A 233743-nucleotide genomic window follows, 5' to 3' on the forward strand; every position below is an offset into this window, starting at 1 on the left:
TTTCCACTTTGTATACTTTGAAAACGTCTCTACAAGCTATAATATGCCGTTTTTCACCATTTTTGGGACGTCAAAATTTGAAATGTCTGCCATACTATAGTATGCGATTTTTGGCCTTTTTTCAACATGCGAAATTGTGATGTTTTGGGCCTATTTTGGCCACTATTTCTGTCTTGTATACTATTATGTGTCTCGACAAGCTATAATATGTCCTTTTTCACCATCTTTGCAACATGTCAAAATTTGACATTTTTGCCAAACTATAGTATGTGATTTCTGGCCATTTTTTCAACATGCTAAATTGTGATGTTTTGGGCCTGTTTTGACCTTTTTTTTCCACTTTGTGTGCTATGATGCGCCCCTACAAGCTATAAGATGTCATTTTTAGCCATTTTTGGGACATGTCAAAATTTGAAATTTCTGCCATACTATAGTATGCGATTTCTGGCCATTTTTTCAACATGCTAAATTGTGATGTTTTGGGCCTGTTTTGACCTTTTTTTCCACTTTGTGTGCTATGATGCACCCCTACAAGCTATAATATGTCATTTTTAGCCATTTTTGGGACATGTCAAAATTTGAAATGTCTGCCATACTATAGTATGTGATTTTTGGCCATTTTTTTTGACATGCTAAATTATTATGTTTTTTGCATTTTCTGGCCGTTGTTTCCATCCTGTATACTATTACGCGTCTCTGCAAGGTATAATATATAACTTTTATCCATTTTTGGGACATGTCAAAATTTGACATTTTTGCCATACTATAGTATGCAATTTCTGGCCATTTTTTCAACATGCTAAACTGTGACGTTTTGGGCCTTTTTTGGCCTTTTTTTCCACTTTGTGTGCTATGATGCGCCTGTACAAGCTATAATATGTCATTTTTAGCCATTTTTGGGACATGTCAAAATTTGACATTTTTGCCATATGCGATTTCTGGCCATTTTTTCAACATGCTAAATTGTGATGTTTTGGGCCTGTTTTGACCTTTTTTTTTACCACTTTATATACTATTACGCATCTCTACAAGCTATAATATGTCATTTTTAGGCATTTTGTGGACATGTCAAAATTTGAAATTTTTGCCATATTACAGTATGCGATTTTTGGCCATTTTTTCAACATGCTATATCATGACGTTTTTGGCCTTTTTTGGCCACTGTTTCCGTTTTGTATACTATTATGTGTCTCGACAAGCTATAATATGTCCTTTTTCACCATTTTTGCAACATGTCAAAATTTGACATTTTAGCCATACTATAGTATGCGATTTTTGGCCATTTTTTCAACATGCTAAATTGTGATGTTTTGGGCATTTTCTGGCCGTTGTTTCCTTCTTGTATACTATGACGCGTCTCTGCAAGGTATAATATGTCGTTATTTGCCATTTTTGGGACATGTCAAAATTTGACATTTTTGCCATACTATAGTATGCGATTTTTGGCCATTTTTTTCGACATACTAAATAATGACGTTTTTGGTGTTTTGTGGCCTTTGTTTCGACTTTGTATGATATGACGCATCTCTACAAGCTCTATTATGTCATTTTTAGCCATTTTTGGGACATGTCAAAATTTGACATTGTTGCAATACTATAGTATGCGATTTCTGGCCTTTTTTTCAACATGCTAAATTATTATGTTTTTGGCATTTTCTGGCCGTTGTTTCGGTTTTGTATACTATTACGCGTCTCTGCAAGGTATAATATGTTGTTATTAGCCATTTTTGGGACATGTCAAAATTTGACATTTTTGCCATACTATAGTATGCGATTTTTGGCCATTTTTTCAACATGCTAAATTGTGACGTTTTGTGCCTGTTTTGACCTTTTTTTCCACTTTGTGTGCTATGATGCGCCTCTACAAGCTATAATACGTCCTTTTTCGCCATTTTTGGGACATGTCAAAATTTGACATTTTTGCCATGCTATAGTATGCGATTTCTGGCCATTTTTTCAACATGCTAAATTGTCATGTTTTGGGCCTGTTTTGACCTTTATTTCCACTTTGTGTGCTATGATGCGCCTCTACAAGCTATAATACGTCCGTTTTCGCCATTTTTAGGACATGACAAAATTTGACATTTTTGCCATACGATTTCTGGCCATTTTTTCAACATGCTAAAGTGTGACGTTTTGGGCCTTTTTATACCTCTTTTTCCACTTTGTATACTTTGAAAATGTCTCTACAAGCTATAATATGCCGTTTTTAGCCATTTTTTGGACATGTCAAAATTTGAAATGTCTGCCATACTATAGTATGTGATTTTTGGCCATTTTTTTCGACATGCTAAATTATTATGTTTTTTGCATTTTCTGGCCGTTGTTTCCATCCTGTATACTATTACGCGTCTCTGCAAGGTATAATACATAACTTTTATCCATTTTTGGGACATGTCAAAATTTGACATTTTTGCCATACTATAGTATGCGATTTTTGGCTATTTTTTCAACATGCTAAATTGTGACGTTTTGTGCCTGTTTTGACCTTTTTTTCCACTTTGTGTGCTATGATGCGCCTCTACAAGCTATAATACGTCCTTTTTCGCCATTTTTGGGACATGTCAAAATTTGACATTTTTGCCATGCTATAGTATGCGATTTCTGGCCATTTTTTCAACATGCTAAATTGTCATGTTTTGGGCCTGTTTTGACCTTTATTTCCACTTTGTGTGCTATGATGTGCCTCTACAAGCTATAATACGTCCTTTTTCGCCATTTTTGGAACATGTCAAAATTTGACATTTTTGCCATACTATAGTATGTGATTTTTGGCCATTTTTTCAACATACTAAATAATGACGTTTTTGGTGTTTTGTAGCCTTTGTCTCCACTTTGTATGATATGACGCATCTCTACAAGCTCTATTATGTCATTTTTAGCCATTTTTGCAACATATCAAAATTTGACATTGTTGCAATACTATAGTATGCGATTTTTTGGCCATTTTTTTCGACATGATAAATTATTATGTTTTTGGCATTTTCTGGCCGTTGTTTCCGTCTTATATACTATTATGCGTCTCTGCAAGGTATAACATGTCGTTATTAGCCATTTTTGGGACATGTCAAAATTTGACATTTTTGCCATACTATAGTATGCGATTTCTGGCCATTTTTTCAACATGCTAAATTGTGACGTTTTGGGCCTTTTTTGACCTCTTTTTCCACTTTGTATACTTTGACACGTCTCTACAAGCTATAATATGCCGTTCTTAGCCATTTTTGGGACATGTCAAAATTTGACATTTTTGCCATACTATAGTATGCAATTTTTGGCCATTTTTTTTGACATCCTAAATTATGATGTTTTTGGCCTTTTTTGGCCTTTGTTTCGGTTTTGTATACTATGACACATCTCTGCAAGCTATAACTTGTTGTTTTTAGCCATTTTTGGGACATGTCAAAATTTGACATTTTTGCCATACTATAGTATGCGATTTTTGGCCATTTTTTCAACATGCTAAATTGTGACGTTTTGTGCCTGTTTTGACCTTTTTTTCCACTTTGTGTGCTATGATGCGCCTCTACAAGCTATAATACGTCCTTTTTCGCCATTTTTGGGACATGTCAAAATTTGACATTTTTGCCATGCTATAGTATGCGATTTCTGGCCATTTTTTCAACATGCTAAATTGTCATGTTTTGGGCCTGTTTTGACCTTTATTTCCACTTTGTGTGCTATGATGCGCCTCTACAAGCTATAATACGTCCGTTTTCGCCATTTTTAGGACATGACAAAATTTGACATTTTTGCCATACTATAGTATGCGATTTCTGGCCATTTTTTCAACATGCTAAAGTGTGACGTTTTGGGCCTTTTTATACCTCTTTTTCCACTTTGTATACTTTGAAAATGTCTCTACAAGCTATAATATGCCGTTTTTAGCCATTTTTTGGACATGTCAAAATTTGAAATGTCTGCCATACTATAGTATGTGATTTTTGGCCATTTTTTTCGACATGCTAAATTATTATGTTTTTTGCATTTTCTGGCCGTTGTTTCCATCCTGTATACTATTACGCGTCTCTGCAAGGTATAATACATAACTTTTATCCATTTTTGGGACATGTCAAAATTTGACATTTTTGCCATACTATAGTATGCGATTTTTGGCTATTTTTTCAACATGCTAAATTGTGACGTTTTGGGCCTTTTTTGGCCTTTTTTTCCACTTTGTGTGCTATGATGTGCCTCTACAAGCTATAATACGTCCTTTTTCGCCATTTTTGGAACATGTCAAAATTTGACATTTTTGCCATACTATACTATGTGATTTTTGGCCATTTTTTCAACATACTAAATAATGACGTTTTTGGTGTTTTGTAGCCTTTGTCTCCACTTTGTATGATATGACGCATCTCTACAAGCTCTATTATGTCATTTTTAGCCATTTTTGCAACATATCAAAATTTGACATTGTTGCAATACTATAGTATGCGATTTTTTGGCCATTTTTTTCGACATGATAAATTATTATGTTTTTGGCATTTTCTGGCCGTTGTTTCCGTCTTATATACTATTATGCGTCTCTGCAAGGTATAACATGTCGTTATTAGCCATTTTTGGGACATGTCAAAATGACATTTTTGCAATACTATAGTATGCGATTTTTGGTCATTTTTTCAACATGCTAAATTGTGACGTTTTGGGCCTGTTTTGACCTTTTTTTCACTTTGTATACTATTACGCATCTCTACAAGCTATAATATGTCATTTTTAGCCATTTTTGGGACATGTCAAAATTTGACATTTTTGCCATACTATAGTATGCGATTTCTGGCCATTTTTTCAACATGCTAAATTGTGACGTTTTGGGCCTTTTTTGACCTCTTTTTCCACTTTGTATACTTTGACACGTCTCTACAAGCTATAATATGCCGTTCTTAGCCATTTTTGGGACATGTCAAAATTTGACATTTTTGCCATACTATAGTATGCAATTTTTGGCCATTTTTTTTGACATCCTAAATTATTATGTTTTTGGCATTTTCTGGCCCTTGTTTCCGTCCTGTATACTATTACACGTCTCTGCAAGGTATAATATGTCGTTATTAGCCATTTTTGGGACATGTCAAAATTTGACATTTTTGCTATACTATAGTATGCGATTTTTAGCTATTTTTTCAACAAGGTATATCATAACGTTTTTGGCCTTTTTTGGCCACTGTTTCCATCTTGTATACTATTATTTGTCTCGACAAGCTATAATATGCTCTTTTTCACCATTTTTGCAACATGTCAAAATTTGACATTTTTGCCATACTATAGTATGCGATTTTTGGCCATTTTTTCAACATGCTAAATAGTGATGTTTTGGGCCTTTTTTTAACCTCTTTTGGCGCGTATATATTTTTTTTTTGGCATACCATTGTCATAACCCCGCCCTTGAGCCAATGAAAAATCAGAGAGATTCACCAAAACAGCAACGTAACAGTCAAAGCAATTTATTTAACAAATCAAGTTTAAATATAACATCATCAAAAACAAATTGAATGGCATGTGATGATTAGTAGATCAGGAATGTAAGATGCATTGTGTGAGTGGTAATGTGATGTTTAAGGTGTTATATGGTGCACAAATTATATGATTGAAACCACAAAGCAACAGAAGTGCCACATCACCAGGGAGGCGTGCCTGTTGGAGAAGAGAGAGAGAGAGACAATTGTTAACTCGGCTTATATACTTGAGTACTGGGACCAGGTGCTCCAAGAAAGCACTGATTAACCACTCATAACAGACAACACTAGCAGACCCTGCAGGCAGGGCTGAGAAACAGCAGGGGACAACATGCTAAATTTTTCAACATGCTAAATTTTGACATTTTGGGCCCATTTTTTACCTCTTTTTCCACTTTGTATACTTTGACATATCTCTACAAGCTATAACAGGCCGTTTTTAGCCATTTTTGGGACATGTCAAAATTTGACATTTTTGCCATACTATAGTATGCGATTTTTGGCCATTTTTTGCGACATGCTAAATTATTATGTTTTTGGCATTTTCTGGCCGTTGTTTCCGTCTCCTATACTATTACGCATCTCTACAAGGTATAATATATAATTTTTATCCATTTTTGGGACATATCAAAATTTGACATTTTTGCTATACTATAGTATGCGATTTTTGGCCATTTTTTCAACATGCTAAATTGTGACGTTTTGGGCCTTTTTTGGCCTTTTTTTCCACTTTGTGTGCTATGATGCGCCTCTACAATCTATAATACATCCGTTTTCGACATTTTTGGGACATGTCAAAATCTGACATTTTTGCTATACTATAGTATGCGATTTCTGGCCATTTTTTCAACATGCTAAATTGTGATGTTTTGGGCCTGTTTTGACCTTTTTTTACCACTTTGTATACTATTACGCACCTCTACAAGCTATAATATGTCATTTTTAGCCATTTTTGGGACATGTCAAAATTTGACATTTTTGCCATACTATAGTATACGATTTCTGGCCATTTTTTCAACATGCTAAATTATAATGTTTTGGGCCTTTTTTGACCTCTTTTTCCACTTTGTATACTTTTACACATCTCTACAAGCTATAATAGGCCGTTTTTAGCCATTTTTGGGACATGTCAAAATTTGACATTTTTGCCATACTATAGTATGCGATTTTTGGCCATTTTTTGCGACATGCTAAATTATTATGTTTTTGGCATTTTCTGGCCGTTGTTTCCGTCTCCTATACTATTACGCATCTCTACAAGGTATAATATATCATTTTTATCCATTTTTGGGACATATCAAAATTTGACATTTTTGCTATACTATAGTATGCGATTTTTGGCCATTTTTTCAACATGCTAAATTGTGACGTTTTGGGCCTTTTTTGGCCTTTTTTTCCACTTTGTGTGCTATGATGTGCCTCTACAATCTATAATACATCCGTTTTCGACATTTTTGTGACATGTCAAAATTTGACATTTTTGCTATACTATAGTATGCGATTTCTGGCCATTTTTTCAACATGCTAAATTGTGATGTTTTGGGCCTGTTTTGACCTTTTTTTACCACTTTGTATACTATTACGCACCTCTACAAGCTATAATATGTCATTTTTAGCCATTTTTGGGACATGTCAAAATTTGACATTTTTGCCATACTATAGTATACGATTTCTGGCCATTTTTTCAACATGCTAAATTATAATGTTTTGGGCCTTTTTTGACCTCTTTTTCCACTTTGTATACTTTTACACATCTCTACAAGCTATAATATGCCGTTTTTAGCCATTTTTGGGACATGTCAAAATTTGACATTTTTGCCATACTATAGTATGCGATTTCTGGCCATTTTTTCAACATGCTAAATTGTGATGTTTTGGGCCTGTTTTGACCTTTTTTTCCACTTTGTATACTATTACGCACCTCTACAAGCTATAATATGTCATTTTTAGCCATTTTTGGGACATGTCAAAATTTGACATTTTTGCCATACTATAGTATGCGATTTCTGGCCATTTTTTCGACATGCTAAATTGTGATGTTTTGGGCCTGTTTTGACCTTTATTTCCACTTTGTGTGCTATGATGCACTTCTACAAGCTATAATACGTCCGTTTTCGCCATTTTTGGGACATGTCAAAATTTGACATTTTTGCCATACTATAGTATGCGATTTCTGGCCATTTTTTCAACATGCTAAATTGTGATGTTTGGGGCCTCTTTTGACCTTTTTTACCACTTTGTATACTTTGATGCGCCTCTACAAAGTATAATATGTCATTTTTAGCCATTTTTGGGACATGTCAAAATTTGACATTTTTACCATACTATAGTATGCGATTTTTGGCCATTTTTTCAACATGCTAAATTGTGACATTTTGGGCCTTTTTTGGCCTTTTTTTCCACTTTGTGTGCTATGATGCGCCTCTACGAGCTATGATATGTCCTTTTTCGCCAATTTTGGGACATGTCAAAATTTGACATTTTTGCCATACTATAGTATGCAATTTCTGGCCATTTTTTCAACATGCTTAATTGTGATGTTTTGGGCCTGTTTTGACCTTTTTTTCCACTTTGTATACTATTACGCACCTCTACAAACTATAATATGTCATTTTTAGCCATTTTTGGGACATGTCAAAATTTGACATTTTTGCCATACTATAGTATGCGATTTCTGGCCATTTTTTCAACATGCTAAATTGTGACATTTTGGGCCTTTTTTGGCCTTTTCTTCCACTTTGTGTGCTATGATGCACTTCTACAAGCTATAATACGTCCGTTTTCGCCATTTTTGGGACATGTCAAAATTTGACATTTTTGCCATACTATAGTATGCAATTTCTGGCCATTTTTTCAACATGCTTAATTGTGATGTTTTGGGCCTGTTTTGACCTTTTTTTTCCACTTTGTATACTATTACGCACCTCTACAAACTATAATATGTCATTTTTAGCCATTTTTGGGACATGTCAAAATTTGACATTTTTGCCATACTATAGTATGCGATTTCTGGCCATTTTTTCAACATGCTAAATTGTGACATTTTGGGCCTTTTTTGGCCTTTTTTTCCACTTTGTGTGCTATGATGCGCCTCTACAAGCTATGATATGTCCTTTTTTGCCAATTTTGGGACATGTCAAAATTTGACATTTTTGCCATACTATAGTATGCGATTTTTGGCCATTTTTTCAACATGCTAAATTGTGATGTTTTGGGCCTGTTTTGACCTTTTTTTCCACTTTGTATACTATTACGCATCTCTGCAATCTATAATATACCGTTTTTAGCCATTTTTGGGACATGTCAAAATTTGACATTTTTGTCATACTATAGTATGCGATTTTTGGCCATTTTTTCAACATGCTGAATTGTGACATTTTGGGCCTTTTTTGGCCTTTTTTACCATTTTGTATACTATTACGCATCTCTACAAGCTATAATATGTTATTTTTAGCCATTTTTTGGACATGTCAAAATTTGACATTTTTGCCATACTATAGTATGCGATTTTTGGCCATTTTTTCAACATGCTAAAGTGTGATGTTTTGGGCCTGTTTTGACCTTTATTTCCACTTTGTGTGCTATGATGCGCCTCTACAATCTATAATACGTCTTTTTTTGCCATTTTTGGGACATGTCAAAATTTGACATTTTTGCCACACTATAGTATGCGATTTTTGGACATTTTTTCAACATACTAAATAATGACGTTTTTGGTGTTTTGTGGATTTTGTTTCCACTTTGTATGATATGACGCATCTCTACAAGCTCTATTATGTCATTTTTAGCCATTTTTGGGACATGTCAAAATTTGACATTTTTGCCATACTATAGTATGCGATTTCTGGCCATTTTTTCAACATGCTATATCATGACGTTTTTGGCCTTTTTTGGCCACTGTTTCCGTCTTGTATACTATTATGTGTCTCGACAAGCTATAATATGTCCTTTTTCACCATTTTTGCAACTTGTCAAAATTTGACATTTTTGCCATACTATAGTATGCGATTTTTGGCCATTTTTTCAACATGCTAAATTGTGACGTTTTGGGCCTTTTTTGGCCTTTTTTTCCACTTTGTGTGCTATGATGCGCCTCTACAATCTATAATACATCCGTTTTCGACATTTTTGGGACATGTCAAAATCTGACATTTTTGCTATACTATAGTATGCGATTTCTGGCCATTTTTTCAACATGCTAAATTGTGATGTTTTGGGCCTGTTTTGACCTTTTTTTACCACTTTGTATACTATTACGCACCTCTACAAGCTATAATATGTCATTTTTAGCCATTTTTGGGACATGTCAAAATTTGACATTTTTGCCATACTATAGTATACGATTTCTGGCCATTTTTTCAACATGCTAAATTATAATGTTTTGGGCCTTTTTTGACCTCTTTTTCCACTTTGTATACTTTTACACATCTCTACAAGCTATAATAGGCCGTTTTTAGCCATTTTTGGGACATGTCAAAATTTGACATTTTTGCCATACTATAGTATGCGATTTTTGGCCATTTTTTGCGACATGCTAAATTATTATGTTTTTGGCATTTTCTGGCCGTTGTTTCCGTCTCCTATACTATTACGCATCTCTACAAGGTATAATATATCATTTTTATCCATTTTTGGGACATATCAAAATTTGACATTTTTGCTATACTATAGTATGCGATTTTTGGCCATTTTTTCAACATGCTAAATTGTGACGTTTTGGGCCTTTTTTGGCCTTTTTTTCCACTTTGTGTGCTATGATGTGCCTCTACAATCTATAATACATCCGTTTTCGACATTTTTGTGACATGTCAAAATTTGACATTTTTGCTATACTATAGTATGCGATTTCTGGCCATTTTTTCAACATGCTAAATTGTGATGTTTTGGGCCTGTTTTGACCTTTTTTTCCACTTTGTATACTATTACGCATCTCTGCAATCTATAATATGCCGTTTTTAGCCATTTTTGGGACATGTCAAAATTTGACATTTTTGTCATACTATAGTATGCGATTTTTGGCCATTTTTTCAACATGCTGAATTGTGACATTTTGGGCCTTTTTTGGCCTTTTTTACCATTTTGTATACTATTACGCATCTCTACAAGCTATAATATGTTATTTTTAGCCATTTTTTGGACATGTCAAAATTTGACATTTTTGCCATACTATAGTATGCGATTTTTGGCCATTTTTTCAACATGCTAAAGTGTGATGTTTTGGGCCTGTTTTGACCTTTATTTCCACTTTGTGTGCTATGATGCGCCTCTACAATCTATAATACGTCTTTTTTTGCCATTTTTGGGACATGTCAAAATTTGACATTTTTGCCACACTATAGTATGCGATTTTTGGACATTTTTTCAACATACTAAATAATGACGTTTTTGGTGTTTTGTGGATTTTGTTTCCACTTTGTATGATATGACGCATCTCTACAAGCTCTATTATGTCATTTTTAGCCATTTTTGGGACATATCAAAATTTGACATTTTTGCCATACTATAGTATGCGATTTCTGGCCATTTTTTCAACATGCTATATCATGACGTTTTTGGCCTTTTTTGGCCACTGTTTCCGTCTTGTATACTATTATGTGTCTCGACAAGCTATAATATGTCCTTTTTCACCATTTTTGCAACTTGTCAAAATTTGACATTTTTGCCATACTATAGTATGCGATTTCTGGCCATTTTTTCAACATGCTAAATTGTGATGTTTTGGGCCTTTTTTGGCCTTTTTTTCCACTTTGTATACTATTACGCATCTCTACAAGCTATAATATGTCATTTTTAGCCATTTTTTGGACATGTCAATTTTTGACATTTTTGCCATACTATAGTATGCGATTTATGGCCATTTTTTCAACATGCTAAATTGTGACATTTTGGGCCTTTTTTGGCATTTTTTTTCCACTTTGTGTGCTATGATGCGCCTGTACAAGCTATAACATGTCCTTTTTCGCCAATTTTGGGACATGTCAAAATTTGACATTTTTGCCATACTATAGTACGCGATTTTTGGCCATTTTTTCAAAATGCTAAATTGTGACGTTTTGGGACTTTTTTGGCCTTTTTTTCCACTTTGTGTGGTATGATGTGCCTCTACAAGCTATAATACATCCTTTTTCGCCATTTTTGGGACATGTCAAAATTTGACATTTTTGCCATACTATAGTATGCGATTTTTCGTTATTTTTTCAACGTGCTATATCATGACGTTTTTGGCCTATTTTTGCCACTGTTTCCGTCTTGTATACTATTATATGTCTCGACAAGCTATAATATGTCCTTTTTCACCATTTTTGCAACATGTCAAAATTTGAAATTTCTGCCATACTACAGGATGTGATGTCTGGCCATTTTTTACGACATGCTAAATTATTATGTTTTTGGCATTTTCTGGCCGTTGTTTCTGTCCTGATTTTCATGCTATTTTTATTTATTTTAAGATTTTTTTAGGTGGGAGGTTTATTACCTTTAATGGACGGGACAGTTTTAAGTGTGAAGGGGGAGAGAGAGAGGGGGCACCATGCACTGGGCCACCAGGCGCCCCTTTCATGCTATTTTTGATAACATACTATACCATCCATTATTTTTATATTAAGATGACATACTATACTATGACTTCTTCCTTTTTTCTGCCTTTTTGGATGACAAAGGATACTATGACTTGTTTATGCTATTTTGGATGACATACTGTACTGTGACTACCTTTTAAGAGATTTTTGCACGGATTTTTGCGGTAGGCCCAACTTAATCAGTAAAACTGTCTAAACTTTTGGCAAAATTAGCTTAACTAACAGCTCCCCCTGTCACTGTGTGTGTGACAGGTGCCACAGTAGTCTAATGTAATAATGTATTTTATATTGAAGTAAGTCAAAGTTACAGTAAAGTTGCAGTAATTTGAGAAGGTTGCAAGGCTGTCATGAATTTACAGTATTGCCTGAATTTTCCCAAATTGTAACAATCACAGCATTGCAGGTATTGGAAATAGAGGTATCGGAAATAGCTCCCCATTACTTTCATTTGGAGTTTAATGACAATTTTTTAGTTGACCCTGACTGTAATGGATAACCATTTTTGAGTTCACATATTTAACTTTGTTACATTTCAGTATTTCCTCCCCAACACTGGATGTACAGTTCAAAATAAAAAATAGAAATTAAAAAATAACGTGTCAAATATGTTGGGTATTTCAAATTTTGTTTTATTAACAATGCATCCCTTTGATAGGATTGTATGTTTCTTTAGGTCATCAATGCCCCCAAAAACATACTGTACACATTATACAAGGGAAACCACGATTCAGGCAAAAAAAAAAGAAAAAAAAACTTTTTAAATTATAATACAGTCTTGAGGAAAAAATATAAATAACTTTTTTTTTTCTTCTCTGGTTGAGCTCACTCTATGGTACAGACATATAATAAATAGATCGGATCTGACATCACTCAGCTGATCTAAGAATCATCTCTCTATGAGTCCATTTGTGTAGCAGCATTATAGCAAAAACAAGCCAATGGAAACAGAGATCCCCCGTTTCCCTGGAAACCTTTTACAAATCCTTTAGTCATCACACCGCCCCCCCTCCTCCATCTCAGCCAATGACAGACAGTGATATTGCATTTGGAAACAGATTCAGGGGTAATTATATTCCTACAATGTAATGGCAGCATGTAATGGCAACCTATTTTTCTTTTTTTTTGTCTTTTTTTTTTGTTTTTTTAATAAGCAAGAAACACGTTAAGGTGACATTACGACTTTGCCATGCTTGTTGCACATGCAGTGGAAGTGAAGCACAGAGGTAAGAAGGCATAGAGCTGGGGGGCTGCTGGGCTTATGCAGGTTTTGGAGATGTCTTGTGAGTAGAGTTTGGTACTAAATCTGTAATGAATCATTCTAAAGATTAACTTGTACAACAGAGCATCTTTCCAAAAGATCAACCCATCTCCTGATAAGATTACTAATGATGCGATGGCTGAAGAAAAACACCAAAGGTCCTAAGCAAGTAAAGGATGGCATAAACTAGCATTAAATTACATGCTATTCTCCTCATGTATTGTGTAAGGTTGGCATATATAGTGCTTTAGAAAATACAATACTAGTGATGTTTGATTGTCTGAGATACAAGAAATAGAAAAGTAATTGGCTGTCTGTGCTGAAACGAGGCTACAGGTTGTAGGAAGTGGTGAGGCAAGAGAAGCAAAAGCACGTTACCTGGCTAGAACAGATCACAAGTCAGGGTGGGACGTGAACCAGGGAGGCTCCGGACAAGTTTTTAAAACAGCAGGACCCTTCTGTAGTGTTTTGTTTCATACGGAGAAAAGAATGTGGGGTCAGAGGAATCACTGGGTAGACACAACAACATGCCTTATTCATTTCATTACAGAAAAACACCACCTCTGGAAAGAGATAAAATGCTGATAGAACTATTTTTTCTTCTTTTGAACACAATGTGAGTCTTTGTCTTAATGTTCCAGCTTGTCCTTTAGCATTGTGTTGATGCATTATTGAGTGTTGTTCAAGATTGCCGACCCATCTGAAAACAGTATTTGGTTAAACTGCTCCCCCTTTTTCCTGTTTGAAAAAAAAAGTCTGAAACAGCACTAGGCGAGTCCGGTTAAATTTTGTTTACAGATACCGACAGCCTTTTGTTTCCAAGAAAGGCGAGCAATGACCACCTCCTCCTCTTCCTTGGATATAGTACTCTGTTTTAAGCAACAGAAACATGCCAGATGCCTCCCCAACCTTATTTCTTATATTTTCTCAGTCGTTTTTTTTATTTATGTTCGTAAGGTGGCAGGACCGGGGCTGTGCAGGTAACACAAGGGGGGAGGATGATCAGGATTCTGCAGGAGGGTCACCATCCTCTTCAACAGGTTTTGGTTGTTTTGTCAGGATTGCCTCTGCTTCCTCATACATCTGAGAAAAAAGTCAAGGGAAACGTTATACATGGGATGGTAAACACAACAGGCTCTGACACATCAAGCCAACTGTCAGATGACCGTCAATGTTGGGCCGTCCGTGAGTGTCTATTGCCCTAGATTTTACGGTGTGTGCAGCAGCCCTTGTCGGCTTTTTTTCTGCCAAGTCAGCATCTTCAATCGGAATTAGAGACGGTGGAGCGAGTCTGTGAATAAAATTTCTGATTGTTTGTTCAGCTCAGTGCACAAGAAGAGAAACAGAGAAAAACAAACAACTAAAGTCAAGAGAGCAAGATAAAAAAAAAAAAAAAATATTTTAACTGATTTTACTTTTCGGCCACTGCACTCTTTTGCAGAAATAGTTTAGAATTGTTAATGTTGTTGTTCCCTGGAGTGCAGTAAATAACCTTTGTTATTTTAACATCGAGTTGTATTGTTAATGGCTATCTATCTGGATAAACAGAGTGGTGAAATAATGAGTCCGAAAACGCGGAAGTCCATTAGCTTCTTAGCATTCCCAGTTACCTTGTCCAAAAGTCTGTGGGTTTTTTTTTAATGGGTTTTCGGTAAAATGCCCTAAATAAGGTCTGTGGTAAACACAGGCTAAACATAAAATACGTCCGCTTAAACACAATTTTTGAACTTTTAAGTTTTACTCGTCTTAAAAAAAGCGGTTGCTAACAAGTGGCTAAATGGGACTACAGTGTTTGTCGGGGACGTTAGACATCATCACAGTGGACACAGAAACTCATTAAATCCACTTGTCCGCCTTCACAGCTTTACAGACTCGCACTCAAACTTGTAGATTTATCTATTTACTATATATTTTCGATCGTGTTTTACAGTGTTTGTCGTTGTGACGTTTTATACGTGCGACCACGATGCAGTTCGTGTATAGCCTAACAATAGCTTTTTGCTTCTGGTGATTTAATTTACGCTTTAAAACACACAAAAGTAGTGTTCATCTGTGAAGATTATCATGATGAACAAAACGTGTAAGTCTCATAAACTTGTGTTCGTCACAGAGCTTATTTTTGGCGCTAACCGAAAGTCCTATTCAAAATCCCATAAAGTTTTTGAAGAGGGAACCAGTGCGAAGCTTACTTCCTGGTTGGCCTACGAAAATACATCATTCCTTCATCACTCTATAGCGCCTTGAATCCATCCTGTGGTCTTCTTGTTTCTCTTTCTTAATGATGAACACAAACTAGCGCCACCTGCTGGTATGAAGAGTTATTTCCTCTCATGCAGGTGCAGATCGTACATGTTATAGCTGGATGATGGTTGTAGTCTTTTTAGTGTGTTTGAGTGCAACTTTTTGGCTGTGACACAGGCAACATGAGGTGATGCAAAAACAGTCAGCCTTCCTTGACACTAGTTCTTGATGCTGCTTTGGTGTGTCTGGGCATACAGATGTGGAGTTTCAGAAAATAGTATAATAACAGCGGGGGAAGGGGTGGTGTAATGTCTTACCGGCATGAATTGCACGTCCTGGAAGAGTTCCTGTATAAAACGTCTTGAGGTCAGGCGAAACATACAGTGGGCTAAGAGGTGGGAAACCTCAGAGTACAGGCAGATGTCATCAAACGCATAGGGAAACTTCTCCTTTATCCTGTGGGAAAGAGAGAAAATGAACAGGACTTAAAATAACCCTTTGCAATTCAACATTTATCTCAATAAGTGCACGTAGAATAAAGAGAGAGCTTTACGTCAGTAGTCCTGTTTCGTGGCCTTTGGTTCCTACAGAGGAGCTGAGGTTGATGATGAGGCGGAGCACCTCCTTCCTCAGCAGGACTCGGGAGGCGGGGCCATCTTCTGATATGGCCTTGCCACCTACATGACACGTGAATAAATTGTTTATTTTGTTGTGGAAATGATGTAATATTTAACTTTTGATGTCATGACAAAACTGCAGACTGTAAGAATTAAACATATTTTACAGCAGTTTATATAACAAAGGAGTAATTTCACAAATGCAGTGAGTTTTTGTTGTCGTTTAAAGCATGACATCTTGATAAAGTCTTGAAAAACACTCATCCCTGCAGGTTTGGGTAACTCATGCTCTTACCTATGACAATGTCAGCAGGTGTAGGCGTGCTACAAATTGAGCCTTGTGACACGGCAGCGTCGCTGCAGCCCGACACCCCAGAAAACTTGGACTGAGGCATCACCTCCAGACGATGGCCGCTCTGCCCTCCCCATGATGGGAAGTCGACATAGTCTGAGGAGAAAAAAGATCTGTCGTTATACACTATATATAAAAAGATCCGTCGTTATAGTTTAAGAATGCCCATGTGAATGACTGAAAAACTAAGTGTGTGTGTGTGTGTGTGTGTGTGTGTGTGTGTGTGTGTGTGTGTGTGTGTGTGTGTGTGTGTGTGTGTGTGTGTGTGTGTGTGTGTGTGTGTGTGTGTGTGTGTGTGTGTGTGTGTGCTCACCTGTCCGAGGGTGTGTGCTGTTGATCTGTGGCTGTGTGGGGTATCCGAGGACGATGGCTCCTACACAGTAGAGGCAGTTTTCTTCAGTGTGTTCCTGCAGTCCCGTCTCCTCTGAACCCACCGTGTGGTTCTGGGCGTCGCCTCGGCACACGATCAGCTCAGAGATGCTGAACTGCTGCTTCAGTGCTGGGAGAGCAGGGCGGTCACCTACAGAGGGCGAAACCATGGTGATCACAAACGCAACAAATCTGTTTCAAAAGATCTTTTTCTTTTACGTTTCTTTGGTTTGATTATCATTTAATCACACTGAATTTACCGTCTCCATCGCCAAAGAGGAAGCGTTTCCGCTCTTCCGACGGTGGGCTGATCCTCTGCTGAAAGTAGGCAGAGTCTCTAATATGGAACATGTCGTTGATGTCCATGGGCAGCGCTAGGCCAACATAGTCATCACTGCACCCGTAGGTGGCGCTAGAAACCATAGAGCGCACTGAAGAGCAGCGGTGTAGAGTGCTTTGGTTGATGGGACTGAGAAGTTCCTCTTTGTCCAGAGAGGCAAAGCTCAGAGCCTTCAGAAACCTAGGGAGGGCAAGAGGAGAGGTGCGTGAGAGGATCCGGGGGGAGAGACTGGGGCAGAAAAGGATCATGAGGAGTAAGTGAAAAAATAAAAGCACAGAGACACAGACTTAGTGAACAGAGAGTCAGAAGCAAGTCTGAATCATCACAACGGCTCTGCAACCAATCAGGGCGGCAGCAGAGGACACGAGCATCTAAGGTGTGATATCACTGTCTTAAAGCAACGTCAAGTACCGATCGATAAAACACACTAAAAAAACGAAAGTAAAGATTTGCGCAGAAAAGCATACCTTATAAAGATTTAAATGGAAGCTCATTAGATAGGAAAAATAATAATAATTGGTGTCCTTGGAAAAAAGGTGTTTGAGCTGGTCAGTGTTGGGGCTGCTCAGACTGGAAAAAATCATTATCACAATAATTTTGGTGAATATTGAGGTCATGATTCTTTAACATGATGTGTCATCACTTTAATTGAACTTTAAAAAAATGTATTTTAACATGGAATTTCCTTTAAGTTCAAATAAAGTTCAACTAAAAAAAAAAAAAAAGAAAAATGAAATATCACACACACACACACACACACACACACTTAAATAAATACTATAAAATTAAATAAAAAGTAAATTTAATTAAAATAAATACGATTTTGCAGTGTTGCATCTCAACAACATAATGAAAATGGAATGTGGCACAATAATTTATGTCAATTATTTATCTTAATTCTCTTGCTTTCATTGTCATTTGAAGCAAAAAGTGTAATTGAAAATAATCTCAATAACTGCACAGCCCTAGTCAGTCTGACCTAAAATTTTATGCAAGTGTACATTTCCAATAGTGGACAAAAACATTATATGTATCACCTTGTTTTTTATATTTATTAATATTTATTTTATATTTAAAATATTCTCACAAAAAAAAATCTCAACATTCACTGGTTCAAGCTTTTCTGCTTTTCTCAGTTTTATATAATTGACTGCCTTTGGGCTTTTGACAAAACAAACTATTTAAACAATGGGCTCTGAGAGACTGTGATACACATTTTTGACTATTTTTTCTTCATAAAAAAACCAAAAGAATAATCACGAAAATAATTCACTGTTCATTTGATTAATTTTTCCTCTCATCTTTCCTGTAGTATGTGATTTCAATGCTGTGCATGACTGTTTGATCAGCTAAAATTTTAAATTATTAATTTAAGATGATAAATTTCACAGTGAATGCAAAGAGAGTTGGGAGCTAATGTGCTTCCACTTTGACAATTTTGTGTCAGAGCTAAAGCACATTCTTAAACCCTCCTCACGCCAGCAGACATGTTCATTTGTTTGGGCAATTAAAATCCATTTTTATACCAGAGCAAAGAGTATAGCCACATGATCATCTATAATATAACACTTATCTCTACCTGTGTGCTAAGAGGAGGGAACAACCAAAAACTGATCAATCTACATGGGGCTTATTCACACTACAGGGCTGCAGGAATCAAAGCAATGGCAAATAACTACCAACACAGAGCTGTAGTTTCTACTCAAGTTAAAGCAGCAAGAACGTTTTTGTTTGGATTGGTGCTAGAAGCTACATCTCTACTGAGGAGGACACTCTCGATAGGTCCACCCACCGCGGTACAAGTGTTCTGGACAGCCTGCGGTATGGAGTTAAGATGCTGGGCTCTGGACAGGTACCCCTCCTATCTGATATCCTGACAGACATAGAAGGTGCACAAAAACACACTCACGCCCGTCATTGCCAAGCGAGACAGAAACCAAAACCTGCACATCGCTGCTTTAGCTACAGAAGCACAAATGCAGACAAGTTTAGAGTTTTTCTCTCGGATGAGTAAACATTCATGTGACAAACATAAAATTTGAAAAAAAGTCATAACGTAGCTAAAAGAAAAATAGACGCAGATGCTTTTAGTCATAATGTCACCGAAGCTATGGCTTATTACCTGCGAGGCGTTAATCTGGAGTCCAGGCTGCCAGTCTTCATAGTGATGGTGTCGGTGAAAAGCACGTCTTTGGCAGGTGAAGCCAACGCTTCACTGTGAGACAAAGACGGGTGTATCCTCTGCTGCTGTAGCCTCTTCAGCGTAGCGTAGCCCAGCGCGTCTCGTGGGCTGGTGTAGATGAAGCTACAGTCGGCCAGGCTCTTGATGGTGGTTACTGAAGGAGACTTGAGAGACTGAGCTCGACGGGGGAGAGTGTGCGAGGAGCCGGGCGGTACCAGAGAGACAGTGGAGGACTTAGACGTGGACATGTGGTTGGTCTGAGACTGAGGGGTGAGGGAAGAGAGCGTTTTGACAGTCTTGGCTGACACCACAGTGTTTAGGCTCACACAGTCAGAGGAGTCGGGTTCGGGATCGGGATGCTCGGGGTTTCCGACCGTCTCCCTGGAAGGGCTTGAGCTCATGGAGCTGATTCCGCTGGTTGTGGTGTCCGTATTAAAGCTCTGACTGCGGCTTTTAAACTGCGTACCTCCGCCGCCTCCTCCGCCCCCGCTCACATTGCCTCCACCAGACGAGGAGCCGCCGTCTCCCGCTAGACGCTCTCGGCTGCTTTGCTCCCTCTCCCGGCTGGGGTGCTCCACGGCCCCATGCCCTCCAAGTCCACTTAGTCCGAGGCCTGAGCCTCCTCCCCTGGCCAGCCTGCCGTCAACAAGCTGCTCCTCAGAGCCCCCCCTAGTCCCAACAAAGGATGTCTCCAGGCTGACTGTGGGACTCTTCGGCATTCCCCTGCCATTAAAGACAGGGGTGAAGACGTCCCCCTGGTTTGGGCTGAAGACAGAGGGCTCCGTCACTGTCCTGTTCCGCCTCATACTCCCCGTCTTGAGCTCAGTAGGCGTGCGAGAGCCTGATGGGGTTTTGGGGTCACTGGTGGAGCGCAGCTTCTTGCTAGGAAGGGACAGCGAGTTGAGGAAGCGAGTGCGAACAAAGCGTGTGGAGGCCAGGATTGTGAAGGGGCTGCGGTCCTTGACTGGTTTGGAGTGTAGATAGAAAGAGGGCTCGTCTGACTGGTCCAGAACATCACACTTGTCATCGTCCAGGATGTACATGTCTGAAAGCACAGAGTGAATTATTACCACAGAGGAAGCATAAGAGGGCTAATGGCTACTTTAACTGCCATCAAAATACTACAAAAAGCAACTAGTACAGTTTTCTGAACAGAGACAAAATAAGTCCAACGTACTTGGTTGAGACTCGCTCTCGCTGTTGTGGCGTGAGCTGGTGGATTCAGAGTTCAGACTGAGCGTGCTCGGTACTGAGGAGAGTTCAGAGGTCAGCTGTGCGTCAACCTCTTCTGGAGTGACAGGCCACAGCGTCCTGCGACTGTGTCTGACCGCATCCCAACCATACTGCTTCAGCACCTCACAACCCTGCCTGGTCTTGGAGATCACACCCAGCACATACACACATGTCCTGTGGACGGGAGAGGACGGTTAGTAAACATACTGAATGTACAGTTCTGTTTGCCCAAAACATACTAGAAGAGATGTTTAATACCAACATGAGCCCCTGCTTATGTCAAAGTTCTGAGGGGCAGCTGAAGTGTTACAATAGTTTGAGCATTTAAATTATATTCTTGAGACTGAGTGATCAGGAAAGTCCCCACATCACTTTTGAGAATGCAAAGTTGGCGCTAAAATAGCACCAAAAAAAAAACCTCGGCTTGAGAACTTTTTTCACTTTCATTTTGCTTATTTAAAGGATTTTGTGTACCTGTTAAGTTATTCATGCAGAATAGGCAGCTCTTTTTTTGCCTTTTGTTTTTTACGGTTTATTAACACAATTATATTTTATATTGTCCTAACCACCAGAAAACCCTGTTTAGTGTTGACATGCATGGGGATTTAACTTTACGTGAACATCATGATTATGACCTCCTTTAAAAAATAAAATTAGGGTGTTTTTGTAAAAACTGGAAATGATACGCTCACCCTCTTACTGACAGCACATCACAGTGCTGAGCCAATGCGAGGATGTCAGGAATGACGTTCTCCTCCTGCAGGAGATTCAGACCCCAGTTTGAAGAGCCAATGTTGCCCTGCAAAGAAAACAACACACACAATTACAGTAATGACTTTGTAACCATTATTATAATTAGAGCAAAGTGACAATTATAGCAAATGATCCTGACCAGGGCCCAGAGAGCAGCCTTCAGCTGTTTAATACCCTCCCAGGTGTCCAGCATCGGGGAGCGAACTGTATAGCTAAGGTCAGGAACCACACTCTGGAGACAAACGAAAAAAGACAGACATTAGGGAGAAAGGCTGCTAAATCTGCATAACCCACTGCTCCCCAGAGAAATGAATGTAGAAAATGAAACACTGAGAGAACAGAGTGTGATGTGGAACAGCCTAGAAACAAGCTGGAGACATCACCTGAGCCTCCAACAGATGACAGCCCGTCTTATCGTGGACCAGCTGACCATACAAGTGCACAGGGAGATAGACATTTGGTCTTTGTAACCTGGAGACACAAGCAGAGAAATTAGGTACACTCTCTGCAGCGTGTCTTGTGACTCGTCAGGTGATGAAAAACTCCAGTTTCTCACCTTTGGTTGCTGCGTCTGACGTAGTTGTCTCCATCGACAGGTTTGCGGTAGGTCGTTAGTGCTTCGTTGAGCTGCTCCTCTATTAGGTCCACGTACTTTAGGTTGTATTCCTGCAATTAAAGAGGCATTTAGGTCAAAGAGTAAAAAAGAAGAAAAACAACTCTATTTGAGTGTTGTCTTATTAATATATAGTAGCCAAATGAAATTAAACAGGGATAGAAACTGTGATTTTTTTTTTCCGTATGCCAACATCCTGATGATACCTTCTGCCATTTGTCCAGCTGTTTGCTGACGTAACCCCTCTCATTGAGGTAGGAGAAACCTTTAGGAATGGACAGGAACCTGAACAGCAAAAGCAAGATGTGTCATGTATTCAAAAAGGCTGCCGTAAACACTGTGAAACAAATCATATACTCTAAGTCGTGTCTGGTAAGAAGTGATGTCGTAGTAAACACCCACCGGAGGAGCAGCAGGAGGCCCTTGTCTCCCAGATGGGACAGAGCTGGTTTTAGCTGGATAAGAGCATGGAGGTTTGCCTGTGAACCATCAAAATATGCCAAGTGAGACAACAGAAAGGGTAAACATACACTATCACTGTCAGACAAACACCATTAACTCAGTCTAATTGAATATAATTGGGGATGCACGCTAATCTGCATCTCATTGCTATCGGCAGATGTTTTATTAAGATTCTCTCAATAAGAAGAGGCGGAAAAGATACCACTTTAATTTGGCCGCTTTAATTAGCTGAAATAGGTCAAATATCCCCTCGATGTGCCTGTTGTCAGGATTGCCTAAGGGAGCGCATCAACCAAGCCTGTTAAAGCAGGATGAACTCTACGGTTTTGTTTAGAAATATTACAAAAAATAAATATTGCACGTTTTACATGTCATTGAAGTAAATGTAGTTTTCTAATTTTGTCCAGCTTGCATTTTCAGAAGCACTGTATTTTATGTCTGCATCAGCCAGTGGGCTATCATGTTAAGAGCAGTCATCATAATATGTTGATTCCACTACAGGAGAGACTTGATGCTCTCTGCAACTAGTTGGAAAAAACTATATGCATAAATCAGTTCTGGCAAAAAATAAATTGATAAATCGGCATAACGGATATTAGCAAAATTCCAATGTCATGCATCTCAAATTTTACCACATTAATATTAATTTATCTAGTAACAATATTGAAGTATCAATTAGTGATTCTTTTTCACTTAAGTGAGAGAAGGGTGATTCCTAATCTGACAAACGCAAGTGTTTCACCTTGTCCTCGCAGGCTTCATCGAGAATGTCCAAGGCCTCCATGGATACAGCCTTGCTGTGGTCATGAAGCTGTGTGACCAGCAGCTCCATGCCCCAGCTGCTGAAGAACTCCACGCTCGCACGCAGCAGCACGCGGAGGTGTTTGGTGGCATACAACCTGCACGTCTGCTCAGAGAGAAAAGAAGCATTGTGGGACATTAGGATGGAGATCTTGCAGGTGGAACAATGCACAGATGAGTGCTTAATTTTGTATCTACTGACTGCAATGTCTAAAGTTTTTAAAAGATTTGGAGTAATTGAAAACTTCTGAAACTGTGGCTCTTCAAGTATTTTTCTACATGAATGTCTGCCCTCTTGTTGTTGTGGCGTTCTTACATCAGTAGCAGCAGTGAGGATCTTGGAGAGGATCACTCTGGCCAGACCGTCTCTGCTGTAGTCCAGTGTGGATACAGCAAGTTTCAGCACAGCATCCTGGTTCTTCACAGAGCACAGATTCAGCAGGCTGCAAAAGCATAAAACGAGAGTTGTTAAAAATGTGTCAATTTATGGAACAAACGTTTACGAAAGTCTTTCACTCTCTGTCGATACACTCACCACTGAAACAGGCCACATTTCTCCAGCAGTTTGACTCCCTGTGGGTGCGCAGAAAGCGTCCCCAGGAAGAGAAAGTAGTGTTGGCTGAGTGTTGTGAGCAGGCCGTTGCTCTGCAGACAGCGCTCAGGCTTCAGCCCTGAGGACGAGGAGAGCCATGACACCATGTCCCTCACCAGGTCCTCCAGGTAACCCTGGCCGTCCTGGTGACAGTGTGAGGGGAGAGAGAGAAAGAGGGACAGCCAACAGGAGAGGCAAGTCAGAAAAGAGCAATAGTTAAAACAGGAATGTGCCTATTTGTGTGCGTGTCTACACTTCTCCCACCTCATCTGAGTCCATCAGAAACTCAATAAACTGACAGCCAACCACAGTGAGTTGTCGGGCCTTTGGGTGATCCAACGCCAGCCCTGCGTACAATTTACTACTGGGCTTATAAAAGTACAGCAGCCTTCGCACAAACCTGAAGAAAACAAACAATTATTTAAAGAAATATGTTGGAAAAATAGATCAAACTATTTCAAATGTTGCACTGGGTTGTTGAGGATATGAAGGAGTCTTACTTGTGCATATGTTCATCTTTGTTGTTCCTGAGGTTTACATGTGGCCACTGGGAGAGAGAAAAACAAAATAAGGCATGAGACAGGGGAAAAAAGACCATAAAGTCTGTGGTGCTACATGAGAGGAGCCTGACCTTGAGGATGGTGGCAATCAGCAACCAGTTCCACTCCAGGTTCTGTTTGTGGTTGAGGATGTGACTGTCTCTCAGGTTCATCATCAGTGCTTCTTCTGTGTCCTGAACACAAACACAGATATAATTGATTTGACAATGTGAAAATATGAATACAAAGACATTGATTTGGTTACTGTGCAATGTTAATATGCAATGCTTTGTACCAATTTTATATACCAGTAATCTGCTTTACCTTGTGTAAAACTGTACTGCTGCCCTAAAACTACAGTGAACTACAACATCTTAGGTGTGTTAAGCTAAGCTTAGCGCAAACACTGAAAACTAAGGGAAACAGCTAACCTAGCTTTGTCAGTTGGAATTTCAGGGGCAGCTAATATTAAAGCCATATACTGACTAGCATCTCCAGCCGAAGACAGATGTGTTTGCACATTTTCCAAACTCTGAACATCCAGGCTACAAATGAATACCTGCCACCAACCAAAAACATGTAAGTGGCAGAGAGATTTGCTTGAGTCACGAGCTAAAACAGTAATGGTAATCTACTGAGTGGCTGGTTAAGGTTGAACATACAATAGCCAGTGGACCAAGCAGTTAATTTTGCATCCTGCATCCAGGGCACTCTTGCATAAAATGGTCCCTACTTAATTCGCTAAAATATTACTTGTAAATAAGACCATTTTGGAAAAAAGGTTTTTTTTTTTTTAAATCTGTGATGGAACTTAGCTGTTTCCCCTTTTTGTCAGCATTTGTGCTAAGCAGAGATAAATTTGATTTCAACTGTAATTAAGCAATAAACAATGACAATAAAGATCTTATCTTATCTTAGATGGCAAAGAAGCATATTTCCAAAAATGTATTCCTTTAAACTACTTTAACATCTTTGCTGAGGTGCAGAGGGAAGCTAAATTTAACATCCAGAATCTGTAAAGCATGTTCATATTTACCTTAATGACATAGATGTCCCTGTGGACACGCGAGTGTGACTCTCTGCGGCTATGTGAAGACACAGACTTGCGGATGATGTGGTCCAGGTAAAGACTGTGAGGTTTCAAACCTTTCTTCTTCTTCTCGTGGAAACGCTTCAGATTGTTGACTGCTGCACTTGCCCGACTGGAACAACAATAAACATGATGGGGATGTTTGGATTTCTCACAAATCTGTTTGAAATGTCCATAATAGAGTGCTACTGTATCACTGTTCCTTTGTGAGAGAAAGTTTGAATATTAATATACTATATTGTAGTTCTGCAAAATAAATGTGGCAGAACTGAAAATGATTTTTGCAGGGGAAAGCAGACATCCATGTCTGAGTGTACTTACAGTCGTTTCTGCTGTGCAATGTCAAAGGAGGCTGCCATGTTGATGAGGGTGGGGAGGCAGTGCAGGTGGTGACTGTGGGAATGGGGTAGAATGGTGTTTGCCTAAACAACAGAGGGTCAGGTGGAGGAAGAAGAGAAGATGCATTTAGAGTTAGAATCAGATTAACTCAGCTGCAGCAGGCAGCTTTTAAAAATACACAAATCTTCCAGACTTATGTAATGTTTATTTTGCAGCGACACATAAACACAAACATTAGCATTAGGGCGGCAAACAAAACTTTTTCAGCTTTCAAAAATAAACGTAAAAGAGGAGCTTTTTGGATTTTAACATTACCATGTGTAGAAGTTCTCCCAAGAGGATGGTGGCTCTCACAGCAAGCTGATCATCGCTACTGGTCACAACTTCGACAAGACCCTATAGTGACAGAAGGTGACGATATGGTTTAATAGCAAGATGGTGTCAAGCTGTGACACAACATAATCAGAGAAGACATGATGTGTCATAGTCCTAAAAAACATTAAGGCTAATTTTTTTTTTTTTATAGATGAGAGCTCTGATGCAAAAGTGTGCATCAGCTCACCTCTAACAGCCCGCTGGAGATGAAGGCAGAGAGAACAAAGGCCAGGTAGTTGTCCATCAGATCAGGCCTAATGAGGCAAACAGAGAAAAAGTCATTTAATCGTTCTTGGAAACACTGAACAGACAGCTATTTGTCAATTTTTGTTAATCCTATTCCATCTCTGTTCTGCAATATCATCTCCCACCTAGAGCGGGCCCGATGGGGAAGGATGACTTTGGCCTCAGCAGCAACAAACCCATCTGACAGTCTCCATGTGTCCTGGAACCTGGCGGGGTCTGAGGAAGACCAGAGCAAAGATTACACATGGACTTATTTGGGTTCAAAGAGTGCCAAAAGCACTTTAAGTGTAAAACTTTGGAGTACGCTTTCCGTCATGATCATAAAAGACTGCATAGCTAAATTGCAAATTACATATCAAGTACTGTGTATAAAATAAATACATAAAGGTACTTATATGCTGGGAGGAAGTACAAAAATGAACTCTGAGGATACAAAAGATGTTTCACTCACCAACACTTAGAAGAGCCTCCGTGAAGTCTTGAGTTACAATGGGCACAGGGAGCCTGAATATCTCATATAACACCTCCAACAAGCCTTTCTGCAGGGCAAATGACATTAGAGCGATCAGATACACGTATGATACAGCACAAACTACATTTTCGAGCACTCAAAAGAGCTTCTAATATCTCAGTGTTGAGGCTGTGTAGCACGATACTCAAATTACTTAAGGGAAGCCCTAGTTTTTCTCTGAATCAACTGGAAACAGATTGATAGTATCTGATTTGATCTATCTTCCTTCAGATATATCTCACTATATACTCCACCAGACTCCACCCAAAAACAGGTGCAGTCCTTGTTTTTTTCCATTTTCAGTCAACTTAAAAACACAGTTCTGTATGGCTGCTGTCATTACCAGTATTAGTTGTACTGGAGGAGTTCAGGCTTATGACCACAGAAATTACATTAAAGGCCCAAACATACTGAAAGCAATAACTGACGCGCCTCATTTGATGCACAGCAATTGATGCTCCTATGTCACACTGCAGGCAGCAGATTTAAAACACAAAAGAGCCAGCAGTATTTTGGGAAAATATTGGTATTTAAATGTAGGCAGGGACACATCTGTATGCTTTCCAGATACACTCTTAATTTTCTTCATATTTCTTTTTGAGTAGCCTGTGACGTTACGTAACACAGGAGGGCAACTGCTGGGTGCGTGCTGCTGCTTTCGTCAGCTGGTTGGTAGTACATCACCAATAAAGCCACTGGGGACAGTACACCTCATTTAATCCCCGTTTTTAAGAATATTTGGGGAGATTTTCCCTTTATTTGATAGGACAGATATTAGCGTGAAAGGGTGAGAGGCAAGGATGTAGCCTTTGTACATGGGGTGCCAACTCTACCAGGTGAGCCACTGAGCGCCCCCTAATTTAATCTTTTATTTTTGTCTCTAAGTGGGTAACAGTCACACTGAGCACAGATAATCAAAACTTTATACTGTGTTAATTAATAGCAGTTGTTAGGTTTATATAGCAAGTTAAGTTTCATGACCAGTACATATCAGTAAAAATTCATGATGACACGGTGTTGGGACTGTTATGCTAACCTGACTACCAAGGGTCCAAGCTTTTATTTCTCTTACTTTTAGCATCTGACATGTGACAACACAACAGTTAACAGCGATATTGGTATAGCTCTTGGCACTGGTGGGTATTTTCGTTTAGCATCTCAAAATTACAACTACATTGTACAAAAGCCCCGAGCGCGCCCTCGGCTGAGTAATGTGCCAGCAATGGTGAGCAGTGAGAGCTCCAGTTAGTTCACCACGGCAACTGACACCTTTATTTCCTCCTCCATTCCAAAAGAGTGTGTGTGCATGAGTGACTGAGAACCACACACACACACAAGGCCATTGTTGTAAACTTCCTGTCTTCCGATATTAAAGTATTCTCTCCGACCTTATTCTCTGGCAGGAATCACTTGCTCCATAGTTGTCCCACCTAAACCAGTGTCTCCCTGAGGTCCCCATCCTCACAATATTGTTCATAAGGTTTTAAGCTAAGCTAACGGAGCTAATGCCAGCTGTTTCCCAAAGCAGTTGTGCAGACTTACTGCACTTTTGCCTCTCAGTCTCTCCACTCTGCCTCACTAACATCTGCATCCTCATTTGATGCCACAAAATCATAAAGAGACGTCAGAGCAGTTTGATGCGCCTCATGAAAGCGTATTCAGCTATTTAAAACAATAGGTGTACCTCAAGACGCTCACATCAGATGCCTTCATTACTACTGAATCTTTAGACTGTAAAATGAAGACTGGTGGAACAAAGTCTTAGAATTAGGCCTTTACTGCTAAGTTAACTAACAAAAGTTTTTCAGTGGTTGGGCATCTATAACCTTCATTTTTTTCTATGCAGCTGTTTCAATACTCACCCTAACTTCCATATTTGGTATGCAAAGTAAGCCAATTAAAGATTGGATCCCAGAATTTCCAGCCTTGCATAGGTTGATAATCCCTGAGTAAAAAAAAGAGAAAAGATGAGACATCAACTCACATTCAACAATGAAAATAAAACCAAAAAAACCCTGAGTCTAAAAATGTGCAATTCACAATTTACAACAAACTCACTTACATATCTAAATTTATTAGTTTATCAAAGTCCTTACCAGACCAGGAGCGAAAGGCTGCCACTATGGCCATTCTACTCGATAAGAAACGGGCCTCTCTGTCCTCCCTGTATGAAAACACACACACACACACACACACACTCACATTAAAACAGGACACCATGTTCCATACACACAGCATAATTATGATCTCTGTGTGCACGGCACTTTTCACTGGGTGATAAAAAGCATTTAAAAAAGGATCAAACAACGCCATAAAAACAAGACAAAAAGCAAAACACTAAGGGAGAGTCACAAAGACAGATATTTTTATATAAAAGCAAATCTTTCAGAGTGACTTAAAGGATTATCATGACTAAGCCAGCTTCACATCCTCAGGCAAGTCATGCTGGAGTCAAGCAGCCCTGATCACAAAGGTCGTATCACAAAAACACAATACAAGCCCTCAACTTTCTCAACGCATGGTGTTACCAATAAGGGAACACAGCAAACGGTAAACAGAGGGAAATGTCAGAACACTATCTTTTTGTTTCTACTGTAACACTGTCCCTCTTCATATCCCCTCCACACACACTCACTTGAGTTGCCCTTCAGCCGTGTCTGCATTGTGGCGGTAGTGAAAATCTGTGAAAGGTGCGAGGATTTGCTGCAAAACGGAACAGAAACAAGAGCTTAATGAGTACAAAACACAACAGACTTTAGAGCTCTTCATTAGTTGTTTAAATTAAGTTGAAGCATTCTTAAATATCCGGATGAAACATCTTGCTGTAATAATGAACCTGCTTCAGATCTCATATGCGATTCATGTAGCTGTTATGACTGGTGGTGATGAGATGCTTCTGTCCCAGGTGTCTGTTTACAGACAATGAGGCTTTAGAGAACTGCGGTAACTGATTACTGTAAGCTCCATGGGAAAGAGACGAGCAACCTGCGGCCGCTAATCCTGACTGGAATGACTCCCAGCACACTGGCTCATTTATAAACAGCAGCTTCTCCTCAATTCATATCTGTGCATGTATGTGTGTGTGTGTGTGCGTACCTCCAGTTCGACATCAACCCGCACGTACTGACGGGTACGTGGGTGGTTGAGTAGATGGAGGATGGTGGTGATCAGAGCTTCGTTGATGCGACTCAGCTGACAGTCAATCACACTCTTCAGGATGGTGCTGAGGCCTCCGCGTTTGGCCACCACCTCAGGGTTTTTCAGGGCTACAACAGGCAACAAAGATTGTTAGAGGATTTCTTCATAGCAAAGCAGCAGGATTCCCAAATATGTGTACCAATGAATTTTCAAGACTTTTACTATAGACGGATATTACAGATTTCTGGATCACCATACCTAGTGATGGAATCAAATGTTTTATTGAATTGCCAGCTATCATTAGGCGTGTTGTCTGTAAATCATCAACCTGTTAATAGTCAACTGTTGATCTACAGGCAGCAATGTAGTCAAAGACCACAATCTGATGCTGGGATATTATATTACTGTAATATTAAAGCAGCAGCCTCCCACTCAAGCTAAAGTTAGCTAACCATTAGTAGTACTGACAGTGAATACTTATATTTTAAACAAAAGCCAAAACAATGTTTCTTCAAAACTTTTCCTAAATATTCCGCTAATTCCAAACCAATCTAGACCTGGAAAACAGCTTTTCTAATTTCATACTTTTGCCATAACTTTCACGACCGTGGAACCCTGAACTAGACATATTGCAAGCTATTTCTGTCCACTAACATCATCACTTCCTGAGAGGAGCCACAAAGCCACCGTGTGTGCAGAATTAATGTTTCTTTTAAATCTCTGTTGTGTATCTCCGTCTCAAAAGGCAAGCAACTCACCTAGCTCACACACTATGGCGATTGCTGCGCGGACCATGCGGTCTCTCTCCTGTAGTCCATCAGTACCCACGGCAATTAGAGAGTTTGCAACAGAGGAGGGGAACAGCATCGCATTGACAGTGATAATCTACAGAGGGAGGGAGAGGAGGAAAACATGAGTCATCCATCAAACAAGTCCGGACAAACAGAGAAAGAAAAATGACTACAACGTTTTTATGGCCACTTTTTCTGGGACTCTAGCAAAAGAAGATTTATTTTTGAAATGCAAACCGTTACTTGAATGTATAACTAAGGGGTATACAGCTCGGAATTTACCATCCGAGATGTGATAACAGAAATGTAAGATACGATTAAAGACCGGGCTATATGTCATGGAATGAACACAGGGGTTGTATTACTGTCGTGATGGCCAACAGTCCTTTTCTGAAACCAGACCCGGACTCTATGTGCGTATGTGTGGTGTGTGAGTGTGCGTGTGTATGTGTGAAGAGAGTTTACAGTAAACTACAGAAAGGGCTATAAATAACCTCGCCTGCAGACTCGTGCAAACCATCCACACACTGACACTGCTGCTAACCCAATGATCTTTCTGCTGGCATTATGGCAGAGCAGTGAGGCCAGACAGCACATTTCTCTAGCAATACAAAAGTGAATGAATCAATTAAAGAAAGACAACGGAGGTACAGGAATAAAAAAAAAAAAATACATATAATCTTACCTTTCGAACTAGTCTCAGAGCCTGAGTCCTCTCCCCCTCATTGCTCTGCTGGATGTCAATGCATCTAAACAGACACACAAGCATAATTAGCCGTGTCCTTTGTTAACACGAACCAACCAGTCAGACGGCACTTTTCCAACGGACTGATAATGGTCTGAGTGGGATCTCACCTTGCTATCAAATAGTCCACCTGTAGTCTGAGGACCTTCTGCAGCACCGTGGTGTCTCTGATGAGGTAGCGGAGGGCCCGCAACCCTGCAGCACGTACTTCCTTTGCCTCATTTAGTAGAGCTAGTCGCAGACTAGAGGTGAAAAAACAAACACTGAGGTGAGTCCAACATTGCAAATTGGACATGACGCATGATTTACTGAGACTTTCAAAACTATTGTTATTTCATGAATTCTGTCATAAGAACACTAATTTCTGACCCCTGCTGTTTTTTACTTAAAAATTCATCAACATGCAAGACATTCAGGATGATTAAGCACAGGACCTGACCAACAATTTCACTTGGCTACGTAAATAATCAAGCCAATGAATTTGAAATAGAGCACACATCATTAAAAAGTTAGTAAGAACTGAATGCTGACCACACTTACCAAATGATGATTTCTTCGTATGTAAACCCAATGTTTTCCTCACGGTGGTTGATGCTGCATAGCAGCTACAACACAGAGACAGAACAACAAATTAATGCATTGGTTCATACAAGGAAGGCATTAGCCAGATATGACTGCTCTGCTAAATTTAGGAAAACTACTTTTCGGACAATCAGCATGAGAGCAGCAGATATATGGAACTCAATTTCAGAGAATGCCCAAAGTTCAATATTTTTAAACAATTCTTAAAAGATGGATCAAGAATAACAATAAATGTAATCACTGATCATAAGGAATCAAATGTTTTCAAGGACTATATAGTGTATATTTTGTATAGTGTTTATAAGTGATGTATTGTTTGTAATTTGCTAATTGTTTTTGCTTTGAAATGTTTGTATTGTATTAAGTTGTCTTTTAATATTTTCTTGCGCGGGGACTGCAGATGCAAATCAGCTGTATGGCTGATTGTGCCTTGTGCATGGCCCCTGTTTAATAAACTGATGAACTAAATTAAACTTCAGTGTGGTTTTGGTCAAGGAAAATACTACACATAGCACAGATATCATAGTAGAACTACAGTCCATATGGACGTTTGTTTATAAGTGAGTTCTGCATCTCCAAAATGACACCATCTTTCACTTGAGAAGCTCACCATTTAATAATGTTTGAGTCAAAGAAGCATCAAACTGATTGAATACCCAGTCAAACAAACAACACAACACTTTCCTGCAGGTTGCTGCAGGAGCCATGCAGGTATGTTTGTTGTATTTTTCCACTTGTCTGTTACATGCTGACTTGTGTAGAGTGGGTGAATTGTGACTGGATAATGTTGTGCTTTCACTGGTAATAGATGGAGGTTAGAATTAAGAAAACACTGGGGTACAGGTTCAGCAGTAGGTGTCAGCTTGTGTCACGTCCACTGCTTGTTGTTTATGAGTGAGTTTATGTTTAGTTTATGTGCGTGTATGAATATATATGGTAAAAATATGAAAGTAGAAGTTGATAAGAGAAAGTAGGCCATAGGTTCTGTTGTAATCTTCTGCCCATACCTGACTATTCATTCCTGTTTACTGTACCCTACCAGGCCTGGCGATGGACCCTGTTTTTAGAATGAATTGCCACTTTAAGCAGTTTCCTCACCACAGGTCCTCCACCATTAACAGAGGCCCACACACAGCCAGTGTATACAAGTTTCAAATTCTATGTAAACAAAAGCAGTTCATTTTAAAAACAATAAGCCTTCAGCGACAGTCTGTGTCAACTGGCAGGCCAAAGCTAACAACAGCACAGTCTAAAACTCATTATATGCACAAAGCAACAAGCTCCCTGGGCAAAGGATGCTGCCATTTTGGAGCTGCCACCTTTCTTATAGGCACCCTGAGGCACCCGAGTGCTCCCAACGAGTCAGTGCTACTCCATCACAGCAGTTCAGTCCACCGTTGCCTGTCCTAATGCAGCAGCATCCGATGAGTGAATTAAACAGGTCACTTTTGCTTGACTTCTTCCTTAAAGGTAGACGTAAATCTCCTCTCTCCATCATAAATCACAGAGGAGAGCAGGAGGAGAGATGGAGCATGATGGGATGGGTGATGAGAGGCATGGTGAGTAGGGGGTTGTTTGAAACCAGCTGTGATGTCAGAGCTCAGGCAGGCAAGAGGAGGGGAGAGGGGCATGTGACACTCTCTGGGGGGGATTAGGTCACCCTCACTGTCCTGGAACCCTTATAAGGAATCAGAGGCACGGTGCTCTCGCAGACGTATACACACGTACGTCTTGGCTACTGCCCTCCTGTCAATTGTAAACAAGAGAGTTAGGTGTAGCTGCAGCCTGCTGCGGTGCCAGCTGCAGTTTTCTGAAGGCCAGCACTCACTGGCTACACAGCCACAGACGACTGGTCAAAATATGTCTGTGACGGATGGGCAGACCTGGATTAATGTGGCGGGTCGCTCAGCAGAAATCAACAAAGGTCTGGCCAGGAATCACTGGCCGAGGTTACGTAAATGGCTTTGACATTCTCAATGAGGCAATGGTGAGCAAAAATAATGTGCTCAAAACACAACAAACTACATGTTTCCTCTTCATACTTGGCTTTCAGTTTTGCAAGTCATTTACTGATTTTTCCTGCTCAAAATAACAGGAAGGCTTGGGACTGTGCGAGCATGTGTTGCGTGAAAGGCAGAAAAACACCCTGGAGAGGTCACCAGTCCATCACAGGATGGGTACAGGTCATGTCCACACTAAGAAAAACACATCTAAAACCACTGTTTACATGTGAAAATAACTAGAGTTAAGAAACTTCTCTACCTAGACTGAAACGCCAAAACAATAACAAAAAATAACTAAATCTACCATTCTTCCTCCTTAATGCACTTGCACACAATAAATCTGTGCATCACAGCCGTCACCTGCTGTTAAGTGGGACAGATAAAGCCCAGTTGTTCAGCCGCGTCTCAAAATTTAAATGTCTGTTCTGATGCCTCCTTTTGTCCATGATCACTTATTTTATGTTTCATTTTACCTGCACACACAATTTAGTTGCTATCGTTGACGCCAGAAATTCGGATGCAAGTTCAAACTGGGTAATTGTCTCTTTTTTGCATCCAATTTGCAGCGCAAGGCTGAGACAAGACTAGCCATTGATCATCCATGCATAAAGCACTCACATTTCAATTGACTAATAGAATTAAGTTGGAGTTTCTGTGGTTTATAAGAACAATAACTTAAGATTTGGAATCTCAGGTTCTAAAGTCAAAGTGCTGCTCTTGAAGCACATTAGGTCAGAGTGCTTTCCCATCCCTGGAGCTCTTGTTACATTCAATGTCAGCGTCACAATGACAGGCACAGCTAGGCCTGCTGGCAGCAACACCCAAGAGGAGAGGACCAAAGAGAGGTTAGTGGTGACAATACAGAGGAGGGGGCCCAGCTAGTCAGTCTAAACAGAAAACTAAACAGTGAGTCAACCTTCTTGAAAAGCTTCAACAGGGTCTGCATGTTGGTTTTCTGTAGATAACAAGTAACATTGCATAGACTAACAAAGAAAACATTGGCGGCACATGCACTACAACTTGAAAGCAATACCTTTATGAAGTTGTTCAGGTGGCCCAATTTTCGCATGTTACTGACTCCATGCGGTTTGGCCACATTTTGGAGGATTTCACGAAAGTTTTCTGATGGTTCTGTTGGAGAAAGACAAGGATACACAATGTAACTAAGACAAGCATTAAGCCATATTGCCATAATATCAGTCAATGAACCGTAATTTATATGTTGCAGGAAGGAAGTTGGTTTAGCTGGTCACACTAATGTAGTGTGTACAGTCAAAACAAGGTCCAGGCAGTAAAAGCAAGACATGAGCAGGGAAGTGTTTCTTTGTTATCAGTTCCTTTCAACTATTTCGTGCTTCTGTAACATCATATGGTCTTTACAAAAGACATATGGTTTTTAAAACAGTTGGCAAAAATAATTTGGACCAACACTGGTTCAGTTTGCATAGAAACCAATTCCAGATACTTCATTTTCACAAACAGATAAATCTTGCAAAAAAAAACATGAATACACCAACTTAGTGTATTACATAAAATATTTTCTCCTCAGCAACAAAGTTTAGAGGACAAACCAGATTAAGTTTCAATCTCTCAAATTTGAATAGCTATCAGTATTAGCCATCATTCAAAATAATAACTTGAACACATAAAAAACAATTCAGAGCTTAGAAATAATCGAGTACTGCAAAAAACTTCTCTAGCAGTTAAGCACTTCTCCCTGAATCAGTACAAAATGTACAAATGCTCTTCTTTCAGAGAAAATGACTAACCCATCCACTCTGTGATTTAAACGGATGAAACAAGCACTGATTGGCACATTCGGCCGATCAGATATAAACAGAGAGCCATTCGTTGACAGGGCAGTGATGGGAATCTATCTTTACAAGCAACAGTCACCTGCAAATGGATTTGTGCTTGTCTGAGCATGTGTCCAATGTGAGAATATGCATGCAATGAAGTCGTCATGCACTTTGCATAATTATTTAGGGCTTCGTGATTTTGAACCCTTGGGCACAGACATAGTTTAATCCTGAGGTTTATGGTTGTACATCAACTCTTGTGACACCCCACCATAATGTTATGCACACGCACTCCCTGACCTGTAAAGAAACATTAAGGTTGATTTATATCCAACCCACTGTTATTTTGCAAATCCCCGATGAAACAGCTCACAGATTAGGCGTACCCCATTCTGGTGTATGGTGATCGTATCATGGCAATGGGCCTAAAACACTGTTGTCTTTTCATGCTGCAATTCATCTGCCATTTTGGGTGCAGAATGCCCAATGGTGTACACAGTCAGATTATATAATCAGCCGGTGCATGGATCCCAAAGACTGGGACAGAGACTTCATGTAAACAAACTGGTATGTGCTGCTGTTGCAGGAGTACATCTGACCAGGGTGTGCAGCTGTGTATCAGTGTGCCACTGGAAAAAAAAAAACATCCTGCGCTTTCCAAATGCTCCTCAGCTAACAGCCTTGAAACCAAATTTCTCATACAGCCAGCGATGGCCAACGCATGACTACAGCACTTGTGGTCGGTTGGCTAAATAACAGGCTATATTGCCCACTCACACCAATCAAAACAACAGAGCGTCGTCATGGCTGGTTAGCTGTGGCAGCTAGCTAACGCTAACTCAGCTAGTTAGTTAGCTCGCTACCGCCTGTTATGATATCGCTAGCAATGTTATTAAGCGGAGCAGAAAGGGAAAACTGACGAAATGACAACAGCAGTGACAGGACAAGTGCACGGACTAACGAGCTTTTCACTTCACGGGGCTAGTGTTTTCAGAAGAGCTCCCCATCCATTTTGAACAATAATCGCGTTCAGGGTGATGTGATGAAGCTCTGCTTACCTCTGGTCAGATCCAGCGGTACGTTCTCCTCCCCGCTGTCATTCCGACCTGTCAAAAACACACACCGAGGACATGGTGAGGGCTCACTCCTGGGTCATCACGTGCCTGAGAAAATCTAGTTTTGCAATATTCCTCAATTTCACTCAGCACTGAATCGAGTTTTTCACGCTTACCTCGCATCCGAAGACTCCGGATAGGACGGCCGCGGAAGCTGGCCGCCATGTTTCCAGGAACATACACAACACCGGAAACTTCGCGGCTTCTCGCGAGAAAACAGGCAACGATGGACGTCGCGACATAGATGCAGCAAACTTCCCGCAGACCTGAGATCAGCTGGATCCTCCTTAATCCCTTTGACATTACCAAGGGTGAAAGCATAAATCTGACCTGGCGCCTGTTTTATAATCAGTGAAGAAGCAGCTATTAAACAGCTCTGCACCAGATAATTTTTATGTCAGATATAACACTGTCATTTAAAGTAGAGGTCAAAGTAGACACCCAAATTAATTTCACCACAACCCTCATGAATTTATGGATTTTTTTATTGAATTCAACAGTAAATACATCTATATCATATTATCATACAACAATAGATATTATTACTATTATTCACAAAGTATTGTTTCTTAATTGAATGGAGAATTTTCCCTCAAACCAAATAATCTACCAACCAATACACATAATAAAGATAAACATAATTTGTCTGTACCTTTACAAACACATCATCACTGCAATGAAGAATATCCAAAAGCTCAGCACTATGTAATTTAATCATATAGTAGCAGTTAGAACAGGATGCAACATTGTATTCATCATTGTCTCGTATCAACCATAAATCATGTTATGCATGTAATAATGTATCTTTGTAAGGCATGCTTTTACATCAAGAATGTGCAATAATTTGAACAACTGATAACAGAAACAGGTAATGGATTCATCGACAATGCAGGCTATAAACATTTCAACCAATGTATGGCATTAAAATTACCCACAATTCCTTCATATAGTTACAGTCGTTATTGCAGATTAGTCCATTTCATAGACACAGACTGTAGAGGAAAAAAAAAACATTTAAAGTAACTGAATTTATATACAGTATCTGCAGTGGTAGATGACGAACTAAGAGGATCTTTAAGTACAAGTAGAAATCCCACAATGTAAAATGGACTTCATTGCAAGTTCAAGTCCTGCAGTCAAAATTGTAGTTATAAACAGAATTATTATCATTTAAATGGACTTCAATGTAACAAACAAATCAGGTTTTAGAAGTTGCATGTGTTGTTTTGTTGTGGTTTTTTTTTAAATCACTATGTGTCGAGTAACCAGTAAGTATAGCTGTCATATAAAATGTTTTGGAATAAAAAGAAGAATACAGCTCCCTCAAAATTATACTCAAACACAGTCACTATTTTCCAACACTGGTCTATTTTTTGAGTTACCAAAACACACCTTCTCCGAGATCATCATAACAAACTTCCTCATAGTCATCATCCTCATAAACAACATCAACATAAACATCACCTGTGGGCACAAAGACAGTTCATGTTTAGGAGGCTGCATAATGTTGATCTCCAAAATGTCAAAAACATTGGGAGAAAAGTTGACATATTTACCTCCATCTGCGGTTGCTTGTGGCAGAGGACAAACCCTGGGGAAAAGAGAAAAAGCATTATAGAGATGCAGTGTAGTGTGGTAAAAGCAGATCTGAAGGTTGTATATTATATATATTTATATATATACTGTATATATTTTTTTTAGATAAAGTTGATGGACAGACTGTCCTAAATTCATCGCTAGATTCCAAAGGTATAGCATTTGTAGAGAGTTTTATGTTAAATTCAATTAGTTTACATTGATTTTTTTTTTAAGTTTCAACAGGAAAATCATGGCAGCAGTTTATGTTAGTTGTAATAACCATGTCAAGCACTAGGTGTCACCAATACATAACAACCTACATTTTGTCAAACAGTAGGAGCAGAATAGAAAGTGACTTTTTTCTGTTTGAAATAGTGATTAGTGAGATAGATAGATAGATAGATAGATAGATACATACATAGATAGATAGATATTTAAATACTGACCCATTATGTCTCCCATACTGATAGCATATATTTTATATGCATCCACTGCCATTTCTACAGTAATGAATGATCAAATTTGACTGATTCATTCAGAACAAATATAGAAAGAATACAACCTTGTTTTTGGATTATCCATGTAAACATAAACATCATCCTTCCCAACTGTTTCAGAGACAAGAAAAGAAATAGGACTGTAGACACTATTATAATAATGTCACACTAAAACAAATTGCTCAAAAACAATTAAAACAGCTTACAATTTTGTGTGCCAAGCCCACTAAAAAGGAGATAAACCATAAAATAAGTAAGACATAATATGTGTTCCTGATTTCTGTCTATTTTAGAGGCACATACCTGTTAGCTCCATCTGGTGCTCCAATGTCATCATAAATGTCTGCTTCAGTCTGGTTAATCAAAGGTCCTGTCTCCTCCTTTTTTAAATCATCACGGCCTGTAGGGACAGACTCAGTGTTCCTGTAGACATCTGAAAGAATATTAGCATAGATCAGTGCTTGGGAGTTATGCTAGTTTATCCCAGTCACCCTCTCTTCTTCTGTCTCTTCTACATGTTGTTGTTGTTGTTGTTGTTGTTAGTGAGCGCAGTTGTCCCTCTGGGTTAATCAGCTCACCTTGATTCAGAGACAAGTCTGATTTTCCTCCTTTAAAATCAAAGAGTGCCTTCCCCTTCTTCATTGCATGAATAGGTCCTTTAATCTAGTTGAGGATATGGAGATGTCAGTTAGTTAGCTGATCTCAGTTAATAATATGTTTGTGGTTTGCTCTGCACAATGCATAAAATAAGCGATTTCACAGTGGAAGTGTTTCTAAATGTGTTGGTACATTAAGATAAAATGACTCTACCTTGAAATTCTTTTTCTTCTCTTTATTTGCATTTATGCCTTGGCCTTGCATTTCCTGCAGGCTGATGGTTCCTTTCGGCTCCTGATCATCATAATTATCACTGCATCATAACAACGTTATAAGTATAACCTTTATATATTACACACATTTACACAAATCACTCACTGCCTGTTTCTCCTGTGTGACTTTGCCTTGGTTTGCATCCTCTTTTTCACTTTTTCTTTCTTGGTGTGTTTTAGATTTCCCTGCTTGTTCCATCCTATGGCAAGATTAAAAGAAAAAAAAACTATATATATATATATATATATATATATATATATATATATATATAATACAATATTAGTCATACTGCTGTCTGATTCTTACCATTTATCATCAGGTTCTTCATAGATGTCTTCACTCAAATCTGCCTGTAGAGCCAAAAAAGTCAAATTGATAAAAAACAACTCCAACAACAACACTCATAAATACTAAGGATGACTATCTGTATCTGTTCAATAAAATAAATCATCTATATCCGTATCTTTACTTGGGATGGGCAGAGTTGAAACCATAGAATTGGCTGGGAATTAAACTGCACATGGGTGAGGTCCAACCAGAAGTTATTATTTTAAGCCTGAAATTGATATGGTTTGATCAGAAGTTGCTAAATTTAATCACTGATTAGAAGTCTAGTTACAGAGGAACCTTAGGATTGAGCTTCAAAACATTTTAGATCTCAAGAGTAAGAGATTGAACACAGTTACCCAAATGAGGATCATTCTTCATCAGGAGTACAGATATTAACACGTTTTACTTGGAAAAATTATTGTATCTGTAAAAAGTATGTTATCTGTACCGTATACTCGCTACATATGAGTATTTAGCTCAACTCCATTGAATGCTATCTCTTCACTGCACCAGCCACCATTAGTTTTAACAGCACACTAGCGTTGGCAGGATGAATGGATTACCTCTGTCCTCTTTGAGGGGTGTACTGCAAAGACAAAGCAACAAGTAATTCAGCAATCCTGTCCCTCAATTGATTTTATTTGCATGTGTGGAATAAGAAATTTTAGACACTGACCATCTGACTGATTAAAATAATGGTGGATTTATCTGGTAAACTTGAAATATGAAAGCAGCTGTGACCTTGAATGGGGAGCGGTGGAGGGTTCCTCATGCCAACATTATCATAGCTCTGATCCTCGTCTAACTGCTGACTCCTTGATTATGGTCAGAAAGAGATTATATCAGTTCAAACATTTTAACGGCAGACTGGAATAGACTTTATCTTTGTAACTATGCATAATGACATTTCTTAAAGGGTTTTGTCAAGATCAGTGAGGATCTGACAAACAGTTTCCTGTGAGAAGCAGCAGGCAAAGTGCTGCAACTGTGAAGCCTGAATCCACAGTTTGATGACGATCAAAACCAAATGTTAACACTAATAATTTGCTACAATACAGCAGCTACACTTACAAAACGGCTGCACGGTCGTATGATGGACATGGACGTGGACGCTGAGGCGGAGCAGCATCAGAAGGTGGCGTCTTCATCCCCCGTCCTGTTACGAAAAAATCTTAATTAATACTCTTTTACTGAACACTCTGCTATGACAATTTAATGTACCTAGACCAACAAGGTGCAGATACATAAAAGATACATTGAAGACAATGTTTTCAGGTTGTCCATTCAATTCTTGGGAACACAATATCTCAAAAACACCTTGAGGGATTTTTAAAAAATTTGACACAAACATTTACTTAGTTTTAAAATTAAACTGATTACAATGTGGTGGTCAAAGGTCTAAGTCACTGTGTCTGTCTCATTCTCTTGAACGCCATATCTGAAGAAGGACTTGAGGGAGTTTCCTCAAATTGTCCACTTGGACTCAAGAATAAACTGATTAGAATTTGGTGGTCGAAGGTCAAAGGTCAAGGTCACTTTGACCCCACAAAACATGCATTTGACTCTAACTCAAAAATTCATGCACTAATTATCACAACATTTCACACAAAGGTTCAATAAGATATAATGATGTATAACGATGAAGTGATCACACTTTATATCCAAAAGGTCAAAGATCATCTTCACTGTGACATCATAATCATCAAAAACATTTAGCCACTAGTCAGTGTTATAACTCAGGAACAGTAGGAGAGACATCTCTGATACTGAACTGGTGACACAAATATTTGCTGATTTTAAAGAGCTTTTGTGAATTTTTGAGAATTTGTGTGATGTACCCATGTTTTCACAGACATAGACGTAAACTGTAAGTGCAACTTGACTGGTGCACAGAGGCATACAACCACATGGTGGTATTTCTAGTTTACACATTATCTGAAACAGAAATAATCAAATGTAAGAATGATGCAGCATTTAAAATAGTTTCTCACCATCTTTGAGATTCCTTCTGAATTTCTCAATGTCAACACTTGGAGGCCTTTTAGGTTTCGAAGGAGGGTTTCCAAGAATATCTGGAAGCCTATTCAAACTGATGCAGGGGTCCTTGCTCTCTCTTTGGAGTTTGTTTTTGGCTCCAGCTGTTGCTCTTATGTAGTTAGGTTTCTGCATTTTTGCAGGTTTGAGAGGTTTTGTGCTGGTGATGTTTTCCACCCAGCCATTTCTGCCTGTGAAACTTTGCCCTTTGGTAGAATTGTTTTGTTTTCCTACAGATAGTTTGGTGCCGTGGTACACTTTGGGAAAGGATGGCTCATGTCGTTGCCGAGTTTCTGGTTTCAGCATTTTGCTAGACTCCAGTCTATTATAATAAATCTGTTCCGCATCCGTGGGAGTAAGAGAGACATATTTCATGATTTTCTGATGAGAGGGAGTAGAAGATCCAGAGGTGTCGGTGTTAATCTGTGCTGCAGCAGGTTTAAGTGATTGCACTGTCAGTGATGAAGGCTTCAGATTCTGTGTAGCTGTAAATCTTCTCTCAAAGTCAAGCTTCAGCATGTTGCTTGTGTTGGCAGCACCTGATAGATTCCCCTCAATGGCGGCTATTTTTGCTCGAACAGACGATCCAGCGGCCTGCTTTTGTTGAAGTGCTGATTCAAAGGAAGAAACTGGCACAGAGCCGCTACTTACGATTTGATCCATTAGTTGCCAGATGTATGACTGTCCTTCACACAAAGAGAGTGAAGAGTTACAGTTTCAGGAGGCACAGAGATGCAAGAACTATATGAATAAGGATTTCACAAAGAGCATATCATGTGAGCATAAATTGACAGTAACCTCTCACCTGATGTGTGATTCTGGTATGAGGTGCCCTGTAAGTCTGTGTGGCCAGAGGTTGTGTGATACAGCCGATCGCTACAGAAAAATGCTCCACCTATAAAGGAAGTATTTGACTCTTAACTGCGTGAGAAGAAGCTGATGCCATCTACTTAGTATGATTGTCAGGCTGTAAAACCTACCAATTGACCCACCAGTTGATTAGAATTTTAAAATGAATGATTTGTTAATCAAGACATTATTTTTTTTTTTTTTGCAGTTTTGGCAGAATGTGTTCATGCAGGCATCTCTAAAATAAACAAATGTTTTAACATTAATCATGAAAAAACAACCATTGAGATGAAACGGAAATGTAAAAATTCAAATAAAGTGAGTAAAAGTAATTTAATAGAAAATAATATACTACCTCACTAAAATGTGTCCCTTGGTTACAATATAAATTGCTAAAGGACCATGATGGATGCCTTACATTTTTTGATACTAGATTCTATTGCCAGAGGAGGAATTTAAGCATAAGCACAATGGTATAGATACAGTTCTTGAGTTTGAGAAATGAAAAACACAAATTGACAGTTGTATTCACTTATTAAACATGTTTTTGAGAAATGACAAAATTCTGGCCCATTTTGGGCTTACAACACTGCCCTAATAAATATATTGCACCTGTGAGGCTGTGGTTACCCAAGCTTGTTTGAGTAGCAACCTACATTATTTCACAACCCCCAAAAATTTCATATTGTATGTCATACTGACCCTTTTACAAACAGTCACACTATGTATAGTATAACAAAGTCATGGGTGTAGTGAGGAAACATCAAGGCGTTGAAGCCATTTTGCAACACTGAAAGAGCTTATCTCTGAGCAATAACAGGAAGGGACTGTGTGGTGATAAATTAGCAACATGGAAAACACTTTCTGTACAAATATAGTTAGAGTCATGCCGGCGTGTGTTGGTGGTTAAATACAACCTTCAACAAATAATAGTAAATACAAATATAACAAAAAGGCATGTGTCTGTATCGACAGAGAAACATCTTTATTTCAGTCTCTACACATATACAGCTTTACATATTTAAGGTGCCACACTCATACATTGGGGTTTCTTCTTCTTCATAAATGTTTCTTTGAAGCAGGATGTTTTTAAGTCAGTGTGGCTGCAGATACGAGAGCGTCGATGTCCTGTATGGCTTTGGATGTTTTCTGAAGAGCCTCGGCGATGCAGTCCTCATTCATTGGTTTTTGAGTCTGACTCTTTGACTCTTCTGCAGGGCTACCTTCCAGTTTTGCACATCCTCTTTCACTTCTTAGCAGGTGGCTGTTCTCCAGAAGAACTGGCCACAGGACGTTAAAGAGCATGCACAAACTTCCTGAGCATTATCTATGTACACTGACAGGTACGCGTAACTGCTGACATGAGAATATAATGTGCAATATTCAATGTACTGACATCCACAGCCACTTATTGCAAAGGATACAGTTGAATCTTTTTATCTTCTCCAGCTCTACAGCAACGAGATCTGACCTAAATGGAATGGAGTTATATAGCATTACATACAAATATTACATTTATTAATAAAACCCCAAAGAAGTGATTAAAAAAAAACTGAACTCACCGACTTTCTGTTGTCTGCGTGACATGAACGCACTCACCAACAGACAAAAGATTAAACAGATTTTCTTCATTCCTCACTGATTCAGAAAAATCTTTCGCCTGGAAACAAAATTATAATAAATTTAGCTGCACAAATACTGAGTGAACATTGCAGATATCATCAGCTAAGGCTACTTTTTTAACCTCTTGCAAGCAGCTGGGTGCAGCAGGGAGTTTCAGTGATTGCTTGGTCTCATTGTAGCAAGTGAGGATCCTGTCACACAGCAATGTGATGGTCAAGACAGGGACTGATGCAGTAAAGTTGTCAAATTCATCAGACTGTGATGCAACCATGGCTCACCTACTTGCTCGACTCACAACAGAGCACACAGAGTACAGCTGTCCAGGGACATCAGGTGGAAGGTTGTTCAGATGGTACTTTACCTCTTTAACCTGTTAGATGAACAGAATCAAAAATCCCCCCAAAAAACCCAACAGCAACAACAACAAACAGTATGACAGTATGATAACAGTCTTCATGGCAGTTTTATGAAGAGAGACAATGAGAGAAAATTACCTGCCCTGACAGCAGGTCAGGTTTATGATGGGTAAAATAGGTGTTAAGGACACCGTTAGACCGAATGACTGATCCATCTCCTGGGGAAACCTCTATCACTGAGACCACTCCGCTCAGTATCCTACACAGGAGACATAAGGTAAATACAATGTCACTATATATAGTAGATATATAGTATATATATATAGTATATATATACTATGTATCCCTTTATTTAATGACAGTTTGGCATAACAAGCTGTTTAAATTCAAAATGAGAAGTGTTTTGCTTTTTTTTCCTGGGGGGCATCATTCACAGTTTCCTTGTACAAAGAGCTGCTCCTAAATCCTACAAAAATTCTTGGTGTTTTCTTAGAATTTCCTCTTGAAATTACAACGAGATCTGGGTAAAGATGAAAGTTAACCACAAGGCATCTTAGTCCTGAAAGAAACACGTCACCCACAAAATTATTATTATGAATTGTGTAGGTCAATTGGTCATGCTGTGTTACCTTGAATTTGTGAAGAAAACTTGTTTTTTCTTGCAGGCCTCCACCGAAAATCTTGAACGTGATTGACTGATTGATTGGTGACCATAAATACAGCAGTGAGCTATATTAAAACATCCATTTACGAACTCTACGGTATAATGTTTTCTTCATAAACTGAAAATAACACGGCATTACTACTTAATATATAAATGGTCATTTTGTGGGTGAAGTGAGCTTCTAAGATGAAAAACTGTCAGGAGCAGGAGGGGGACCTTGAGGAGGCTTAAGAGATTCCTCAGAAGAGGAGAAAATGTCAGAAGAACTGAGGTGGGAGAAATATTGTCTAAACACTAAACACACTAGATCGTGCAAGGATAACGTTTTTTGGTCTATGTCATTAGAGATGTGTTTACATCTGCTTCCCAAAGCAAAAACGCCATAACGCCCAGTGATCCGAATACTAAGAAATTGGGCAGCTAAAGAAATGCAACAGTGTAGAAGTGCCGACTGTCTCAACCGTCCATCAGCAGAACGATCCTACAAACAATTACAGTGCTTTCACTGTCTCATATTGTGACACAGTTCATTTTATTTCCACTGGGTGTCCACACTTTGTAGGCTCACAAAAGGACAACCAATCACATCTTACAAAATAATGCGCCATGAAAGTAAAAGTTTTTGTCTCTTTCTTGCTAAGAGTTGCTCTGAGAATATTACAAAATCAGTCCTTGTTTGAATTTTTTTTTTTAATTTTAGAAGTTAAGAGCTCTTTGGGAATATTCTCATAATGTTTGTGACTACAGCCCTTGTATTCAATTCAATTCAACTTTATTTATAAAGCGCTTTTCGTGCAAAATTGCAATACAAGGTTCCTGATAAAAAAAAGAAAAACAAATATATAAATAAACACAGTGCAAATGCAATATAATAACAATATAACAAATGAGATCACAATAAAACAAGGGTTGAAAAAGACAGTGGAAGAGGGTTTATAAAATATGAAATTATAGGATTATATTCAAAATCCTCATACACAAAATGTCAAAGATCTTTAAGGTCCTTGTTAACCTTGAAAACCTCTGTACGTACCGGTAAGTGACTCCTTGACACCACATCACTTTTACCAGCTCTGTGGGATGATCTTGGTCTAGATGTTCTTTTTTGGCCAGGGGGTCTTTCACTTTCCACCTTAAATACACAGAAAAGGAAATTTAAATCAAATTTTTAAATACTGCTCCACTTTTCTGTTTTTTTGTTGTTGTTGTTTTTTAAATACAAGTCAGCTGATCATTCAACCTGTGCCAGTGAGGTGATGGACAGGTGAGAGGCAGCGCCTGAGGAAGAAGAGACCGTCTTTCTGTGATGGAGATGTCTGTTGTGTTTACTCTCCTGTGTTCCTGGGTGAGATCGCCGTTTCCCTCAGCTCTGATTTCTTCAGGTTTAGAGAGACGAGCCGTCCAGAGGTGGTGAGCCAAGGAGAGAGGGTAACACCAGATGGGGTCAACGGCACAGCAGGAGTGATGCTGGACCACTGTGGTGGATTGGTGCATCTCCTCTGGCTGCGAAGGGAGGTAAGATATTTAATCAAAGCTGTTATATAATAAGATAAATAATACTAAGAAGCATTACCTTTGGCTGAGTAGTGCTGATAAGTCGAGGAGAACAAGACCTCGCTCTGGTCGACTCAGTCCTTCGGCTTCCTCTACCCTGAAACTCCTTGGTCTCATTGTTGGTGGTCTGACAGATCATAACTTGCTGCTGCTGCTGACTTTCAGAGTCTCTGCTGACAGCCTGCATGCTTCGGCGCTGATTTTGGGTTTGACTGAGGCTGCATGTGAACTCCACGGTGAACTGTTCACCTGAGGGCGACAGCATCAACTCCGCTCTTCCCTCCTCCGACCTTATAATGGTCTCGCCTCCAGTTCCAAGCCTAGCATCACATGAAGACCAATCAGGCCACTGAACGTCTGAGTCGATGCTGACAAAAGGCTGCAGGAGGAAATGCAAAAAATACAAATGTCACTGGGTAAATATAATTTTAGGGACTAACAGCAGGTTAGGAAATAGTTCTTGGTCAGATGGTGGATAAAGCACCTGAAAGACATACTTGAGTAAAAGTCTCAACGTATCTAATATTTACTGTACTTAAGAATCAAAAGTAATTTGATGACATTAAATGTCCTTAAGTACTGAAAGTAAAATTACAAATAAAAGCAGGTCATAATTTTTGAGAATTATAAAGTTTATATACCACCTTCAAAATGGAGCCTGTATTATACTAGAAGAAAAACAATGTTTGTTTTTTTTTTTTTAATTAAAGGAATTAAAGAACAAAATACAGTTTTTCTTCCCTCAAATCCCTTCAATCATCCTCCTGTCATCTCTTTCCTTCCTCCCTTCCGTCCCTATTTTGTAGTAACTAACTAAGGTGTTTAGGGGAAAAGTACACATTTTATTTGGGCAATGTAGTGGAGTAAAAAGGAAAGTTGACTAAAATATAAAAACGTAAAGTACAGATACTGCCCAAAAAAATACTTGAAAACTGTAACAAAGTATTATTACTTCAATACATTACATGAATGCACTTAGTACCTTCTTGTGGTGAGCGGGGATGAGCTCCTCCGGCAGATATGGTCGATTAGCATATTCATTCCTAAATGCCAAAGCAGCCACCATGATCTCCTGTAAAATGGCATCATCCTTTTGAATCAAGAGGTTTTATTCGCAATGCAGAAGAAAACCAAACCGTGTGCATTTATCCCAGCAAACATCAGACTGCAGGCCCAGTCTGAGCCTCTTAAAATACACAGCGGGCACAAACAAACGCCGAAGAAAAGCTGGAAGATGATGTTTTCACCTTATAAGAGCTGATGGTGAATCTGGTCCTCTGTCGGACTCTCTCGGGGGGCAGCACAGGATGTCCGGAGGGCTCCGTGGGTTTGACCAGCATGAACTCGCAGCCACACGGTGACAGCTGTAACTGCGCTCCGTTTGCGTAACGAACATCCACCGACTCGTCCTCATACATGATCATCAAGCTGACACTGGCGCTGGTTTCCATCGTTAAACCAGAAAACTAGATCAACTTTTGCTCGGTTTGCAGCTGAGCTGAAGACGCGCTGAAACTCAAAACACGGTGACGCGTCAGTTAACGTCATCAGGTGGAGACGTTTGTTATAGGCGCGCTCTCGGAGAGGGAGCGCGCCAGGCCTGGTTATGACATGGTTTATTATCTTTTAATACATCTAAGGTGAGCTGTCAACATTTTTAAAGATATAGTATCAGAATGTAACTGTACAGCCAAAAATATATGAGAAACACCAAGCAGAAAAATAAAAACAACAAAAGAGGTAAATAAAGGCTGTTTTCATAACTATTTTCTTTAGAAAACTTAAAGTATTCAAATCATTGTTCTCTGAGCAAATACGTGTTGTTTCTTTCAAAAACATGAGATTTAAAGTTATTTTTAGAAAAAATATTATTCTTATACAGATTATCTTATGTACTTTTTTATATCATTTTCTTGTTTCTTTCGTTCTTTGTTTTTTTTTCAACTTTGGTAATTTTCTTCTACCGTTTTATTTTTTAAACTAATTTCTTGCTACATTTTTGGTCATTTTCTTCTGTTCTGTGTCCTGGTCTCAAACGGTTAAAGATAAAAACGGAGGCTTGGGTGTTGGGTTAAGGAAGGTTGCTGCAAAATGAGATTGTTTATTGATTCTTTATTGATTGCTGGTAGGGTGTGACTGTGAACATAATGAATCCATTCAGAGAAAGCCAAATTTGATGACTCAACAAACAGTGGAATGAAAATACCCACTATGTTTAGGGTTATAATTTGAAGACTTAGACGCCTGTGTTTGAATAATCCTCCCCAAAATAATTGGGAATGAGGACATGACCTCAGTACACCAATAGAAACAGTGGGTGGAGTGGAGCGCAGTCAGTCCCGCAGATGAGCTGCAGGGGGCAGCAGACGGATGTGGCGCTGTGCGGGCTGCAGCAGCCTCAGACAGAAGAAGCAGCATCGCTCGGGTCCACATCGTTACTCTCGTCACATCAAGACGCATTCAGGCAATTAAAGGAGTGATGCTTCACACTGCGATGTTTACACCGTCAGCCTCCTCTTTCACATCAGAAACGCCGGAGCTGCAATGAAGGTGCGGTTGTCTTTAAACATCCTCCGTTTGAAATGTAACATTTGCTGAGACTGTCCCTAGCAGCCTCTAGCTAGCGTTAGCTAATGAAAGCTCCGTGTCGCTGACGTTATGTTACCTGTTAGCCTGTGCTAGCTAATTATCATGACGGTCGGATAGACAGCTGTCACTAAACACCGACTTCACTGTAATCTTTAGCCTGCCGTGATTTAAGTGCGTTTTTCAATATGAGTTGAGTTGTTTTTCTGCTTTCCTGCTGCATGAACGTCGGCTGATTAGCCTATCACAAATCTTTAAACTATGTAGCTAGCTTAATTGTCTGTGTTGTGGCAGTGTTTTGACAGTAGCTGTTTGCTGTCTTTGTTTGTACTTTATTGTCCTTTTTCACAGCAGACAATTTGACATGTCAGTTGGAAATGCAGAGGTGTGTTTAATTAGATTAAATTTAGCTGCATTGTGCTTGGGACAGGCCTTGGTATTATGCATGCTGACTATTTGCAGTAGCTTAATGGCACTGAGCCATTGTTAAGGTAATCAGTTTTACCTGGGCTTTTTTTCTACTGTGGTAGGTGAAAATATCTGCTGTGAAAAAGGTCTTTTGTGCTCAACGTACACTGCGCATCTTCACATCAGAGTATAGTCATGTCATATGTAGTAAGCACGAGGGGTCGAAAGATATTGATTTTTCAGGGCCAATACCGATAATTAGTAGTTAATGAGACCGATAATTAATATTTACAACCGATTTGCATTTACATTAAAACTGAAAATCCTTCTATCAGTGTTAAGATTTTGGAATATAACAAACTCTAACACAAAACTTTAAATGCCTTTAGAAAATGTTTATTCAAAACTGAAACCTTAAACATCATACACAGCAAATTCCCAGCAACTTTTTAAAAATATATATATATATAGTCAAGGTAAAATTTAAATAAAAAATGAAATAATATAAATAGCTCCCTGTAGTTTTAGAAAGTAAAAGTTCCTCCCATGCTGACATTTTCTTTGCACCTTTTAATTAATTTTATTGCCGATCATTAAAATAAAATGCTGGTATAGATAATCGGCAAAAAGCCAAATATCGGCCCCAATAATCGGCCAGGCCAATAATCTGTCGACCCCTAATAAGTAGTGCACTAGAATAACCACCCATGTTTGGCCAAAGAATGGAACTTGTTTCCGTGGTAACAATTTGCTCAAATTATGCATCAATTTACTGCCAGTATCAACAGCATCAATGTGAAGGTTGAAAATACTGAAGTGAGGGTGTATTTATACTTCAGGCAGGAGCCTCGTCCATGTGGGCTTCATGCTGTGGTCTGCTGAATGAAGTTATGGGTACTGGGGCCATCAGAGGCCAGCAGCCAGGGTTTGGAGCCGGTGCTGGACCCTTCAGATTTGCCCCCAGTGCGGGATACTCCACATACCCGCCCACCAGCTCAGGGAGTCCCAGTCTTGTATGCAAGGCCTGTGGTCAGGCCTTCTCAGTCTTCAGGAGGAAGGTGGGTATCTGGATGTGATGCCAGTACATGTTAACTGGTCTACTGACTTAATGAAAAGGGAAAGGTGCATGTGTAGAAGCAGAGGGGGGTATTGGATGTATATTTTAGACAGAAGGACTGATTACTTGATGTACTTCCCTGCAGAAAACTGAGTCATCTAGCTTTTGGCATGTAGATAGAGTGCAGATAGTCTTCATAGTTTTTATGTTGTCCAGCCAATGGACTTAAAATTAAAAGTGGAATCAATTAAAACTGTATAAGCCCCAAACCTTAATTATACGTCTTTTAAAAGATATTCTTAAATCTAAGCGATTTCTACAGAGTAAATCCTCAAATTGTGAAACACTTGCGTAGATAAGAGCGCAGCTGACCACTTCTACAGAGCTGAAACAATATTTTCTGTGTGGAAACAGAAAGGCAAAAGTTAATTTAATTTACACCCAGAGGCTACTAATTTCTAATGAAAACGCGGTGCCGCTCGAGCTGATTGCAGAGACAGATGGACGCCACACTTGCTCTGTAATATCTTCACTCTGAGTGCTCATGTTCATGTATGGCTCAGGGTCTCATTCTGTGTGAACCCTGTGCTTCACTCGCTCACCGTGCCAGTCGAATCCCCACGTCTTGCATTTATTACTGTTTGATGTTTGTCACTTAAAAGAAATGAGCTGCCTCCTGCCTCGTGCTTGGAGAGGTAGAGCAGATGTGAGTGACTGAAAAATTCAGGAAAGATCTGCTGGCACTGATTAGCCTTCTAGTAATTTGTTAAATGTTGTCTCTCCATTTTCCCCATTTTTATCATTTTTTCGTCATATCACAAATTGATGTTAAAATTTAAAAATAAGGGTTAAAGAGAAGCATTTGGCCATATTTTATGTCAAATTCAGCACTCTTTTATTTTGGCAGCAGCACACGGTTTTCCCAAATTCCCTTATTTTCATCATGTTGTTGTTTTTTTCACTCTTTGTTTTCTGCAGTATATTTGCTGCGACTGCAAGAAGAGCTTCTGCTCGTTGTGCTCCGTGCTTCAGGAGAATCTACGCATTTGTGCCACATGTCATTTGCTGAAGGCAACGTCCTTTCAGCGGCCGCGGCTCATGCGCCTACGAGTCAGGGACCTGCGTCAGTACTTGCTGCTCCGTAACATCCCCACCGACACCTGCAGGGAAAAAGAAGACCTGGTGGACTTGGTGCTCTGTCACCGAGGCATTGAAGAGGAGGAGGACCCTGAAACTGGCAGCCTCCACTCACGTTCGCTGTATACGCCGACCCCTTCCACCACGCAGTCAGCCTCAGAGCTGTCAGCTTTCGTCGCCTCTCAGGAGGAGCGGCTCAGCAGGAGTGATAGCTCTGATACCAATCAGGTCAGAACCGGCTTTAATAAACCATCTGTGATTTTTTAACAGCACCACACCTCAGCCATGTCCTAGTAATTATTCACTGAGGCACAGAAAAGTATGTCTACAAACCTTTCAGTTTTGAAACTGGTCATCACCTGCAACTTGTTGTTTGGTCTTAATGATTTTGGCGGGTAAAATAATTAACCTGAAAGCTCCCATTTGTGTTTTTGCACAGGACTTTAGGTTATTTGTGCAGATCTAATACATCATGTCATCACTTCAGGCTTCGGGTTATTGAGCTGTCACTAATGAGTGTATGGGCACAATTTGACTTGCCACCAAAGACAAATATAGTAAAGTGAATTTTATTGTTTATCCTTTCTCTCTAGCTTTACTCCCATTTGTAAGCTCACTAAAAGGGAAGTGATCAGGATTTCAGAGAGGCTAAAAGTAAAACAGAGAGTAATAAGTACCACTGGCACTGAAGAAGGAACTCTGCTTCAAGCGGCCAGGATCCACTATAAATACTTGTACTTGGCCTGCTTAGGGAGCAGTAAGCTTTTCTATGAATGGAAGGTATGAGGCATTGTTGTTCCCAAGGTATCAATGAGCTGTCTAAAGAGTGCCTAATCCTGATCCCCAGCTAACTGGCTTGTCCCTCGCATGCAGTGCACGCTATTAACGTGTGTTATTGCCGCTGTGTTGCAGGATATAGGCGATGCCACATCTGTGTCTCTCCTCAACTTGGACCCCAGTGAACACACTCCTGAGGTGATCTTTCACGGATCAGATTTCCTGCTGTCATTATGTAGTCATTCATATGTGAAGTATTGATGAATGCACATCTTTTACAGAGTGTTGACGCCGGAGTATAAGCAGTAATAATCAGTGACATGGCCATGTATGTAGAGTTTTTTTGTCCTAACTTGCAGAGTGTAATATAGGGCTGAAAATAGGATTCTAATGCTGAAATTGAATAATTAAAAAAAAACCAATACAACACAATTTACAATTACAATTTACATTAAGTTCTATTGCATACCAGAGAGTTTTGCTAAGCATGCCCTCTGAAACTGCATTCCCCTACGCGTCAGAAACTGCAGTGTCATGCAGATTGCTCTACTCTACTCAAACTTTTACATTTAAGTTAAAAAAGTGCCTTTTGCAGAGAAGAAGCAGTAATAAACCCATTTATGATGCACAGTGAAAAAAAAGAGCTTTTCCGGTTACAAGAAGCATCAGGTGGCGTGTTCTCTCTCAATACAAGACATGGAGGACGCTGGGAAATATCTATTTTAATCCAACCTTTATACAGACTACTTTCATTTTTAATGATCCCTGAGTGCAATTGTTGTCACTGCGTGATGTGCTGCTACCCCATTTCACTGTTTTGCACGAGGCTTTTTCCTACACGATTAAATATTAAGGCAAATCAAACTGCTGAGTTTGTTATGGGAATCTCAACGTACCGTTTTCTGTCGTCCCTAATGTCTTGATTCCTGCTTCTTTAGGTTAGTCCTCAGACGCGACGTCGGGCCAGGGCATCCCTCTCAGACATCTCCAGCTTGAGGGACATCGAGGGCCTGTCTGTCAGGCAGCTGAAGGAGATCCTGGCCAGGAACTTTGTAAACTATTCAGGGTGCTGTGAGAAGTGGGAGCTGGTGGAGCGTGTCAGCAGGCTGTACAGAGAGACGGAGGAGAACAGGAAATCATGTGGGTATTTTCTCTGTCAATCTGAGTGAATACTGGGTGCTTTAGATTAGCAGTTTTTGGCTATAAAAATGTCCTAATTAATTAGATTTTACTTCTATAGAATAGTGTTTCAGCAATATACTGGTTTTACAGTGTACTGTGGTATAAAAATTAATCATTATCATTATCATGTATAATTTTTTATCTGCAGTATTGAAAAAAAATGCAACTGGGTTGAGAGTATCACTTAATCTCACCATTAAAGAAAATGGTTTCAGTTAAAGTAAAGCATTTGTTCAACTAAACAACCTGTATCTTTTAGTTCATTTAAGGGTCATTATTACTGATAATAATAACTGTACTTCATCAGCATGATATGGATATTTTCTGAGATAATAATTCAGATGTAATCTTTCTTGCAGTGGAAAATGTGAGCAGTACTGTAACCACAGGTAAGCTGTCTCTCATATTTGTGCACATTGTCCCGAAAATCAGTAATAGATACCACATCCTGTTTTTAACCAAGAAAATCTAATATCTGTGCTTCCTCTGTCAATTTGACATACTTTAGGTAATAACAATAATTTACGATAAGTTGCAGTGATCACAAGCAGAGTCATTCAGATGAGTTTTCTCATTCAGAGTCATGATGAAATGTCTCTCGCTTGCTTTACTCCTCCCACAACTAAAGTGGTGGCCTTCCCCCCTCCTATCTGCAACGGTGCCATCGGAGGTAAGGCTCACAGATTCCTCCGCACTGTCGCCGTGGTAATATGCACCACCTGTGACTCGCCTCTCCAACATACAAACAGTGTTGCCATCTGTATTCAACGTGAACCCATTCTCATTCGTGGTCCAACTTTCCTCTCTGTGAAATTCCTGTTTGTGGTCCTCATGTGGAATGGCATTCACTGTGAAGGCTGTTTTATCGAGGGTGTAAATGAATGAATCATTCATCCCGCTCAAGAACAGAAATTTGAACATTTCAGTTTCTTGTGTCATGCTCCAGAAACATTGATCCACCATGAGATCAATCACCCTCTGTCATCTGTTCATGTGCTTCAGCGTGTGAAGCCGTGTATATTCACTCTCTCAGCAGCACGCTTCCAGTGATAAAGACTGTGTGGTCGTCATAGAAACACCTTGACACATTGCCATTGTCAGGCATTGACATTTTTAGAAGATTGTGAGCATGACCTTAGCAAGATAAGGCACACTCGATAAGATGAGGTGTTTTATTAAGCCGCTGAGTGTGTTGTTGGCCCCGTGTACCTCCGCAGCGCATGAAAAATCACTCTGTTGTTTGTGATGTGCTTAAAGGGGGTCCCTAACATTTCCAGTCACCTCTCTGTGTCTCTGTCAGATGGCGAGAAGGGCCCGCTGACGATCCACGACGACAACCTCTGCAGGATCTGCATGGACGCTATGATCGACTGCGTTCTCCTGGAGTGCGGTCACATGGTCACATGCACCAAGTGCGGCAAAAGGATGAACGAGTGTCCGATCTGCAGGCAGTATGTTGTGAGGGCCGTGCACGTCTTTAAATCCTAATAAACCCCTGCAACACCGCAGCACCTGCTTCAGAGCAGCAGCTCAGACTGAGACTGTACCGTGAATCAACCATGCAGCTCATAACCTTTGAATCCCCAAAAGACTTATTTTGTGGATGTTCCATGTTTGTATTCCCTAAAACTCACATTATTTGCACATTGAAATATTATGAGAGATGTGTTTTTCTTAAGAATTTGACTTCAGTTTCACCAGTGGGCAAAGCGTAGGATCGTACCCTCCGATGAGTCATTCCTCAAGTAAACATATCTCTAATCTGTGTTCATTCCTAAGTGTCTGTTTTGCTTTTTCTCGCAATTTTTCAAAGCAAAGAATGTGTGGCACTCAGCCGCGTGCAGTCCTGTTAAACACAACTCATCACCTTCAGATCTGCCTATAAACTGTAGCTTAAGAGCACCTCTCTTTACAACTGCTGCAAGCGACTACATATCTTAGTAACACCGAGGACAGGTGCACACCTGACCTGACCACAGCAGAGAGGGTGAGTAAACAAGGTGCCAAATAATGGGTCATGCCCTTATGCTTCTCACCCATTTTTTTCCCCTCTCGACTGTGTGGGTCAGTGTGCAGCTGTTAATTTTTCAGCATGTTTTAACAGAAAGCACTTCGTTCACACTGTGTGTTAACGCACCATGACTCACAACCCACTGAAAACTATAACCAGTAATGGTAGCTGAGGTAGCACATGGACAAATACTTGTCCAAATTTAAAGGTTAATTTAGGTATTTTTCAATCAGGACCCCGTTTTCCCATGTTTTGTGTCTAAATGACCAGTGGAAACAAGAGTTTTTCAAAATTGGTTCAATATTAAGTGATGGAAAAGCAGCCGTCAGCAGGCTGCAATGTAGCCACCCAAGGCATCCACTGTCCATTTCGTCCACTAAAAGTGTTCGCGTTTGCACTGACAGGCTTAGATTGTTCAAAAAGTGTTGACAAAACCACAAAAGGGATCCCTACAGAGATAGACCTCTTGGTTAAAGAGTGAGATCCTTTTTGTGTAACCAAAAAAAGCCCCTAAAAAGCTATCGCAAAACCTACCAGATTCCATAGAAATTAATAGTAATTTAATCATCATAAACTACATTTAAAGTCAACAGAAACAAAATAAAACTCATAAAACTGTCTTGGTTCATCATTCCACTATTCTGACAATTGCCAACTCTGGTTTAGCTGAAATGAACCCATAATTCACTCAGTTAGATGTGAAAATATGCTGACTCTATACAAGCTCAAAACTGTTTATTTAAATGGAGTTTGGTGGCTTTGGTGATAGCGATGTTTCTGGATCTTGCTCTTTAATAAAAAGGTCTATCTCTGTATAATGTCCATAATGTCCAATATTTAGAATAATAATATGAGCCTGTCAGTGGCAAAAAAAAACTATTTTAGTGGAAGTAAATTGACAATTCATAATTGCCCTGAGTTGTTACATTGCAGCCTGTTTTGCTGCAGCCGGCTGCAGTTCTCTCGCTCAATACTGAACCAGTTTTTAAAAATGTTGTTCCCTTTAGTTACTTTGACACAAAAACATGGAAATAGTCCAAGGTTGAAAAATCCCAAAGTTACCCTTTAAGCTTGAGGGATTAAATCTGGAAGGCAACTAACTTTGTTTCTGTCAGGGAGAAAAGGTGAAATCACTGATCTTGTGTTTCTTTCAAGTTAAAGTGTTACTCAGCACACAAATGGGCAGCGGCTCTGTCGTTGTGGCTCGAGGATTTTGCTGATTGATATTAGTGATTTACAATGAAATCGATGCATTATTAATTATAATCACTTATTTTGTTATAGATGCGTGTTATATTACTGCATTACACATTTAAATAGTCATACAAAGTCTGTCATTACAGCAATAGCTAACATCCGCTGTCACCTCTGTGTCTGCACCTTAGTGGAGACAAAAGACAAAAACCGGTGCTAACTCATCCAACCACCATCCCCATTTTCCAGCTGAACTGTGGATGTGAAACTATGAATGTTTTTTTTTGTTTGTTTGTTTTGTTGTTTATTGTCATGAGTGGAATGAAGTGTCTTAATGCTTTTTGGTTGATTTTTCCCTCATGTAGGAGTAATGTATTGAACTAACTATTCAATGACTTAGCTTTGAGTTTACTGACACCTGTGGTATAGAAAGTATATAGAAATAATGACTTGCTAATGTACATTTGCATATAATGATCCATATGAGATGTATATATCTATATTTTTTCCATTTGATTTAAATTGTGTAATATCAGATAATTGAAATGTCCCTGGGATTGGGTTAGTTTATTATTACAGAGTTCTGTTTTCATGTCAAGTGGTTAAAAAAGTGTTTGATCTGCATAGGTTTGCTTGAACTTATTGTCCCTCTTGAACCAGAGCATGACAAGAACCTGTATGACACCAGTTATGTTATTCCTCTCATCTTCACCTATAAAACTTCCTGTTTTATTTTCTCTCGCCCTATTCCTGCTCATTTAGAAGAATCCGGCTCTTAACTGTACCCACACAAAGTCAACATTGCTGCTATTACAGTAAAGATGTCCCCAACAATCATGAACAGTAGCGGAGCAGGTTGCACTTTTCCTTTAGAGAGGGTGTAATTGTGTGCAAGGTTTGGTCTTTGTATTTGGGAATGTTGAACTTTTTATTTTGGTAATTAAAGATTTTAATTAAAGTCTGTTTTTTATACTCATGCATCACAAGAAATGTTCCTCTTTTATCTTAGATATAGTACTAATGCATGCTGTAATGATCATTTGATTAGTTAACCAGCTATTTAGATCATTTTCAAGGCAGAAACACCAAACAGTTACTGGTTTAGCCTGTCAAATGTGAGTCTTGCAGGATTTCTGTTTCATATCATTGTGATTTTGGGGGGGGTTGGACTATCTTTTGGGCAAGCTGTGCTTTTAGCATCAATTGACAATGCTAATATGCTGTTTATCTGCAGGTATGTTTATCATGTTAACCATATAAACGTTCAGTAACTCTACTAACAAAAACATTTGGCATATTTGCTGAAACTGTCACTATATCCTGACAGTAGTACATGAGACGGATAATCTGTCAAAAAAAAAAAATGTTCCTCTGGCTCCTCCCAGTGTTCATAATGATACCTGCAAAAATCAACCACCTCTGGAAAACACTAACCAATCAGAGTCGAGGAGTCTCTACCACGACAATCACTGCTTGTGTGCATTCAGTATCTTAAGTAAGCAGTTTTGGTTTTGAATACTTTCAGGTCCTGTAGCTTTCTTCACCCTGGAAAAGCCACTCTGATGTTTACTGGTTTTATCTCGGGCTCAGTTTAATTCTCTCTTTTTAGCATGCTTTACATTGTCAGCCATGTATGCTGTTGTTGGCAAAAGGCCATTTGTGTTTGCTGCTTGTTGTTTCTGTGGCATTTTAAGAGTCCTTGCTATGATTATTTTGTTCAGTGGATTCTTGAAAAAACCATTGGCAGCACTAGGAAGAGCAAGAGGAACATTTTTCACAGATTATCTGTCTTACATATTATTGTCAGGATATTACGACTAACAGGAAATATGACAAACAGTTATTTTTATTAACATTACCCACCGAACCTCTTAGTTTAGTATGTTAGCATGCTATTAAATGTTAGATAAATAAACACATAAATAAATGAGAATGCCACTAGTTTTACAGGCATTTGGTCACAGGTATTGTTCAAGAAAGCCACCACACAAATTGAAAATTTGACATGATTATTGCTTTATGTTAATTGATCACCAACGTTGTTAAAGTTTCTCTTGAAGGGGGGCATGAATATGTGTGCCAGATTTAATGGCAATCCATCTAGTAGTTGTAGAAACATTTCAACCAAGACCACAAATGTCAACCTCATAGTAGCGCTAGAGGGGAAGTCAGAGGATAACCTGTGGCATTTTTCCTCTGTGAAGCAGGTCTGTCTCTGCAATATGTCACGATATTTTGTCAGATATTTAAGTCTGGAGCAAAGAGGTGGACTGACAGACAGATCCACATTACCATTCCTAGGGCCAAGGCCACTAGCACGGCCATTTCTCCACTACAGTGCCTGGCAAAAGTGTTCATCCCTCTTGGAGTCTTTGGCATTTTGTTGCATTACAGCCTCTAATTTAAAGGATTTTTATTGAGGTTTTTTTTGTAATGGACCTACACATAATAGTCAAATTAATAAAGTGAAAAGGAAAAAATGTTTTAAAAGACTCAGAAAAATAAAATCACATACACATACAAATCACCTTCAAAAGTCCACCTGTCTGCAAAGTGTCACATGACCTTAGTTTGTATAGATCTGTTCTGCAGGACCACTGAGCAAGGTTTTCCACCAAGAAAGTGGCCTCATATAGACCAAAGAGCTCTGCAGACAGGTTGAGGACAAAGTTGTGAAATACGGATCAGGGCTGGGTACTAAAAAAAATATCTGAAACTCTGAACATCCCAATGAGTATTGGTTGAATCCATTGTTACAGAATGTTAGAAATACAGCACCACAACAAACCTGCCACAAGAGGGCTGAACTCAAGGACCAGACAAGAAACACATTAAACAGAGAGACAACAAGAGACCAAAGATGACCTCAAAGGCGCTGGGAAGCTCCACAGCAGAGACTGTACTATCTGTCCATAGGACCACTTTGAGCTGTAACCCAGTACACTCCACAGTGAAGCAACAAAACTCACCAGTCCTGGGACCGAAGTTGGGTCACAGACAGTTGGTACTGATCCATCCATGAGCTTCAGTTTTGAAGTGAATCCTGCTTTGTACAGGCCGTCGAAGCAGGAGGCAGTCCAAAGTGAAATGGCTAGTGCACACATGCAACACTTTACTAAGTATTGTGTGGACATTAACATTGAAAATAAAATGAATCCACTGGGTCTTTACTGGGTCAGATGGTGGGAGTTGGTTAAGACTTTTGTGCTTCTTCCTGCAGCCTAAAACAGAGCAACTGCCATGCTTTGCCCATACCATCTTTCTTTGTGTAGTCCTTTAGCCCGTTAACATGGGGAAAAATGCAGCTGTGGGGTAGATTCATCAGGATTCAGAGGGCGGCAGAGACACCCAGCATGGGGAGTGTCAATTTAACAGGAGGTGTGGCTACAGCCTTTTCTATGTATGAAGAACACCAAGGGGGAGGTGGGTATTTTCACAAGGCACTGTATTTCCTGGCACATGAAAACTGACAAGACTCAGTGATGGTACAAATGAAATTATTTTAATGCATATTAGCACTTAGTTTTTGGATTTACAAATATAAACATTATCACATTCACCCTGAGGTGATAGATTACAACACAACACACCCCGAAATACACACAACACCTACTGTATGAAGTTATTAACATTTGCATGTTTAATATGGAGTTTAAACATATGCAAATGAGTTATTTGCAAAAGTCTCTCTTAAGCCTGAACGGAGGACCAGATGTGTGGGGCTGACTGCATTTTAAAAAGTCAGTGTCAGATAAATCGTCAGTCACACATTTTCTATGACAGATACAAAGTCGCAATTCCCTGCCACTGGCTTTTGGGTGTTAACCTCCACAAACTGGATGCTGCAACAGGCTCAAAGCACCCCGATAAATAATCTGCAAGCATTATTTGACCCAGTTTTGAGACATCCATGTCAAGTTACTGAATAAATGAATAAATACAAACTGTATTAAAAAAAAAATCAATAAATTAATGTTGAAATGTAGAAGAAAAGCCCGGCGAACGCAACACTCAACAGTCATAAAAGTATTAAGGTAAGTGGGGACATGAGGGTGTAACAGGAGTATGACATGGGTTTACTCCGTTTTATCATCCTTGAAATACATTCTAAATATTCGGAAAGTATTTATGATAATTTAGTCAGATATTTTATTTCTGTACAAGTTATTTTTTGTCTGATACTGAGGTTACATTAATGTCAAATACAGATTTTGGCACATAGAAGACACTGTTGTATGAAGGCAAACTGAGGAAGGGGACACTCTTCAGTTCACGTATAGTCTCTGTGATATTTAGCTCCTGAGACACTGTAAACTCGTGGAATGATGCTTGTATAAAAATACTGCGTTCTCAAATATTTAAAGAATAAAAATAAACAACCCAACAGTCAATTACAAGCACGTCTCTATAAAAGTACAATCGCAACACAAATACATGCATGCTGTTTCCTCTTTATCTGTCCAGTGAATGTTTGTCACCTCCTCAGTCTGTCTACGATCTCCATCCAGGAATCTCAGTTCGTTTACGCGACCATTGATTCAGAGACTCATCACAGGACCAGTTTAAAAAGAAAAAAAAATGTTGTTCTATTAAGTGCAAAGACAGTTTTTCAATCATTTTTGTCCTGTTAGTAACTAGCTCGTCTTCTGCAGCAGTTTGTCCTCTTTGAGTCGAAACGGTACGCTCACAGACATCTCTGCGATGAACCTCTCGCACGCCGTCTTGGTCACCTGCTTGCAGAAGCGAAGGTCGATCTGACATATGCTTCCACAGCGCTTGAAAAAGTTTAGGGAATGGTCTGTGACCCGGTTACAAACTAAAGGGAAGCAGAGAGAACAATAATCACAGGCTTGACCTTTGAAATGTGTGTAGAAAATGCAATTCTCTTTTCCTCTTTCTATGATGCTTAACATCAAGAAAAGCACAAGATCTCAAAGTGCATGTAGATGTTGTAAGTAGGACAAATGCTAATTATGCAGCAAATGTCTAAATCTTACACAGCCCTGTCTTTCCCTGCGGGGTCTGCCGAAACTGGCCCCAGGAGTTAGTTTACAGCCTTTTTACAGCTACAGCTACAACGTTCACCTTTAACTATGTTGTCTTTGAATGTAGTGGTATTTCTGTGGCATTTGTAAAGTTCAGTTGATCATCACAAATTTGCTATGTATGGAAAAAAACATTCTAGTGACTTGAGCAAGACAGCTCAGCATCTTTTCGTTCTCTTTGAAATCAGACCTGCTTTACTCTTTATTCTGATGCCTTTAGATTGTGATTTTGCATATCCTGCCTTCTGTTTTGATCATTTTTGTTCTTTAAGCTTTCAACTCTCGTTTCCAGCCATTATCTGTTGCAGACTTCACAGATTACTGAGGATGTAATGCACACAACCTGGTCTATTTTAAAAAGAACTCATCGTAGCGGCTGATTCCCCTGAAAAATATGAGGGTGGTGAAGCATCTAATGTACTACAGCCTGCTCCTGCACATGAGGTCCCTCCCCTTGCAGTGGACTGCCATGGGACCATTTTTCCGAAAAATATGAACAATTGTGAGAGAAATCATTTTTTCACAATGTTTGAATTGTGCGATGAATTACACATGATGTCAACTTAAAAGATAATTTTGCAAATTAAAGATTCACAGTATGTGATAAAACAATTAAAGTACAAGACTTTGAAAATACATTATTAGGAAAAGTACACAAGTTGCGAAAGTGATGTCATGACTTTCTCTCTTGCTGAAGCTATGACGGCCGTGTTTTGTACTCTCATCACCACCTTGCTTATTCTTTCGCTTCGTTGCTCATAAAAAGACTATGAGTTGCTGGATAAAACACATAAGATGAGATAATGCAACATTTGTGCAAAGGTAATGGCCATGTTTGTGTTGCTGATGTATATTGCAATTACTTGCGTATACTGAGCAGTTTTACTCCAAACTATGGGGTGCTACAACAAAGTACTTTATTGACTTACAAAATTATCAGTTAAATTGACAAACATCACGTGTAATTAATGGCATAATTCAAACTGGATCAAAAAATTGTTCCTTGCAGTTCACTTCAGTACGTAATTTTTTCCCGAATAAGGTCCCATGGGGCGCAGTGGAAAGGGACTTTGCCTCCTCATTGTGCCTGTGTATTCCTGTGCTGCCGTTGCTCAGGTCCCAGCTCTCACCTGACAGGTTGATCTCTGTGAGGGAGTCTCTGGTCGTGGTCCCTGCTGCCGTCAGCAGGTTGACTGACTGGTCGTTGATGTGGTTGCAGTAGCTCAGATCCAGCGTGGACAGAGACGGCATCTGTCGACTGATGAGACGCAAGGATGTGTCGGTGATGTCAAGCCCTGCCAACCGCAGGTCCTCTACATTTCGCAACTTGCAGCGATTATCCAGTTGACCTGTTGGTCGACCACATAAAGAACATCAATGATGAATTTATGCATTTTTTCAACAGGTGCATGATGGTCTACAAGGCTGTATAAGACGTCTAAAAGCTACCGGTGAGGAGTCCCTCATGTTATGTGCTTACTTAGAATAAACTCATAAATAATAAACTTTAAGCTGTGTTTTGGTCCTAAGACCTACACATAGAGGAGGTCTGTAGGAGAAAATCTGATCATTAGCTGTTTTTCAGGGAAAATAATCACTATCTTATTTTTAAAAAAGGAGCAATCATTTGGAGAATGAACTGCGTTGGTAATGTGCTACGTAATTTGCTATGACTGATCCAGCACCTGCATCCAACACAACTCTGGCCACTCGCTGGCTTTGTGTTTTGTCTTACAAAAAGTGAATTAATCACTTGTTGTCATACATTAGGTACTTCAGTGCATTCATACATTTTAGCATATGAGGCAGGAATAAACCCCCACCCACTGCAGTGCTTGTTCTTTGGTGACTCACAAGTTACCTGGTCTGTTGTCAGTGGGCGGTGAGAGAAGGTCCCTCATCTGTGCGTCTTTAAGTCCTTCTACCCACTGGACATCCAAGGTGCGCAGCAGAGGGCAGCTGGAGGTGCAGAGTGCAGAAACAGCAGCCCACGAACACCCCGACAACTTTAACACTCGCAGACCTGAAAGACACAAGAGCCCTTTCAAATACCGATGCAGGACGAGTGAAACAAAAGAGCATGTTTCTTGTCTGTAGATCAACAATCAGTCATTGTTAGGTACCTGGCAATCTGTTAATGAGCCAGCTTAATTGTTTCTTGGAAATGTTTGTCCAACTGAGGTCCAAGGACACTGGCTGTCGGCGGATAATCCCACTTAGCATGAGAGGAGTGATGGAGGTGCAGCGGCTCAGATCAATCGTTGTCCACAGTCTCTTATCACAACACCTGAAAAAAAAGATTTGTTTTATGTTATTTCTTCAAAGATTTTCTGTGCAGCAATATCTCTTTTTTTTTTCATCTGCAATACCTGTGATGTGGGAAAAAAAATATCAACATCTTAACATGCATGTGTGCTGTGTATTTACCATCTGTTCCACGTCTTGCAAACTCTCATGCAGACACACAACTCCTGGTGTGAGAGATAGCCAAAGATCTTCATCCAGACCTCTCGCTGTATGACGTGTGTTTTACCATCTTTCAGAGGCAGTCTGTCGGGCGGCGGGCTTATTGGAGGGGGCCGAATGACGTGCCGCTCCATTTGGACACACTTGGGCGGGGAGTGTGGGGGCACCGGCCGGTTGGTCGGCGTGCTCCTGTTGAAGCCCAGCGGAGTGATCTGACTCGGGTAGAAGTGGCGCAGCTCCCAGGGGGTCCCGTTCATCTCTTTGGTCTTGAGGTGAGGCCTCTGATCCCCGAGTTCACTGCCGTTGCGGAACAACCTCTTGGGTTCCTCGTTTTCTGTCTCCGGCTCTACCTTGAGGGGTTGGCGGTTCTCGTTGGCAAGGCAGTCTTCCGTCTTCTGTATTTCCTGGTTCAGTGCTTTGCTCAGCTCTCGGCTCAGCTCTCTGTTAGGTAAACGTCGCTTGCGGCGAGCTTTTGGACGCGGCCCCTTTTCCTGAGTCTCACTTCCGCCCTCGCTGCTGGGGCCAGCTTGCGGAGAGCTGCAGTGCGACTGGTCGCTGTCTCCGACCGGAGTTTTAATGAAGGGATTCAAAAGTGCATTCTTGGAGTCTTTCTCTTCCTCGTCTTCTTCAACGTCTCCAAAACGCCCTTTCCTTTCTACGCTGCCCCGAAAGTGAGGTTCCCTTATTTCTTCATCCTCCTCCTCATATGCGTCATCGTCCTCCTCTTCTGTCTTGATTTGGTGCAGAATTTTGGAAAAATAAGGATCGTCTGACTTTTCCTGCAAAGAAAAAACAGTATGAGAATTACTTACAATACTCGGATACAAGTGGCATCATCCCCTAACGCTTGCATCCAAAAATGTCAAATAAAATAAGTCACACCGGAATCATAAAAAAACAATAACAAACCTTCTTCCTCACGCTGAGATCCTCCTCTTCGTCATCATCAAACAGCTTCCTCTTCTTCCTCAGTTTGTCCTCAAGCCTGGGCCGGGTCAGATTGCTTGGGGAGAGCAGTGGTGGCTGTCGGTGCAGAGACTCCTCGGGTCTGTACCTGGGTGTCTCCTCTCTGTCTGGTCTCCTCTTGGCTGCAGAAGAAACGTCCCCCTCCTCCTTCACAGGCTTCTGTTCCCTCAGCAGAGAGCCAGGGAGGTTGGAGGCGTACTTGAACCCTGGACCCCTTTTTTGCTTCAATACCAGAGGGGACAAAAATTGCGAGACAACTTTATACCTTAAGCCTAAAGTGACCAGGAAAAGCAGCTGCACTACAAGAGTACACAAGGCTTAATAAAGTGTCACTGTGATCAAAACACAAAACATGTGCTATGTGAGTGGTTTCCTGCATCTGTGACAAACAGGGTCACATGTCAATGACTTTCACAAAAGTATAAACAGGAAGTGGCAAACTAATTAACACACATAACATAAAATAAAATACTGAAAGCAATGCTGAACAAGACTAACAACTGTTATCTCTGAGTAACAGTCTCTAAAGAAATCATTAGTAGTAGGTGGTTTTACTGTTTTCACAGTGAAAACACTTGACACACCCTTAGCAAGCTGTTGCATAATCTAAATCCTCTGACTCACACATATTTGTACTCACTTTCCCACTTTTCCCAGCGTGGTTGCATTTGGGACATTCCCAGCAGTTAGGGAGTTCATCGTTCACCACTCCTGAGGCATCGCTCACCTGATAAAACCGAAGAGAAAGTGTGCTGGGTTTCAACAAGAACAACAAGCTTTAACGGCGTCTTATGTACAGTACACAAACAAGACAAGGGAAGTGAAAGTGACTGTTGTGACGTGGCTGTCAAGCAGGTCAAACTCAGCTAACAGGCACACTCTTGCTTCATGAATTACATAGAAATGGGAAGTAGAGTAAAGACACCTACTTAAGGAGCTTAAATGTGCATTTCTGATTGGCTTTCGTGTCCAAATTGTTGTGTAAAAAAAATGAAAGAAACACACCTAAGGTGTTGGATGCTGCAAAACAACTAGACAGCGCTTGTCTGAAAAACTGGTTTGACCAAGTCAGTGCTAGCAACAATCTGTTGTGTATTTGACACAGTTACAAACAGGGCGTGTGCCGCTTTACATTTTAGTTTGCGTTGACCTCAAATGTGTTGAGCAGTGAAAGTAGTAAGGTCTCACATCCTTCTGAAGCAACACAGTTCATTTTTTTCCAATCAGTAGTAACCTTTGTCCACCAAAAATATACGCAGGTTTTTTAAACACAGGAAAACTTGGTTAAAATAGGCAAAAGATACCTTGTTTTGTTTTTTTTTACTTTAGTGTCATGTTTGACATCACAAATGCACCAGAAAACGGTGAGTACAGTGGAAACCAGCAGGAAGCCTGCTACTCAAATAGTCCCTCTTTCAAACTAAGTGTCAACTAATGACTACTGGAACAAATTTCTAGATATATGTAATTTGTGGTGGCACATCACTGCATTGCACCAAAAAAGAAAAAAAAAGAAAAAAAAAAAAGAGACAAAAATAAGCGCATCTACCCGGGTGTTATATTTTGATTAGTGCCAAATGGAGACATTCGGAGCTGGAGCCAATTAATTCTCATGACTACCGCAGATTGATTCGTCTAGGGAATGAATGTCGATTGTATCCTTTCCCACTAAAACCAAAAGCCAGATGTCAGTGGGTGTTAGTGTGGTGTTATTGTTTTGGGGTTTTTTTTTTTGTCCTCTGAGAAGGGGCATAAATGTTTTAGCTTATCCCTGATCTCTTGTATTCTTGAGCATGTGGTGGGAATCAAATCTTCAAAAATAGTGGTGTCACACTTGAGCCACAGACACTCCTGAACCACATAATAATGATGATGAGTGTGCTCAGTGTTATATAAACACCACCACATCTAATTACCTTCAGTGACTACAGTCCAAATGTCTGAGTCAGTCGCATTATGTTAGGATGACCTGGGATTCCTGGCACTCTACTTTAACAGCAATGAGTCACACAGCGAATCACTCGACTAAGGTGGAGTTGCTCAGCAGTTCCCAGCCTCGCCCTCGTTACCTTGAGACAGTTGGGGTGGACGATCTCGTTGCAGATAGAGCACTCCATGAGCATGAAGTTGAACTTATCCTCTTCTTCCTCCAGTGTGTCCTCTTTACCCGCCTCTTTACACACCACACACACCGCCGTGTGAGGCAGAACCGGCTGCAGGGATTGAGAGCAACACATCAAGAACATGCGGGAACACATGCATTTAATCTAACTTACAATACCGACTTTTCTTTTCTTTTCCAAAAGAGCAGCAGCCACAAGGCACATTGTTTTTGTTTGATACACAGCTGTTGTAAACTGCAAAAATATTTGTATTTGTTGAAAATATGTGTGTGAATGCTTTATAAAAACACGAGTGCAAACTTTTGAATATGCCAACCAACTTACCGCAATGCACTGTCTCATAATACAAGACTGCTTCATGCGCCCCGGCCCTCCAAACTTCTTCATGTCTTTGCAGAAGTGACACTCTCCACACTCTGTCCGGAGGCACGCTTCGCATTTTCGGCATCGTGTCCTCCTGCGTCTGGCTCCGGACGAGCTGCGGTTGGACGGCAGCTTAACAGCCGACGACGTCCCCACTTTGGGTTTTGGCCGGTTGGCCGCACGCTGCTGCAAGACCAACAGTGAGAGGTGAAAGGTTAGATGAAGGCCACAAAATTAAGCAGGTGAGAAGTTTCTACCCGGAAACAACAAATGAATCGGCCACTGTGACAAGGGTCTGCGAGCAGAAAAATGGCTGACACATACTGTATATTAGTCAGCTTATTTGTACTGAGTAGCTGAAGCTGAGCAACAGGACAGATTAATATAATGCCAGATATGTTGCATCAACACGATATGCGGCTGATTCATTTGTTTTGGTTATAACAGGCTGGTTTCATGCTGCTCTTTGGCAGTTACTAGCCGTACATCTGCACCCAGCGTTATTGTTACAGCATGTGCTGGCTTTTCAGTGAAACTCACGACATTTTCGGGGCTCAATCAAATTATTACTTGCATTTTCTGTTACTCTGTTGATCAATTTATTCATTTGGCATTTGCCAAAGCTACACACAAATAGATATTTTCTTGACAATCAATTTAATGTTCAGTCCATAAAATCATATGTCACAAAAATGTGGAAAAATTGCCCATTGCAATATCGCAGAGCCCAAAGAGATGCCCTCAAATTACAGTTGTTGTTGGATCAAAGTCTTAACTCAAAAATGTTCTTCTTGCAAAGATATAAAAAGGAGAAAATCAGCAAGTAAGTGAATGCTTGAGTGCGTTTACATGGACATGAATGACCCGCTTATGATTGGGTTTTTGGAGTATCCCATTTATGTGTTTGAGCATGCAAGCACCATATTACATTCATGAAATCCTGAATATGCCAACTGGAGTGCTCCTATAAAAACCATAATGCATACAGGGGAAATCAAAAACCCGATTTCTCTGTGCTCACGTAAACACAACATCCAGAATATAATTATAAACAGGATACGCCTCATAAACGGGTTATTCAGGTCCATGTAATCACACTCATGGATGAATCAATAATCAAAACAGTTTCCAGATTAATTTCAGATTCATTTGCTGTTGATGATGACGTAATCAATCAACTGTCTGATTGTTTCAGCTCTTAATTTGAGAGTCTGAAATGTTATTTAATGAAATGACTGCAGAAGTTATCAGATCAAAACCATGTGCTTATATAATCAAAGTGCTTCCTGCCCCACAGTGTGACTCGTGGGAGTAAATGAAAGAAAAGAGGTAGGACAGTGATTAAACTCATCTTACTCACACACACACACGCACACACCTCAGCTTTGAATCTATGATCCTAATATCACGTTTGTGATTTTCTCACTGTTATTTTTAGTTTCTCGCCTGTTGCCATGGCAGAACTGTGAAGCACTATGAAAATAAGACAAATCATCGACCATTACAGTGATTCTTGTTCTAGTAGGAGAGGTTACCTTGGCAACACGTTCGCCTTGCTGGTGGCAACTGTTTGAATAGAGGACTGCCAGAGATGGATAAAAATAAGCTCACAGAAGGAGGTTATAATTTAGTGTGAGGCTGCGAGCACTTTACACTGATGTCATTTATTCTTACTCTATTACTGATTACCACTCATGCACAGCAATTCAGCACACGCTGGTTTCATTTCTAGATGACAATGCTATGGATGTGTCTAACAGGTAATACAGGGTGGAAATAGAACAAGACATTCAGGTTAACAACTAATGCTTTCCGAGTGATTTTACCTTGGCAGAGAGGAGAACCAGAAGTCAGACAAAGAAAACCTCTCTGTAGATCATTATTGTTGTCCTGATTTTTATTTCCCCTCAGCAGGACTTTTTTTTTTTTTACTCTATACTTGAGCTTCTTTTAAATTGTATGTTTTTTTCCGAGCGCCCACTGTTGCTGATTGTGAATTTAGTCGAGATAGGGAATAATAATCCATCTGACAGCTTTTCATAAATCCATCTGACTACCGTGGAAATATGGGAGGGGGACATCAAAGGACGGGCTGCTGCTGCTGCAGGGTGACTGTCATCATCACACCATGTTTTTACAGTTAAACACCTTCATTATTTTCCTGACCTTGTCTGACCAAACTGTTTTCTAATATCATATTTAAAGCTATCCTCCGCAATTTCAATTTCCCCGGACATCCTGGACCTCTACCTTGTCAGTCACTCTGCTTACAATTAAACAAGTGGCGTGAAATTGTGTCTACAAACAAATCAGAGCACTCTGTAGAGCGTGGCTGCCACAGCAACTATCAGCTGACCCGTCTTTACTGTAACTCTATGCAGTAATATGTCAGGAATTTGGGATCGGTTCCTGAGGTCTGTGAACAAAAACATGGCCTATATTCTGAGCGCCGTCTTCTGACTCAGCTTCAGCGTGGATTTCAGTGGGAGGAAGTCACAAGGCTCGTCATTTGTACAGTCGTCCTCAAGACAAATAAAAATGTGCATGTGTCACCATCTTCAACAATGTGTCACTACAGAAGAGGTCAAAATACCCTCTCTGAGAATGTGTTAGTGGGTGTTGTAGGTGTAAACATTGTGTAAGCACAAGGACCTGGCTCTTATGTCAGCACTTCTCATATTACTCCTGAGCTGCAAGTGTAAACTGTGCGGACTTGTGCAATAAGCTGTGTTAGAAAGTGTTCTTGTAGTGGACCACATAAACCAAAACTTTACGCTTAAGACCACATGGGACAATATAAGAAGTGTGACATCTGACAAAAATCACTATTGCTGTATATTTCTCCTCCTTGTGCAAAACAAGTGGACAAAATACTGCTGCAATGAAACCGATCATTGTTTAGCCAGATGTTTGAGGGGTCACTGGACCCCAGTTTGGGAACTATCAAGCAACATAAGTAGAGCCACTTCATTGTTCCCTCACCCCCATCCCCCTCCTTGGTCCCTGCCTAGACAACACTTTGCCTAAAGCCTTCTTAAAGGCGCAGAGTGAAGGGGCAAGTTTAGGAAGTGTGATGAAATTAATCAGAAGTAATGTTATGCAATGTCTTAACAGGACATAATAGAGGTTAGAGAACATGTGTGAATCACAGTGTGAAGCATAGCTAATGCTAACACTGAGGTTGAGGTAAAAGCCACGAAAGTGTGACATAAACAGGATGAAAGTGAGTATTAAGAGGTGGTCAGCACAAAATGCTAACATGATAGAGAGTGTCCGAGGAGGACAGGACACGGTGTGTTTGGAGGAGCAAGGTATCAATACTGGCAAGAAGCTCGAGTCCTTTAGACTAGATTAAATATTAACTGACTTATTCACCTTTTTTTCACCCGGTTAACTGTAAAAGAGTTTTTTTTTTTCTTTTTAAAAGACACATTTCTCCTTTCAACCCGACTGGACACAGAGAAGAAGAAGAGCGGGTGAAGCAACTGAAGAAAAACACCACTCCGCTCACAAAAGGCTTTCTGTCTTTCACACTTTGACAAAAACACACACACACAGAGGTCACATAATGAAGTGTAAGAGCTCTGACCTGCTCAGACTCTGAATCATATTCCTCATCGTCTCCGCTCAATGACAAGGCCATGGCTCCTCTCTCTCATCGTTTGTGAACAGTAGAGAAAACTAACATGGCTGAACAAGCCTCCAGCTCAGATCATCCCCCTCCTTCACACACGGCAGCTGCTACCAATGTTCACCGCGCTGTGTTCACGGACCATGGGAAACATGGGAAACACCGACTTCCTGCTTACTTAATGCACCTTGTCAGTAAAAAACAGTCAACAAAAACACGTGAGGGAAGATGACTGTGATTATACACGTGCTTTTAATTTAGAAGAGTGTGTAAAAGGGTAAATTGAGGTAGAAAATAAACCAGATTTACAAATCTTGGCGCTGCATGGCACATTGACAAACGTCTCAATGATTATTAACGTGCAACTTGATAGCAACACCGGTGCAACAGGAAACGAAGATCAGCAGGCAACAAAAGATGGTTCACTCCTACACACGTCCGTTTTTAGCTTTTCTGTGGCATATGTGTTAGTACAGGGAGATTCACGCGTTTTACTAAAACAGTTTTGGTGTAAGATATTAAGCCTTTAAATGTTCTACATGTTAGCGACATCACTGGTGCCGTGCTGCTTGCAGATGCCTTTCACGTATTCAAGTATTCTGACCTTTGAACCCTGAGCAAATTGGTGCGATTTCTATCAAAAACTGGGGAAGAAGGCAATGAGCCACTTGGCAAGAAATTTGTAGATATCCAAATTTTTTTTTGCAAAAGCTAGGGAACATGTCAAGGGACAAAGATGAAAAATTAAGGAAAACTATGTCTCTAATTATCATAATGTAGCAAAATTACATTTTATGCACTTTTTAAGGTCATTTCCTTTAAGTATTTTTTAAAAACTTTTTTCTTCGTTTTTTTTTTTTTTTTTACAATATTTCAAGTAAATTTTCTATTTTTTCTTTCTTATATCTTGTCCCTTTTTTAAAAAACAAAAACAACTAATTTCTTGATAATTTGTTTTTTTTTCTACTGTTATCGCTCATTGCCCTCTTTACATGTTTTTGAAAGAAATCAAGCCAATTTGCTCAGGTTTCAAAGTCTTAAAGGTTAGAGACAGTGCTTTAACCTTAAAGTTATAATTTTATTTTATTTTAGATCCAATGTACTTGCGTCAACACAACAAAAAATGTGTCACAGGCTTATTTAGACTCTTACTGTATGATATAACCACGTTGATATAATATGAATCATAAAAGCCACTATCTGTATCTGTCACGTGACTCAGGACATATTTAAATGTCTTACTCTGGCGTCAGTCAGTGGAAGGGTCAAGAATTAGTCAGTAGCAGACAGAATGGGAAAGCAGCACAGTCTGTTTCTGTTCTTGTTTTGTGTTTTTAATAAGAGTATTCAGTTGTATGTCCCCATATTGAGGGGGAGTATTATAGCTGAAATAAAGGCGATTTAAACAATTTATTTCAGGAATTGTTCTATGATATTCTGAACTGATTTTCTGTCTTAATATGTTGATATTTTGCAAAGCCATGAATGCTTATTTTATGTTTATTTTATAGGGTAGGCTGACAAAGCATGCACGCTCTGTTTGCTCCAAGGGCCCCATAAATGTTTATGGCTACAACCCCTTCGATTCAAGAGTTGCCTCCTGCGATAACTTCAAATTAAAATTTCTGACTGTGCTGGGACAGATTCATGAGTGTCGCACATAAACGTAGAACTTGATTTATGTGTGATCATATTTCAGTGTCCTCAATTCAATATTTATATAAAAACATATCAATGTTTGGGACAGTGTGGATTTCGTACCTTTCAGTTATGATCCAGGGACATAGGCCTATGTGTTTTCAAACATGTAACTGATTTTTGCAGTCTTGAGTAACACCTAAATCTTATCTGGCTGCTGGTCCACGGACCAAAACATTCAAAGCCTTTGAATACTTCCAGATAATAGTATGATTTCTCTCATCACTAAGATCAGAGTGCACCGCAGTCAAAAACACTAACAGATCCATCTAACATCAGCACCTTACTGACCTAGCCAAAGCCAAAAACATCACGAGCAGGGATCAAACCCTGATCTCTGTGGTGGTGAGTGAGTGCTTTTTCACCATTACAACCCAGGTGCTTTATCTGTAAAGTACTTGCTGCAAATGTGTACCACAAATTATAAGAAACTATGTTACGGTATGATGGATCAAACCTCTGCTTTGACGTGGGGCCATTATGTGCCTCATATGATTCAACTATGTACTTAAATGGAAAGTAAGCAGAGTTTCCATGAGGGTAACAGGAAGCAAACATAAAGCACAATCTGGTTTTAGACTGCTTGTCCTTTTTTATTTTCTTTAAATCAAAAAATTAAATATCAGCTCTCTTTCTCTCCCTGAGATATTTTGTCTGCCCTCAAGTGGTGGAGAATTGCTATGATGTATGATGTCACAGTTCTTGCTGCTGCATGAGGACTCTTGCATGTCCCGTTTACTCACTTCTCAGTGGTTTCCACAAGAAGTGGTTAGTAGAATAAACCCACACAGGGAGAGCCTGCAAATCCTCCAAGTGATGAAAGAAAGTTCAGATTATTCAGACTCTCTGCTGTGAGTGCTGCAGCAGCACCGCAACAGAGATTCCCTTTTAGATTTATTGCTCTACTGTAGTGTGGAGACTCAGTATCAATCTAAAGGGAATGATCACAATTTTCCAGTATCTCAGTTTATTAAAAAAAAAAAGAAAAAGTGTCAAACTTTTGGAAAGCCTTCAACTTTTTTTCTCCAAATCCTGTCACTGAACACACACACACACACACACACACACACACACACACACACACAGACACACACACACAGACACACACATATATTATCTGTATGCCTATCGTCCTGTTTATCTTTCTATTTCTTTTTTTGTTACATTTATTTTTCTTTTGTCAAATTTGTATTATTTGTCTTAATAAACTCTTTGTAAACTCTTTTACAAACTATTACATCCAAACATACTTATTGCAGATATGGAACATAGTCCGGCTCTTCATTCAGGCCTGGGCTCATAGTGGCCCTTAACCAGAAGATCCAAAATGTTTCTTTATCTCCTGCCATTTCAGACATCTCCAGGGCCTTTATACCCACTGCTTTGAGTGAGTCTGGGTTACAGCCATGCTGCTCATTTATAATGCTTGGCCATGGTGGTGTCTTAATTTCTCGATTTTCTCTTTCTTTCTTTTTTTTTTTGTTCTCCCCACATTTGAGAAATAATAATTCTAACCTCTCCCTACTTTTTTTGGTCATTTTTGTCCTTGTATCCAAAAAGCCCAGAAGCACCCATTTTCTTAAAATTACACGTGAAGTAGTACTCATCAACCAAACTTAAAAAAAATAAAATAAAATAATGCATTCCAATATTTTCTTTACATGTGTTAATTGTAAAAAAAAAAATTCAATGTTGTTTGCAAGACTTCTGTTAGATTCATATATATTTTGTCTTTATAGCACACATAAAACATAAAGAAGAAAAGTTCTTCAGATTTATTCAAAACTGCTGTAAGTGAAAATCAATCGCAATCAGTGGCCAGTTTGGGCAGCAAAGACTCAGTTAGCAGGGAATGCTCCCATAACACTGGCTAACATTACCAACAAGTTGCAATAATGTTTAAAAATAACCACCATTTTAATCTAATGTTCAAATAATGTTCAAGAATGTTTAGCATTTCAAATAACTTTCATGTAAGGTTAAATGCTGACTAAGACATAAGACTAAGTAAAATGTAATGTATTGTGATATGTTACCAAAAGAAACAAACATTTATTTAATGTATATAGAGAATATTACCCTAACTTTAAGAAGAACATTCTGAGAACTAAAAGAAAACTTTAGTAACGTTTTCAACGTTAGTAAAACATTGCATTGGTTACATTGTACCATTCTCAGAACGTTTTTAGAGCCAAAAATTGCCAGCTGGGACAAACTATCAAAAGTTGCATTGAACTGGATGGCACAGTTTGGGTGCATGACGCATTACTGGCGCGAGGTGGCAGCCTGCTGCAGCGCCTGAGGTGCATTGGATTGTGGGTATTTGGCGTTTCCTGATCGACTCTGACAGTCGGTCAGCTGTTGCAGGAAAGTTTGGACATAGTTTGATAGCTCTCTGTTTGGTGTTTATTAGATGTTTTATCTTGTCGGAACTGGTTTCACTGCGCCTGGTTTTCACCTGTTTACTTCGTCGAGTGCCTGCCTGTAAATTAATCCAGTTTATAACTCTATATTTATAAAAGTAAGTGGTACAGTAACTTTCGTAATGAGTTTGAACGAGCACTCACTGCAGGCTCTGTCATGGAGAAAACTCTACTTGAGTCGAGCCAAGTTAAAAGCCACCAGCCGCACTTCAGCTCTGCTGTCCGGGTTCGCGATGGTAAGTTTGCTTCACTGGTTCCCGTTACACACAATGTTACTGCATGGATGCAATTTAGGCCGTCGATGTGAAACGCAAATACGTGACGCAGATTATTGTTTTCATGGCTGTGGCGATACTTCACAGGCCCAATGACGGCTCCCCTGCGTTAATATTTACTATTAATGACAGTCTGATTTCCTTAAGGACGCTGTAATGAACTGCGTGAGTGTGAAAGGTCACAATATCCAAAATAAACGGTAGGAGCTCGTCATGTGTGCCTTTGCTGGAGATGTATGTCATGGTGCAGCAGTGCAATGATAACGGATCAAGGAAAACACTTAATGTAAATTTAAAAGCTTTGTTTACACACCCTCAAGTCCTATTTAATCATCCGCCTGAACAAGTAGACCGCACAGCAACCCTGCTGAAGCATCAACTCAGAATATTACTATGGCTTTTTTAAAATTATTCTCTTGTTGTTTCTTAAATTATTTTACAGTGTGCAAATCAACACAAATTTCATATACTCAATAGGTTGTCTGCAGCTACTTAAAAAGTCTAACCTTAAATAGCTATACATTCTTGCCCAGAAAAATAGACTTACATTTTAATTTGTGAGGTCTTAATTGCTAGCAGGGTTGGGCTAAATATTTAGATCCTTTACCTAGGCTTAGTAAAAGCACTAATAACACATTCTGAAAATACTCCACTGAAAGTAAAAGTTCTGCACTCAAAATTCACTTAAGTTAAATTATATTATATATAAGTATTATCAGCAAGCTGCTTACTTGAAATATCAGAAGTAGGCTATTCATTGTGCAGCAAAATGTTGCCTTTCAGTGTTAATTTAAGAAAACGTGAGTGTCAATATGTATGTTGCATTTTACTGCTGTAGATGTAAGATCATCATATGTTTGTGGTGTGGCTGCCCCGTGAGAACCAACCACTGTCTCTAAAAAGTAACATTTCATGATCCCAGAAAAAACAGCCCTTTTTTCAGCTTTGTGACGATGCACTTCCAGCTGATCCAAAGGTTTTTTTTAAAACTGTTTATTCAGCTTAAGAAGTTGGAGGACACATAAAGGACCACTACATCCTTCAATTTATTACAAACATCCAAAATCAATACATGTAGTTCCATGGTTTTTACTGGACGGGAAGGAGATGAAAATCTGTCATCTAAAGCTGTCAGATAACTATAGTGAAGTAAAAAGTACAATATTCACCTCTGATACTACTCAAGTAGTGTTTAAAGTTAGCCTAAAATGGAAATACTCGAGTAAAGTACATGCACCTCTAATTTCTACTGAAGTACCATACTTTGTTTGAATGTTCTTTGTTACAGTCCACCACTGATTACCATTTGACCAGCTTTTGATTGCCTTTTTTTCCCGTTACAAAGAGTAAAGTTCTTCTGCGTTAAATCCACATTTCTGATGTTACAAATCTTCAAACCTGTCACAGAACCTCACGCTGTATACTGTATACTTGCACATACCTGTTGTTAATCTGTACCTGTGGATTAACCTAACAAATAACCGTATTACTACATAAAACCTACCTCTGCACTGGACTAAATATATACTAACTTTTTTAATGACCTGCAATGCTTAAATAAGAAAAAGATGATTTGTTCCAAAATCAGTCTTAAATTTGGTATCTTGAAAAGGTCCTATAAAGCATAAATTTTATACACTCATATACACCCTGTTTGAAAAAAAAATAGGTAGCCATATTTATTTAAAAAATGAAGTACTGAACAAGTATTAAATACTATGACTAAGTTACATGAAAAATAAAGAGTAACAAAAGCCTATATACTGTATATAATAGTAGCCTATGCTCCTCTCTCTCGACAGTAAACACTTTAGAGTGACAGCTATGATTGAAAGCGTCTTATCTTCTGTCTTATATGCATATAATGGACATGCTGATTAATTTAATCATACATGGGTTTGTCTCCTACTCTTCTATCTCACCATTCACTTATTCACAATCTTTAAGTAATGCAGTTGCGATAATGCAGTTTTTATTACATCTCAGAGACCCTCAGATCTTTTTATGATAACACCTAAGTTAAACTTTTGAACACAAGTTGGTATTTAGTAAGATGTAGAAAAAGAACCCACATCTGAGAAGATTTTTATTATTACATTTCATTTTATTAATACGATGGTGGAGACGTCAACGGGTAGAAAGGAAGCAGTGATTTAAGTTGTATTTTTTCATGAACCAACATGCACAGAAATGTACATAAAGCAGCCATGTTTATTGTGTTACTCCCTTGCAGTCTAGTTTAAGTGGGCTTCCGGTAAGTGCATATGTGGATATTCAATCATCAAGTGCAGAAAGACATTTTTCCTGTATGATTTTTGCAGGTTGCCATGGTGGAGGTTCAGCTGGAGCGGGATCATAAGTATCCTCCAGGGCTGCTGATAGCCTTCAGTGCCTGCACCACTGTTTTGGTTGCAGTTCACCTCTTCGCCCTCATGATCAGCACCTGCATCCTCCCTAACCTCGAGGCCGTCAGCAATGTTCACAACCTCAACTCCGTCAACGAGTCTCCACACGAGCGCATGCATCGCCACATAGAACTGGCCTGGGCTTTCTCCACGGTCATCGGCACGCTCCTCTTCCTGACGGAGGTGATGCTCCTGTGCTGGGTGAAGTTCTTACCCCTCAAAAGCAAAGCTGACGAAAACAACGGCACTATAAGTTCCGGGGAGGCCGCAGCCATCGCTTCCACCTGCATCATGGTGCCTTTTGGACTAGTTTTTATCATGTTCGCCGTCCACTTTTACCGCACACTTGTGAGTCACAAAACGGACCGGCAGATCCGAGAGCTCGAGCAGGTCATCCAGCTCCAGAACCAGCTGGACCACAGGGCTGAGAATGATGACCTGAAGGCTGCCATCCACTTCCCTTAATTATTGCTGGTCAGCACACAGCAGCAGCGGACATTCAACAGTGCCTTTATTGTGAAATCTCTTTTGAAAGCTTTATTTTTTATGTTTATGAAAAGTGCTGAGATGCTCTTTTTTTTTGGACTGCAAGCTTAATCTGTCCAGTGTTGTAGGTTTCGACTGATGCATGTTCATAACCCTCTGCACATTATATATTAGGAAAAACTGTTTTACCTTTAACTTGGCTGTAAATCTTTTGTTCTCAGGAACTAATTTCAGTGACCCGTGTGATGACATATCAAATCATAATGTAACATCACAAATTTTTATAGCCACTTAAAAACACATGCACTTGAGTGTACTATCAAAGAAACTGTAATGATACCAATTCATGGAGCTAAATAGCCAAATTACTGTGCAGATTGACTATAGTGATGAAAAATATTTCGTTGTGGTGCTGTATCTTAGAAGAGGATCTAGTATCTCCTACGCATGGAAAATCTGGGTCAAATTCTTGACCTGAGGCAACGCCACAACAGATCAAAACAATAACTAAATTAAAGGTGCACTTCCTTGTTTGAATATGACTCAACAAGTCTGCGGTGTGAAGCCTGTTTTTGATTCAGGTACACAGGCTGTGGTGCTGCTCTTTCTGCACTCTCCTATATGGACTTTACTGATCTTTTTGAGCTGTCACAGTTTATTCTGTGCTGTTTTTGGAGGTATACTGTATAACTTGCCATCACTGCAACATCCACCTGCGGCTTTAAAGGTCCAGTGTGAAGGATTCAGTGTCATATTGTGGTGAGGTTGCAGATTGCAACCAACTGAAACTTCTACCACGTGCCAAGTGTTTAGGAGAACTACAGTTACTGATGCAAAACTGTGAAAATGCAAGTGGCCTTATCTGGAGCTAGAGTTTAGTTTGTCTGTTCTGGGCTACTGTAGAAACAACATGGCAGACTCTGTGAAACAGGACCCGCTCCGTATGTGTAACAATTTTTAGTTTCAGGTGGTTATACATCGATGATAACATAGTTATGAATATTATATTCCATGTCAGCCACTATATCTCCGCAAATCCTACACACTGGACTTTTAGTGTCCCACTGAGGGGTTGCACTGTTTTTTTTCTGTTCTCACATATACCAGGTTTTGAATTAGGCTCTGTAGGGAGCATTACCAAGCCTCTATTGTTAATACAGATTTTTGTATTTCCAGGTGTCAGTCATCTGACTGAAATATCAGTTGTATGTCAATCACTGTCTGCATGCTTTAATCATTTTTAAACATTTACAAGGTCTTACTGCTTCTTCTGTTTGTTTTGATTTATCTTCATACTCAGCGGACTAAATGGTTGTCATCAATTGTTTTAGATTTTGTCAGGTGTTTGCTCCTCTCTTGTCTCCATAACTAGGTTTTTCAGTCTTCTAAACGAATTTCTATTTTGAAAAATCCTCATTTTTTGATGACATCCAGAAACCTTGTTGCATAGAAATATTTTTAGCAAAACATTGTTTAGGTCTTTCACAAAACAATCCAACAGTATTTGTGTACAATCTGAGGCAATAGAAAACTTCATAAAAATTTGCTTTTAATCAAAGTGTGTTAATGCAGTGCACATACATATATTTTAGCAAGGGTTATTAACCAAAAGTGGAAAAAAAAAATGAGATATTAAGGGCAACATTTTGAGCCCTTTTGGTTGTGGAGCAGGAATAAGTGTTGTAAAATTCACATTCAGAAAAAAATTGAGAAATTTGCTCGATTTTAATATACTGTAATCCATAAAAATGAAGTATTGTTGAATGTATTACTGCAAAGCATGCATGTATTGGAAATGTGTTTATATGTTTTGTACTTTTCGTGGTTTACAAGTTTGAGCGTGTTCACACATTGTTTAGGTTACAGATTGTTTTGTGGTTTATAGGGCATGCTCTCTTTGTCCTGTGGCACATGGCTGAATAGTTTTACTTGGGTTTTTAACATTTTTTTACTTTCCTTCATCGTCTTTACTGTAAACTTGGTACAAAAACTCGATCCAAACTCAAATGAGGACAAATGTGCACATATTTAGAGCTGGATGGTGTTGAGCAATTCATTATTATCAGTTATTCACTTATGTGATGGTGGTGTGTCAGCATTTTCACAATATATGTATATCGCATAATTGTAACATACCGTAGTTATATCAAGGTAATGCTGTGCTCATTATTGCAATATCAAAACTGTCTTTACTGCCCACCCTCTGCTCATGGTTTTTGCTGAGTCATGGTAATGTATGGGTGCTCATTTTGGGCATCAAACACCCAAAATTGCATTCATATGGTCCCAGCCAGACAATAATATCTCTGTGACATTTAGCAGAGAACAAGTAGGCAATAAGGAGTCAGTAATTTATGGACTATTTAGTGAAACAGTTGCTATGCTTCCCCAAAGCACTGATGGTGGTGTTTCTTAAAGACTATTCAGAAGAAATGAAATGAAGACAAGTTTATTCATGTTAGTTGCACACAAGCTGGGACACTTCTGATAGGAACTGCCAAGCTTTAGAAACAGATGCATGCAAATGAAATGCATGTTTCTTTGGTTCGTATTGTGGTTTATTTATTTAACCCTGTGTATGTTACTGTGTATATATAGAGGTTTCACTGCAATGCACAGCTTTAAAGTTGTTTTTTTTTAGTAAATACTGTATTGTAAGTTTTGCTTATGTGTGGTGTTTTAACCTGATAACAGTCACCAGGACTTCTTTTATTGTTGCCAGTGTGGGAATAAAACACATATAACATAATTATCAATTTTTGTTTTAATTTTCTGATTTTTTTTATTAAAAAAGGAAAAAATACAAACAAGCAAACACTATAAGTGTATTGGATTAAATGTATTTTTAACTCTGATGTCAAAAGGAAAACCACACAGGAAATGTGTCCAGAAGTGCGGTTTGAGTGCACAATCAGTCAGTCAGAGCCATGAGCATGCAGCATAACAGCTAAACACACAAACTCCTCCACTCTTTGACTTTTTCCGACACTCTTGTTTCCATTAGCCCTTGCTTTGTTGCTGCTATGAGTAAATTGTCCACATTTCCTCTGCATTTAGCTGAACACTACACAGCATTGGTTTTCTCTGTGGCCTCTGTGCTCTATCAGAATAGTTTTATTCCCAGGAATTGGAAGTAAAAATGTTCCTTTTGTTCTATCCAGTGAATACACACTCACGATGATCCTAGAGTTTGTGTGAGCCTAAATATACCTGGATATATGTGACGGCATTCTGTGTGGATTAGGAATTTGTCTTCTTTTAGGTCTGTTTTGCACCAACAAGCATGATTAGCACACCATCACAGATACTGTATGTTGCATCTCAGGATACCAATACAAATATTGGTATCCTGATATTTAACACAGTTACATTATGGTACTTTCGGAGAGCACTAACTGCAAAGTGATCATAACGCATTGGTTAATAAGATGGGAAGTCATCTCAGTCCGATTTTGAGAAACATAGAAAATGTAATTTCTCTTATTTGGCCACAGAAATGAAAGTGAATTTACACCAGCCCTGATATCCTCCTCCAACCAGAACAACAAACATTGAAGACCCAACTTAGAAATACCATTATGATGATGTTATTGAAGAATGACCAGCACATGATATTGTAGCAGATCAGCACAGCGTTAACGTTGTAATAGGAGAGAGGTTGAAAGCAAAGACAGCGCTCTTCACTTGATAGGGAAACATCAAAACCTGCGTCTGAAATTACAATATCCACCACGGTCAATTCATGACTGCCACAACTTTAGAATTTAGTGAGAATAAATAAATAAAACAACAATTCAGAGACACTCTCGGGTCACTCTGACCAACATTGTAGTGTTACGATTATTTGTATGAAAGACTAAAGGGTCACATTTCATTTGTTGTAGTTTTTACATTTAAATGGATTTTAAATTGCATCCATGCCTACTTTGACATTAAAACACAGAAAATACTTTAAATCAGTGGACAATAGCCATGTATAATTGAGCCACAGTGTGCGTTACTGACCTCTGGAAAGATTCCTATAGTGTAAACGATGAGTGGCAAGATTTTCCCACAGCCCGTCTCCTACAATAACAACCTTGAATTCCTCCTGCTGGCTGATGTTACATTTGTTGCTTCTGATTCTTTGTGGGTCATGTTTTGCGAAGACAGATGAGGAAGGATGTTTACAGTGAGTGCTAGTCCTGGAAGTGTATATACTGTAGAGATAACCCAGAGATAAACAGAAACTGCAGAAGCTACTCAAAAAAATGTCATTTTGTGCACAAGCATGGAGGGGGAAATATGAACAGATGAAAGGGTTTGAAAATGAAAAACTCACACCTTAAAACTCACTTACAAATAGTGCAGCCTTCCCTAAATGCACTGCTCTATCCTCTGTCTGAAGATTTCAAATATTCAAACCTAAAATATAACTTGTATTGGCCCACATCACAATACTCTGATGAGTATCTAATCAAAGTATTCATACATTTATTAGCTGTAAGCGTTTCCTGTTTAGAGTTGCAGGGTGTCTGGAGCCTATTTCAGCTGACAATAGGATATACCACCCCAAGCAGGACCAATCTTTAATAAATGTATCCAGACATTAATTATTATCTAAAACATATGTGTGTGTGTGTGTGTGTGTGTGTGTGTGTGTGTGTGTGTGTGTGTGTGTGTGTGATTTCTTTTATTTTATTTGTAAGGGACCATGAACAGCATTAAAGATCAAGTTAAAGCATGTAGTCAGTATATTATTGTATATAAATTACATTTTTTTAAAATAATTTTTAAAAATAATTTACTTTTTTAGTTTTAAATTACCAAAGAACATATTGTATTATAAAAAACCCAAAAGATGCATAGAAACACACCTGACGCCTGTTAACTCACCTTCCTCCAACCTTTTGTGTGCTTCCGCCTCGCTGACGGATCTATATTCCGTTTCTGTCTCCTGGCGGATGGATCTATTCTCCAACCTGGGCGACGCACTGTGAAAACACCGAAATTCACCGCAGCTTTTCCACAATGTTGCTCCATCAAAGGATAAAACTTTGGTTCAGGTAAGCGAGTTGAAAACGTTTCGTTAGACTTCACTTTAAGTATTTAGACATTCTTCATGCTGTAGCTTGTTATATTTCAGAGAGAGATAAGGTTACAGGTGATGCTCTCCATCACCTGTTGGGGCGTGTTAACCTCCAGTGACGGACTAATGTAAGCTAGCAAACAGCTGTATTCGTCGTGCTACAAATGATAGCATATGTTGCCTATTGTGTTATATTTCCAGGTTTTGACGAATGTAATGGAAAGCGAAAAACAAACTACTGAGAGAGAGACACCGCCTCAGCACTGGACAAGTTGCAAGTTGATTATTGACCCTGCTTTGACAAAAGGACTGTACAAAGTGTACCGTTATGATGGACAACAGTTTAACATACCCGTGAGCACGTTTAAATAATCTGCTTATTGTTTGTCTTCAGTAGATAACCGCCTGTCAACACAGTTCCCCTGTATAATATTGTGTCAAACAAGCACGTACGTTTTCCATTGTAATGATGGATGTCGTTTACCTCAACAGGTTGAGGACTTAGGTCTGTTTCCTGTGGAGACAGTCAGAGATCCCCGCATCTGCCGCCTCTGGAGCAAATGCAACAAGACTGATCTGCTGATTTCTAAATTTAAGGTCATAGTCAACATCATAATCATAATAACAAAACTGAATATAACTATGATGGTAATATTAATATTAATAATAATAATAATAATAATACAAATAGTTGTTTATCTATGTCTTTTCAGGTTGATGAGTGGTATGTTGGTCCTGTTCCTCCCAAAGAAGTGACATTTTCTGGGTTGAACGACAATGTGAGGGAGGCGTTCTTGACTCATATGTGCAATAAATATGGCAACCTTGAAGAAGTGGAAATATTTTACAATCCTAAGAACAAGAAGCATTTAGGGATTGCAAAGGTCGTCTTCGACACAGTGAAGGCCGCAAAAGACACTGTCAAGCACCTCCATCAGACGTCAGTGATGGGAAATGTTATTCATGTGGAAATTGATCCTAAAGGTAACAAAAATATCTTATGTTTATATATGTATATATATATTTATTTATTTATTTATTTATATTGTAGTTAAGGTAAAATTGTTACAGAAGATAATTAGTTTATCTTAAATTATTGTAACTATTCTATATTATTTTTTAACTTGCACTCCATACACCTTAGGTATGCAGGCTTGGGGACTGTGTTGTGTTGTAAAAATGTTTGTGTTCTTGTATATTGTGGTTTTGTTCATGTTGCACCTTAATCCAGGAGAAACACTCTCTCATTCTGTCTTGGACAAAGATGTATGGTAAAATGACATTAAACCACCCAATTACTGTTTAATTTGTTGATTAATTGTAATGTGCAACCTCTCTCAGGTGAAAACAGGGCACAATATCTCCAGCTCCTCTTACGGGGCCTTTGTACTCCTTGGACTCTACCAGTGGGTAGCAATGAGCGAGCTATTCAAAGCTCAATCGACAGTTTGCTGGTAAGCGTTTTTAAAGTTGCATATTATGGTGAAGTTATGTATATTAAATATTTTGAATTAATGTGCTTTAAGGATATTATCTCTAAGCTGTTATCTTTATTTCTATATATTATCCATCTCTTTCAGGGCAGCACAGCCACGCAGCGACAGGGGAGTTTCTCCAGCCCCACCAGCATCGCCACACCCCTCTCTCTGGACACAGCCTACTCCAGTATTTGGCAGGACACACCTTGCAGCTTTGGGCTTACGCCACGTTCTCAGGGAACCCCCCGCACGCCTTGCTTCTCTGCGACTCCTCTCTCCCAGGACTCTTGCTACTCCAGTCTTCAGGCAACTCCCGTCCTCCAGGGGGAGCCCTCCACCTACAGTGTTCACAAACATTTGAGACGAGAGTTCTGTCGTCGCAAACCTGCGAGGTATCACAGAGGATCTAGCGAAGTATCAGATGTCACTCTAATTTTGAAGCACTGCCAGCCACAGCCACCACATCCCCTCTCCATCCAAAGTAGCAGCCAGCAGCTTGCACTGTGGGATCACGGTGCACAATCCTCTTCTCAAAATACTGCGGAACGTTCATTTGACCTGGCCTCCTCCTGCCAGGAGTCCAGGGACGTGGTCACCGCTACCTCCAAGCCTTTACAACAGAACTGCAATTCTTTCAGCATCCTGAGCATTAATTTCACAGCTGACCGGCAGACAGCAGCATCCTCCCCACCTGATGATCATGCACGCATAACAGAGTTATCTCCATCTGCTGGTAACTGTTCACCTAGCAGTCCCCCGCCAGAGGGGGGGAGTTTGGACTCCCGGATTGAAAGTTTGCTGACAAGCAGCCAGTTTAGTGATCCCTCATACTTTGATAGAAAGATTTTTGAGGCTGATGTGCAGTCTCAGGACAGCCCGACTTCACCTTGCTCCGCTTTCTCAGATGACCCGCTTGTTTGTGACCTCACAAACAGTCACCAGCGTTCTTGCAATTATCTGGGGGATGTCAGTTCAGCAACACTTGTTGAAAATGAAGAGGATGAAACGGCACAAGCTGTTTTGTTTCTAACAAGAAGTGCCCAGTCTCCGTCTGATTTCACACACACTGAAAGTATAGCTCACTTAAATGAAAAAGAGGCAGAGAGGTTCCAGTCTTTTTCTCGTCCAAAGGTAAATCCTTTTAGATCTGGATATACACCATGATGACAATGAAATGAGCATTTATTATGTTGGTACCTGCGTTAAAGTATGTTGTGCTGCAAATTAGTCATTCAGATTTTTTTCTGTCTTACTCAGGATTATCCTGCAGCAAATGAAGACAAGGAGCACTCAGCTTTGACACCTATAAAACACATCACCCCTCCTCCTCAGCCTCCATCCTTTTCTTCTCTCAATAGCACCACTCAGCTGACTACCTCCAGAGCTCCTCCTGCTGTCCAATCTGGGTGCTCCCATCCACCAGTCATCCCTTTTCCTTTCCCCATTCCTCCCTTTCCACCACCTGTCCCACCTCGCCTGCCAAATGGCACCATCCCCATCCCACCTCCAGGCTGGATCCCACCTCCAGGCCATCACACCGCAATTCCCATTCCTCCTCCCCCTATTCTTCCTCCTCCTTCAATACCTCCCCCACCAACTTTTCTCAGACCACCTCCACCTTTAATTGTGCAGCCCTCTGCTCCTCGTCCTGTGCACACGTATCCCATACCCACGCTGCCGGCAGGCTCTCTGGAGAAGGGGAATCCTCCAAGGCATCGCAGTGCACCTTTGCCATTCCCAACCATTCCGCGACCACCCTGGCCTGCTCCTTCTTTTCCCAGGTTTAACCCCTTTGTGCCACCACCAGACTACCCACTTGTGTGGGAAAACCCTCATAAGGTCACAGTAGAAAAAGTTTTAGAAGTCATCATGGATGAACTGAAGTCAATCATTAAAAAGGACATTACACGTAGAATGGTGGAAGGAATCGCTTTCAAGGCATTTGAGGACTGGTGGGACTGTCAAGAGAAGACAACGAAAGTAAGCTCTTGACCTCCTTCATTATCTCACATTTCTGTCTTGTTGGAGCCACTAGATTCATTGTTATTGTTTTTTTTATCCACAAGATACAAGTTTCTCCTTTGAAAAGTGGAGCAACATGTGCTGAAGTGAGGAAAAATCAAATTAATCCCCTCAATCGCATCAGTGGCCAGGGCAAAAAACCTCCACTGCCATCCTTCAAGGTAAACTATTATATTTACTGTAATATAGAAGACATCGGCTTTTGACCTCTGAATGATGCATAACCTAGAGTAATGTAAAATAACATATTGTTATGCAGGTAAAAAGGAAAAGACCTGATGATACGGCTACATCAGAAGAGACAGGAAATGTGTCGTGTTGTAATAATAAAAGCTCTGGTCAGTGCTTATAATGCAAGTAATCCTCATTTTATAAATAACTCATCAATATCTGTTGCTTGAACAGCTGTGTGGCTCTCTTTCCATGTAGATGTGAAACAGGGGGATGATAAAATGACACCCGAGAGAGCCAAACGCAGACATGCAAGACCACATGAGCTTGACAGTGATGAAGATGATGATGAAGGGAGGGAAGAAGATAACGCACCTCAGGAGGAAGAAATAACATCAGACAAAGTGGAGGCTATTGTTACAGTTGATCAACCTCAAATCCTGGTAATTAGAGAATTTGCACAAAAAGTAATTGTTAAATCAGAAAAAGAAGCCTGTAGTGTGGTTCAAATACTCTGTTTCAGTTTTTCAAAGAAAACTTTCAAATAAACTAAATCATGTCTTTATATAAAAGTCCTGCATGTGTTTTCACTGGCAGCTCTTAAATGGCTGTGATGGGTTGCAAAAACTTGAAAATAGTTTCCTCATACAATTTTTCCAGAATCAATTCAAAGTATTGATATGATAAACTGTCTATATGCTTAAAGTACTATGAAATTCTTTCTTGTGCTCTAATCAGTGCGACAGAGATGATCACGATGATGGCGATGACAGGAATCATTCTGAGGAAGAAAAGGAGACCGCACAAAAACACACAGAGGATGAGGATGCTGTCATCTTCCCAACCAGTGATGGAGTGCAGCACTCAGATAACGGTACGTTAAAGGGTCATATAGTTGCAATATTTAAGAATTAGAGTAGTCGCATACCAATGTGTATCCTAAATACTTTGTTTCTTTTTTTCAATTCTAGAGGCTTGTTCGGAGAGCAGCTCCTCAGAGGAAAGTGACTACTCGTCAGACTTCGACTCCACTGACTCATTCTCCTCCGAGAGCTTTGAGGACTTGTCCTACTCTGACCTTAGTCTTGAAGATGAAGATATGGAGGAGGACGGTGACAGGAGTGGCGAGTGTATCGTCATATCATCAGATGAAGAGTCGATGGAGCTGGAGCCTCCCGTCACCCCCTCAGCCCCGCTAACCCCTGGTGCTCAGCTGGACTGGGCAGATCCATTTCATAGAGAGGGAACTGAAGAGAACCAGTACGCATCCTGTCAACGAGACACTTGTGACTTGGATGTCACGATGGAGCTCCAAACCAGTGAACCCCAGGACCACCTGCAGCCTCCATCGCCTATAGGACTGCCAGGTTATATATCCAGCGTGCTTTATAGCAGTAAAGGGAAATAGTTTCTAGCATTAGGACAGTTCAAATAATGTTTGTTGTTTGATGGTAATTGTATGCTAAAATGGCAATCAAAACATTTTCATTACATCCCTATTCTTTGTCCAGTAAAATGATTTACAGATATTGTTTGACAGAGGTAAACGGCATTTATCCTCCCCATGCATGATTTTCATATTTACCGATCATCATAGTAACTTCTATAATTATGCTAGCTAGCTCTGTGAGCTGTGTGTAGGTGCAGTGGTGCTTTGAGCTAAATGCTAAAATCAACACACTAACACGCTCACAAACATAATGATAACATGTTGATGCTTAGCATGTATCATGTTTATCATGTTCACACTCATAGTTTGGTGTGTTAGCATGCTAACATTTGCCAATTAGCATGAAACACAAACTACTGCTGAGGCTGGTGGGACGGCATTTGTGTTGTTGAGCAAGTACTGTAATAATATGTAGTTATTACAGTTGATCCTCTGGGGAGCACAACTGTGTCAATAGTTTGTGTGAGAAATGGGACTAAAGTATTGACAAAAATGTTGGTGAAAGTACGATTTTGTAATATTTTCTTGTTATTTATTTGTGTAGCAGTTGAGCCACACCTTGATGTAGAGATGGGGAGCCCTGAATGGATGGAAGAGTCCCTCAGGTACATAGAAATCCCGAGGCCTCTCACTCCTACTGGCTACTTGCTGGACAGCGACCCTGAACTGATAAGAAGCAAACCTACATCCCCAGCTGTTGAGGAGGTGGAACGACCACAAACACCGGGAAAGGGGATTGTGGCTGAATTTGAAAGTGTGGACTCTGCCGATGAAGTCCTCTCCCTCTCTCCAGCAGGCACTGAGCATGTTCTAGCGCCCTCTGATCTCCCGCCCTTGTACCCATCATACCAGGATATGCCCAAAACTCCTGGTCGAGAGGATAGATGTGAGTGGACTCAATACAGCTCTGGGAGAGCTCCAGCAACGCCGGGCAGAGAGACGATCACATCAGAAGTTAGCATAGCGGTGTGCCCAACTGCTAGCAGCCCACCTCCTGTGCCATGCCTTTCTAGTAATCCATATATCACAGCCCCAAAGACTCCTGGAAGAGACATCATCATACCTCAAAGAGCCATAGTCCACAGGAGGAAAACACGTCTGGTGACGACTTTACAGCCCCTGTTGTCTGATTCTCTCGGAGGCTCCCCTATCTCAGTGTCCTCCCCATGCAGCCTCTCTGAGTCTGATGCTGCGGATGGGAGGGACATGTGGATCAGTTCAGGTGTGAGAATGAAGCCCTTGCAGGGACTGGAGAACGTGCCTGGGCTTCTGGATGAGGAGAATAGAAGAGAGACAGAGAAATCTTCGTTAAGGAGGAAACATTGGAGGCGGTTAAGGAGGAGGTGGAGAAAGCATCGTCGGCGGAGATCACTTAAAAGAATCACTGGTTCTCTCTCCTCTCAGAGTCGTCCTCACAGGTGGCGTTCACCCTTTGAGGAGAGGAGGATACTGCATAGTGTTTGGAAGGAGGGCCTGGATGAAGAAGACACGAGGCTGCTGCAGTGGACATATGAAAGGCTGCAGGCGCGGGATAATGGCTTCGGGTGGATCAGTGACACCCTGTGGATACCTCACCCTCATATCCTTTCTAATTGTGTCATTTTGAAATTAAATAAGATGAAAGTGAGTTTACAGTTTGTGCACCAAGTAACTGATAACATATGAATAAGTGTAAAATTTGAACTGTACCATAAACAAAAGAGTGACATTAAGTCTGTAATGCTATATAAGTTATAATTAAATTCTAATATTTTAGAAGAAGTTAAAACCCTTCAATTAAACCTTGTGTATAATGACTTCAGATACCTCAGTAATCTACTTTACTCGATACACGTGTCTGTAGATCATATTCTGTGCTTGACATCCTTAACTGCAGATCACTGACTAAAGTCCTCACAGAGAGGAGTGAGGAGCACAGATCCTGGCTGCCAAATCACATTACCGGCTCTGCTCGCAGTGAAGGGTTCTACAAAATCAGCAGGAAAGATAAAATGAAATACCTCAACAACACAAAGCTCACTGCTGAGCTTCCATCCACAAGTAATAAGGTAATAAAGCTACAGTTTGTAGCTCTTATAAAAATACATATTTGTCACATTTGCTGAAACCGTTACCATATCCAGATGGTAGTACATGACACAGATTATCTGGAACAAAATCATGCAGCTCCTCCTCGTCATAGTGCTAATCCACTGTGGCTCAATGAAAACGAACAGTCAGAGCTAAGGAGTTTCGAACGCAGCTGCCAATCATGTAAGTCATTGTTTGAAAAAGGGGTGTCAGACTGAATCAGAAGCATGTGTTTTCATAGTTCTTAGCTGTAAAATTCCTGCAGATATCATTAGAAGCACTATGAGGAGGCAGAGAAACATTACTTTTTTCTGTCTCATCTACTGCTATGTGAATATACAGACAGTTAAATGTAAAAAAAAAACCTTGTTTTTGTAAAAGTTACCACCTACACCTTTTACGGGGGGAAACTGTGATGGTCTCAGTGCCCAGTTAATTCCATTTAGTGCTTAATGTCATCAAATATTCCAGCAGGGAATGTGCAATCCAGCCCAGCAGTCGACCTCACTGCGTGCTGGATCTGACTTCAGGTGTGAACAGCGTCGCCTGCTGTCCTCTTTCAGCTGTGATAGTGACCTGGTCAAGTTCAACCAGCTGAAGGTGAGAAAATGATAAGTGAAGAAATGTATACTCATCTGTAAAAACCCTAACTTAAACTTGGATGATGTCCAAACAATTTGATATGAATTTGTTGTCGCTTGCTATCTCTCTCTACTTATCTGAATAAAACACAACCAATCTGTTATCAGTGTGTAGCTTGCTGACATGGGAGGGTTGTTAGCTTGATTAAGCTCACCTGAGCCTACCCAGCTATAAAAGCTGGCCCAGGTGTCGACTCATTTTCTCCCTTCCTCCAGCAGACATCCACCCTGCATTGTTGGGTTTGGTTTGTTTGGTTTATTCGTTTTTGCATGTCTTAGTGTAATAAATTATGATAGTTTTTACTTAATCTCTTGTGTGGACTCCCTCCTTGTCGCACTGAGCCAGTTTGTGACAGTTTGGTAAATATAAGTTAGATTCTGTCTAATCTGGTACTATTTGTATGCTTGCATGTAACTTTTTTATTACAACTGCACTTCCCATATACTTAAATTGACAAAATTGTCAAATGAATACCATTCACGAGGGTGATACTATTCAAATCAGCCCTTGCTGTAGCCATTCACAGTTTAATTTTATTTGCAGTCTTTTTCATACAGAAGTGGTGAATGTGATCTGTTGTTTTACTCAAAACACTGTAAAGTGAGACATTTAAAAACCTCAATAGTATTATGTACCTGTTCAGCTGCACAGACTTTGTCGTGGTCTTTTTTAAATTACATTTTATTTTTTATACCTGAGCTGAACACAATCATTTGAAAAAATATCAGAAAGTAGTCAACTGTCATGTCAGTATTTGCAGCAGATGGAGCGCATGTTAACAAATGGCTCGTGTCTCTTTTTGTCACAATATACATTAGTTCCGAAAGAAGAGGATTCGTTTCAGCCGGAGTGATATTCATGAGTGGGGCCTGTTTGCAATGGAGCCGATAGCGGCAGATGAGATGGTGATTGAATATGTGGGTCAAATCATCAGACAGGTGAGACAAACTCACTCTAATGACAAGACTTTGGAATATATTCAGACTGGAATGCACAAACCATTTGTAACAAATGCCACTGACAAGGTTTTAAACAAGCTGCCCTTTCCCATGTTTGTTTCCCTTGAATTGGACCAGTGGCCCACTGGGATCCACTGGTTATTCTGGGTACTTTCCAGGCGTGTGAGTAGGGTGACAGAGATAAACAACACTCACATGGATGGGTGCATTTGTTTTCTTTTTTCTTAGGTCATCGCCGACATGAGGGAGCAGAGATATGAGGAGGAGGGCATTGGGAGCAGCTATTTGTTTCGGGTTGATCAAGACACCATCATTGATGCCACCAAATGTGGGAACTTAGCCAGATTTATAAACCACAGTTGCAATGTGAGTACCGTGGCTGGAGATGGACATGATAATAAATAATTTCAAGATTTGTTTCATGTGATTCTTAAAGGGCAGTTCACCCCAAAATCAGAAATACAGATTTTTCCTCTTTCCTGCCGTGCTATTTATTATATCAGATCGTTGTGGTGTGAGTTGCTAACTGTTGGTGACATCGGCTTTAAAGATTTCTGCCTTCTCTCTAATATAATGGAACTAGATGGCACTCGACTTGTGGTGAAGAAAGTGCCAAAACTATACCTTTAAAAAAAACTAAACAGTAATGTCTCTTTTCAGAAATCATGAGCTGGTTACTTAAATTAATCCACTGAGTTGGTTGTGAGCAGCTTCATGTAGGAACTTTTTTATTTCTACTGAAATACACCTGACAAACGTATCACTGCACAGACGGAAGTGTGCATCTAGTGCTAACATTACAGCTCAGCCGAGGAGGACGCCACTAATGTTTGCATGTTACTGTGGCCAGCCTCTAACATAGAGGGATCCTCTATGAAACAGCTCACAATAAGGTCAGTGGATTATCTTGAGTAACCAGCTCATGATTCCTGGAGACATTGCTCATACACAGTTTTTCAAATGTATGTGTCGGTGCTTTGAGCACCACAAATTGATTGCCATGTAGTTCCTTTCTATTTGAGAGAAGGCGGACATCTCTACAGCTAATATCTCCAACACTCACACCAAAACAATGCAGATAAATGGCACCACAGTTAAAAAGAGCATTTTTGATTTTGGAGTGAACTGTCCCTTTAATGCAAAATAACCCTTCTGTCTTGCAGCCTAACTGTTATGCAAAGATCATCACTGTGGAGTCTCAGAAGAAGATAGTGATATACTCCCGGCAGCCGATAAGCATCAATGAAGAGATCACATACGACTACAAGTTTCCCATTGAAGAAACAAAGATTCCTTGTCTGTGTGGAGCAGATAGCTGCCGGGGCTCCTTGAACTAATCTCTAATCAAGTGCCCTGATTATATCAGCATCCAAATTTCCCTGAGGTACTGTACAATATAGACACAGACCCTGAATGTGTTAAAAAAAAAGACATTTAAATACTATTCAAAACTTTACAGCCAATAACTGGAGGCCTTACCAGAGCTCGTAAAAGCTCTGCAGATGAGTGGTGGTGCTGCTCGGTGAGTACTGATGTCACAAACTGTCCTAAGAAGCACTTAAGACAAGAGCAGGACAGAGAACTTCCTTGAACTTCAATTTATCAATGGATGTCTGGTATGGAATAATTATGTAACCACTGTTAAAAGAAAATGCAATTCTTTTGGTAAAAATAACAACATTACAAAAAACATTACAAGACATGACATTTGGGTCAACAGTATAGTTTATGAACACATGGCAACCATTGTTTCACATATTGCAATTGCTGTCTCTTCCCACACGGAGGGAAAAACAGGCACTTAAAGCATCATACAAAGGGCCTCTGTTACAATGAATGTATGTTGACCTTATATTATCCAAATGATGACAGAAGTGTAAAGTTAAATGTTTTCATTTATGAGAGCTTAAATGGTGTTTTGCTTGAGTCAAGCTTGTATCAATGATGCTCGTTTTCTTAACATTCTATTAAAAAAGAAAGCGTTGCATTAAGATGAAGGTGATTGGTTAGTCTGATTGACTCCCTGTTAACTGATACAAATTCTTCCTTTCATGAACTTCAGGAAAGGCTATAATGAGGTACTTTTTGAAACAAAATAAATGTTACTGGAATAAAACATGCAAGTTGCAACAAATTAAAGAATAACTTTGATAAACATGCTCTGTGCATTCTTACTGTTTTAGAGCATCCATGTAGCACATTATTAGTATAATATTCTTGTAACATAAACAGGACCCTCAGCAGACAGTGTGTTTTCATAGTAAACTGACAGTTATTGAGATTTATCACTGGGGTCACATGTTCTTTGAAACTCCATTTGGGGTCAGGACTGTTAGATTTCCTCGTGCATGCTGGTCCGCTTCTATGGCTTCAAAAAGAGACTTGAAGTTTCCTGCACCAAAGCCCTGTGGATAAATTATGTATTTGAGTTACTGATTTGGCAGCAAAGTGAATTCTGTTCCTATACCCCAGATGTAACACTGAGATATAGAGTCATATGCTGTATAACCTCTTTCTCCTTGTAAAAGTTGTCGTCTATCTAGTGGCGCCTCACCTGGTGGTTGTGCCTCTGAATGACTTCCAAGAACACGGTGGGGCGATCCTGAACTGGCTTGGTGAAGATCTGAAGTAAATAGCCATTGTCGTCGTAGTCCACCAAGATCTTCAGCTCCTGGATATGAGTGAGTTTACAAGATAACATTCGTCTCATGAGAAGAATTTTTCATGTGAATGTTGTAAAGCTGAGTAGTTAACTCTGTGTGTTATCTTTTCATTCACTCATAACAAAAGTCGCCGCAAATGATGTTCTGAAAATTAAGAAAAAGCTTTTCCACTGCACTGCACTACATTTGGTTACTAATGGTGGTTACTAAATATGAACAGAGATGTAATCATTCCTTTGACCAAACATGAAAGCATGAAGTTAATACTGGAGTTGTTCCAATACCAGTAAATGCTGGATTGGTATCAGCGATTTCACAAGTCAATGCACTGCAATGATTCCGCACAACAGCATTTACTAATAAACTTGAAAATATTCCACACATAAACAGTTTTTCTTTGCCACTTTAAAATATTAGCCTACACAGCAAGTTTTGCTTTGCAGCCACTGGCAACTACTGTTTTAGAGCAGTGAAGAACTGATTTCATTGTATAATATCAACAACTAGATAAATGCCAGCAATTTGGGAAAATTTTATGATGGAAAATTTTACCAATTTAGGGCTTAACCTAAGCCATGCCATACAACAATGATTAGTGTGTCACATCCATACAGGGTTGGTGATGTACAGCTCGTCTTTTTTTAACACAGTGCTAATAGATTGGTACTTGGTTGGGCTGGAGTTCTGGAATCCGAATCAATATCAGGAAGGAGCAAACGTATATGTATATGTATAACTATAACAGCTATAGTTCAAACCGCATCAGTCCTCCATATTTGATTGAAATATGATCTTAATTCTGACCTGTAGAACATCCAGGTCCTCTGAGATTTTGACCTTTGAGTTTTTCAAGTTCTCCCTCAGCTGGTCATAGTAGGTGTCCGGCACAGACATGAACTCCATTCCACGCTCCTTCAGGTTACGTATCTGCAAATACGGGATTCATCAGATCATTATTGTCACTGCTTTTGTGATGCATGCACATACAAAGCCTAAGTGTCAGGTATACTCACTGCTGTGATGATGTCTGATGTGTTCATGGCTATATGCTGTACACCTGGACCTCCATAGTACTCCACATACTCCTGTGAGTGAGAATTTAGGGAAAGGATACTTGTTATTTGATCAGCTATGCACAAGAAAATTGTTTCTGGTCCATGCATTTGTTTGAGTGTAAAGAACATGCCTGAATTTGAGACTTTCTCTTCCCCATGGCAGGCTCGTTGATGGGCATCTTCACTGTCTCCTCATAGTTTGCCACAACAATGGAGCGAAGCGCACTAAACTCTGTCTGAAGCTGCTTGTCATCCACGGACCAGAAGCGGTGAAAGAGAAGGTTTCTTTGATACCTGTCAGATCACAAACAGGAGATAAAGTTCAAACATAAGGTGGGTTGAACACTAGTGTTAACATATCCAATGTTAAATCATTTAAAATGCTCAGTGTTTTTGTTTTTCCACTGGTGTACAAGCTTTCTTTTAATTGTTTACATGCCCAGATTTGATGCTACAGTTGTATCATGATCTGAATAAGAAATGCGGCCTGCTTAACATGACTGAGTGACTCTTTAACATAAGAGCCGTCTCCATGTGGTTCTTCACATCTGTAACCCTCTAGCCTGTGATACACCCCTCCTTTTAGGAGCAACCAATGAGATCGCTCAATTAGAGAACTGCCTTTCCCCGCCTTTTGCGTGCCTAGATGATGGGGTCAAAACAAGATCCAGATGTGGAAAACTACTGGAGACCAACTTAAGAAAACGCAAAGTCATGCTGATCACTACAAAACAGTTATGTAAGAATCCTGTCATGCAGCCCTTTGACTTTGTAGATCTCATCATGACACAGATGCATGAAGAGCAGATACTATGCTGGTATCACACGTGCTCCACTCTGCACGCTTCTAAACTCTACAAGTAATAGTTAAGTCCATTACCACTCCACCACTGGGACCATCTCATTGTCAGGTTGGTTTCCCACAACGTGATCAATGAAGTTCAGGTTTCCACTCGGTCTGTGTGGAAGAGTAAAAACACAATAAATTAGCAGCCATTCTGACTTTATAAACTTTATAGACTTTATAGACTCTATAAACATTATAATGACTTTTGTACACTCACAATTTGGCTAATAAAGGGTCCTTGAACAGAGGGGGCTGAAATCCTGGCAGAAACAACCCACTGTATCCGCTCCTCTCCACAAACGTGTGTGTGGTGTCACCGTACTGTAGCAAACAAAAGCAAGTCTACAATTTGGGACATTTTCAACTAGGCCGAGCACGATGTCAGATTTTCATCACACAGTTGTCATTGCTAAGAGTACATGATATTATTACAATATTTATGGAAAAAAATATTGCTATTATTCAAATGTTTCTTTTAACTTTGGTTATCATGCATTTTGTCTTTTTATGGCAAATGGAGGTGGACAGACTTTTAGAACTTTAATCATAACTGTACGAAATCGTAAAAATGGAGCAATTACACTTCATGAATAGTGATTATTTACATGATATTATCATATGTGTATTATTAAAACGATATTCATCTTTCATTGTGAATATTATGGTTATCATCAATACCAGTACAATGCAATAACCCTATTTTCAACTTATATTATAATATGCTTAATAAAAACAGTGGCTAAAATAATCAATGCATATTCATAGGAATCATACTTGGTGCCTTGTCTTACCGTTTGAAGCACGCACAGTCTGACTTTACCATACTTGTCCTCCAGGGTGAAGGGCTCTTTAACAATAACTGCACCTCTCTGTCTGGCTTTCTATTAGTGAGGATAAATGGTTAAGTGGAAATATGCCTATAAGCATATATGAATCAAATTCCATTCATTAACAGAAATTAAACTAAAAAGTGAATAGTGTGTGAGAAAATATCTGAGAATGCCGCTTTAAATGAAAATCTGTAGCGTTACCTGCACAAGGAAGTCACAGTCCTGCACTGTAAATGCAATATCCTTCACTCCATCCCCATGTTTGACTAAATGATCTCCCATCTCTGAGAAAATACAAGATACATTCTTAAACCACACAGAGTCAACCATGGTGTTACTACGATAATGATTAGTATTATCTTCAACTCTCTAACTGTCTAAAATAATGATTTAAAAATATTTATGTATGTTATATAAATTTACTTTTTGCCAAATCTGTAAGAATGACTGGAATAATTGTAATTAGCCAAATGTTCTTCCAGCAGCACATCTAAGATGTCAAAAGCCATAAAAGTGCAAACTGCTTTCCCAAAATATAAGCAAGAATAAGATATTGTGATCTGCATTGTAACATCTTAAAAATATTTTTTTTGTAAGAATGACCAGAATGACCAAGTAGTTTACCTTCCATGTAGAATTTTAAAAAAATGCAGGTTTCTTATTTATTTTTTAAAATTGCAACAATTTTTGCGCAAACACAAATAGCTCCAATACAGGGCTTTACCTTTGTTCCCAGGATTGAGGGCAGATTGGAACACATAAACGATCTGTGAAACACAAAGTAAAAACGTTAAATCCTCCTGCATCTATCATTTGATGAACTCTGAACAAAGCTATGAAGTTATTTATTGAAATCTAGTGTTACAGTCTTAATTAGTAAAGAAAACATTATGAGGTAAGTCTTGTTATTCTATTAAAGTAAGTTCTCTGAAGTCTACTCACTAAGTCAAACTCTTATTCAGCCTGCATAGAGAAGTGTTTCAGTTTTGCTCTGACGTTACCGATCATTTTCTCACTGTTCAGATCTCAAGAGTGATGTGTGCAGTTACTTCCGGTGATGAGGATCACTTACCTTGCCTTGTTTGACTGCATGGGACACCACTTCACGACTGCCTGTCTCCAAACCCTGGTAAGCCAAAGGCTCAAATCCCAGCTTGTTACAGTAATATGATGCAGCCTTTTGAAAGCAACAGAAATTCACAAAGAGGTTTCATGTTAAATGTTATACAAAGTTTAACATGGATATGGTTGCAACAGCTTGGCCTTAAACTCTCTGACAGCTCCATCTCCTGGTGATTACTGAGGCCTGACACAGTTTGTGCTGCGGGACATGTAGTATGTGGTCTGAAGGTTTTCTTGCTATGTCCCCTCCACCCCTCGAGAGAACCAATAGCCTTGCTGAGTGTATAGTCTACCCTTCCATCTGTGTGAAAAGTAAGTCAGAAAAAAATGATAATGATATGCTCAAAAAACTCAGTTATAAGTTAACTTACTTGCTTTGCATTTCCAACCCAGAATGTGAGGTGATCAAAGCAGAGGAACCTGCCCTGCTCGTGCTAAAGACAAGAAGAAATCATGCTGATATATTTTAAGCTTTTTTATAATCAGTTTAAACGCATTTTTATAGGAAAAGACAACCTGTAGCAAAAATACACTAATAAATTACTGCAACATTACGTTATAACCTCTGCTTAGTTGTACAATGCATCCGACAAGATTACCTACCTTTTCGCCTTTATCCGTGTATGTTGTCTATAATCAAAAAGAACATCACAAAATCATTATACAAAAAAAAGAAATGCAATACTGAACTACACTGACAAATGTCTCGTTATCAAAGGTTTAAAATAGAAATAAGCCATATGAAATTATTCAGCAGTGAAAGGTAACTCACCATCTTACTCGTCGTGACCTGACCTGACTGTCAGAATGAAATCTGTGGTGAACCTCTGAATTTTAAAGCTGAGAAGGAAGTTCCTAAATCCACACCCACCGGTGAGGAGGAGATATTTGAGGAGGAGAGGGGAAAGAGGAGGAGGGATGATTGATGCATAGTGTGATTATGATTACGGTGTGATTAGTAGTTGGAGAAACACATCACATACCACAGATTTAAGATTTAACCTCATTATTGCTTAATTCACTGTCAGTTTGAAGCTGCTGATTATGATGCTACCCTAACTATCATATTGAAAATATGCCTCTGCCTACAGACTTGGGGCGTTTTGCAAATGTATATCTTTCATAATACAACCTAAATGCAAAACAACACATTTTTCTGCAAAGGGATGTAAATCTTTTTGTTAAAACAGGCTTAAAATTACAGCTTTTTTTTCTTTTCTTTTTTTTTTTGTTTTTTATAAGGAGGCCATATGTTAGTGTTTAGTGGTGAGAGGAGGCTCACTCATGCAGGACTCTCATTGGCTCACTGGAGTGGAGCTGAGTGAACCCTCCAAAAAATGCCCCCACCCCATTGATCTTTCTCCACATGTAGTCTTCCAATAATTATGATTACCCCAGTTTAAGAGTTACAAAAGAGGATGCAAAGCTGTCATATGACACATTTTTAAAAATCTGATTAATCTAAAAATGTACATGGTTATATGTATATCAATTTATTACACTATATACGTTGTGACATAAGAGAACAAAAGATATTATGAAAGGCTAGGCTGATTTTTAACTTGAAAACTAGACCATATGTTTGGTGCATCAAATAACTTTACAATTACAGATTCTAGCTGCAGTATTATAGCCTGAGAAACAAATACAGCAACACAACAGTGTTGGTATGTTCAGCTGTTGCTTTCATTTGTTTCTATGATAAAACAATAATTTTAAATTGAATGTAACAATTCTATATGTGTGTAACATAGGGGAAGGCCTCAGTGTCGTAGTCAAGGACCACCAAAGGTGAAATCACATCATGGCCAATACCAGAGTGTGTTGAGACTGCGACAACACTCAGACTTTCAAGAGTTGAGATCAAGTGAAGATCAATGCTAAATGCAAACCATAGGCATTCATCAAATCAATCTGAAACATCCACATTCCCATAAAAACATCCACAGAAAAATAAGATTTCTCTTCATTCACCTCTTTCATTGCCACACTGTGTATACGTGTTTAAGTGTACAGCGAGAACTGTCTTTACAAAATAATTAAAAGGCATTGCAGTGGTGAATTATATGTGTTGGAAATTATCTTAGTTTTTCTTAGCAAAAAATATAAAAATCCAGAGCCCTTTTTTTATGAGTCTGAGACAAGACTGGCTAAAATTGCAGTGCAGTCATGGACAAAAATGAGTTTCTGGTCAATCTCAACACCAGGCAATAAAACTCTTTTTACCTAAAGTCATCCTGCAACAATGATTACCTTTAAATCAACAAACCAAACAAACAGAGCACTTTGTGATCTCAAAGCACCAGCCACTGTGATGGCTTATATACCCTTTGCATCTGTATGAAGGGATTATGCATATATATTTTTTATCATTAAATTTAGTATTCAGTAAAGTATTGAAAATTGCTAAAAGTTCAAATTTACCCAAACAAATCATATTATATTATCTTACTCTGTATTAACTAAATAGTCCTTCATTGCTTCATGATTTCAAGTAAGTAAACTTAAAGATTTGACCATGGTGCTGTGAAAAAAAAAGCAATAACTCCAAACGCAAGCTGCATTCACAAAGTGTATTAACTATTTACATATTTACAACATCCAAGCATCTTGCAAATAAATATATAGTCTAAAAAATAAACTAAAATTGTTACAGAAACTGAATTGTTGCCGCTATTAGTCAAGTCCTTCAAAGAAAACATGCTGAACAGCTTTACAAGAACACTGCATATTTGTTAGTTGTGTGTTACCACTTCACATTCCGGTAACACCTCACTAATGAGAATTTGGAGCCCGCCCCTCAGCGCTCCCAGTGCGACCATCCCTGATGATCTTTGTTTTTCATGTGGTTACCAGGAGGCTTACTGTTGTCATGGGAAGAAACTACACACCTGCAGACAGAGGAACATAACATGTTGGATTAAACAATATCAGCTGATTTGCATAACTACTGCTCTTATCATTTCTATTGGCACCGCAGAGAGTTGCACTTACACTTAGGAGCTGCTTTACTTTCTTCCAGGCTTTTAATGGACTCATGTATTTGAAAATGCTGTTTTGGGATAGATTTTATATTTTAATTAGTTTGACTTGCATTGTTGTTGCCTCACCATGAAGTCTAAAACGTGATCTCACGCAACAGGCCTAAAAATCCCCTGGTATTCAGTCTCCCTGAGGGACCTATACCTCAGTGAATCAGGTGCTTCCCACGCCAGCACTCCTCACACAATCGTAGTAGCTCAGTCCAAGGGAGCACAACAGCTGTCAAGACAAGAACTAAAAATGAGTGAATCGTCATCTGAAACAAATCCAAAAATACTGGTGAATGGGGAACAACAGCAGGATGACGCTGCTACAGTGGAGGGGCAGATCTCCACTGACGGTTTGGGGGATGAATGTTCGGAGGACAATGTAGCTGCAGAAAAGGAGGCACAAGCAAAGGTGCAGTCTGTTTTCCAGCAGGTACGTAACCAGATCAGATCACAAGCGGGCATGAAGGCCCCAAAGAGCAGCATACTGGAGCTGGTGCAAAGGGTCAAAGACAGAGAAACACAGTTTGCACAGGTGAATAGTGAACCCGAAGGCAAGGATGACAGCAGTGAGGAGAAGAAACAAGCTGAGGTGCAGACAGATGAGCGACAAGATGAGATGGATCTAAAAGATGAGGAGCTGTGTGCAGCTTTTGATATAAAGCTTGAGGCTAGTGCAAAGGCCTTAAAGGATGCGTTTGAGGTGCAGATTTCTAAAGTGCGTAAAGAAATGCAAGCCTACACTGATCAGGCTCTGAAAGACTTGGAGTGTAAGATGCAGAGCCAGCAATCCCACAATCAAGGTCCAGATAAGAAACTGAAGCCTTCAGCAGCTCCTTCTCTGGCGGCCAGGAGAGGAAGAGTCCTGACTCGAACCATGACCACCATCATCCCTAAGACATGCGCCCCTGTCATCATTGGGCCACGCGCCAAATCAGAGACAACAACCTACTCGAAGAGTGAAGGCTCCCGAATCCTTCTGAGAGATCCAGTGCTCTCCATACCAGGCAACAAGCCATGCCACAGCCGCAAGCCGCTCCCCCCTGCCTGCCCACCGCTGCATCAGCGCAAAAAGCCTGTCCGGCCAAAAGCTAAAGCGGGAAACTGACTTAACTTGGATGACAAAGGAAATCTTAATTGCTTGTAACTGAGAACAAACCGGGATCATAAGCATTGGGGTCACAGTTGTCACATTTATGAACAGAAACTCTGTTGTCGCTTGTTGCCACCATCGCTGTACCTGCTACACAAATGTTCAGGATTTGCTGAGGGGGCTGTTACCATAACAGCACTTTTGGCTGTAATTCTAATTTTATGTAGAGGTAAAAAGTAAGTTTAGAAATTGTTATTTTAATGGTCAAAAATAGTGAAGCGTCTTGTGTTAGTTTAGAGGCATTTCCCATTCACTTCAATACAGTCAATTGCATTTTTGTGCCATTGTTTTTCCCTTCAATCAAGTTCAGCTGGGGGGCTTTCAGTAGGGGGTCTGTATCCCTCAGGTCTCAACAAAGACTTTATCTTAACATGAAATAATTGTGATCCTAGGTTATAACACAAAAGGACTGAAGGAAATTTGCTTAGATCAAGGGTCCTCAGCGTTTTTCGGGTCAAGGACCCCTGACCTGAAAGAGAGATTGAGGAAGGATCCCTGACAACATACATCAAAACGAGTTACATATTCAACTGGGCCTACAATAACATGTAGAGCAGCCTAACGTACCATGTATACACATACCTTGATGGGGTACATACAATACTAACTTACTAAAATAACTGACAGATTCAATAGATTCAATGATTCATGGGTAACAGGGAGCCTGTAAACAATATTGTGTACATTAAATTAATGGTTCAGTTTGTTGTTGTTGTTGTTGGTGGTGGTGGTGGTGGTTTGAGGGAAAATATTTTGGTAATTGTACAATATGACCAACAGATGGCAGCAGTTCATTTATATGGGCTCATAATTATCCCATCCATGTGAATGGAACTTCTCTTCTTTAAACAGAGTGATGAAGCAGATATTTAACTGAATAACTGTTAATACATAAACATAAACTTTTCGTTTGCATTAATCTTTGTCCTTTGCAGCAGTCATTTAAACAGTATATAAAAATAGTGTGTGTGTGTGTGTGTATATATATATATATATATATATATATATATACACACATACATATATATATATATATATATACATGAAACAGGATGATAATTGGAAATACTATATCAGAGTATCTTAAAATTGTGATGGGACAGTGCAGAGTATCTGACCCATGAAGTCACCAGTTTGAAGTTAGACACCACCTGGATGGTTAGTTAGCCCCTCTCGTACTAAACTCTGCAGTCTGCTGCCCCCCAGTGGCCAAACAGCAGATGACTGTTGCTGCTCTATCAGCTCCCAGGAAAGATGTGTAGCGATGATGAAAAGATGGAGGGGAGTGTGCAGAATCTGCAACACCATTTGACTCCTTGTTGTTTTAGATGTGACTTCTCAAAACAATCTCAGATTCAAGATTTTTGATTTCTTTGAGCAAATTACTCCCCCCCAACCTCCCAATTATTTAAGTATATTGTCACCATGACGCTGATTCAACATAGCACGTCTAGCATGTGTTGCTGACCTCTCGGCCAGGTGACCCTTGTAAAAGAGATCTTGGGCTTGGGATCTTGATCTGGGCTTCTTATCTGGTTAAATAAAGGCTAAATGAAAATAAATAAAAAAGTATCTGGTACTAAAGTAAAATGTGTCTTATGGACAGCCAAAGCTTTTAGATGTTTTGAAATCTGTCCATTTGCAAAAATGTGCCACATCTATCTTCTGATGAGAGACACACCAGAAAGTGTGCTGTTTATGTGAGGTATAAGTGTTCCTTGTGCGAGTAAGGTGAGCTGAACCCAGTCGTTTACCTTTTGATATTTACTCATGGAGACCTGAGCACCTGAGTGCCTCCAGCAGCTGATCTGGCACAGGGACCAGCCAGTGACAGGAGATGCATTTAGCCCTGAAGCAGCCACAGGAGCCGTGTGCCTCAAGGCGGGCCCTTCACAATGGACGGGATAGAGAAGGATGTGAAGAGGAGCTTTGTGTCTAAGGGATGATGGGCCCTGAGCGACCATATCCGGAGGGGACGAGAGCCCAGCACATTCAGGTCTGGCCAAGCCACGCTGTCCTCGGAAGCAGCATCTCTCGCCTAACGATATCCACCAGCAGCAGGGCTCATTACTATGCAGCACACAGCCCGTTCATGATCTTCCTGCGTAGATGGATGGATGGATAGAAATGTGCACACACACGGCCACATATGAGCCACATATGTTACAAGTTTAACCCCAGTCTTTACAGTGCACTGTATATCCTCTTATATATTTTCTCAGCTGACTCAAATCCTCTCAGATGTAGTTAGTGGCGTAACGGGTGGAGTGGATGTGACCCTGAACTACAGTGAATAACAATGACAGGGAGGCGACGATGGGAGAGATCCATTTGAAAGCCCAGATTTCCTAATCACCTCCTGTAACGTGCCAAAAGATAACAACATTACCATGAAAACACTGATCTCATGTAAATGCTGTATTTTTCTAGGCCATTGTTCTCAAGGTCGGGACAATTACAGTGAGAGGCCACTTCCAGGTTAAACCAGACAGATTACTGAGACAAGCTGATTTCAATAGTGATTCCTGAGCAGACGTGGTAACAATTTACAGCCATCAAACAGGGGAGAAGTCAAGCAGGGAGATTGTAGCATCTGTGTGTATTGGATGCTCAGGCGGCCACTTTTCTGAGGCATGATTAGACATGTAATGCCTCATTATTTATGATTTGTGGTGATTTGGCTCTGTTTCCATGGGCTGTGGTATGCCATTGATCACTATCAGCATAGTCAAGAAAAAAGGGGAAGTGATGTTATTTTGAGTGCAGAAAAAATGAGCTTTTACTTATTTAAGTTTACATTCAGAAGCACAAACTGCAAATAGATCACAAGACCAGCTCTGTGCGCAGGTGGAAAACCAGAGTACAAGGTAATGGACAGGAGTGAAACTCATGAAACTGCATACTTCCATTTTGGGGTACTTTTTATTTTTACTCCATTACATTTCTTAAGAAAATATATTCTATTGAAGAAGGAACTACAACAACAACAACAACAACAAAAAATTCATTATCAAAATTCTGGACCCTGTACATAGGTGTGTTCTGTGGGCCCCTCTCAGAGGGCCCAGTATACTCAGCCAGTCCCCCAGTCCTGCGCTCCTGATTGTTTGCTGTTGAAATGTCAAAAAATTACAGTTTACCAGAGTCCAAGATGAATAGTTTTGTCTTACCAACAGTCCTAAACCCAAAAACATTTAGCTTATACGCTGTAAAAGACTAAGAAAAATAGAGAGTTTAAATGTTAGAGGGTGGAACCAGCAAAATGTTAACATTTTCACTTTTAAAAAATTGTTAGACTTTGGTCGATTATTAAAACACTTGCTGATTAATTATCTCTGGTTCAATTAATCAAACAATCAAATATGTTTTCTCATTCATACATATTGTTTTTTATGGCTACAGATTTCCAGTTTAATATCGTAATTCTTAAAACCGTACTGTGTTTTTTTTTGTAATAGACATTTAAGATCTGGGTCGCTGTGTAACATGTTAGCTTGTGTTGAAGCTTACAATCCATCACAGTTCAGGAAATTGTTTTTTCATTGTAAGGATTTGGGAGGGGAAATGTAACATCAGTGAGTAAGAAAAGACTAAAAAAAAGACATCCTTTATGTTGAAGGTGTGTACACTGTAAACAAGCAGTGACACATGGCATTAGTGGGAGGGGTTGGGGGTCAGTTCTGATAGAGGTAAACTGCTTCTTTCCAGGTTTCTGCAGCAGGTTAAACTGGCTTGTTTTGGTGGATCAAGGGCTCTGCTGTCTAGACTGGTGCTGGGTTCATACTCAGACACTTTATGTTATTAACAGTACAGTGTGAGCCTTAATCCTCTCGACAGTTCCTTGTCACAAAGCTGTCAATCCCGAGCTTAAAAGACGATTCTTCAAACAAAATCCCACCTGTTCACTTATGTTAGTTTTCTACAGAGAAAAAAAATTAGTTTGTCATGAAAACTGGTATCTACCCAGTGCAGATAAAATGCTTCTAACATGCAATTGGCATTAAGATTGATGCTTCTTATTACATACAAAAGGAAAAGCAATATATTGTCAACCAAAAGGGAGAAAACACCACCCTGCAGATATAAAGCGGGTAAAATGGGAATGGTACATGGTGACATGGTGACCTGTTTAGGCAACATTATGAAGAAAAGTATTTCTTTATAACTTATACTTATTATATTTATATTATATATATATTATATTTATACTTATATTATAACAATTAAATTCATTATTTGATTAAAAAAAAACACTAAAACAATCAGCCAATCAGCCAACTGAAGACTGGGTGGGTGTGGTTTGATAAGCGCTGACAAGATAAACATGCAACCCCACGACTGCCAGGAAGTTTTGATTTAAATGCTGTCAAACTCTGATTGGTACATGGACATGTGTGACATCACCTTTTTCCAATTGAACCCCACCCACATCAAACCAGTTAGAAAAGCACAAAAAAACCCAAACATTTAAAATCTGAAAGTCTGTCAAGAGAAATAAACAAAATAGTTCAAACATTGACAGAACATGTTGTGTTCGTGTACCACCCCCATTGCTTATCGTAAAAAAAAAATATTGAGAAAATTTCGTTAAGGACCTTTAGAGAAATTACACATAATTCAAAGAGGGAATAAAGAAGACACACACACATTTACCACACACTCTCAAGGCCTGCACTATTTAGCCGGATTTGGGGTTAGCGAGGTAACTTCAGGGTTTACTCTGGGTTTTTCAGTACTATGAAGATTTTTCACATTTTAGCAGATAGCAGGTTAATTTAAGAGTATCAGATAACAGCCTGTCAAATCCCCCAACTCTGACCAATCACATCACTGAAAAAAAGTGTCCCCACATGAACAAAAGTCCAGAGTGATGAAACTGACAGATAAAAAGTGTTTATACTATTTTTATTTGGTTTGTTGTATCACTTTATTGTTCCAGACTTTTTATGTCCACTGGTTTTAAAACCCTCTAACAATCAGAGCGATCATTTAGGACACTAAAAACATGGTGATGCTTTTTGCTGCATTTTGATTGTGCAAAGTCTGTTTTAACCCTGCAGTGATATCTGACAGTGTGGCTGTTTTTTATGCTCTGATTCATCACTGCAGCTCGAATAACAGGAGACACCTTTGTGAAAATCACATCATCATTTCTCTAACAGTTTTCTGTGAAATATTAAGGTGGATTCATCATTATCTGACTATAGCAAAAGCAGAAGAAAAAAAAATTCACTGTCATGTATTTTACGTCTTGGCCTAGTATTTGCACTTGGAAATTATTTTCAGTGTTTGTACATCTAATTTTTCTTCTGTAAGGTTATTGGCTGTCATTTACATTTTCCACCAATATGACTTTTTGCCGTCCCAGAAACAGGACATCGCTGAGAGTATTACCATTTCATAGTTTATCATATTATAAGACATACTTCATAGTTCTTAAGATGGTACACGTAATTAACAACCCTGCTTCTTTTATGTGAACATGCTCATGACAGGATGAGAAAACCAAGAGTTGAATGACAGAGTTGATAACCAGCTTCTTGTACCAGTTATCCAGTCTGGCAATGTAAGAGTTACTTACAAGGTACAAGGTAGATTTATCAGTCGTTTTTTTTAAATTTGTCCTAAAATCCTGCTACATCATATATAGTTAAGCCAGATAACTAAAAAATATCCTGGATATGTTGAACTGGCTTTATAGTAGAGGCCATTTCCCAACCACGAAAAACCCACCCAAACACCCAAATGGGAACAAATGTAGTCCACACTTCAACACTCTCACCCCCTCCTCCCTCCACCCCGAGGCCCTCTTTCCTGATTTTTGGAGCTGCAGTTGACCCCTTTGAGCTTCAGATTCACAGGTGAAATGAACAGGCAGGCAGGCAGAGGGACACCCAAAGATCCTTTTGATCTTTCAGGCAGAACGTTTGGGCAGATAAGTGATGCTCTCACCTCCTTCTCCCCCCTCCACCTTGTCCCGCTCTCTGCCCTTGTTAATACAACTAATAGATGGATTGTATGGAGAGATACTTTCCCTAACTGCATCTTTTGTGATACATTTCTTGAGCTAATTTTGTTTACCTTGGGAGGGATTAAAGGGATGGGGTGCTCATTATGTGTGCTTATGTATGTGTTATGGTCTGGCAACAGGTGGACAAATGCGATAGAGAAAGTAGGGTTCGTGCTGACAACCCATGGAATGTGTCAGATCTCTGTTTACATGTGCGTATGAACACAGCACACACACACACACACACACACACACACACACACACACACACACACACACACCGCAGAGTGCATTTGTTTCTGCTTGGGTGGGATGGAACAGCAGGGAGATCTGAGGAGTTGCGAGCAGTTGTGTTTTGGTTCAGATGTCCCATATGGGTGTGGCGGCTCACACTGACAGCAACACTCGGAGCAGGCACCTGTGTCCACTGCTGTAATGTGTTTCCCTTGGACTGGAGATGCAGAGTGATGGTGATACCACTTAGATTAGTCTGGTGATAGTCCTTATAATACTTATTTTCAACAGATCCAAAAAGAAAAAACTATTAATTTGACTGTTTGTGCAGCCAAAGCCTTATATAGCTCACTCCTCTGTGCCACAGAGCTCTATCGTTGTCCAAAAACTATTACAAACACACTAATGAACCACACTGTTGCTCCAGGTGACATGTTCCTTCATTAGTATGAACCTTGAAACAAATCTGTCACTTCAAAAACTCAAACAAGTTTATTTTTATTCTAGAAGAATTGAGTTGTGAATGCACTTTATTTATGTGATAAAATTACCTGCACAGTGTGTAATGTGTATATTTTTGAAGCTGCCGCTGGTCACAAAAAAAACAAAAACAAAACATTTATGTGTTGATGTTCATGCTCTGTTCTCCTGATGAGGAAAAAACATTGTAAGGGGCCAGTGGGTTAACATGGTTGAACTCCCTCTAAGAATACTTTAGGGGCACTGTAAAGCCCACACACCCAAACATCCAAACACGCTAACAGGTCACACAGGCCACACACGAACTCAGACAACATTTATGTGCATTCAGAGGTCTACACAACTGTTGTTTTTGTGGCGGCGGTGTCCCCCCATGCACCCCCGGTGCTTTGCTCAGCTGGTATTCTGGGTGAGTTATCCCAAAGTGGACTTGCTGGCTAACAGCATCAGACAAGCTGTCAGCCCAGCTCATCTCAATAACAACAACAAGTCTGGCCAGTCTGCCATGCATGATTGACTCCACCCTGAGTCCTGAGTCTTACTGTCAAACTCATATGTTTAAAGATGACGCAGATGATGGATGAACGCTTTTATTATGGTCCTTCTAATGACACTGTAAAAGCCTGTGTTATAAATCCTTCCAAATGGCATCTGACCGAACTATATGAAGAATTACTGCATGTTAAAGCAATCCTGTTTCGGTCTGGCCCTCACATCTATCACAATGACCATCTTTTGAACTGCTTCAAGCTCTGCAGCTGTCAAATCTGCTGCAGGAAAGACAATAACTAACATATGATCTCTCACACCAAAAGTCCTTTCACACATGTTGTTACTTTATAGTGTGATCCGAGGCAAAAATCATATAGATTTTTCCCAACTTTATCAACTCTTTCACTATTTTTCCTTTCTTTCTGAACAAAATCCTCCACTCAGTATGTTGGAGCATCTGCAGTCAGACGCCTTCCTCCCATCAACCCCCGCCTCCCAGCCCCGCCCCGCACCCCAACAACCGCTCTAACTGCAATCACTTGTCAGCGGGGACAAATATTGACTTGTTCGGTGGCCCGACTTCTGCCAGGATTAGAGCCCCACTTCCCCCCGCCGTCGCCATCTCTAAACGGTGATTATGTCCAACAGAGCTCATTACTGTCAAATAAAAGGATCCCTCAGAAGAGTCACTCATTGGTAATGACCCTATTATTCAGTGAACATGTGGGGCTCAGTTGGCTTTACCTCCTACAGATAGATAGTCTTTTTTTGTGGCATTGTTTTACATGAATCATACTTTAAAACCAACTTAACTTGCCTATTTACTAAACACACGTGACTTAAAGTACTCTTTCTGTTGGTAATCAATAAATACAGCTTTTCAAATGTGAAAAGCTTTGATTGTAAGACACATGAACATGTCATCAAACAGATGATGGAAGTCACAACTGAGTATCGAATACACACTCAGGATGACGGCCACTTTGCATAATCTGGTTACAGTCTGGATACTGGCTGTGAGTCAATAGAGATTAGAGATCTATTAGTCTGAAGGTGTAAACCAAATGCAAAGCATTCATGACAAAGCCCCTGGAGATACTTGACACAGAAACAACAGGATGCTGTAATGAAACTGATGTGAAACTACACATTTTAAAAGACTTTTTGGGACTCCCTTTGTGTTAATATTTACATTTAGAACTTTCTCTTTCCCACCTTTTAAAATTGCATTTTTAAAGCTGTTGACAAAAGTAGAATTTGGTTTTCACACACGCATTCACACACTCTCAATGAATCTAAGAGATCAGGTTCATATAACACATCTTTAATACAGTAGTTAGTTACAGTGATGTCAAAAAAATAAAACATGTACATCAGATTGGAACATTTATTTACAGAGTTCCTTTGTCCCCCTTTAGTGCTGTGACTACACTGTGAAACGCCTTCACCCCACCCCACCCCGTTCCCCAACAACATTTGTCAACTGCCATCTGCTTGTCTGCCCCCGTCTCCTCTCCACAAACTATATAATTAAGCCACAACACCTTTTCTCCTCTTACACCCACCTCCCTCCCTCCTGCAGACTTCTACCTTCACAAACAACAAAGAGGACACGCTGCTCTGTTTGATTTCCCTGCTCGCACATCTTTTCAACAAGTGCTTCTAAAACAAAACAGCAATATCTCCGAACAAGAAAAAAAAATGCTATGGTATGAAAATACTGTACAGCTTTATGTTTCATCCAGTGTAAACAGATTTCCATGTAAATTCATTTACAATTACCAACATCAGTGTGTGTGTCTAAAATAATTTTGCCCTCTTTCTAGGTAGAAATTAGAACTTTTGCAAAGACAAAATTAAACTTTTCTTCTCTGAGAATTTGAGGAACAAAGCAGCGGAGGAGCTCAGCCAGCCGGCTCCTGCTTCAAGTCCACGCAGAGCATCCACATCTCTCGCTGTAGAGTAGCAGGAACATATTATGGATTTCATGACTGTGAGCAGTGGAAGTTCATCATCTCAGCTTTGAAAAATGGACACGTAAAGTCTTTTTTTACAAGTGTTCCAGTGGTTGGAGCTGAGACCGGCCCGCAGCCTCGCTCCACCTTTCCTTTTACACTCTACACCTTGGTGGCCAGAGACTGAATCTCTGACTTCTGAGTCTGGGCGCTCAGCGTGGACGACATGGAGCTCATCTGACCATGCATAGCCTTCTTCAGGTTGAGCAGGCACAGGCATTGGGAACGAAAACGCAGGTCAAAGAAGGCGTACAAGAACGGGTTGAGGCAGCTGTTGACGTAGGCCAGGCAGGTTGCATAAGGGTGAGCCAGCAGTAGGAAGCGGAGGAACCCGCAGGAGCTTGGGGCCAGATTCAGGTAAGAGAGGGCGTCCATGCTCTTTAGGACGTGAAAGGGAGTCCAGCAGATTGCAAATACCACCACCAGTGTGGTGATGATCTTCAGCAGCCGTTTCTTCTTCTGGTCCTCCTTGCGCAGGTTGTTGAAGTGGCGTGTGACGGTGCAGCCAATGAAGCAGTAGAAGATGGTCATGGCCAAGAAAGGTAGGAGGAAACCCAAGGCAGAGGAGGAGAGGCTGAGCCCAGCAATCCAGAGGTACTCATGCCTCTGGTTCATGGTCACCAGGCTGAAGTCCATGGCGCATGTTGTCCTGTTGCTGTTCTGGTCGTTCACCGTGGTGCGGAAGAGCAGCGTGGGCACAGCCAGCAGGCCGGACAGGAACCAAATTGCACCCAAGGACGCCAGCATGGTGCCCCGAGAGCGCAGCCTGCTGCTGGACAGAGAGTGCACGATGGCTAGGTAGCGGTCAAAGCTGAGGCAGGTGAGGCAGAAAACGCTTGCGTACATGTTAACCAGAACAACATAGCTGCTGATCTTGCACAGAGCCACACCAAAGGGCCAGTGGTAGCCCAGGGCCGTGTACACGGCCCAGAGAGGCAGGGTTATAACAAAGGTGAGGTCAGCAAGGGCCAGGTTTCCTATGTAGATATCTGCAGCCCGACGCTTAGATTTGGATCTCCAGACAGTGAAGATGACCACACCGTTACCTGACAGGCCCAGGATGAAGATGAGCATGTAGAGGACCGGGATGAGGGAGTATGAGGGCTCCCACTCCGAGAAGTCACAGGCAGTCTCATTGTCATCATAATAGTCATAGTTATCAACATATTCCCCAGTGGTGCTCTCCATGCTGCAGTGGGGAAAAAAATCCTTTCTTTTTAGAAAAAAAGATTAAGTCCTGTACAGTTCCAAGGTGTCTGAGGTGAATCAAAGCAAAAATCGGAGAATCACAGGAGCTGCAGGGTCTGCTGAGCTGGTGGGAGTCGGAGGAGAGAGCAGATTGTGTGTGAGAGTGAGTGACTGTTGGCGCTGTCTGCCTTTTTAAACTCAGCCCTCCACACCCCTGGTTCCCTCCCAGGACGACCCCCTCCTCCTCCCCCTCCTCCTTCTTTTCCCCCCAGTAAAACATCTCTCAGCCCTCTCCCCTCCTCCTCTCTCTCACCTCTCCTGGCAGGGCCAGTCCCTCTGCCTGGAGGACGAGGGTTCCCCTTGTAGTCAGGCCAATCCGCTTTTTGAGGGAGAAACTAAAAACAGTGACAGAATCAATTCAATCACTTCCACATATCGAAGGGGAACTATGGCCAATTTCAGTTTCATTTTTTTCAAAGACAGTCCAAAAATATGAATATGAGCAATTTTCTCAAGAGCTAAAACTAAAAAAAAAACAAGTATAAAGACCTGAGCTGCTCCCTAGACAATAAGTGGATAAAGATGTTGTAGATGACACTCAGAGCAGCCAGGGATATGTGTACATTTTCTGTTTCGCAGCTGAGAACACTATAGTATAATACAGCTCATTTGAGTATAAAAAAGTGTGTAGATTCACAAAATCAGGCTTCCATTCGTTGTCTATGGAGCAGCTCCAGACTTTCTATCTGATGACAAAACAAGTGTAGGACTTCTTTGATTTGTGGCTTTGTGAGAGAGTAGCTCATGTGTAGTAATTGACCTTTAAACCATGGAAATAGCATGTATATTCTTAATTAAGATGGCATTCCACTTTAATGACACAGAATCTCAGCATAAGGTTGTTGCACACCAATCAATTAATAGACTAAATCGATGCAGTTTTTCTCTTACTTTTTTTTAGTGCTGAAAGATCAAGTATTTAATGTACATTTCAATTAGCAATCGTAAGTGCGCTTTTATAGTATGAGTAGGCTAATAATAATAGAAAAATAAAACATAAATGGTCATAATGTTGACAAAGTGAACATGTAGAAAACATTAGGTAAATAATACAGTACAGGTAAGATACATATATGGATGAGTATATATGGCAAAAATTAAACAGATAAAATGGGAACAATGTCCATAAAATTATATTTATATATAAAAGGATAAACGGGGCAGACATAAAAAAAATTTTTAAAGTGTATTCAGTCAGAGGATAGAAGGAAGGAAGTTCCAGTTTTCCAAAAGCTTGATACCTTTTTTTTTTTGTTTTGTAGTAAACTCAATGAGAGCTTTTATTTGTAGCAGGAAAGACACGCATCTAGGAAGTGACTTGAAGAGCTCATGTTTGTGAATCAAAATTTAGAAAAACGAGATTTAATCTGTTAATGACCGTTAGTGAATAAGTGTGATCATGTAAACAAAGCAGACCAGCCTGTCAGGTTGCACCGCCCTCACTCACTTCTACCTTGAAAACTGACTTTTCAGCGCTGCGTTAGTTCTCTAGAGATGTGGCCACAGAAGGTGGACATGCTTATGTGTAGAACAGGTCTGGACATCTCAACTTACCTCGTTTTACATCACAATAACACTTAAAAAAAGCTGTTGAAAACTGCACATTTTGTCTCTTTTTCACGCTAATTGATAATAAAATCCACTTTACCTTCTCATTTAAATGAGCCGCAGCCTCCACATCAGAAATATCACCAAGTCAGGCGAGTCGCCTTGAGATGACAACGTAATTAGATCGTGAATCTCAAACTGTTTGAAGATTAGATTAAATGTCAGTGGACAGCTCGAGGGAAGTGTGAATTCAATTCTCAAGTCTGGGGATTTATTTCCATGATAAAAGCACGAGCAAACGCAAAACAAAAACAAAAGCGACACCTCGCACTGACACCATCATTGTGTTAACAATGTCCATTTCGAAATCCTTTTCATCGAGCCTGATGGTTAATACATGTTCATTTAATTGCTGATTGCATCATGTAATGAGTTAATGCAGTACAAGGCAAGGAATGAGATAATATTTATGTTATCAGTTAAACCATAAAATAAACCACCACCAAGTAAATAAATAAATAAAAGAGAAACTTTTTTTTTTTAAGAATCATTAACACCCAACCAAAAGATACCGTTTTGCATTATGGAAATTTAACTTTACTCTTCAGCTCACAAAATCTGTGATTGGCATACCAGCAATGACACCAGCATGAATCACCTTTGCTGAAACGAAGAGTGGACAATGCTGAGGTCTATTTTAGATCAACTGTCCAAAACAGGCCTCCTAGTGGTGATAATGGGGAGCTACTACATAAATCCTGACAGTAGATCATTACACTGTACATGCACTGACATTGACAAATGTCTTTGGTGAAAGGAAAGACTCTCTGGATCACAGTTTATCTGCCTGCAGCAAGTAAGCACAGAGCAGAGCCTGTTGAGGGGAGTCCAACATGACAGAGACTTTATCCTTTTTATTTTGATGGTGAGGAAACATTGAGGCTCAGACACAACTGTTGCCCCGCGTCTGTTAACGTGTTTAAGAGATAAATTGATGATACTTCTCAAATGAATTATTATAAAACAAAAATAAACTGTTTATTCTGCTTGCTCTTAGTCTCTCAGAAAACCACACACAAGCACTCACACATACACACACACACACACACACACGCACATACCAGGTGGGTCCCACCTCTACCTCATTCCCCGGGGAGAGGATTGGCCGCCTGCTGCTTGCAGACCCGGTATCCCTTAGACAAATAAATTAGCAAATTTAAAAAATAAAGGCAGGTAGATAAGAAACAGATGGTCAGATTAGACCATCGTCTTGGATATCTTCAGAGGACCTCCTCACTTGTTAATCGGAGCTTTTTATAGGTGCCAAGATAAAGTCCTCAGTTTTACGGGGGGTGGGAGGATGATCTTCAGCTGCGAGTGAGGATTTACTTTCCAAATAAAATACAAGTGAAATATAGACAATGTCAGTTTTGAGCAGAAGTTATGGCATGCTGTTATTTTGCATCACATATTCTTTCCAGCTAACTCACCATCTATAGCTGCATTGTGCTACAGGGTTTTCTCTGTTTGGCCTGGACCACACATGCGTCTCAGCCACAGCTGTGACTGCTTTTGATCTGCTGCTGTAATGACCCTGCTGCTGTGATACAACTGTTTCTGTCCCGTTCTGACCAAAAGCCTCATATCAGCTGAGGGATATCACGGACGCTTAGCAGCCCTTCAATGCAAAGTTGCTGCTATCATATGATTTGCAGCAGGCGATATATTCTAAAGAGAGGGAGGTTTGTGATATTCATCTCCACAGAGTTCACTGGAGTCTGACAGGCTACATTTGTAATGGGTGCGTGTCAGCTCCAGTCTGGTCAGAGGTGGAGATAAGTGATTGAAGGTGTAATCTGTGACCTGAGGTTTGTTTGAAGTGTAAAAATTGATGGTGGAACACAGATCAACCCCCATTCCTTGATTTGTGGCCAATACAGCAAGCCCCACAAATCATTCTGGGGGCCCCTGGGGGCAAGGGCCACAGTGGATCTAGGGTCATAATGTGATGTTATTTGAGAGATGCAGATCCCTTGGTGCACACTGTCCCTACAAAAAAACACTTTATGTTGATTATGAATACTATTTTGTACTTCAATTTGTGTTTCCATCAAGTCAAATCTTACAGCTAACTGTGAGCCACCTTTCACGTCGGCCTGCTAAGTGCCGACTCTGCTGAGTCAGACGACGTCACACTCCAGTGCCATGGAGCCAGTGCCACAGCCTCAGATGTGCGAGGGCACCGCTCCTGCTGAGGGCTTTGCTACTTGGCAGAGCATCTTGTCAAACTGCAGGTTATCTGAGGATCACTGGCCGTCGTGTGTGTGCTACTCCCACATGGCAATTTGCTTCTGTGTGTCTGCATTTTCAGTGCAATAAGAAATTTAACATCACAAGAAAGCACACGGCTGAAGCACACAGAGTGAAATGGAAAGTTCTGTAAATAACTTCCAGAGGGCATTGTGCTGTGATGTATGCCCTAATTAAACCCTTAAGCTCGAGGTCAGCCACATCACCAGCAGCTATCTTTCCCCCACATCTGCCTGCTCTTGACTTCAGCATTGAACTGAAGACAGACCTCCAGCCAATCATAAGAAATGTTTGTGCTGATAAGGCTGCTCTATTGTTTTGTTTTTTGTCGCTCTAAGCACTTTTCTCTTAATGAGCATTGCACCTGTAGTTAGAGTGCTTTTTAAAATGTCTTCACTTACCCAGAATGGGTTGAAACTACTGATGCAAATTACAGAGATCATTTCTGTTTTTCAGCAATTTGGTTGTTTTTGTGTGCATCTGTATTGTGTAGTTTTCTTGTTATACATTTTTTAGAGACTGGTGAAAAATAATGGGAGTGAGCACAGGAGCAGGTGTAACAGTGTTTCAGTAGTGTGTGATTCTGCTTGCTATAATTGCCATGATATGATGTGTATGTGCACTGTTAAAATGTCCATAAAATTAACAGCGAAGTGCTGTAAAATCATGACATCATGAAACTATAAATAGAAAAACAATGAAACAGTGTTCAGTTTACAGTACTATTTTCTAAAGCACTGCACCAAAGAAAACTGACAAATATGTTGAAATAATGATATTTCTTTGAGAAATTTACAGATTGCAGTAGTTTTTTACAGAAAGAAAGCGTATTGCATTTTACAGATTTATATGTCATGCTTTACAGATAAATTTGCAACATACAAATGGATTTTACAACAGCTTTTAAAACACCTGAGTGTTACATTTGAATGTAATTTTAATGTTTTCTTATTTTTCTTCTTATTTTCTTATTGTGTTGTATCTCATGAATTTCTGTGCCTCTGTAAAGCACTTTGAATTGCTTTGTGTCTGAAGGGTGCTATATAAATAAACTTGCCTTGCCAGGCCAATAACAGCTTTTTAAAATTTAATTTAAAAAAATGTATTTTCAAATGAAAATTGTTCAATTGTTAAATTCAAGTTAAGGGTTTTTATATATAAGGTGACTGGTGATGGAATTGCAGAAATTTTATTTTTGTTTTCTAAATGGACAGTGTACATTTTACAGTTTAAAAATGTTGCAGACAGTTACCACAGCTTTAATTTGCAAAATTTGGAGGGTTTCTTGTAAAATTGTTTACGTCTTCACTGTATTTTTTACAGAATTTTTCTGGCTACCACAACTGACAGTTTTATTTTTGTAAAAACAACAGTTTTTTTCCCCTTTTTTAACAGTGTGGCTCAATGGCGCCCCCCTTAAAGGTAGTTGCTGTGTGCCGCTGGCTGTGTTTGGATGTTGCCAGGTAAGGAGGGGTGTACTGGAGGTGAGTTGCTGAGTGAAGCAGTTTACCGCTGTGTGAATATAAATGCACTGTGATTCAGAGACATGTTCACGAGGAGAGTCACGAGTGGGTTGCTGTTCTTTTTCAGTGCTAAAATGTTCAAACACCATGACGCGCTTGCTAAGCTAGCTAGTTAGCCTCTGTGCTAAGTGAACTGGTTGTTTACGCTCGTGCGTGTGTCGACGTCCCCACCATGTTGGAGGTGATAGCATTTATTTATTTATTTACATATTTACAAATATTATCTAGAAAATCTTTTGTTAAAGGACCATAGCAGTCTAATTTTGACGTATCACCATTAGCAGGGCTTCCTACCTGTGTGCAACAAATGTTACGTCTGCTTAATGGAGACAAATAAAGTACTCTTGAATTTTGAATCAGTTTAGTGTGTTTAGTTTGAATTATACCAGTACTTTTCATCCCATACTTTTAAGAGGAAACTTGTTTAACAGGTCAAAATGTCTCAAGCACTTAGTAACCTTATCATATTTCTTAATAAGCTTAAGTTTCATATCCACAAATGTAAGGTGTTGAGAATGAAACCCTCTTTTAATTCCATTAAAAAGGGAAGCTGAATACTAGTGTAAAGGTTTAAAAGCTGTGAAGACCACAAATCTGTGCTCAAAATATGTATATATGTATATATAATTGCTCAATTTTCAGTTTATATTTGTGTCAAACTTTTTTAAAAATTAACCTGTAGCTTTGCATGTTTGTATGGTTGTTCGCTGTGCTTTTGTTTACTGTTTTATATTGCATTTGCTGTCTTGCAATCGAGTTCAATTTTTAAAAAAAAAAAAAAAGCACTTAACTTATTCCAAACTAAATATGGACAATTGACTTGCATAATATATTGTGCATGTTTATGGTAGTAGCAATTCTGCAAGCATAGGGGCTAATACTGCAAGGGTCTGTAATTTTCTGTCATGGATTATATCACTTCACTACTAAAAGAAAGGAAAGCAGACTCACTGCCACTTGCAATGGCTTATTTTGATTTGCAGACTTTTTTCATTTTTTGTCTCAATGATCTACCTTATTAATTCTAAAATTAATATAAATCATTGAATTTAAAAATGATTCATCCAAATAAGTTAAATTTAAATGTAAGTGCTCTTTATTCATTAAACCCACAGTTTTTACTTCTACTTGCATTTGTTTACAGGGCCACATCCACTATGGCAGACGTGCTGACATGTCGCAGCAACGACAAACACAGTCAAAGGGGCGTCTACGTATAAATATCTATGCCTACAACAAGCCAACAGTATGACTGACCAGTACTTATCCTGTTTCTATTCAGGTACATATTTCTATATTATTTTCACTGTTTTGTTATTTTGTTATATTTGAATGTTGCCAGTTAACGGGGACGTGCCCTAAAGTGTGCTGTGTGTGAGCTGCCCACAACGAGCCAACTGTATGAATGACCAGTGCATCTTTCATTCCTGTTCCGAGAATAAATAGCAGCTTAAGAGAGAAAAACAAGCCTCCTGTTGGACATTTTCAACACATGGCAGAGTCAGGGGGTTATTTGGACCAGCCAGCTGCAGTAAAGTGCAATTGAGCGTGGATGCATTGGACTTAATGTTCCTCTTAGTAAATAAGCAAGGTGCAGTGTTAATACATTTGTTTTGCACGTAATCCTTGCATAAGAGAAAAAAATACTATACTATACTATTTTATAATACTATAAAATGCATTTGTATAATATCTCAAAATAATATAATTTTCCCCCATTGATCAATAATGTAATATGATATATTACCGGAACAGCAATTTTCACACAGCCACCAACTGTTAAGATTATGACAGGATTTTGTCTGTTTATAGATGTTATGGAGTACTACTGTGTATGCGAAAAAAGTTGTGTTGTCTTTTCTGGCCTTGAATGATGTCACTTGGGGTGTGGAATCAAAAATACCCAAATTGTCATTTGTCAAGTTGCATTGTGGGTGATGCAGGCACCAGGTTCTTAACAAGGAAGAACACGTGTGGAATAAGCAAGGCACTATCTCTGGTTCTGCTACATCGATTTAGACACATCTTTTGGCTGTTGTGAGTCTGAAAATGTTATTGGAATGCAAAGCATAATCATTGGAGAGCTTCAACGCAGTCTTCGTTTGACAAACAACGATAGCAGTCAGGGAGTAATGGACTTCAAATCACAGTTTTCATAAGTTGGATTACTTTTTTGAAAAAAACATCTCTCTTGTTAACCATGCTGTTATATCTAAAAAAAATATATACTTTGGTTCTCATATTTCATCTGTAAAATGAAATGACTAATTTACCTGTAGGGAATCTAACCGAGCTAAGGATGTGTAGCATGTTCATATTGATAAAAGTTTAAACATTTAGTTATATTTGTATGTGCACTCTAAGCAGCTAACTAACATTGGCTCAGTCGGGTAGCTGAAGACCCGGTGGACCCTGTGGAAAAGGTTTCTAAAGAACTTCTATAAAAGTGAACTGTTTGCAGCATCAATGACAAGCAAACTCAGCATCTAATTGAGGGTGGTGTTGATTTGTCAAAACGTGTAGTCACATCTAGTAAAAGTGTTTAATTGGGGCTCTGCTTTTAATTGGAAGTTTTACAGTATTTTAACATTTATTCTGTGTCAGTAAACAGAACATGTGCGTGCTTTGCACTCTGAAGGAAAGTTTTCCTTGGATCCCTCAAATGGAGGCTTTATCTGAAGCACAAGTCGTGCTGTCTGTGTGTGACACCCATATCAAAACCCAAACATAACCCGGCCAGACCAAACTACAGCAGTGTTTGCAAACTGATTACTGTTGTTGCCACCAGAAACAAAATCCTGAATGTTTATTTATTACTTATCTACCTTCCTTACAGCACGTCTGCCAAGAAAAAAAAAGAAAAAAAACAATATGCGCACAATGAGGATGAGGCTATTGTAACATTTGAGCCCCTGCTTAGCTTAAATCTGCACTTTTCTGACACTTAACCTGCTGATAAGATTGCTTTAAGCACTTTGCGGATGCAACAGATTTAAGGAGGTAATCATGATATTAAATCTGAGCCAACAACTGATTGACCCACATCGAGGCAGCTGTCCAGCTGTGCTTTTTTTTGCTCGTCCATCCTTGTTGTCTCTTCCAGTAGCTCGGTCAGGAACAACAGGGTCACAAGGTGTTTCCCCTCTCCCTTCTCAGGACCCTGGACCACCCCCGAACCCATCCTCTCTTACTATACTGTGCATGTGTCAATAGACAAAACAGCAAGCACCACAGGATGTGCTATAAAAGGACAGTTTGTCCACTCCAACTGAGATGCTTGTGTCAGACTTTTGTTTTATAGCTGCGTAAGGTAAGCTATTTATTTAGGAGATGGCATGATTGAATGATAAGATAAATATTTTTTGGTCTTGTTATTGCTTGTAAAAATAGGTCAGATTGGTGGTTATATGAAAAGATGTGACAAGATAGCCTCTTTTAGCTTGTCAGTTGTTACTTGACAAACTAATTGTTTCTATCAGACACTTTTTTTTGTTTGGTTTTTTTTTTTAAGAAGGAGTGTAGGTGAAACGCTTAAGATTTATGTGTCACCTGCGCTCACTGGGAAAGATAGGAAGGAAATCCTGTAGAAACCGTAGGAAACAATAACACAGGAGAAAATAATGAAGCGGCAGATGAGTCTAATGAAAGAGAGGATGTGAGGGGAGAAATAAAGGGACAAAGGACAGTTCTGATGAGAGGGTAGTGTCTGGCAGGCCGGCCGCTTTTCTCTGTGTAGTAGAGTTAATGACAGGGATTAAGGAGCCGGGGGGGCTGCTGGGATCTCCAGGCTCTGCTAGACTCCAGCCTGGCCCTCCCATCATCCCAGGAGATCTGTGGGAATCTGACTCCATTTGGCCCAAAATCTCCTGACAAAACAAAAACCCCGTTGCTCAATTAGGAGGAAATTAGTCTGTCTTTCCACACTCACATTTTGCTTACTCTGCTACAGTAGTTTCAGTGCTTCTTCACTGCATGTGTTAATATGATATTCAGAATCATAATATCTGGCCTGTTTTTTAAGATCACATGAGTATTTCTTTAAATTTTCATGCTTGTTTTTCATTTTTCAACCGGAAGATTTATTCTGAAGTCACAGGAAATGTCTGGCTCCCATAATCAATAAGCACCCACACCAGTCTGATTCTTGCCTGTTTTCCTTTAAACTAGACACACAGAAACTTAAATCCTGTCCCTGTTATGAGAAGTCAGAGTAAAAACCCAAACAGCAACCTATGTGAAAACCAGGTGTGCCACAGACTTTTCTTACAACGTCTGAGTGGAACTTTTTGACTGTTATCCCGTCATTTCCTTCAGGACAGGAATGAAAGAGCTGTCACAGACCTCACTGGCACTGAGTAAGACCAGGACAGAGTCCATGGCAAATATGCTTGGTGACCAAAACCATAAACGTCAAATCTCAGACAATAATTGTGCTCTAGAGGTTATGTTTTTACCCCAAATTACTCTTCATATGATTTTAAAATGTGCTCTATGTAGCAGGGCACAAAAAAACTCAAACAGGTTTATGGCAGGTCCCGAAAGTCCAACCAAACACTGGAGCCTTTTATGAAAACTGCTAAAATAAGAAGTAAGTTGTGTCCCATACCAGCATGTCCAGAATATCTAGACTATTTATATCTCAGAAGATTTACAGCCAAAATGACGTCTACTGCTGCCACTTCATCACAAACAAGCACTGTGTTATATTTTTGTTCATATTTAAGGAAACTGTTTTTCCAAGAGTTTTAAAAAGCCCTTTCAAAGTCCAGCAGCTGCGTTTATTTACCATGTAGTTTATATTCAATGCCTTAACGTCCTTTAACGGGACATTTAGCAGGTTCAATGGTCATCACAGGTACAAAACAATAAAATGTATGCTCTACTGTTACACTTTTATGGTGGCTGTTAACCTTCCCATCAAACTTAAGGAGCGGTCTTCAGCATTCTTGCCACTGCTGAAACTGTGAAGCATCTGATAGTGGCGACAGTGTGGCGGTGGCAGCACTGTTTTCCCCATCTGTCAGCTGTTTGACAGACAGCAACAAACTGTAAATCAGTCACCTCTGAGACGCAGCCGGCCCTCTCGCTGCTCAGAGCAAACAAACTATAGGGGGTGTGTGTGCATGTGTTTGTGTGTGGGTGTGTGTGAATTTGCCTTGACAGTGCACTGTCCGCTTCCTTTATGCGTTTCATGTGGTGCTGACAATGCTATCAGGTAGGTCAAGTGGGGCCAAATTTGCATCTTTGCAAGGGCGTAGGTTTCATTTCACATTACCAGAATTTCCTGCATTCTAGTGTTTTTTTAATGCACCAATCTGTGCCTTGTTTGCATTCATTTATGGTGTAAATGTCTCTGTCAAGATAAAATCTACATCTATGCGTTTTAGGTAAATTTGATATACTTAATGAGGCATTGCCGCTATAAGCCCACTTGGTCTGGTTTGACAATTTGGTGACCTTGAACAGCTAAACGTTGCTTTAAACATATGATGCTTTTTCGTCCAACACTGAAAATTTGAAAACCTTTTTCTGAGCTATCCCATTTCAAGGGATGTCAAGTTTGTCATATTAAAAGAGAATGACACCAGATGCTTATCTTGACGTGTCCAACTCCTGATATCTGCATAGTTGACTGAAACCTGCATTATTTTGCCTTTTGTTTTGCAGACTTGCTGGAAATTCTCTTTAAATTTGCATTACAGTTGGATGGAAACCTGACTATAAAAGACATTTAAAGCAACTAAATTAAGGTAAGCTTTAGAAATGCAGGCAAGTTCCATGTGCCATTGTCTAGTCAATTATCTCTTGTTGCTGTTATGCAAAAAAATGACAGTCTCAAACTGAAAGTTGTTTGTCATCCTTCCTTGTTTTTTTTAAAGAAAACAAGGAAGGATAATCATAGAAAAATTTTAGGACCTGAAACAGTTTGTGTTTGGGCCTGAGTAGTTCCCATCACTTGACATTGCGCTTTTGCAGGGAACGATCTGTTCTGAGGCTTTCTGGGTTCTCAGCTGATCTGCAGCCAGAAGCTCCTGCTCTTCTGACAACTGCTTTAAGGAGTCAAACAATAAAATCAACTTTAACACTCTGTCGACAACTTTGATGTGCAATCACAAGGCGAGAAGGGGGGGGCGCGGGGGGCAGACTAGGAGTAAAAACATCCTCCCACTTGCCCTAATTGTTTCAGCATCTGTTTTGCTGTTGCTATCATCCAGACAGGCCGAAAACACTACTGAAAACACACATCCAAAGTTTCCACTCTGTCTGTTTCCTTTAATCAAGCTGCCCTCACAGTGACTGATTGCCAGAGCAGCCTTTGGCCTCGGCTCGCCTGTCTCTCCATCTCTGCTTACTGTAGAACTGATTTTAAACTCAGCAAGCCTTTCCACTCAATAATATGATTCTTTTCCGTTTGAGACAGCTGATGATTGCATTAACTCATTACAACTGATGATTATCATCATTGAATGTGACTGGAGGAAGAAGGGTAGGATCGGGCCAGCAGCGATAGGGTGCATTTGAATAAGAGTCTGCGGCCAAAAGCGCGCTAATGAAACGAGACCAACTGGCTGTGGAACGTGGCCTTCCCATTATACACGTACTTCAGGTTTCTAAAAGAGGAAGTGGGACACTGTTAAAACACAAAAGGTCCAGATGTGAGGCCCCGTGAAACACATCTCACTGTCTACCTCGTGTTGAATGCTGACAAATTGGCCTTTAACGATCCCAAAACAGGCCTAAAGTCAATGTCAAAGCCATGTGTCACTCTTCTGAGCCCTGTGTGGGAAGGCTAAGTGCCTCCAAAAAGAAGCTGGGACTCTAAGAAAATATTTGGATAAAGGCCTGCACCGTCTAAGTCTCCAAAATGGGTTGATCCACATACCCAGAACTCAGCACATGTTGTTGCACTTCATCTTGCTCAAGGATTGAGGACTTCAAAACACAGCTGAGGGATTTAGCAAGACCTTTTGCATTATTAATGAATAGAGAAGACACTTCCAACTTTGTAAGAACACAGTTTTCACCTGAAAAACAGGTGACAGTGGATGCATTACTGAACTGGCCTACTGGGCACAGGCCTCGGGGCCAAAAGTATCAGCCCCTCAAAATGACAATAAGGAGATGAAAGGGAACTTCCAAAATGCAAAAAACAATGCACAACAACCACAAAGAGACACAAAATAACCGCATAGACACATTAAATGACATCAAAGAGACACAAAATTACCTAAAAGACACACAAAATGACCTCAAAGAGAAAGAAGACAACTACAAAGAGACTTAAAATGATCAAAAAAGACACAAATGATCTAAAAGAGACACAAAATTATTACAAGGAAACATCAATGACCAAAGACACAAAATGACTTCAGAGAGACACAAAATGACAGAAGAAGACAAAGGATCTTAAAGAAGCACATAATGATTATAAAGAGACACAAATGACAAAACAACAGACACAAAATGATGACAAAAAGACACAGGACAACCTGCATTTTGGTGCCCCGGGGCCTATTGTCTCATGATCTACCCATGACAGTGGCAGTATAACCTATGATTAGGCCAAAATTTGGATTCTTACTCTTAAGACAGTACCTGCATGGCCTATAATCCTTTGAGCTCCCAAGATGTTCTACAACCTGAGTGTCTGGGTAGCCATGATGCCAGCATATGCGTTAGATGGCTCCAAGATCTCTTGTGAAGCTAAATAATTGCACCCCACACCGCCCAGCTGATTTAGCTGAAACAAACAGCTGCAGACCACATCTCTCCCGCCCCAACACCGTCCCTCTTTTAATCAACTGCTAACCACCACAAAAAACACTCTCAGCATTTAATTTAAAATCACTCAGAAGTGACAACCTTCCACTTATTCATGTACATGATCAAACTGATACTGCACACAACTCAGTAGTGGATAGTGCTGCTAAGGAACAGGCGTAATAACTATGGCTAACAATGACCTGTATATGAAATATAATTTGATCTCATGCCTCGCCAGAAATCTTTGCAGCTATGTTGTTACACGCATGACTTCCATATGGCCGTGTTGGACAATCTGGAAGAACCATCTCGAAATGTGATCTCTGCTGTCTAACTGTGACAGACAGGCGCATTTGAAAACAGTGGATCAGCACTCTTGAGTTAGCTAGTTAGCACTAAACCATGTAGCCTTTTCAGGTTACCTGTTAGGTCATAAAACAAAGAAGCCTATGAAAGTCCAAATTTGACATCATGGTGGTGCCAGTTGAAAAGTCAGGGTGCCACCGAATCATTACGATTCATCCCTGGTGACAACATGGAAATCTGCACCACCTTTAATGGAAATGGCAATAGTTGTCAAGACATTTCACGTAAAACTTAAGATGTCACACTCATGGTGGCACCTGATGAAAAGTCTGCAGATCACCAAATACATTAGGATTCATCCTCTGTGGACCATGATAACACTTTAGACTGGACCAAAGTAGTGAACTGACCAACCATTCAACACTGTCAACCTTAGAGCCATGCAGTTAGTGTGACTTAAAACCAGGACCCTCCCTCCTGTGTTTGACCAATGTCTTCCTTCAATTGCATTCAAAAAGAACAAAGTGTGTGACAATGGCCTCCATCCAATAAGCAGCCTCCCACAACTTTCACACCTTCACATTTTTTATGTCTAAACATCCACATCACAGCAGTGATTTGAGAGTGTTTACATTTCACCACAGACCTCGAGTGAGCCTGTGATCTCAGAGGGAGAATCCCCTGAGAGAGAAGACTAAAACAGGAAAAACATTTGGCGTTACCCATCATACTGCACTGACACACTATGCATACGATTGATGCTATGGGTGTAAGGTTCAGCAACTCAGCCCTTCCTGCCTTTGTTGGTCTTTGTTTAGGGTGGTGCGCTTTCATGAACCAGGGGTGCCCTTGTGTGTGACCCTTGCTCTACAGGTTCCTCCCGAAAGATCACACTGTAAGTTGCATTTCTCTTGAAGTTTAAGGTGTTTCTTGTGTATATTGAGCAGAACCCGTAGGGACATATGTACCTGTTTTTATGAGTATCATGGAAACTGGGTGTTTTTTAAACATATTGTTGAAGTGGGTACAAGGGCCTTAGGGCCTTTAGGAATGAGGCTGACAGGGCAAGCCAAAACCTGCTTTCTTACCTTCCTTCATGAGCCTGCACAGACTTCTCAACACATATGTGCAAAATTGTGCTGAAGGAAAAACAGGTGATATCTGACTGAACAAACCACCTAATTACAAAATTTAGTCATGATGACCTAAAAAAAGATGAAAACCTTTTAATCGTGGTCACACTGAAACCTCCATGATTAAAGAGCTGGAGATCCTCCCCCTCTCATCTGTGCGAGTGTGACTGCACGGGTCCATGCAGAGGGCAGGAGACGGCTTGACAGCAAGATCAAGGTCAGAGAGTTTGAGAAGAGAGAAGAGCGTGGGGGACACCCGTGCTCTTTTCAGGGATAATCTCTTGCTACCACAATACGGAGTGACAAGCTTTCACGGGCCCAAAAGGCAAACAGCTCTCAGCATTCCAACATGGCAGACTGATCGGTCTATTCATACACAAAGTGAATGGCGACTCATCGCCTTGTGCATCCTGACATGCAATGAGGGGGGATTTTGGGGGGATTTGTCTTGCAGGAGAGAAGCTTCACCTGTCAGAGGTAGAAAAGCCCTTTGGCCAGGATACAAAGCGCAAAACAAAATCCGACAGGTCAGGTGCTTCCTGTAGACACATGAAGCGGAGGGGTTTAGCAGGAAAAATACACTTAAACCTCACCTGAAGTAGCACATGCTATACATTCAACCCTTGTTTAGGTTATTATTTTGTGACACTTACAGCAAACATTGAGGCAGGAAGATTCTACTGAGATTTATGCACTACTGTATCTATGTAGGAGAAACTCCCTTTATTATGCTTAAGCCTCTAAATGATCCCTCTCTTGGCTTTAACATCCTTCCTGTCCCATACATTAAAAGCTGCTGCTTAACTTAAAATGACATAAACCCTTTTTTGATGGAGATCCTGTGATAGGGCCGCAACAAGGACTCGTCATTATGCTGTCCTGCTTTTTTTATATAGAATCAAACAACAATGGCATAATGCAAAAGAGGGGTGATGGGCTACAAGTGTAGTGTTGGCCTCTTCTGTGAGATTCACACACTTTCTGAACAGTTACTTCAAGACTTATAAAAGTCTTATTGGACGAACAGTTGAGTAGCACCTGAATGCACCCTTGGCCTTTGCTTGAAGTCGTTACTTGAATCCGATTTAATTGGTCTCATTTGTACTGTTGCTGCACTAGGTTACTGCAAAACAACAAAATGAGCAGCAGAAAAAAGGAGTGCTATTCTGGTAGAACGTCATTCTAGTTTAAATGGTAGGTTAACTGCTCTAATGCTATTCATTAAACATTGCCTAAAGTTCTTTCATAGGGTATTCAAGGCAACGGGGGTGAGTGTTGCCATAAAATAATGTTTTGGAATATACAATAAAACATCCGATCTTCAAAAAGCTGTGTATTTTATATGTATTAGTAACAAGCCCATTAAATGAAGGCAGGCCAAGTAAGCCCAATAGATGTTACAGAAATGTCATTTGACTGAGTGAATTTGTTTTTATCCCTGGGCAAACAACAGACGTCCCACTTCGGGGGAGTGGTTCATTTGTTCTTGTTGAATGAGTGTAGCTGCCCGGCTGTCTGAACTTGAGTCCTATTCAATGGCTTCTCATTCACTCACTATAGTAGGCAGTGTGAAAAATACTCTACACCAACAGCAAGTGGGAAAAATAGAGCATTTGCTGACGCGGTGCATACTGGACACTAAAAGAGTTGTTTTGAAAGATTAGTTTCTTCATTTTTTGCCCATCACTGGTTCTCCTTCTGCGAGTTAGCTGCTAACTGCTGCTGGCTTATAGGCGAGACAACTTTGTTCTCCCATCATACCAGTTATACAGAACGTTGAGGCATAATAATGACGCAACAGTCCTGCCGTGAACAGGCAGTGTAGAGGAGGGTATAAATAATAGACCTTTGGCGAGTGTAATATTTGCATTACCTCTAAAAGATTGAGATGATTACTTATTATACATATTTTGGGAATTACCCTATTTCCTTTCTTGCCAACAGTTGTAGGTTGTTGCCACTCTCATGTCGGCTCAGTGAATAAGGATCTGTAGCCAGCAGCTGGTTAGCTGAACTTTACATAAATTCTGAAAACAGGGGAAACACCTATCCTAGCTCTGTCCAAGGCAATAAAATTCTCTTACTAGCACCTCTAATGCTCACAAATTGATACATGATATTGCCAAGCTAGCTGTTTCCCCCCTGTATCTATGCTAGGCTAAGCTAACAGCTGCTGGAAGTATATTTGCTGCACTGGCCATAGACTATACATCGGGACATATAAGCGGTAATGATCCTCTCATCTCATTCTTGATAAGAAACCAAATAAGCAAATTTGCTCTATTGTTGAGAAAGCAAGTTGCAGGAATATTACACACAATGCAGTGGGAAATCAACAAGTCTCATATTCCCAAAATAAGATTTTGGCAATCGTTTCCAAGCTAATTAAGCTCTGTGCTGCTGTATTGTTCAAAGATATGATTTGGCAGCTGGCCTGTAAATCATATTCTGGACAGTGCACAGTAGACAATCTGCTGAGTTTTTTTCAGCAGAAAATGAGGGAGAATCCAATTGTTTTTTGGCTCCCTCCCCCTCTCCCTCTGTGGCTATCAGCAGGTCTCTGGAGAAGTGCTGGTTTCCGTAAACGTGATGGGGAGATGTTTCCTGTGGCAGGTCTGTCTGCTGCTGATTAGAGCCCATCCATCAGCTGGACCTCCTTGGAGCAGAGAGGAGGGCACTGGTCAACTGTGTCTCCCAGTCTCACTAGCCTCTCATATTTTAGACATAGGGCTACAGTAGGTCCCCGCCCTGAGCCTCCACCTCAGACAACACAGCCAGACAAACTCCTCAGTTGGCACTCACTGAATCAAATTTGGAAGTGCACACAATAAACAATGCAGGAGCCTGTGCCAAAATCTGCAAGTGACTCTTATCTTAATTTCTTTCATAAACATCTGAATTTTCAACACTCTAATCGGTCAACTTGGATCAAATAAAAGGCTACTAAACACACTGAAATTAACCCATGCATATGTTAAATTAACAGTCTTACTGGGAGTGTTTTACAGTGCAGAGCGGCTGCCTGCAGGCACATAGAGGTCAGAGTGGCTTTCTTTCTCCTTTGCAGACGTGATCCTTCATCAGCTCTGGTGTGCAGGCGCTGATTGCTCCATGCAGCATTGCGCTCGGTTTCTTCCTCTGTGGACCTCAATACCACTCTTGGGTAAAACACCCACAATAGCAGGATGACTTCAGTCTAAAAACAGGCCGCCGTGCGTGTCCCCTGCTGCGTTGAGGCATTTTTCTCCCCAGTCCCCATCACTTTCTTTAGCCTCCAGTGTGAAGTGTAAACAGGAGGTAGTGAAGCATTCTCCCTGGTCAGAAGGAGGAAACTACACAGGGTCTGGAGATTGAACTCTCCTGTGGTCAGCTGGTCAACTGGAAGGCAGTTCTGTGAACTCCCGAGTTTTAGAAACTGTGTCAAACAGTCTATTGTGTTGGACCTTGTTTGTGGATAGATGTCGAAAACAGCGTGACCTTGCACGAAGATAAAACTTTGCTCCTGTGTTGGCACTCTTAAAGTCATTGCCATTAACAAAAAAAATGGAAGAAACCCCAATAGGGATCAGTTCAAGGCATCAAGACACAAACAGGAAAGATTTGAATTAACAAGTGAGCTCAAGAGCCGTAAATGTCTCAGCTGGTGAGGCAATCATCAGTACTGCTGTCTCAGTACTCAGAACTTCCCTTGCATAGAGAAATCCCTGAGGTGATAAATTGTGCTTGCATATATAAGAAAAAAACAGCGCTTTCCTTTTATGCCTTTCCTTTCAGCACTATCTAAATCAGTAGAAATTACTGTTTATTATGCAGACATGCTGTAGGTTACTCACAGTCTGGCTCTAACGTGACTGCGTCATGACACTTGTCGTAACACAAATTCCTTTGTAGTACAACAACGACATAATTGGCCATGTCAGGTGAAGGAATTAAGTAAAATTTATGCCACGCTTTGACTTTAGACTCTATCACTTTTAGGGCCCCTTCAGGCATGAGTTTGTGCGGATGTAAAATTCCTCAGAGAGTGGTAAGTGACAGAGCACCACTGACCGTACTCACCTCAACCTGTCAGGCTATTGAACCTGAGGCTGACGTAGACAATGCCCAGGTCAACAGGTCCACTCTGCAATCAATGCAGGCAATAGCTTCCATTACTCAGGTGTGACCTTTGACCTTTGAGGGAGTGTCAAAATAACATTAAAAAAAAGTGGAAAGAGCGCCAAAAACATCAGTCATGGATAAATTAGAGAGAAAAATATTCAAGAAAAAATGAAGTAACAGACTATAATAATAATAATACTAATAATCGTAGACTGTAAAAATAATGGACGTAGCTCAAATGACATCACCCATTGGTTTGTGGACTCCCGTTTTGGAGCCTCAAGTTGTGCATTTCAGCTGTTGTCATCTTGTTTTTTGCAACCAGAAGTGACCATATTTGTGTGAGAGGTTAGCGCTGTGGAAGAGCGAGGTGGATCTGACTGAGCAGGCGAGGTCACTAAAATGTAAACGGGTGAGTTTGCAAAACAATTCACTCCCCGAACAGTTGTTATGAAAGGGAAAATTAGTTACAAAGACCAGAATTGGTTTTTTTTGCAGGCTGTAAACATGTTTATTTCTGCTGTAAAGTTGGGCATTTTAACATTGTTGTGTATGGAGATTGTGTGATTTCAGGTGTTAGCCTTTGCGCATTCTTACACAAAAGTGTACAGTTTTTTTCCCACTTTTTTGTAATATTTGTTAATAAGTTCTATTTTTTGTACTTGACTTTGCGTAACATGCTTTTATTTTTATTTTCCTCTGCACCAAAACGCCAAAGCACATTCCTTGTATGTGTGTAAATTAGCAAAGTTTAAGTTGATGATTGCACTAGATGGGGAGGCAGGGGATCACCACACTTATGGAGTTATTCATCCTGAGGGGGGACTGCATATCTGCATCACATTTGATGACAATTCAGGAAGGGTCAGGGTTTCACCCAAGTCATGAGGATTCATCATCTGTAAACAGAAAATGTCTGTACGACATTTTGTGCCAAACTGTGACCCTATGGTGGCATTACTCGAGAAGTCAGGGGATCACTTAAGTCAGTAGGAGTCATCCTCTGCGGACCATGAATGTCTGTACATAATTTTATGGAAATCCTTCAAGTATTGTCACAATATTTCAGTCTGGGCACAGTGGCAGACTGATCAACTGACACGGCCATCCCCATAGCTGCTAGCATGGCTAAAACGTCTGTAAAAGTCTCGAGTAAATATCCATCTGCATGCAGATTTTCGTCCCCGTCAGCCTCTTGGTTAGAGTTTACCTTCAGGCTGGCAGAGTATGGGGTCAAGAGTGCGATCCGGTATGTTGGAGGAACTTGGCTTCTTGGACTCATTGAGCGGCAGAAGAGCAATGGAGGCCACCATGGGCATCAGAGAAAACATTTTTGCTGTTCTGGCAAAGGAAAAAGGGAAAGAGGAACTTGGGTCTTCCCAGCTGCGCTGCTAAAGGGGGAAATGAGAGGCAGGATTGGAAAGATTTATAGTCTTCATAATAAATTTAACAGGAAGGATTACAGCACTACATTGTAAGTGTGGATATAGTAGAGGAGGAGCAGGCAGCACTTGGCCCAGGCAGGGACGGTTCTGTTAATAGCCTGGCCACTGCTGCTGTTATTGTTCTGGAGACGCTACGCCAGAGAGACTCCACTTTAGATCAGATACAGCGAGTCTCCAAGGCAGACGCTTAGATTTCCTTTCTGCCATCCAGCTGCTGTCTGTCATGACTGAGAGCCTCTGAAGTTACAGCCAGCTGCCCCTGCAGATCAACTCATTCTCACTACAGCCATCCGTACAGCTGGATTTGAAACAGTAAATTATACACAAAAGCACAAAAAGAGAAATGCTAAATTTGTCAATGAAATTTTAATGCTCCACATACTGCTGGAAAGGGAGTGCACAGAAACAAATCGTAATTTACCAGAAAATACTGCGCAACAACCCTCAGATGTATGTCCTCATCTTGCACACTGACTCCTCTTCTCCATATATCTCCACCTCCCATGCATGACTCTAAGTTACCGCATATCTTTCGTTCCACTTCAGCGTATCTGACCTGGATTGTTTGTGGACAGACCCACTAAATTCCTCAGCTAACAAGCACCATGGGGCAGACAAGGAGGGAGGCCTGTTGACTTTTCACAGAGAAACATCTTATCAGACGAAATACCACAAGCATGCAATTATCTACCAAGCTAGGTCATTTAAACTCTGAATGTAGTTCGTACAAAGTTAATTTTCTTGATAAAACTCATGCACATTCCATACTCTATGGAAATGTGCAACTTTGCTGCAACTCTGAGATGCTAAATGTAATTTGTAACATTTGCGGTTAAATATTTCAGAATCACAAAAAATCTAGCTATAAAAAACCCTCCAGATTTTAATTACATAGCCAGACTGATACGGTCCAACAGCACTGTACATGCAGAGAATGCCCCGAGCCTCAGCCTTCCTCTTTTCTTTTGTTGCTCAGGCGTGGGTTGTCAGATCGCATGTACGCTGGCTGACGTACATTGTGCAATAAGAGGGCATGTTCAGTAAAAGCTGCAGAAGCCAGCAGTGTGACCCGACGCTGGCCCCTGACTCACACCCAATGGGAGCGGAGCTCAGCGGCAGGATGCCACGGCCGACATGACAGCTCCTGCTGGGAGGAGAACTGGTGAGGAACAGCTCACTTCTAATCCCCACCAGATCGGGCTTCACCAGGCTGGTACCCCGCCTGCGAAGCTGCACTCACATTTCTGCACATCCCAACAGTGCAGTAGTCCCCGCCAGACCAGAGGAAGAGCACCTGTTGAGCCTCGTACAGAGAATTAAACTATGATAAATGCCCATGCAATATTTGCTCACACTTTGCTTTGTGAGTTGGTAAAACGGTCAAGTGTGCAAGGCCCACGAGCAGCGGCATGTTTCAGGTAACATGTCACACACACACAAGGCTTAATATGTTGCCTTTGGGGCACAATGCCCAAAGCAAATACTGCAGCTCTCTGAAGAGCTGGAGAAACAAGAAGAAGGCATTCAGGGGCTCCCTGAAAGCAATTATCCTGGCATGCATACGCACACACACACACACACACACATACACACACACACACACAAAGAATACGGTCAGTCAGTGGTGAACGGCTTGACTCCTCCGGCTCTGGTTCTCCAAACACACCCTCTTCCTGTTTTCATAAGGGGAAAATGGGAGCAGCAATGGAGAGGAAGAGAGGAGAGACACAGCAGGGTGAAGGATAGACTGTGATATTATTACTCAACAGGACACAAGCCTGTGTGGTGCATTATGTCTGTTTTAATTAGAGCTAACGTAATTTGAGATCAATGAAAAATCAATCTGCAATTATTCTAATGATCAAGTAATCATATCAGTTATTTATCCTGCAAAAATGGTTCCAGCTTCTCTAATCAGGAGATTTGTTCGTCGTCTGTGTCATATATGATAGGTAATTGATTTTTTGTCAAAATATTATTGACAAAGTTTTGCAGATTGTACAGTAATGAAAACATCAATTTGTTGCAGCCAGTGCAGACACCCAGGACATCCAGGTGCAGAGTACAACTAACTCTGTGGCCAGGGGCGTTTTAATACGGGGGCACAAAATGGTTTAGTCTGTTCTGGCACTATAAAATTTGTCTCTAAATGCAGCTAAAGCTGAGTGAGTTACTGCTTACGCTGCTGGAGCACCATGTCATGTGTTTCCCCTGCAGAAAAAAATAATGGTTCCAGAAAGAAAAGAAAGAACAGAAAGAGAAAGAAGACAAACTGACTTTGTAAAGAAAAAAAAGATGCCTGAGAGAGACATGGACCAAGAGAGGAAAGATGGAGGGGCCCATAGAGTCTACATAGGGCCCAGAATTTGATGGTACACCCCTGCCAGCAGCAACTTTACCACTTTCCTTTAAGTTATGAACTGAGTTATGAGTTCTTACTTTTAACCATCATTTGCCAGTAAACTGCAAACTGCCCAACATGAAAATCAATGCAAAGTGTTAACAAAGATAAAACAGATGTGGGTGGTAATGACTTTTTATGACCCAAAAATACCTCAAAGATAAAAGAAGGCATGGGAGGGATGTGTAAACCACTAGTGTGTGAGTGTGCATTGATATGGAGATACCATTCATGAACAAAACACATAACATAATGCATGAGTAATGGTCCCAATGCGCTCGAGCCAGAGGTCGCATGATCTAAACACATGGTTTTCCCACATAAAAGCAGAAAAAGAACAAACCACTGGCTTTTATCTGCAGGCACAAGGCGTGCAGACAGCAAGCATCAACCAAAACAACAAGTATTTTACCAAGCAGGGGAATTACCGGGGGATAATTGTGTCAGCATGTAAAGCCGTGCAAGCTGAAGTGCATGTATGTATATATGAGAGGCATTACAGTATATGCTGTCCCACAGTGTGGGGAGGTGAAGGCAGGGACACTTCAAAAGGCTTTCACGTGAGACGCTGTGTCTCTGTGTTGCCGGTCGCTCCAGAAAAAAACTCTCCCTCTTTGCCAAAGACTGTTAGCTCCTCTCCTGACAAACACTGGATTAGTCACGGCTTGAATCAGAAGAGCCATAAAGTCTCTTCCTGGACCTTGAGAAGAGTCACTACTGTTTCACTACTGTAAACTGAAGCTCCAAACAGAGGAGTAATCAGCAGAGTACAGTGTGAGCAGCAGGACAGGCCGCTCCTGTCGTCACACAGAGTGGATTCCCAGTTCCTATGACTTCCTGAGGGGCCCCGGGTCTGTAGAGCAAAGCTATATGACACACAACCACTTATTATTACACATTCAGCTGAAAGCACACCCACCAGACACACAGTCTCTCACATGATGCAATTCATGTGGAGACATAATTTATATCACAGCTCTCTCAAGACATCCAGAAGGAATGTAAATGATTTAGGGGAATGTTGGAGCAAAAAAAAAAAAAACTGTTTCATAACCTGGGCCCTCTTTTTTCATGAATGCTGGATGTATGAATTTGAAATTGGGGAGGAGGGCTGGGACAAAGAGCCCTGGCTCATATTTATTATTCTCCCCCGCTCAACTATCTACAACACGTGACATTTTCACCTCCAGTGAGAGGTAAGGAGGGGCTCCTCTGGTCTGACCATCGCAGCCTCTCCAATGAAGTCAAAGTGATATCTGATGCAGACAGTCCAGCAGAGTTTTTAGAGAGCTGAAGCCTCAGCTGGACCACTTCCACTTCACCTGGGCCTTGTTACACAGCATTAACGCACGTGTGTGGCAGCCGCTGCTGCATCCATCCAACCAACACTGGATTACTTCATACTTGAATGAGCTACTGTATTGTACATATTCTAGCCTGTGTATGACTGCGGAACAAGTTGTAACTGATGAGATTTGGCTAGACAAGTTAGAGGTCATGTTGATATAACTCTAAGTAGGATTTATAATAGTTAAAGACCAATTAAGTAAATCCTTCCAAGTATCAGATAACACACAGCTAAATGTTATTGCTTTTTTTCTCCTTGCAGTTAATCTTGTGCAAAAAGGAACTCAAGTTATAACTCGTGACCACAGTTTATGTATCTTATCCTATCTAAAGAATTGATTGGTCTACTGATCGCTTGCTAAACCCCTCCCCAAAAGAAGCATCATAGCTTAATAACCATAATGCAGTCAAGCCATAAATGTATAATAGCCTAATAAGTGGATGCCAGACCCCAGCGGAACTGCTTGCCTGGCACGTGCCGAAAAAGTTTCTAGCTGCCAGGTTTACTTCCGTGGTATGTGGCCCTCTGAATATGGAAAGTAGTCCTAGGTTAGAAATTGTTAATGTAGCAGGGTAGATATTTATTTCCTCCCTCCTGCGTAATTGTTGGACAGTGCTCTGGTATGCATAAGGCTATATTTAGCTTCATGTCCTTCACCCGGATGGGACTTCCTTTCATCCGGGGCCTGACCCCATGTTGGTGGCGTGCAGACAGTTTGGCGTGAGCATGGCCTGTGGCGTCTTTGTTCTCTTTGTGGTCCATATTTCAGGTATGCCCCGTTGCCGTTCCTCCGCTGCCGATGTTTGGGGTTTGTAATGGGACTGACACCTGTCTACTCAGTTGTTTACAGCATGTTTGTTATCTCGCAACTGTATTCTGTTTTTTCAGACCCTCCGATGAAACACACTCCATTGGCACACCATCCTCCCACTGTGTGTACTGCACCATTAAACCTCGAGCACTTGTAGCCAGGCTGCCTTCACAGTGCGCGGCTGCAGTAATCCCGGCCGTCACTCCCGGACTGACTGCTGTCTTGTTTTGTCTTGGCTTGGCTTGGCTTCTTGTATCAGATGTCCGGCCTTGTCGTAAAAGACTGTTTTGGCCTCATCTCTAAACACATCACACACTGTGATGATGTCAAAGTCCACCCCCTCCACGTTAGGAGATGGGACGTGGACCTAACTAAAACCTCTAAGTACACGTCAAACAAACTACATTGAATTTAGCACCGAAGGTAAATTTCCGATGGCTTTTACAAGATTCACATTTTGAAACTAATAAGACTAAAACATTATTAAGTCAGCAGGAGATGATGTTTGAAACTAACTCATGGAGAAAACGTCAATTAGCTAGCTAGCAGCAGCTGATAAAACCTGCTAACATCATTTCAAGTCATATTACCAGCTAAAAAATAAACATCAAGGACATATACTGTTCCAAAAATAACATTTTGTGGTAAATCTACTACTTTTAATGTATACTGAACTAGCCTGTATACTGTGCAAGAATGAAAACCTTCAGCCTAACAGTTGTAGAAGCATTGGTCAGTGTTGGGTATACTTTCTAGTATCAGCAACTTATATTTAGTAGCCTATTGGCTCTATTCGGTTCCACCACAACTACTTAATAATGACTAGTAGTGATAGGCTATAATCTCAAAGGAACTTTTCATTAGACTTCTTTCTTCCAGCATAGTTTCTCTGGTTGGCAAATTCTCTCTAAGATATAATTATTCACAGCAGGCCAGAGTAGATATGAGCCTGTAAAATGTCACCTGTTGTTCACACAGCCAGACATCTATACCAGGCTTTTTGCTCCCCCTACTCTTCCTGTGCCTGTGTCTTTGATCAATAATTCTGTGGCCACCCATCAGCCATCAATATGTGCACCAGAGAAGGGCCCATTGTCATCTAATTAAAGGCCGACTACTCTCTGTGACTGAGCTAGTGCCTGGGTGAGTGTGATTAAAAGTCAGCTGGGGCATGCTTTGGTTCCTCGCGGCTCTTTCAGCTGGAACCAACAGCTTGGAAACACGGCACCGCCAAACAAAGCTTACTTCAGCATGCTCTGGTCGGGGCTGAGACTTAAAAGACCATATTGGTGGTGGCGTTTCTCTGTGATGGGGGTTCACAGAAGTTAGAAGTAACGTGATTAAGCATCTAATTTGAGTTGAAATTGAGAGCACCTGTGACATCTGGAGAGGCCAAAGCTGAGTCAGACATGGGTTCATCTTCACAGCGAGACGAGCGGGACATCAGGACAATAGCTAATAGCATCAGGAGAGGGACAACAACCATCTGAGTCAGTGAGGCCATGTGTGAGGAGCCAAGACCATTGTTTGTCTTGACTGGGGTGAAGGATAGCATACGCAACAGGATCTTGAGAGCTTAGATGTGTGTGCCTGTGCATGTTTATATGCTTGTATGTGCATCTGTATGTACAGTATGTGTTTTAAATGGACTGCAGTCCCCTCCCTTCCTGTGATAGAAAAGATCAGTAAAGTTTTATTTGATTTGAAAGCCTACGGCAAATCAGTTCAAGATGGCAACCGAGGATTTAGCCTGCATCTAGTCCACAATAAACCCATGGTAGTGGACTGAGGAGGACTTTTCCTGAGGGAACACTCACAGGAAACACCTTCTCTTTTATTATCTTTCCTGCTGTTATCGCTGGCAGCGCCTGCTTGCTCTCTCCTCTCCTTTCTAATCTCCATGGCCGACACGGCCTGCACGCCATCCCGACATAACTCCTCTTTCTCAGGGCCCCACTCCCTCATGCATCCTTCTTCCAGGGCCAACCTCCACACATAACCTTCACTCAAAAGCACAGATCAGGGACATCCGGTGACTCAGTGGCTAGAGCAGGCACCCCATGTACAGAGTGTGTCCGCTGCAGCGGCCGCAGGTTCGATTCCAGCCTTGGCCATTTGCTGCATGTTGTCCCCTTTCTCCCCCTTTCACAACAAGTCTTTCCTATACGTTAAAGGCAAAAAGGCCCCCAAAAATCTTTGAAAAAAAAAATAGCACAGATCAGATAGCAGAAATGATGGACATTGAAAAAGTGCATCTGAACCCGCTCAGCTGCTAGTTAATTAAAGAAATGTGCCGTATCTACTTGTTAGGGCTCCTTGCAATTGCAGTTAAATGCAAAGTTCAAACTCAAGAAAGCATCTCTGACTCTGAGTCTTCTGCTCATGTGTTTCTTAGTGATTAAGAATTAGTATGTTCCTCTCATCTGCAGCAATCATGTTCTTACATCTATCATGATCTGAGGCCCGGAGCAGATGTAAGTCTGGGGTTGAGTTCAGGTGACAACAGCACACACATGCAATCACTGCCGCAGCAAGATTTATGATATGGCATAATGAGTTCATATTAATGCACGAACAAAACCTTAGCTGAAGCCCAAACTCCAGATGTGCTTCTTATACAGCTTCAGTGACTCCAGTTACATCTAAGACATTTTGTCCTGTGAGGCGGCTGTTTATTTTCATTACAGTAAAGTTCAAAAGTCACTGATGTGGTATGTTAAAATTAAGTTAAAAGTGGGTGAACTATGAACTACTTCCAGTCAGGAATTACTGTATCAAGGGGAATCAAATATTGTACCAACACAAAGTTTCACTAATTAGATAATTGGTCAACTTCATTAGTAGGCAGTTAATTATTTTCTTCTGTTTCCTTTTGGAATGAATATATGTTAAAGCATCTTAGCATGATTGACCAGAGGTGTCGCTTCAAGTCACATGACTTGGACTCAAGTCAGACTTGAGTCCCAAATTGCTTGACTTCAGAGGAAACGTCACAAAATCAAAACATTTGCAACTTGACTCGGACTTTACCGACAATGACCTGTGACTGTACTCTGACTTCAGTCATTTGACTTGAAAATACTTGATACCTCCTTCCAAGCACAAAGATGGCAAAGTATATTATTTAAAAAGTATGCCACTAATAAGTTAATTTCGCTTCATTTCCTCAATCTACTATCATGAATTCATTCATTATTTGCCTGCAAGTCAACATTTAATTCCCCTGACCCTTTTTGTTTCAACCAATCCAACAACATCCAATCAAGCTACATGTGAGAACCATGGAGAAGTAAAGTTATGTCATTGAATGCCAGTTTGAAAAAAATGATACCAAAGATAATTTTGTCTGTGTACAGAACTACACTGTGGTCAGCAAAGAACGAATTGCATAGGTAAACGTGCAGGTCGAAAGTGACGAGGATGCAAACACTTCTAACTTTATTGACAAAATTTCACAAGGAACAGTAAGTCAAGGCCATTATTTACAAAATTAGCGGGCTAATGCTTATCTAACATTAGCTGAACAGCTAAGTCAGTTTTTAACAATATTGTTTTCACAAATATTTGAAAATTATGAAAGCGTTCATGATTTTTGTAAATTTAATATTGCCGTTTCATTATGACTTGTTGAGTACTCAAAACTCAAAATTTAGGACTTGGGACTTAAGACTTAAAAGTGACTTGCAAAACAATGATTTGGTCCCACCTCTGGTATCGACTGCTTAATATGATGTACTGAATAGCTAGTAAGTAAATAACAGTGAGGGTGAACTGAATGTAGGTGCATTTACTCTCGTTAAATCCCTCTAATTATTGCTTTCAAGCCTCATGCCTCTCTGAATCTCCATCTCAACTGACACGTTTTGTACTACATAAAGAAACCTGTGTTGCTTGTAGCTTCACCTGTAAGACTTGTGCATATATTTAGGATTAGGAGTTTTAAAGAGTTGGAAATTGTCCTGAAGCTGAACCCTCTGCTAATGCCACAGTGTGCATAGAGAACGAGCACGCATAACAGAATTAATCAACAATCAATCCTTGTGAGTCATAATCCAGTATAAACCAATAATATTTAGCAACGAGATCCAGCCTGCGGGCTAAAACGGAAACCTACATCCAGCATTCAATAACAGCAGTGTTAACAAGTCCCACCGCTGCACCCTGATCCTCCTCAATCATACCCCGGCGCGGAGATGAAGGGGCTTTGTCCACGCAGCTCTGAAGACACAACACGCTCTGTGCTGATACACGAGCTGCTGTTTCATCCCCACAGCTCATTGTAAATAACAGAAAAGCCAAACTCGAGCTCTTTCCATGGGAAAGAAAACCTGCTTTGTGTTCTTCAGTGTGTGCTCATGTACACTACTCATGTACTGTATGCCTGTCTTCATCTCAGTACTGGACTCCAGGGCCAGTTCTTTTAGAGAGGCCCCATCTACATAACTAAACATCAAAATTATTGGTTTGGTTTATGGTCCCTGCTCGATGACGCTCAGGTTTCTGCTCATCTGGTCTTTATAACACACAAGCTGTGAGGGGGTATCCTCAGCTCCAACAGGGGAATCTGTAATGTCTGATTTAGGACAAACTAAAGAGTGGCTCCACAACAAAAGCACTCCTTTGTGTCTCCGTGAGGCCTTTAACATCTGTATGTGACCCACAGCTGTCTCCTGGGTGAAACTTTCTGGTTGTAACACATGGTTAAAGTTATGAAACAGTTGTGGTTAGATTTAGGCCACAAAACTAATTGATTTGGTTTAGAAAAAACATTATGTTTTGTGGTTTAACTAAGTACGTAAGTTGTCATACATACTGTGTGTCACATGAGTGATTTAAGTACGTCATGGACATAAGTTACATAATGTTACATTAAAACAGCACTGACCCATGGTTTTACACAATACAGGTAAAGTGCTCTCCTGGCTGAATGTCAGCGTTTGTTTGACCCACCTACCACCACACCCACCAGACACAAACTTTCTTGGTCTTGTACGACTTCAGCGTCAAATATTGCTGCTGATGGGTTTACATGGTAATTAGATAAAAGCCTGATGCATATTATAGAGCTACTAAAGGGTGCTTTCAGCATATCACATGCTGAGGGGTGTGACAAATACCCTTTTACCACCAAAATTAGTGTGTGCATGTGGGTTTTCCAAACATGGGTAAGGCCGCTAAATATAAGCACTTGACTCTATTCCTATTGCCAGTGAACACACTGCATGAGTTGGCCTCTCTGTCAGCTTTTGTGCATGTGTGTGGGTTGCTTTGTGAGTGTGTCTGTGCAATGTCAGGGACGGGCCAGAGAACAGGTGAACAGTAAACAGCAGCAGGAACAGAGGTCTTTGAAAACTCTTCAGTGGTTTCTTCTCTTTATACATTTCTTACTTATTCAGTCCATCTTTCAGTCTCGGTGCAAATGTATTTGGATCGGTGTTTTAGCTGCTTAGGAGGAGATGGACGGTGTTCAGTGATGGCGTGTCATCGCATCTTGCTGGTTAGGAGCTGAAATTATCGTGTTCACCCAGGTACTGTGCTGTCCATCAATGCTGATTGAAGCTGGAAGCGATAAAAACCTATGTCTACTGCAGAGTCATTTGACCTTAGTGTGAATGCCGATCATATGCATTCTCGATGCATTAAGAAGCCAGATATGTTGGGGTGCCCGATGGCTCAGTTGGTAGAGCAGGCGCCCCATGTACAGAGGCTGTGTCCTTGCCGCAGCGGTCGCAGGATCAAGTCTCATCTTGGCTTGGAGACCAATCTCAGCCCTTTGCTGCATGTCATTCCCTCTCTCTCTCCCTCCCCCTTTCACGCTACATCAGTCCTATCCAATAAAGGCAACAAAAGCACAGAAAGAATCTTTAAAAAAAAGCCAGATGTTAGCGGTTGTTAGCAGATTTTTTGTGCAGTGGGAATGAGGCTACAGTGTTAGTTTTTGATGACCTGTGAATGAGAATGAACTGGTTTGGAAACCACTGATGCTTCGGCAAGGAATTTTAATGGCGCTGCTACCACAGAATAATATGCACGCACACACAAACACACACACATTTAAAGGGGAGTACCACCAAGAGAATATCAATATGTCATTTTCATGGCCTTGGAGAGTTCAATCAACATTTGTGAATGTGAGCTACTCTCTCTCAAAGTCAGAAAACCAGGAAAGTAAGTCTCAAACTAGTGATGTAATGGGGTATAAGTCTAGAGCTGCTCCATAGACAATGAATAGCAGTTTGATTCTGTGGACCCACATCATGTTTTCGTTATATGCCAAAATGATCTTTGTTCTACTGTAGAATTTTCAGTGCAGAGACAGAAAATGTACCCATATACTCTGAACATTTCCAGTGCGTGCTCTCACTGTCGTCCAGAACATCTTTCCCCAATTATTGTTTATGGAGCATCTCAGGACTTCATAAGACATCATAAATTTGAGTTTTAGCACTCTAGTATTTGGATTTGGAAGAGAGTTGTTCACATTAACTAATATTTCTGGACTATCTTAGGCTATAGGAACAACATGCATGAATCTTGATTGTGGGTGTTGTTTCCCTTTATATTTCCCTGCAGCAGGCTTGTCAGCAGCACAGCAGTGTCCTGGCACAGTTAAATAGATCATCTGGCTGACAGCATCACTGTCGGGAGCAGTTTTCAGCAACCAGCCGAGAAAACATTTCTCAGCTGGAATGTTGATAAATTATGTGAATGGTGTTTTGAAATTGTTGCTTTTATTTAGATTTTGATAGAAAGGCAATGGTATGCTGGTCGATGGGTCTGAGTTGTCCAGGTTTTATGTTTGATTTCCCAATGGGGGTTTCAATCCTAAAAAATATTTACTTGTGGAACAGTTAGGTGATTTGAGTGAGAGCATTTAAACCATCAAACAACGGGGTGTTTGTGTAAATCCTCAAGTGTCGAGAGAGATCCGTCGCTCCAGCTGAGTGATGATAGTTGGAGTCATCAAAAAGACTTTACTGCCACTGCATCTTACAAAAACCCAAAACAATGGCAGGAAGGGGCTGTGAGTCTTCAGGAGATGAGCCACACACAAACATCTTCAAGCAGAATTCATTAGACTGGTGCTGAGGTTGGGGGGGGGGTCCTTCCATTTCCTGTTTTTACCTCCCAGCTAAGCAGTGATGAGAGGCTGCATGTGCCAACACCACTAATGACTCAAAACTTGCAAGGCGCTACTAATACAATCATTCGATACTCTATTATGCCAAGAATGGAAGCGGTGCCGACCATGCATCCTTGCGTCTACACGTGTGTCGGGAACAACATCTCATCATTAGTGGTGACCAGAAATGATGCCAGTGACTGTATGTCTACAACTCTGAACACAATAGTTTGTCGAGAGCCTCCAAATGCAGAGGACATCCTCCCCATATGGCTGAGGGAGCCTGGCTCCAATACTAATCTGCTCCCACTGTTTATAAAATAAACAGGCCCCCGAACGCTAACCTACAGGCTGCCCGGTTTCCCCCCCTCCTGCGCCCTCTACATCGCATCTGGTTGACCTTTGACCTGGACTGTTTGAACTGTGTTTCCTGTCCAGTGTAACATACATGTGGCATCATGGCAAAATCTGCACTGTAGGCATTTTTCATGCAGCAGAAGAGGGGATTACCAGCACATCTCCATGGAGGTGGCACATGTGGCCATCCCACACATGAGCACATAGAGGGTTAAAGCTTAGACCTTTGATTATGAATAAGTTAAAGGCTTTGTAGTTAATTAAAAAAAAGAAGGCTCACCACCTAGACGCCATGCTGCGCAGTAAAATCTGACAAGTTGATGTTGCTTAAAATAATCATGGAAAGCTATTTGCCTTGAAGAGGGGACGTAAGTGTAACTATTGTAAAACTACCGTTTACTTTATATCTAAGTTCTAAGTTAAATTAAAATTTTGCTGTATTTAATTAATTTTGAGAAGTTGTTGCAACTTTAAAGTGACAAGTGAAATTACCTTTCTTTCTTTCTTTCTAAGTGTTAGCCACTTTAGTAAACCAAGTTAGTTTGACTTAATTTGATCAGCACAAAGAGGATTTTGCCAGTGATGAAGTTAGGAGATCTGCTTGTCCTGTTTTGTTAACATGTTTAAGAAAATACAAATATGACTGACTAGTTTGCAACTGGCAGAATACAGATATATAGCACAGACTTGGTTTACTGAAGGTGCGGAAACTTAGAAAGATTGATTTAATTAAACTTGACAATTTTAAGTTGCAATAACGCCTCAAAATTAAGTTAATATAACTCAGTATTAAATACATTTAACAATTAGATATAAATTGAATATAAATTAAGATTAATAGTTATATTTACTTTCAGTTTCGAGATGATTTTCTTTTTTTTTATGAAGTAAAACCAACTAGTCCGATTTTACAGTGTGTAAATGGTTTGGATAAGGCTCCATTTAGTGGTGTAAAGTTACTTCTAATTACAAAATCTTTGCCACTTAAAGGCAATAGCATTACCTTTTCAAAACAAGGCTGTTTTCACACAGACATCCCCACCAGACACCCCCCCCAAACACACACACACACACACACACACACACACACACACACACACACACACACACACACACACACACACACACACACACACACACACACACACACACACACACACACTTCTTCTCTCTGGGAGCCCCAAGCCTGCTAGTCCCACTGACGGTGGAATGAGACGAGATAAGCCCATGGTCGGCCTCCATCAACACATGAGGCTTGCCAAAGCGAGTAGAATTACAGACAGGCACTCCTCTGGGGCTCAGTGGGAGTGGGAGCGGGCTGGGACGGGGCTGCTCAGACATGGGAGGCTGCTAATCTGCCCCCAGCCAGCCTCCTGATGCCCACCATCTGTGTCTGTAACTCATCACCCACTGGCCAGGAGCCTCCGCAGGCACACACACAAGTAAACAAACAGAGAGAGAGAGCCATTTAGCAGCTAATACTCTACCTGGCTCCGTTAATTACTGATTATCAGTGCCACCCAAAATGCAGAGACAGGAGCCAGTGGAGAGAGGTAAAAGGGGATAATGAGGAGCCAGCTGTGAACTGGGGCCCAGTAACTTCAGGTTGTGTCATTGTCCTCATTATGGAAATAGCTCACTCAGAAGGTTATGAAAAAATGCATGATATGTTTAATTACCACCAGCAGGGAATGAAGACTGAGTCAAGTCAACAGACTTCACAAGTGTTCGGAAAAAAGTAGCTGCTGCTTCTATGCCTCATTTACCTGACAAGACTTCACAGCTGTAATTGCGCATGCCTCTGGCAATACTGAGCCAGGGGATGTAAAGGGTTAAGAGGTCAGGAGGATGGGTGGGTTGGGGGGGGGGCAACTGATGGAGATTAAATGAAATGCCTAAAAACTGCTCAAGGTGTATGACAACCACGCAGGTGTGCAGCGCTTACCCCCACATAACCCCCACACACCCGTCGTTTGGAGCTAAAATGACCTGTAGGCGTAGCAGCAGGCAGGTGATTAGCAGACACAATTACTATGCCTCACTTAGCTTTTTACCACTCACCCGCATGTTTGGATCTTACTTTACAGAGGCGGCCTTGTTGCTTCATGTGAATTGAACCCACTAAAAACCACTAAATGGCTGTAGTTTTTAACTTCTGCTAAGGGACTCTATGAAAATAGTAAGGGAGGGAGGGTGGGACGATGCAAAAGGAAACATGTTTTTTTTTTTTGCATGTCTTGGATTTGTGTTTCATTAACTTTTCTTGTGAGATCTATCACAAGATTGAATAGTTACATAAATGTAATTATGCCACAAATATGCAGATTCAAGATGCTAGTTAGACAGTTAGTACATTAGCAGCACAACCTGATGTTGAAGAACAAATTATGTTTACCCTGCCCTGGAGAACAATACAATAAAACAAACATTTGGAAACTGTTTCTGCCAAAGAGCTCCAGGGCTAAAAAAAAATCTCATAAAACTTGTTTCAACCTCACTCCCTTTTGAATTTTGTTAAGAGTTTGCTTCTGTTTCTTCTGTTTCTCTTCTTGTGAATTAAGCTAAACAGCCAATCAGATGGGCTCTGCTGTCTCAGACACTGATTTAACATGCAGAATTGGCCAAGAAAAAAGTTCACTAGTACCAAAACTTTGGGACACGCAGCAAAAACTTCGTTATTAGCCTAAAGAGCACCACTGGCGATTTAATGACTCAACTCTTGTTTTACTGTTGAATGAGGTGAAAGTTTGACAATGCTTAAGCCCCTTAGACAGTGCCCTGTTACTCAGCAGCAATGGTGATTACTTATCATTAAGTAGCTCTTGGTTCCAAAATAAAAAAGAGAGCAGCAACAGAACATGTTAGGTGTTTCCAACATTTTGGCAATCATTGATTTCACACCTGTCTGTGATTTGGGATCTTAAAAAAAATGGTTGTTCCATTAATGTATTACACCTAAAATCAGTGGTGAGTTGAGAAAGTAGGGGTTAGGGTGTTGCATTTTCCCTATTTAAGGGGATAGTGCAAGAAAATAATAATAACCCTGAAGAAGGTCAGAGTCGAACATAAAGTTCAGCCCTAAATAATTTTGGCACAGTCCCTAATGTTGGGCGTGTGTTCACTGGGAGAAGCTGGAATGAGAACTGTGATGATATTTCAAGTACTTTGCTAAATGCACCCATGAGGATTTGGTTGTTATTCTGTGTTAAATTTACCAGGTAAGTATTAGCCGTTTATATAAGTAGACCATAAATGGACGCAAAATTACACAGTGGAAACAGCATAGGTGCCAAAACTACATTTCCAAGGTACACAGAGCCTTGTATATCGCTTGATTGAATAGCTGCAGCCTGAAGGCACTGCTCCAGACTTAATGTTATAAATACCTGCTAATGTTTTAACAGTCTTCTTTGTTTAGGGTGGTCAGACATAGTTGACAGGAACCAGAGGATGGAGAATATTTACAAAGCTATGTCTGGAAAGAGTGCTATAATGACAAGGCTGAGAGACTGGAGACAAGTAGTATTCATGATATGCAGTGCTGTAGAAATAAAGGGCAGTTATAATGGGGAAAAGAGCACGGTCATCCATAATGCTAAGAGGGGAGAGTATAAGCGAGGGCTTTACCTTTGGCAGATGAACATAAGAGGTCCACACTGAAAGAACAACAGGGATGATTCAATTATCCACCCCGGCTCTCGCACAGGGATCCCCCTCCCTCCCTTAATGCCACAAAGACTAATGTTTTCCCCCACTGCAATAAATTACTTTTTATTCCCACTGCCATGGAAAGTTCACCTGCATGGACAATCACAATGTCTGCCCTCATATTTGTTACTGCGGCCTTTTAATTTGACCTGAGCCAACCTGTCATGCTCCATCAAACGTGGGAATCGGATACCTCAGGAACACAGGCGCCTTTGCTTTTGCGTTATGCCATCCACCCCCTCTGCGCCTTAACACACTGAGCCTGGGAGCAGAGAGAAAGTCACCCGCATCACATGAATCAAGCACTGTGACAGGGGTCCGTTGGGTCTGGGATCACACGGAGGGCCACAAGTCTCTCTTTTTACTGCTCCCTCTCCCATCTCAGTGAGCTGGGGATGAGAGAGGCGGGATGGCCCTCTAAAGGCATATATTTCCGTTGATGAAGAGATAAATCAGATCATTTCTGGAGTAAGGAAGGGAGCACAGAGAGAGCCTTCTTGGTCGTCCCCCTTTGAGATGTAAATGGCACGGTGGCACTGAAAGAGGGCCAGGTGTCCGATGCAAAGAGGGAAAGCGTGACGGTGCATGCATTCCTCTGAGACCTAGACCGTTAACTGTTGCTGTGCCTCATGTGGGCAAACATCAACAGATCCCATAATGGACCATAATGGCCTCAGTGGAATGACACAGTGGATAAGTGTGATTAATAGCTATCGACAAGTATTCTCTTTCAACTGAGATATTAATCATAACAACACACCCAGCCAACCTGCAGTTAGAATGATAATATAAAACAAACACTATTTGAAAAAACACTTTCCAAATCACAACTTGCTGCGTTCTCTTGTAATCCCTCTTCAGAGCCCCTGCTGACCAGAGGTCAACAGCTGCAGCTTGCTGGACGATTAGAAACGAGTTAGCAGGCCCTCCGAGGTTGTCAAGGTAGCAATTTGCAATGAATTCTTTCAAGCCTGAGGCAAAACCTTCACATATTTCACACCTCAAGGTGGAGAATAGAGGCATTTGGCAGTTCAAACAGTGAATTAAGAGAAAAATAGCAACCTGTTATTAGTCTAAATGAGCAGAGAGGCCAGGAATGACCTCTTTGGGGGGGAGTTTAAGCTGAAGGAAAAGCCTTAGAGGTCAGATATTTTTGGTGTGAATAGTTACACTCCTGCCGTGGCTTCACTATCTTTTCTCATTTGCAAAATGCCCAGACAGATATACAACAGACCATGGACTCCCATTTGATAAGATTTAGTTCAGTTTATCAAAAGGACAGCGAGCAATGACATTGATCATTTACAAGAAATAAAAAATTATATGTACCAGATTTAGTGACATGCAATTAACCAGGGACATGACTAGGAAGTGACCTGGGGTGGCATGGGCCACCCCTGAAATCTGATTGGCCACCCCATTATGATTGGCTATTTGCCCAGTTAGCCTGAACTGTTTCATGAGTAAACTCAATTTTTGTTTATAGGTGCAATTCATTCTTAAACCTGAGAGGTGGTAATGTGCCAGAGCCTGTCTAATTTTACAATTAAATTGATACAACTGTTAAAACCTTTGTTCACACCTGCATATTTATTTTAATTTATTTAGTCATTTAATTTTGTTGGCAACTCATTCTTGATATATATACTATTCACTTTTGGAGGAACAATTTCTTCAATTAAGTATGAAAGCGTTATTTGTGTGGTGTCACTCTGTTGTGTGGTCAATTTTTTAAAGTAAACTATAAACAGGAATGTAAGACACCACAATGTGAGTAGTTAAGTAGCTATTGGTAGTGGAGACAAAAATGATAAATTAAAGCTATACCAACACGTATGCCTGAAGCAACGGTCATACTTCATGCTACACCTGCGTAAGTCAGTGCCCCACTTGGACCACCCCAGTGCAGATGCCTTATACAGTTTAAACCATAAGTGCACACAGCACAAAACAATGAGAAATACAAGATACACAGTTAACTACACTTTAAGATGTCAAGGTTAGTAATACATGTACCCACAAGGGTCACATCTAACACAGTGGGGAAAGTACAGTGCAACTGTGCTGGGGCCCGTATTGCAATTGGACCTGTGGTGCAAGTAGGCCCCATCATATGGAGAGAGGGCCCCTGGCAAAATTGTTTTATGAATGTGGCAAAATATAGATTCTATTCAAGACATTTTTGCAGTCTGCAATGAAAAGCCAATTTTATCTATGCATGTATGTATACACACACACACACATATATATGTGTGTGTGTGTGTGTGTGTACACACCCTCAAATATGCAGACCTATATCTATCATGGTGAACTTGGACAAAAGTCAGTACCAATCAAACTATATAGAAATTATATGTTTATTCTACATATACTTTCAAACTATCAACAAACTATTAAAAACTACTCAATCAAATGAATAAATGAATTTCTTTGGTATTTCTAAAGAGATGTAATGATGATTGCTGGGTAATATCTGTATATTGTTGTCTGATCGTAAGTCTATATTTGATCACGTGACAAGACAATGAGACTTCGGGCTAGGTAAAGCAAAATCTGTCAACACTGAGCACACCAAGGCAAGCTAAGGGAGCAGTCAGGCCATTCAAACACAATAGTAGTTGCAAGAAAAGACAGGTGAGAGGAAAAAAAACAGGAAGAGAAGGTCACAAAGATCCCTAAATTAGCTTCTTCTTTTTTTCTTTTTTTTTTTTTTACAAACAGTCACCAGCCCAAAGACAAGCCCCTCACTGCTGCCTTCAGGTGTGTGTCAACAAACAAACAGTAGGTAGGTTAATGTTAGCAGCAAGCTAGATAACAAGCGTGTAAATTATTATTAATATTTGGCTTTTGTGTTAGATGTAAATTTTAAGACAAGGCATATGTGTATTATTTAGGCTAAATTGTAAGGCTGCTAATAAACTAATGTCTCTACCAGGTGGATAACCAGCCTATGATTTATTATGGAAAGCGAATTAATAGCCTAGTAGCTGCTAGCTGTTCCTTGCATTAGATAACTGTGATATATTTCTGGTTGCAGGTCTAACCAGTCAGAGACAGAACCAGTCAAGCAGGTGAGTGCTTTTTCAGTGGGATTTGGGGTATCTGTTAGGCTGCTGTTCCCCTATTTCAAAGGATGTTATTATTTTGGAGTCAGGTCGTCGCCAAGCAACCTGTTTCATTGTGTGTTTATACTTTTGGGGGTAAACTGTATGCATGCAACTGTAGCTGGCCAATCTTGAGGGCATGTTGCTGTTAGTTTATAAGTATAGCAGCTCTCTTCTTTCTTATTTACCATAATCTCTTGCCTCGATGTCCAAGAGGAGTGCAGTTGTCATAAGGTTGTAGTACTAAAAATGCCTAATTTACTAAAAAGTCTGCAGTCATTTCAGCAGACAGTTAAATGGACAGCTCCTCTGCTCTCAGCTGCTAGTTGTCATGTTTGTGAACTTTGGCTGTCACAGCACTGTCCATGCTTCTGATCACTTTCTCTTTGACCTCTGTACTCTGCCAATACAATAGCCCAGGTAATACGGTTCCACTGTAAAATCCAACACATAGTTGGTACAGTAGCCTATATGTACGCCTAATTGTGTGTGCATATCTACGTGTGTGCCTATGTGCTTCCTAACCAAGGGGCCCAAGGGCCCGTCATAATAGCCTGCACTTCCATTCTGTACCATGTAGTCCTACGAAGTCATTTCCTCATGTTGTAGATTTGACAGAGCAGAATTACACAGTAGAAGAAACCAAAATTGATCACTACAAAGTCAGTGCAAGTCATTACAAAAACAGTGAAAGTGAAATTGAATAAACCATTATGTATTGGGGAAGCTAAAAAATCCCAGACCCTATTTTGGTAAATACTACTGTATCAAACTATCAGCGGTTCTCAACATTCCACAACATCCCTGGGAAATATCATAATTATTTTTTCTGTCAAGAGTTGTACAAGGAAAATAGATATAACTCTAATACCAGTGCGCTAAATGTGTAGCTAATTGAAGGTAGCAGATGGTTAGCTTAACTAAACATAAAGACTAGAAACCTGAGGAATATCCACTTGGTCCAAGGGTAATGAAATCTACTTACCAGCTTCCCTGCTCACTAATAAAGGTGAAGAAATATTCCCGCTCCACCACGAACTCATTCTTTTTTATTTATTTTTTATTATTTATTATTATTTTTTGTTAATTTTTTTAAATCTTCAATTAATTTTTCATTTTTTAATAACTGAGAATTTACCTGAGTTTTAGACCGGCATGTCCTGTCGTGTCTATGCAAATGTGAGAAGTTTGGCAAAAGAGCCTTCTGTCAGAAGGCCCTTCCTGGCAGAAATCTATTCATTTTAACCCAAACCCCATTTTTTCCTGACCTTAACCACGAAATTCCATTCTGGCTGACAAGCTCTGCAGGTAAACTTCTCCCAACAGCTCTTTGTGCTAAGTTAAGTTAACTGGCTGCTGGCTGTAGTTTCATATTTACTGTACAAATATAAAAGTGCTGAAGAGAAAATATTCTCATCTAACTCTCTATACTTGTTTCTTTAAATCATGGTACCCCAATACCCCTACACACACAATAAACATGTGCAACACTGTGTATTGTTATAAGAATTTATTTTAACAAACTAATATCACAAATAACATTAATGCATATGTCAATATGTGCTCCAGATGGTCAGACCTTGGTGTGGTAGCTCGCTACCGCGCGCGTGTGTGTGTGTGTGTGTGTGTGTGTGTGTGTGCTGTCTGTGTGAGAATGGGTGAATGAGAAGCAATTTTTTCAGCGCTTTAGATTAAACATTATATAAATGCAGTGTATATTTGCCTTAAAGGACAATAAATGAAGCCAGCTGTTTTATGTACAATTTGCAGTGCAGATAACTATTGAACTTAACATAAGCAATGAACAACAATGATATAGACCATACTAATTGGTGAAATATAGGTTATGTCTAGAATTCTGATGAAATGTAGATCTCTTATGTTACCAGTCTTAACTGTGGACGTACTGGGTGTCTAACTTGTTTTTTAAGCTTATGACTCCATACTATTGCTGTCCTCCATTTTTTATACATTTGAAAATGTACTGCAAAAAATGTAATCGATGTAACTGTCTACTCATTTTTTATGAATTAACATATATGAAGAAAATGCAAGTAAACACACTTTTATACCTTTCTTTAGACACCCCTGGATGCCACAGTACTGTGCAAGCAAAGTGATGACTCTGGAACTCCACCTACTGGTGATACAACACATTTCCCTGCATCATGGTAATCAACAAAACATGAAACAAAAGTTGGCTTTAAACAAATATTTATTTGTAAAATTTAAACTCATGATGATGCATACTGCTCCATGGTTGTCAAAGATCTCCTTTATATTCCTAATGTGATCGTAAGATAATACCAGCCCGTCTTTAGAGTAAGAAAAACATTTTCACTGGCAAATGTTACCTAAAAAATTCGGATTTTTCTAGTGTTACAAATGTGGATCTAAAATGAATTCTCCTACACTTCAGTTGATTTAGAGATGCCCCATCTGCAGTTTCTGTTACTGCTTAATAATATATAGCATTACACATTGAAAAATAGATTTCATTACAAAACAAATTGTTATTTTACATGTCGTATCTACACAAAGAGCATTAAATTAAGATATCAGCGAAATGTGATGTGTGTAATATAAGCAACTAAAAAACTATTGCATACAGGAAAGTGGCTGCTTGACAATGTGTTATCCTTTTGAACCCCACTGCTTTTTATAACTGACCCAACACATGCATTTTTAGCAGACTTTTTTTTTTTTTAATAATACACTAACACAACTTACATGTGCGCTTATGCTTGTCGCAACTCCCTTTACTGTTTATCATTGTGATGAAAGTTAGAAAAAAGACTTGGACTGTGACGAAAAAGATTGTCCGATATGTTTTGAAAAAAAGAAGAAGAAAAGAAAGGCTCACATCGCCTGCATGTCTCCATATTTCCCAAAGAAATGAGCCAGGAAGGAATGAGCCCCCCCCAAAATCTTGAAATCACTTGCTCCCTCTTGACTGTACTAACGGAATAAGCCGGGTCACAGGTAGCGGTCATAGGTCATCTCAAAACAACAGTCTTGATCAGCTTTGGAAATTCTAGCAAAATATTTAAAAAAAACAGACCCAACAACGTTACAATATCTTCTTGGTACCAACTGGATATTTAAGAAGTGGGTCAGCACCACTAGGTGATTTGCAATCGCTGTCCAAGATGTCAAAAGAAACACATGCACAAACACATACATTTTACAGATTTGCATTTGGCAAGAGACAGTTGTCAGAGTGATTAGCTTTTAACAAGGCAGGAATGTGTCATACAGTGAGGGATGTCCAGCGTTCTCCTCTCTGCTGCCAAAGTAGCGTGAATTACTGCTGCTCTAAAGTGGCTGGAAGTGCCTGGCACAGTGAATGACGGAGTTAAGACAGAGTTAAACCACATAAATTCAGTGGGTTCGGCAAAAAAGTGTGCATTTGTGCATTGGCGCGGTCTGCACAAAAAAGAAACAAATTAAATGTTTAAACTAAGTAAATAGCTTTTGTAGGAAAAGAGTGGCATGAACACAGTGTGGTGTGACTTAATGATTCTCTTTTGAAAGTATAAGAATATATGTCAAACATGAAATGCACAAGGTTTCGTCCAGGACAAAACAGAAGCTCAATCTTAGAATAATACCTCCCAAAGTTAGTGAATCCCATCCCTGCGTTGATTAGCCTTACTAACAGGGAATGTAACAGATGAAACCTCTGCCATGCTGCCCTCCAGTGGACAAAACCCCTCATAAAATATAATGGCTGAGGACACTGAAACGTAGGAGTTTCCATCCACTACTGCACAGTATTACTAGTGAACTAAGAAGTTTGAATTTGAGAGGAAATGTATAAAAAGACTGCATAAGCTGTGACACCTCAGTGTTCCTTAAGTCCCATTTAAACCTTAAAACCACAGTGCTCTGAATGACTTTGCTCCCAATTACTCAGTAACATGTCTCCTTTGCAAACGGAATACTAATGTTTAATTTATACTTCTGCGGAAAAACTTCCACAGCAATGGTTTGTGAGAGCTGCAGAGATGCGCTGCGCACTGCAGATGCTGCAGAAGTAAGATTTGACATCAGAGCTGGGAGGTCGGATGTCCACACAGTTGTGGTCCTAACACGCATGTGTGAGATCATGTATGCCCTGTGTGCACAAGAGGTCCCTCCCTTACACCACACAAAATGTATAGGCTTACAGTCTCAGAAGTATAAATTATGCATCAGACTTGAAGGTGGAGTTAGCGATTCTAGAGAAAGATTGTTATTTGAGGAGTGGAGTTCAGCACATTAACGTGATAAATTCACCATCCCTTATGCTCCCAGTGGCTTTCTTTTTATACATCCCATGGCCTTTCCCCTGTTCTGTGGACAAGCTCTGTTGCTGATTGGCTGGAATGGTGTTGTGTGACTCAGTCTGGGCCATTGGGTTTGTTTCCCATTAACAGAGCCAGAGCTATGTACGAACACTGATTTTTTTTTTTCTTTCAGCCCGAACACAGAACAGACAACTAGCAGGCCATGAGAAGATATTTGCTGGATTTGACAAAAATGAAGTGGATTAGAATCGCCATCTGCACCTTAAAGGTCTGAATAAGGGCGTCAAGCATCAACAGGAAGTAACATCAGCTTCATGTGGAAAAATGGCGTAAGCATCAAACTAGTTTTACACTTAGCAATGATGCCTTAGTGTATATCAATAGTATCATAGGCAAAATGGTGTCTAAAATGCATATGATGAATGAATACAAAACAGTCCAACATTAGAATAATAGACCTTGGCAAGGCTGGCTGGTTGTTGGCTGAACCGTGCTGGTGCTCTATCCACACTCTCATGCACTCATGCACACATGTGCACACGCGCGCGCGCACACACACACACACACACAGACTGCTGTGGAGTTACAGATATGTATCCTGCTCTGTGCTGCTAAGGCTTTGTGTGGATCTCTGAAGAGGAGATTCTTTGGCAGGAGGAAGGTCTGTCGGAGGCGCTAGGTGCTGGTGAAGTGGGTCTGTTTCAGTCTGTAGCACAGTCTGTGGCACAGTCTGTGGCGTCTCAGTGATGACTGGAGGTGGAGCTGGTGGCTCTGAGGGTGGCGGTGGAAGGTCAGTGGGAAGGGAGTAAGGATTAGGGATCTCCTCAATGGGCTGGGATTTCTTCATGCTCTTCTTCTTCTTGCTTTTCTTTTCCTCCTTGCCCTTTTTCAGCTGCGGGGTCGGCTGAGGCACCTCGAGTACAATGGTGGGGTTCTGCTGCAGGTCCTGGCGCCTCGGCGGCTCAGCCAACATGACGATCCGAGCGCCATGCATCCTTGGGGGTGATTTGAAATTCAGCTCTCCACGGTTCTTCTTCCAGCGCTTCAGCTGGGTGTGATGCTCCCTTTCCACGTCTCGCGGCGTCACTGGAACCTCAAGAATCTGTAACGTAAAGAGACATTTCACCAGGTCACATTCATATTCAGATTCTAAGGAAATTGATAGAAAAAGACCAGCTCTTGCTGGAAAATACAGTGAGTTCCTTCCATGTTTTGACATTGTGTTCAAATGTGAACTCTGTCAGTAAATGCCAAAGGGCCTCAGGACTGATGTAGATGCATGATCACCCGCAGTCAAGATAACCCTTCATATAAGAGCCTTATTGTTAGCCTGGACAGAGACTCACACAAAGCTTGGCAGGGAAACCAGACACTGACCAGCCAGCCCTCTGCTCAATTTGTCTCTGTATCACTTCAATTCATGCTCTAAGAGTCTCTGCTGTTTCCTCGGCTGCACTGCTGAACACCCACTGTTCATGAGCAACACCACTAGATCATTTAAGGATTATCCCAGTGTAAAATGACTTCTTGTCATTGACTGTTCATGTCCTTGGAAACCTTAGTTGATGCTTTTGTACATGTCACCTTGCAAAATGTAATGCTATTATTGTTGAAAAACCATTCTGAGATACAAAATAAGAGGAAATATGCCTTTACTTATTCTAAATTTACTATTTCTAACTACTGGATCCCATTACAAACCTTTCCACAGATCACATTGTCTCTGGCTAGTTTTGATTGGACAAGCTGTGCTGGAAGATGTAAACAAAGATGTGAGGCAAAATATCTAGTATTGCTTTGTTTTCTGTCACATTTTCTAACTTTGCATGTCCATGCATGGACAATTAAAAAGGGTGAAAGCTTGCCAACACGCGACTTTTAACACATGCATTCTGATTAAAGGGCTGTCTCCCTGGTCGCTACACCATATTGCTGCTCCTCTGCCATTACCTCTCGGACAAGGAAGCCCTCCTGCATGTATCGAGGCTCTATGGCCCTGAGAAGCTCCATGGTTTCATACTGTCCCTGGCAGGCCTTCAGCTTCTCCCGGGTCCCCAGCATGCACTTCAGCAGCACCAAACCCACACGAAAGATTATCTTCACTCCTGGGTAGAGGTAGAAGAGCCCGGTGATTGAGTACCAGTGTGAAGAAGAACTACAACATATGGTACCAGTGCATCTACAGTGCTATAAAGCCACTGTTTACCGTCACAGAGGAACATGTCCCAGACCCGCAGCACAGAGGCCCAGGGCAGTGTCCTGGAGAAGGCACACATAAACCATTCAGTCATGTAGAGGATGGGGTCGATCTTATGTTTCTCCAGATGGCGGAAGGCTAGCGGGGAGACGCGTCGCAGCAGAGCGAACAGGATCTCTCCATCCAACTGTATAGCTTCCTGAAAGAGACACAGGTAGGAAAGTATTAACAGAGAAAACAAAAGCCATTGTGCTCTGTCAGGGCTGAAACTTGATATGTATTAGAAAAAAAAAAAAAACGGTCCAAATGCATTATGTTGCTGTTTGTTTTTCTAAGGAAACACTTCATTAGTAAGGCTGGTTTCCATTTAAAATAAATGATCAAACAACAAAACAATGTTGAACAGTAACAACCAGGCAAAATGTGTAAGCAGAAAGTAATCCATTACATTATGAAAAGACTGACAACGCCCCACTGGTTTCATCAGTAAGTTACAACACTTGCACTGTGCACTCTGCAGCAACAAAAACACATTCCAGTTTAACCATAACCACAGCCAAAGGCCAGTTAGTTCATCTGAATTACAGTTGTCATAACAGCAAAGTCAGGTACAGTAACATTCCCTCTCTCTCTATTTATTTCCAACACCTGGTGATGTCATCATGCATGCTTGTATGTGTTTCAGTCTCACCAGGCCAGGACTGTAGTAGCCAGGAAGGTACTTCTCACAAATCTGGACCAGTCCCCAGAAGGCATCCTGTGGAAACACACATAGATGATGTCAGGAAACTCGGTGCAACCATTCAGTTCACAGGACATTTCCGCGTGTTCACATGGGAGGCAGGTAAATACTGGAAATGTTGACTTTTATAATCAAAGTTAAAAATCAGCCACTTGTTTTAATCTGCCATAAAAAGCACTTTGGATGCATAACACAACATATACAGTAGGTATAAGAGAATACTGTTAACACCTCATAGACAAGAGTTATGAAGTTACTATGAGAAACTAAATCATTACATTACATACATTAGGGCGTGAGCTGTGTGTTTATCCCACTGGTTAGCTAATCACCACTGCGTTCCTCTATGCTCATGCAGCAGTTACTGCTGATATTGCAGCAGCATCGCTGAGTAAGCATAAGGTCCACTCTTCAGTTTCCCGCCGGTTAACAATTTTAGCACAGGAAGCACTATTTCTCTTGTTGCTTGCGTTAGAACCGTTAGCCGCTAGCTGCCGGCTCATCCAACTCCATGTTGACAACTGTGTGCAGACTATCTCACATCAGGAATCTGACTCACAGTAATGAGTTCAATTTTGCACACAGCTCCCCTAACACTCCAATGATGCCTGCAATCTTTGAATTATTAACAAGGTTTCAGAGAACTTCCCTTTTGGCATTTTAAATGATTTCTCCTTTTTTATAAGACCAGTAAACTTGCCTCTTTAGGAGTCAAAGTGAGAACTGCAGAGAAAATCTAAACATCTACCCCAGAAAAGTCACCATGACTGCAGTCATAATGTTCTAAGAGCTAAACTATTATTCAGTCTCTGAAGCAGCTCCGGGATTTATCTCTCGATGACATCATCTGTACAGTCTGTCTCTGAGCTGTTCAGTTTAAAAATAGACTTATCCAAGGTCAGAAATTAAAGTGGAGCCGTAAACTGTGATAGAAACAGCATGTGTGATTCCTATTTATGGGTGGATTTCACTTTCACAGGCCAAGATATTAACAAGCCTTCAGAACAAACCACACCGGCATATGGTGACAGTACACTCACACCCAGCAGGGCAGTTTGTGTGGTGTTTGTGGTGCGTGGACGTACCTCAGCAGGCATGTGCATTAACAACACAGCGGCTATGGGAGCCTGAGCCTGGCAGTATCCCTCCTCTGGTCTGTACAGAGTGTAGGCCTTAAGGACACGGAACAGGTCCTGCTGCCTGCAGAGTGTCAAACACAAACACAGAGCAGTTTAACAACCAAATGCATTCAAACAGGAGGACTGTGTCATCAGTCGCAGTGTGTAATGTGACATCATGTCAGACAGCGTACCCGTGTCCTCCCCGTGACACAAACATCTCATGGAAAGGAAACTGTCGATGGAGGTCTTTCTCAATCACATCGACCCATTTGGTGTCCCCAGGCTGGCTATCCAGCTCCTGACAAAGCACATGGAGGAGACTGTGAAACCTCTTTATGAGACATAGTTTGAACTTACTGGGTGCAGCCATAACTTGTGTAGCATGCCCACTTAAGAGCAGATTATGGTCTGAGACAAACAAGTAACACTGGTGTCATGCATGGCCACAGTTTCAATAACAATTTCTGAAATTTAAAAATGAACTGAGCTTAAAAGCAGCTGTGAGGGGGAAGTGTAAGTGAAATCTGTCTGACCTGAAACTTTCCTTGGTTCTGCTCTTTCTTAACCTTCCCCCCTGACAGGTAGAGCCAGGCACGGCCTCGGAGGGCAGGAGGGATTCCTTTCTGGCACCGCAGCCTTACCTGAGTCACACAGGAACAAGGGATCACCAAACAGTAAGACACAAGGAGAACTAGTGTGATAATGACTTGGTAAAGGCAAAAAAGGCTGGAACAATATGTATAGCCAGTGGTAAAATCGCTGAAGCCATCACTTGGTATTGGTTCCTTTTTTTGAACACGTTAAATGCAGTTATTTGTTGAAATCACTGGGTAACAGTTGCCTTTCTGCTGTGAAAAACACCCACTGAAAGTATTTACTGAGGTCACTGGAAATGTATTTGACACCTACATTAATGTGTAATCTTTCCATACTTTATGTTTTCCAGTACAATGCTACACAGGTGTGTGTCACAATTATGCCGCACAGTATTTATCGTGGACATATCTGTGTAAGTGAAAGGTATATACAGTGTATACAGATTTTATATCATATTATTTTATCATATTTGTTATTTTGCCATGTTTTTATCTCTTTTTGTGGCCATTTGTTTTATTTTTTCCTTTGCTTTTGACATTTGAGCTGCAGTAACAGGTGAATTTACCCAGTGTGGAATAAGTAAAGTTTATCCCTTTTTATGTGACCACTATTTGATCAAAGACCAGTTACATCTGTCACAATTCTAGATTCAAATGACAACATCCTTTTCTAGTCCCAAAGGAAAATTTTACCCTGCCAAGGCCTCACAGCTGAGGTAAGGTAGGATTTTTTATTTATTGTAGTAGTTAGGAGGGAAACTGTTTTGGCAAAAGATACTTGGACATTGCCTGCATCAATCATGTACACATTATAACTACTGAAATACTGAGACCCATAATCGGCATTTGGCTTTGAATCTAAGTGAAAGGTGAATATAGTACCTTTATGAACTCACACTGTGTGTAGTAACTGTGTACAGTAATGTGCAACTGCACATCATCTTCATAACTTGTGTAGTGTGCCTAAGTAGTGATGCAGCTATAATCTTTCATAAGGAGTCACGAGATACCTGGAGCACAATAGATCGATTGAACTGACACTGATGTGCTTTGACTTGCATCAGCATTTCTGGTTTCTTTTGTTTGTTTGTTTTACGATATGAAGCTGGCACACTTCCCCAAAGAACATCTGTTGTAATAACAAAAGCACAATAAGGGATCAGAAACCCTGACATTTTCAGGTATTTGAAAGTCTTGCAGCTCAAACACACTGCTTTTTCTTCTTCATTTCATAAGGGGCTCTGCCTTGCATTTGAGTGAAGTTACACTTCTCACAGCACCTTTATTACATGGTTGCTGTATCATAGGAAGTCACAACAGCCCCACCCTGAATCTGAGACGGTCAATTTGTCACATGGTGCATGAGGCGAGAAAGGGATGGGTCGTGTCCTGCCCTGCTGCTGACTCATGGAAATGAAGTGAAGTTGCAGCTTTGAGTTGCTTCACACGGAACCAGCTTGACAAGTGAAGCAGCAAACAATGCCTCTGCAAAAGACTTGTCTTTGTGCAGTCAAATACTTGAGCAATGTAATTTGCCTTGTCTGATCATGTATGCAAACCACTCATGGAAAAGCTGCAGCCTGGAGACAGTGGTGGTAAAGCTGAGACACTGACTTTAGAAAACTTGCAGTAAAAAAGAGGAAAATAAAAAAAAAACAGATCTGACCTATCCACATGACTTGCACCATACAAAACATATAAACAAGTTGGCATTTTATGTTATCAAAGGTAATACTTGGTGCTGACCTTATTGAATCTTTTGATCATCCACTTGTCCCAGTGTCCGAGCATGTCCAGCCACTTCACCTCCCTTTGCCTGAGCACTTGTGGAGGTAAATCTTGAGCTCTGGGGACACAACGAAGAAGAAGGTAGAGATGAATTCACTGTTTCTCCAAATGAGACTTAACAACAGCTTAAAAAAGGTGCGTTCAATAAGGTGAGTCTGAAATGAACTTCTTAATTGGATAAACATAAAAAGGGCAGTTGTTAAAAGCCGTGTGTTATGTGTGACAAAAACATTGTCAGAAAGGCTGTTCATCTTTCTGCGTGTACCATCACATCTGCCTGGGTGGCCATCGCTCATGTGCAGTCAGTAAGCTGTGCACTGAGTCAAAAATAACAACTACCAACCTTGTTTAGAGGAGACTATAAAAGACACAAACTCAGATCTGGTTGATTTAATGGCAAAGCCTGTTTAAGCTTGAAGAGATGAAGTGAAGATTTGATTGTCTTATGATGTAATTCAACTTCAAAACGTTTATAGGCAAGAAAAATTAGGGAGTGCACAAAATATTCTCCAGCAGAAAAAGAAAACGTAGGCAACCTACATTATGAATGAGGTCTGATGCTTTACTAAGGTATGTAATTAACTCATAGGGACAAGCCTGTAATTGTAGGCTTCAAACATTTTCAAAGACTGCTTTTTATAAACTTGGGACAGCCCTGTTTCAGTTAAATAAAAGTTGTAGGCTATATGTTGGGGATCAACAATATGTGATATACCAGCCTCAGCTTCTAAAGACTTAAAGCAATGATTAGTTACTTTCAATCATTGCCAAACAGTGTAAGTTAAATCTAGGGTTTGTGACCACCTATAAAGCTGTGAGCCAAAAGAGGCCCTCTAGTAACGGGGCACCAGAGCTGTGGCTCCAAGTCTGCCAAAACTTCAGAACAGGAAGCTCTGAGCCAGCCAGCCAGTGCTTGGCACAACTTTCACTCACTCCTTCCACTATTTCAGTGCTGTAATGTAGGCTTAGGGCCCCCAGTAAAAAGGGAAGAAAGAAAGGCCCTCTTAGAAAAAAAAACAAAAAAACACTGCAACTTGCCTGAAAGGCTATGAATAAATTGATTCATATCAAAACAACAAACAACAAGATAGTGTGAATTGCTATTTCAGCTTTTCCTATAGAAGAACTGGGTAGTATACAGTACTGTTCTTAAAGTCATAGGCCACCATAGTTTTTTTTGTTTTAGGAAAGTTGTAATGAGGATATTTATATATTAATTGCTCGCTTTCTTTATTAAGATACCAACAAAGAATACAAAGAACATGTACAATGCATTAAAACACCCCAAAAAAAAGCCAGCACAAAATGGCTTCTTCAGACTGAAGTCAATATTTAGTGTGAAACATGAACTCATACAATCATAACAAAAAGGTAGATCAAATAACCAATATTGGGCTTTGGGACATGTCTTTAATGCAACCTGGTGTAAATACACCAGAAGATTAGAGTAAATCCTGTATTGTCTGTCCAAGAAAGTCCAAGACATGTTGTGTGGAAAGGAAGGTTACATTAAACGCTTGCTGTTTTATTTTTTAAATATTTGCGTTTTTAATACTAAATCTGTATTTCCTGTATGTTCTGACTGTATTTAAGTAAAGCGACTACGGAGAAACACATATGTATGATCATTATAACCTTACTAAAACTAACTTTAAGGTGGTATAAGACTTTTGCACAGTTCTCTACATCTGTATAAGAAAAAAAATTTATATGACAAAATGAAGAAAATGTATGCATATAGTATATCTTCATCTGCTTGCTGCGAGCTTTTATAACTGACATATTGGGTGAGGCAAACTGGACATAAAAACACATTGTGCCACGCAGCTGGTTGGGAGCTGTGTTGTGCAGAGGCACCAAGACAACACCAACACAACGTGTGGTATGTAATAATAACTAGATTTACTTCCAGCCCTGCTCTACAATTTTGCTCCAATGGATTAAGACACACACACACACACACACACACAGCTCATATTTTGTTAGCAGAGAGTTCACCGCAAGACAACACAGCTGAAATCAATGACAGTCACTGTGGAGTTGAGACAAACTTACGATTCCTCCGTATGCTGCTGAGCCCCACCAATGAATCCATATTTATCGGTCTGTCTGTCGCTGGTGAATCCATTGATCTCTGAGTCTGATCCCAAAGAGCTTTCATCGTCGATGTGACTGCTGCTAATCGTCCGGATACTCCTTGTGTCCACTGATTGACGGCCGTTTTCTATTTTGGCCATTGTAGCGAGAGAGCTAGCTGGCTAACCACGACAGCTAACGTCAGCGAGCTTGTTGACAGCCCAAAGTCAAAACTGCTCCTTTGCATATGTTGGCGAACTAAACTGCATCGACGCCATGATTTCTCGATGTGAGTTAAACTTTCAGACTCCTGTTCTCTGCGTAAATGTTACTCAATATTACGTTACAACTGTAAAGCCGCATCAAAAACGTCTTGCGGTAGCTAGCTTGGTTAGTGCTTATCCAGATTTAACATTAGCTAGCTAATGGTGGGTTGCTAACGTGAAGTTAGCCTTAACTGCTAGTGCAAACACAAGCCAAAACTATTTCTATAGTGACCCTACCTTCAACAAACTGACGCTATATTGTCAGCTTGTATGTCATAGTCAGCCATTAACTAACTATGTTAAGTTGTAAACCGACTAGTTTATCATACTCAGCAAACGGTGTCTGTTCGCTGTCCTGTCATCCCGAGTGTGCAGGACAGATTTTGTCTCGACCCTGTCTGCCGTCCTCGGTTGATTTTACCGTCTTCATGTCACGGTTACCCCTAGTGGCTGCTGTAGGAAGTTAATCTTATGTCTGGAAAAAATGCACTACACATCTGTCCTGTGCTGCAATCCATCAAAGGGTTTACTACAAACCCACAATGCTGTGCAAAAGTCTTAGGCCACCTTAAGTTTATTTTAGCAAGGATATAATAATCATGCACATTTATTTCTCAGTAGTCTCTTTACAAAAATACACCAGGACATACAGGAAAAATGTGTACAGTACTAAAAATGCATTTAGCTCAGAATTTAACGACTTTAACAGGCTAACTAGTGTTTACAGTGACGTCCCTTTTCACTCCACATGTCTACAACTCTCTTGGCAGACAATATGAGATTTTCAATGCTAATCTTCTGCTTTATTTACACCAGGCTGCATTCAAGACATGTCAAAAGCTCAACATAGATTGTTTGAGCTACCATTTTTGTTGTGGTTGTACGATTTCTCATTAAATATTGACTTCAGTCTTAAGAGGCCATTTTGTTTACACTGTTTTAATGCATTGCACATGTTCTCTGTATTCTTTGTATCTTAATAAAGGGACTGAGAACTAAAAGCATATATATCCTCATTACAACTTTGCTAAAAACAAATCTATGGTAGCTTATGGCTTTTGCACAGTCCTGCTATTTTCAAGTACACCATTGTTTTGTTCTAGACTAATTACTGTGGTATTTAATCTACATTTGTAATCCCCTGTGCATCAGAGCATGCAGCCTGCATCAATCAGTTATTAATAAACCAGTTGCTAACCTTATATATCACGATGAAGCCATAAAAAGTATATTCTTATTCTTTATTTCATTTATTCACCAGTGGATGGGGTGGGGGGGCTCTACATGTTGTTACAAGTTACCAAATACAGCATATTATCATAAACAAATCAAGAGTTGAACTGATAGTGTGACTGGTGTTACATTTAGCATTCTGAGTAAACATAAGAAAAAAAACAAAACGTACTCTTCACACAGTACTGTATGAAAAACACTTTATAATTCTGAAAGTTGTTGTAAAACTAAAATGACGTGACGTGAGCAACAAAACATGCACAAGTAAAATATTTTCCTTCTTGCTGCATGGCTCACTTCTTTCTTCCACCTCTCTCTTTCAGTGCCAAGTGAATGACTGAACCATTGTTCATGTTGTAATAAGCCAGAGAGTTGGAATCCTTAATGAAAATGCCCTAAAAAGGAACAAAAAAAAACCACACAGCATTATTCAATCAGTCAGGTCGAAAGGTTAAAGGGAAAGTTAAAAGATGTGAAATGTAAGTTTACCTCGTACTGCAACTTCTGTTTCCCTGCTGGCATGCCTGTAGCTTCATGGATTTTGACTTTAATAACAGACACCTGTGAAGACATTGCATTTTTAGATCCATAACAATGTGGTAGAATTACGCTCAATAAAAAGAAGGGAAATATAAGACATTTGCATACCTGATCTGTGAGGGGGACGGTGAAATTCAGCACTTGGCCATTCAGCTTCCATTCGGTCTTGTCCTGCATGTTAGGAACCTGTACTTTAACTGCCACAGGACCCTGTAGAGAAAAAAAACATGGCTCAAGTTTAGACAGAGCAACTTAAGAGAGTGAAAGAACTTGGTGTTACAGGCCCAGTCAGTAATATGACCATGTATATAACAGTCAACCTACATTTGTCATTAAAGAGGTTGGTTTATCAATGAAATCTAAGGATATATTGTGTTTTTCAGCCAAAACAATTAAAATCTGCATAAGCCTACTTTACTCGTGTTCAAACATTACTTATGAACAAACTAGTAACAATCCATAACTTCTATTTGATTGTTAGCCTGTAGTCTGATATTTTAAGACCTGACAAAAAAGTTTGAATGCGCATTTAGTATTTTGTCTTCAGATTGCTCCATTAACTATTGGAAGAAAACCAAATACATATTTCACTGCACTAACAAACCTTATTTCTACGAAGGAACTCCTCCTCTGGAATAAGGTTGTCCTCCGTCTTCATCTTCTTGCTGACAGGCTCGTCCTCATGCGGTGGGGGTGGGTGGGATGGTGGTGCGGGGGCAGAGCTGGGGGGTTGTGGCACAGGAGGGGCAGGGACAAATGCTGGAAGAAAAAGCAGTTATTTCAACTTTAAATGAGAACTGTGTGAGAGTTTTAGTTAATTTCAAGAAAAATTGAATATTTATTTTGAATGTTTGCAATAGGTGTTTGGAAACCTCCTTACCAGCTGGAACAACCATGGGAGGCGGTCTCGGGGCCATAATGTGTGGTGCTGATGGTGGCATGGGGACCACATTGATGCGGGGAGCAGGAATCATAGGAGGCATCGATGCTATGACTTGTCCTGGTGCAAGGCGGACCACAGGAGCCACGGGCGGTCTTGGAATTACAGGTACAGCAGACAGCAGAGTGGTGCGCACTGGAGCCACCTGTTTTGAAAGAACATGTTAGTGGATTGTTTTGTTAATTTAATTGCCAATGAACAGTTTTTTTTAGGTAACTCACAGAGGGGGGTGGGCGAGGCACTGCCATTGGGGGAGTGGGTTTAGGCAGATTGATTTGAGTGGGCATAGGAGGCTGGTGATGAATTTCACTTGGCTTGCTTGGACCAATTTTCTCTTTGGTGTCGTCTTCTCCCACCAGTCCTTTAGCCTTGTGAATTGCTTCGATCTGCTCTTGCAGGGTGATGTTGGCCTGTGCTGCCTGCTGAGTACGAGCCATACTTCCTGAATGGCCGTCCCAAGTAACCTGTTAACAGGAAAAAAAAACGAAAAATGTACAGACTTCAGCTCAGAAATTCTTTTAACTCCAAACTCTGTAATATAAACCCACGACTGAGCTCACCTTCTCCTCGGGCTTCTGGATTTCCTCTTCACCAATCTTCTTACCGATGGCCGTCTCTTCCACACCGAAGATATCAGTACGCCTCTCAGCCAGCTGTTTCAAGCTGCTCTCGATGTCCAAACCAGGAGCGTAGACTTCATCCTCGGTCTGCCTCTCTCTGATGCTGCGGTCCCTTTGCTCCAGCCAGCGCGGATCCAGCAGACCAATACGCATGTGCTCTTGCATCTTGCTGGCTTGGATCTTCTCACCGGTAATTGGTGAGATGAGGTACTCATCTGGAGCAGCAATTGTGGGCTGAGGCTTGGAAGCTGTGAGGGAAAAGATGGCATGAGAGTAACACACACTGCACAGAGTAATAGCTTGTTATGCACGTTGTATTTTCTCTTCTAAGAAAGCGTGTTTTACCTTTGGGATCGTAGTCTTTGCGAATAATAACCTGGTCTGGAGTTGGGGGCAGGGGGGGTGGCATTGGGTTGTCTGGGGGCAGTGGAGCCTTTAAGCCTTCATCATCATCATCAGATCCCTGAAGAGACGAGGGGAGGTGGCATATAACGATACGTTGGTATCAGCACTTATTATTTTATGTCTTTTCAAGCAAAAGTCAGCAAACATAGGTTGCCAGTTTAGCTGGATAGATGAATAAAATAAATAATCCAAAAGGAGGCAACCAGTAACATCGCTATGAATTTAAGCAAACCAATAAATCAGCCTGCATTTGGTCAGGATGGGATAGTTTACAAGTTGCAGCGATGAATTATTTAATCCATTCTTACCTCATCCATGTCCTGCACTTGTGTGTCTTGATCAGGTTGTGAGGGCTGGCCTTCGCCCCGAACGTCCCGTTCATCGTCTTCATCCTCACTCTCAACCTCCATCTCCACCTCCTCACTCTCTCCATACTTCTCATAACGCTCTTGGATTAGGATGCGAGCGCCAAGCTCCTCTGGTGTGGTGGGTGGGGGGAAGTGGCCTGGGAAAATAGAGATGCCAAAAAAGGTAAATTATTCTCGGTACATTTAGGGGCTTACACATTTGAAGATGCGAATAATTGGGGTTATATTACCTTGTTCGTTGGGCTGGAAATCCACCGTCTCTACCACTACAAAGTCATGCCAGTCAATTTGGGCATATGCTACTCGTTCTTTCTCTCTTTCCTCCTCCTCCTTCTTTCTCTCACGCTCCTGAAACTTTGCCCACTCGACACGGTATCTCACCTGATGGTTGTGCAGACAGACAGCTGATAAGCAAAGGAAACATGCTATTAAATGTTCACTCTGAGAACTCAGTTACAGTTTAAGGGTATTACCTGGTCCATAACCTCTCTTGGATTCTCAGCCTCTCTTTTCAGCTTGGTCAGAAGGCCTTTGGGAGGGATCAGAATCTACATGTTGTGAGACAATATCGAGATACAGTTTAGCATCGCCGCCTAAATAAAAAATAACAATAATAACAGAGAGGTACAATTTGTCAGGTCACCTTAGTGTACTGCTCCACCAGCTTGGTGAAGTAGTTGAAAAGGCTGTGCTGTGGCCGCAGAAAGTCAAACTGGTAGTTCCTCTGTTCTTTCTGCATAAGCTGGGTAAGAAACTGGCGGCCATTGCGAGCAACAAACTGGGCAGTGAGCTTGACAACATCCAGGTCAAATGCTGAGATAGATGGAGGATCAGCAATGAACTCGTACTCAGGAGGTGGTTCTTTGGGGACAACTGTCTCTTGAATTACCTGTGACTGCACCTGTTGGCAGACAAAAATATTAGTCATTATGAACAAATACTATTACCAAGAAATTGATAAAAAAGAGTAGACTGAAATGCCATATCTTACTTTTTGAGGAAGCTGTTGGGACTGCTGCATGGCCTGCTGCATAACCTTAGGCACTGCTGCAGACGGTTCCTGCGCTTTGCCCTCCTTGAATTCATTGACCTTGTGGCGGTAGTAGGCATGGTAGGGGTCATTAGGGTTGAGGAAATTAAACTTTGGATTGTTGATCTCATTCTGACGGATTCTTGCTTCAAACTCAGGTCCATTTCTGTGAAATGACAAAAAAATAAGTTGAATAATTGGCAATATCCAGTTCAGGTTGCAGCTGTTGTAAAGATTATTGACAAAAAGGGCTGTGACAGTGTGGATCTTTTTTCTTAATGCAATGAAAAGGCAAAGTATTATCATGATTTGGTAGTTTACTGCTCATCTTTGCCATCTGTGGTATGGCAGCCTTCGATAGTGACAGACTATTACTAGCAACGGCAACCCAATCAGAGAGAGCGGTGGGCAAGACATTGAACAAGGCTACAGAGTGGTGACTGCAGACAGAGGGGTTGCATCTGAGTCGAAGTAGCATATTTTAAAATGTATTAAATCAGCTGAAAAAAATGCAATTATGACAATGATTTCATCAGCATGGGAGCTTTGCCTGACAGCAGTGTTGCAGTGATGTGGATCTGTATGTGTAGCAACCAACCTGGCAACAAAGCTGGCTGTCTTGTCAACTATGTTTCGGACCTCAGGAGGTGGATATATGATACCCACGATGGGTTTAGTGGCTGGGGTTTCTTCTGCTGGAGCATCATTCTGTTGGCAAAGTTCACATTTGTTAGGCAGCAGTATCAAAAAGCATTACAAATCATATCCATTATTCCTGAGTCATTGAACAGAATGAACACAATAGCTGGTATCTAATTAAAATGCAGATACGCCAAAATTGCAAACCAATCCCTTTTAGCCCTTGCATTACTATGATATGCATTTAGGTTTATATCGATTTGCAGATGTTTTAAGCCAACTCGACAATGCTTCTGCCATCATCCCAATACGATTGAGAAAAATGGAACTTGAGGCATTCAAACCATCATTATCATTTCGAAACCCCGATGGAATATTTGTTATAGAAAATAATCAGATTTCGCTCACAGTCCTCATTGAGGATTACTGTCTAGGTAAAGTAAAAAAAATAGTGACAACTGCGTGTAGTTGAAACTGTGAAATACGTTATTTAGAGAAACAAACGTTACTGTGAGTTTTTCCAAATGTGAATTTCCACAACATTTACCCAACAAACCAAATCCCGCTGCTCCTCCGATGAAACTTACTGAAGGATGTCTTAAGTCTCAGTGGCTATCTCAAAACATGAAACTGCGGTTTTTGCTACTTTGGTGAGCTGGTACTGCATGCTAACCATGAGCTCTTTCAATTACAACAACAAAACACATTCACGTTACCTAGTCGTAGACAAATTTCACAGTAAAAGAAAATCTAAGTTAACTGCTCATTAGTTTCCTCCCACAGGAACAGTATGTTAGCTACACTGCTAACATTAGCTAACTAGCGGCGGTATCGTCACCTTGTTGTTGGGCTCCGGCTGAACAATCTGAACAGGCCCAGGCGGCATGGCTACGTCTTCTTAGGAAAAACTGGAGGTAACCTGCAAACACCCAGCCAACACGAACAGTTTATGTATTTAAAGAACATATATACTACCACATATTATTCTAGGGATAAGATCTATAACAGCTACAAGTCAGGATTTACTGTGGTTCAACACTTACTGCGTCGTGCTTTCGTTAATTCAATGGAGATGTACTACTTCCGGATACAAGCCGCAAAGCATTATGGAACTTCGAGTACTTTTTTTTTTTGCAAGTTTCCAAGGAGACGTGATGTCAACAAGCTGCACCCACCCGCTCTCGGAGCTTTGTCAGGCAGAAAAAAATATAAGTGAGTTTGTCAGACATGAGTCAGTTGTTGGGTCGTCAGGACTGTATCGAAAGCCTCCGCAAAGACCTCGTCGACCTTCAAGGTGCGATCCTGGACGTCTTTTCCAGAACCGGACCAGTCCGCTTTTCCTCCTGGAAGTTCCCTGATAAACTCTCATGTAATCTGGACATGGTAGCTCTACTGGAGCAGTATGACTTTGTGGATGGGGAGGATGCGTTCAATCAGCACTCCCACATTGTGCTATTGGAGCTGGTGATTGACAGGTAATGCGCAGCCTAAAGTTATATCACTTTAAGAGGCAGCCTATTTCTCAAAGAGTGAAATAAGGCTTGTTTTTTCTCTCTCCTCTCAACGCACAAGACTACTGCTTCTTCTACAAAGCTTCAATGCTTATGTTGAACAAATTAGGCGCAGCCACATGAGAAAACAAACCCAGCAGAGAGGATGCCTGTCAGTGGGTCTTGTCGTTAGAAGCTATTGGAGTAATTTAGTTAATTTTGCCAACCCTAAGGTAGGAAAATTACTTTAAGTAAAAACATGTAAAAGAAATGGAAACATATTGACAACAACACACAAAAACGTGTATATCTGATTACCTGCTTGTTTTTTTCTGTAAGGGGACCTGCAAAGACATCAAGAAACAGACGACAACAAAGACATTTGACTGTGATGAGACACAGACAGAGTCATTGGTCTCCCCCCAGATGAGCACAAGCAGATATTTCCTATCTGCTTGGTCTTCAACAACCTCCTTAAAGTCTTTGCCACAGAATCATTCACCTTCCAGTGCCACAACATGCTCTCCTAAAGTTGGCAGCCACAATGTTGGCTGCCAGACTTTTGAATCCTCCCTTGCTCCTTGCGATGCATGTCACAGAGTGCAGTCCACTTTGAGAAGAACAGGACATGCTTTGGTAGAACTGCTTCAGAGTGAGGGTCTGCCCTCATCTCTGCAGCCGCTCTTGGTAGCTGTGGAGGAGACCCTGGAGTTGGGACATATGACAGCAGGCGATGTTGCCCAGTGGGCCAGTGAGCAGCTCAGAGACATGCGACGGCTGGCAAAGCATCTTCAGGATGTGCGGAGTACTGTGCAGCCTCTTAAAGACAAGCTGGAAGAAACCGAAGCAGAGCGGGATAAATTCCGGTCTCAGCTTGAAAGAACGCAAAAAGAGTTCAAGCAAGAAATGGAAAAACACCAAGCGAACATAGTACAGCTGGAGTTTTCACTGCGAAAAGAACAGAGATCCACGAAGGAAACTGAGCAAAGGCTACATGAGGAGCTACAACAGCTCAAGAGAGGTGCAGAAAATTCACAACTAAATATGATGGGAACTCACTGATATTGAATTTACTTCTATATGTTTAATATCTTTGTTACAGAAATGATGTGCTTGGAGGAGAGTAATTCCAGACTGAAAGAGAAACTATCAGCACAGCAAGATTCATTACAGGCACTTGGTAAGGACATGATATTCATATTTTTGCAGAATTATATGACATACACTTATTCTACACACATGGAATAACCCGATAAGCTGAATGATGGTTTATTTAATTTTGTGTTAGAATGTAAAAAGAACGAGCTGCAGGAGAAAGTGAGAACCTTGCACTTGGAGCAAGAGGCATGTTGTAAACTACAGCAAACGGTCCAGCAGTTAGAGAGCCAAATCTCTGAAACTCAACTCCGTCTTGACAAAGAGAACGCCAAGTACCACAGCGCCTGTCGTCAGCAAGAGGTCAGTGTCAGGACAAACACCTTTTTTTTGCTTGTTTTTCACCCATGAATCAGTCAAAGTATTCAGATAGAGTTATACTGTTTTTGTGCATCCAGTCAATGCAGGCAAAACAGAAATCTTTGTTAGAGAGAGTTGACACTCTCGACGAAGAGTGTGAAGAGCTGCAGAGGCAGTTGGGAGAGAGGCAGGAGAGACACATCGACCTTCACAGTCAGCTGCAGCAGATGTCAGAGGAGAGGGAACAGGTGCAGGCTCAGCTCGCTCAACAGCAGGTATATTGGAGTTCTTTGGCACCCATACTGAGCATTTCATAATAGACATTTTAACCCAGTAGCTCATGCTGCGATGCTTCTTCCCAACAGGATCTGTGTTTGGAGCTCCAAAAGGACAAGCAGACACTAGAAACGTGTGTAGGCGAGCTGAATAACAGCACGGCTGAGCTGAAGGAACACATTGCAGCTTTAAGAGAGAGGGAGAAGCTGTTGGTAGCTTTCCCAGAACTCAGCCCTCTTGCTCAGGCACAACCACAGAGTAAGCAGTTATTAAATATGTGTCTGTACAATATTATTGTGTTGCACAAATCATCAATTGACCGTCATTACTTAACTGATGTACATAGCACTGTTAGTACTCCTCTAGCACATCAGCTCTGTCTCTGGAATACACACAGAACCCAAATGCATTACTAGGAAAAGTGTATGCAGTCATTTATTTCCCGGCTGCTTCCTTTTTGAGTGCTGCACTCAAGTGTTTACATGTTGTTCACTTCATGTTTCCAAGGTACAGGAAACGTGCTTTTGGATATGGAGCAACAACTGCAGGCAAATAGCATTCGTATAAAAGTTCTGGAGCAGGAAAACACAACACTGCACACCAGCCTTGTGAAACTGAGGGAAAGAGCACAGAATAATGCCATCAGAGTAAGATGAGTGAAAATATGTGAATTGATGTGTATTACACATGAATAAACATCTAGCACATTCAGCTGCTAGATGGTGGTTTTGTAGATGTAGAATATTATATTAAAACCATGTGTTTTTATCAACAGGAAACCTCACCTCAGCAGAGCCCCTCCCTGCCCAGCACACCAATAGAAATGCAGGAGAGTTCTTTGTAAGTTAGATTTGTAGATTTTTACTCCCAAACACAGTTAGCATTAAGGAAACAGTGTGTTACATTTTGGGGCATTTACTAGTGGCGATTGCAGATTGCATCTTGCAGCTGAAACTTCTCCTGTTTAATATTTAATTGGTTTTAATTGTTCAGGAGGTTTTTATCAGGAGCCATATTATCCGTAGAGGTCTTCGTCTCTCCAAAACAAACAGCCCAAGTAATTAAAGCCAATAAAAACACTAAAAAGAGCAGTTTCGTGATTAAACAAAAAACAGTGTTTTTCCAATGCTTTCACCACAGAGGGGGGGCTGCTAACTGCAGTGACAAAATGTGAAAACACAAATGGACCTATGGCTTGTCCATTCTGGGCTACTGTAAAATCACGGTGGTGCAACATGGCGGGATAGGAGGCGAGGACCTAGTCCCTATGTAGATATCAACGTCTCATTCTCTAAAGTAACAAAAACACAAGTAATATTTTCAGGTGATTATACACTAAAGAAAGCACTTATTTTATTTTATTGTATTTCTGTCCATATATCCCCCTAAATCCTACACCATGGACCTTTAAGTGTACCTGTTGCCATAATTGCCTCATGTTGCCTTACTTCTTCTTTGTGTCACAGGCAGAGCTGCAGTGCAACAGGGCTGGGAAACAGAGGGAAGGAAGCAAGACAAGGGGAAAGTGGTTTGGTGCCAGTGGGGTCAGAGGATCGTGTGTCCTTTGCTGTCGCCTCCCCCTCATCCCTGCAACTTCACCTGCAAACCCTCCATCTCAACATGGGCTCCACCACTGCTAAAAGCCATACAAAAACACGCATTGGTTTTCTCTTGTCTCACTCCAGAAGCTCAAATCAGAGGAAAAAAATGAAACCATGAACGTGTAAAGCACTCAAACAAAAGGCCCTTTTGCAGTTGGAAAGAGAAAAGATGCTGCTTCAGCTGAGGATATGTGGCAACAACTACACGACCTATAAAAGGCGCATTCCTAAATTTATATGTCATGATGTCTTATTGTAAATTCTACCATGCACGTTTTTTTTTTGTAGTTTTACATTGTCTTGTCTTACTATGTACAGTATGTTAAGTTGAATTAATAGATAAATGAATAAAATTACTGTGGATCTATAGAAGGAGGACTGCCGCTTTACTGCTATTTAAATAGGGCATTGGTGGCTGTTGCATATTAAGTTTCTGGATACATGATGCTTTTCAAACAGACCTGAATGTATATGAATAGGTAGCCTTGAAAGCAGATGAGTGACATGGCGAGTAAATGGGTGGATTGTACAACCTTAAGTGGAACACAGACAATGACACGCAGACAAATGTGTTTTTAGCTTTTTAAGTGCCATCTGGCAAAGGTGGGGAATGGGACGTTTCCATGGAAACACAATTGCTCACATGATTCAGAGGATTCATGCTCTGCTGAATCATTACTGAACTTTATTTCAGTCCAAGATATTCTGTCAGTAAGTCCTTTTTAGTGCTTATTAGTCAAGATAACACATATGATCGATGTGAGTAAACGCTACACCCTTGTCATCTTTGCACCACACGTCATGGGGTTTGTTTTGCAGTGGTAATTTGAGATGCCTTCAGCTCAGTCGTGTAAACTGAGTCTTATATGGATCCCAAGAGACTTAACTTGTGTCAGAGCTGTTGGAGTCAAACACATCATTTATTTAGTCAGGTTTTCTCCTGTGTCATTTTTGAGTGTTATGCATAACTTCCATTACCTCTGTGTATGTCCATGTTCCAAGTTGAATAATTTGTTTCTTTTGTTTTAGTTTTCTTCCCCTTCATGTGAATATTAAGATAGGTGTGATATATGAGACTTTATGAAATTTAGAAACAATTTTCACAATTTATGTTTTCAAAATTTTGAAGGAGGTTATTCCGCAAGGTGATACTGCAGTCAAATTATTCCACAATTTATTTTTTTTGTAAATGCTGCTTCAAAACATTTATTTTTAATTTATAACACAGTCGTTTGCATTTAATACATACACTATAACAGAAAGATTCCAGAACTTAATGTGCAAGTACAGAGTACGATAATATTCAGAAGTGAGAAACAAATTGGATCCTTTCACTGTGCTTCCTGGCACAAAAAAATACAGAGAAAGAGGTGAGAGAACGTTGAGCTTAGAAAAGCACCACAGTATCGACATCTGTCACTGGCCCTGACATCCAAAGCATAACTGTGAAACAGAAAATTTTGAGACAATAGTTTTCAGTGTGCAAAATTGTAAAAAAAAAAAAAAAATATATATATATATCTGATGTTACCATATGCCAGAATGCCTCCTACTCTACATTCTCTTCCATAATTTGTGTTTTGGTTTAATAATTAGGAGTTGCATGTAAGTGTTTTTTCTTTATCAAACAGACAAATAAATTTAACTACTAAATCTGTGGATCAGAAACATTTAAGGCCATCGGTTTCTTATGTAACACATGCAAACATAAACAAATGAATTTTAAAAATCATTGGGATCGTTTTAAATACATTATGTAAAAAAAAATAAAGCCTCACGTTCACTTATTGACACTGTTGTTTACAAATGTAGTCTGTGGGAATGTTATCTGTATAATAGGAGTGTGCTCACATGTGTGCCTTTCTCTAATCTAGGTCAAACTGCAGACTGGCGACAGGGACTAATGCAAATCTGTTGGGATTACGGAGGCCTCAGAAAGATGGAGCACAGCCCAGGTTTAACAGAACAACCAGAGACTGCCCTGCCGGCCAATATTCTACCCTGTGTGTGAAGATTCCCATTCAGAAGGTTTGTGCTTGCCATATATATATATTTATATATCCAATAATCTCTAAATTTATCTCAGGAAATCATGATAAAATTCGATATGAAATGTGCTCTCATTTCTAATCTCATACCAACAGGGAGGAAGGGTAAAGGTCTGCTGTCTCAGTATGCGTGAGAAAAGACTGCACAAGAGCGAAATCAGTGACACAAAAAAAGAACAGGGTCATGGGATGAGATTCAGAGGATTAAATGAAGCACTGGAGTGTTATCAGCCACTTAAAAGGTGAACACAGATTGGAGACTAATAGAGGTACATGCAAAATATATATAACACTGATACTGTGACACAGAGGCAGAAACAGGAAACTCAGAAATCTCGATAAAAGCAAAATATCAATGGTAATACTAGAAAAATAAAGACATATCTTAGAATAAGGGATTAAATAATTCCCCAGAAACTACTATATTTAGTGCAGTCTATGAGTACCTAAAGGAGGAGATGGACTAAGAGGATCCAAAAAGTTTGTAGTTTCTCCTGAGGCTTTGGAGAGAAGAATATGAGAAAAAAAAAGAAAATGTAAACTCACAAAAACCTGTGCATTCCTCTGCTTCGTGAAATAAAAAAAACAACAACATATGATTGCTAATATGCTCAAAATGATGGAAAAAAAGAGCAAGGTTTTGGTGACTGTTGATTTTTGATCCGTGATAGCATATAAAAGTCATTTGCTGAGTATACTTAACTAAAAGTGTGTCACAAAGAAAGCACCATATATAACCTATAACCACTTGAATTCTGACAAACTGGCAAGGTTGCAAGAGAGGAGCTGGTCTTAAAGGATTTTAAACAACTTTGATGCTAGGATTTTACCAGACAGTAATAAAGCTCTCTATTGTACATTCGAGTATTACAAGATATACAAATATGTTTCACAACGAGACGAGAGCGTGCATCCCATCCTGTGGTGTGCTTACATTTGCAGAGCAACGAGTACAGACTGTGGCAGGCCAGTCACACGCTAAAGGAAGTGAGACACAGAGAGGACACTAGTAATAATAAAGCGTATGAGTGGGAGACAACAGACAATACCAGGCAGTAGTAATAACTGTGTTTGGTCACACATCATCTCTTTCCTGTGCTCTCTTCAGCTGTCGAGGCAGTGGAGGGCGTGACGTGGTGCATCGAGCTGTCCACCTGTCCATCAGGCTGGACAGACTGCACTGTTTCTACCAGGCTGCCGCTGGGTAACACCACGTACCGGGCAGCCATGTCTGTGGGCTGCAGCTCCCGCATGCCCTCCTTGCTGTGCCAGATTCCATAGCCAAAATACACAAGGAGACCTGGGAAAGGGACAGCACAAAACATCTGTAACAGTAATGACTCAACAATAAAGACATGGCACGCTGTATACAGGTGAGTTGTGAGAAAAGTGTTCTCGGTTTATGAAATATTGATGGCTTTCATATTTTATTCTCTCTGGGCAAAATCAATGTATTTTCGTTCCAAAACACCATAAACAGACTGTTATTATAGGTTTGATGTCACATTTTTTAGGTTACTTTGTTTTTTATTATACGCTAAAGGGACAGTTCACCCCCAGCTCACATGGCAACACCAGGCTATCTGAAAGTTACAGCTCAGCCACGGAGAACGCCAATAATGTCCATCTTTTGCGCTGTCATGAGCATGAGCCTCTTGTCCATAAGTAGTAGCTAACCCAGTGCTGGTAGGTGGGACAGCAGTAGATGCACGCTTCCTCCTGCACAGTGAACCAGTTGGTGGGTGTAGTTTTATAGAAAGAAAATAGTTTCAACAAGAAACTGCTCACAACAAGGTCTGTGGATTATCTTGAGTAATCTGGTCATGATTTCTGCAAAATGACATTGCTATTTTTTTTATTTATTTATTTTTTCTGCTTTGCGCACCACAAACTGAGTAGCATCTAGATCCATTCGAGAGAAGGCAGATATCTCTACGGCCTATATCTCCAGCACTTGGGAACTTGCACCAAAACACGTTAGACTGATAAAAAACACCACAGGTAAGAGCCAAAAACAGATGTATTTTTGATTTTGGGGGGTACTGCCCCTTTAAACAACAAGACTAAGAGCCTACAGCCATGCTAGTGGCGTAGCAGCACTTCAAGATAAATAAACATACAGTCAACATACTAACCGACTCACAATGACAAACATGCTGATGTTAGGGAGGTATTATCTTTACAGCGTTCACAATCCCATTTAGTGTGCTAGCTTTCTAACATTTGCTAATGAGCTGTAAACACAAATTACAACTTAGATTGACTGATGATGGTGCTAGATAAAAAGTCAGGCCACTAATATGTTTATAAAGCCTGTACTTTTAGCAATTTGTCTCATCTCTTAGATGTTATATGGATCACTTGGCTTTAAATCCATCTAAATTCTGAGTCAAATGAAAAAAAAAATCCCACATTTTTTGCCTTCACTGGCTGCTGTAGAAAGCAAGTGGCCGTTAATTTCACTGGGGAAATGCTATCTGAGAGAGAGCCCGGCCTAAGACCCTGTCAAGTGTAATATTCCATGTGTGTGCATCTTGTTAACTTGCAGCAGTCTGACAGCAGTATTTAAACGGTTTACTGCTCCAGAGAAGCCTTAACCTAATGGAGCTAATCATGTTTCCCCAGTGATCCCCTCTTACTGTCAGGGCATTAACACTGTTTGACCACCATCTAAATCCTCAGAGGGTTGCTGACAAAAAGGAAAACTTTCTCTCTTCCCTCAGAGTGCAGAAAATGTTTGTCTTATGTGTTGATGTAACACTCGTGTACATTAAGGTCAGTAGCAACAGCTGTTGGGGTTTTATGACAGTGCAGTCAAAGTCAGCACTTGTGTGTACTGTGGATTACCCTGATTAAGTAACAAACATGAACCAAACTAAATGCAAGGTAGTGTTTGTGTAGGGAGGAGGTTTTAATACCTACAATAAATCTACAGTGTCACCATTTAAATTGAGAAAAAAAAAATACTTTTTTTGCAGGAATATGTTTGACACACCACACAATAGAGGGGAGAAGATTTTCGTCAGCTGTTTTCCGCTGGTGCCTTCTTACCTACTGCAATCCATACGGTGAATCGAATCCAGGTTAGAGGGCTGAGCTTCATCATGAGGAATACATTAATGAGGATACTGGCAGCTGGAGTCAATGGAACCAAAGGTACCTGTACAATAATAAAACAAAATCAATTCATAATTAATGTAGTTTTCGTGGTATTAACATCTGATGTCAAATAAATGTATCAATTCACTTGAGATTGTCTGTTGAGCATTAAATAAATGTATGTGACTGCCAGGACAGTAAAATGGGGAGCAAACACAAGTTTATTTGAGGGCCAATAAAAAGTGAACGACAGCGGGATTCAATCACCACAGTATACATAGTTTTGCTACAGCTGCTCACCTGGAATGTTTTGCTCTCAGTTTGTGGCTCGTGAATCCATATGATTGCCAGGCTGAGGACATACGCCAAGCTAAAAATCACCAGCAGCATTGTGAAGCTCCAGAGTGGCAGCTGCAGCTGTTTGGTTCCAAATTCGAGCACGGCACACAAGGAGACTGAGCTCACTATCAGAATCAGCACGCAGAAGGCCACCACCTCGCCTGGCTCACAGTCCCCCAGCAGCCTGCCCAGGTACGGTTCGCAGTAGGCCTTCAGCTGCCCAACCCCACGCCGCTCTCTTGTTGCCTGCCTCTCCACCAACTGGAGTTTGTCAGAGAAGGATTCATACTGCTTCAGCTCCCCACTGTCCTCTGTTATGGTCTGAGACTCTGAGGGAGCAGGGGAAGGCTCAGCGTTTGGATTGGGGGTTGTGGAAGTGCTTCCCTTGGAGTTGTTTTTTTCAGGCTGGAAGCGCAGCACAATAATACTTGCTGCCACAAAGGTGTATGCCAGGAGTGTGCCAATGGACAAGAACTGAACCAGGGCCTCAAGGTCAAAGATGAGAGCCATGGTGGCCATTAGGATCCCAAACACCAATATAGCATTGACGGGGACTTTGGTGACGGGGTTGACCCGTGCGAAAATGGAGAAGAACAACCCATCCTCCGCCATGGCATAGACGATCCGAGGGAGGGAGAAGAGATTACAGAGCAGCACAGTGTTCATGGCTAAAAATGGGAACACAGAGTCATTATCCAAACATTAGTCAGAATATGGCACTCTGAAGCAGAGGTAGGACCAAGCCATTGTTTTGCATATTTTGAACTCAAGTCTTAAGTCAAGTCCAAAGTCAAGACAGGCAAGTTCTAAGTCCTTTTGAGAAACTTTGAGTTTTGAGTCCCAAACAAGTCATAACGCGCTCTTTACCAAATGTACTGCCATTTTAACAACAGAGTAATGTTAGCTAAGCAGTACCTTTGACTTACCATTCTTTATGCACCTTCAAAGGACAAAAGAAATTGTTGAAACGAAAGAAAGAAGTTGTTACTTTTATGTTTTCAATCTGCAGGTTTTGCATATTGCAATTCATTTGTTCATTGACCAATGCATAGTTTTTGTATATGAACAAAGTTTGGTAGAACGTTTTCCAACTGGCGCTTAGCAGCATAATGTTAATTCTTCATGTATCTCTCCTGAAACTTGATTAGACGCTGTCAGATTGGTTCAAACGAAGTGGATCCGGAGAGTCAAATACAGACTTGTTAAGAGTTAATAGCGTTAACGTTGGTTGATCCAGGGAATGAAGGGAAATTAACTGATTTGTGACAAACTTTTTAAATAGCATACTCTATAATCTTTGGGCATGGGAGAGGGTAACAAGTATTTTCAAGTCAAAAGGCCCAAGTCCAAGTGAAGCCACTAGTTATTGGAGTTAAACACCAAATCGAGTTGCAAGTCTGTTTTTGATTTTGTCAAGTTGAGTCTTGACTTATTTGTGACACAGGTCTGACTCAAGTCCAAGTCAGATGACCTGAGGCCCCACCTCTGCTGTAAAGTCAATATTACTGCTAAACATAATGCATTACCATAATTAAACTTAGTCTAACAGCCATTTGAATTATACTCCTCAGTTAAAGGTTGTCACTTACCGCAGATGGATCCCACTGCGACAACTATTCCGGCCCAACTGTAACCCCGGCGGAAAAAAGCATCTGCCAGAGCTGAGTTGGGGTCCAGTGAATGCCAGGGTACCATTAGCGTGAGCACTGTGGAGACCAGGATGTAAGCTGTGGCTGCAAGTCCAAGGGAGATCGCAGTGGCAATGGGAACAGCTTTCTGTGGGTTCTTCGCCTCCTCACTTGAGGATGCAATCACATCAAAGCCCACAAATGCGTAGAAGCATGTGGCTGACCCTGCCAATATTCCAGATAGCCCGAAAGGCGCAAAACCTCCCTCTTTCTGGCTCCAGTTGGCTGGCTCAGCCAGTATAAAGCCAAATACCAGGATGAAGATGATGACACCCATGCTGATAGTGGAAAAGATATGGTTGAGGTAAGAAGACACTTGAACTCCAAAGGAAATGAAGAACGAGGCAACTATTAGAATCCCTGCTGCAAGGAGGTCAGGGTAATGGGCAAGGAAGGGCACGTTCCACTGCATAATGTGTGTCTCCGTGAAGTTCTGGATGGCATGGTTGAAAATGGAGTCCAGATAACCGCTCCAAGCACGTGCCACTGCAGCGCCACCAATCATGTTCTCCAGAATCACATTCCAACCAATGAGAAAGGCCCAGACCTCTCCCACAGAGACATAGGTAAACATGTATGCAGATCCTGTTTTGGGAATGCGTGCTCCAAACTCTGCATAACAAAAGGCGGCCAGTAGAGAAGCAATACCTGCAAAAAGGAAGGATATGATGACAGCAGGCCCAACCAAGTCTTTAGCCACTGTTCCTGTCAGGACATAAAGGCCAGAGCCCACCATGCCACCAACTCCCAACAGAGTCAGGTCCAGGGTGGAGAGGCAACGTTTCAGCGACGTGGCCATCATGTCATCTTCTAGTGTCTTGAGTCGGTTCAGTTTCTGACAAAGGCGCACCGCTGGGGTGCAGCCTCTCGGACAAGTTGCCATAGCTACAGAGATAGACAGGCCAGCTGGGCAGGATGGCAATGAAACAGTCACACTGGATCCATTACCTCACAATGAAGCTGACCTGCAAGACAGAGGACAAACACAGTATACCTTAAAACAGGAAAAACTACTGCAGATTTGTGGTCTGACATGTTTTCCTTTACACTGTTTATTCCACATTCAGGTCACCTCAGGAGACACAGAATGATGGTTCAACTGAGGGCATTTTATGTCCATATTTTAGCTGGACAGACTGTTTTATTTATGTAGCGTGGAGAAATAAACATGCATTTTGTAAAGTGTTAGTGATAGCTATACTGAAAATAATAAACTGGTTAAATAGGACCCCATGAACTGTTATTATGCAGTAAACCCAAATGTTACATTTCTGATATGATAGCAGTATCATAGTACAGTGTAAAAAAATGTTTTAAATTTAAAAAAACTTTGTGTACAGACTGCCTTAATTTTTAATTGGCAAAAGATGAGGACACAAGATGGAATCTTCACAAAACTTCCTCTACTTGTCTTCTCAAATTCAGTCAACTTAGAATTTTAATGCCCTGATACTGTTTTTTATTTTTATTTTTGCAGTGTAATATTTTGCTTTAAAAGCAATATATTTACTCTGCAGATAATATAATAGAAATAAGAAAATAATAAACTAATCCCACACGACTCAAAATGCCATTTAAAAGAAATAGTCTACTTGGCGTTTTAGCACTTAAATCAAGTATTTTATCTAGATTTGGCAACGAGGCCTGCATGTGAGGCACACTCATCAATGAGTACGAGGCCAGCCTGTCCACGTCATCTAAAGAGCAGCCGGTGCGCTGATGTGTAAAACAATAGCTTTAAATGCTGTAACTGAGGACGTAGATGATATATGTTTGATTTGCTTGACTGCCAACAACGTGTCCAGGCTTTTCATCAGTGAGACCCAGTCTTCATCCTCCCGGTCTGGGCGGTGCAACATCCGATTCCTGCCCTCGATGGGCATATGGCGACTACAGGACGCCTCCGTTGTAATTACGTAACGCTTTATTCCCCTCTAGAAATAAAACCCCGCAATAAACTACACGATTCGTTTCCACTACATGGTCATTCTCAGGATACATCCGCGGCCACAAACTGTACCGTGGAAAGAACGGGCAATGACGCGAGTAAACGTTGTTTTAATGCCAAATTAATAATTTAAAACAAAATGGAAACAGGCGCAAACAGAGGATCGTTAGTGCATTTCCTCTCCTGGATGTACTAGATACGCACCGCGACATCGCACTCTCAATTCGTGCATGAGCAGGTATAATAATTTAACGCGATTCCCTTTGTTACCGTAATAAGGAAACCTCAGGAACAACATAAGAAATAGGCTTTAATCAATGCTTTACCGTTGTTGTTGTTGTTGATGGTGATGATGATGACAGTGTCTCATTTGTGCTGCAGGTCCGGTGCTGAGAAGTTGCCGGGCTGCATCGTCTGGTGATGGAGCAGAAGGTGCACCGAGGAATAAAACCAACATGCGCTGCCTGGCTGCTTCTTAAAGGCACAGTCACCTGCATACTGAGAGGGCTTCCCCGCTGCGCCCCACCCATATTACAGCAGGATGGGAGCCGGTGGTCCCAGAGGGGCTCCTTGGACCCTCGCTGTATGCGGTCGCTCAATATATATATTTTTTGAGAATCATACGTAGGTAAGTATGTAAGTTAATATATTAAGTATGTAGTTCAAGTGACATATGAATATCATATGAACAAAAATAATATCAAACAGTGCGAATGCAACACAAAACAGGGTAAAAGTGCTAGCTCGGACAGATGTGTCCTCAATGTCCATGACCAAAGGTAAGCAGTGGCGTCAGGAAATCACGATATAGGCTCGTGTGCATGCTATTATAAGTGCATGCAGCGCAACTAGTTATGACGCAGATATTGTGATTAAACTAGCCATCGTTTAAACACTTGACATAGGACAACATCAACAAACCTATTATCCAGCTATCATCATTGCATGTGTAACAAACGTATCAACGAAAATAATTCTATTTATTAATTTAATTGAATCGTTTTTATAGTAAATTTGTATTTTTTCTAGATATCAAAAGAGCACATAAGTCTGTTATAGACTGCTTCCATTATACCAAACAAAATAAAAATCATGAAGAGATGAGCATGGCAAATTGCATCATTTTTAATTTCATCTAAATTCTCAGTAAAACAAGTTTATTTCCAAGGTGGCAATCTCAATCACATACAAAGGCCCAGTTTCTGCTTATCACATTGATGAGAGCCCACTGTCTCTTTGACCCTGCATTTTGGCCCCCCGTGAGCCATAAATCCCTGTTAGGAAAACCACGAGGTCAACCAGAAATATCGGGCACTGTAAATCACAAATCAGGTATCTGGCTAAAGAGCCTTTATAGGTGAACAGAAAACTCTCATAATTGGGAAGTGGCTGGTGGAAAGAGGATGGATAATGTATTACAGCTGTTGTTGGGACAGGGGCTTAGCAGCAGCAGCATTATGGACCTCTTATGGCTCAACTATGATGCAATGATTGATATAATAAAAAAAGTATTATAAATGAAATAAACCCATACATTATCCTATCCATCTGAGCCAAAGACAGAACAGGCCAGAGAATGCCAGTATTACTCGGTAGGTGAACAGGTGCATGTTTTAATTGGCTCTATGTGGAGTGATAAGCAGTAAAATAATTTGGAACTCTGTTACACAAGATTACAGCAATAATTCAATTCTGTTTTATGAAAACAAATGTTTATGTAATGAAAACATCAATACAAATACTTAATGCTACTGTCCATACTGGTTTTGCTCATATGTATATAATGTCATTAATTCAGTTGTTCATTGTTGCTTATTTGTTTATTTATGTGTGACAGCAAACATTAACTGACACTGACATTTAAATAAATATCAACGTAAATGTGACAGGTTTAGCTAAGGATCTCATGAGCAGCCCTAGTACTGACACAACTAAACAAAATGAACAGATAAAACATATTACACGCAAAAAAGTAGAAAAAAATATGAGAAAAAAAATGGAGTAAATGTATTACAATATTGTTCAAATAAATAAACAATAACATGGCCAAAGCAGACCCAAAACATTTCAGTCAAAGGCATCAGGAGTCCTTTATGGAGAGAATATCTCACCGCAGAGGGGTCGCGAAAGTAATTCCAGTTACAGCGGTCTCTGTATCCCTTAGCGACATATTAACCATCTACTATTTGTTTTCTGGCAGTCTGCTCTCTCACAACTCTGCTTAAACGTGTTTATAAAGGATTTGCAACACATTAACTTCTTAATTTAACAAAGTGTGACAGCAGTTAATTGTTTTACAATATATGATGTCATATATGGTGTCACGACCTGCTACGGCTCTCCTCCAGAACTGGAAACATCTTACTTGTACACTTGAGAACTAGCCTTCCCCGACAGGTTTTTCTGGTAAATGTTACCCCTATAACAACCTGTGGTGCACAAGTTGTTAAAGACAGCAATGCCACTCCTTAATCAACGATGCTGAATTTCACAATTATTGAAATGTGAGCATGAGCATTCTGTGGCCTTTGCATTATTAATCCCCCATATTTTGACAAAGTAAAGCCTTTTGTCAAAGGATCCCAGATTGTGACTCCTTCTGTTGAAGTTTGAGGATCAATTCGAGCAGGTTCATCTGCATTGTCAGCTCCTGAAATGGCATATAAAGAGGAAAAGTCATTAGTTAAGACCTACAACACCACCTGCTGGACATTTGTCTGCATCTCAGTGTGCATATTTTCTCTGCTACTCCACCATTTGTGGTGGCAGTATGCATTTCAACTTCACTAATTAAGCAGGTGCAGACATTAACCTGAGGATTAGTGGTGATATAAAATCCAGGGACTCCTGCTTTCTCCAGAGTGTTCTGCTGGTCTATCACTTTTTGATCCATTTCTGCTACAATTTTCTTATCCATCATTCTTTGTTCCTCTCGCACACGGATTTCCAAAGCCTGAAAACAGAACACACAGCTATTGGTGCACGAAAAAGCATAACGCAACAATCATAGCCCTTTGAGTCATCAGCAGTATTGGGATTTCAATGCCTTACCTCTAGTTCTGCTTGTTGGTTAGATTTGAGAAGCGCAAGATTGTGAGACTTGCATGACTGCAGGGCATCTTTGTGTTTTCGTACAAGGTCTTGTTTGAGTCCTACATACGCAAAAAGAAAAAAAACGGTAGAGTGTGGCACTGAAATTTGAACTTTAAACCTCAAACTGAGGGCCTGTTCCAAGACATAGGGTTAGTACTTGACATAGTTTCTGATTTTAAGGATTCCTGATCTTAATCAGCAATTATCCAGGTAACATGGGCTTGCTTCTTGGAACAGGCCCCATTAGGCACTGCATAATTACCCACAGAGAGAGCAGAGCACCGACCTTGGTGTTCACAGTGCAGTTTTTGCCTCTGGTTGTACAGGTTTTTCTCTGTCAGATGCTGAATATCCAGCAGCCCTTGCACAATCTCGTAGACCGTCCCATCAATGAGTGCCAGAGCCAGGTCACCCAGCGTGCTGTAGGACAGGCGCTGCTGGAAGGAGCTAAGCACAGAGAAAAACGAAACACTAGTCATTGAGATGTAGTTTTAAATCGCTCCATTGTTTCAGCTAAAAGTGATAACCAGTCCTCAGTGAAAGAGGGCTCCCCTGAGGACGATGTAACATCACCTGGGAAGATCTTTGACTAATGTTTGCAGTTCAGATAACAGGTAGTAATGTCTCTCTTGATGTTTTGTAGAATCGCTGCCAACGACTCCGGGATAATCATCCATTTCCTTAACTGGAAAGATGAACACAGCAACTGGACACTGGTCAACACATTCAGCTAAGCTAACGTTAGCTACAAGTGCCAAGCTGGACTAACTTGACTATTTTACAATCAGACGTTCACAGAAACCAGATGTGTAGGTTATCTGTCGGAATCTAGCCAGCATCTTAAGTTGTTTTTAAGTTAATAAAACTCGGTCAGAGTTAGTATATCAACTTTATTCAAAGAAAATGATTGTTTTTAGCCATTAGCTTACGTTTACTCCCGAAGAGGACCCCAAGTTGCTGGCTGTCAAGATGCCTGTCGAAAAAATATCACGTGCAGTACCTCAATTCGTCCGCCAGGTGGCGCATAGTATCACAGAAAGGACGCTCCTGGGGACCTGATACCTATCAGGTATGACCATACATTTAGCCTACTGCCAATATAAATTAGCTGTACGGCGTATCTTAAAAAGGGAAATAACGTGAATTCTAAACAGATTTTGGACGATGTCAGATGTGAAAACCTAAAATATCTCGCGCCGTCGTTGTGACTGCAGTTTATTCGATGATATTTATTCCGGAATTTCTGACACTTCATCAATTGGGCTCGTTTAAAAGAAGAGCTGGGACAAGACTGACAACACCTGAGCAGAGTCCGGCTGCCCACAGTGTGGCCCACTGTGCTCGACCTGCTGGACTGGCTGGGCTGCATGCGCGCCTGTGTCGCGCGCTACTGGTGGGCTGTGCGCTGTCACGCGCGCCGAAGGTGCCATGAAATGAAGAAAACTCAGTCACAGAGGGGAAGGGCATTATTTATAAGAGCGCGTATGGGACCATAGGAGGATTATCTTACTCGACTGAAAATGGCCAGAAACACATCTCTTTATTTTAGAATCGTCGAGGGCAGGAACCTCCCGGCCAAAGACGTGTAAGTAATCTCTGAATGGCATGTGCTTCTGTACTCAAGTCTCATCTGTTGGAATATATACAGCCTCAACATTGTTTAATAGCTAATATCAGGCTAATTAGGGGCGAGAAAAGTTCCGTTTACATGTGAAACGCCAATTTCTGGTACGGTGTCTCTGTAAATTAATTGAAGGGATTGGTGGTGAGATGGTCTGTCTACTCCAATTGACCTCAGCATAAGTGAAGACAGAGAATTAAATTAAGCTTATCACCAGGCAAATTGACCATGCTAATTTGTCTCACGCAGTCATATCTTTTTTTCTTGTTATTTTATAGCTCCGGAACCAGTGATCCATACTGCATTGTAAAAGTTGACAATGAAGTTGTGGCCAGGTGAGTTTGATTATAAATAAAGATGTGCACAATATTTGCATGACAAGAGCTCCACTTGTTGAGTAAGCTATCTATTGCCTAGAGTCTAAGTGCTCATATGTGAATACCTTTCATCACAGTTGGGATATTTGCAGTAGGTTACTTTTCTGGCTGAGCTCCCGCTACTCTGCATGTAAACCCGAGCGGAGTGTGTATGATCAGGGTGGTGATGCCCACAGCGTGGCTCCTCCAACACAGAAAACCTGATACTGGTCTGGCCTTTAAAACACCCGCAGGTAACCATGGAGAGGGTACATCAATTATTACAGGGAGCTCCTGAGCTGGTTCAGAGGTGTTCCCAGTTTGAGTGCAAGAGTGCAAATGATTTCATCCTCCAAAGTATTCAAATAAAAGAGACACATTTTCAATGGATGCTTAATATTATTTCTAAATGGTGCTGTTTGACAGTAGCCGTGATTTATTTAGAAAAAAAAGTTGTGTGCAAGAGCATGGGGTGAATTTAGTTGCCATTGTTCCATCTGGCACATTGGGGAAAACAGCACAGTGATTCACTGCAGACACTCACACTAATTATCTGGCACTTGTAGTGTTACTGGCCAACTGACTCCTCGAGTGTGATGTTCATGGATGATGTGGCTGGTAGATTATAGTGGGAAATAATCAGTGCAATTTAATCTTAGAAACAAAGGGGGTTTAAATACAGGATTCCAAAATTGTAGTAGGCTATTTTTTAAAAAAAAATCTTTTGACCCTATTAACAACATGGTATATGATTGATGTTGCTACTAAAACATCACTTTTTTGGTACTTTTCTAAGGAATATATGCCTGTTTTTCTCTACATTCCTTAAATGTTTAGATGATATAAAACAGGGAAAATAATGATTTAAATCAGGAACTAGAACCAGTACCACATATCTGACCAGGCATTCAACGGCAACTTTCAGTACATGACATCTTTTGATACTTGGTGTTTTTGACACATCTCAGTTGACATCAGAAAAGGTATTTAGATCTGATACATAGTCCGGCTTGTCCTCATAGAAGAACCCTTTTCGGCTTTAAAGGAATACTTGCAAACACCTGCAAAGTGACCATTTGTTAATCACTTACTTACTGCATGTTATCTTGAAATTGTGAAGAAATCATTGTTGTAATTGCATGCCTTCATGGTGAATCCAAAAAAGCAAACATTCATTTAAGTATTCAAAGTCCGTTTAACTTCAGCAGAACTATATCAAAACGTCGATTACAAACTCACACAACTCTTGCAGTACTATCCAAGTTTCTTTCATACAGTTGTATGCGTAGTACTTCCTTAACACATATATTTTTACTAAGACTTTTAAAAAGGTTAGTATAATAGTTGGAATGCATGAACAAGTGCGCCTGGTCATACACACAAGTCCGTTTTAAGCAGCATTTAACAAATTGGGCATGCCCATGCACATTTGGGGTGTGCTTCTCAAAGGCGAAAGTGTTTTATATCGTATGGTTTTTGCAAAAAATGCACATTTTGGAAGAACAGCATATGACTGGATAAATGAGACTTGGATTATCCTGCATTAGTTGTGTAAGAGTTTGTAGATGTTTTGAGATTGCTTTGCTGTCGTCAAATGTGGGCCCCAGTTACCTACATTTATGGAGATTGTTTTCTTTTTTTGTATTGTTTGTTCACCATTATATTTGAGAAAAACAATGTTTTCTTCACATATTCAAGGTAACATGCAGTGAGTAATTGATATACAAATGCTGATTTTGTGGTTGAAGTATCCCTTTAAGAACTATTTAAATGATATATCCAGAAAACTGATTGATTCCTGCCTGGAGCCTGCTATAGCTTTCAAACAGGACATTTTAACCTGGTGTTCACTGGTAAAGAGCAGTTTTTTATATGATCTCTTAAAATGAAGCAATGCCTGTTTGCAACGGGGAATATGTCATGATGTTTTGAGCATTCCACCAAAAGGAATTTCACAGATTGTTTCATTAAAATAATTTTAAGGGCCCAAACAAGCAAAAGTATCCAGTATTTCACAAAAGAGCCAAATTTAGATGACTAAAAGAGGAACCCTATGTTTTTCTTCTTTCTACTGCTGATAATCATCTTGTTATCCCTTGGAGGGATTACAACAGTGTTTTTAAAATATTGCTTGACAAGTGTATAATTGTCTACCCTTAGGTGCACTTTGAATGTGGGTAGAAAAAAAACACATTTACAGTGATTTCTGACTTCTGCCATTACTCCACTGTTTTTTTTTTTATTATTGCATACATTTGTGTGACGCTTCTGCGTAAGGTGGTTATTAAGCAAATTAAACTTCTCCTTTCAGGACCGCCACAGTGTGGAAGAACCTCAGTCCCTTCTGGGGTGAAGAGTACACACTGCACCTCCCGATGGGGTTTCACTCACTCTCCTTTCTTGTCATGGACGAGGACACGATTGGGTAACGCTGTCATCCATAGCTGTATCAAAATGATTCCATATTCAGCCATTACTCTTGACTGACAGAGTTGATATATAGTCCTCTAAGCCATGACTGCTTACCTTGGCTTCTGAATGAGCCAACACGAGCATCATGTACAGTTTAAATGTTTTGGGAAAAACTAAATTCCAAGCTTTGAGTAAACAAACATCACCAGACAGATGGTCGCCCAGACTGAGTGATTAAACGCTGTTTTTCTCCTCATTTCGTGACCTGCAGTACTCTAATCAGTTTGTCTTCAAATTCACCTCATTTAACATTAGCAAGATCAAAAAACTTTGATAGGATTTTCAATAACTCCTGATCTGATAACCTGGTCTTTTATCTCTTGCTCTACAGCCATGATGATGTTATTGGAAAGATAACTCTGACCAAAGAAGCCATTGGATCTCAAGCTAAAGGTATGATGGAAAAATCTGTCACAGGATGGGTGCATGAGCAAAGTTCAGAGGTTAAACATACATGGTGTCCCATGACCGAGTCAAAGGTCAGAGTGATGAAGAGACGGAGACTCTGGGAATGTTTCTCAGTACTCTCTCACACATTCAGTTTTATTTGCTTACATTTACTTGCTAGTTGACTAAACTAACAAGCAATGAAATCAGCATTCACATTGATACATGTGCTCTTATGATGTCTCTCCTGGTGCTCGTCTGCATAAACTCTGTTTTCTTTCTCACTGTGTGCATCACAAACTATCCTTTTGTGTGGAGACCTGCAGTGCTGTGAAAGAAAAAACAACCAAAGCATTTCAAATAGCTTCAAACCATTTAATGTCTGGCTCTCTTACAGAAGCTTTCACATTCAAGAAATTAGTCACGCTGTTTACCTCAGCATGAACCCTCACCCTTTCTGTACTCTTTTGGCCACACATACGGCATTTTAAATATGGTACGTCGTGATGATGTTGTAGTCTTATTAAATTGCCCAAAGTGTTTACCGGGGTATGTTTGCTGCATACTGATGTGTCTCTCTGGAGAGCCACCTGGCACGGCCTTCACTCATGTGATTCATTGCTACATGGTGGTACACTGAGTCAGTTACTCCCTCACAGTATTATTCTCACAGTCTGGCCTTGACATTGTGCCCTCGCTTATGTGTGATATTTCTGAAATGGTAAAACACAACACATTGAATGTGATAGAACTGTTAAAACATTAACACATCATTTACATGTTGCTACGACTATCAAGGACTATATTGTTGTTTCTGTTTGACCTTGCATGCCTTCACCTTATCTTGTAATCTTCAGCCTTGTAAACATTTTTGCCCAACATTTGCTATAATATAATAGCATATGTACTCACTCAAATACATGTTTGTCAATTAGTTAATTAATTGGATCATTACATAAGAAACGAAAAAAAACAAAACAAAACAAATAAAGCCCAAGGCAGTGTTATCAAATTGCTTGTTTTTACACTCCATATCCTAGAAATACTATAAGAAAATAAAATGAAATAGCAACTAATAAGTTGGAACTAGAAAATGTTGACATTTTTTGCCTCAAAAATGAATAGATTATCAAAGTACTTGTTAAGTTATTTTTCTGACAATCAATTTACTGTCTAATCCATTAAAGTGTCAGCTCTACATTAATATCTGCTCTAGATTTTTCAGACCTTTCTTGTTTTACTCTGATTTGCATCTTTGGTTTATTCTTATTTACTCCTAAAGGATAATTTCTATAATTTTCAACCTTAATCCTATTTTCCCATTTTTTCGTGTCTAACTGACCAATCAGAGCAACATTTTTTGAAATTGGTCCAGTATTGAGAGAGAGCGCTGCAGCCATCAGTGGCAAAACAGGCTGCATTGTAACCACTTGGGGTATTTGTGCGCTGTCAATTTTAGTCCTCTAAAAGTATTTGTTTTTGTCACTGACAAGTTTGGTTGAAATAAACCATCAATTCACCCAGTTAGATGTGAAAACATGCTAGCTCTATATGCTATATGGTTTGTTTAAATGGAGTCTGGGGAGGCTGGCAAAAGCAATTTTGACGCTGTGTCTGGTGAAACAAAAATGATTTTACTCTTTAACAAAACTGTGTATCTCTTTCCCTCCTTTCCATAAATTGTCAGATACTCATAACAGTAATCTGAGCCTGTCAGTGGCAAAAGCAAGCACTGTTAGAGGACATAAATTGACAGTGAACAAATGCCCCTTGTGGTTATATTGCAGCCTGTTTTGCTGCTACCTTCTGCAGCAATCTCCTCAATACTGGATCAGTTGGATTTCAAAAATTGTTGCTCCTTTTAGTCACTCAGACACAACAACATGGGAACACACCGTCCAGGTTGGATTATACAGAATTTTCCCTTTAATGTTTCATGCTTTAGAGTTGACAGGAGTGTTTTTTTAATAATTAATGTCTCTCTGTACGGCATGGTCAGGGATAGATTGTTGGCTGAATTTGACGAGGGTCGACCCTGATGAAGAAGTCCAGGGAGAGATCCATCTGAGTCTAGAGCTCCTGAAAGACACAGAGAAGATCAGCCTGCGGTGTCAAGTCTTTGAAGCCAGGTAACGTAATTGTGAGCTTTGAATCCTGTAACAGCTTTAAAAAAAAAGAGAGAGGGAGATTAGATCATTTAAAGATACTGTAACAATGGACAACAGCATTACAGTAGCAGGAGTGCTGCCAGAAGCTTATGTAGACTCTGAAGGCATGTTTATATGTAGTTTTAGGATGATTAAACTGGTCATCAGTCAGAAGTTAAATTACTGTAGCCAAACTTGACAGTGTCATCACTATTCTCTGTGCTGAAATCTTATCACCATCACCCCGCAGGCCTCCACACTCTCTTCCTGAGTCATACTGTCACTATCACACCACTCACTGCCCCATCTGTGGGTCCCAGGCTACAATCTCTTCCTCTCAGGCAGGGCACTAATGAGCATGTCAATCAGAGCTTGACACTGTGTTATTCAAACATGCTTGGATGAATGTGAATCAAGTCTGAAGGAATAAGGTCAAGTGAAAAACTGCGGGTTTTTTTTGCTGTTTTTATTTGTTGACTAATTTAATTTGCAGAGCAGGTTAATAGGAATTTGTTAAGCATTTTATTGCATTGATCAGTTCGGTTGTCTTTTGGTGTGGCGATATACCCACAGGGACTTGGCTCCAAGAGACATCTCTGGAACCTCTGATCCATTTACAAGAGTTATTTTCAACAACCACAGTGCAGAGACCTCGGTGAGCTCTATGTGCATGCGTTTGTATTGGTGTCAGTGGAGCCAGAGGTGCATATTCTGTCATTGTTATTAATGTTTTTTTCGTTGTCTGACATTTTATTCGATACCACTGATTTCCTGACACCTCAACCTGCTGGGTTTTAGATTATTAAGAAGACCCGTTTCCCCCACTGGGGAGAGACCCTGGAGCTGGAGTTGGATCCAGAGGAGCTGAGAGAGGAGGGCACTGTCACTGTGGAGGTCTGGGACTGGGACATGGTTGGCAAGAATGACTTTCTGGGAAAGGTGAGGATCCCATCATTGTAATAATGTGTCAGACTTAATTACAAGTTCATTTTCTGATCACTACAGATCATGCCTCATCTGGAAGTACAGTATTTCCCACCGTATCAGTCCTTAATGTGTTACGATTTTTGTCTGATACTGTATCTTGTTTGTTCTTTCTTTCCGTAGGTGGAAATCCCTTTTGCTTGTTTGCACAAGACACCTCCGATAGAAGGCTGGTTTCGTTTGCTTCCCTTGGGAAACAATGAGGTTGATGCTGGGTGAGGATTATGGGTGTGCTTGTTTGTCTAATGTAGTAACTTTGTGTGTTTGTATATGACTGAGATAAGCATTGTGCTTCTGGAGTTTCTTAAGACTCAAATGGAGCAGCCATTATCGTTTTAACATGCTCTAAAGGAAAGTATTTGTTCCTTTCCCCTTTGTGCTTCCCTTCATGCATTTAAATGAATATTATCGGGTGTCTGATAGCACCCGCTCTTTGAGATAATTTTAGAACAAAGAAAACTCAGTGAAATGCCAAAGCATAGAGTGTCAAAGAGGTTCACAAGGAAATGTGTTACAGTAAAGGTTTTGTGAGGGGAGCATACTACTGAGCAGAAGCTGGTAAAAGATCTGCTTTCGCCACAATAAAAAAAAAAAAAAAAGTCAGGCCGAGATATTTCCTCGGGGACTACATGTTAAAACCACCCATTGACAGTTAACATCATTCATCCAGTGGTAAACCAGATATTTCCTAAACGATCAGTCGCACAATTTATTATTAATGTACTATTGATTCAGTGTTTCACTTTACAAGAATATAGTTATTCTTTAAGATAATTAAGAGAAGGAATTATATGCAGTTATATGTATTATAACAGTCTACGTAGTGGCTACATTTCTAACAAAGTCTAGTGCACAAACAGTGCATTTGATCCTGCAATTTTCAAACAAAACCACAGAAAATCAGGTATCCTTGTTTGTCCTCCCTTAGAGAAAAACAAAGTAATCCAGAAGCTCATGTTTCTCTGAAATATTCATTTTTTCCTCATAAATATTCTGGTTGCTGTTATAGACCCTTTTTTTTCTTTGCCAGGTTATGTTTAATAGGAGCTTACATAACGATTAGATCAAGGTGTGCTGAAATTGCTTCTTTTTTTTTTGATTCTGTGGTATTTTTCTCTGTTGCCAGTGGCAAGCTGGGAGCGCTGCGTCTGAAGGTGCGTCTGGTGGAGGATCGGATCTTGCCGTCTGTGTACTATCAGCCCCTCATTCACCTTCTGGTGGAGTCAGTCATCTCCCCTACAGAGGTAAGTATTGCCGTTTTTCTACACTACTAACATTTTTTTGTCTCCATCTAGTACATAAATGCTGTGTTGGCATTCAGACGGCTTAAAACAATTCTTTGCCTGTGTCAGCAGCTTGTCATGACCATAGACTGTATAGAATAATAAATGTAGTTACTACAATGGCACCCACTTGTTTTTGACCTGAAGTGTGGCATTTTGGCCGTCACTGTTGGTTTTGTTAGCCAGAAGTGACTATTTTGACGAGAGGGTGGCACTATGAAGGAGACTCATGGACTGTAGCGACGTCTTGCCAACAGTTACTCAGTCGGCCCTGCCCTTAAATATACATCATTTTTAGTCTTAGTAAACTGTAAACAGTTGAGTTCTATAAACAATTAATGCCATGTACAGTTGTCATGAATATGGAAATAAGCTTAAGAGACAAATACGAATATTCAACGTTAACCCTTTTCACCCATATAAAGATTTATAAAGCTTTAAAGAAGCTAACTATGCTAACGGTGGGTCGGAAATATCCAACAACACTTTTTGCAGTCACTAGATAACAAACAAAATCCCAAGACTGTGTCCTATTGAATTGCTGTGATCTATAAATTTACCACTTCGCAGGAAAAGAGAGAAGATGATGTTTTCTCCCTTCTCTTTTCCTCCATGTCACTGCCTGCATGTCCCCAGCAGCCTGTACTTAAAAGTAGCGTCAAAGTCCAGAGCGCTCACTCTGCAGCAAAACCTGGGACCCCAAAGGTCCTCAGAAGTACACTGTACAGCACACTGACTAATGAAAAAAACAAAAACAAAATACCACCGCTTGACTTAAAGCAATGTCAGTTGATTCGAATCTTTAACTTTGAAGGGACAGCCCTTCTATGGGCACTGACTCTGTTTTGGAGCCAGCCTCAAGTGGCCATTCAAGGAACTACATTTTTGGCACTTTGGCTCACCAGGTGGAAGATAGCAGTGCTCTGACCATGCTGGAGGAGGTGAACACGGTTGAGAGCCGGCAGGATGTGGCAATGACTCTGGTGAAGATCTACCTTGGCCAGGGCCTGGTGGTGCCATTTCTGGATTACCTCAACACCCGCGAGGTCAACCACACCAGTAAGATTGAACGATCAGCACTGTTTAAAGTGTTTTATCAGATATTAGCTCAAAACATTTTACATATATAGACTGTGATTACATAATACACAGTGTGCGTAAGGCCTAAGTTTATCCCCATTAGTCAGTATTCGTATTAGTCAGAGTTTGGACATGTCAGTTTATCTCCAGAGACCTTATGAGAGCTGCTTCTATTAAAAGTGTGAACTGACATCAAGGTCCCTGAACAATCACGTTCTGTATGTGGGCAGTTTAAGTCTACCAGCACTATATTTACGTCCCCGATGCCAATTATTTACTCACCCAGCGGTCTTTTCATGGCTTCTCTGTGGTCTGTATTAGTCATGTTTTTGCCTCCGCACCACATCCCCGTTGCTAATTCACACAGAGTTGTGCTCTGGTCTTTGGGTTCTGTTGGTGTAGTTTGAGATAATAAGCATAGTGCCTATGTTTCCATAGCAACTCCACACGAGCCGAACTGTAACTGCTTGATCAGGAATAGATGGTGCAAGCAGCCAGACTTTAAAGTTGGGCACAGGGGTAAAGAAATGAACTGTACTCCCACTGGGCTGCAATCAAAACCCAGCCAGCATTTCTCCACACATCCTGATCTTTAAAACCAAAATTCTACCTGACTTCTCATTCTTGTCACTGTGGATGTTTCAGTATTTCCACCTTGAAGGATTAAAGTGATGTTGCAGCAAGGTCAGTTAGCCTTTATTTGTGACACTGAGCTCTGTGTTTCCATAGCAAATAAATTCTTGGCAGATAAACATAAAACAAATAGACAGAAAGCATGAACACTCCAGACCAAAGGCCTGAATTGAGGGCAGCAACAGACAAAGGATCCACACATTGTACTAATAACTTTCAGTGAATTTAATGAAGCAACGTCTGAGATTTTCATCAAGCATGATTATGTGCTTGATGAGGGTCTCTGAATGCTTAAATGTTGCCTCATTACATTCACTGGGATCTTTTAATAGAGAGATTGGATCCTTTTTCTATCTCTGCTCTCAGATACACATTAAACTGTCTATTTTTAGGCATTTTTGAGGCATTATCAGTCAGACCGTAGAGAAAGACAGGAAATGAGAGGTGAAAGAAATGGAGAAAGACACACAAACATTTATATTAGGGACATTGTGGTAAGCTCCTGTGTTTTTTTTCCTTTAATTTACATTTTCTTAAATTAAAAACTATGTAAGGATGCTATTTTATATCCGTATTATTTAGGTTATTATTGACTGTAAACCTAATCAATCTCCTTTCTCCTCTCGAAGCTGATCCAAACACTTTGTTTCGCTCCAACTCACTTTCCTCCAAGGCCATGGAACAGTTCATGAAGGTGCGTTGTTCTATTTTAAAAGAAATTGTAAGTAACAGATTGTTCTTTGTCTACTGTGTCTTCACATGATTTCACTGGTAATTATTTCTAACCTTTTAGTCAATCATTTCTCCCTGAACATTCCCTAATCCTATTAAATGTACTTGTGCTTACTATGGTCCCCTCGCTGCATCACACTGTACCTTGCTTACTCTTTGTAGCCTGCAGATTTACAAATTTAGAAAAGAATCTCTGTAGTGTGGATGCAAATGAGATGTACTCAGCATATGGTATTGTTTTGCTGTCAGGCTGTCGGCATGCTGTATCTGCACGAGGTGCTAAAACCCATCATTAACCGTATCTTTGATGAGAAGAAGTATATTGAGCTGGACCCATGTAAGATCGACCTGAACCGCACAAGGTAAAACAGACCTGAGACTGCTGGATCTCAAAATACTATGATCATAATAATAGTACAGATCTGCTTCACAGGTGATTGTCTTAAGCCACATATGACAAGTGGGGGTCGTGGGTCCATGTGCGTAGTTCACAGTCACTGTGTTAAAATGGTCAAATGGAAAACCTGTCACATGAGACTCTCCACTTCCTCTATACTTCACCCCTGAGAGGAAGACATCAATGTGAGAAAATGGAAAAAAAGGAATTTAAAAAGGGGGAGGGCTGTTGCTTGGCAACTGCTATGAGCCCCCTGAGATGTCTATCTTTGACATAGAGGGAGATCAAGGATCTAATGTGCTCTGTGTCTGCTGTAGATCTGCCTGCCGTCACCTTGTTTGTTGTATCCGCTTTCTATTTATATATCTCTGCGGACATCTTCAATCTCACAGCATGCGCTCGCATGTAATGACATAACCAAGAACAGAGAGGTTATCAGTTATATCACAAGAGGTATTGTAAACTTGACCATATTTTAGCAAAATCTATACACACAACGGGGTGCTTTGTCCTTAGATTGTGTATATTCTATAGATGTCTGACAGAGGGATTCAGTCATTTACACTATTGTTCTTCTTCTTCAAAGACGAATTTCATTTAAGGGTGCAGTGTCAGAGGCAGAGGTGCGGGACAGCAGCGTGGAGATGCTGCAGAGCTACTTAACCAGCATCATTGAATCAATCGTGGGCTCAGTTGATCAGTGTCCTTCTGTCATGAGAGTGGCCTTCAAACAGCTACACAAGAGAGTAGAGGAACAATTTGCTGAACCTGAAAATGAGGTCAGTCCCCAAAACACATGGAAGATAAACTACTGGAAACACATTTTTTAATGTATCTGGACAGCTTTTGTCTTTGAGATTTAAAGGTCCAGTGTGTTGGAAATAGGGGTATCTTTTTTTTGTTTGTTACCTGAGGATAAGCAGTTTATATCTGCATAGGGAGTGGGTCCTCTTCCCCAGTGTCCGCCGTGTTGTTCTACAGTAGCCCAGAATGGACAAATCAAACCCTGGCTCTAGATAGGGTCATTCAATTTTTGCATTTTTGCATCTTTACATTGGCCACAGTAGTTCTCAAACGCACTAAGCACTCATCACTAAATGCCACCAAATCCTTCACGCTGGACCTGTAAACATTTTTATGTTATCATTACCTGTTATATACTCAGCTACAGCTCTTTACTTTATTTCTACAGGATGTGAAGTATCTGGCTATCAGTGGATTTTTTTTCCTGCGTTTCTTTGCTCCTGCCATCCTCACACCTAAACTGTTCCAGCTGAGGGATCAGCACGCTGATACGCGTACAAGCAGAACGCTTCTACTGTTGGCCAAGGTAAAATTCACAACACGGACATACTCATAGACATTGCTATGAATAACTTATTCAAGACATCACACTTAAGCACAAAAAAACTGTGAAGAGAGGGATGCACAAGATGCGGGGCCACATGCTGCCTGTCAACAGTGAGGAATCTGAATTTGCAAGTGTAACAAATAAATATGAAGCAGGAATGTAACATGCTGTGTTTGTACTATATGTGCAGGCAGCAGAGCTTTTCTATGTAGTAATGCCCAATAACTGCAGATATAGCACTGAGCTGCGCCTTGCTTTAATACCTTGTGAGGTAATTACAATACACGATGCTGTTAAATCAACAAGTAACTCTTATTTTTATATCAATATAAATAGAGATTTATTTGGTAAACTATGAATATTCATACAATCAATTCTAACAATAAATATTAACCTAAAAATATCCTGTTTCCTTTTAACATTGCCTCATTGTGTCGAAAGTTGGGATTGATTTATTTTGTAGAAATAAAAATTGCGCCAACTCAAGATCCATTACAGCACATCTCACACTGGATTGCTTTATTAACTATACAATGTATCCAGTGGTTTTCAATGCCGTTGTGTGCCGTTAACTTTAAACAATACCGTCTCACATAATGCCCCACTCAATCATCCTGTTTCATGTGGAAATAGATCAAATCATATTTGGGGTGCCTGGTAGCTCAGTGGCTATAGCGGGCGCCCCATGCTGTGTCCTTGCCGCAGTGGCCACGGGTTTGATTCCGTACTCGGCCCTTTGCTGCATGTCGCCCCCTTTCTCTCTCCCAACTTCACGCTGACTCTGTCCTATCAATTTAAGGCATTAAAAGCCCAAAAATATAATCGAAAAAAAAAAAAAAATCTAGGGCCATATCCAACGCATTATGCCAGCCAATCAAATGTTTCTGTTTAATAAGAATATTCAACTGTTCATTCCTTATATTCCATATACAGTTTGAGAGTTTGAACAGGGTTTTGCCGGACAGTTAAAGTGAGAGTAATGTTCTTATAACAACCAAGCCAAGCCAAGTTAGCCCTCCATGCTAATGCATACTAACTACCCTAAAGTGTAAATGTTAATGCGCAACATTTTTTACACTACATATCAAACAAAAGCCAGAGACTGTATTATAAAAAGTTGCTGTTAGCTGCAAATTCACCACTTCTCAGCAGAAAGCAAAGGATAGCGTTATCTCAGACCCGACCAGGCAAAGCCTCTCTCTCCTCTCTTCAGGCAGCTGCCTCCATCTCACTCAGACACCCCCCTGGGTCTGAGCCTGCAGCTTCCCATGCTGTGAGAGCGAGGAGCGCCCGCTCTGCGGCTTATTCTGGGGGCCAAAATGTCCCCAAGTACACTGACTGACAAAAAAAACCCTGACTGCTTGATTTGAAGAATATCAGTCGACTTAGGGGTCACCGACTGATGATTCAGATCTTCAGCTTCTAATAATCAAATTATCAAAGAAATCAAAAATCCTTTTCCTGTAACCGGAAGCTGACAGCTCACCATGCTTTTGAGTGGAAGTGACCCCTGATTATCACCAGCATAAACACCTTCGATATCATTAAAAGTAGGGGTGTCATAGTCAGAAGAAAAGTGAAACCTCGTTCTCACACGTGTGGGTTCAGTGGTTGCTGTCCATGGTGCTGAAGTGCTGTTGCCATGGGTCCTCTAAAGAGAAAGGCAACAGGCTATTTTTACCTCAGTGTGTGCAGCGACCAGACTGCGGTTCAAAGCCAAGCATCAGAGAGGGGTGTAGAGAGGGACTTCCTCCTCGCCCTAAGCCAGGTGTGGGCTGGACAAAGGGCCTCACAGCATGCTTGGCCTCAGGGACCCTTTTGATCTCCGACTTTGAGATGTGCAGTCACTCACACTGAGTTCTGTCAGTTACTGAGGGATTTGATGTGCTGAAGATGTGAGTGTGTACTGGTCGTTGTGTCTTTATGGTCGCCAGGCGTTGCAAAGTGTCGGGAACTTGGGCCTTCAGCTGGGTCACGGAAAGGAGCAGTGGATGGAGCCTCTTCATCCAATCATCCTGCGCAGTGTGTCCTCCGTCAAAGACTTCCTGGACAAGTTGATCGACATAGATCATGACATCGGTAAGGCTGACAATAGCAAACACACCACATAACTTATAAAGGACAGCAGGTCACGGTGTTGAGCTAATCAGACACAGGCCAGCTGCTAGCGTAGAAGCTCCCAGCTGACATCAGGACCTCGCAAAACAATACCGTAGTGGTGAAATATTCATAACTAGCTGCAAGCCTAGAAGAGAGATGACATGGTTAACGAGCTGGCGGGGAGCTGGAGTGAGAACCTGCAGGCGTTTGTACACGCCACACTGGTTACCCAACATGTCTGGGCTGCTTTCTTACCGTCATGTGTCAGTGAGTCTGTTGTTGTGAAACTTCTTCCCCCTCTGATATATCATGTTTCAGCCGCCTCTTGCACTTCACACCCACCCTTTTCTCTTAAAGGCCAGTTTGACATTTAGTGCTCTTCAGGTGGATTTGTTGGACAGACATGGATGCTTGTTATGCCTCTTTGAAGCTCTCCTTCACATGGTGATGAAGGAGGCTGAAAATGAAGACGTGGACTGTAGTTTAACAATAAAGCACACTGTTTATTGTTGCAGCACCACCTTGTGTGTATATTGATGAACATACCATAACACAGGGCTGGGTGATATGGAGAATATATATATATATATATATATATATGTATATATATATATATAAATGTTAATATTTCTGAACAAAGACCTTGATATTGATATTACAACAATATTATATTGTTGTATTGTATTGACTGTTGGTGATGTCACACAGTGAGATTTTTGATAAATAATTATCAGTAATAATGTAGATATAAGAACCAAGTGGATAAAGGCAAATAATAGAACAGATAGAACAGTCTAAGTTCAGAAAATTGCATCACTTTACCGTAATGCAGCCTTTGTAGGAGCAGTGTCCTCTAATGGTGGATTACAGATTACAACCAGCTGAAACTTCTGTATGCTGAAGCATGAACTCGGGTAGGATTCTTTGAGCATTCATTGTTCAGGAAATTTTCTATGAGGAGCCAGGTTATCCACAAAGGTTTCTATCTCTTCAAGGCAAATGGACCAGGTTATTTAGAAATTAGAAAAACTCTGAATTAAGCAGTTTCACCTTGTGAATCAGTGTTTCTCTGACGCTGTTTGGTTCATCACAGATAGGACCACTAGCGAGATTTTTACCGAGAACCATATTATCAGCAGAGGTCTCTTCCTCTCCAAAACAAGCAAATCCAGTAATATAAACTGGTAAAAAACCCCAAAGAAAGCACTATCTTGTTAAAAATAAATGTTTTTACAAAACTGTTAATCTTATTGCGGAGGGGCTGCTTACTACATTTGCCTTTAAAACACAGAAAAACACAGCACTTATGATATTATGATATCCAAACTCTAAGACAAAACCTATTCTCATATCATGAAATCAATGTAACATTGATTTATTGACCAGCCCTACCATAAAGTGTGCATTACAAAGTGTGTCTCTGCATTCGCTGTTAAAAAAAACAACTCTTTAACTCTTTTAACTTCTTTTAACATCTTGCAGTGTCTGAGGTGCCTCAGAGAGCTGTGTTCATGCCCTCCGTCACAGTTAAAGAGGGGTACCTCCACAAACACAAGGCAGAAGGACCCCAACTGCTATCCCGCTTTGCGTTTAAAAAGCGCTACTTCTGGTTGACGAGTGAGACGCTGTCCTACGCCAAGACGCCTGATTGGCAGGTTGGTACTGAACCAGTGAGTCACAGCTTTATATTGCTTATATTTCGCCATTTTGGCAACCAGCTGCTGTTTCAAGATTTTATCACTTGGCCAGAAGGCTAAGTAATGTTCTTTAATTTGTCTTTTGCTGTGACATCTGGATCAAAACATAATATCCGCCAGATAAATGCCTATTTATTCTGTCTTGTCTTATAAACAAGACAAAAATAGATGAGTAAACTTCGAATAAAAGTCATGTGAAAGTGACTCATCCACTATTAGAGGCTGATATGCTCTCTGTTGATGAATTAGTCAGCGTGTCTACTCTTCTACGGACGTTTATCAACTTGGCTCAGAAAAAGAGGAAACATTTCAGTCATCCCCAGTTCACTGTATTGTGTTTTTGTTGATCTCCTTGTGAGAACATCATTAGTGGTATAACCATGTGGTGCCTAACCTTGTGATAATGATCTCCTCTCATTCACCAGCCAGAGACTAAGAGAAGGGAGCAGGCTCTCTCTCGCCCAGTAAAAAGCTCCCTCTTTGAGCCAGTCTCGGCTTTGTGTGACTGGAATAAAGGCGAGGGGTAATTGAAGGCTGTGGATATTCATGCTAACATTGCAAATCAGATTGCAGACAATGTCCTGGCCCCTTTCCTCAATGTTGGAGCGCTCTGGTCTCAGAGAAGCGAGCTCCCAATGGAAGTGGCTGATTTACACTTTAAAGTGGCCTTTCCTGCGACGCTGATCTCATCTTCACTTCCTCCTTGTCTCACACAGTTCCTCTTGGCCTAATGTGACAAAAATATCTCAGTATTAGACACTGCTCCATCATTTTTTTTGTGATTAAATACGACTTTTTTTTTTACTTAAACCTTACAGTAGTCTGCACCGCCTTAGGCAAAAGCATGATCCATCATTACCAGCCTGCATACTTGTGTTAATTGGTGCGGTGGTTTGTGGCTGAATTGTTGCAGGTGCGCTCCTCGATCCCTATTCAGTGTGTGTGTGCCGTGGAGAGGGTGGATGAAAATGCCTTTCAGCAGCAGAATGTAATGCAGGTCATCACCCAGGACAACGACGGGCAGCTGCTCACCATGTACATCCAGTGCAAGGTGCTTTGGTACTGACACCAGCCAGTCACCAACAAACTTCTCTCCCTTTTGCAGTTTGCAGTGTAAATGTGTGACTTGTGTTGGCACAGACATAAAATTGTTTTATTTTTCCAGTTGACATTTTGTTGTTGAGATTAATTACAATTTTGCTGACAATAATTTTACTGAAAAAATAGAATCTCATTTAATTCACCTAACACTCTAAGAAGATTTAGGCATAATATTGCAAAACATAGATTCATATACCTTAATTTTTGAAGGATTATCGGTTAACTTTTAAACAGAAACATTTTTCCTTCTTTGATTTCAAAATGACCTAAATCTTTTGAAACCTGGATTGACACCAGTTTTCTTGAGCTCAGGCACCTTTTACAAGCTGTATGACCCTTTTAAAATGATTTGAAGGCAATGATCAACTTTGCAAGAAATATCCCACAAATTGCAAGAAATTAGTAATAAGGGACAAGAAAATTACCTAAAAATAGTTTAAAAAAAGAGGGCAGAAAAAGAAAATTGAATGAAAATTATTTTAAAACTAGGGAAATTGTCCAGAAAAATATATATTTATAATTTCAATTTTCTGTACTTTTTAATGTCATTTTTCTTGTTTGTTTTTGACATTGTCTCGGTAAGTTGTTCATTGCCTTCTCCAAATCAAACCAATTTTCTCAGGTTTCAGATGGTTAATAGACCACAGATTTAAATGTTTCATGGTTCATTTGTGTCTATGTAGAATGTGAATGAGCTGAACCAGTGGCTGTCGGCAATCAGGAAAGTCAGCATCTACAATGAGCGCATGCTGCCCTCTTTCCACCCAGGGGCTCATCGCAGTGGAAAGTGGACCTGCTGCCTGCAGGCGGACCGTGCTGGTAATGCGTGCTTTTGTTTTTAGCTGCACAAACTTAAAAATTCTATTATTACGACTGAAGATGTAGTGTAACTATCTAACTTTTTAAAATTGTACACTACATGTAAAAACATGCAGCTTAGATTTACAAAAAATGTGTTGAATAACTCCCAGGACACCCCCTGAAGGATCATCAGGAATCAACAGCATCCAAGTCATAAGTCTTGCTGTCCCTCAACATGCTTTAACTTCACTTTTGGTTTGACTGACTTGTAGCTAGCTTGCTTCAAAGAGCAACTGAGCTTCTGGCGATCCATATTTAATGACTAAACCCTCAATTTGTAGCTGCCATGTTTTTGTTGCGTCATAATGTAATTTTCTCTGACCAATTACATTTAGTCACTGTCTGAAGGCTACGTCTGATTACATTTCTTGTGTGCTTTTTCACAGTTGTAAACAACAGAATTGTTTCATCAGACATTATTTATATGATGTGTGTTCCCAGGGTAATACCAGGTTTTGGGATCTGATTGCTGCTATTTGCATTAAAATGTACAAACTTGTGGTACTATAAGACTTGCTCTAAATTGTGAAGTTGACGTATATGTTAAGTTTACCTGTGTGAGGTTCATATATAGAGCATCACTGTTAAATACAAGGCTGGTTCTCAGTTACAGGCTGCAGCAGAACACACTCAGCTGTGACTCTGGGTGACTGGAGCGACCCGCTGGATCCCGACGTAGAGGCACAGACCATATTCAAGCAGCTGCTCCAGGGCAAAGACAAACTCAGGTAGGTAAAGAAAATATGCTGTAGTCATCCTCAGCCTGGATGCAGTTCACTCCCTGTACACTAGAGGTCAATGTTGCAGCACAGGAAGTCACCGCTCTGCTGCTGCTGCTTGACAATACAATCAAATGTTGACTTTGTCAAAAGACAAAGCAGCTTTTAGATGATCGTAGAATTCATAGGCATAGATTTTTGAACACTCAGTATTTAGAACATGTGCATTCATCCCCCTCAATAAAAACATCAGCGTAGCAGAGGACTCTTATTTGGACAAAAAGAAATATATTTTCATCATAAATTGGTATGTAAAACTGTATCAGAATGCAGGACACAAAGTTTTTGATGCTCAAAATTTCTTGGCAGAGGACCCCACACCCCCATGTTAACACAAAACTTATGCCCTTGATATGATTATGTTTCTGACTGATACTGTAGGAAAAAGTATATGGAGATGCCAGATGCTGATCAGACGTCCGGCAGTCAAGAAAGTTCTCACCTAGGTGAGGCTGCATCTAAACTTTATATTCTGCCATGGTGGAGGGATTGCTTTTCATGTTCATGTCCTTATGTTATCGACATGGTCTATTTTTGTTTGATGGCATGGTACACTTTCTGTCTCATAGGTGGTGCAGAGTGCAATGCTCAGCTAATAAAGCCAGGTCAGACTGTTGCTGCTCGGCTGCTAGCTGTGATAGAGGATCTGGAACAGGCTCACGCCACCTTCCAGCGCAGAGAAAAAGAGGACGGTACCAGTGTCATTCTGAATCCTTAGACTTCACATAGACTGGGATGCACTACTTATGCCTGAAACGGGGGTGGGGGGGTGGGGTGGGGGCATCCTGAACCAACATGAGCAAACACCACATATTCACTCTCTTGATAATCAGAGAGAAAGTGGCCACAGGGTGCAACCTCTTCTAGCTTTTTAGTACATTTCCCAAAGTAGAGGGAATTCAGCCACTTTTGAGTCTTTTTGTATTCTCTGAGTGCCACCAACTTCACCAACTGACAACCAGCTGACACTGGCGATTGGAGGTGGTGACTTTGAAGCATGATTTTTTTTTTAATGTAGATAACAAGCAATCACTTGCATGACCTGCATCCACTTGTGAAATGTGAAAAGAAGCTTTTATATTTTTGAGATACTGTACAGGACTTCAGTCAGGGTCACACATTTTTATGCAAAAAGCTTGTTGTAGTGTAATATACAGTACCTGAATGTAAGATGTTTTGATATTGCTTTTATCAATGTTTTGTATTTTATTGAGAAAATTTGTCACCATGGTCGCAATGTAGCAGTGAAATTAATGCTAAAGGTCATACTATTATAAGTTTATGAAACGCTGGTGCACATGCCACAGTGTAATGATGCCTGTACAGTGAGCTAAATTAATTTTAATTTAATTTAATTGTTGCTTTGGTCCCTTTATACAAAACAATGTGCTTTTGTTTGGTGCTATGGCCAGTCAACTTAAATGTTTAATCTTAAATGGTTCTGGTGTCATTTGGATATTTAAAATGTCCTTACACTTGATGTAGCCACACCTAAATTCCTTAGGGTAATATTCACTATTCACCTCTTAATATGAGGCGTGAGAACCAGAGGGGCTTAAGTGACATTTTGGGGGGAAAGAGAGTTGTGTATATATATATATATATATATATATATATATATATATATGTGTGTGTGTGTGTGTGTGTGTGTGTGTGTGTGTGTGTGTGTAGGCCATATACAAAACCAGAGTTAGAAAGGGACTGTACATATATATATATATATATAAAATATATATATAAATTAATCGCATTAATCTCTGGCCAACATTCCTGTCTTTAAGAATGAGTTTTGAGTGAATCAGTTTCAGTGATGAATCAGTGATGACACTGGTATCATATGAAACTAGAAGACTTAAAGAATCCAGTGGTACTTTCATGTCATGCTAGCTTCTCAGTAAAGGGACGCAATAGCGCTCCAAACTTAGGCTACATTTTTGTGGTGGTTAAACGGCATGCCCATTTAATAGGGATCACTTGAACTCTGATATATAAAAAAAATACAAAAAATACAATACACACAACCATTCAAAGTCGATTGCCCCCCATACCCACAATGAAACAATTCCCTCCCTTGTGCTTGAAAAAAATATGTCCTTTCTATGTTTTGCAACTCCCCCTCCCCTCCCATAAATAATCCCTGATCAAAAACCAAACGACTTAACACTAAATTGTTTGGGGCCAAAAAGAACATAAGTGCACTTACTCACATAAAATCAAGTATATTATCATCCACATGTGTATGAAGTATTAATAGTAAAGATCAAGCTTAAATATCAATAAACAAAGTTGGAACAAAATACATTAATTTTTTGTTTTTTGGTTTTGCCCTGTAAAATTGGTCTAGTGTCACTTATGCCCCTTTGGTTCTCACCAATAAATGTCCTTTACTGAGACAATAGAAAATAACAATTATGTGAATTACATTACCATTTGTTAAGTTTACATTTTCTTGAGTTTGGTGCCACTAAGTTTGGCTCATAGATGTCAGGACATGTTTGAGATGCCAATTTTGTTTGAAAAAAAAAAAGATACATGTAAAAATAATATTTAAAAATGATTTTTTTAAAATTATTTTGAAGCACTCAAATCACACAATTTTCTTACCGTATCCATGAGAAACACGAACTGTACATGGACATGTTGTAAAGCTATTTCCTGGAGAGCGAAGAGTGTTCGTGTGTTTCCCTTAAACAGAGAAGGTTAGCAAGCCTAATGGAGATCAGATCTGTGATCTATCAGATAGCCTCAGCAGGCCACCCCGCCTCTGGAGCTGTTTACATTATATCCTGGTACAGACACCACAGTGTCTGTCTTTCTTTTTGGAGGAGAAGCCACTCAATATTTATGTTTGGGGTTAACAATCTTCCGGCCCTTAGATATAACACTATAGTGCACAACTGATATTCATACACCATCAGAAGTAGAGTAAACATGTTGCTTGTGAACTTGATGTATTTCCTGAATGAGGGCTTTTATTTTGGAAAAAAAGAAAAAAACACAACTGCCTGTATTTTATTTTGCAAATACACCATGATGGTGTGTTCCAAGTGAATTGTTACTGTGAACTAAACACAACTGTATTATTCAGTAAACTATTATTTCAGCTAAGAAGTCTTGCGTCAAATTTTTACACAGGAAAACACAAATGATACCTCATTACAAATGCATTAAGGGCAGAAGTTATACTAAGTATTTCAACGCAGACAATGACATTCACTCTGCTCGCTGCTGGAGCCCCATTGTTTTTGCACAGATTCTTCTTTCCTCCTCCTTCTTCTTATTTTTTTTCCTCTGTTTTCTCAGTGTTTTAAAAACTGTTGGACAAAAACTCAAAAAAACTAGCAAAATTGGTTGCAAATTCCACCCACTACTTAGGCTCAAAAAAAGCACACTCAAGGTGCTATGTAGGACGACATATAGTAAGTCGAAAAATATTGACATGTTGAAAAGGTGGCTGTTAATGTCATATAATAGCTTGTACAGACATGTCTAAGTATACAAAGTCAAAAAACAGGCCAAAAACATAATAATCTAGCATGCTGAAAAAATGGCTGTAAACAACATTTTGAAAAACATCAAATTTTGACATGTCGAAAAAGTGGCTGTAAACGTCATGTTATAGCTTGTACAAACACGTCATGGTATACTAAGTCGTAAAAAAGGCCAAAAGCCTGATATATCATGTTGAAAAAATGGCTGAAGACGATATGTATAGTATGCTGAAAAGTGTCAAATTTTTACATGTCAAAAAAAAAAGCTGAAAAGGACAAATAATAGCTTGTACAGTCACATCATAGTATAGTATAGTAAAGGCCAAAAACATCATAATACAGGATGTTGAAAAAATGCCTGAAAAAGACATATAGTATGTCGAAAAACGTCAACTTTGGATGTAAAAATCATATAATAGCTTGTACAGACACGTCATTGTGTACAATGTTGAGGAAAAAAAGGCAATAAACCTCTTACTATAGCATTACGAAAAAATGCCTGAATATCACATAGTATAGTATGTCAAAAAATCTGTGAAAACAACATGGTATAGTTTGTCGAAAAACATCAAATTTTGACGTTTAAAAAAAAAGACTAAAAAAGACATATCATATCTTGTAGAGACACACATGAGAATTTAGCGTGACGAAAAACACCATAGCATTGTATGTTGAAAAAACGTCAAATTTTGACCTGTTAAAAAAATGTCTGAAAAAAACAAATTATAGGTTATAGGAACATGTCATACTATCCAATCTCAAATAAAGGCGAAAAATATGGCAAAAAGAAAAGAAAGTTGCAAAAATGGACAACACCATAATTTGGCATGTTGAAAAAATGAACAAAAATCCAAGACTATAGTGAGGCGATAATGTCAATATTTGACATGTCCCAAAAACAGCTCAAAACATCTGGAGAAAACGTATAATGGGCTGCCTAGACGAGCCATGGCAAAGAAAATTGCAAAAATGGCCAAAATGACCATAGTTTTGCATGTCGAAAAAATGACCAAAAATCCAGGACTATAGTAAGGCAAAAATGTCAAAATTTGATATCTCCCAAAAACTGCTCAAAACCACTGGAAAAAGCTCTGTAGAGCATGCCAAGATGAGCTATAGCAAAGAAAGTTGCAGAAATGTCGAAAATCACCATAATTTAGCATGTCGAAAAAATGACCAAAAATCCAAGACTATAGTAAGGCAAAAATGTCAAAATAAGACATGTGCCAAAAACTGCTCAAAATAGCTGGAAAAAGCTCTGTAGAGCGTGCCAAGATGAGCTATAGCAAAGAAAGTTGCAGAAATGTCGAAAATCACCATAATTTGGCATGTCGAAAAAATGACCAAAAATCCAAGACTATAGTAAGGCAAAAATGTCAAAATAAGACATGTCCCAAAAACTGCTCAAAATAGCTGGAAAAGGCTCTGTAGAGCGTGCCAAGATGAGCTATAGCAAAGAAAGTTGCAGAAATGTCGAAAATCACCATAATTTAGCATGTCGAAAAAATGACCAAAAATCCAAGACTATAGTAAGGCAAAAATGTCAAAATAAGACATTTCCCAAAAACTGCTCAAAACCACTGGAAATAACTAAGATCAGCCTACCAAGACACGCCATAGCATTGAAATTTGCAAAATTGGACAAAAACACCAAAATTTGGCATGTCGAAAAAATGACCAAAAATCCAAGACTATAGTAAGGCAAAAATGTCAAAATTTGACATCTCCCAAAAACTGCTCAAAATAGCTGGAAAAAGCTCTGTAGAACGTGCCAAGATGAGCTATGGCAAAGAAAGTTGCAGAAATGTCGAAAATCACCATAATTTGGCATGTCGAAAAAATGACCAAAAATCCAAGACTATAGTAAGGCAAAAATGTCAAAATAAGACGTCCCAAAAACTGCTCAAAATAGCTGGAAAAGGCTCTGTAGAGCATGCCAAGATGAGCTATAGCAAAGAAAGTTGCAGAAATGTCGAAAATCACCATAATTTGGCATGTCGAAAAAATGACCAAAAATCCAAGACTATAGTAAGGCAAAAATGTCAAAATAAGACATGTCCCAAAAACTGCTCAAAATAGCTGGAAAAAGCTCTGTAGAGCGTGCCAAGATGAGCTATAGCAAAGAAAGTTGCAGAAATGTCGAAAATCACCATAATTTAGCATGTCGAAAAAATGACCAAAAATCCAAGACTATAGTAAGGCAAAAATGTCAAAATAAGACATGTGCCAAAAACTGCTCAAAATAGCTGGAAAAAGCTCTGTAGAGCGTGCCAAGATGAGCTATGGCAAAGAAAGTTGCAGAAATGTCGAAAATCACCATAATTTGGCATGTCGAAAAAATGACCAAAAATCCAAGACTGTAGTAAGGCAAAAATGTCAAAATAAGACATTTCCCAAAAACTGCTCAAAACCACTGGAAATAACTAAGATCAGCCTGCCAAGACACGCCATAGCATTGAAATTTGCAAAATTGGACAAAAACACCAAAATTTGGCATGTCGAAAAAATGAACAAAAATCCAAGACTATAGTAAGGCAAAAATGTCAAAATTTGACATCTCCCAAAAACTGCTCAAAATAGCTGGAAAAAGCTCTGTAGAACGTGCCAAGATGAGCTATGGCAAAGAAAGTTGCAGAAATGTCGAAAATCACCATAATTTGGCATGTCGAAAAAATGACCAAAACTCCAAGACTATAGTAAGGCAAAAATGTCAAAATAAGACATGTCCCAAAAACTGCTTAAAATAGCTGGAAAAAGCTCTGTAGAGCATGCCAAGATGAGCTATAGCAAAGAAAGTTGCAGAAATGTCGAAAATCACTATAATTTGGCATGTCGAAAAAATGACCAAAAATCCAAGACTATAGTAAGGCAAAAATGTCAAAATAAGATATGTCCCAAAAACTGCACAAAATAGCTGGAAATAACTAAGATCAGCCTGCCAAGACACGCCATAGCATTGAAATTTGCAAAATTGGACAAAAACACCAAAATTTGGCATGTCGAAAAAATGACCAAAAATCCAAGACTATAGTAAGGCAAAAATGTCAAAATGAGATATGTCCCAAAAACTGCTCAAAATAGCTGGACAAAGCTCTGTAGAGCGTGCCAAGATGAGCTATAGCAAAGAAAGTTGCAGAAATGTCGAAAATCACCATAATTTGGCATGTCGAAAAAATGACCAAAAATCCAAGACTATAGTAAGGCAAAAATGTCAAAATAAGACATGTCCCAAAAACTGCTCAAAATAGCTGGAAAAAGCTCTGTAGAGCGTGCCAAGATGAGCTATAGCAAAGAAAGTTGCAGAAATGTCGAAAATCACCATAATTTAGCATGTCGAAAAAATGACCAAAAATCCAAGACTATAGTAAGGCAAAAATGTCAAAATTTGACATCTCCCAAAAGCTGCTCAAAACCACTGGAAATAACTAAGATCAGCCTGCCAAGACACGCCATAGCATTGAAATTTGCAAAATTGGACAAAAACACCAAAATTTGGCATGTCGAAAAAATGAACAAAAATCCAAGACTATAGTAAGGCAAAAATGTCAAAATTTGACATCTCCCAAAAACTGCTCAAAATAGCTGGAAAAAGCTCTGTAGAGCGTGCCAAGATGAGCTATAGCAAAGAAAGTTGCAGAAATGTCAAAAATCACCATAATTTAGCATGTCGAAAAAATGACCAAAAATCCAAGACTATAGTAAGGCAAAAATGTCAAAATTTGACATCTCCCAAAAGCTGCTCAAAACCACTGGAAATAACTAAGATCAGCCTGCCAAGACACGCCATAGCATTGAAATTTGCAAAATTGGACAAAAACACCAAAATTTGGCATGTCGAAAAAATGAACAAAAATCCAAGACTATAGTAAGGCAAAAATGTCAAAATTTGACATCTCCCAAAAACTGCTCAAAATAGCTGGAAAAAGCTCTGTAGAGCGTGCCAAGATGAGCTATAGCAAAGAAAGTTGCAGAAATGTCGAAAATCACCATAATTTAGCATGTCGAAAAAATGACCAAAAATCCAAGACTATAGTAAGGCAAAAATGTCAAAATTTGACATCTCCCAAAAAATGCTCAAAACCACTGGAAATAACTAAGATCAGCCTGCCAAGACACGCCATAGCATTGAAATTTGCAAAATTGGACAAAAACACCAAAATTTGGCATGTCGAAAAAATGACCAAAAATCCAAGACTATAGTAAGGCAAAAATGTCAAAATTTGACATCTCCCAAAAACTGCTCAAAATAGCTGGAAAAAGCTCTGTAGAGCGTGCCAAGATGAGCTATAGCAAAGAAAGTTGCAGAAATGTCGAAAATCACCATAATTTAGCATGTCGAAAAAATGACCAAAAATCCAAGACTATAGTAAGGCAAAAATGTCAAAATAAGACATGTGCCAAAAACTGCTCAAAATAGCTGGAAAAAGCTCTGTAGAGCGTGCCAAGATGAGCTATAGCAAAGAAAGTTGCAGAAATGTCGAAAATCACCATAATTTGGCATGTCGAAAAAATGACCAAAAATCCAAGACTATAGTAAGGCAAAAATGTCAAAATAAGACATGTCCCAAAAACTGCTCAAAATAGCTGGAAAAAGCTCTGTAGAGCGTGCCAAGATGAGCTATAGCAAAGAAAGTTGTAGAAATGTCGAAAATCACCATAATTTAGCATGTCGAAAAAATGACCAAAAATCCAAGACTATAGTAAGGCAAAAATGTCAAAATTTGACATCTCCCAAAAACTGCTCAAAACCACTGGAAATAACTAAGATCAGCCTGCCAAGACACGCCATAGCATTGAAATTTGCAAAATTGGACAAAAACACCAAAATTTGGCATGTCGAAAAAATGACCAAAAATCCAAGACTATAGTAAGGCAAAAATGTCAAAATTTGACATCTCCCAAAAACTGCTCAAAATAGCTGGAAAAAGCTCTGTAGAGCATGCCAAGATGAGCTATAGCAAAGAAAGTTGCAGAAATGTCGAAAATCACCATAATTTAGCATGTCGAAAAAATGACCAAAAATCCAAGACTATAGTAAGGCAAAAATGTCAAAATAAGACATGTGCCAAAAACTGCTCAAAATAGCTGGAAAAAGCTCTGTAGAGCGTGCCAAGATGAGCTATAGCAAAGAAAGTTGCAGAAATGTCGAAAATCACCATAATTTAGCATGTCGAAAAAATGACCAAAAATCCAAGACTATAGTAAGGCAAAAATGTCAAAATTTGACATCTCCCAAAAACTGCTCAAAACCACTGGAAATAACTAAGATCAGCCTGCCAAGACATGCCATAGCATTGAAATTTGCAAAATTGGACAAAAACACCAAAATTTGGCATGTCGAAAAAATGACCAAAAATCCAAGACTATAGTAAGGCAAAAATGTCAAAATTTGACATCTCCCCAAAACTGCTCAAAATAGCTGGAAAAAGCTCTGTAGAGCGTGCCAAGATGAGCTATAGCAAAGAAAGTTGCAGAAATGTCGAAAATCACCATAATTTGGCATGTCGAAAAAATGACCAAAAATCCAAGACTATAGTAAGGCAAAATGTCAAAATAAGACATGTGCCAAAAACTGCTCAAAATAGCTGGAAAAAGCTCTGTAGAGCATGCCAAGATGAGCTATAGCAAAGAAAGTTGCAGAAATGTCGAAAATCACCATAATTTAGCATGTCGAAAAAATGACCAAAAATCCAAGACTATAGTAAGGCAAAAATGTCAAAATTTGACATCTCCCAAAAACTGCTCAAAACCACTGGAAATAACTAAGATCAGCCTGCCAAGACACGCCATAGCATTGAAATTTGCAAAATTGGACAAAAACACCAAAATTTGGCATGTCGAAAAAATGACCAAAAATCCAAGACTATAGTAAGGCAAAAATGTCAAAATTTGACATCTCCCAAAAACTGCTCAAAACCACTGGAAAAAGCTCTGTAGAGCGTGCCAAGATGAGCTATAGCAAAGAAAGTTGCAGAAATGTCGAAAATCACCATAATTTAGCATGTCGAAAAAATGACCAAAAATCCAAGACTATAGTAAGGCAAAAATGTCAAAATAAGACATGTCCCAAAAACTGCTCAAAATAGCTGGAAAAAGCTCTGTAGAGCGTGCCAAGATGAGCTATAGCAAAGAAAGTTGCAGAAATGTCGAAAATCACCATAATTTAGCATGTCGAAAAAATGACCAAAAATCCAAGACTATAGTAAGGCAAAAATGTCAAAATTTGACATCTCCCAAAAACTGCTCAAAACCACTGGAAATAACTAAGATCAGCCTGCCAAGACACGCCATAGCATTGAAATTTGCAAAATTGGACAAAAACACCATAATTTGGCATGTCGAAAAAATGACCAAAAATCCAAGACTATAGTAAGGCAAAAATGTCAAAATTTGACATCTCCCAAAAACTGCTCAAAATAGCTGGAAAAAGCTCTGTAGAGCGTGCCAAAATGAGCTATAGCAAAGAAAGTTGCAGAAATGTCGAAAATCACCATAATTTAGCATGTCGAAAAAATGACCAAAAATCCAAGACTATAGTAAGGCAAAAATGTCAAAATTTGACATCTCCCAAAAACTGCTCAAAACCACTGGAAATAACTAAGATCAGCCTGCCAAGACACGCCATAGCATTGAAATTTGCAAAATTGGACAAAAACACCAAAATTTGGCATGTCGAAAAAATGACCAAAAATCCAAGACTATAGTAAGGCAAAAATGTCAAAATTTGACATCTCCCAAAAACTGCTCAAAACCACTGGAAATAATTAAGATCAGCCTGCCAAGACACGCCATAGCATTGAAATTTGCAAAATTGGACAAAAACACCAAAATTTGGCATGTCGAAAAAATGACCAAAAATCCAAGACTATAGTAAGGCAAAAATGTCAAAATTTGACATCTCCCAAAAACTGCTCATAACCACTGGAAATAACTAAGATCAGCCTGCCAAGACACGCCATAGCATTGAAATTTGCAAAATTGGACAAAAACACCAAAATTTGGCATGTCGAAAAAATGACCAAAAATCCAAGACTATCGTAAGGCAAAAATGTCAAAATTTGACATCTCCCAAAAACTGCTCAAAATAGCTGGAAAAAGCTCTGTAGAGCGTGCCAAGATGAGCTATAGCAAAGAAAGTTGCAGAAATGTCGAAAATCACCATAATTTGGCATGTCGAAAAAATGACCAAAAATCCAAGACTATAGTAAGGCAAAAATGTCAAAATAAGACATGTCCCAAAAACTGCTCAAAATAGCTGGAAAAAGCTCTGTAGAGCGTGCCAAGATGAGCTATAGCAAAGAAAGTTGCAGAAATGTCGAAAATCACCATAATTTGGCATGTCAAAAAAATGACCAAAAATCCAAGACTATAGTAAGGCAAAAATGTCAAAATTTGACATCTCCCAAAAACTGCTCAAAACCACTGGAAATAACTAAGATCAGCCTGCCAAGACACGCCATAGCATTGAAATTTGCAAAATTGGACAAAAACACCAAAATTTGGCATGTCGAAAAAATGACCAAAAATCCAAGACTTATAGTAAGGCAAAAATGTCAAAATAAGACATGTCCCAAAAACTGCTCAAAATAGCTGGAAAAAGCTCTGTAGAGCGTGCCAAGATGAGCTATAGCAAAGAAAGTTGCAGAAATGTCGAAAATCACCATAATTTAGCATGTCGAAAAATGACCAAAATCCAAGACTTATAGTAAGGCAAAAATGTCAAAATAAGACATGTCCCAAAAACTGCTCAAAATAGCTGGAAAAAGCTCTGTAGAGCGTGCCAAGATGAGCTATAGCAAAGAAAGTTGCAGAAATGTCGAAAATCACCATAATTTAGCATGTCGAAAAATGACCAAAAATCCAAGACTATAGTAAGGCAAAAATGTCAAAATAAGACATGTCCCAAAAACTGCTCAAAATAGCTGGAAAAAGCTCTGTAGAGCGTGCCAAGATGAGCTATAGCAAAGAAAGTTGCAGAAATGTCGAAAATCACCATAATTTGGCATGTCGAAAAAATGACCAAAAATCCAAGACTATAGTAAGGCAAAAATGTCAAAATAAGACATGTCCCAAAAACTGATCAAAATAGCTGGAAAAAGCTCTGTAGAGCGTGCCAAGATGAGCTATAGCAAAGAAAGTTGTAGAAATGTCGAAAATCACCATAATTTAGCATGTCGAAAAAATGACCAAAAATCCAAGACTATAGTAAGGCAAAATGTCAAAATTTGACATCTCCCAAAACTGCTCAAAACCACTGGAAATAACTAAGATCAGCCTGCCAAGACACGCCATAGCAATGAAATTTGCAAAATTGGACAAAAACACCAAAATTTGGCATGTCGAAAAAATGACCAAAAATCCAAGACTATAGTAAGGCAAAAATGTCAAAATAAGACATGTCCCAAAACTGCTCAAAATAGCTGGAAAAAGCTCTGTAGAGCGTGCCAAGATGAGCTATAGCAAAGAAAGTTGTAGAAATGTCGAAAATCACCATAATTTAGCATGTCGAAAAAATGACCAAAAATCCAAGACTATAGTAAGGCAAAAATGTCAAAATTTGACATCTCCCAAAAACTGCTCAAAACCACTGGAAATAACTAAGATCAGCCTGCCAAGACACGCCATAGCATTGAAATTTGCAAAATTGGACAAAAACACCAAAATTTGGCATGTCGAAAAAATGACCAAAAATCCAAGACTATAGTAAGGCAAAAATGTCAAAATTTGACATCTCCCAAAAACTGCTCAAAATAGCTGGAAAAAGCTCTGTAGAGCGTGCCAAGATGAGCTATAGCAAAGAAAGTTGCAGAAATGTCGAAAATCACCATAATTTAGCATGTCGAAAAAATGACCAAAAATCCAAGACTATAGTAAGGCAAAAATGTCAAAATAAGACATGTGCCAAAACTGCTCAAAATAGCTGGAAAAAGCTCTGTAGAGCGTGCCAAGATGAGCTATAGCAAAGAAAGTTGCAGAAATGTCGAAAATCACCATAATTTAGCATGTCGAAAAAATGACCAAAAATCCAAGACTATAGTAAGGCAAAATGTCAAAATTTGACATCTCCCAAAAACTGCTCAAAACCACTGGAAATAACTAAGATCAGCCTGCCAAGACATGCCATAGCATTGAAATTTGCAAAATTGGACAAAACACCAAAATTTGGCATGTCGAAAAAATGACCAAAAATCCAAGACTATAGTAAGGCAAAATGTCAAAATTTGACATCTCCCCAAAACTGCTCAAAATAGCTGGAAAAAGCTCTGTAGAGCGTGCCAAGATGAGCTATAGCAAAGAAAGTTGCAGAAATGTCGAAAATCACCATAATTTGGCATGTCGAAAAAATGACCAAAAATCCAAGACTATAGTAAGGCAAAAATGTCAAAATAAGACATGTGCCAAAAACTGCTCAAAATAGCTGGAAAAAGCTCTGTAGAGCATGCCAAGATGAGCTATAGCAAAGAAAGTTGCAGAAATGTCGAAAATCACCATAATTTAGCATGTCGAAAAATGACCAAAATCCAAGACTATAGTAAGGCAAAAATGTCAAAATTTGACATCTCCCAAAAACTGCTCAAAACCACTGGAAATAACTAAGATCAGCCTGCCAAGACACGCCATAGCATTGAAATTTGCAAAATTGGACAAAAACACCAAAATTTGGCATGTCGAAAAAATGACCAAAAATCCAAGACTATAGTAAGGCAAAAATGTCAAAATTTGACATCTCCCAAAAACTGCTCAAAACCACTGGAAAAAGCTCTGTAGAGCGTGCCAAGATGAGCTATAGCAAAGAAAGTTGCAGAAATGTCGAAAATCACCATAATTTAGCATGTCGAAAAAATGACCAAAAATCCAAGACTATAGTAAGGCAAAAATGTCAAAATAAGACATGTCCCAAAAACTGCTCAAAATAGCTGGAAAAAGCTCTGTAGAGCGTGCCAAGATGAGCTATAGCAAAGAAAGTTGCAGAAATGTCGAAAATCACCATAATTTAGCATGTCGAAAAATGACCAAAAATCCAAGACTATAGTAAAGGCAAAATGTCAAAATTTGACATCTCCCAAAACTGCTCAAAACCACTGGAAATAACTAAGATCAGCCTGCCAAGACACGCCATAGCATTGAAATTTGCAAAATTGGACAAAAACACCATAATTTGGCATGTCGAAAAAATGACCAAAAATCCAAGACTATAGTAAGGCAAAAATGTCAAAATTTGACATCTCCCAAAAACTGCTCAAAATAGCTGGAAAAAGCTCTGTAGAGCGTGCCAAAATGAGCTATAGCAAAGAAAGTTGCAGAAATGTCGAAAATCACCATAATTTAGCATGTCGAAAAAATGACCAAAAATCCAAGACTATAGTAAGGCAAAAATGTCAAAATTTGACATCTCCCAAAAACTGCTCAAAACCACTGGAAATAATTAAGATCAGCCTGCCAAGACACGCCATAGCATTGAAATTTGCAAAATTGGACAAAAACACCAAAATTTGGCATGTCGAAAAAATGACCAAAAATCCAAGACTATAGTAAGGCAAAAATGTCAAAATTTGACATCTCCCAAAAACTGCTCATAACCACTGGAAATAACTAAGATCAGCCTGCCAAGACACGCCATAGCATTGAAATTTGCAAAATTGGACAAAAACACCAAAATTTGGCATGTCGAAAAAATGACCAAAAATCCAAGACTATCGTAAAGGCAAAATGTCAAAATTTGACATCTCCCAAAAACTGCTCAAAATAGCTGGAAAAAGCTCTGTAGAGCGTGCCAAGATGAGCTATAGCAAAGAAAGTTGCAGAAATGTCGAAAATCACCATAATTTGGCATGTCGAAAAAATGACCAAAAATCCAAGACTATAGTAAGGCAAAAATGTCAAAATAAGACATGTCCCAAAAACTGCTCAAAATAGCTGGAAAAAGCTCTGTAGAGCGTGCCAAGATGAGCTATAGCAAAGAAAGTTGCAGAAATGTCGAAAATCACCATAATTTGGCATGTCAAAAAAATGACCAAAAATCCAAGACTATAGTAAGGCAAAAATGTCAAAATTTGACATCTCCCAAAAACTGCTCAAAACCACTGGAAATAACTAAGATCAGCCTGCCAAGACACGCCATAGCATTGAAATTTGCAAAATTGGACAAAACACCAAAATTTGGCATGTCGAAAAAATGACCAAAAATCCAAGACTTATAGTAAGGCAAAAATGTCAAAATAAGACATGTCCCAAAAACTGCTCAAAATAGCTGGAAAAAGCTCTGTAGAGCGTGCCAAGATGAGCTATAGCAAAGAAAGTTGCAGAAATGTCGAAAATCACCATAATTTGGCATGTCGAAAAAATGACCAAAAATCCAAGACTATAGTAAGGCAAAAATGTCAAAATAAGACATGTCCCAAAAACTGCTCAAAATAGCTGGAAAAAGCCCTGTAGAGCGTGCCAAGATGAGCTATAGCAAAGAAAGTTGCAGAAATGTCGAAAATCACCATAATTTAGCATGTCGAAAAATGACCAAAATCCAAGACTATAGTAAGGCAAAAATGTCAAAATAAGACATGTGCCAAAAACTGCTCAAAATAGCTGGAAAAAGCTCTGTAGAGCGTGCCAAGATGAGCTATAGCAAAGAAAGTTGCAGAAATGTCGAAAATCACCATAATTTGGCATGTCGAAAAAATGACCAAAAATCCAAGACTATAGTAAGGCAAAAATGTCAAAATAAGACATGTCCCAAAAACTGATCAAAATAGCTGGAAAAAGCTCTGTAGAGCGTGCCAAGATGAGCTATAGCAAAGAAAGTTGTAGAAATGTCGAAAATCACCATAATTTAGCATGTCGAAAAAATGACCAAAAATCCAAGACTATAGTAAGGCAAAAATGTCAAAATTTGACATCTCCCAAAAACTGCTCAAAACCACTGGAAATAACTAAGATCAGCCTGCCAAGACACGCCATAGCATTGAAATTTGCAAAATTGGACAAAAACACCAAAATTTGGCATGTCGAAAAAATGACCAAAAATCCAAGACTATAGTAAGGCAAAAATGTCAAAATTTGACATCTCCCAAAAACTGCTCAAAATAGCTGGAAAAAGCTCTGTAGAGCGTGCCAAGATGAGCTATAGCAAAGAAAGTTGCAGAAATGTCGAAAATCACCATAATTTAGCATGTCGAAAAAATGACCAAAAATCCAAGACTATAGTAAGGCAAAAATGTCAAAATAAGACATGTGCCAAAAACTGCTCAAAATAGCTGGAAAAAGCTCTGTAGAGCGTGCCAAGATGAGCTATAGCAAAGAAAGTTGCAGAAATGTCGAAAATCACCATAATTTAGCATGTCGAAAAAATGACCAAAATCCAAGACTATAGTAAGGCAAAAATGTCAAAATTTGACATCTCCCAAAAACTGCTCAAAACCACTGGAAATAACTAAGATCAGCCTGCCAAGACATGCCATAGCATTGAAATTTGCAAAATTGGACAAAAACACCAAAATTTGGCATGTCGAAAAAATGACCAAAAATCCAAGACTATAGTAAGGCAAAAATGTCAAAATTTGACATCTCCCCAAAACTGCTCAAAATAGCTGGAAAAAGCTCTGTAGAGCGTGCCAAGATGAGCTATAGCAAAGAAAGTTGCAGAAATGTCGAAAATCACCATAATTTGGCATGTCGAAAAAAATGACCAAAATCCAAGACTATAGTAAGGCAAAAATGTCAAAATAAGACATGTGCCAAAAACTGCTCAAAATAGCTGGAAAAAGCTCTGTAGAGCATGCCAAGATGAGCTATAGCAAAGAAAGTTGCAGAAATGTCGAAAATCACCATAATTTAGCATGTCGAAAAAATGACCAAAAATCCAAGACTATAGTAAGGCAAAAATGTCAAAATTTGACATCTCCCAAAAACTGCTCAAAACCACTGGAAATAACTAAGATCAGCCTGCCAAGACACGCCATAGCATTGAAATTTGCAAAATTGGACAAAAACACCAAAATTTGGCATGTCGAAAAAATGACCAAAAATCCAAGACTATAGTAAGGCAAAAATGTCAAAATTTGACATCTCCCAAAAACTGCTCAAAACCACTGGAAAAAGCTCTGTAGAGCGTGCCAAGATGAGCTATAGCAAAGAAAGTTGCAGAAATGTCGAAAATCACCATAATTTGGCATGTCGAAAAAATGACCAAAAATCCAAGACTATAGTAAGGCAAAAATGTCAAAATAAGACATGTGCCAAAAACTGCTCAAAATAGCTGGAAAAAGCTCTGTAGAGCATGCCAAGATGAGCTATAGCAAAGAAAGTTGCAGAAATGTCGAAAATCACCATAATTTAGCATGTCGTAAAAAATGACCAAAAATCCAAGACTATAGTAAGGCAAAATGTCAAAATTTGACATCTCCCAAAACTGCTCAAAACCACTGGAAATAACTAAGATCAGCCTGCCAAGACACGCCATAGCATTGAAATTTGCAAAATTGGACAAAAACACCAAAATTTGGCATGTCGAAAAAATGACCAAAAATCCAAGACTATAGTAAGGCAAAAATGTCAAAATTTGACATCTCCCAAAAACTGCTCAAAACCACTGGAAAAAGCTCTGTAGAGCGTGCCAAGATGAGCTATAGCAAAGAAAGTTGCAGAAATGTCGAAAATCACCATAATTTAGCATGTCGAAAAAATGACCAAAAATCCAAGACTATAGTAAGGCAAAAATGTCAAAATAAGACATGTCCCAAAACTGCTCAAAATAGCTGGAAAAAGCTCTGTAGAGCGTGCCAAGATGAGCTATAGCAAAGAAAGTTGCAGAAATGTCGAAAATCACCATAATTTAGCATGTCGAAAAAATGACCAAAAATCCAAGACTATAGTAAGGCAAAAATGTCAAAATTTGACATCTCCCAAAAACTGCTCAAAACCACTGGAAATAACTAAGATCAGCCTGCCAAGACACGCCATAGCATTGAAATTTGCAAAATTGGACAAAAACACCATAATTTGGCATGTCGAAAAAATGACCAAAAATCCAAGACTATAGTAAGGCAAAATGTCAAAATTTGACATCTCCCAAAAACTGCTCAAAATAGCTGGAAAAAGCTCTGTAGAGCGTGCCAAAATGAGCTATAGCAAAGAAAGTTGCAGAAATGTCGAAAATCACCATAATTTAGCATGTCGAAAAAATGACCAAAAATCCAAGACTATAGTAAGGCAAAAATGTCAAAATTTGACATCTCCCAAAAACTGCTCAAAACCACTGGAAATAACTAAGATCAGCCTGCCAAGACACGCCATAGCATTGAAATTTGCAAAATTGGACAAAAACACCAAAATTTGGCATGTCGAAAAATGACCAAAAATCCAAGACTATAGTAAGGCAAAAATGTCAAAATTTGACATCTCCCAAAAACTGCTCATAACCACTGGAAATAACTAAGATCAGCCTGCCAAGACACGCCATAGCATTGAAATTTGCAAAATTGGACAAAAACACCAAAATTTGGCATGTCGAAAAAATGACCAAAAATCCAAGACTATCGTAAAGGCAAAATGTCAAAATTTGACATCTCCCAAAAACTGCTCAAAATAGCTGGAAAAAGCTCTGTAGAGCGTGCCAAGATGAGCTATAGCAAAGAAAGTTGCAGAAATGTCGAAAATCACCATAATTTGGCATGTCGAAAAAATGACCAAAAATCCAAGACTATAGTAAGGCAAAAATGTCAAAATAAGACATGTGCCAAAAACTGCTCAAAATAGCTGGAAAAAGCTCTGTAGAGCGTGCCAAGATGAGCTATAGCAAAGAAAGTTGCAGAAATGTCGAAAATCACCATAATTTGGCATGTCAAAAAAATGACCAAAAATCCAAGACTATAGTAAGGCAAAAATGTCAAAATTTGACATCTCCCAAAAACTGCTCAAAACCACTGGAAATAACTAAGATCAGCCTGCCAAGACACGCCATAGCATTGAAATTTGCAAAATTGGACAAAAACACCAAAATTTGGCATGTCGAAAAAATGACCAAAAATCCAAGACTATAGTAAGGCAAAAATGTCAAAATTTGACATCTCCCAAAAACTGCTCAAAACCACTGGAAATAACTAAGATCAGCCTGCCAAGACACGCCATAGCATTGAAATTTGCAAAATTGGACAAAAACACCAAAATTTGGCATGTCAAAAAAATGACCAAAATCCAAGACTATAGTAAGGCAAAATGTCAAAATTTGACATCTCCCAAAAACTGCTCAAAACCACTGGAAATAACTAAGATCAGCCTGCCAAGACACGCCATAGCATTGAAATTTGCAAAATTGGACAAAAACACCAAAATTTGGCATGTCGAAAAAATGACCAAAAATCCAAGACTATAGTAAGGCAAAAATGTCAAAATAAGACATGTCCCAGAAACTGCTCAAAATAGCTGGAAAAAGCTCTGTAGAGCGTGCCAAGATGAGCTATAGCAAAGAAAGTTGCAGAAATGTCGAAAATCACCAGAATTTGGCATGTCGAAAAAATGACCAAAAATCCAAGACTATAGTAAGGCAAAAATGTCAAAATTTGACATCTCCCAAAAACTGCTCAAAACCACTGGAAATAACTAAGATCAGCCTGCCAAGACACGCCATAGCATTGAAATTTGCAAAATTGGACAAAAACACCAAAATTTGGCATGTCGAAAAAATGACCAAAAATCCAAGACTATAGTAAGGCAAAAATGTCAAAATTTGACATCTCCCAAAAACTGCTCAAAATAGCTGGAAAAAGCTCTGTAGAGCGTGCCAAGATGAGCTATAGCAAAGAAAGTTGCAGAAATGTCGAAAATCACCATAATTTAGCATGTCGAAAAAATGACCAAAAATCCAAGACTATAGTAAGGCAAAAATGTCAAAATAAGACATGTCCCAAAAACTGCTCAAAATAGCTGGAAAAAGCTCTGTAGAGCGTGCCAAGATGAGCTATAGCAAAGAAAGTTGCAGAAATGTCGAAAATCACCATAATTTAGCATGTCGAAAAAATGACCAAAAATCCAAGACTATAGTAAGGCAAAAATGTCAAAATAAGACATGTCCCAAAAACTGCTCAAAATAGCTGGAAAAAGCTCTGTAGAGCGTGCCAAGATGAGCTATAGCAAAGAAAGTTGCAGAAATGTCGAAAATCACCATAATTTAGCATGTCGAAAAAATGACCAAAAATCCAAGACTATAGTAAGGCAAAATGTCAAAATTTGACATCTCCCAAAACTGCTCATAACCACTGGAAATAACTAAGATCAGCCTGCCAAGACACGCCATAGCATTGAAATTTGCAAAATTGGACAAAAACACCAAAATTTGGCATGTCGAAAAAATGACCAAAAATCCAAGACTATAGTAAGGCAAAAATGTCAAAATAAGACATGTCCCAAAAACTGCTCAAAATAGCTGGAAAAAGCTCTGTAGAGCGTGCCAAGATGAGCTATGGCAAAGAAAGTTGCAGAAATGTCGAAAATCACCATAATTTGGCATGTCGAAAAAATGACCAAAAATCCAAGACTATAGTAAGGCAAAATGTCAAAATCAGACATGTCCCAAAAACTGCTCAAAATAGCTGGAAAAAGCTCTGTAGAGCGTGCCAAGATGAGCTATAGCAAAGAAAGTTGCAGAAATGTCGAAAATCACCATAATTTGGCATGTCGAAAAAATGACCAAAAATCCAAGACTATAGTAAGGCAAAAATGTCAAAATAAGACATGTCCCAAAAACTGCTCAAAATAGCTGGAAAAAGCTCTGTAGAGCGTGCCAAGATGAGCTATAGCAAAGAAAGTTGCAGAAATGTCGAAAATCACCATAATTTGGCATGTCGAAAAATGACCAAAAATCCAAGACTATAGTAAGGCAAAATGTCAAAATAAGACATGTCCCAAAAACTGCTCAAAATAGCTGGAAAAAGCTCTGTAGAGCGTGCCAAGATGAGCTATAGCAAAGAAAGTTGCAGAAATGTCGAAAATCACCATAATTTGGCATGTCGAAAAAATGACCAAAAATCCAAGACTATAGTAAGGCAAAAATGTCAAAATTTGACATCTCCCAAAAACTGCTCAAAACCACTGGAAATAACTAAGATCAGCCTGCCAAGACACGCCATAGCATTGAAATTTGCAAAATTGGACAAAAACACCAAAATTTGGCATGTCGAAAAAATGACCAAAAATCCAAGACTATCGTAAGGCAAAAATGTCAAAATTTGACATCTCCCAAAAACTGCTCAAAACCACTGGAAATAACTAAGATCAGCCTGCCAAGACACGCCATAGCATTGAAATTTGCAAAATTGGACAAAAACACCAAAATTTGGCATGTCGAAAAAATGACCAAAAATCCAAGACTATAGTAAGGCAAAAATGTCAAAATTTGACATCTCCCAAAAACTGCTCAAAATAGCTGGAAAAAGCTCTGTAGAGCGTGCCAAGATGAGCTATAGCAAAGAAAGTTGCAGAAATGTCGAAAATCACCATAATTTAGCATGTCGAAAAAATGACCAAAAATCCAAGACTATAGTAAGGCAAAAATGTCAAAATAAGACATGTCCCAAAAACTGCTCAAAATAGCTGGAAAAAGCTCTGTAGAGCATGCCAAGATGAGCTATAGCAAAGAAAGTTGCAGAAATGTCGAAAATCACCATAATTTGGCATGTCGAAAAAATGACCAAAAATCCAAGACTATAGTAAGGCAAAAATGTCAAAATAAGACATGTCCCAAAAACTGCTCAAAATAGCTGGAAAAAGCTCTGTAGAGCGTGCCAAGATGAGCTATAGCAAAGAAAGTTGCAGAAATGTCGAAAATCACCATAATTTAGCATGTCGAAAAAATGACCAAAAATCCAAGACTATAGTAAGGCAAAAATGTCAAAATTTGACATCTCCCAAAAACTGCTCATAACCACTGGAAATAACTAAGATCAGCCTGCCAAGACACGCCATAGCATTGAAATTTGCAAAATTGGACAAAAACACCAAAATTTGGCATGTCGAAAAAATGACCAAAAATCCAAGACTATAGTAAGGCAAAAATGTCAAAATAAGATATGTCCCAAAAACTGCTCAAAATAGCTGGAAAAAGCTCTGTAGAGCGTGCCAAGATGAGCTATAGCAAAGAAAGATGCAGAAATGTCGAAAATCACCATAATTTAGCATGTCGAAAAAATGACCAAAAATCCAAGACTATAGTAAGGCAAAAATGTCAAAATAAGACATGTCCCAAAAACTGCTCAAAATAGCTGGAAAAAGCTCTGTAGAGCGTGCCAAGATGAGCTATGGCAAAGAAAGTTGCAGAAATGTCGAAAATCACCATAATTTAGCATGTCGAAAAAATGACCAAAAATCCAAGACTATAGTAAGGCAAAAATGTCAAAATTTGACATCTCCCAAAAACTGCTCAAAACCACTGGAAATAACTAAGATCAGCCTGCCAAGACACGCCATAGCATTGAAATTTGCAAAATTGGACAAAAACACCAAAATTTGGCATGTCGAAAAAATGACCAAAAATCCAAGACTATAGTAAGGCAAAAATGTCAAAATAAGATATGTCCCAAAAACTGCTCAAAATAGCTGGAAAAAGCTCTGTAGAGCGTGCCAAGATGAGCTATAGCAAAGAAAGTTGCAGAAATGTCGAAAATCACCATAATTTAGCATGTCGAAAAAATGACCAAAAATCCAAGACTATAGTAAGGCAAAAATGTCAAAATAAGACATGTCCCAAGAACTGCTCAAAATAGCTGGAAAAAGCTCTGTAGAGCGTGCCAAGATGAGCTATAGCAAAGAAAGTTGCAGAAATGTCGAAAATCACCATAATTTAGCATGTCGAAAAAATGACCAAAAATCCAAGACTATAGTAAGGCAAAAATGTCAAAATTTGACATCTCCCAAAAACTGCTCATAACCACTGGAAATAACTAAGATCAGCCTGCCAAGACACGCCATAGCATTGAAATTTGCAAAATTGGACAAAACACCAAAATTTGGCATGTCGAAAAATGACCAAAAATCCAAGACTATAGTAAGGCAAAAATGTCAAAATTTGACATCTCCCAAAAACTGCTCAAAATAGCTGGAAAAAGCTCTGTAGAGCGTGCCAAGATGAGCTATAGCAAAGAAAGTTGCAGAAATGTCGAAAATCACCATAATTTGGCATGTCGAAAAAATGACCAAAAATCCAAGACTATAGTAAGGCAAAAATGTCAAAATTTGACATCTCCCAAAAACTGCACAAAATAGCTGGAAATAACTAAGATCAGCCTGCCAAGACACGCCATAGCATTGAAATTTGCAAAATTGGACAAAAACACCAAAATTTGGCATGTCGAAAAAATGACCAAAAATCCAAGACTATAGTAAGGCAAAAATGTCAAAATTTGACATCTCCCAAAAACTGCTCAAAATAGCTGGAAAAAGCTCTGTAGAGCGTGCCAAGATGAGCTATAGCAAAGAAAGTTGCAGAAATGTCGAAAATCACCATAATTTGACATGTCGAAAAAATGACCAAAAATCCAAGACTATAGTAAGGCAAAAATGTCAAAATTTGACATCTCCCAAAAACTGCTCAAAACCACTGGAAATAACTAAGATCAGCCTGCCAAGACACGCCATAGCATTGAAATTTGCAAAATTGGACAAAAACACCAAAATTTGGCATGTCGAAAAAATGACCAAAAATCCAAGACTATAGTAAGGCAAAAATGTCAAAATTTGACATCTCCCAAAAACTGCTCAAAACCACTGGAAATAACTAAGATCAGCCTGCCAAGACACGCCATAGCATTGAAATTTGCAAAATTGGACAAAAACACCAAAATTTGGCATGTCAAAAAAATGACCAAAAATCCAAGACTATAGTAAGGCAAAAATGTCAAAATTTGACATCTCCCAAAAACTGCTCAAAACCACTGGAAATAACTAAGATCAGCCTGCCAAGACACGCCATAGCATTGAAATTTGCAAAATTGGACAAAAACACCAAAATTTGGCATGTCGAAAAAATGACCAAAAATCCAAGACTATAGTAAGGTAAAAATGTCAAAATAAGACATGTCCCAAAAACTGCTCAAAATAGCTGGAAAAAGCTCTGTAGAGCGTGCCAAGATGAGCTATAGCAAAGAAAGTTGCAGAAATGTCGAAAATCACCATAATTTGGCATGTCGAAAAAATGACCAAAAATCCAAGACTATAGTAAGGCAAAAATGTCAAAATTTGACATCTCCCAAAAACTGCTCAAAACCACTGGAAATAACTAAGATCAGCCTGCCAAGACACGCCATAGCATTGAAATTTGCAAAATTGGACAAAAACACCAAAATTTGGCATGTCGAAAAAATGACCAAAAATCCAAGACTATAGTAAGGCAAAAATGTCAAAATTTGACATCTCCCAAAAACTGCTCAAAACCACTGGAAATAACTAAGATCAGCCTGCCAAGACACGCCATAGCATTGAAATTTGCAAAATTGGACAAAAACACCAAAATTTGGCATGTCGAAAAAATGACCAAAAATCCAAGACTATAGTAAGGCAAAAATGTCAAAATAAGACATGTGCCAAAAACTGCTCAAAATAGCTGGAAAAAGCTCTGTAGAGCGTGCCAAGATGAGCTATAGCAAAGAAAGTTGCAGAAATGTCGAAA

At 39.9% G+C, this 233743-nt stretch overlaps 16 protein-coding genes and 2 long non-coding RNA genes across 31 annotated transcripts; 7 read left to right on the top strand and 11 right to left on the bottom strand.

Moving 5' to 3' along the window:
- Nucleotides 1-12645: 12645 nt before the first annotated feature.
- Nucleotides 12646-37318, bottom strand: LOC121944140 (rapamycin-insensitive companion of mTOR-like). Of its 5 annotated transcripts, none has more exons than XM_088076988.1 (38): nucleotides 37240-37318; nucleotides 37067-37114; nucleotides 35243-35340; nucleotides 32165-32229; nucleotides 31735-31866; nucleotides 31565-31628; nucleotides 30847-30973; nucleotides 30047-30216; nucleotides 29586-29653; nucleotides 29047-29114; nucleotides 28813-28895; nucleotides 26891-26978; nucleotides 26565-26655; nucleotides 26381-26447; nucleotides 26134-26214; nucleotides 25801-25901; nucleotides 25426-25591; nucleotides 24482-24583; nucleotides 24351-24397; nucleotides 24115-24250; nucleotides 23794-23993; nucleotides 23575-23701; nucleotides 23200-23364; nucleotides 22398-22474; nucleotides 22202-22280; nucleotides 21939-22048; nucleotides 21766-21853; nucleotides 21522-21614; nucleotides 21322-21428; nucleotides 20574-20803; nucleotides 19337-20441; nucleotides 19007-19087; nucleotides 17135-17394; nucleotides 16819-17025; nucleotides 16449-16601; nucleotides 16090-16213; nucleotides 15854-15992; nucleotides 12646-14378 (listed from the first exon to the last, which is right to left on the bottom strand). In XM_088076988.1, exons 1-38 carry the CDS (start codon nucleotides 37286-37288, stop codon nucleotides 14298-14300), a joined length of 5277 nt encoding a protein of 1758 aa, XP_087933114.1. In that variant the 5' UTR covers nucleotides 37289-37318; the 3' UTR covers nucleotides 12646-14297. The 5 variants fall into 5 exon arrangements, with proteins under 5 accessions (XP_087933114.1, XP_087933113.1, XP_087933112.1 ...); XM_088076987.1 differs by having other exon boundaries at nucleotides 16090-16174; nucleotides 17135-17442; XM_088076986.1 differs by having other exon boundaries at nucleotides 17135-17442.
- A 278-nt stretch (nucleotides 37319-37596) lies between these two features.
- LOC121943909 (uncharacterized) lies at nucleotides 37597-43306 on the bottom strand. The gene is made up of 13 exons (XM_042487509.2): nucleotides 43238-43306; nucleotides 42390-43118; nucleotides 41470-41554; nucleotides 41140-41213; nucleotides 40962-40984; nucleotides 40375-40418; nucleotides 40174-40267; nucleotides 40009-40089; nucleotides 39777-39861; nucleotides 39502-39631; nucleotides 38680-38714; nucleotides 38516-38587; nucleotides 37597-38115 (listed from the first exon to the last, which is right to left on the bottom strand). The coding sequence occupies exons 2-13, from the start codon at nucleotides 43093-43095 to the stop codon at nucleotides 38093-38095; spliced, it is 1452 nt and encodes a 483-aa protein (XP_042343443.2). The 5' UTR covers nucleotides 43096-43118; nucleotides 43238-43306; the 3' UTR covers nucleotides 37597-38092.
- A 937-nt stretch (nucleotides 43307-44243) lies between these two features.
- On the bottom strand, nucleotides 44244-49034 carry c4h5orf34 (chromosome 4 C5orf34 homolog). The gene is made up of 11 exons (XM_042488650.2): nucleotides 48726-49034; nucleotides 48461-48550; nucleotides 47498-47857; nucleotides 47165-47427; nucleotides 46958-47056; nucleotides 45399-45519; nucleotides 45183-45274; nucleotides 45026-45095; nucleotides 44844-44941; nucleotides 44706-44752; nucleotides 44244-44561 (listed from the first exon to the last, which is right to left on the bottom strand). Exons 1-11 carry the CDS (start codon nucleotides 48927-48929, stop codon nucleotides 44371-44373), a joined length of 1635 nt encoding a protein of 544 aa, XP_042344584.2. The 5' UTR covers nucleotides 48930-49034; the 3' UTR covers nucleotides 44244-44370.
- An 834-nt stretch (nucleotides 49035-49868) lies between these two features.
- rnf34a (ring finger protein 34a) lies at nucleotides 49869-58802 on the top strand. Of its 3 annotated transcripts, XM_042488455.2 has the most exons (8): nucleotides 49870-50028; nucleotides 51312-51530; nucleotides 52508-52894; nucleotides 53579-53641; nucleotides 54382-54583; nucleotides 54985-55014; nucleotides 55254-55295; nucleotides 55926-58802. In XM_042488455.2, the coding sequence occupies exons 1-8, from the start codon at nucleotides 50023-50025 to the stop codon at nucleotides 56111-56113; spliced, it is 1137 nt and encodes a 378-aa protein (XP_042344389.2). In that variant the 5' UTR covers nucleotides 49870-50022; the 3' UTR covers nucleotides 56114-58802. The 3 variants fall into 3 exon arrangements, with proteins under 3 accessions (XP_042344391.1, XP_042344389.2, XP_042344390.2); XM_042488457.2 differs by lacking the exon at nucleotides 51312-51530 and having other exon boundaries at nucleotides 49869-50028; XM_042488456.2 differs by lacking the exon at nucleotides 55254-55295.
- LOC148189792 (uncharacterized) lies at nucleotides 50853-54479 on the bottom strand. Its single transcript, XR_015776479.1, has 2 exons — nucleotides 54340-54479; nucleotides 50853-52689 (listed from the first exon to the last, which is right to left on the bottom strand). It is a non-coding gene; the product is annotated as an uncharacterized LOC148189792 (long non-coding RNA).
- A 2508-nt stretch (nucleotides 58803-61310) lies between the features above and the next one.
- Nucleotides 61311-72576, bottom strand: kdm2ba (lysine (K)-specific demethylase 2Ba). Of its 2 annotated transcripts, none has more exons than XM_042488096.2 (10): nucleotides 72383-72576; nucleotides 68755-68979; nucleotides 68377-68520; nucleotides 66948-67034; nucleotides 66251-66529; nucleotides 65303-66120; nucleotides 64999-65162; nucleotides 64737-64898; nucleotides 64006-64224; nucleotides 61311-62646 (listed from the first exon to the last, which is right to left on the bottom strand). In XM_042488096.2, exons 1-10 carry the CDS (start codon nucleotides 72434-72436, stop codon nucleotides 62465-62467), a joined length of 2334 nt encoding a protein of 777 aa, XP_042344030.1. In that variant the 5' UTR covers nucleotides 72437-72576; the 3' UTR covers nucleotides 61311-62464. The 2 variants fall into 2 exon arrangements, with proteins under 2 accessions (XP_042344030.1, XP_087933115.1); XM_088076989.1 differs by having other exon boundaries at nucleotides 66251-66536; nucleotides 66946-67034.
- A 3867-nt stretch (nucleotides 72577-76443) lies between these two features.
- Nucleotides 76444-82460, top strand: LOC121944888 (calcium release-activated calcium channel protein 1-like). The gene is made up of 2 exons (XM_042488833.2): nucleotides 76444-76781; nucleotides 79142-82460. The coding sequence occupies exons 1-2, from the start codon at nucleotides 76668-76670 to the stop codon at nucleotides 79688-79690; spliced, it is 663 nt and encodes a 220-aa protein (XP_042344767.1). The 5' UTR covers nucleotides 76444-76667; the 3' UTR covers nucleotides 79691-82460.
- Nucleotides 82461-84995: 2535 nt separating this feature from the next.
- On the top strand, nucleotides 84996-95289 carry LOC121944108 (histone-lysine N-methyltransferase SETD1B-A-like). Its single transcript, XM_088076022.1, has 16 exons — nucleotides 84996-85133; nucleotides 85278-85376; nucleotides 85493-85763; nucleotides 86121-86233; nucleotides 86360-87172; nucleotides 87515-88237; nucleotides 88404-88440; nucleotides 88709-88893; nucleotides 89189-89324; nucleotides 89422-89817; nucleotides 90445-91479; nucleotides 91782-91948; nucleotides 92445-92570; nucleotides 93431-93550; nucleotides 93800-93937; nucleotides 94735-95289. The coding sequence occupies exons 1-16, from the start codon at nucleotides 84996-84998 to the stop codon at nucleotides 94906-94908; spliced, it is 4671 nt and encodes a 1556-aa protein (XP_087932148.1). The 3' UTR covers nucleotides 94909-95289.
- On the bottom strand, nucleotides 95279-100935 carry hpdb (4-hydroxyphenylpyruvate dioxygenase b). Its single transcript, XM_042488479.2, has 14 exons — nucleotides 100861-100935; nucleotides 100692-100718; nucleotides 100460-100522; nucleotides 100039-100143; nucleotides 99691-99733; nucleotides 99168-99250; nucleotides 98928-99017; nucleotides 98354-98457; nucleotides 98170-98247; nucleotides 97421-97583; nucleotides 97248-97319; nucleotides 97039-97161; nucleotides 96126-96242; nucleotides 95279-95976 (listed from the first exon to the last, which is right to left on the bottom strand). The coding sequence occupies exons 1-14, from the start codon at nucleotides 100861-100863 to the stop codon at nucleotides 95866-95868; spliced, it is 1182 nt and encodes a 393-aa protein (XP_042344413.1). The 5' UTR covers nucleotides 100864-100935; the 3' UTR covers nucleotides 95279-95865.
- Nucleotides 100936-103498: 2563 nt separating this feature from the next.
- Nucleotides 103499-104225, top strand: LOC148189793 (uncharacterized). Its single transcript, XM_088076047.1, has one exon. It carries the CDS (start codon nucleotides 103581-103583, stop codon nucleotides 104223-104225), a length of 645 nt encoding a protein of 214 aa, XP_087932173.1. The 5' UTR covers nucleotides 103499-103580.
- An 8569-nt stretch (nucleotides 104226-112794) lies between these two features.
- On the bottom strand, nucleotides 112795-114863 carry aplnra (apelin receptor a). The gene has a single exon (XM_042488337.2). The coding sequence runs from the start codon at nucleotides 114687-114689 to the stop codon at nucleotides 113604-113606; it is 1086 nt and encodes a 361-aa protein (XP_042344271.2). The 5' UTR covers nucleotides 114690-114863; the 3' UTR covers nucleotides 112795-113603.
- Nucleotides 114864-119076: 4213 nt separating this feature from the next.
- On the top strand, nucleotides 119077-155933 carry LOC148189794 (uncharacterized). Of its 4 annotated transcripts, none has more exons than XR_015776480.1 (7): nucleotides 119077-120091; nucleotides 121275-121412; nucleotides 125798-125880; nucleotides 129019-129095; nucleotides 153349-153387; nucleotides 153665-153698; nucleotides 155814-155933. It is a non-coding gene; the product is annotated as an uncharacterized LOC148189794 (long non-coding RNA). The 4 variants fall into 4 exon arrangements; XR_015776482.1 differs by having other exon boundaries at nucleotides 119077-120070; XR_015776483.1 differs by lacking the exon at nucleotides 129019-129095.
- On the bottom strand, nucleotides 155929-167204 carry LOC121945023 (TBC1 domain family member 10A-like). The gene is made up of 9 exons (XM_042489020.2): nucleotides 166520-167204; nucleotides 164423-164522; nucleotides 162614-162721; nucleotides 162272-162378; nucleotides 162045-162159; nucleotides 160909-160974; nucleotides 160227-160416; nucleotides 159971-160125; nucleotides 155929-159122 (listed from the first exon to the last, which is right to left on the bottom strand). The coding sequence occupies exons 1-9, from the start codon at nucleotides 166699-166701 to the stop codon at nucleotides 158604-158606; spliced, it is 1542 nt and encodes a 513-aa protein (XP_042344954.2). The 5' UTR covers nucleotides 166702-167204; the 3' UTR covers nucleotides 155929-158603.
- An 829-nt stretch (nucleotides 167205-168033) lies between these two features.
- On the bottom strand, nucleotides 168034-173702 carry sf3a1 (splicing factor 3a, subunit 1). Its single transcript, XM_042489018.2, has 16 exons — nucleotides 173625-173702; nucleotides 173420-173500; nucleotides 172541-172650; nucleotides 171904-172108; nucleotides 171556-171813; nucleotides 171386-171460; nucleotides 171143-171293; nucleotides 170853-171049; nucleotides 170485-170602; nucleotides 170080-170387; nucleotides 169741-169983; nucleotides 169460-169664; nucleotides 169184-169338; nucleotides 168688-168789; nucleotides 168529-168600; nucleotides 168034-168434 (listed from the first exon to the last, which is right to left on the bottom strand). Exons 2-16 carry the CDS (start codon nucleotides 173465-173467, stop codon nucleotides 168333-168335), a joined length of 2349 nt encoding a protein of 782 aa, XP_042344952.2. The 5' UTR covers nucleotides 173468-173500; nucleotides 173625-173702; the 3' UTR covers nucleotides 168034-168332.
- ccdc157 (coiled-coil domain containing 157) lies at nucleotides 173610-177778 on the top strand. Its single transcript, XM_042489019.2, has 10 exons — nucleotides 173610-174056; nucleotides 174154-174304; nucleotides 174411-175092; nucleotides 175174-175251; nucleotides 175360-175529; nucleotides 175625-175801; nucleotides 175892-176060; nucleotides 176310-176449; nucleotides 176578-176642; nucleotides 177269-177778. Exons 1-10 carry the CDS (start codon nucleotides 173809-173811, stop codon nucleotides 177519-177521), a joined length of 2133 nt encoding a protein of 710 aa, XP_042344953.2. The 5' UTR covers nucleotides 173610-173808; the 3' UTR covers nucleotides 177522-177778.
- A 777-nt stretch (nucleotides 177779-178555) lies between these two features.
- slc7a4 (solute carrier family 7 member 4) lies at nucleotides 178556-187004 on the bottom strand. The gene is made up of 5 exons (XM_042487476.2): nucleotides 186852-187004; nucleotides 184479-185542; nucleotides 182851-183557; nucleotides 182503-182611; nucleotides 178556-180751 (listed from the first exon to the last, which is right to left on the bottom strand). Exons 2-5 carry the CDS (start codon nucleotides 185458-185460, stop codon nucleotides 180534-180536), a joined length of 2016 nt encoding a protein of 671 aa, XP_042343410.2. The 5' UTR covers nucleotides 185461-185542; nucleotides 186852-187004; the 3' UTR covers nucleotides 178556-180533.
- A 1114-nt stretch (nucleotides 187005-188118) lies between these two features.
- On the bottom strand, nucleotides 188119-190676 carry dgcr6 (DiGeorge syndrome critical region gene 6). Of its 2 annotated transcripts, XM_042488140.2 has the most exons (6): nucleotides 190548-190676; nucleotides 190192-190303; nucleotides 189905-190065; nucleotides 189577-189677; nucleotides 189338-189478; nucleotides 188119-189175 (listed from the first exon to the last, which is right to left on the bottom strand). In XM_042488140.2, exons 2-6 carry the CDS (start codon nucleotides 190293-190295, stop codon nucleotides 189098-189100), a joined length of 585 nt encoding a protein of 194 aa, XP_042344074.2. In that variant the 5' UTR covers nucleotides 190296-190303; nucleotides 190548-190676; the 3' UTR covers nucleotides 188119-189097. The 2 variants fall into 2 exon arrangements, with proteins under 2 accessions (XP_042344074.2, XP_087933118.1); XM_088076992.1 differs by lacking the exon at nucleotides 190548-190676 and having other exon boundaries at nucleotides 190192-190541.
- Nucleotides 190677-190812: 136 nt separating this feature from the next.
- On the top strand, nucleotides 190813-210954 carry rasal1a (RAS protein activator like 1a (GAP1 like)). Of its 3 annotated transcripts, none has more exons than XM_042488136.2 (21): nucleotides 190813-191203; nucleotides 191518-191574; nucleotides 193907-194020; nucleotides 194399-194460; nucleotides 196454-196583; nucleotides 197175-197256; nucleotides 197400-197540; nucleotides 197709-197800; nucleotides 198712-198829; nucleotides 199774-199927; nucleotides 201211-201275; nucleotides 201563-201675; nucleotides 202297-202489; nucleotides 202903-203040; nucleotides 204996-205140; nucleotides 206644-206831; nucleotides 207772-207909; nucleotides 208643-208778; nucleotides 209428-209548; nucleotides 209981-210045; nucleotides 210169-210954. In XM_042488136.2, the coding sequence occupies exons 1-21, from the start codon at nucleotides 191139-191141 to the stop codon at nucleotides 210315-210317; spliced, it is 2466 nt and encodes an 821-aa protein (XP_042344070.1). In that variant the 5' UTR covers nucleotides 190813-191138; the 3' UTR covers nucleotides 210318-210954. The 3 variants fall into 3 exon arrangements, with proteins under 3 accessions (XP_042344070.1, XP_042344071.1, XP_087933117.1); XM_042488137.2 differs by having other exon boundaries at nucleotides 206644-206816; XM_088076991.1 differs by lacking the exons at nucleotides 209428-209548; nucleotides 209981-210045; nucleotides 210169-210954 and having other exon boundaries at nucleotides 207772-207917; nucleotides 208643-208781.
- Nucleotides 210955-233743: the final 22789 nt, after the last annotated feature.

This window comes from Plectropomus leopardus, chromosome 4 (genome assembly GCF_026936395.1).
Source record: "Plectropomus leopardus strain MGB_pleo_1.0 chromosome 4, ASM2693639v1, whole genome shotgun sequence".
Lineage (NCBI taxonomy): Eukaryota > Metazoa > Chordata > Actinopteri > Perciformes > Serranidae > Plectropomus > Plectropomus leopardus.

Bases quoted from the DNA above. Each gene is read 5' to 3' on its own strand.
- LOC121944140 (XM_088076986.1), bottom strand. From the start codon at position 37,288: ATGGCGGCCAGCTTCCGCGGCCGTCCTATCCGGAGTCTTCGGATGCGA. The intron at 23,365-23,574 runs GTAAGAACGCCA...CTCTCTGAGCAG, and splicing joins TCCTCACTGCTGCTACTGAT to ACGTGCAGGTTGTATGCCAC. The intron at 16,602-16,818 runs GTGAGCACACAC...TTTTCTCCTCAG, and splicing joins CAGCACACACCCTCGGACAG to ACTATGTCGACTTCCCATCA.
- LOC121943909 (XM_042487509.2), bottom strand. From the start codon at position 43,095: ATGGATCAAATCGTAAGTAGCGGCTCTGTGCCAGTTTCTTCCTTTGAA. The intron at 41,214-41,469 runs GTAAGTGTAGCT...ACCATAATCAAG, and splicing joins TACGACCGTGCAGCCGTTTT to GAGTCAGCAGTTAGACGAGG. The intron at 38,116-38,515 runs GTGTGTTTTGGT...TTTCCTCTACAG, and splicing joins TTATGATGATCTCGGAGAAG to TCTGTGTCTATGAAATGGAC.
- c4h5orf34 (XM_042488650.2), bottom strand. From the start codon at position 48,929: ATGGAAACCAGCGCCAGTGTCAGCTTGATGATCATGTATGAGGACGAG. The intron at 47,428-47,497 runs GTAATGCTTCTT...CTCCCTTCGCAG, and splicing joins TCAGCACTACTCAGCCAAAG to CCAGAGGAGATGCACCAATC. The intron at 44,753-44,843 runs GTGAGTTCAGTT...CATTCCATTTAG, and splicing joins ACGCAGACAACAGAAAGTCG to GTCAGATCTCGTTGCTGTAG.
- rnf34a (XM_042488455.2), top strand. The intron at 52,895-53,578 runs GTCAGAACCGGC...GCTGTGTTGCAG, and splicing joins ATAGCTCTGATACCAATCAG to GATATAGGCGATGCCACATC. The intron at 53,642-54,381 runs GTGATCTTTCAC...CTGCTTCTTTAG, and splicing joins CCAGTGAACACACTCCTGAG to GTTAGTCCTCAGACGCGACG.
- kdm2ba (XM_088076989.1), bottom strand. From the start codon at position 72,436: ATGGCCTTGTCATTGAGCGGAGACGATGAGGAATATGATTCAGAGTCT. The intron at 68,980-72,382 runs GTCAGAGCTCTT...TTGGTCTTGCAG, and splicing joins ATGATTCAGAGTCTGAGCAG to CAGCGTGCGGCCAACCGGCC. The intron at 66,121-66,250 runs GTTTGTTATTGT...TTTTCTTTGCAG, and splicing joins ATCTCAGCGTGAGGAAGAAG to GAAAAGTCAGACGATCCTTA.
- LOC121944888 (XM_042488833.2), top strand. From the start codon at position 76,668: ATGAGTTTGAACGAGCACTCACTGCAGGCTCTGTCATGGAGAAAACTC. The intron at 76,782-79,141 runs GTAAGTTTGCTT...TGATTTTTGCAG, and splicing joins TGCTGTCCGGGTTCGCGATG to GTTGCCATGGTGGAGGTTCA.
- LOC121944108 (XM_088076022.1), top strand. From the start codon at position 84,996: ATGGAAAGCGAAAAACAAACTACTGAGAGAGAGACACCGCCTCAGCAC. The intron at 85,764-86,120 runs GTAACAAAAATA...AACCTCTCTCAG, and splicing joins TGTGGAAATTGATCCTAAAG to GTGAAAACAGGGCACAATAT. The intron at 88,441-88,708 runs GTAAACTATTAT...CTTTCCATGTAG, and splicing joins CTCCACTGCCATCCTTCAAG to ATGTGAAACAGGGGGATGAT.
- hpdb (XM_042488479.2), bottom strand. The intron at 98,248-98,353 runs GTGAGTGTACAA...TCTTCCACACAG, and splicing joins GACCCTTTATTAGCCAAATT to ACCGAGTGGAAACCTGAACT. The intron at 96,243-97,038 runs GTCAGAATTAAG...ACTCATATCCAG, and splicing joins AGGACCTGGATGTTCTACAG to GAGCTGAAGATCTTGGTGGA.
- LOC148189793 (XM_088076047.1), top strand. From the start codon at position 103,581: ATGAAGGCCCCAAAGAGCAGCATACTGGAGCTGGTGCAAAGGGTCAAA.
- aplnra (XM_042488337.2), bottom strand. From the start codon at position 114,689: ATGGAGAGCACCACTGGGGAATATGTTGATAACTATGACTATTATGAT.
- LOC121945023 (XM_042489020.2), bottom strand. From the start codon at position 166,701: ATGGCCAAAATAGAAAACGGCCGTCAATCAGTGGACACAAGGAGTATC. The intron at 160,975-162,044 runs GTACGTCCACGC...GTGTTTCCACAG, and splicing joins TAATGCACATGCCTGCTGAG to GATGCCTTCTGGGGACTGGT. The intron at 160,417-160,908 runs GTGAGACTGAAA...TGTCTCTTTCAG, and splicing joins GCTACTACAGTCCTGGCCTG to GAAGCTATACAGTTGGATGG.
- sf3a1 (XM_042489018.2), bottom strand. From the start codon at position 173,467: ATGCCGCCTGGGCCTGTTCAGATTGTTCAGCCGGAGCCCAACAACAAG. The intron at 171,461-171,555 runs GTGACCTGACAA...CACAACATGTAG, and splicing joins TGGTGGAGCAGTACACTAAG to ATTCTGATCCCTCCCAAAGG. The intron at 168,435-168,528 runs GTAAACTTACAT...GTTCCTTTTTAG, and splicing joins AACAGAAGTTGCAGTACGAG to GGCATTTTCATTAAGGATTC.
- ccdc157 (XM_042489019.2), top strand. From the start codon at position 173,809: ATGAGTCAGTTGTTGGGTCGTCAGGACTGTATCGAAAGCCTCCGCAAA. The intron at 175,530-175,624 runs GTCAGTGTCAGG...TTGTGCATCCAG, and splicing joins GCGCCTGTCGTCAGCAAGAG to TCAATGCAGGCAAAACAGAA. The intron at 176,643-177,268 runs GTAAGTTAGATT...TTTGTGTCACAG, and splicing joins GAAATGCAGGAGAGTTCTTT to GCAGAGCTGCAGTGCAACAG.
- slc7a4 (XM_042487476.2), bottom strand. From the start codon at position 185,460: ATGGCAACTTGTCCGAGAGGCTGCACCCCAGCGGTGCGCCTTTGTCAG. The intron at 183,558-184,478 runs GTAAGTGACAAC...TCCCATTTTTAG, and splicing joins CGCAGTGGGATCCATCTGCG to CCATGAACACTGTGCTGCTC. The intron at 182,612-182,850 runs GTGAGCAGCTGT...ATTATTGTACAG, and splicing joins CTGAGAGCAAAACATTCCAG to GTACCTTTGGTTCCATTGAC.
- dgcr6 (XM_042488140.2), bottom strand. From the start codon at position 190,295: ATGGATGATTATCCCGGAGTCGTTGGCAGCGATTCTACAAAACATCAA. The intron at 189,479-189,576 runs GTAAGGCATTGA...TTCTGTTTTCAG, and splicing joins ACCAACAAGCAGAACTAGAG to GCTTTGGAAATCCGTGTGCG. The intron at 189,176-189,337 runs GTTAATGTCTGC...ATGCCATTTCAG, and splicing joins ATATCACCACTAATCCTCAG to GAGCTGACAATGCAGATGAA.
- rasal1a (XM_042488136.2), top strand. From the start codon at position 191,139: ATGGCCAGAAACACATCTCTTTATTTTAGAATCGTCGAGGGCAGGAAC. The intron at 202,490-202,902 runs GTCAGTCCCCAA...TTATTTCTACAG, and splicing joins TTGCTGAACCTGAAAATGAG to GATGTGAAGTATCTGGCTAT. The intron at 203,041-204,995 runs GTAAAATTCACA...TATGGTCGCCAG, and splicing joins CGCTTCTACTGTTGGCCAAG to GCGTTGCAAAGTGTCGGGAA.